Source organism: Nipponia nippon, unplaced genomic scaffold (genome assembly GCF_047370975.1).
Source record: "Nipponia nippon isolate SJK-2023a ecotype South Korea unplaced genomic scaffold, ASM4737097v1 scaffold_1, whole genome shotgun sequence".
In the NCBI taxonomy this organism is placed as follows: Eukaryota; Metazoa; Chordata; class Aves; order Pelecaniformes; family Threskiornithidae; genus Nipponia; species Nipponia nippon.
This window is the reverse complement of record NW_028262290.1, coordinates 37,030,017-37,318,374: the sequence shown is the minus strand read 5'-3', so window position 1 is coordinate 37,318,374 and position 288,358 is coordinate 37,030,017. Positions and strand designations below refer to the sequence as shown.

General features: G+C 37.8%; 1 protein-coding gene and 1 long non-coding RNA gene across 5 annotated transcripts in view; both read left to right on the top strand.

Moving 5' to 3' along the window:
* CUNH8orf34 (chromosome unknown C8orf34 homolog) overlaps window positions 1-93,090 on the top strand; it is a 173,896-nt gene extending 80,806 nt beyond the window's left edge. The window contains exons 8-14 of one of the 3 annotated variants that reach the window (XM_087751811.1): window positions 30,452-30,587; window positions 51,521-51,606; window positions 56,734-56,807; window positions 67,616-67,736; window positions 72,439-72,941; window positions 79,650-79,743; window positions 92,091-93,090. In XM_087751811.1, coding sequence (XP_087607937.1) covers window positions 30,452-30,587; window positions 51,521-51,606; window positions 56,734-56,807; window positions 67,616-67,736; window positions 72,439-72,941; window positions 79,650-79,743; window positions 92,091-92,098 — 1,022 coding nt within the window. In that variant the 3' untranslated portion in view covers window positions 92,099-93,090. The other 2 variants (XM_087751803.1, XM_087751796.1) reach the window with 2 other exon arrangements.
* Window positions 93,091-105,084: 11,994 nt separating this feature from the next.
* LOC148057297 (uncharacterized) lies at window positions 105,085-264,373 on the top strand. 2 transcript variants are annotated; one of them, XR_015703466.1, is made up of 4 exons: window positions 105,085-105,205; window positions 196,210-196,298; window positions 197,439-197,505; window positions 264,307-264,373. It is a non-coding gene; the product is annotated as an uncharacterized LOC148057297 (long non-coding RNA). The 2 variants fall into 2 exon arrangements; XR_015703469.1 differs by lacking the exon at window positions 197,439-197,505.
* The last annotated feature ends 23,985 nt before the right edge of the window (window positions 264,374-288,358 follow it).

Below are 288,358 nucleotides of genomic sequence, written 5' to 3'. Positions count from 1 at the left end.
CTCATGTGGAGCACTATGGCTCTTTCAGCAGGGTTTTGGGAGAAACTAATAACTCTTCAGTATTAGACTGAGTGCTGAAGCTACTCCTTCCTCTGCCGTTAAAGAAAAGTAAAAATAGGGAGGAGAAAGTATGTAAATGTTATATGTTAATGTAGGTAAATATCACTTACATGAGAACTTCACTTAAGTTACCACATGTGAATAGCTTCTGGAAGGGAACAAAGGGTATTTTGATAAATCACATCCTCAAGTTGTCACAGAACTCGAGAATCACAGAACTGTGACCTAGTCTCAAAGACAGAGTCAGCTTTTAGGCAACGAGCAATGAAAAGGTTCAATCTGCTTGAATCTCTTACTTAAAAAGTCTTGTGAAAGCTAAATGTGTGTGGTTGAAATACATAGCTGTACTCAAAATAGTGTAAGGCACAAGCAGGTCAGAGACTCAGTGGCAGCAGAAATAGTCACTTTTTCATGCTTTGCTTTAACTGTTTTCTGCATCTTTCTCTCTGTGTGTTTCAGTAGATCAATTCCATTTGTTTCTGTTTCAGGTGGAATATTTAATGGAGTTGATCCCAAGTCTGATAGTGCTAGAATGGAGCCATGGGCTAGGATTTTATGCATGCCATCACAGTCGTGAGAAACCAGGGATCTAATACATTGCTGTCCTCTCACTCTCCTTCACACAACCAACAGTCTTTTGATATGGAATGTAGCATTTGATCACTGAGTACTAGGTACAACTTGGAGGACTTCATGTGGAGTAGTCACATGTAGTTTACCTTGAAATGATAAGCATTTATCTTATTGCTTGAAGTTAGGTAATCTTTTCTATATTTACTGTTTAGGTTCTACTCTTACAGTATCTCTTTGCCCCTAAATCACTCATGAGTTCATTCTTGCGTTAATTATTCCTGCTCTGCCAATAGGATGGGAAAATGACACAGAGTTAAATTAAAATTTATTCCCTGAGGGCTGACTCCCTGTCTCTCTTCCTTAAGAAAATGGACCGAGTATTTTTGACTTTTCTCTGGGCAGGAAAGGGATTGCTTCTTGCTCATTCCGGCAGTCTGTGCATTTTGATTCCAGCATTTCCCACCTCATCTACCCCAACTGCTTTTAGTTAAAGGTAAGGTGATCTAAAAGTTGTGTGGATACTACTCCATTATCCTCTTGGTGGGATTTTCTATTGTTAAAAGGCAATGCTTTGTGTCATTCAAATTAACTTGGCCTCTGTTTGCAGGGTAGCTGTTTGTCATGTGGCATGCTAGCACAGCACCTGATGTTACGTTTTCCAAGATTTATAGGCATCAACTACTATCGAAACCAGTACCAAGAATCAGTGCACAATAAATATTAGTGGATTACTAGGGAAAAAAAACCAAACCCAAAGAGTATCTATACAACAAATTACTAAAAGCCAACTCTTAATTTTGGCTTGTAAGGTTGCATGTGCTAAGACTTGTCACCCAGTTTAGCAATTGGTATAATTTAATTCACAATTGTCACTACAGTTTATTAATGCGGAAATGATAGAAGGAACATTCAAAACATAGAGATAAACTCTGACAAGTTTCTGAAAGGCAGAAGATGAGTAGGGAATGCTGAATGTCAGTTCATTACTTTGGAAGTCAGGTTGTAATCTATATGTCACACTGGACACTACCAATGTTACTAACTCCAGGAGACTGATAACTTCATTGTTAATATGTAATTAATTATTTGGGTTTTAATTCACAGATTTTCAATATGGGTTTGTAAGTATGAGAAAGAGACTGAGAATTATGTGGGTAATTTTATTGAGGGGAAGTAACTGGATCGTAAGGTCTTTGCTCAGACTGTAAAACTGCCATTTTTTAGTATGAGTCCTAGCACAATGAAAGTTGAGTTGACAAGTACTGTAACAGCACAAGGGAATAATATTAGAGCTTTAGTAACACATTTTTCTGCAGAAGCTTGGATATTTCAGAATAACTAGTATTCCCAGTGGAAACTACAATGAACTAGTACTTAAAACATTTGATATCTCATGTAAGCATAATATTGTCTGAGGCTAAAATAATGAAATTAGAGAAAGTATCCATGATTTAGAGAAGAAATGATAATATAGTTAGGAGAATGAACAGAAAAACAGAGCCTACCTTTCTTTTTCCTCTAGGCTATGAAAAAAAACACCCAAACATGGCAAAACCTCATGAACAGAAATGTGGGTCAAATGGGAAGTTCAGCTTTCCTGAAGCTCCACTTGCTGCAGCAGATTTATCTACTTTGATGTGATGGGATATAGCAGTTTTGAGACAAGATGATAGTAAAGAAGCAGAGATGTTGCCTTTTTCATGGGAAGGTTCACCCTGTTCGTATAGCTTGTGTTTTCTTGTAGCCCTTCTGAAAAAAAAAAATAGCTGAATGCACGGAGTACTGTACGGGATATAAGTTGTGGTAGTAAAGAGATTGCAGAAGTTATGCTGCAGGAAGTCTAGCAGCTAAGAGCAGATGACATCCCTTTTAAGACTGTCCAGCATTCATAACGTAGGGGTGCTACCTATGGGGTGAAGCTGAGGGAACTCAGTTTGTTTGGCCTGGAAAAGAGAAGGCCTTAGGGGGACCTAAGAGCAGCCTCCCAGTGCCTAAGTGGAGGCTCCTGACAAGGAGCCACACTCTTTACTGAGGTGCACAGCAGCATGCTGAGAGACACTGGGCATAAATTGAAACAGACAAGGTTCTGATTAGATATAAAGGGGAAAAAAATCAGTATGTAGATATTTAACTGCTGGAACAGCTTTCCCAGGGAGGTTGTAGAGTCACTGACCTTGGACATTTTCAAGACTCAATTGGATAAAACCCTAAGCAGCTTCGCTGACCCTACTTTGAGCAGGAAAGTGAGCCAGAGACCTCCTGAGGTCCCTCTGAGCCTGAACGATTCTATGAATTGCTAGCATAGGGAAGGCCACGGACCCCTGAAATGTAATTTTGTTGTGCTCATAAAATACCGAAAATGAAACCATTAGAAAGTAAATGTTGGTCTATATCTGAGTAAACACTGTACAAATAAATGTTTTACCAAACAGAATATACAGACTGAGACAAAGAGATTAGATCTGGCCTTCAGAAGGAAAGTGAAATAGGTAATGAAATAGGATACTTCTGTGTGATTAGAAGTCATGCAGGGGTTTAAAATATTAGATAGTTTGGATAACCTGCATAAGAAGTATGTCTGTCATGCCACCATGCACAAATGATTGCTCTATTCCCTTATTCCTCTCATAACATATCTATATTACTTAACAGAAAAAGCCAGTTTCAAATCTGGTAACACACCTCACAGGTGCAAGCTGAGTTTTTAACTAACCAGTAGCTGACTACAAGTTCAGTCATCCAGAAAGGAGATTTGTTTACTAATGAGAATTGTATTAGCTCTTTAGTAGTGCCAAAATGCTGTCAAACCTCAGGGTTATCTCCAGAATGTGGGGAAAAAAAAGAAGCTGCAAGCTGATTCAAAACCAAAATATTGATTTGTTCTTAGAAAGAAAAACAGATGAAAGAAAGAGAGGAGAAAAATGTTGAGGGTCATGTCAAGATAAACACTCAGAAGAAAATATATTTTTATCACACATTTTAGAAGTTGGTACGCTGAAGTGATTAATATTAAAACTATACAGATAGAAAGTCAATATAAAACTACCTAGACAAGTAATTACGGCCCATTACAGTTGTCGCCCTCTTCTGAGCCTTTAAATGTGGACTGAAATGGTGAAATTATCTAAATAAGTGGTAGTGAATGGCTTCCAGTTTTTCCTTTCTCTTCAGAGCAAGTGACTTTAAAAAAAAATGATAGCAGGTTTTAAAGGTTAATAAGTAGCTTAGTAGCGGTGAGGGCAATAACAGGAAGTTAAAATGAGGAGGTGAAGTGCTGTGAGTAAATATTAGTAGAACTAGTAAGTTTGACCCATTTAGCTCTGAAGACACATCTAACTGACAGTTTTGGGGGCAATAGGAGAATGACAAGATAGATGGAAAAGTCAGTTTCTGTGTGAAAGAAACATGTATTTAGCGAGAAGAATCAAACACTTCTTACAGGTTAGGTGAAAGTGTAGTATAAACACCTGGGATCTAGATAGAACAATGCTAATGAAGAATTAAAAAAAAATCAGTGCGTAGCCAATAGACAGCATATGGATTTATTTACGCACGGCTGGAAACTATGTCTGGTAGAATATGAGGTGATAAAATATGTGTGTATTTGGTGCAAAGAAGCATCACAAAATTACACACGCAGGCAGATAGAATCTCTGCAGACTATCATCAACAACCTCATGTCTCCAAAATCCCTGAAGTAGACTATGGATAGTGCACTTAACCATGATACAGGTGACAAAGCAATGTTATTTAAAATGCAATGAATATAATAATTTTAAAAAGAGATGTTGTCATGACCCGTACAAACCAGTCCTGGTTATTGAACAAGTGAGAGATGATGTCTTACAGTAGTATCTTACAGACAGATAGGTGTCTTACAGAAAGATGCAGAGTCACACTGCTCACCGCTGCAGTCTGCAGAGTAAATACAGCATTGACATCTCGGGAGGTGAGGAGAGGAAGATATAGATCTAGAAGAGACTAGTGCTAGGAAAGGCGTGTGGGAGCCTGAGAGCCAGAAACACCGTGTCCCTTTTGACTGCTGCACAGCCTAGTCAGGATACTTTGGAGCCTCTACCTCAATTTAAGTTTTCTGCTTCATATTCTTCAAAATTCATCAACATTGTTGTAATATTGCTGGGGCTTATAATTATTTATTTCGATTAAAAAGAAATGGAAACAGCATGTTTGGATCAGGGTTTTGCAAACATGTAAATTTTTGTTCAAATTTGGTGAGATTAATATTGTTTAAGAAAAGAAAGAATCCAAAGGCAAAAGCAACTTCTGATGGATAATTAATGTTTTCCTTTAAATCAATGATGAACAAGCTACATGAACAGGGGACAATAATGAAATGTTATATTTTTTTATTGACCAAACCTAAAGATTTTTGCTTGTTTTGTACTGATCTCTTACAAAAACAGGTTCCCATTAATTTTATACAGTACAATGAATTCCGTGGAAGCTTATTTAAAGGTTTTCATTGGATGCAAAGTTGTCTCATAACTTGAGTATCACCATAGCACAAGTATTTGGACATACAGAAAATTAATTGCTCAGAAAGTCATGATTTTCTCTTAAAATGATTGGTATAGGCTTAATCTTCTGCGGTGCTCTCCAGTACTGTCTCAGGCTAATGGCGCTGCCTCCTGTGACACCCTTGAGTAGTTTATTTCCAGTTCCAGAAGGGAGTTTCCTGTAATACACTGGAAATAATAGGTAGAATGACTCAGCTTATGCATCACTGAGAGCCCTGGGATGTGACCTCAGATACTTTCTGCGCACAGAGATGAACACAATTCCAGAGTGGACTGATAGGTTCCTGAGTTAGGGGTAACTGCTTTTGTCGTTCTGGTTCCAGGTGCTGCTGTACATTTGCAACTCACTATCATCTCATTGGTGCTGCAATGATATCTTTATCCTGCACCAAACATTATATACTCTGAAGACATTATAATTGGGATACTGTGATTGCTATTTATGCTGTAATTCAAATTATATCAGTGTAAATCATGTTCAGGTGAGACTTCTGTCTGATAACCTTACATTTTATATGAAACTGCATGTTAAAAGCCATGCAAAACTATTTACTGTGAATAGCACTGTGAACAAGCTTAGGCTTTGACCCTGCAAACAGCCTTACGAAAACAAAGAGACTGTTTCTTAGTGCATTGATGCACCTACATTGTATGGACTATTATGTCCATTTGCAATAGGATTGGACTTTACAGGTTCAGCCTGTCATTCTTGTGTTCTCTGTTTCATTTTGAGTTTGCAACAGTTTTCAGCTTATTTTAGAATAACCAGCCAACATAATAAATGTGAATTGCTAGTTCTAATTAATTTACCAAGATATTGTCTTTTAAATATGCAGCTAAAATAACGAGTTAAGTTAGTTACAGATTATTTTTCATAAACTTCTTATGTATTTTATAGTAAAAATGGACACAAATGGGAATGTTTGGGGTAAAGAAGAAAATGCTTCTCCAGTTTACAGCTCTAGTTCCACAGACTATTGGATGACTGGAAAATACGAATGTCTAGTAAGGGAGTTAGATGTAGTGATTGATGATTATGGCTACGACGAAATAACCCCTGGGTAGTGAAGCCTGTGTTGTCAAAGGGAAGCTGCGCCCACCAGGGGGCGCTGGCGTTTTTCTGTATGGGTTGATTAATCTAAATGTAGATGAGCTTTAATCTGTTTAAAAGGTGAACAAAGTGCTTAACGTTGCAGGGAAAAAATACCATGTTTACAAGAAAACGGGAAAAATCGGCATACTGTAAACCTGTGATATTTTTCTTTTCAAAGGCTATATAAAAATAGAAATAAAATATATAAAATAGGTGCTTTGTTCCAGTAAGAGATGTATGTAAATTCACACTGAAGACTGCATGTGACTGCAAGAACTGCCAAGCGATTTTTAACTAATGTTCTGTAGCTCACTGTTGTAAGCTCTGACAAAGTCTTTTTTGTTACTTTTTTGCAATGAACATGGATTTTAAACCTGTGATTGTAGATGCATGTACATCATTTAAAAGAAACATGCAGAAGAAATAGAAACAGATTTATTTTTTCCTCTTTGAAATTAAAAAGTCACATTTTCATATGAGCAAGCAAGCATCTGATTCTTCTGTACAATCAAGAAATGCTGTAATGTGCAACAAAAAATTACACTTTACAAACCTCCATTATAGCCTGTGTTATAGTGGCTATCTATCTTTGAAACTGCCCAGATTTGTCCATTTTAAGAAAATGTGTTTCTTTTTGCCAGATTTTCCAAGTCTAGATCAGTGATCCTGTAAGCCTGTCGCGTGACTCAGCTAATCGTACAAACTGTGAATATCTGGCTTATGTCATCTTGATTAATGTAGAAGCAAGTGAACTCAGAGAGCAACACTTGTCAAAATGTGGCAGAATCATATCAACAATTGTTGCTTCTAAAGACTGCTGCTGCTCACTTATATTCGTAAGTTACCCCAAATTTTGTAAACCTGCTGGCAAAGCAGTTATTTAAGCATAGGAAAGGGAGTAAATACGTAGGGAAGAGAAGAAGTGCTGATATTCAGCTAAGGATGATGCGGATAAATTTTTGCGTGAATGAACTTTGTTGTTGTTGTGATGCTTTTGAACTTAATTTAATTTTATAGCATTTGTAATTAACTTAGCACATAGTTAATGATAGACTTACCGATTGTGACATTTAGATAGTGCTGGAAAATGATTTACAGACCAAAATCCCGACATCGTATATAACGTAACATGTCCTTAATCGAACATATATTAATATGTAGTACAAAACTACACTTATTTGTATCAGAATAAATAAACTAATTTGGGTGGAACAAAGGAGATGTGAAACACAAAATAGTCATCTTTGATTCATTCTTCTATGGTAAAATTTATTGAATTCATCCCTGTTTAGGTACAGTGGTTATGGTGTCCTTCTCCTGGGTATGAAATTGATATTATTTCTCTAAAATGTTTACCACAAAATAAGGTTTAAAAATAGTTTCTGTGTAGAGACCAGCAAAATAAACTCTTTGAAAGAAACTGTAAATGTATAGAAATTTAAAAATTGGTTCAGTATCTCCAACTTCAGCTGTTTAGAATTTTAACCAATTTGATACTCTCTCATGAAAATAAAATGGTTTTTGTTGGTAACAGAAATTCTGCTCAGTTGGTGTGTTCAAAAGACATATTGCATTGGACTAATGGGGCAGTTAGATTTATTTTTTTTTACTTTTGATTAAAAGTAGTGATGTACGTGCAGTTTTTGCAATTAACTTATGAAGTGTATGTTGATCACTGTAAAAACTAAGAAGTTAGTGATGCAGCTGCTGTCAAACCTCTCCTACTAAACTGATTATGTAATTTGTTTTCTTCTAAGATGTTGTAGGTCACATGAGTTTAAAGGGCTTCCTTCTCTTTGGCAAAGCAAATTTTTCATTGTATATGTATTGCTTCCTCTTTTCGGACTGTACTTCATATTTTTAGTTTATAGCACACCTGGTCCTTTGTTAAAATCATGTGGAAAAATTGAGTTTTAAATGGTTCTAATCCTGCCACTGGTGAGTTGTTTAAGGTGTGACTATTTTAGCTATTTTGTCTATACAAAAGCCTATCTTAAATAATTGGCTGAGTTAGTTAAGTCTATTGAAAGAAGGTGGTGTTCTGAGAACCTATGATATAAATGAAAAAGAATCTAATGCTTCCCTTTATTTTATACAGGAAAAAATAGGTTTTTTCGCAAATTATTTTGTAAAAGGAAATGTAGCATTGAGATATAATCACCTATTTTTAATTTTCTGCAAAATATTAATAGAAACTCTTGACCTGTGAATACGAAAGGCTCAACAGTCTGTAATGTAAAAGCCACTGCTGACAGATCTTTTTTGTGTGAGTGATCACTTCCTCATAGAAGATTAGAGGAAAGAACAAGCTAATACTATTCAAAAGATGCTTTTAAATAATATCTGTTTCTAGAGCACAGGCATCGCCCATCTTCCCTTCAGTGAGATCATATGTAATAAGCTAAGGTGTTCATTATAAACAGGTGCAAGCTTGCATAGAAGATGCTACTGAAAACCATCAGTAGCTCGACTTAAACTTTGCTATAGGGAATAAAGTATTTACCTGAATCCGTGATGCAATTCGACTGTAATTCCTCAGAGAGGAGAGTGCAGAATGGAGAATCATGTGAATTACTTTGTCAGGGCATGCCATATATTAACTGAAGTGAATTGGAATGAGCAAGAAAAGAATGCAAGTGAAACGGAAGGCATAATTATAGCTTAAAACAGGCAAAAAGTAAAGTGCATTTATAGGGAATTTCACTTGTGACAAAACTGCACCTGCAGGAGTACTTCAAGGAATGGTAACTTTGTGAGCTCTACCATTAGTAAGTGGGTTATCAAACGTATAACCCAAAATTTCAAAAAAAGTATGTATATATGTAAAACGACAGGACATTTAATCAGAAATTCAGAAACACTAGACTTAGGGTTCTTTGGCATATGTCATTTGAACTCCTTGTGCGTATCTGTTACAAGATAATTTCTTGATGTATGATTACATTTTTTCTTGTTTCTGTGCCTGTTTCCAGCCAAGCCCATCCTTCACTTTTCTCTCCATTTGTGTTACATTCCATCTTTCTCTGCTGACTGGTAGGCACAGTGTAAGTTCTGGTGCTTGGTAGAACAACGCTGGCAAGCATCCAGCAGAAAAAAAAAAAAAGGTTAATTGTCCAATACTGGAGCCTTTGAGAAGAATGTGTTATGTAGAGATGGAATATTCACCACACAGGATACACCTGTCCCTATTCCCATATTGTAGACAGAATAAGCTGCTAACCTCAAGAGCTTTTACTAACTGTGGATGAATTTAAAGTTTTGAGACACTTATAAGGAGACTACATTGGCTGGGTTTTCCATAGAAGTGTCGATAAGATGTCTGATAGCAATGAAGTTCTCATGACTTGTCATAAAATTTTGGATTCCTGCTTCAGTGTCTAAAGTCAAAGAACTCTTTAGTGAAATAGATACTTAATTTTCTTAACATGGGCAAACATACTTTTACGTTCCTAACCTTTAGAAAAATGGATGAAACAATTTAACTCAACAAATTTAAAAAAAAAAAATCGTTTTGAAAGGTATAAGAAGTAAGGAAAAAATAAGCTGAAATTGCAAATATTTATTAATATTATAAGAAACTGAAAAATAGTCGTACTGTAGAAGTTGTTCAACAGTTGACGCTGTACTTGTCACAAATGTCTCTATCTTAAATAACTTTTTCAGGGAGATGACTGAAGTATATCTGCAGAATCTGCAGAATCAAATTAAGTAATCTGCAGAATAATGGTCTCTGTTGTTGAGAAAATATACATCACTTTTTCCACTTGAAGTTCAGTATATTTATATGAATGATGTCATGTCCTCTCCAGCAGAATAGTTTGTAATGCACATGTATATATGTATGTATATGTATAATATATATATGTGCATATATCATTTTTTCTGTGACTACAGGATTTTGCTGGTTTTTTTTACTGACAATAGGGTATTATTCCTGAGACATTGTCGTGAAGGGGAGGATTCCTGTAAGATTATAAATTTGAAGTCAGGAATTACAGATTAAGAATGAATGCTGTAGAATTCTAGTAGTTTGTTGTTAATAGAAGGATAGGCCATTTCCTGTGACAAGTAGTTACATCTTTCTTCTGTGTTTCCCAATACCCTGGGGATCACTGAAAGTGGCAGATTATTTTTTCAATGCAATTTAGTTTTGAAAGTGTAACATTTATAATTCATATGGCTATTTAGACATGCCTCAAAGGAAAAATGTGAATATTGAAGTGGACTGAATAGCAGACATCTTTATTATTTTCTTTAAATGTTTTGTTCCAAATAAGATTGAAACAGGAATTTTTAAATTTGCTCTTTGTCTGAGAATGCCCGATTCCCCTGCTGCAGGCTGGTGAAATTGACGCTCTTGTCAGTTTCCCTGCTAATAGCAGCTGTGAAATTGACAAGAATCTTGATTTCACGGAGAAGCCATCTGGGACTGGCAAGATCTGTGGCTCAGGGGCACCCCCTGTGTGGGTTGTGCAACTACAGACCTGAGCCACCTATCTCAGAACTGAGAAGCATGGTGCACGTCCAGACTCTGCAGTGAGGAGACAGGCTTATAATGGCATTTTGACTGAAGTGTGCAGCATGTAAACCTCATCTTTGGTTAGAGCTAGAGCTCCTTTAAACTGCAGGCTTCCAGCTCCTTGGAAACTCCAAGGCCCTGTGCTCCGAGAGGCAGATGCTGACTGGTGCCAGGTAGGCTTTCTCAGGCTTGTGTGATAGCAAGAAGCAGGTTCCGACATCACTGTCTCTGAGACAGACCTACCAAAATTATTGCTGCTGGGTAGGAAAGCTAGAGTAAATCTGTACTGGATTCGGTAGAAGTATAGGAAACCTGGTATTTTTGGAATGAAAGATGTTTAAACTTAATCATACAATACTTTTGAATATAGTTGAAAGGATTAACGTGGACATCTGAACATCAGTCATGCACTGTTAGTGTGAAGACATTTATCACTGAAATACTTTTGGTGATGTTCAACTAGAAAAGATACTAGCATGAAACATGTGAAATACAGCACAGGTAACACCAAAGGAATCTTTTCATTATCAGCTCAGAATTGCTTTTCCTAAAAGAAGGGATGAGAATCTGGAATATTGTTGGTGATCATCAAACTACATTTCAATGGTCCAGAACAGTTGCTCAATTCTGAAAAGCTTGTGCTTTTTTCACCTCTAGAGAGGCATTCCTTAACTAACAGCATAGCAAATATTTCTGTCTATCGTTTTACATATTTTAACAGGATGGGCTCTCAGCTATTGTCCCTTTCCATGTTCAGTTGACAAAATGAGCTGAAATTTAGATAGAGAAGAAATAGTGCATGTACCCCCTGGGCATTGCATTGTTCCTTAAAGGCAGCCTGCCCAATACAAAAGAAATGGATCTTGGCTGTGAAATAGATGTTTTCTTGGTGTAATCAGGCTGCATCAAAGAGGAAGCTGCCAGGATTTACAAAACTATTTAATACAAAGAAGGGTCCTGCTGACAGAATTGTGAATGCAAGGCAAAACCACATTTATTTACTTGTATCTTTGCCACAGAATTAAATTTCAGAAAGTTTGTAAGTTAGACTTTGAGTCTTAGTGGTGTAACACCACATTTATGCAGTATTTAAGTCACATGTATGTGAAGATTAGTTATGACCGTGATATAGCAGTATTCAGGAGCTTATAAGCATGTTCAATGTCTCATTGGGAATAAACAGTCAGTTAAGTTCTGGTCTTTGCTTGTTAACATCCCCTGGTCCACACATTTTATCAGCATACATCAGAACACTTCTATTGTACCCTGCCATTCCAAGAATTGTCAAGAATTATAAATGCATAATTATTTTCCTGCATGTTGCTAGCATCAGTTTTGCAACATGGGAAATTACAGGCTTGTTTGTCAGCTGGTAGGTAATGTCCCAGTGTCATTAACTCCCACTGAGTATCTTTCTACAAATATCTTTACTTGAAATGTTACAGAGCCCAGCACTTATTTATTAACCAACATCTTGTGTAATAAAAATAGAAAACATGCTTTTTTATAGTAAACGCTTATTTTAAATTAAAACTAAAAAAAATTTGAATTGATTAGAAAATTTGTTTCAAGTGGTATGGCTCACTTTAAAAATTGGTATTTAAATTTTCCTATGAGTTTACTTATGCAGTTTGATTAATTTTTAGTTAGCTAGTTATTAGGCCCAGTTTTGAGAAAGAAGACATCAGAGGGGTTTCTGTATAAATATATCACAGCTTCTGGTAAGAAATGGGAGGGTTAGGATGTGAGCTATAACATTGCTTCTGAGGTTAATATTGGGCTCAAACACTAAATACTTCATCATTGCTTTCTCTTTTCTCTCAATATTTAGCAAACCGACCATTTTAGCGGGGGGGAGGGGATTTTTATCCCTTTTTTAAACGTGGATGTGAACAGTGATGTCAAGTTTATTTTTCTCCCTAGAAAGCTATAAAAAGGGGACTGTTCTAGTGAACAGGCTTGAGTGCAGCTCTTTTCCTTTTTTTATGTGTATAATTACGATTCTATGAAGGTGTTGGCAAAATATTGGCTAAGGAGTGCCAGTAGGTATGACTTACTTGGACTTTCATAAAAAACCTTTATCAAAGCCTCTCACAAAAGGATACTAAGGAAATAAAATAGTCACAAGATGAGAAATAAAGTGCTGTCATGGATTAGAAGCTGCCCATGTGGCAAAATAATAATAATAATGAATAAATACATGATGCTTTTTCATATTTATTATTTTAGCAATCCAGTGGCAGTGGACTACCTCTATTAGACTGTTGTAGTTTAATATATTATTAGTCTTTACTGGGAGGTAGGTGATAAGTGAAATGATATTTACAACATTACACAAAAATATCCAGGTTGGTCAAGACCAAAAACAAGTGACGAATTTTCTAAAAATTAACATGACAGTAGATGAATTTTGTGGTTGAGAAATGTCTGGGAACATATGAGAAAGAATGATTTGAACTACTGCTACGATTGTCAGACTACTAAATTAATGTGAACGGTTGTGATGAGGTGTTTGTAGGCCCATAACAGCTGTGGACATAAAAGGAGCCAGGTAACTTTGACCCATGCTATTAGGTCAAAATGTAACATTGTCTGCACCGCATATCTGTTTTACTTCTTTCAAGTCTCTTTTAGTTGTCCCTGTGTGTATCCAGTGAGCTATCCCAGTTTGGTTATAAAGGCTTTCCGTTCTACTCACCCTCATCTCAGAGTGGATACAGCAGAAGGGAAGGAGATTGGAAAATGTGAGAGGGAAATGATTGGAGACAGAGGAAAGTAGAAGAGTTTTATGCATACCAGTTTAGAGAAGGAATGAAAAAGGGCATGCAAAATCATCAGTGAGTATAAATTGGTTCTTGTTTGGGTTCTGACAGACTTGCAGCAGGAGATTGTTGGGTGAAGTTATTGTCACCCTCAGCCATCTGCTTTGCCCTGCACCTTTAATAGATATGGAAGCCCTTAGGGCAGAGACATCTGATCTGCTTGTAAATCAGATTGTGAATCACTGTTGTTTTCAGCCCACTGCATTAAGGAAGCCTGTTTCTGCCTAGGAGAGCAGCAATGTCTGTCAGAGGAGGGGAAGATGGTTTTGGCTGGTAGCAACATCAGGCAGGGTGAGTCTGCCAGAGACCTCATACGTTTGATATTTCAAGGACAAAAGCTTATAAAACTGCAACTACTGAAATCTGATAAAAAGGGAAATGCTTGTTTTATCCAGTGTGTATTTAAGTGGTGGAAATGTTCACAGTCACATAGCTGCAAAGCCATGAGCTTAGTGTGATGGAAACCAGTAGTGATATCCTCTGCATACCATTTTTCTTCCTGTAAGTTTTCAGCCTCTGATTTCCTGTGAGGTTGGTTTTCTGTGCACTTATATGATTTTGTAAGGTGTGCCCATCTGCCTTTGAGTTCTAGTCCTAGTAACTTTTAAATTTACTGACAAATTTCAGTGGAATTTGGCAGGTCTCTAATATATGAAATTTCTTCCAATTTCCTGAAAATTGGTGTCTGGATAGAAGACAATCTCATTAGTACCACCCTGAAGCTTCAGTACAAACTAAAGAAGTACTGTTGCAGATTGATCAGCATTATGGCTCTGAATCAAACAAAGCATCTGCTGACTTGCTCAAGCAATTTGGGACAAGCTGTTTGAGTTAATGAAGGAGAGGAAAAGAAGGAAGATGGGCAGAATTACTAGGGCGACGATACAATAAGAAATATGGAGGGGAAACAGCTGAAATTAACATGATGGAATTATTGGGATGTAACACAAATCCATAAGAATTCAAGACTCATTAGGTTTGCTGCTTATAGAATACCTACCTCTACTTTTTTTTTTTGTTTGTTTGTGTTTCTTTCACTGACCAGGCAGAATTTTAATTTTATTGTTTGTTGCAAGGTGTGTGCTCTTACCATTGAACACAGTATCAAGTGCAACACTGAATTTAAAAATCATAAGATAAGTGTAATTTTAAATGCTTCAATCAGTAAATAATATGACAAACAGTAAATAACATGACAAAATCCAAACTTTGTTACCTGTTCTTACTTGAAAAGAGTTGATTCAGCATATATTAAATGGCTGTTGCTTGGCCAGCCATTCTTTCTAATAGTGTTTCGCATGTGAAGAGATTCTGAGACTGTTCTGTTTTGTAAAATTAAATTGAAGTGCAATGATTTTTTTCTAATGGTTGTAATTGCTGAAAGCAAAACAGAGGATGGAGGAAGAATAAACACGGAGAAGAAAGAACAGAGGGAAGTAAAAGATCATTTATAGCAAAGTAGAAAGGGAACATATGGTTTTTCAGAAAGGTAACTCTTCTGATACTTGCAGTACTCAAAATCAGATTTGGAAAGCCTTGATAAAAGTGAGAGGAGAAAGAGACTGAAAACAAAAAATAAATAAAAGCACCTCTAAACAGCTGTTCAGCCCACCTACAATTTCAAGTATCCCATTTGTCTGCTTTGATTGCTGTCTTAGCAAATTACACGGCAGAACTTTCATCAGGTAAAATTACGAATACTGCAGTAAATGCTGTGACTGCCTTGCAAACAAAGGATAGCTTCAAGCTAGATAGTCCAAGTCAGATACCGCTAGCAATGCCAGCTTTTGTAACCTGTATGTAGCAATCCTGAGCAGGCCAAGAAGCTCATTAGCCATTGCTGTGACTCACAGGGTTACTGTGGCACACAATACCTTGAGTTTGCAAGGTCAGTGCTAGCTTAGACACATCGCTGTAGTAACTGCAGTGCACCTGCTGACATCAAAAGTGGTGCTACCAGCTTCTTTTCTTGTATTTTCTTTAATGACCCAGCATTCATGAAGGCATAGTACTTTGTATGTGACTATACTGCCAGTAAGTATTATTATATGTATGTAGGACATTTTGACTGTTAATGTAGCAAAGATGAGAAAAAGGTAAAATGTAGCAAAGGCTATGCTGCAAGAGAAGTGGTGGAGTGGGAGTCTATGGAGACTGAAAAGAATTCAGGATATGAGAAATTCAAAACCAGAAAAATTAATAAGAAGAGAAATCAGGGATAATCATCAGTTTATAACATCACATGATAAGAAAGCTGGAAAATAAATAAAAAAGAACCTAAAGGAGCATTTCAGCTGAAGGATATCTGTCTGTTGTCATAAATAGCTACTAGATCCTTTGCATAATTAGTGAGGAGTAGGAGGGTGAGGGAGAGGCAAGTATAGTAAGAATACATCCATATACCAAATCTAAAAAAAAAAGTATGCCCATGGACAAAGATGAGGCAAGAAAGAGGAAGTGTGCTAGATTTAAATATAAGGATCTGAGTTATCTTTGGTATTAAATGATTTCAAGTCTATGGAGTTATAGTAAGTATGAGTTGACACTGGAGGCTGTTGTATGTAATTCCTTATTACACTTATTGTTTCTTTGCTGTAGTCAGAAGGAGTGTTGGTTTAAGCTTAATATCTATTTTTGGAGCAAATTTATCTTCTAACCATTTGCTTTGTAGCTATGAAAGTTTTGGCAATTTCTGTATGTTTTTTCTGTACCTACTACTGCAGTGATCCCAAGATAATACATACAATATTTTTTGCATAAACTAAGTCCAAAACAAGAGGTGTTAAAATAACTCCTAAAACTAATTTCTAATATCAACTGAATATATTCCGAGACTGTACCCCACAGGATTTCAGCTTCACAGTCTAAGGAAAATAAAAGTGATATTTCATGGTTACGAAGGTATATTGTTATTTTCTATGAAGCTCCTTCCTGGTGGTATCCTCATTTTTAACTTCAACAACCAGCCATGAACCTGGTTTAATTTAACTGGTTTTATATCACCAGACATTGAATTGAAAAAATGCTAAGCTGTATTTTAAAATCAGCTCTTCCAATTGCCTGCTGAAAACCGTCTGTGTCTGAACAAGAAACCTCAAAGAAGATACTGAAGAGTGAGTCTGAGCTGGGCCAAAGATCAACCCAGCAAGAAAGAGATAACCTTCAGACAGGTGAGCTCCCTGGCGCAGCTCATTGTGGGCCACACAAGCACTGCTGCTAGCATAAGGATGGGAAGTGTTAGCTGAAGTGCGAGACAGGCAGGTCTGGCTCTTTCAGTGGCAGCGCAGACTTAGTTTAGCTTAAACTGATTGTGAAACTGCTCCTTAAATCATCGCTGTCTTGGAACAATAAGCTGCACAGGAAGCACACTTAAAAGAGTTAAATCCTGGCTTCACTGCAATGAAATGAGTTTGGCCACGGATGCATATAAAGCCAAGGTTTTGCTGAGAGGGAGAATGGTCATGGGAAGAGAGGTGGTGAGTCACCTTTGGAAGAAAATACAAAAATGAGGATGGAAATAGTTAGCAAAATATTGAGATATTGAGCAGCTGAAAAAGAAATGAAAATTTAATAGGATATGTATGTATGTATGTGATGTTAAATGCATAAAGTTTATACATTCTTGGACTGAGCAGTTGAGGTTACAATGTGCCTTTGTGACAGAAAGAGGAGTTTTGAACACAAAAAGGTTACATTTATTGGCTTACTGTTTTCTGGGTAACATTGATGTAGCCCAAGTTTCTTCTCTGTAAAGAAATGGTGTATCTTTGAAGTATCCAATAATGAAGGAATAAAATAGAAATGAAAAGAACTATAGTCATCCCATTGTTTTTAATTCTCTTCACAGAAAGTTTACAGTCCTGGGAGTAATTAAATATAAATAAATATGCAAATAATAGGATTTTTCAGTTTTGATTTTTAACCAGATGCAAAGAGACAAATCCAATTGTAGCTTCAAAAAGGTTTCTCCCCTTATTTTATTAAAACCAGAAGTTATAAAGCGATTGTTTTCTTTTCAATATGATGAGAATAAAAACTTGAAAAGATGTTGTAAATGAAACAATAAGAATACAAAATTGTTCTTAAAGGCATAGTTCATAATAAAAAAGTGATAGTCACATATTTGTCCTTTCCAACAAAGGTAAAGAACATACTTTCTTTTTGTCTCCACAACATTCCTACATTATTGCAGAATTTTTAAATGTTATTGACTTTTAAATTTTCCTATTTTTGAAACTATAAATGCTGATATTGAAGTACCAAAGTAATGTTGCGTATAATCTTTTCTTAGTCTTCCTTCAAGTCTCTGCTGATGTGAAATTTCAGCTTCAGGATTGTTCAGAGAATTAAAGTATTGTGCAGTAGGCTGGAGAAAGTAACATTTGTATTATACACAATTGGCATTTATTGTTATTGTTCATAAATCATTATTATAAATCATTATTTATAGTTTATGTGAAATGCAAATGACGGATAACTAATTTTGTTCTAATACATAATCTTTTGTGTAACTAAACGTAAAGCTTTGAGATTGAGAAGATAAGCCATACTTGCCATGTGCATGTTTTACAGTTTTTATGTAGAAACATTCTTGTTGCTTGTAGATTTCTGAACACCTGAAGCCAAATCAGCTGGTTTCATCTGCAAAACACTATAGAGATGGGTGCATGTCCTGCATATGCCTTACAGAGAAGTTAACCATTCACCGTGGTAGTTCCCTGTTACAGTATAAAAAAGTAACTGTAACTGAACATGTATTTCCCTCTTCAGACATTGAACTGTGGACCAGAGTCCTCATTTCTCTCCTACACATAGAGAATACAGTCATTCCTAATTAGTGCTTACTTGTGGAATTGTTTCCTCTTGCTCACCTGCCACATCTCTAAAAGATTACTCCTGCTCAGCAAAGTCAAATGCTTTTTCTTGATATATGGATTACTCTATATTTTATTTAGGATACTCAGAAGCTGACTGAATGGTTGTCATTTTTACATATACAAAGGAACTTCATATTTCATTTCATTTCTATTTCTGACTCTCAGTTAGTTAGTGTATATGTGACCACAGGCAAATGCGAATTAATGACCGTGGAGAGACAATTCCTCAGAATGTCAGAGATTTAATTATTCAATCACTATCACCTAACTGCAGAAGTACTCTAAGTAATGTTTAGGATAGAGGAGACTTGGCAAGGTGTCTGACAATAGTTTGCAGACCTATTTCTCCATTTGGCTGTATGGGGAAATGTATCTTTGTGGGGGATTTTATCAAATGTTTTTTGTGCTTACTTGGATGTCCTTAGAGGAAGAGAAAAATCTTTTGACATATACAAGTATTTCTGAGAGGAACTCATTTTCCTGATGTTTTTCAGGAAATGGATAGCAACTGGGTTATGTCAATCACAAACAATTAGGCTGACTTTATCACTGCATTTTTTTTATGAATACTCACATAATGATCTGATAAAAATAATACTTACTTTGTGAAATTTGCTCTAGATGTGTGTCTAGTTACCAGAGACAAAATATTGTTAAGGTCTAGCTGCTGAGCAGTAGTTATTTTTTCATCTTGGAATATTGATTGTCTATTGATGTGTTCAAAAGCATTGGTGAAAAGGCTAGAATAATGTATTTGCTTAAGGAATCAAAACTCTTCTGTGAAAGCTTTCAAATTCTATAAACATCATAATTATAGCACCAGTGCCTTGGGAATTCTGTTTCTCATAACCTGTTCTTTAGAATTTGTTTGGATTATATTGGTTTGGTTTGTTTATATTGGACATAATTTCTAACTTGTAGATGGGCAATAATTTGACAATATTTCACATTATATTGAATCTTCACATAGATAAATGTTTCATAAGTAGGTGATGCTTGAACAGAATATTAAACAGGTGGGAGACTTTCACTGGTGTGATGGGAAAGTTATGTTAGCTGCTATGGATGTTTACTCAGGATGCTTATTGAAAGGGTTATGAGAAGGTCTGCAAACTAAGCTGCTTAGGTGAGAGGGAGTAGTAAGAGTTTTTGACAGCTGGGAGAGCTTCTTCCTCAGGACTGTTTTGGGGTGCTCATCTGAAAGGGAATTTTGAGTGTACATAGAGAGCTGAAAATGTCATTTGGGAGCTGAAAAAAGTATTTCTGTTGATCTGCTGAAGTATTATCAGGTGTTACAAACTGTTTCTTGTATTTTGGGAAACTGAAGGGGTGCTGCATTTGGATGAATGCAGTTGAATTGATATGACGTCATTTTATGGATGAGCAAATGTATCTGTACATTAGTTTCAGAATGACATTTGTATCCATGATAATGAAACTGATAAATTACTAAGTTTTGAAAATTTCTTTGAGCACATCAGTGACCGCTCTGTGATAACTTTCAAAGTAGCTGCAACTTCAGTTTTTCTTTCAACTATTGGTAGAGCAAGACTCATCCATTAAACCTGCATTCACTTTAAAAAATCTTTGTACAGTCATATCATAATATCAGAATTCATAATTCATTTAATTCATGTACATTGCCATATTTCAGGAACTCTAAAACAGATGAGGAAAAGGTGATGAGAAGGTAAGACACTGTGTTGATAGCAAGAAAGCTTGAACATGAGAAGCAGGTTAAGATCATTTACAAGTTCAGTCAGATTATATCAGCTTGGCATTACTCAGTTAAATGAGAAAAAACAGAAAGGCAGTGATTACTTGGCAAATGTAATACATTTTTTAAAAAAATCCGAAGTAATATCTTTAATGTGGTAACACATACTATTAAGAATCATGTTTTGATAATATATTAGGAATGCTTTTCTGAATACATACTTGAATATTCTGATATAATACCAATTTTCAAAAACTTTTATTCTTGTGTCTTGAGAGAAGCAAAATTACATTAAGTTTTAAGGTCCTTAAAAGCAGCAGTGGTGAGTTGCAGATGGGGTATCCTTCCATCAATGTAAGAATGATGTCTTGCTTACTTTTATTTCTGATACTTTGGTAAACATCTGGGGTTTTTTTCTTCTGGTGCTTTAGTCCTGTAGCAGCAAGTTCATATTCTGAATTGTTAGTGTTGCTTAAATACCTAATACTTTTCCCCCTTGGGGTACAATTCTGGAAGATGGGCTGGGCCTAACTGAATATGATAGATTTCTTTCATTAAAGAAGGTGGTCCTACTTGCTCCTCTGTTCCTCCACGCAGGGCTGTACGCTCCTGTTGTTTTGTTTAAACTGATTTTAATGCTTCTGTGAGCCCTCGGTGTGCCAATGGAGCTCACTAAGCCAGATGCAAAAGATTTCATCAATAACATAATATTTTTCTGGTGAATGAGCTCACGCCAGGGTCAGATAAGAATCAAGCACCAATATCACTGGGAACGGTAGAAAGGGGAAAGAGCAAGGAATTAAGTGGGACTTTCTCTATTATTGGGAACAAGCTACTGGATTACAGAACTGCACCCTTAGGGACTGCTGGTTAGCACCTTGGAGTCTGACCTCATTCATCCACCACCTGAGCTAATAGTATTTCAGAGCCAGTGAGTTTTGCTAGTGCGCCTGAAGACTAAAAACCATGAATCACTTGGCCTTTTTCTGTTGACCTAACTTTCCTCTTACTGCAATGCTACCTGTTGTCTTTTTGCTTGAAATAGATCTCCTCTGCTGTATATTGTTGAAGATGCTTTCAGTTTAGACTTCTTAATTTTTTTTTATTGTCTCTCTTCTTCCTGTTGATATGGTTTGTACTGCAAGCTTGACCTCATTTCGTTTTTAGGTTATCTATCAGTCAAACTGCCTGCACTCTAGTAATTTAGTACAGATAGTTCTTTTTGAGAAGGAAAATATACTGAATTAGTAACTTATCTTCTGTGATACAATGTACCCTTTTCTGCTGCCTCCTTCCAGCCTATGACTATTGTGCTTCCTAAGGTTTTGTATTTCCTTCATCCTTGTTTTTTTACAACTCTTTGAGGAACATTTGCTATCTGATGTAGAATTGGCTTTCCATTCTAGGATCTCTGCCTCCCTTTCAATTGATAGAATTGCTTTGAATGGTTAGCCTGCAGTTTTCATGCTCCACAGAGGATCGCATACGGTGGCCACCAGGGGATGTGGTTCACATTCTGTTCCACTGCTGTGAACTCCAAAGTTAAACACGTCTCAAGATCTACGGGAGCTTCACAGCTCTCATGTTAAGGAGTGAAAACCCAAAAGAGAGAAACTTGCAATATTTTAGATAAATTTTCAGTCTGTGGAGTCAGTGGCAAATTCCACTTGAGCTCAATGGAGTCATGATTAACCTTAGTATGTCTTGAGAATCAGAATTGTCAGGTAACAGTCTCTGATTTGTTTACAAGATGGTTTTATAGTTCTGAAATGAGATCTTCTCGAGAAATGTGTGGTTCTAATTCATATCCAGAAGATAAAGTAGTGCTGAGTAAAGGCAAATGTATCTCTGTGATGTATAAGATAGCAGGCGTGTGCTAACATATGAACTAACAAGCTGCAATACCTGATTTATTATTTAGGCAATAATCTTGTCCTGCAATATTCAGTAAAAATGTACCAACCACATGTATTATATGTACCACTAGCTTGTTTTCCATTTCAGCCAGCTCTCCATCTTGTATTGCAGTATGCTCGTGCAAGCATTGTGGCAAAACCGAAAACCTTCTAATTTTCTCTTATCCAAATGAAAAACATGAGCAAATGTAACCTGATAGTGCACTGAACTGGTAGGTTACACAAAACAATTTAACAGAATAAGCAGCACCTATACAACACCCCCAACTATGCAGGTTTTTCAGTAACCAAAAGTTTCTTTAAAAAGCTTTTACTTCTCTTCAGTAAAAAAAAATATTGGAAAACTGTGTGGTTTATTTTGAACTTTATTACCTGGCTAATCTATGTGTGGGATGGGTTTGACATACTTGTTAGTTTATCTGCTTGACCCAGCTGGAGAGATAGAATTGTATTTAAAAATTTTGTTCTACCCTCTCTCAAAAGACGTCAGTGGTATGAATTTAATCAATGAGTGGGGAAGAGCATGTACTGTCAGCTGTGATGCTGTTGGTATGCTGATGGTATCCAGCTCAGTGTCTGCTTCTCTGAGTGTAGACAGTGCAGTCTTCCAGATGTCCCAGTGTCTGGCCAAAATAGGGATAGTGATACAAAACAGATGGTCTTGTCTCAGGACAAGGCAGAGTTGATGCAAGTTGATAGAAGGATGGAACTAGAAGAAATCGCAGAGCTTCAGTTGTTGGATGCCATCTTATTCTTATCTTTGATTCACAGTTAGCAAAGGTAACAAGGAGGGTAGTTGTCCCTTTGGAGCTAGGCAGAAGTTGGAAGAGCACTAACAAAGATCCACAGCTTGTTTCTTCTACCTTATTATTGAAGAGTTTTGGCAATTATCATACAATTACTGATATGTTACTGTCTCAGTCAGGGCTTTAATGCACGTAGAGCTTACTGTGAGCTTTCACATACAACGTACTAAGTATTCTTTGCTAAATGTGCCTGTGCACACAGAGAGTTTAGAGATTTCTTTGCTTTCTCGCTGCCTGCCCAAACTGTACAATCTGAGATCACTCATATACGAGTCCCTAAATTAACTGTAACTTTGCTAACACAACAGCCTGGTCTGCAGCCAGGTGCATTTGGGTATAGTGCTTGACTGAAAAGCATTTTTTTTTTAAATGGGAGATGCGCTAGTTTCTCATAGAAAATTTAAGCTGGAGGAGCATCTTGCTTCTTGCTTAGTGCATTTCTCTCTCGTGAAGCAGATTCTCTGAAGAACAAGTAAGGTGTTTGACTACATTTGGAATCTGATCTTTTTAATTTAAAAACGAAAAAAAAAAAAAATAAGTTGGGGAAAGAGAGATATTTCCACTGTAGGAATCCTTGATCAAGATAGATTTATGGAAGAGAGCATACAGATGCTTTAGTAACTGGCACTCCAGAAATGCTTGTACTAATAATTTTTTGAAAGAAAGCTGTTGGAAGGTTCAGTGTTACTGGAAATGTTTGGCATAAGATTATTTGTAATTTTTATGCTTTGCCTTAACTTTTATTTCAATAAAAGATGTATGAATTTCCCCTGGCCTCTTGACCAGCCAGCTAAGCTTAATCCTGCCAAGGGGCTGGTAGAGTAAATTAGGTGGTTGCAAAGAAATACGAATGTGGCCCTCAGTGCAAAAATTGATTCATACAAAGCTAAACAGTTTAATATCATCTCTGACTGGCTGAAAATTCGCTGTAGTTGCTTTATGTTTAGTGAGGTGTACTGCTGAATTAATGAATTATTATTCTTCTTAGCTCATTTTTGTAAAATTGTCATATAAACAGCTTGCAAATTATCAGTTTAATTCAAAATAGATTTAATAAAGAAAAACGTAAGTGACAATGTAATGTGAAATTCAGTATTTTGGATATAAATTGTAAGGAACATCTGTACTACATTAACCAAATACACTTGAAAAATATTATGGCTGGCTCCTCTTTGTTAGAAAATAAAAAAACAAACTGAAATTAAAACCAAAATGAAACCTTTTAAATATACATTCCTTTCTAATGCTTTGATATTTTTGATTTGATTGAAAAAAAAACCTACTGATTTAAACATGGTTTATTCTATTATTATGACAAAGCTTTTTTTGGTGGTTTTCTTTAAGAATGCAGAGTTGGACTGAGGTCTGAATTGCATATTCAAATAAATGTAGTGGTTGCATAAATAAATGACATCAGAATTGGAGCTGATTAGAAATATTGATCAAAATTTGCTTTTAATTTTAAAAGTTGTTTTACTTAAAGCTAAAGTGCAAAAAAGAAAAAGTTTGCCAAGGAAAAACATTAAAAAGCATTCCTTTAGATGCCTTCTGAAGTCCAGAATTTCTGGTTGCTTTGTGGGGTTTCTCATTATTACCTTTTTGCAGTTCTATGTTATTATTATAGTGCAAGTACTTTTGTACAATTATGGCAGTTGCAGTAATGCATTATAGAATGTGATGTAACGAGTGAAATATTCTAAATTTTACTTTATTGGAAATGTAGAAGTAATTAATTTGCTCCAATAAATAGTAGATTCCTGTTATTGTAAAAATAAAGTGTTTGAAATAATTCTTTAGCACTGAATGAAACTACCTAGTTGATAGTTTAGACCAATGTGTTTGAAATCACTATTGGTGTGGAGCACAGTGGTTGTATAGTCAGTTATTGTTGCTGAACTAGTGGGTGAGCGGTGGTTATTTAGTGATATTGGATCATTTGTCCTAGGATTACCAGCAGGGAATGATAAGAGGGCATGACGCCAGTTCTTTTCAACTGTGGTTATGGACTTTCTTGTTTAAATAAAATGAGACTATAATGTTGCATTCAGTCAGTGGTTTGGGCAGTTGGGATATCCAAGACTTGTTTTATGACCTTGATCTGCCTGATTTGGAGCAAGGGTCTGAAGCCCAGACACTGCATCTTAGAGACACTCTCATCCCCTAAGTCAGTGCTCCATCAATCTTTCCTGCAAGTAATTTGTTTTCTCTAGTAAACAAATACCCCACCTAGTGGAAAAAGGGAGAATAAGCAGCAGCCCTGCAGGCCAGTGCTTAGTGTAGTTGTCTAAGATAATGAAGTGTGCTCTAATGAAACTAGAAAATCTTCATCAGAAAAGGCTACCTCCCATGTTACTTCCAGTCCCAGCTTAAAGTAGGAAGATGGAGAAACTGAAGACAGATTCCTCTCACTTTTGCTGATTGAAAGTGAGAACACTAATCAATGATTCATTGTATGTTTCAGTACCTGCAAACAATGCTGCTTTCTGTAGTCCCATGTTGGTTTTGTGGTTTTGACTGTGGGGTGGGATTCTGCTAGATTGGCTCTAACAAATGACACAGGTAGAGGTGGACATGCAAACTCAAGGACTTAAAAGCATCATGTTTCAATTGGTTTTTCATGTCCATCAGTGGAGGCACAAACATTTAGGGAATTTATTGTCAACTTGAGGTGCTTATAAGTAAGATGTCTTCAGAACATTGGGTTCAGGAATCTAAAATGGCTCTAAAGAGTGAAAGTCTCTCGATGGATTTACTTAGGATGGTATTGGCATCAACAGTCTATGGCATGGGTCTGAATTGGGCCAGCTTCCGATATTTGAAGATGTTAATAGGAAGACATATTACAACGTATGTACCAGACTAACAGCATTGTCTATTCCATGACATCGAAGTCATAGATGAATAAGAGGAAACAAAGTGAGATGTCCTGTTAGCAGAAGATAACTCTAGTTTTACTTCTGTTTGAGTAAATGATTAAACATCATTTTCAGGAGTGGAGCATCAGGTATTCTAGATTAATGATTCTTCTTTGTCTGGAGGCTTAATTCCTGCTTGTCCCAACAGTTCTTTTGGAATTAAGGTGGGATTTTTATTGGGCTCTCTTGATATTGGTAAGAAAATTTATCTAAAATAGAGAGGATTGCTAACATAATAAGAAACACACAAGTATGACATATAAAGCAGCATAAATTCCTGGAATGCAAGCAGAACTGCTATCAGCAGTAGGGTTTTGTTGGTTTGGATTTTTGGGTTGATTTTTTTTCCATTTGTTTTTTTGGGGGGTTGTTTGTTTTTTTTTAATGAGAGTAGCAGAGCATATTAAGAGACTGTGCTTCAGTCAACAATCCTTGACAAATCAGTACCATGTACATGGAATACATCAATGTCTATCATGATGTAAGAACACTGCCTTGAGAAATTCATTGCTTCAAAGAAAGACGCATTATTTTACTGGTGCATCAGAATTGACTGCTGGCCTGCAACAACATAAATCAGAATTCATTATCTGAATTTTTTACTCTCACATGAAAACATTTAGTGCTTTTCTTAGCATTAGACTGAACAGACGAACTCTGAGCTGTCATAACCTCTCTAAAGATGAACCAGGACTTTTTCCAGCCTTGCGCCTTATACTTCTTGAATTACTCCTGGAAAATTACTACATGTTTTATAATGGAGGAAGGAGACAAAAGTGACTGGATCATATCAAACAATGCAGCACATAACCTGATTACGTGAGCCTTCTGTGCAACTGAACTTTCACTGCATTTAATAGGAGTTTTGCATAAGAAGAGCTCTGTCCTTGAAGCGAATGGTGTGCGAGTCTTGTAGGAGATGTTCGTAAGATGATTCCACACCCTCTCATCCCAAGACATCTTGCGCAGTTTCTAGAATGCTTGGCTTTAGTGCCCCTTTCCCTCTCCCCAGCCCTCCCTCCCCAAAAAGCAAGGAAGTAAATAATTAAAAACAACATACCATTTGAAAACAATTCCTTGTTACTGGGCTATGTTCTTGTTTAGCTGAAATAGATACCCTTTTTCCCCTTTCCTTTTTGGTGAAATTTGTCTATAAAAAAATCACAAAGAATTCAGCTTAGTGCAGCATTATTATTAATATAGAAAACATCTGGTTCTGTGCTATGCTATATTACACTTGTGATCTTTATCTCACTTTTAAGTATTTTTGTGTATTGTTGTTATGGCAATGCATGAAGATTGCAGCTGTGTGAATTTATTTTGGTGAATTGCTGATTTGAGATAAATGTAAGTGGTTTTTGTTTGTTTTGTAGGTAGGTTTTTTTACTACACACAACATACTTAGTGGAAATTGCTGTAGGACAAGGTAGGGTCTTCACGTACCCTATTCACATGGAGAATAGCAGAAAATGAACATTAAATCAAAGAAATACAGTGCACAGTCGTGCATTAAAATAACAAACTTTTATTACCACAAGTGAGATTGTTTCATTTACCTGAACTTCCAGCCTATCCCTGTACAAAGATAGGTAACAATTTTCTAAGGGTTTGAGAAGTTTCACAGTATTCTTGTCTTCCATCACATAAGCAGTCATCAACTTGCCTTCTCTTTTTCTTTTCTCAGTGAATTACCTCACTGCTGCTCAATAAAATCACTGAACCACTCAGCTGTATCATCACTAGTTGGTCTAGCAAAGAATACAAAGAAAGATAAAAGATTCAGTGTTCCAGACCCTGTAACTGAATTGACTTCTCAATGAAATCCTTTTTTGCTAAGACTGATTCTTTCCAATCTTACATAGAAACATCTGAACCTTTGGAAACCTTTTTTTTTTTTATTCTTAAAATGCATTATTGCACTCATTGTTTGTATTTATTTTAATAACATCCTTATTTATGAACAAATATTCTTCTGCAAAACACACATCAATTGTTGAACAAACTATACACGTGCGCGCGCACACACACAGTTCAGTACTAAAATTGCTGTATGATTTATTGTTTTTTTTTTTTAATTAAGGGCCTTCAATAATGAATGTAGTCAATCAGGAAGATTGCCAGGTGGCATGTAAACTTGCTTACAACTCAGAAATTCCCATCCAAAGTTACGGCTATTGGGAACCAGGCACCTTCTCAACGCTCAGTTGCTTTAGTGAGAAGAAAGTGCAATATCTGCACTGTAAGTTTGAGGCATCTGGAAGAAACTGAAATCATTCAATACTGAGGCAGAAGTGCAGTAATCAAAGTTAAATCAAATGCTGCAGTTATTGTTCAGATTTGGTAGATGGGGTTATACTTCTCTGTCTAGTTGGAATATTAACAGCTTTTTGTAGCTTGCCATGGACAAATTCCATCCAGTGCTGAATTAGATCAATGAAAAATCCTTGAGAAAAATTAACAATTGCATATGATGTAGGGTTTTTCTTTTAAAAATCTACATTTTAGCATGCACATTACTGGTATTGGTCTAAAATACTCTGCCTATTTTCTGTTAGCTACTACTATAGGCACCTCTGAAATCCACGTTTCTTGCACAAAGTTTCACTTAATTTTCTCTTGAGAGAAAGATGTTGGTAGTTGACTAAAAATGAAAAAAGGCATGCTTTGATATACAGATTCAAATATAAAAGGTATGACACGGGGCAGCTTATGTCATCGCTCTATTGAAACAGTCTTAATCGTCAGAGAGCCAAAAGTTAATCAAGCAGAGAACAGTTGAAAACCTCATTTAAAGAAATCACATCTGTTTAGGGGGGAAAAAAACCTGAGGCATATGCTTCAGTTTCATTTAAACTGTAATCCATCCAGTGGTTTACATCTGTTAAGAAATATGGAACTTTTCACACCTCTTTAAAGCACAATTAAACTGTATTTATTTTAATACATAATGTATTCTGAATATGTAATACCTTTTCTGAAATGACTCATGGATGATTGATTTCATGATTCTTTATCATATAGCCTTCCAGGTCCTTTGAATTACTTAGTATAATAACCATAGATGAAATTTAAATAAAAAGGTGTGGAAATGGTGTAAATCGATGCCGGAAACTTCAGTGGAACTGTCAATTTATACCACCAAGCCAACGAATTATGGGAGGGAAGAGAGTTTTCTTAAGCAGTAAAATAAAACATTACAGATAAGAAAATCTAATTCAAGGACTTTAGTCACAAAAATTTCATTTAAGTTTAGCCTTGGTGTTCTTGGATGTTGGTTATTAAAATGGGTGTCTCATGGGTGTCTCCCAAAAAGAATGTAGTTAACATGGCATAATCCTGACAGTCTGACCGTACTGCCCAGAATTCAAAGCACAGTGGTAAGGGTAGCGTCTATGAACTATAGAGGACAACCAGAAATATTTCAGGTAATGATTCGGGGGGGCTGTATCTCACTCTTTTGTGTATGAAGAGGAGCCTGGTACTCCACTGTGTATCTATAATGACTACTTGTGTATTTTAAATTGTAATTGAACATTGCCTCTTCTGATTTTAAAGTTCTCTGTGACTTGTCCTCATGTGATGTCAGGATTTAAAGTCTGCCTTTATGCACTTTTGCTCCACTCAGATTCTTTAACATCAGGTTTCTTTTGTAAACATAACTATAGGAAAAAACATGTATACATTACCTGAAAGACATTTTAATTAGATTATCACATACCGTATACCATAAGCCACATGCATCAGTCAGTACATGGAATGGTTGGTGCTCATTTAATAGCAGCCAATCAGTGTTTTCCTTGTTTACCTTTCAGCTAGAACCTAACCAAATTATAAACAACTGAAAGTTGGTCTTTATGGATACATTAGGTATACAGAAGTTGCCTATTTTATGTTAGCAAAAAATATACAAATTATCCCTAAAGAATGTCCTGACTGTAAACCAAGAGAATTGATTTACAGTCTAACTGAGCTACACTATTCCAGTGTGATCTTGGGCAAAAAATACTCTGAGCGCCTCAACTGTCTTCCTGCAAAATGGGAATGGTTTTACAGTAGTGGAAAATCCAGTTATTATTATGAGTTGTCCAAATATTACAGCAATATGGTGGGTATAAGTATGCACATTATGGTCTCTTTCAATGGGATATGTGTATCCATTTCACATTTTCTGGGTTTAGCAGAACACTTTTATTTTAGCAATATTTTTTCATTGCTAAGTGAGTAGACAATGAAAAAAATTAGAGGAGGAGCATACAGTCAAAAAAATGAATTTTCTCTTCAGTGTGCCCTATGTCAAATGGAGCTATTGGACAGCATCTCTTGATGACAAGTTTTTTATAAATGCATTGGAGAAATAAAGATTGAAAAAATATGCAGCACTGTTTGAAGTGGAAATGATACTGAATATTTTTTCAAGGAACGCTTTGTGACAAGATGATAGTATATATAAATAAAAATCCCCTGAAATGTCTTTTCCTATTATTATACAAGTAACCATGTGTCTTTTCTTCCTGATTTTTGAGTTGTTCCATCCTTTAGTGATTTTACAAGTGAAGCACCTTTATTGCTACAAAATTTAATCGTGTGTTCATCCAGTCATTCTCTCTTGTTGCAGAGGATCTTGACGATCTAAGAATGGAAGGAGTAACAAGTGTGATGTCTTCTGGGAGCAAATTCAATCAAACTCGAAGTGCTCATACGGCTGAGCCTCAAGCAAAGGTCACGTTGAATATCTGTGCAAGATGTGCCAGGTAAAAAGCAAAACAAAACCAGATCATGCTAACCAGTACATTCTTTTCCCCAGGTTTTCAGCTATGTATTGTGCTTATGGGCCAGGTGATGACCTCTCCTGTGCTAAAGAAAAAATAATTACTTAGCTACTGGCTACCCTATGACCTCTGGCATTTGTGTTGTGCAACTTCTGTTTATGCTTGATGTGTCGCATCAACAATGAATCAAAGAACGTAGTTAGTCTTAGGCCTTACTTCACAGCTTGAAACTATTTTAAGCCTTTCTGTCTCTGAGTTTCATTAGTTATTTGAGCTTCTGTGGTTTTCCAGGGGATGAATCAGGGAATTTAAAGGTTCAAATCCAATTTGAAAAACACCTGTATAAATGGAGATTTAGTTGCACAGGTGCAGTTCAGGATTTCAAATAGTTGCTTCTTAGCACTTTATAATCTCATCCTGTTTCACCTCTGAGAAATAATTTAATCATGCTGAACCCCTTTCAGTTTTGACAGCTGGAAATAATTCTTGCATTTACAGTATGAGGGCCAAATAAACAGGTTGGTATTCCTGTATCCAAGTCAACTTGAGAATGCAACACTAACAGAAACCCCTTAAATTTCCTAGATGCATTCTTCTATGGAGACAAAAGCTCATTTGGAGAAAGGATTTAAGCCTGTTTAAATGACAAAACTAGCCTTCTCACCCTTCTGTTAATGGTTCAGATTAGCAAGAACAATACAGAGCCATGCCAATTTTATCTGCCTGCCTTTGCCAATGGCTGCTCTATTGTGTAGTTTGAGAGGGGATTAGCCGCTTGTAAATAAAAAGCAACCTGTGGTGAAATTAAGTCAAAAGTTTGGCCATATGCCACCCTACGTTTCTACTTTTTTTCCCATTTTGCTTGTAAATTACTACTTTTAAAAGGCACTTGTGTAGGAAGAGGGGCTTCACAACATTTTCTGATGCTCTGGGAGCATAACTACAGGCATACTGAATAACCCATGCAACAGCATCTCTTTAGCAGGGTTGTGGAGCCTTGGGGAACTTCAGCTCACAGTGCTGTCAGAGCAGCAGTGACTGGATGGCCTTGTAATTCTAGAGAGTTTTGCTGTCAGCAGTGTGGCCGTATGCTTTAAGAAAAGAGCAAACATGCTAGTCATGGGATTCTTCCCAAATCACTAGAAACAAATTGCTTATGTTGTAAAATATTTCCAAACAGCTAGCTACATGAAAGTGTGGCACCTTTTTTCAACTGGCATCAGTTGTCCATGGATTAACAAATAGAAAGGTAAAGAAAATAGAAATGTTAAGTTTTCCACATGGACTTTTTGAATTTACATAAAATCTTGTATGGCTTACTATGAAGGTTAATTAAATTTTAAATTCCCTAGAGTAGCTGCTAACAGCAGGTGCCAAGATACTATATATTCTCTCAGTCCTGCACACCAGGGAACAAACGGCTCAGATCTTGAGCCAAACCTAGAAACCTTGGCTATTGCTATTGTCCTTTAACTGACTGTGCTATATAACTCTGCACTCTAAAATATGAGTTGTGAGAAAAAGACCTCATAAAATCCCCTTTTGTCACTTCACTTATCGGAGAATGCAAAGCAGTGCTTTATTTTGCCTATACACCTTCATTTCATTCCCTACCCTGTTTAATGAAGTTGGTAAGGAACTGGATGATACCTACTTGACTGTGGTTCTTTTCACTCTTGTAGCAGTTTCTTTAAACTTTGGAGGAATTAAAAAAATATACCATCTCATCAGTAGCAAGGGGAGTCAAAACAGAGAAATGTGTATTGCTGTTGTATTCAGTAGCAGGGAGACTAGCATTTATTCTTCAAGGTGATGAAGTCTATCTGTTCTTTTGGAGTGTTCCTTTCTTCTCTTACTTCAAGGCAGAGTTATTAGTCCAGTTAGCTCTCTCTTTCGATACCTCCACAGCGGATTTGTCCAGTGCCTTCTTGCAGCAGCTGAAGTAGTGAGTTGCATGAAAAAAGTGGCTTCAAGGACACAAAGATAGGGTTTTTTTCCTGTTTGGTTCCAAGAGCAATTCAATTTTCTGTTACTCAGTGATATAGCCATTGAAAATACCATGCTATAAAATCACAGCCTGAGTATTTGGGTCATCTCTATGAAAGTTTCTCAGTGATGGCATTTATCTCCATTGTTATGACAAAGCCTGGTATTTATTGTAAGGTCATAATACAGAACCTATTAGTATATTTATTTGTTTTAGAAATGACATTTTTATTTTTTTATATTCTCTAAGTAGTCTTGTGTGCTGTACAGTTTATATAAATACTGTAGGATTTCATTGTAGGCACATTTGAATACAATTGAAAAAGCAGTCAGTATAAGTTGTTATGCATACTTTTGGTTACAATTAAACAGGTGTCTTTCCTCTTAATTTTACCCATTTTTTGGTTGTATAAAGTGATTTGAAATGAATGGAGCTATTAATGGCAGTGGGTGTTCTGTAGATAATAGGGCTTGTCAAATCAGATTACCAGATCAGGTTTGCTGAAGGTATTTTGGCTGTCTGTAGGAGGAATATGACTTTTTACTTGAAATTTGATTGGCGGAGTTCCAAATGTTAGGAAACGTGCTTCTTGGCTCAGACAAGAAGTTTAATTTTACTCTTGCATTTGCATAATCTGGTTCTTTCACCTTGCTGTATGTTTTAAAAACTGCTCTGCTCTGATTACTCTCCAGTCAATTTACCTTCTGTGATACCTCCTCCAGAAAGTTCCTCACTTCCTTGGACATGTTGGGGCTCTTCTGAGAGGGATTTATTTAAACAACTGAAGGAGTTCCTCAATACTAGCTTTAACTTAATTTGGCTTAATTTTTTGGGTCTCACTTGGAAAAGACAAATAGTCGTACTGAAGTTCCACCCTACTTCTTCATTAAAATCATGTGTAAGTTTTAGACCCTCCTGCTACTAGGATTACCTTTTCTTGCCGTAGATCATTAGAGCTTCCTCATTATTTGAGAATTAGAGAGAACAGGTCTATGGCTATGTGTAGGTTACTTTAGCTTGAGACGAGTGCTGGTTTAATTCTGTACGCCCACTGAGAGCACCTGTAGTAGGGTACAGTGCAGCAATATGTCTTATCTCTTCTGTGGTTTCTATAGCTTCCTACAAATGGGCTAAACATGGGAGTACAGTGACCTGTGAGAAGAATGGACTGGACTGAACCAACTGTTTCTACCATGCTGAGATATTTGTCATCGACTTCATTTAGCTCCAATTAAGGTCCTTCCCTTTGTACTGCTCAAATATATGAGAAAATCAGGACCCAAATTCTGGAATGTAATAATAGGAGGACAATACTAACAACTTCTGGTTCCCTCTTTCTCTGTCAGTACAGTCTTATTCCTTTGCTAGTAACTGGCATTTAGTTCAAACTATTTGGCAAAACATTCTCCCTTGCCTTAAGTCTCTTAGACAAAAGTAAGCGCTTTTTCATGAATCATAAGAAATGAGACTGAGAATGGACATAATTTGAACTAGAATAAAACCCCCAAACTTCTAAGTTTTTTTTTTAGAAACTGGTATCTAACCTTCAGTGCTGATAATTTCACCAGTCATCTTCAAGTGATAGATAGATAGAGTTATCACAGCCCAGGTCAGTAATTTTAATAAAAGCTAAAGTTCTCCACCCAGACATCTAGGATGTAAAGATGGGGGATTCTTTCAAGCTATCACACCAAGTTGGTTTTTACAACTTATGATCAAAAAACCAAAAAATCCCCCCCAAACCAACCAAACAAGAAAATACCAACCTCCCAAAAAAGCAGAGAGAGAAAGGGAAATAAAAAGGAGGCGTTAATCGTCTTGGAGTATAAATTGGTTTGTAGACTGGAATATAGCTGTAAGAAACAGAGAGCTTACTGTTTTCTGTATAGATGTTTCACACACGATGAGCGAAATGCAGATGGATAACAGCTTTAAGAGGTTTTTCAAATGGGAAAGTAGCTACAGAACAATGTTATTCCCATAGCTGCTCTTGGACTACAGTGCAAGTTAAGCAGCATATTAAGTCATCTAAATAAAGGGGTGACATCATTCACAAGGTGGAACAAAACAAGGTTTATAGATACAGAAAAAAGGCTACAAACCCCCCCTGTATTTGGAAGGTTTGCGTTTTGCTATTTAGTCTGGAAAATTAGCAAAGACACTTTTGGTACAACTGATCTGGATTTAGATCATTTGAGCAAAATTATTATAATAATAATTCCTTCTCCATCTAAGGGCACAATTAGTCTGACTTGGAGAACAGACTGACTCATTCAATAACAAGATTTTGTGAGTCCTTTCTCACATATAGGCAAAACAAATGAATTTCAGGTTTGGCCAATGAATCATAAGACATCCTCACACATAGGCAAAACTCATATGGGTTAAATAAAGATCTAAATGACAATTTGTAAAAGCCAAACACCACTTCCATATTTTCTCAGGTATTGTGCCTTGCACATTGAGCATTTTGCAAGAATGTAATCAGGCATAAGGTGTAAGATAATATTAATGTACTATTGAATGAATTTTAGGGGGTTTTCTTTTTTCTTTTTTTTTTTTTTTTTTTTTTTTTTTTTTTGTAAGGACCACCCATTAGCCTTGTATGCCCACTGCCATGCTCAAAAGTTAAATCTTGTTCTTGTGGAGTCTTGCCAATGCATTCCTGGAAGTAAGAAGCTTTTTGTTTTTAATAGCGCAAGGGCTGCATTCATTCTTCTTAACATCAATAGAATACAAAAAAGGGGTTGCATGTGATTAAAAAAGAAATGGGATTATAGAAAACATACTGTGCCACAAGCTTGAAGGCTTCTGAACAAGAATGTTGGGAAGGAGCACTAGTCGCATACAAATGTAGGTCTGAGATGCGATATTTTACTTAATATTTTAAGATTGGCTAGAGAAAAAGCATGATGTCCTAATGCCTTTTAACATATTAGAGGAATCAAATATATAGGTATAAATAAACAAAGTACATCTGTACATTAAAAAAATAAATATGGCTTTTCTAACTGTCACCATCGGGACATGGAGTACAGTTCAAGTGTAGTAACTTGTGTGCTTGAGCTGCTAATGTAGAATAAATGAGATGCTCTGTGCATGCTACAATTTATAGATGCTCTCTGAAAACTTAGTTTGGAAAAAATACACAAAAATTCTTATGTCGGTTTGCCTTGCCTGTGAAATCTTCATTGTTGCCCTACTTATCATCTCTATCCCTGACTCCTTTAAGATGTCTTGTCCTCCAAATAATCTTCAAGTTAACTTGCTTATTTACCAAGGCCAGCTAACTTTTCTTTAGCCATCTAGATTTTTGCAATATTTTAGTAAGTTTGGTTTTCTACAGTGTGGTCTCCACCACTTCCATGTGTACTTGGGCCATAGTCATATAAACTACACAGTACTATGTGAAATTTAAGAATCACATGTAGATTCCCTGAAATACACCACTGGACTTTAAGCAGATCTTCATGACATGGAGCCATGAGGACCATGAACGTGTGGGGCAGGAGACAAGAGAATTGAAGGAACCAGCTATAATTTGTCATAAATTGAAGAATAATGGTGGAAAGACTAGGAACAGTTGTCTGAATTGGCCATGATACATCTCTCTAGAAAAGAACAGGAGTTAATTGTTTGGTCAGGGAATTCTCTGGTGTTAATCTAGCTTTGACCATTTCAGATTCTTACAGAATAAGAGTTTGTGTGGAGATGCTTTATCTGAGTATCACAAAGCTATAACAATACTAATGAGATGAGGTCATTAAGAAGCATTTGGTGGAAAATTTGATAATAAGCTGTACAGAAAATAGTGTCTGAAGCTTGACAAGTAGATCTTATTTAACTATCAAAAGCAGAAAAACTGATGACTGTAAACAGAGAAAAAACTGCTGTTAAAGAAGCCGTGTTACTGTATGTACTGTCCACAGACAACACTACTGAAACTTCAGACAACAAAGAGAAAAATTAGTGACATTAATTACCCCTGTGAGGAAGATCATAAATACCAACAAAAGACTACATTTAAAAAGCAGTTAAAGATGGTGGGCTCCTGGAACGTTTCCTCAAGTGAAGGAAGGAAGCCTACTGAGCTTCCTCAACTTCAGCTGTGCACTAGATCCCTTCCTTACTGTTTATGACTAGTCTGCTCTCATCATCCTTGTGTTCCCTGCACAGAAACCACTGGGATGCCTGACTTGTCTTTTGAAATGAGATGGGTTCTTCTATCTTGTCCAGGCATGTAATCCCAGACTAACGCCACAGCTGAGGACAGGAAGGAGTCAGGGAATGGGTGCTGCACCATGCAATATTGTGATAGAGTCTGATCGGGTAGTGTGAAGAAGAGGGGCACCCTCTGACATCCCATACAGATGCCATAGATCCTGGAAGAAGGGAGGATGCAGAGTTTGCTGCTGGTGTGGTTTTTAACAGGTGGTCTAGGTTTATGTTCTGCCAAATTAGACCAAGCCATCACTGTAGATGCTTCTGGTCTGTTTTCAGCGGACTACTATTCAAGTCTGAGTGTGAAATCTTCTTTCCCAGGCTGAGCTGTTTTGGTGTGAGTCACTCTAAAGGGAGTAGTACCTTGAAAATACATGCACGACTAAAAGACATTAAAACTCCATGAACTGTTTTCCCCTTACCCTGAGCAAATGTAACAGTATGTGGTGTCTGAGTGAGATGATAAAAGGCTATGCCTACATTGAAATCTGGCAGAGAGATTTCTGCTTGTGCAAAAATTCCTTAGCTGCTACATAAATTGTCAAGACTATTCAGTGATAGCATCTGCAGATCCTAATTTAAAGGTGGTTGAGGTATTTATAGGTGGTCCAGGTATGTTTACATGAACTATAATCATCCCTTTAACTGCAGTGTTAATATAAACCAAGAAGTGATGCAACTAGATAGAAGAGAATTTCATCACTGGGAATATAAAATTATATGTTCCTAACAGAGTTAGGAGTAGAGCACTGTGTATGTGACATCAAAGCATGTCTTTAAATCCCTGGTTTTCTTTATAGACTTTAACTTCCTTCCTAATTTAATGTTTTGTGGGGATTAACATACAAATGGTAGATCCTGGAATGCATATGACTAGAAATTGGGATATGAGGAGAATAAATTGTAATTTCTGATATCAAAATCATGGCATAACATGATATATCTATTTGGAAAACCTAGCGTTATGTTTCCTCATAGACCTGACCCATAGTTTTGATTCCTCTTTTTCCTAGCTTTCTTTGCTACTTCCTGAAGGTCTGTGTAAATAAATGCATAGTAAGTATTCTGTCAGAGTGGAAGGTCATCCAGATGACTTGCATCTGAATCTTTTGTTATGTTCCCCACTAAGTTCCAGTTTTTCTGGCTTTTATTGGCTGCTTGATTTTGAATCATTATGACCCCTTTTTCCCTGCTAGCTTTATTCTCCATGCTGAATTTTAAGTAAATTTTTCCTTTTGTACATTTAAATGGATTTTGATCTGTCTAGAGTGCAACCTTTTACACAGAAATGTAAAAAAGAACCCCCTAGGATTTGGACTTTGCTTATTTGTGGGCTTTATAAAAGTTTTTAGTCTTTTTCCATGTGCAAATACCTTTGAAACATGTAATCTTTTAAAGGAAAGAGCTAATTTCTATCTAATCATGCAGCAGAAAGGTAGGAAACAGGATGATATTGTGGAATAAAATTTATATTTCTAATTAATCAATAATATACAGATGTGTCAGAAAGAATAATCTCTCAAATCCTCCATATAATCCCTGGTTTGGCTCTGTACACTGTGATGTAATACTTGGGAATGGATACAGGTATACGTATGGTTTGGTACATGTATTTGCGTAAAGAATAGTTTTTGTGTGTCTGCCCAGTAGTGGTAAAGCCAGCTTAGTGACTCAGTTTCTGGCAGAAACTTCTGGTTTGTTAATATTTCTGAAATTTGGGAACAAATGACTTCAAAGTACCAAGGGAAAAAATGTTTCCAAACTAAAGCGGTTGGTACAGAAATAATTTGGGGGGAAAAATTCTCTGATTGGAGTTCGTGCACAAAATGTTAGGAAGTTTATGTCTTCAAATGTTACCAAACCTTTTGATTATATATACGTATTTTTTTCTTTCCTGTCTTGCATTTCGTATTAGCTTTCTGTCTGTGTACTATTTCTAAGTGGCTATTCTTACAGAGGAGAAAGTACTAAACATTCCAGATGACTCGTGTCACTATTTTTCATTCTTTTTTTCCTTTATTTTCTTTTTTGTAACTTTAGTTTTATTGGACGTCTTGTTTCAAAGAGCTTGAATTTTCCTCATGTTTGTGCTAGCTTCACAGATTTTGTCCTAAACAAACTGTTTTATTTGCATCTTTTTCCTTTGAAGAGTGGCAAACAAGCAAATGAAACTCTGTATAGTAGTGCTTTATAACTTTTATAAATCTGCTTTCACTTTGGAAAATTGTGGAGAAGACCCATATTTTTCATTTTGCTACTTAGAACTTCTTATGAGGTAGAAAAATGAAAAGAGTTACAAGAAAAGAAAGAGTTTGGGCAAAAAAAAATTAATCAAAACATTTTAATTTAGCTTTTTGGCCGAGTTGAAACTGGACAGCGATTAATTTGCCCAGCTTTGATGTGTAAATAACCACAATAGCATCTTCATTGTCTTCTCTTAATTTTTTAAGTGCTAAACACAGCTAAAATAAACCACTTTATCTTTCCTTTCCTGGAGTGTTGTACAAGTTTGGTATCTTACTTGTTCTTTCAAAAAAATAGGAAAACACCAAAGAAAAAATAATTCAGAAATTTTTTTTACTGGTCCTAGTGGTTATCAGAGACAGTGAACATCATAAATTCATTTTTAAAAACTAGTAGGTTGATTTGCTAAGTTGTCGGAGTAACACACTGACTTGCCTTATCTTTCACTGACTCATGTTTCTTTTGAACATCTTACTATAGGCAAAATAAAGAATATCTGTGTGATTTCAAATGATTTTTTTAAATCATGGATCTAAGTTTGACCTCTAAAATGCACAAGAGGTGCATTATCATTTTTAATCCCAAACCTTAATTAGTTTTATGGCAAGCTCCCAATGAATGTGTGTTTTAAAATGATGGCCAAGGTCTCTCTATTTTCAAAATAACTGTGTCTTGGGAAGGGAACAATATAAGACAGGAGATTTATATCAAGTGCTCAGACAGAAATCCCAGGAGGATCAGGCTTCTTTCCTCCCTCTTTTTTTACCACAATTTCCCACTGGATAAATCCACCAAGCAATAATTTCAGACCTATCAGAAGTTCCACAAAATACTGTTATAATAAAAACATCGTCTGTTATCAAAAATTATGTAAACTGTGAAGAAACCAGTATTTTCAGATTAAGCATATATGTCTTTAAAAGGAACAGTGTGTGTCTGTGTCCTTGCATTACGCAGTATTTTCAGAGACGAAGCATTTCCCTCTGAGTTTGATTTAACAGCTATTTTATTTCCTTAAAGCCTGCATGTGTGGGGTAGACTTGTTTTTGGCATAAAACTGTTAATCAGCATAAGAGAAATGGAAGAACTCTGTTTGAAGAAAGATAAGTGTTTGCATGTTAGTGAAAATAGACTTCTACTTGAAACGTGTACACTAGGTACATAAAATTTGCATGTGAATTGCATCTCATACATACATACTAAGATATTGTTCTAATGATAGGACTGGTTTTGGAAATGTGCCACTTAGTGAGCCAAGTTCATCTGGAGATAGCCCTACTGTAACTTTACTGACAGGGAATTAGGATCTGGTTTTGGTTATGAAGGAAGTATAAGTTGCTGTATAAGATGCTGTGAATTAATGATGTGTCACTAGAACATCTTTTCTAAGAACTATTGTTCAGTGGTAGCTATATTTTTTTTTATCTCAGGCTGGTTGTAAAAAGATAGAACTGGTATTAGGAGGTTGGTACACGTGTAAACGTTTAAAAATGCTGTTGCGAAATTCTAAGAAGAGTAGACTTAAAGGGTTTTTTAGTTCTTTTAAATGTACCAGCCTTGATTTGTAATAATGAAAGCAGTAGGAGCATATTTGAAAATGAAATTAATATTACTTTGTCCAGACCTGAAAATTGTTGTAGTCTTTCAATTTCATAGAGGGTAGCATCCTTTTCATCCTGTCCTTCATTTGTAGATCTTGTCAAGACATCTCTTTCTCTTTTGCCCTACAAAACACGTTCAACCCCCTCAATAATTTAAAAAGACAAGTGCTTTCTCAAGCCTTTCCCCCTTCTTTTCCCTTGCTCTCTTTGATGTGTGCTTTGCAAGCTAATTCTTTATTGCAGTGTTTATAGATTCTTTCTGTTTGGTGCTACACTGTGATGTATATCAGCAATAGCAGTTGCTTCTGGATGCAAACGATATAGGGAGGAAGCCAGGAGATCATGAGCTTGGGGAAGCTTGTTGGTCATAATTTGAGGCTCTGGATACCAGTTTAATATAGCTCTTAAAGACACACATGCACACACACACACATAACCCTTTCACAAGTCCTAGAAAAAATGGTTCACAGGGGAAGAAAGAGTGTTAAGTCTGAAAAGGCTGACAAAGACTGTAATTTTTCTCCTGTGAGATAATGGTTTGAAGCCAGCAGCAGATAAAAGATTGCCATAATAATGGCTTAATTCCCCATCTTGTAAAAGGATTAGATAATTCAGTCTCTTTATGGATTCCTTACTCTGGGAAATATATTTCCACTTTTGGTTCTCCTCAGAAATAGCTGCAGAGTGTACTTATTTAAATGCACAAAGACCTGCATTCAGACATTTTGAAAAGGCAAGCAGCACACAGAAAAGATTATTTTGCAGGCTGTGTCAATGTGTAAGTTTTACTCAGCAAGTGGATATTCTAGTTTTACCAGCTGAAAACATTATGGCTGTGAATTACGTATTGGTGACATGGAAAGTTTCCACAAAAATCTTCAAGAGTGGCTGGGAAATAATGCTTTTAATTTGCAGAAAGAGAATGGACTTCAACCAAAATCCATTTTTAACTACGGTTTTTATGAATTTTCAGATAATTTCCTGTGTTGCAGTGTACAAGCACCGAGAAATAGTGTCCTTAAGACAGTGAGTGCAAAAGTAAGAAACAGACTGTGATCCGAATAGTATCAGTGAAAATGAGAGTTTTTTAGAATAACTGTACCTTAGATCAGGGTGAAACTCAAAGAATACGAATGCTGTATATCTCACATAAATAGAATTGATGGTAGTTACAACCTACTCCAGCCGGAGAGCTTTGTGCCACTTCTTTACAATGGATTTAAAGGAATTATAAATGTCTGTTGAGGAGCATGCTGAATATGTCACTAAATTTATATCCCTACATGTTATTCATAAATTTTGTTAAATATCTGTATTTATTCATGTAGTCTTATAGTTTAATTTTGGAAACATCTACCTTCCTGAATAATGTTCTGCAAGATAATCCAATAGTCCTCATACTTTATTTCCCTTCAATGCAGATGCCTCCTGTATTTTAGTCTACGGTGAAAACAGAAGCTATGACACTGATTTTTTAATGTAACAAGGTGACATGCTGCAGAGCTTTCCCATTATTACTTCAGACTTGAGAGGTGCCAGCCACCCTCATTGCCCACTGAATTCACAATCATCTGTTGTTTGCCCCCATAGATCTAAGACATTTTTCTTCTATAGTTTATTGATCTGAAATTTGTATAAACTTCTTTTAAAATCTAATCTTCATTAGGAAGCTAGGGTATATAGCTAAAGCAGATGGAGAGTTTTACCAGCAAAAAGAGTACTTTTGCCTGCATATTGTTTAATAATAATTATTATTTAATATAATTTTACCATTATATTAACTGGTGTAGTCTATACCAGAAAAATGACATCTTTTTCTCTCTGTACCTGTGAATACACTAAGAATTTTGCTGGCATAGTTTTAACATTTTCATTTTTGTAAAAGACATTAGTAGAACAAACGGAATAGGTCAGAAATTCCTGGCTTTATATTTAGATGCTGGAGAAGCTTTGGATTTTACACCAGTATAAAGGAGTGCAGAACTTGTGGAGACAGTAAGTCAAGGTCCATGAGATCAGAATTTGGATCAGTATGTTTGAGAACAAAGAATGAAATAAACTCACCATATTATAGGCAAGTCAGGGCAAATGATTATAAAGCTTGGAGTACTGTTACTGGTATGGTGTTGAGGTTGCTAGGGAAAGGTGCAAGAAAACATTCAATATAACCTAAAAGCATGTGGGGGCTTTCAGGACTTTTGTTGTCTGATCTCTGTTGCTATAACTTCCTGGGAGTTATGTATTTGTTCTAGGGAAATTATAATTCAATATTACAGTGATATCAGAGAGAGATGTTAGATGTAGATGTAATGTTTTACATTACATAAAGGAAGCAGATGATTTGAAAGAAAAAAAAAAAAATGGAAGTCCAGTAAGTCCAATTTATCCTTTTCCTCATCTCTGACTGAAATTCCCTTTGGTTGCCAAAGAAACATGTTATATTTTTAATAAGTTTTTTTTTTAATAAGTTCACGTTATTCATTAGTCTTACAAAATGTATATTATAGTTTTTGATCCAAATTAATAACCACTTCATAAAGAAACTAACTGTAAATCGCTGAAGCATTTGTTAGGATTTTTTCAAGAGCATAGTTAACCTACTTTGAAATAATTTAAGCAAAATCAGTGATTCAACAAGCCAAAATCTCCTTAATTAAGATTCTAATACAAGCATGACACTACCTCTGTTTTTCAGAGTTGAGAACCTTTCATTGTGGTTGTAGCCTTAAAAATGTACACTGATCTTCGGTGAACATGAAAACAGCTTTACTGCTCTTTTTGCTGAAAGATTTAAGGATTCTTTGCTGAACTTTCCCCTACTTCTCACCACGTTTATCTCAAAGAAGTCAGCTGAGTCTTCAGCAAAGCAGATCAGGAATTTTCCAATGAAATGTGTGTTCTTTAGGAAATAATGATTCACAGAAACCAAAATGTTTTACAGAAATTATCCAGATTCAGCAAAATTTAGCTGACACAGGGCAAAGCAGAAAGAATGGCTGGAGCTGCAATTCTCAGACATGTAATTTCCCACTTCCTCCTCGGGGAGTGCCCTTTACTGTCTTGGAGCCCCTGGAGGAATTTTTCTTTATTACTAAAAAGCCAGCAGAAGTATTTGTATTGTCTTGAAATAACAGGTTTTCAGGATTTCTTCTCAAGTAGAATTTCGAAGTTTCTGTTGTCGTTCACCTCTGGGGAACATCAGAATTTGAGCAAATTTATCCAGCTCTAGTTTGCTATGTTTAAAAAGAAAAAGTCCCATAGTCGTGTACCAGAATTTGAAGGCCAGTCACGTACACGGTAGTTATGTAACTCTTGCCTGTAGTTGTTTATTTGGGGATTAAAGGAGAGTTTGTCCAAAAAATGATAACATTCTTCTGTTTGGGTTTTTTTGGTTCCTATTTGAGAGGAATAGAATGGGAATTTGGTTATTTGAGTTAAGTGACGTATTTCTGGAAGACTATGTCAGAATAGTATTAATCTAAATATAATCCCAATTACTCTGTCTGTAAGTGAACAGTCACCCTCCTCTGAGGGTGAATCTCCTCTCCTGTTTAGTATCTGATTTGACACAAAAATTTCCTACAGCACAACCTCTACTATACACTAGCACAAGGCAATTTATAATGCACGTGCTTTGAATTAGTAGTCTACACAAAGAACAAATACTAAAAAGCATGTATCTCAATATTAGGTATCAGAAATATTTGCATTTCTCTGTTTTCAGGATACTTTATTCCTTCTCATTAGGCCCTGATGTTAGAAGGTACCTATGCTTGTGGTTAAGTGTTTTTAATTATATTTATGAATCTGAGGTAGTCCTTGGAAGTAATTTTTTTTCTTCTAATCCATTAATATTGCGAGAATGATGTTCACCAGTGAACTTTTTTTTTTTATTGTAGTATTCTGCTATAAGATGGAGTTTACTTTAATTTAATTTACTACTAATTTTAAGAATATCATAGGGTAACAGTGTTGACATAGAGGACAATCATAGTGTATGTCTACATTTAGTGCACTGTAGGAGTTCTAAGGTAGGAATTTGTCCTGCATCTGTACTTGCAGTCATGTACACATTCAAGTATAGACATGCCTATAGTTGCCCTCAAAGCAGAACTTTGTTTTACCTCTTAAAAATCCATTTTGCTCAAGTGTAAATGTTTCCACAATTTTCAAATCTGAAAATGCATGCCAACATTAAATTGTGGAGCAAAAAACCAATTTTAATTCAGCTTCCTCAACTGTTCCCTGCTGTTTTTTCCCCAAGACATAGTTTAATTCCAGTGTCCTGTTGTCTAGAAACTTTGCAGTTTTATGAGGGCTACTGCATTATTTTAGGGGTGGTACAAGGGGAGAAATTACAGCTCTTCTAGCATTACTCTCTCCTTCCATCCCCGCTATACCCACGCTTTATTAGGTACCCATGATAATTAGTCATTTTAGGATGCTGTTAGATGGATTTTGGATTCATTTAGGGAATTGTTTTGTAGGATCATTTTGTCTCTTTCTTTTTGGCTTCTAAGTGAGGCCATCAATCTAACATCTTTCTAAAGCAGCAATTACCATAACGTCAAGAAGCTGTCCTCTTAATAGCTCATGTAAATTGGATATTGATAGGTATCAGAGAGATTTGAAAACAAGACCGCTAGTTCTGTCACACAAAAAGAATAGGGAAGTGTAATGACATGCCATGTAGCTGATTACAATAAAGAAGAGCAATAAACTCAACTGGCCTTTAGATACTGTAACATTTATTTCCTCGTCAAATATGTTAAGTTTTGGGAAGGACTAACTTTCAGATAGTAGTGATGAGTTTCACCACACAGTCTGCTTAAGTAATATCAGTTTGATTAGGCAAAAAGATCACTAAGAGATATGTCCTAGTAAACTGTGTTAGAAAAAGTAGATGTCATTTCAAAGATTTGCGTATTGCAGAGAACAGACCTTCCTTATGTAAGGGTCCTTTCTTGTGTCTACCTCTATATAGCTGTAATTAGATAAAATTATGTAGATAGCTCCAACTGTAATATTGTTGGCATAATTAAGTAGCATGTGTTACAGTATCAAAAGGACTTACTGGTAAATTTCAGACACTAAAAGGGAAATGCTCTTAGTTTTTCAAAGTCATCTAATGGGGAATATGTTGCTGCTATGAAAACCTCATTGTTGACTTTAAAATGCCTTACAGCATGTATTCGTTCATACTACTTATTCATTCCTTCTTTAGTACTAACAGAATACTCTTTGCTTTATGCAAATACATGGAAGAATCTGACTCTATAATGTGATTCAAACAGACAGTACAATCTAGAAACAAATGATATGCTGGATGACTGTTCAAGCTCAAAGCAAAGCTGATCTTGCAGAATGACTGCTCATACTGTGCCAGTTCATTTCCAGCTGCTACGTAATGCTAGAAGAAAGATCAAGATGCACTTAGTGTTTTCTCCTTATAGTAATGATTGTATTGCCACAGGGGTGTTATTGTGGCTTTGAAAACAGGGTGGGAGGATGAGGAGGTTGCTATGAAGGGAAATAAAGTTAGTTCGTGAGGCATTTCCTCATTAAGTTGTGCCATCAGAAAAGTTCAAGAGTCTTTCTTTGAGTGCTAGAATGGGTTCTTCTGAAAGGTCAGGCACAAGAGAAGCTTGGGACTTTGTAGCACTTGATCAGTCTCTTCCAGCTGGACTCCACCAAACAGCCACTCAACAGAGCTCATCTACCAGGCAGAAAATGCAGGGCTGCGCTGAATCCTTAGCCCATCGCCTTGGTGTACAATGTCCCTGTCACTAAAGTCATGTTGCAGATACTTACATGCTGCATATTTAATCCCTGTAAAATTCCCCTGGAACAGTCTGTCATCTTGAAAATGGAAATAAGTTGAAACATTTATGGCCATTAGTCTGCTTTATTTCACTTTTTTTTTGCAACAAATGGAACTAGAGTAGGCACTAGTATCTGATACTTCTCTAGGGTATTGCTTCTTGTGCTGCCCGCAGGATGAAATCAATGAGTCAGTGAGTTGTCTTCCACCTCTGTAATCATAGGGATTTACAAGTGTTTCATTAAGGCTGTTGGTAATTGTGATACCACAGAACAATGTGTTCTGAGGTGTTGTTGAGCACTCAGACTTGCCAGGGAAATATTGAAGATGTTCAAAAAGAGGTTGTCGTATTAGTCAGAATGGGGTTTTATGTAGGTTATTTCACACAGCCTCATTGGTCAAAGGTTACGCAACGTAAATCACGGAGTTAACCTCATTTTCATTTCAGTTTAGCAGCTGGGATTCAAATAATAGTTTCATCTTAGTACTTTTTCATCTGGTGAAATAGGTGACTTCTATTGAAATATCAAAGTGTAATATCCTCATCTTGATGACATGCCCTGTTCTCCAACAATCTATGTTTTAAGAAAGAAAAACATCCTAAATGCTCAAGTTCAGCAATGCGCTTAACATGGGCATGATATTAAACCAAAGAGTAATCTATTTAGATAAATATGTTACTGAATCAAAACTGCAACATTTGTTTTGTATCACCTTTGTGCATGCTGAAGTAATTTTTCATTTTTCTAGTGAAAATTTAAGACGGCTGAATTTTTAGACAAAAAAAAAAAAAAAGTAGGTTTTTTTTTTTTAGGTAGGTTACTCCCACTTCCAAATACTGAACCATCACTAATAGAAAAATTAACACAGTAGATCAAGGTAACTTACATGGAAATAATATAAAATCTTTGATAAGGTGATAAATCTTAAACATTTGTAGAAAACATTGCTTTGTCAGATATCCTAATCTGAATATCTGTCAGATATTCCTAATCTGAATCCTAAAGGAATCAACATGTTTTCTTTTTACTGATTTTAGTCACTGCCATTTCTTATATAATACTGTGTGTGCTTATAGATAGTTCAGGTGTGTGAAAAGACCTTTTCAAAGTAGTGGATAAAAAAAAAAATCTATAATTTCCATCTTAACTCTGTTTTTCCTATTTACTGTTTCCTTCCTCTGATGAGTCAGTGTAGGATTTTATTATGCTGTGACTCATTCAAGGACTATAGATGAAATTGTTTTGTCCTCTTTTTGCATACTCTTGTTGTATCATATTTTCTAAATCATACTGGCAGTATGACTGTGTTTCACACACTCACAAGCTTGTTTGTAGTGACAGACCCAGTATAATGCTGCTGCACCCATCCTGTAGAACTTACTCAGAATTCCTTTGGTCCGGAAGTCCTTGGCAGTTTTCTTGGAACAAGTCCTACAGAATGCATTTTTGGGTCAGAGGAAATTGAAATATTTGCCTGGAGGTGGTTTGCCTTTGTAGCTCTTGAAGGTCCAATATGCAGCTGGTTGAATGTAACTGAAATGGCCTCTAAGAAAGAGATCACACTATAAACAGAATGTATATAGAAAAAAATGTTGGCTATCAGGTATGAAGTTTAGACTCCCATTACAATATTAATAGCTGAAATAATGTTTTGGTTAATAACTGTAATAGTCCATAAAGTACTAGTAAGATGGTAATTCTTAGGTATCTTGGTTTTTTGTCTTTTTTTTTTTTTTTTTTAAGAGTACATATTGAAAATAACAGCTCAGATTTTCCAAGGTAGCCACCAGTTTGGAAAAGCTCAACTTTTTTTAGGTTGCTTTGCAAACAAGGATGAGACTCTCATATACATTGCTCTTTTTATAGTCGCCTTATTACCTTTTTTTGCTAAAGGAATTTCTATCTGGTGTCTGGCAATAACGAATCAAGTCTACCTTGGAGTTTACACTTCTGCGTGCAACTAGTCTGCAAGAAAAAGAGTTGGAGATGAAATTGCTTTTGTAGTACCAGGGACCAGATAAGTGGATCTCATAACTTAGGCCTTCCAACATTAATGATGCTTGCAGCGTGGTGCAACACACTTTTCTTGGAAGACAGTCAGCAAGAATAAACCAGAGAAGAAAGTAGCATAAACAAGGACAGATTAGAAAATACATCTCTGTATAATGAGCTTCTGAAGCATTCAGAAGCTCTTCTAGATGTATGCTTCTTTCTAATCTATTGCTTAAGAATTTTTAAGTGTTTTCATTTTACTGTGGAAGTGTCTTATGAATAGTATTACTATTGAAGAAGAAATCAGAATAGTCCAAGTAACAGAATTCTTTTGGTGAGCAATAGTGTTTGTGACTTCTTTTGTTGCTTGAGTCACATGAGAATCTATTGCAATACGAATCCACATGTAAGAAATACATAAATAAGTTGAAAATCAGATGTGAAAATGAGGTCCAGATATGTCAAACATCTTATTCACCCATCCACCCATCCATCCACCCACTCAGTTCACCCAGCCGTTTCCTCCTACAAAGAGAAATCATATGAAATGGCTTTTCTGACATTGAAAAGATTTTTTTTTCATGTTTTTCATGAGGCAGTGGGCCACTTAAATATATATAATTTCTAGCATAAGATGAGAATAATTTCAGTTCTTCATGTGTGGTTTGGATTTATGAAAATATAACTGCAATATAAGCAGAGAAAGTTGGAGTAATTTTCCTTTTAATTAAGCACAAATGAACTATCAGCATGACCATAGAGAAGAGTACATCACTTCTCATTCCTGCGATTCCATGCATATCCTTATAAGCTTTAATACATGCTTGCAGTAAACATGCATATGTATGTAATGAAGGAGGACAGGTGATTTTAATGCAAAGGGCAATGATGCGATTTTTGAGACTTCCTTTTTCGCGTGGTTATTTCATTTGCAATTTGTTTTCTCCCTATTCAAATATATTTATGATAATGGTACAGAGTTATTTGCTTCTGTTTGACTGTCATCTTTAGAAGAGCCTGTTTGACAAGCCAGGCTTTTGAAGAATTGGTAACTAGAGCATTACAAACGAGGTATAGAGCTATAAAGGATTGATAGAAGTCATTTTCAAAATTAGGTTTACGGCTTCTAAGTTTTATGCTTTTGTTGCCTTGAGGAGTTTTGTGTTCTGTGGAACTGGATCCTCAGGTAAGAGTCATTATGAATTTACATTGAGCTTTCTGTCATAAATAAACCGTCTCAGGGGCAATAAAAGGAGATAATGGGGGGGGGGGGCGGAATGGTTAGAGAAGGTACAAACAAATAGATGACTTAATATGGAAATATATTAGATAACTGTGAGAGTCATAAAATGTGAAATTCCGATAGGGCAGATATGGGGGTTCTGCTTGGTTTCAAAGGTTGATTCAAAGTTTAGTGTAAAACAGCTGCAGAGAGTGAGAAAACAGAGTGAAAGGAACTTTTTTTAAGAGATAAGTTATTTCTTTCCCCAAGGTTTTACTTCAATGCATTTTTATGATTCCTGGGCTTTGCAAAATTGAATTGCATTTTTCTTATTCTTTTCATGTCTGAGTAAATTCAAGGTAAGATAACCTTTATGTAAATGGCAGTTATATTGTGTTAAGAGATACAAACCATTTCTTCAGAGCAGAATGTGTACTCAGGATTCATGAGAGCCTAAAGAAGGATGGTGGGACTCTTGGGATGCTCATTTAAAAGAACAGATACAAGGGCTATTTTTGTAAATCGCTGTCAAGGCATTGCAGTCAGCTGATGCAGGAGGAAAGCCTGAAGATGAAGCCTGCCATAATTACTGTACTTTTTCTTTCAAAAAGTAACAAAGGAGGAGGAAATATTCTTGTATGTATTTCCCTGTGGTGGGTTAAGCTTGGCTAAGGGCCAGCCCCCCACCCAGCCGCTCGCTCACGTACTGCCCTCAGCAGGATGACAGGAGAAAATAGGATGAAAAAGCTTGTGGGTCGAGATAAAGACAGGGAAATTGCTTACCAGTTACTATCGTGGGCAAAACAGACTTGGGGAAAATTAGTTTAGTTTATTGCCAATTAAAATAGGTGTAGGTAATGAGAAACAAAAAGACAAACATTAAAAGCACACCTTACCTCCCCCCTTTCCCAGGGCCAACTTCAGCCCTTCACTCCAGACTCGTCTCCCCACCCCCTGAGCAGTGCAAGGGGGATGGGTTGTGGTCAGTCCATAGCAGCTCCTCTCTGCCCCTCCTTCTCCCTCACACTTTTCACCTGCGTGGGCTCTCCCCAAGGCTGCAGTCCTTCAAAAAAATCTGCTCCATTGTGGGTTCTCCACAGGCCACAGTCCCTGCAGGACATATCCACCTGCTCTGGTGTGGGTCCTCCACAGGCTGCAGCAGGTATCAGCTCTGGTGTGCTCCTCACCATGGGCTACAGGGGAGTATCTGCTCTGGAGCATGGAGCATCTCCTCTTCTCACCTTGGTGTTCCCTCTGCTCTTTCCCACTCTTTCTGTTCCCTGCTCTTCTGCCTGTGTGGCATTGTTTGCTCTTCCTTAACTATGTTTTCTCCAAGGCGCCACCATTTTGGCTGAGGGGCTCAGCTGTGTCCTGCTGTGGGTCTTTTGGAGCCGGAGGGAACTGCCTGTGCCTGGCACAGGGCAGCCCCAGCCTCTCCTCACCAAGGCCACCCCTGCAGCCGTGCCACTGCCAACACCTTGACATGGACACCCAGTACAGTCCTGTTCAATTAAAATATTTTTGAATGTAGTGAAGGAAGCTTGCTTTCATAGGCACGTGATACCACCAAAACCCCACTGTTTTTAAAATAAGTCTTACAAAGTTACACAAGCTAGGATTCAGTTGACTGTTTTTTAGAGGCTAGTTTTGTTTACTAGATATTCTGGGATGATGTGATTGAACCATGGATGTTGGCTTTTCAGCAAAGCTACCCTTTAAATTAGGACAATGTTGTAAGTAGGGTATGTAGTCAGAGATAACACTTATGTGTCTTATCTATGGAATATGATTGCAAATGTTTTTGTTCCATTTTTCCACAATTCAGATTGCAAGGAGATAATTTGGCAGAAAGGCCAGAAGATGTCTCCATGGTATCTCAAACATCTGAGCCAGCAGTGTCAGAATCTGATGGTAAGTTATATAAAGATTTGCTGCTTATAAAAAAAAAACAAAACAAAAACAAACGCCAACATCTTGAATTTAAGAATAGAGGTTATGTCTGTAAAAGAAGATGGAACACTTCCAGAGTGTTCGTGGGCATTTGAACTCAATCATTTACACTTCAAATCTGTTAGAAGAGCCCCTAACGTGGTTTTTGTCATGGCCAATTAACACTCCAGAATAATTCCTAGGCATATTTTGGGAGTCGCCTTGGGCCAGGACTCATTCTTAGTAGACAGTTTGTATGTTAGCACACTATTTTGGATGTAAAATAGCTTAATAGCATAGACATGGGTTGTTCATTGCCAGTTGGCCTCTGTGCCAAAGAATGGTCTTTGAAATATTTAATTTAATACTACAAATGCATCCACAGGATTCAAATAATATACAGTAAAAATAAAAAGAGTTATAGAATTTCTCCCATTTTTAAACTAAGTACCAGAAATGCTTCTCTGATCTCTCCAAGCACCACTGACTAGAGTTAAAATACAATAAAAAGGAGTTTATACAATAGCTCTGAAGAACATTTTTTTCTCCTCACACAAACATAATCATACATTGTGCTAATCTGCAGTCAGGACACTTAGCCTTGTTTCAATTTCTGCTGAGGTTTTTGAACAGAATAACACCTGCAATCTAATGGAAAAGGCACTTCCTAAGGGATATCCTGCCAGAGAATGCCCTGCTTTCCTATGAAAGATGAAGTTGATGAAGGTTAACTTTATCTTAGCTGTCACTGGAGTGGAGCCAGAAAGGAACAGAGGTTTGGACAGAGAATCTGCAAAGAGAAATCTTTCAGTCCATTCCCTTACTGTTGGGCAGAACCAGCCGAGTCTATTAATTGGAGGATTTGATTTGCAGTTTAGTCTTCAGCAGCCACAAAGTTAGCTATGTTGATTAATTAATGCAAAACAAATCGGAACTGACTTTTGTTGTTTTTAATTATCCTACTAACTGTTTGCTATTTAGTGCTATTAGCTGTGCTATTAGGAATGACGGCACCCTGAGCTTTCCCTCATTTCTCTTGCCTTGTTTGTAAACCAGTGTATGTCAGCATTAGTAACTAGTATGTTTTTAAAGATAAAGTTTTTCAAGCTGGTTTTGTGAGAATGCATGGCTTCATGTAGTCATGCCATTTGTTTTTCCTTTCATCTAGCATTGATAACTTTATAAAAAAAATTAATAGGGGACTCAGAATCTCAAAATATGATGTTCTTACAAGCTTGGTGAAGATTGTCAGCAAGAGAGACCAAGACTGGTGACTGCACTCAAACCCTGTGAAAAGAAGGAGAAATTCTTCTGTAATAAGGGTAATCCCCAGGAAGGGAGGTGGTAGCGGCTTGTTTGGGATAGGTAAGGGCATATGCAAGCATGAGATTATTGCAGCAGAAACAAGTAGAGGGGTAAGATGTACATGTAGGAAAAAGTTCTTCAGTTCCTGAAACAATTTGTTTTGAACAGATCTCTGCCTTCCTTTTACCTTCCTGTGTACCCTGGTTCTTAGAGTGGAAATAGGCCCACTTTGCCATGCCATCTTCTGAAACTGTAGGCTTCAATAAAATAGTAAGCTGTTGCTAAGTGGCAGAGGCACCAGGATTAAAGAAAGTGGAACTGTCAGAAGGTGCTGGATGCTGTGTAATAATGAAGCTGGATCTTTCATGGTCCCAGAATATGGAGCACAAGAGTGCTATAGCCATTGTAACCTGGACCACTTTATATGCTTCTGGATACACTGTGGTCAAGATGGATATAGAGAAGATGGAGAACGCTTTCCGTAAAAAAACACCTCCAATAAAAATATAGGGAGTAAAAGTTAGATAGGTAGGTGGGGCAATGACATTCATGTTGTTATAAATACATCTATCTCATGTCTGTGAATACACATGAACCTGTTAGTCATATAGCTAGAAAATAGCAAAGCCCCTAGGGCAAAAGGACTGAGGTCAACAGTGAGGTACTGCCAAATTTCTGTCAAGAGGCACTCTCAGAAATGTTCAGTCTTTCAAAATATATATTTTTTCCTAACATGTTGGCTAGTAATACATTTTGATTTGAAAAAAAGCACAGCTGGATTTTACAAGTAGGCACAGACTAGAAACAGGCACAGACTCGGGCAACTGCCTATTCTATCAATCTTTCCTATAAATGCAGCACATTACTTGCTTTCTGTGCATCTGATATTTATTTCCAATAAATATTATGTATGAGAAGAAGATGACAAAACAGACTCCTAAAGATATTGTTAGAAAACCCTAAGTGACCAAGGCATCATGTTGCACTGAATTTTTAGTTATGTCCTGTTAAGAATGTATTATAACATGAAAAAGTGACTAACAGGCTTCACTTACCAGGTTTATTTGAATTTATTTTCTGCTTTTACTTATCAGTACCAATGACCTTACTGAGAGAAAAATATGCATTGGGAAGTGCTGATGTAAACCATTTGTTCAAGAATATGCAAGCAAGGTGCTGATGCAGAGCAAAGTTGAGTATAGCTTTGTTTAGATAATGATCCATTTCTGGGTTAGTGGGAAATTGTTAAGTTGTTAGATCTGGAGCATCTCTCTTGTGGATTTCAGATGAACTAGGTTCAGAAGTAATTGGCAGCACATCTGATCTAACAGCCCTTATAAACAGGCATTATTAAAGCAATTGCACCTAATAAAGTCAATGTAATAGCTTATGTAAAAAGATCATCTGCAGCATCAGGCACTATACTGACTCCACGGGCAATCTGGGTCTGGTTCTAATTAACCACTACACTGATTTCCCTCTAGTATAATCCTGCTGAACTGGACAGAGTTGTGTTTGATCTAAGTAGTAAAAAATGATGGGAATCAGATCTCAAGATCAGAGAACACAAGATGCTTTAATGCTGGTTTCTTTTTACTGTCCTAAAACTGTTTCTCTTTCCCATTGTACGACTTCACAGGAAAGAACTAAGGGAAGAATTTAATAGCTAGGTTCTTGATTTTGATTAGAAGCAGCAGCTTCGGTGACCACACAGCAAACTTCCCCTGTAGATGCCAAGCCTGTCAGGTTTGTCTCTTGGATCAGTCCTCCATTAAGCCTTGCTCTTGTTCTGTACAGATAGATGGGGAGAACAGCTGAGGCTTCAAAAGATAGGCGCTGCAACAGGACTGATCCAGTAAAAATCTGCATCTGTCAACCCCCAGTCTGTTTTTCAGGTCGGGGGATGGTAGAGGTCATCTGCTACTGTGTATTTTTTTTTTTTTAATTTGGATATTAAGAAATAGTATCACTAAAGGATAATTGTTCATTAAATCCCAGTTGCGTATAAGTACCATAGGACCTTGTTTCACTTGTTTCAGTCTCTTTTGCTGAAAAGTACCGTACCCTTTGAGTGAAAGCCACGATATAAGGCAGGAAAAGAAGACATTATTGCAAATACTATCTTTGCAGTCTGTGCATTCTTGTAGAAGGAAGCTTAAAATACTATAACTTATTAGGGAGTAAACTCTTAATATTGGATAAATGAAAAGCATAGCACTTCTAAACTTCTAAACCACTCCTCAATTTGTCTGAGAAAAGCTGTTTGTAAAATGAGTTACTTTGCAGTGAAGTATGCAACTCTACATATTTCTGGGGTGTGGGCAAAGACTTGTTTCTTTTGTGGTTCTACCTGGAATAATATAATTGGACTGAAAACGATAGATTATATGGTACTATGCCACAGTGTGTACATGTGGTATTTCCTATTCTATTGTGTTATTAGATCTACAGATTATGCTGTGATGCATAATAGTTAGTTTGGTAAATGAATTATACTAAGCAAATTTCACATAAGTAGTTCAGTCGCTATCAAACAGGAGTCACTGGTTTTTATTATTTGCAGTTAGCCAGCTCCTGTTTCTATCGGGTTGAAACTAGAAAGTCTACTTGAAGAAACTTGAAAAGACTAGAATGTGTGGCTTCTACATATTGTTTTTTCCTTTAAAGTGCCAGTATAGCAGAAAGTTCAAAACAGGCATTTGGATGTAGAGGAAAAGTTTAAAATTGGGGATATTCAATAGAAATAGGAATGTATGAAATACATATAGTGCTATTCCAGATGGAGCTGCATGACCAGGGTAAAAAATTAGTAAGGATGCAAATATGTGGGAATTAGGGTTGAGAACTAGATATGACAGTGGCAGAAATGTGGCATCATCTCCCAATTCCTGCACAGTTCTCTGACCACAACTTTGCATCATCATCACCTCTTCTTCCTGCACTTTGATTTATGTTTGCAATGAATGCGGTAACCATAGTTGCCATATTCAGTATAGTTCTGTCTTTTAGCAAATATAGTCTGAGTTGTTTAACAAATCAGGGCAGTCTGGAAACATAAGGACCTCCCTGCTAAATGTCCGAATAACAGCAGAACCTGGGGAAGGTCAGGGCATCTTGTTTTCTTAGGCTGGTTATGAACAGCAGCTAAGTGCGTAGCAGACTGTCAAGCAAAGAGTGAAACTGCAGAGCATGTTACTTGTAAATTGCTTTCTCTGACATAGGTACATAAATTCTGTTTTAAGTCATTACGTATGTTTCAAAGAGGCATTCTAGACTTCTCACCAAGTCATGTAGTTTTACAAAGGTGGCAGTATGGGCAAAAATTATAGCTTGCATGGCTTTTAAACGTTATCTAAAGTGACCAGAACTTCTTACTTCAAGGATTTTAACTATATTCTAATTAGTTTAACAGAATTAATTAAATTTAATTTTATTGATTTTCTTAAAGCTGAAGATCCACTGCTCACTTGTGTAAAGGACAAGCAGTATTTAGTTTTAATAATAAAAATAATAAATAACCTACAAGACACCTGGGCAGCTGGAGGAAGCTTGCTTATCACTCTAATCGTGTTAGAGACACTGTTCCACATTGTGTTAGGCTTATAAATTAAAATCACACATAAAATCAGACATAAATTAAAATCAGACATAAATTAAAATCCATTGAAGTGTAACTGAAAAGCAGTGCGTTTACAGTAGCCACATTTACCTTCCCATCAGTTAATTTTTAGGCATTTTATTTTCAAAGTGACTAATGCTTACTTAATTAGAGTGATTTACTTCTCTTCTACCTCTTTGGAACAGCTCAAGAACCCGGGGTTGAAACACTTACGGAAGATATTGATGAATTTCAGAGTGCCTCTCAAGTGGCAGGATCTGTAAGTATCTTCCCTTATGCATAATCCTGTATTTTTTTTAAATAGTTTAATAAAAATTATATTTTCCATAAAGATAAAAGTTGTGCTTGCCAGCACTGTCATCCTAGAGAGTTAAAAACTTAATTTACCTAACTCTTCTGAAATTTCAGTTCTCTGGCACTTTTATTTTTTTCATTCTAGGAAGGGTGATATTTTGAAATAAATTATTATAATCTCATACCAAACCATATGTTGTTGGACTTTACATGTATAGCTCCCACTGAAAGTGCAGTCATTTTATACTAGGTCTGTATGTTCTTAAATGTTAGTCAAATATCCATTTTACCAGATAATATTAAATTTTACAAAAATAAGAGAACAAAATAATTCAAACTCTAAATTTCATTATGAAATATGACATTATAATATCTCAACTATAATTTAGCTTTTTGGTAACATTTGCTTGGAAACTAATAAACAAGAGGTGTCTATTTAAAATGTATGGCTAATTTATATTTTTTTAAAGAATGCAATGTTATGCTTGGTAATATTTTCATCAGGTTTTTTATTTCAAAATTTAAGAAAATCTTTGCCAATTTGCAGTTTGCAGAAAATATAACCAGCAATAGAATAATTTTTGAAAAATTATATAATCAGAATTTTGGCGCTTGTTGCATGGCATCAGAAATTTGAATATCAGTTAAAGAAGGGATTGCTTTTTTCCTAAGGCAAATAACTTGACAATAGTTGTTTATTTTTGCAAAATTTTAGACAGCTATTAGAGGACACATTAATTCCTGTTCAACCATAGCAATACTGGTTTATAGCACACTTTAGTGTTGATAAAGTAAGTGAAAAGAAGGGCCCAGTATTTGTTAGCTAAGGAAAAAAGGGCAGTATTAAAGAAAAAAGAAAAATGGCAATGCAGACTGATCCTTCAGTCTTTCAGGCAGCTGATTAAGTGCTACCAATAAAACTAAGTAATACTGAACATATACTATTTCTAACCAGAATTGTCAAAGCAGTTGGCAGATATGGAGTTCCAGATCGATTCCTAAAGCTCTTTGAGAACTCGGAGTGCAAGAACCTCACAGAGCATTTGCGGATATTGGGCAAAAGGAGTAAAGAGCAGAACTTTAGCTGCCACTGCTTTGAGCTTCTTTTTCAAGTCTCCTTTCTGCTTCACGCCAGTGAACAGAGAGGCATAATAAATTTTGCAGCAGTTTCTGAAACCATGTTTTTCTTATTGATTTGGACCCGCAGCTACCAGCTTTGATTTATCAGTTCTGCAGACATGTAGCATAGGGAAAGAACAACAAATAAATTGAATTACACAGAAAAATAAAGATACAAGGAAAACAAAAGATCATTATGTTTATTAGCAAAATCTTACTAGAGAAACGTACAGCCTTCAACTGAGTATTTTTAGATACGTGCTCTGTGTGCGTATGCTTACGAACGGACAATGTGTACATGTATCATTTAATGCTCTGCTAGTTCTAGGCATAGGTAAGGTTGCCTGGAGCAGTAGACTGCCAGAGGCAGCAAAGTTGCCTGGGCTGAATCTCTGAAAGCCACACTGGCTGTTGTTATGGCCAGTGCTGCAAAGAGAAGGCAAGCAGAGCAGTTGCAGCTATTGCTCTGCCCCCCCAAGCTCTCCCTAGGGCAAAGGCAGCTAGCTCCACTTTCCTGAGCTCTTGGAAAATTCCTTTGCCTAAGTTACTAAGGATCCATAAACAGTAACTGTTAGTTCATCTGCTTTTGAAGGGTTTCGTGTTTTGTGTCTTAAAGCTCTTGCTTAAATAGTGTGTAGCTAGCTGATTGTGTACTTTTCTCTCTTGTATTTTTGGTTGTTATTTTTGGTTGTTATTCAGAATAAGACTCAGCTATCCAACACTGTATGTCTGTCTGCAACTGTATCTCCTCAAAAAGAAAAAAATGATCCAACTGTTCTTGTTGCCTTTTAGGGCTCTGAAGGAATAGAGATCTGTTCCATGGTCCCCTAATAACTTCCAGTGAAACTTATTCTTTGACAATCTTGACATATAAAATACAGAGGTAAAACTGAGGTTCCTCATAGGAAGGCTGTGAAGATAAATGCATTCTTGCAATGGATTCCCACAAATCCTTCAAAACAGTAAGAAATACGCCTGTAAAATTACTTCAGAATTGATACCGAAATACATTCTCGTGACTTGAAATGATTTTCAGATATTATATGAGATATGAGATACTAATGAGACACAAGATGAGGGAAAATAGAATAAATATGATGTTGATCAGACATTTCTCATAAATTGGACAAATTGGTTCATGGCATTCACTCAAATGTGCGTATTACATGTAAAAATTCCTGATCTGGTTCAAGGTGTGCCATGTTTAATACTGGTACTGCATTCCAATAGGGTAATTTGAGTCTGTTGTTAGTTAAGTGGATCATTATCATAAATATCTCTCTACTCATGTATATTTAACAAATTTTTTTTCAAAGTGCCTCGGCCTTCAGAGGAGAAGTGTTTTGAGAACAATTGTGGGATAAAACAGCAAGAATTATGCATAAGGATCTTTAGAAAATATCTGTGTTGTGTATAATTCCACATGTAAGATCTTTGATGTGGTGACTAAAGCAATCTCGATACCAGTACTTAGAAGAGATAGGCAACATCTATGTCTATAACATGGTTCATGTAATTTTTACTATGGTTACATTTTGATTTTCTTGTAACATTGTATATGTTTACTGTTCTATTTCTGAAGAATCTTGAAGTTTTTGTAATTAGACCTTTTTCCTTTAAACCTTTTTTAATAGAATTTTTTGCTATGCTTTATTTTTCACAGAGAGAGTTGATATTTGAAAAATCCATAACTTCTATTCTCAATGCTGCACAATCCCCAACAAGGTGTACTGAATGAATAGATGAGTAAAGCTAGCAAAAAGCAGTTTGAAGTATTTACAGGAATCAGCACTCTTCCCAAGTGTTTTGCAAGGATTCAAAGTGGAAGCAAGCATTCAAGATGTCCTTAGAGATCCTAGTTTACTGCAGGAATCATTTTCTGACAAATATTTAATGTAACAAAAAGTGCTAGGCAAAATATAAAGATTTTTCTTGAGATTTTTGCAGTGTGCTGAACTCAGTGTCGTATTTTACTTCATGTTTCTGCAAATGAGTTTTATAAATATTTGGCTAGCAAGCTTTAAGAAAACACTGAAGTGATGCTAGGAAAAAATTAGGTGGGCTGGAATTCTGACAGAAATGGAAAAGTAAGGTATCAGGGGAAGTTACTAAATTTACAGTGACTAACAGAGACAAAGAGGGCACATGCACTGGGCAATTCACACTGAGTAGCCTTTGCCTTTCCCTCTGAGTTGCTTTTTTTACCACCTGGATCTAACAGGACTCATGCTTATTGTTTTTTTTTTAATGTGAATCTTTGCATTCACTCATCTTGCCTTGCATGTGCACATAAAAAGGTATATTTTTCTTTGCAAATTATCCATGTAAGGCAAACCAATCCAAGTGTAACAGAAACTGTGGAAAAAAAAGTTGTCCAACTGCAAAAGGCATTTCTGCATGAATTTGCCTTGGGTTTTTACTCTTTATTACTGTGGGAAAAATACTCTAATGAATTGTTTTATAAAGGTGCTTTGTTTTAAATAAATTTTCCCCTGTTTTCCCTACTGCTTTGGAACTTTTCAGTTGTTTTCCTAGAAGGAATACACACATGGATTTTCTGTGATAAATACAGAAATTCCTTAATGGTAATTCAATTTGTGAAATGACTTGAGGCTTCATGAAAAAGGAAAAATTAAGCTTTTAATTCTTGCTATCTATATATGTTGAATACAGCTATATTCCAGTGATACATGATTTAAATTGTAATTGTTAGAGATTTTCTTACCTTTTCCCACTATTATCCCTGGGAACAATGCCAAGAAGTAACTTAATTACCTGTACAAGTTTGAGTATAATTGACAGTATAATCATGCAAACTTCAAGTGTTTAAATGAATCTATAAATTATTTTCTGGATTGGGGTCACTGTTTAGCTTTAGCATGTTAGTCATTAAAATAAGTTATAAAATAAGTATTTTAAGGCTCCACTGCCACATCAGGAACAAGAGCAGTGTGCCTGTGAGGTATGAATGAGGTAGTATGAATTATACAGGTCATATTTATATATTATACACACAAAATCAGTGTGTTCTGATACAAAACTTTTCAAATCCAAGTTGACTTTTGTAAGTATGTGGAAATTCAGGCACAAATTTTAACTTTAAATTTTAAATCTTCTGTAAAAATAATAACAAAGAATATTAGATAAGTGCAACTCTTCCACAGCTAGTCCAAAAAAACCTGCAAATGTGTAAGTTTAATTACTATTAGCTAAATTAACAATACAAGATAGTAGAAGAAGATAATATCAAGGTTCTTGGGAAAAAAGTGATATTTCCTGCAAGCAGTTAAGCAAGTAGTTTGAATTACATACCTTGAACCTCTTTGGTTGAGACATCCCCTATGTAAAACAAATTCCATAAAATAGACATAGCATTTCATACACACAGCTGCAAAATAATTATTTCTTCCTTTTAGAATTCTCTTCTATTTTGGAGAGCACCTGAAGTACTTAAAAATTTTTTTCACTTCTTTTTGCTGACATCATGTTGCACATTGCAAAACTTGAGCCCCCCTGGGTGCCTGCCTGACTTCTGTGATACGTGGCGGGGCTGCCCCATCTCCCTGCCCGAGCCCCCAGGTCCCCTGAAAGGCCCCTGCTCCTCACAAGCTCTGTTCATCAGACCCACTGGCAGGCACTGCATGCAGCATGTGGTTAGTGCTTCTAAGGAGACCTTTCATGGGGCAGACAGAAAGGCAGATGTCTTCTGGAGTGAAAATACTCTTATTTGAAAATATTTCATCCTCTAAAATGTAATTTTAAATTGAAAGAGTTTTCTGAACTTTAAAAAAATATATGTAAAAAAAAAAAAAAAAATCAATGAGTGCCTTGTTTTTACCTGTCTAAAAATTTTGATTTCTTAGGCATGACAAATTCAAAAATGTTAATCCAAATAACAGTAAATAAAAGAGGACTGAAGCTTAGAAAAGATTATTTTAGTTACATTTCAAAAACTGAAACAAATGTGATTCCCAGATGCCCACATATTTCCTCTTTCCTTCTTGCCTGTAAACAGAAAAACTATGTGTAAGTTAACTCAAACTACCACTTTTTTAGTGTAAGGTTTAGCATAAAATATGCTGGCTGACTGCCATGGGAAGCAAAGAGCTTGTAATTTCAATTGCATGACATTTCAAGTAGAACAGGCCCTAATGTGGAAGATGGGGATTAGACATGGCTGCCAATATTGCAACAGAGCTCTGAGAAGGTTTATTATTTTTACAGTACCAAAAAAACATGTTGACTAGCTCACCCTATGTCCTTGAATAGACTATGGAAGCTGAAAGATTAAACATTTGGTGAACTCTTACAGAAAATGCATGTTGTGTGAAGAATCTTCTAACAAAATATTGCACAAAAAGTTCCACTGCGTGAATAGCAACTGTCCTTGCCAGCCGCTTGGTCAGAATGGAAGGAACGCTTGCAAACAAATTGTTCAATAAAGGGGATTTTTTTTTTGTATTTATAGGGATCTCTGTCAAATGTGTCTATTTAAGATATTTAAGTTATTCAGCAAAGAAATGGTAGGTTGTACATAGAAAGCTAAGCATGGTTCTTTCTTACAGTACTGTGTCCTGAAGTTACCAATAAAATTTGCACTTGATTAGCAAAACTATGTGGAAGAAAAAGGTTCAGTCAAAATGCATTGCATATATTTAGAGCTTGCCAGGAACAAATTAATTGGGTTTCACCTCCTTTTCCTCCTTTCATTGTGATCATGAAATTCAGGTAGTCTTTAAAAATACAGAAGCGCTTTCTCTTGTGAGGTGAGGACTGTTTCCACACCTGAAAAGAGATTATGTGTGTGCATGGATGTGCATGTGAGTACCTGCGTGTTTTACTCTGAAGCAGGCCAAAATGGCATAGAAATATAATGCTGCATTGTTTATTAACATTTTTATGGTCATCAAGAAAGAGTAATTTATTTTCCAACAAGCACTTGATTTCCAGATGATGTAGGTAATTCAGAGGCCTTTCTCTTGGCCTTAGTTATTCTGAAATGTTGCACCTCTGTAGAACTCCCCAGGTGTCAGTGGGTATTACACAGCCCATGTCAAGTCAGCTCGATGGTGAGATCAAGACATTCACGTCTGCACTGTTTTTTTTTTTTAGGGATAAAACCTATACTGATGCATGCTGTCAGACTAACATTGTGCTGCAGATTGAAGCATGTATAGTGATCTTGAAAAGACTTTCTTATTCATGACCTCCTTAATTATATTTCTGTTCCGCTGTAGCATTCCCAGTAAGTTATGGCATTTTCCAGAAGTTCAGGGAACCAGTGATGAGAGAGATTACCTTTGGCTTTATTGTTTGTAATTTTTTATTCTAGCAGTAATTTGACTAAGTGATCTAGGTAAAAAAAGCATTAATGAATGTATTGTATGTGAAGAAATTATGATGATATGTAAAGAAAGCCACTTAAGAAATGGACATGTAATTTGCTTCAAAAGTTGACAAATGCATCTTGAGGGCTTTGTTTGAACATATTTCTGGTGCAAAGAGACATTGCCTCACCTTCAAAGTTTGAAGGTGATGAACAGGGCCCAGAGCTGTCTCTACAAGTCAGAAAGACAAGGATGTCTTTCAGGAACACCTCATATTTAGATCTTGTTAATCCTGTTAATTTAAATAGGCCATTTATAAATTCTGTGCTAATATTTATAAAGCTTAATGAATGATCAAGGGCAATTGTAGTTTGGAAGATACTGAAGGAACTGGAAGGACTTCTATGCACATACTTGATACATATATGCTATATTTTTCAGCTACTTTCAGTCTACTGTCATTATCATTAAAGTCTAAGTTAACTGACATTAGTATTTTACCTCTACAATTCCTGGCCGATAGATAGAGGATAGGTTTTGGTGAGGTGGAATAAGAAGGTTTAAATAAATGGCCTGCAAGCCTGAATCTCTTTCGTAAGTGACGTATCTGAACTGTTGCCATTCATCCAGTGGAGAGAAGGGCCACCAGTGAATCCTGCTAGAGCTGTACAAATTCATTTATCCTTGCATTTGAACTGACATGTTTCCAAAGCCTCCTTGATAACATCCCCTATTTGCAGCTTGTGTGTATCTTTTAGGAATAAGGTTGTTGCATAAATTGTGTGCTGGAGACACTGCGGACCTCGGTCTGTGTTTATGCTTTATTCACTTAGATGAACTCATAGTCTCAAAATGTTAAAAAATATTTTTTTTATGTTCAGTATTATTTAGATGTATAGAAAAAAAACATTACCTGAGCCTGCCTCCAAAAATGTTGTTGGTTATAGCCCTGAGATATCTAGCTTCAGAGAAGGAACAACAAATGGTTACACCACATTTTTAATGTCTTGTACCTCTTTTTTTACCAAATCATTATTATTTTCTATCAAGTGAGTGTTTAATTGGAAGGCACCATTATAAGAACATAATTATCATGAAATTGACTTGCTAATATTAAATATCTCATCTTTCATAACTAGTATTGCAATACTGTTCTGGTCTTTTGTGAAGCTATTGCCTGACAAAATGCCATAAGCTTATGATATTACATGGAACAGAAAAATGCACAGGAAGAGTTACAAAATTTGGAGAAAAAATTTGTCCAATGTTACCTCATTAATTTCACGGGGTGTTGGAACTGTGTATCTCAAAGGGAGTTTGAACATATAACAATATGTAATGGTAGAGACTGAATATATATAAATGTATTTGTTTTAAATCATATACAAGATTAATATTTATTCTTAGAAAGAATCTATACATCTGTGCTACATCCAGAACCGAACACAAACTCTGTATGTCTTTGTAGCTGTGTGTTAACAGGATAAAGGCAGGCACAAATATTTATTAAATGCATGTGTATACCGGCCTTTGTGTGCCTGTATGTGCTTATACACGGGCAGATCTATGTGTCTTACACGAACTTATATAAGATTTTAAAACCTGTATTGAAACATACAAAGGTATTGCTGATGTTTGATGATCTTTGTGATCTGGAGTCTCCTAACTGCAAGTGATTTAATTTAAACATTACTCGTGTTTTTATAAACATCTAAAGCACTATCATGATGACTACCATTAAAGAATCATTTTTCTCCATTTATCTTAGATTCTACTGCAGGCAGTAGAGAGCTGTCTTTACTCAGACAGTCGCCTTCGTTGTATGTGTCTTACATGATTGCTGTGCATAAAGAAAAGAAGTACAGTAGAGGAAAAGGCAGAATATAAGAAGAAACAGTAGAAGTTTGTAGAAGGGAAATGTAACTCCATTTCCAGAAAATGGGACATGGAGAGTGAAACCCTCTCACCAGGCTAACATTTGGAAGTCTGTCTTTTTAGGAGGTTAGGGAGTTATTGAAAACCCGTAATAATTTGCTTATGATAAACTTGAATAGTCAGAGTTAAGAATATTAGAAGAGCAGTTTGGTCTTCAAGTATCACCATAGATCACTGACTAGTTTTTATTCCGTAGTTCATCAGAGCTGTATTTGTGCGTGAAATTGTATATTCAGAAAGGATTCATCCTTACAACCTTGGGGATTTTTTCCCCCATAGCCATTATTGAAGTCTTGATGGTTTCTCCCCCTTATGAAAATATACACTATAAAATGTGTATAAAAATGGCCTTTTTCTGCCATAGAAATCTGGGGACAAGATCATAGCTAAAAATAGATTGAAAATTAAAATATTAGAGTTCTGTTACAGGCTCTATTCCCCCTTCCCATCTCTTATTTAGTTTGGTTTATTTCAGAGGAATTGTTCACAGAATAAAATATTCTTCCATCTAGAGACAGATATTGGGTAACTAATATCTCTTAGAAATAAACATTTAGAGATGTGAGTAATTTAATACAAATTAATATTCTGTAGTGACCTCAACAAGTCATATAATGATTTGGATGGAGAATTCACAATGAGGACTGAAGTGACAAATGCTCAAAATTTCTTGGGGAACAGGTGAATCAGGTCTAGTGATATGTCTGAAATAAATGTGTTTGCAGGATCAGTTCCACTTCTGAGTAACTTACTGTTTTATTCATCTGTTCTTGTGTATTTACCTGGCATTAAATATGGGTAACTTTAACCAGAGCAGAACTAGTGTAAAAAACAATTGGCAAATAAAACAATGTCATCAGTGTTCTAAAGATGTTGTGAGTTAATAACAACAGAATTATCTGCAGCTTCGAACTATTTCGTATGCTGGTAAATACAACTAGGATTTTTATGTATGCACATGCAGCATTACAGTATAGCTGTGGCTTTATAAATATGAATCTGCATTATCATATTTTAAAGATACATGGTGCACAATGAGCGGTTGCATACAAGGCAGTGTTTATTTGGAACAGATTAAAAATGATGTAAAATATATTCCATATAACACTTCTGTAGAATTATGCCTACTTTTCTAAAAGGGAAGGCAGCTCCAGTGTTTTATGTAGTGTTTATGGTTAAATCAAATTTTTTGTGAATAGAGATGATATCAAACCTGGATTTTCACGTTCATCCTTTGAGCTGTGGTACACCTTTCCCTATGACGTGAGAGCCCAGCCAGAAAAGTACCATCACGTGCTGCAGCTATCTGCAGCAACCCACGTGTCTGCTAGGGATACCGCTCCAGACGGGCAGACTGCGTAGCAGCGGAGCCCTGTATGCCTTCCATCACCAGCATCACCAGTTTGGGTCTCCCTCCTCCGCTCAATCATTCTTCTCCCCGAGATTACATCAGCTTAATGTCTTTGAAACCGTGGCCCCTCTCTAAATTTGTTTGGCATTTACCGAAAGATTAAAAAATTAGTAAGAGGTGAATGACAACTTCCGAGACCATTGCATAGGCCTTGTTTCTTTAGGAAATCTGGGAAATCAATAAAACCCCCTAGACTATAGATGAAATGTTCTGGTGAGGTAATAATGTAAAATGTATTTCAGATAGGCTGTTAAGAATGCTTTAATTAATGTTTTTGTTAGTTGTTTTTATGACCAAGTCTTGCACACTCGGTCATATATTTTTTGTGTATTTCAAATAAGCATTAAAAAAACTTATCAAGTTTAACTCATAGTATATTTTAAGATCATTTCTTGAAACTGCATTGAGTGGGTTCCAGAAAATGCAGATAATTCTGAATACCACAGCCTTCAATAGTGAAGTGACTGGGGAGGTGGTCTGTTTGCTGGCATCCCTTTCAAACTGCTATGTTTCCCTGATGATTTAGTTTCTGTTCCTGAAAGGAATACTTCTTGCAGTGATAAAAGAGCACTGGCAATTTTGATTAGGAAATTCTGTGATATTCCCAGAAGTGCTGCTTTGCAGAGATACAGTGCCAAATGTTAGGTAATTTAAAGTAAGTGCAACCCCCGCTGAGTAACTGGAACTGCACAGAATGCAAATCATTGAAGAATTTGTCCTGTTATGATGTGTCAGCATGGAATAAGAGCTTGTGTGAAGGTATACATTTGAATTATTTAAGAACTGTTGATTTTAAGTAATGCCTACTATTTATGTTATTTAAGGTAAGACACAATACTTTGTTTTGCATAAAATGTTATATATTCTACATAAAAAGCACCAGAATCACTATTATAAATGAGGACACCACTTTTTTTATTGTTTCACCTGTAAATGTGAAACTAGATTAAAAGTATTCCCTTTTCTTTTTATCTGTGTAAGTCTCAGACAGTTTGGACCCTGGATGCCATGGGTGTCAGACCTGGAGGTTCCCCAAGGCAGAAACTCTTAAAGGACTCCTTAGCAGCAAAAGAACTTCAGACCATGGAAAAACACCTAGCTGGTATGTATGGTAGCAAGGGATCGTAAAACGCCTAGCAGCACTCACCCAGCTAGCTCAGCCAATATTTCAGACAAAGGAAAAAGTGATCTATCTCGCATGCTGATGAAACAGATAAAAACTTGATGAAACAGATAAAAACTTTAAACTTCCCTTTTTCTTCATTGAAGAGAAACAGCGCAATTATTGTTGTTTGTAGATGTAATGAACTTTGCCGTAATTACAGTAAATACAGTAATTAAAAAGTAATTAAACTGCATTAAATATACTGCAGTCTGACAGCTTAATAATGCACCTTTATTTTTGTTTTTGCATTTCACAAAGACTTATGCAATAAGGAGGTACTGGTGCTTCACGTACAGTTAAGTTGTCTTTTGATAAGGCTGCAGTTGACCTTTAGCTTGAGAACAGATTGCTTTGCAGGAAAAGCCCACCTTGTTCATGAGACTTCTGGCTAAGTGAAGTCTGTTAACTTGCATGTAGTGGACCATCTGCAACATCTTTGGGGTAAACATTTCTAAAAGGTCAAACAAAAAAACATTTTTGTCAGTGAAAATATGTTTCAGAGCTCTATAAAAATTAATGAGGGATATCCTAGAATACAGTTTGCAATTTGTTATTCTTTGTAATCAATGTTTTCTATCTTCAGCTTTAGTTATAAAGTATGACATAGACGTGTAGCATGGTAGTCCTATATTATGCATGCTGTTTGTTCTATGGTGAAAGCTGAGCTTCATGGGCCAACCCTATGAAAAGTAATGCAGAACTGGAACGTAAAGACTGTATTTGTAAGGTGGAGGGAGAAATTAAATTTATCTGACCCTTCTTTCAAGTGATTCAGAGTGAGACAGAGAACTTGCTACTTTCGGTGTGATTTTCTAAAAGGCTTTGGACATTTATCCTACCAATAATACTGGGTAGGCTTGGGAGCTGTATCCTCTTTAGAGAGAGGTACAGCTGTTGTATTTCTGTCTAGGGGCTGTTGCAGCTGAAGTCAAGGCAGAAGACAACGCTATGAGCACAATGAGGGAAGCTTTTTAGAAAAAGTTTTTGCTCATAATGGAGCAAGAACTAAAAATTATGATATCTACAAATGAAGGCATTTTAGACGTTTTTTGTTTCTGACAACAGAGATACTGTCATTCAATATTTTTTGACAGGTTCAAGGCACTGTAGATATTAGAGATGTAGCCACTGCCAAACTAGACTGAAAATCCATGAGCCCTCTCTCCAAGCTGAAACTGCCAGGAACATCTAGTGGGAACCAGGAGACCAGCAGGCCAAGCTGTGGTCGTCAGGTTTCTGTGGCATAGGAGGGACCTGAGTACTTCAGGGGCCTCTGCCACTGAGTAGCACTTGCCTTCCCTCGTGTTGCTGCAGCTGTCACTCAGGAGGGGCCTGGTGAAGATCTCCTGACTTTGATTCATGTCCTAACTGGTTGCACTTCCATGGTTGTACAAGCTGTTCTTTTATGCAGTATGCTCTGAAACATGCAGTTCCTTTAGCTCTCCCTTGACAAAGCTGACAGTAATAACTACCATATTCAAACGAATATGGAATTTTAAATACTTAATTGACTGTAAGCTAACTAGCTACATTCACTTAGTCTTTGAGATTCAGTCTGCTGTTGTGTGACCTACAAGATCTTCTCTCTCACATCAGTGCTGTTGTCATTTGGCTTTGGGCCCATTATTTCAGAAACGCTGTAACATGGGATTCACTCATTCTACCATTCAGTAATTTTTGTCTGCCTGAGAAGTTAACAAAAAAACAGCCCAATTATTAGACATTGGACTCTCATATTCCTAATAATTCATGTCCTATTATAACACCAGTGCTGTTTGAGACAATTATTCCCCTCACAGACAAGCGTAACATAATTTCCATGAAGAATCAGCTCAGAGGACCTCAGATAATAATGCTGTGTTTTTGCTTAGCCTTATTTGTCTCATACAGTTGCAAAAGTTCAAGTGTCTCCGATATCAGCAAGTCTCCTTGTTTCAGTTCTCTTACCAAGCACACCGGAACATACTAATTGTACCCAATACTAGGCAGTCATTTAGATGCCTGAATTATGACTGGGATTACCTGTGTAATGATGAAATGTGGTCCTCTGTCTCAAATACACCTTCGTAAGGAGCCTGGCTTTCTCTTATGGCCTATGTGCTGGACAAAACTCACTCCTAACTCAAGGCACAATTTGGTGCCTGTGCCTAAATTAGGGACTAGCAACAACTGCCAGCAACTGCCTCAGTACCTTGGTATTTGAAAGCAGCGTTGTTACAAAATCAGATATTGAAGCAATCAGTTTTCTCTTCCTTCTTTACATATGGCTCGTAATATTTTTGTCTAAGATCCAGTCTCTTATGTTACTGTGGCTGCTTTATATCACATGCAAGCAGAGAATATAATTTTTTTGGTAGTTAATTCCAGTATCTTGCCAATTTGGTTTGTTACACTGAGTCTGTGGTCATTGGACACTTCTGGAATATATTTAATCACAAAAAGGACTGTTAAATGCATAAACAGTTTGTAAGTGCATTACGAATCATATCCTTGTTCTGGTATTTCTGATATGAAAGTAAAATGCCTTTGTGTTGCTCTGTTGCCTGCATTTTATTTTCCTTTAAATGACATTGGCAAGGGATTTAAAAAATCCTTAGTCATAATTCAATTCTGGTATTTACTATGGCTCAGATAATACTGTAAAGCTGGAGATGTGTAATTTTTTTTTTCTTTTCTTTCTGGTTGAAAAGCTGATACTGAAGCAAAATCAAAAAGAAGATGTGTGCTAAATAAAACTGAATAATTACGCTATGAAACATGTTAATTATATGTGGAGAAATTATTAGAATAATAGGTTTATCTGCAGGCTCGGTAACTACATGGAATTAAGGAAACATGAGCCAGAATAAAATGTTTATTTAACTCTTCTAAAATCATTCAATATTCAGATAATTTCTTAGCATACTGGATCATCATGGGGAAGTTAGATGTCTGTAATTTTTCAAAGACATAGGCTATGCTGAATCCTTAAAAGAAGATATTCCTCATTTGGTTTAAATCAGGTAGCCCACATTGTCATTTATTGACCCCTGAATTTTTACCAGGCATCTTACTAGTTCCAAGGTGATGTGTATTGATTTTTTTAAAAGTATAATGGCAGAGTACTTCAAGACATAATTATTTCAAAATGGAAATAATTAATTTTAAGAGGTCAGCAAGGTAGCAATTAGAAATATTCTTAACTGTGTGCTAGAAACAATAACTATGTTTTGAACTTTGCTAACAGCAAAACATTTAACCTTTAAAGTGTTGAGAGGCACTTTTATCTGAGGCTTTCACAACTACTTCAGTTTTACCAGCTTTTCTAGTAATAGCATTTGAAATGTGTGGAATATCTTGTAGTAGACTAGTAACATTAAATTAACATAGGTTATTTTCCTGTTTTCAAGGTGTTATTATAAAATAAGTTAATGTTAAAGGCAGCACATCTTTAATTATTTTACATATAACATTCCTTTTATACCTACTGGTAAACATAAGTGAAAAAAAATCTGTTTTCCCAATATGCAGTTTAGAATCTGTTTCTTTTAGGACTTTTAGAACCTGAAATTATTGTTATCAAAATAAAAATGAAATGCTTATTTTGTATAAATTCACTTAATACGTGTTTAAGTCAGTAGAGCCTTGCTGATTTACAGCTTCTGGGACTGTGACTTGTACAGTTTAATGGGACATGGCGTTGCTTTTCTAAAGATAACCAACCATCCCTATCAAAGCCAAGTTACAGTAGAGTACATGCAAGTGAGAGTGAAAATTCATAACAATTGTGTGAGATAAAATAAACATGAGTAAACTGTTCCTTAAGCTTGACATTTTCATTTGTGAGGACTTTCAGTATGTTAGCAATGCTAACTTAAATTCTAGCTAGCCTCACCTAACTTTCTTGGATGTATTTGATTTAATTCATTAGAAGCATTAATATGATTTAAATGAATTCAGAAGACTCATTTCATCACTAGCCCTGATCTGTTCTGTTTTTAAATAGGATCTTATTCCTTATGGCTGCGTGAGGGGTAGGGACTGGACCACCAAATGGTGGCCACCTTTTCTCCTTGGATTCTAGATGTTGGTGACCCCGTCACCTGCTGTGGCACTGAGGGCAGGCCAGAGCACAAAATTCAGATTCAGACAGGATCACAGATCCAGATGGGCCAGAGTCCAAGGGTATTTCCCCCAGAGTTTTGGTTGGGCAATAGAAAGTGAGGTCAAAAGCAAAAGTCTCACCTTGAACCAGTTTTGGATTGCCCTTCACTGCGGGTGAGGGTGGCAAGTTTAGCTCACTGCTCTGTCTTGATTTGATACTAATGAGAAATTGTGCAAAAGCCTCAGAGAGATAACTTTGAAGAAATGGGAGGGATTTTTATAGGTTGTATTGATGTTCAATGAAGTGATAATATTTCATTTCTGTGGGGTAGTTGTGTTTGCAGTAAATCAAATGTAAATAATCTTTGAGGAAATGCTTGCCAAACATCTGAACTGTTAATTGTGATGCCTTATATTTTAAGGGTGAGTACTTTTTCTCTGCACAGCTTCGGGTTGTCACTTACATTGAAGCAAATCAATAAGAGTTTTAAACCAGAGAGAAACAGAAAGTGAGTTTCTTTCTTTCTTTTTTGGTTGTGTGTGTGTGTGTGCACAGATATTGAGAAGGACCTAGCACTATGGGAAGAAGCAAGGCTCTCAAGAAGCCCTAGTATCCAACATCATAATTTAGTTACATCTGACCATCAAGGCAATCTTCAAGCTACACAGGGCCAAAATCCAAGGCCTCAGGTGACAACTCAGATGGGGAAGAACATTCAGCTCCAAGGAAACAAATCACCACCTCTGCCCACTAACAGCAGAACACCGGTCTCCAGTGTTGCAAACAGTAGGCCTCCAACACCCGGTACACAAACCAACAGGCCACCAACTCCATCAACTCCAGGGAGCAGACCTGTGACCCCAAATAGCTTGCTGTCACGGCCTCTTACCCCTAGCAACCAAGGAAATAGGGAAGGCATCATTAGTATGCAAAGAAGCAGATCTTTGACATCTAAGAGCCAAATGGGGAGGACCCTCAGCGCTGCTTCAGGGCTTTCTGTGCAAATGAGTGGAGACATTGTTGGAACTGTCACTACTCAGAGAAGCAGTTTATCAGAAGTAAGATTTTCAATTTAATGTTTTTGCTATGTTTAAGAGCTGCTATAACGTGAAGACTAGATTGTGTTTTATGTTGAAGTAACATCAGTATACCTAATGTAACTTACTACTCTGAAAAGAACTTGAAATATAATGATGAGAAAATTAGCAAGGAAATACTGCTCAGCTTTGAGAGGTACTGATTAGACAATGTCAGGATTATTACAGAAATTACACTGAAACACTCGTGCCCCCCAAATTTTCCATGAGCTCTGTAGGGTTTTGCCTGCATGATGCATAGCAGTTTTATTAGCCTTACAGTTTCTATGAGGTGCGTACCTCTGGAATATTAACCACAACTTTATCTAATCTTTATGATTCCAGGGTATTTTTTTCCTGCCACACTGGCAATGCATAAGAGTTCCTTGGTCTGCTTTTTCTTTCATTTTTTGGACACATTGGCATGATTAGTTAGGCATCGCTTAATGGACAAATTTTTCAAAACACAGAACTGAGCTGCAACGAGAAAATGTGCAACATCATTGAATCACTGTTTAGTACTATGTGCATGTTAACTAGGCTGATTCAGAGCATAAAAACTTCCTGTCCCGTATTAATGGCTTTTACAGGATTAGTCTCTGTTGAAAACAAAACAAAAAGTTGAAGTACCTTGTAAATTTTGAGTGGGATTCTCCTCTGCTAACCTTAGCTGCCTTAAAGATAACTTTAGTGTGTAGGCAGTGGAAATTAAAACACCTGTGAAGGAGTAGCCCTGCCGTCTCTCTCAGATACATGCCTTACAAAGGTGAGTTTTTTCTCAGGAAATGCCAGTCCTTCTATACTGACTTGAGAAGGCCCTATATGTCTAGATTGCTAATGTTTTAATGGTGGAATAAGTCAGTTCCCACCATTTATTACCAATCTTTTTGTAATCCATTTGTCAAAGCCTGGAGAGCTTTTTTCCAAGACTGAAAAAAATATCATACCTTTAGATAATTGTTTCTGAGAAGTATCAGTTGTTTTAAAAATCTGTTGGGTATGACACTTGACACAATGTATTATCAGTCTAATGACTTCTTAAAAAAAATTGAAAATGTTGTTTATAATAATATTGCTTAGAGATGGTTGTAGGAAAATTAGAGATTTGATACCTAGTATAATCTTGCAATTAAGTATATGGCGTCCATTATTTATTATGAAAGAAAGGAAATGAGGCGCAGATAACTCTAAAACTAAAGAATTTGGGGAGGAAATCTTACTTAAATTTGGTGATGAAAAAAAATCCTCATTTTGGTCTTTGAATGGCAGTGCACTAATCCCATCACTCGACCTCCTTCTTCACCAAGAACTGGATATCCAACTTAGACATGAGGACTGAAGGTGACTACAGTTCTGTTGAAAGTATCTTCACTGACAGCTGATACATTTTCAAACCAGAAGTTTTCCATAGAAAAAAATATGTAATTGTAACAAATCTCTTTTTCGACAAAAAAACCCCTTTGTTTCCTGTTTTGAGGGGTGGGTGTGTTTGTGTGTTGGAATTTTCTCACATACCAGAAAATGAGAATTGAAATTTATTTTTAACTAAAAATGTTCAGAAGAAATTAAGGGTTTCATTGTTTCCCACTAAACACTTCACTCCTCTTTTTCTTTCTTTCTTTTTAAGCAGTCCTGTTCTTAACTGATACATAGTCATCTGATGCCAGCTAGAATTATTGTATAGACTCCTGAAAGTGTCATGTAATGAGCAATGCACCTCCACCAAGGGACATCCAGTCTGTCCATCACTTCTAATCTTTCCTGTAACGAGGCAGGCAATTAAAAATGCTTTCTTCCACAGCCTTTCTGTAGTTATAGTAATAATAACCGTGAGTCCCATTTCATTTGCTGTGACTTGTTACTTCTGTTTGCCGAATTCCAAGCTTTGCTGATAGCTCTTACCATAAGGGTCCTATTATACTTTTAATATATGTGTATATATATGTCTCAAGAACTTTAAGAAATGAGTGATATTATTACCATGTTTTACAGTTAGAATAGCATGTCCAGTTTCATCCAGCAAGCCCACTGTAAAGCTGGTATTAAATCTCAGCATTTCTATGCAGGATCTTATCCTCTGTTATAATCCCTTCTAGAAGTGACAAATTCTTTTCTTTCTCTTTGCTTGCTGGGTACAATAGTATGTTGGCTGCTAGTGACCCAGCTCAAACCCTATTTATCCTTTCCTGACATGCACAAGTGACCTTTGACTTAATGGAAACTCCTCTTGGGACTAGCTCTGCTTCCAAGGGGAAAAACTGCTAATATGATACGTTCATACTGAAGACCTTCCTCTGCCATGCTGTAAAGGCCCTCGAATGCCAGAAAGTAGCTGGTGGATGCCTGGCCAATCTGACGCTTCCAGCCCCTTCTTTGGAGTGTTATACTAGAAGCTTTGGGAGCTCTTTTAAACTATCTGTGCCCACCGAAGTTCCTGGTCACTTAGAGAAGTGGGTTTAGACAGAACATACCCAGGAAGTATCTCTGTTCAGTGACATTTTTTGTCACGTTAGAGGTGTCCCACTATTTATGACCATGTGATTTCTTTCTTTTGTGTCACAATTTCTCTCTAAACATGGAGACAAATTTTAAAAAGGCAAAGGTGGCCTGGGGTAGGAGAAGAACAACAAAGTTCTGTCTTTCTTTGTACTTTTACAAATCACAAACATATAAAACTTGAGGCTGATACTGTAAATTATTTTGCAACTTTCATTGTAGGTTTTGTATCTTCTTCCTGTATAAAAACAGTAAAATAAAAGAAGGGAAGTTGCCTTTATTCTTCTTAGCCTTACGGTGTGAACTGGGAATTTCTACCAGATGTGAATACACTGCGGTTGTATTGCCAATCCTATAGAAGATACTGTGATAAGATTTTGCAAATAATTCTGCTTCCTTACTCTTAGGTGATGTTAATGGAATTAACTAGTACAAAGTTGGTACATATCTGATGAGACTAAGTCAGTTGAAAAGAATGTGATTACTGGCTACCAGGAGCATGTTTTACCATAAGAAGCTTGAATTAAAGAATTCAGAATCTGCATGGGTTTACACTGTGTGCTGTCACTTGTTTATTTATCAGGAATTTTAACATATCTCTCAATGCCTTATATATGCTTCCTAGTTTCTAATGTGTTTCAGAGTAACATAAGTCTAAAATACAAAAATATTACTGATAAATACAATTCAGAGTTGTTCTTAAGCTTTAGTAAAATTCATGCTGTAGCTCAGGGTGGTTTAATCTTGTTATAGCACAAATGACACCCATCTACAAGAAGGGTTGGAAGGAGGATCCAGAGAACTACAGGCCTGTCAGCCTGACCTCAGTGCTGGGGAAGGTCACGGAGCAGATCATCTTGAGTGCCATCACACGGCATGTACGGGACAACCAGGGGATCAGGCCCAGCCAACATGGGTTTATGAAAGGGAGGTCCTGCTTCACTAACCTGGTCTCCTTCTATGACAAGGTGACCCGCTTAGTAGATGAGGGGAAGGCTGTGGATGTTGTCTACTTGGACTTTAGTAAGGCCTTTGACACTGTCTCCCTCAGCATTCTCCTGGAGAAGCTGGCTGCTCATGGCTTGGATAAGTGCACTTTGTGCTCGTTTAAAAACTGGCTGGATGGCCGAGCCCAGAGAGTGGTGGTGAATGGAGTCAAATCCAGTTGGTGGCTGGACACGAGTGGTGTTCCCCAGGGCTCAATGTTGGGGCCGCTCCTGTTCAACATCTTCATTGATGATCTGGATGAGGGGATGGAGTGCCCCCTCAGTAAGTTTGCAGAAGACACCAAGTTGGGTGGAAGTGTCGATCTGCTGGAGGGTAGGAAGGCCCTACAGAGGGACCCGGACAGGCTGGATACAGTGGGCCGGGGCCAACTGTATGAGATTCAACAAGGCTAAGTGCCGGGTCCCTGCACTTGGGTCACAACAACCCCATGCAACGCTACAGGCTTGGGGAGGAGTGGCTGGAGAGCTGCCTGGCAGAAAAGGACCTGGGGGTGTTGGTTGACAGCTGCCTGAACATGAGCCAGCAGTGTGCTCAGGTGGCCAAGAGGGCCAATGGCATCCTGGCTTGTATCAGGAATAGTGTGGCCAGCAGGACCAGGGGAGTGATCGTCCCCCTGCACTCGGCATTGGTGAGGCCTCACCTCGAGTACTATGTTCAGTTTTGGGCCCCTCACTACAAGAAGGACATTGAGGTGCTGGAGCATGTCCAAAGAAGGGCAATGAAGTTGGTGAAGGGTCTAGAGAACAAGTTTCACGAGGAGTGGCTGAGAGAACTGGGGTTGTTTAGTTTGGAGAAGAGGAGGCTGAGGGGAGACCTTCTTGCTCTCTACAACTACCTGAAAGGAGGTTGTAGCGAGGTGGGGGTCGGTCTCTTCTCCCAAGTAACAAGCGATAGGACGAGAGGAAACGGCCTCAAGCTGCACCAGGGGAAGTTTAGTTTGGATATTAGGAAAAACTTCTTCACGGAAAGGGTAGTCAGGCGTTGGAAAAGGCTGCCCAGGGAGGTGGTTGAGTCTCTATCCCTGGAGGTATTTAAAAGACGAGTAGACGTGGTGCTTGAGGACATGGTTTAGTGGTGGACTTGGCAGTGCTAGGTTAATGGCTGGACTTGGTAATCTTAAGGGTCTTTTCCAACCTTAATGATTCTATGATTCTATGAAATCTTAAATAATTTGGCAAGTACTTAACATATCAGCTGTTAAGAATGTTTTGGGTTTTTTTAATGCTCAAGACTTATAATGATCTGAGATTTTGTGGACAAGTTTCTGCCTCTTGGCACACATAATATTACAAAGTTCTAACAGGTGTGTTTTATTATCAGCTCTGTTCAAGGCTGAATGGAATTATAGCAAAGAAATGCTACCTAGAGAAATAGTTTTATTATCTCTATACAACTAATAAATCAAGGTCCCAAATCCTTTGGCAGAGATACTTTTATGCATTTACCTTATCCTTTGGTGTTTTGTATAAATTGACAAAGGAATGTTGAATCCTGCTTATCTCTTTAGGATGGATTCCATTAAAGTGACACAATTCTGTGATGGTTATCAATAGCTGTTGAGATGAAAATACTACTGACTCCCTTGTTTGCCATTTCATTTTCTGAATACTTGGAATTTTACAATCACTTTATTTATCCAGATAGTTTAAAGTGGTATTCAGTAATCCTTATTGGTCTGTCATTGTTAACAGTGGGAAATTTCAGCTTATTTGAATATAACATTGATTAACACAAGTTTTCCTCCTACTTACTGGAGTAGAAAGCATAACTTGATGTGATGAGGACTCTTATTTTTGGTCAGATACTTCCATTCTGTTCTGCTGCCTGGCTCAGTTCTTTGCTCTGTGTTTTTCGAAGATTAAAAAGTGTGCTGATCAGCGTGAGAGCCGCTCACCCCTACTGCAAGAATCCTGTTCTGTGAACCAAAATACTTAGCCCCATTCAGTGCTGTAGTCGGCAACCTTCTCGAATGCTGAGTGCATTTGAAATGGCAATACATGCATAAGGCCTGGAGCTCCTGCCTGAGCTTAGTGTTGGGCCATTACAGCAGTCTTTGGGGATTTTTTAACAGATTACTAACAGAATTAATAATTTACTCCCAGTGAGTTAGATCTTGATTGAACAGCCTTCGGTCTCCAAGAACCGCTTTAAACAAGCCCGTTTTCTGTTTTCAAACCAGATAGCCTAACAATAAAAATTGCTGTAGCACTGTGCAATACAATTTAACTTGGAATATGTAGATTCTGGTTTTCAGCTGGTGTAAAAGAAGACAGGGCTATTACCGCCCCCCCCCCCCTTTTTTTTTTTCAGGTACTTAGAAGAATCTGGCCAGTAATTTTATTATATCTGGCCAATGTCTAAATTCTCTTTTAGAGACTAGACTTGCATGTTTGAACTGCTTTTGAAAATAAAACTATGCATTCCAGTCTCATCTCTCATCCTGAATATTGCAAAGGAACCTGTCAAAGTATTTTATATGTCTCTGTGTGTACATGCTCACATACATATGTGTGTGTGTATGGAAAAATATTTTTATATACATACATATATACATAATATAAACAAGGAGGCAATTGTAAAACATTTTAAAAAGCATATATTCAGCTGTGTATGGATTTTTAACTGTGTAAAACATTTACATTTTCATGCTTAGAATTTTATAGTATCCTGGAGACAAAAGTTTCCATAGCATTTTTCCTTCCTAGGCTTTCTCCTTCTCCAGTAAAACCATAGGTTCTAAATCAAGTTTCAGGTCCTTATTTTTACTAGATTGGAGACAGTGAAAGTTATGACAAATCAAAACCTTACTTAAGCAAATTGTGCATGACATGTCTAGGCATAGTCCAAAAACTGCAGCGACAGATGCAGTTAATATCTGCATTAAGATTTTGTTGGGTGTCACTGCATTTCTAAGGTGAGTATGTATATAACTGTGGCTATAGCAGATAGATAGCTAAAGAGACCTTTTTTTGTTTTTCAGAATAGATAAATAAAAAAGAATTAAATAAAATTTCTAGGGAGCCTGCATGTCCTCAACATTTTGGTTTTATTTCACAGCAAGATTTTTTTTTTTTTATTAACAGCTTTCTCCTCTCTAGTTAATTGAGGCTAGAGTGTTTGCTACAGTCTGCATTTATACAGAACCATTCTCTGTCATTTTATCTAAAATAGATCTGTTTGTGGCAGGATGAATTCTTACAACAGCTTCAGCTTGCTCATCAACCCTGGATATTGCCGAGTGACACAGAAAGTGAAGGAGTGGAAGCTGACCAAGACAAATGTAAGTATATTTGTTAGGACCAGATAATATGTCAAAAACCCTCAAACTTTTAACTTCTTTTTTTCATATCTTCAAATCCTGTGAAGATGTCATGCCTGCTCACAGACACTTTTCTCAGAAGTACCAATTACTCATTTGTTTGAGGGCTGAACTTTATTTGATTGATTTACATAAGCATTCCTACAGTCACTGAACGATGGCAAAATGATCACAGACCACAGTTAGCTAACTGAAACAATTTGTCGTGATGTGTTAAAGTAGCTGTTCCAGAGAAGCAGCACGAAATTGAAATAGATACTCTGTTTAGTAAATCTGTATTGACCAGCAAAAAACACCACAAAAAACCACAGTAGTTCTGAAAGTAGAGCCTTCCTCCTCAGGCCTGTGACTCCATTATCTCTATGAAGGATTCTTAATCACACAAGTAATCCTTTAATATCCTACACTCTTTGAAGCAGTTGTCTAATAATGAAAGCAAAGGTCAGCAGGATCATAACCTAAATGACAGAACAAGTAACAACAAGTAACGTGCTATAAATTGCAATACATTCAAACTGTAGCAAGTTCTATCTGCCTACAAGGTACCTGTAAATGATCTTGCTGAATATTAAATGTTTTGCATTTTCTTTTTTAATTCACAGTAGTTTCGTGATCTGCAAGGGTGAATATGCAAACTATTTCCTAACATATTTTAGGTGATATACTTGAAAAGAACAGATGATTTAATCAGCATGTTTAGAAAACTTAATACATTCCACTAAAACGGCTTTAAACATGCAGAGTTAAAATAAGAAAAAGCCAGTTTCTTCACAGAATGGAACAGTTGTGTAAGGGATTAATGATTAATAATAGTCATGACAGATAAACAGAATAGATTTTTAAATTATGCTGCTTAAAAAAATTAAGAGCTTTCTATTCATATACCAGTTTCACAAATCCATACATAGCCTGGGGTTTGACTATGAAATTTCAGTTTGCATAGTGAGATACTGAAGAGCATGTGCCAGTTTTTTTAACACTAATACAGTGTTAAAATGAAGTTCTCTGTGTCCAGCTTATTTTAGTCCAAAACCAGTAGGTCCAGTTTGACTTGTACCTGAACCTTTAACTTATCTTTGGGCTGAAGCTCACCTTAGGTGGCCAAAGGAAGAGCCTGGTACCTGCCTTTTCCGTGCATGTGAATTTTCTTCTGTATTTTCTGTAATGAATTTACAATCCCACAAACATTGGTAGGACTCGCTGCACACACATAGACTGATGCTAATTATGTGATCGGGGAGACTGTTGCTTCAGGACACATCGGATGCACAGTGTGGTTCTTTTATAGCAGCTGTACCTGAATTGCATGGGTGTGGGAACTTCTGAACATCCAATATCCTGTGCTATAAGATTCTAAGAATCCTGGTAGGTCATTGTCACTAGCCAGTGTAACAAAGTAGTGAATTATAGAGAAAAGTTTTGGTCCTACCACCAGATCAGTAGAGATGATTGTTGCCTAACTAATAACAATTGTTTTTCCTGGATCTGATGGCACTGAGAATAGAGAAGGGAAAGAAGGTAGCTGTAAGTTATAGTTTCTGACCAAAAGTTAAAGCATGTTGTTAAGGGTATTGTCCAAATGCCTCTTAAACACTGACAGGTTTGGGGCATCGACCACCTCTCTAGGAAGCCCGTGCCAGTGTTTGACCACCCTCTTGTTAAAGAAATGCTTCCTAATGTCCACTCTAAACCTCCCCTGGCACAGCTTTGAACCGTGCCCATGAGTCCTATCACTGAATACCAGGGAGAAGAGATCTGCAACTCTGTCTCTGCTTACCCTCCTCAGGAAGCTGTAGAGAGCAATGAGGTCGTCCCAGCCTCCTTTTCTCCGAACTAGACAAGCCTGAAGTCCTTAGCCGCTCCTCACAGGACATGCCTTCCAGCCCTTTCACCAGCTTTGTTGCCCTCCTCTGGACGCATTCAAGGACCTTCACATCCTTCTTAAACTGTGGGGCCCAGAACTGCACACAGTAATTGAGGTGAGGCCGCACCAACGCTGAACACAGAGGGATAATCACCTCTTTTGTCTGGCTGGTTATGCTGTGTTTGATGCACCCCAGGATGCAGTTTGCCCTCGTGGCTGCCAGGGCGCCCTGTGGGCTCATATTGAGCTGCTGTCAACCAGCACTCCCAGATCCCCTTCTGCAGGGCTGCTCTCCAGCCGCTCCTCTCCCAAATTATACTTGTGCCTGGCATTACTGCATCCCAGGTGCAGAATCTGGCATTTCAACTTGTTAAATTTCATGCCATTAATGATTGCCCAATGCTCCAATCTATCTAGATCCCTCTGCAAGACCTCTTGTCCCTCAAGAGAGTCAACAGCACCTCCCTGTTGGGTATCATAATCAGCAAACTTTCTAGTGGTGCATTCAACTTTCACATCCAGGTCATTCATGAATATATGGAACAGAACTAGCCCTAGAACTGAATCCTGAGGAACATCGCTGGTGACTGGTTGCCAGCCAGATGTAGCCCCATTCACTACAAGCCTTTGAGCTCTGCCCTTCAGCCGGTTCTTCACCCAGCGCACCATGAACCCGTTCATCCCACAGTTGGACAACTTGTCCAGAAGGCTGCTGTGAGGGACAGTATCAAAAGTCTTACTAAAATGCAGAAAAACTACCTCCACCACCTTCCCTTCATCGACTAGGTGGGTGACCTTGTCATAGAAGGATATCAAATTAGTTAAACAGGACTTTCCCTTTGTGAACCCACGTTGACTCTGCAGTTAACTGCAGTGTAGTTAACTGCTGCACCATTTATAGTAGGTCAGTGTTTCTACTAATATAACTAAAGGACGAGAACAAAAATGTTCGATCAAAGCAATACTTTCTGTATCTGAAATATAAAAATAATGTTATTAGAAATAACAATAATAATGTTATCAAGCACAAATACAGGCTGGGAAGAGAATGGATTGAGAGCAGCTCTGAGGAGAAGGGCTTGAGGGTGTTGGTTGATGAGAAACAACATGACCCGGCAATGTGCACTTGCAGCCCAGAAAGCCAACTGTATCCTGGACTGCGTCAAAAGAAACATGACCAGTAGGTCAAGGGAGGTGATTCTCCCCCTCTACTCTGCTCTGGTGAGACCCCACCTGGAGTACTGCATTCAGCTCTGGGGCCCCCAACACAAGAAGGACATGGACCTGTTCGAGCGAGTCTAGAGGAGGGTCACGAAGATGATTAGTGGGCTGGAGCACCTCTCCGATGAGGACAGGCTGAGAGAGTTGGGGTTGTTCAGCCTGGAGAAGAGAAGGCTCTGGGGAGACCTTATAGCAGCCTTCCCGTACCTGAAGGGGGCCTACAGGAAAGCTGGAGATGGACTTTTTACAAGGGCACATAGTGATAGGACAAGGGGTAATGGGTATAAACTGAAAGAGGCTAGATTGAGATTAGATATAAGGAAGAAATTCTTTACTATGAGGGTAGTGAGGCACTGGAACAGGTTGCCCAGAGAACCTCCCCTGCCTGGAGTGTTCAAGGTGAGGTTGGATGGGGCTTTGACTAACCTGATCTAGTGGAAGGTGTCTCTGCCCATGGCAGGGGGGGTTAGAACCAGATGATCTTTAAGGTCCCTTCCAACCCAAACCATTCTATGGTTCTATGATCCCCATCTGAGGTTATGTGCTAGTGCCATTGGCAAGCAGAAAGTGCAGAACTGCCACTGCTGACAAAGAGAAGCTGCCAATTCCCAGCTGTAAAGTGGAGAGTCAGTGAGGGGCTTGGCATACTTGCTGATGCCAGTGCTTGTAGGCAGAGCAGCTGGCAAGATTGTACATCATTTTTCACTCTAAAGTTAATAAATCTGTGTGGATGTTGTGTGTGTGATTTAGCGTTGAGGGGGCCCAGTAGTTTGTAATTTATGAGTTTGAGCAGAAGAGCTGCAAAATTAATCTTCACAATAGCAACACCTGTTCTTTGACTCAGCTTTTAATAAATTGTATGTGGATAATATTTACCACATTCTTTGACTACTTTGAGATAATAGCAGCCAGGTGTAAAGCTAGTTTTTGGTAGTGGGAAAACTAACAATGCAAAAAGAGAATCTATGTGAGTCACCTTGAGTTCTTTTAAATTAATACCTTCTGGTTAGTGTTCTACAAGAAAAAGAATGAAAAAATTTGGGGGTAACAGTTTCAAGTGTAGTCAGATGTAAGAGTTTAAAGAAGCTATTTTCAAAGCCAATGATAGCTGAACAGAATTGGGTCACTTTGCCACCTCAACATCTCCCAACAAACATAATTTGCAAAACAGATACGACAGCACACATCTTGTCTTATGGAAATGAGATCTAGGTTCTCAGTTCTTGTAAATCAGACTTTACTTTCTAAATCCTTCAGGTTCTCTGACAGCATTTTAAAAATTTATCCTTATCAGCAAGATCCAAAGATAACTGGAAGTCAATAATTTTTAAAGCTTCATACCAATTATGACAAAATTCAAAATCAAATAGGTACTCATATAAAAGAGTATAAATTATTACAGCTTAAAAGATTTGTTATGTTAAAGAAGGAAAGAAAAGTATTTTTAAGAAGCATTGTTGATTGTTTTAGCATACCCTCTCCTTCTTCCTCCTTAGGTGCTTAATTAAGTTTGTGGCCATATGTCAGAGAGAGAGATAGGTGCATAATTATTTGCTCTTGTAATGTAAATTTTGTTATTAAAAAAATAGGAACCAACACATGCTTTTTTAACAACTACTATAATTTAGTACCTAAATCTCTTCCGCTTGCTAGATGTGTTCTCCTTTGATACTCTGTACACACTGAGCAAAGAGAAGTGAAAATGGCCAAGGCTATATGATCCAAAATCAAGAGTTTGTGGTTCTTTTTTGATTTTAATGTCACTAAAAAGCCTGTAGACATGGCCTCGTGTCTTCCTCCTCAGCTGTCATTCTGAAGACAGTTCCCCATTATTACCTGTAGTAGTTTGCTTGCGTGCTGATTCTCTGCAGTTTTCAGAGTTTCCTTCTTGGAAAGAGGAGAGATCTGGAGAAAATATTTACCACTTCCACAATACTTCAGTTTGGTGGGAGTTCTTTGAGCTGGCAAAAGTAGTTTTCTTCTTTATGGGGTACTGATGCAAGGAAACAGAAGACATGCATCTACAACCACCAGAGCATTTCTTAGCTAGCTTTTATGAGAAGAAATTCAGCCTTTCAGGGGACTGGCAGGAGTCAGCTTGAATTTTCCTTGAGAACAGCTTCTACAAAGACTGCTGGTTGGAAATTTGTAATGCATCACTAGCTTCCGAGAACCTTGAAAAGACAAAGACAATATTTTGGTGTAATTTGACCTACTATCTGTAGTCCTGGCCTGGATTTACTGCCCAAAAGCCTGAGTCTGCTTTCTTGGGTGCCTAACTCAAGAAGTAACCCACACAGCAGATTTCCTCAGGTCTCACAGCCCTGGACATAGAGGATCCCTACCTGCAGTCAGTTCACTTGGCAGATGTACATGATAGGTGAAAAACATAGACTCTTAGCGAACTTGCTACTCCGTTAATCCATATTAAATATCTATCTATGTGTACATACATTCCTTTGCCCTAATCCGCTTAAGGCATCTCAATTTCTGTAGTCAATGGAACGCTAAGTGGTGTGGCTACTATCACTTCACTCTAACTTCAACTTGCCAACAGGCATACTAGATGCTCATTTCTAGCTCGGCTGATCTGGGACAAGGCTTGAACTCTCACCTTCTGACCTATGGCAAGAAACTTAAATGTTTTGCGGCTATACATCTGCAAACTCTTTTATAAGGTTTGCAGTGGAAGGTCTACTGCTGATAAATCAAAGCTGATTGTTGGAAAAAATTGGGATTTCCACTCCATTCGTTCTTGCACTTGTCTTGAAACTGCAGTCAAAGACACTCCACTGATGACTTCAACAGGTATTGAAGAAAACCTTCATTTTCCCATTCTGCACAAATGTCCACCTAGGAAAAAGACCCAAAGAATGAAAGACAGTTTTTTGTAGAATCAAGAAATTCAGGCTGTGTTCCAGTAAAATTCCAAACCGTAGAATATTTGTCCATGGGTAAAGTTCCTTACACTGAGCAAATTCACATGGCAAAACAGTTAGTTTTTCTTAATTATGAGAATAAGTGTTCCTAAGATTTGGAAAATTGCTTGATCGGAGTTGGTAATAAGGAGGAGTTTACTGGGGGAATATGTTTTTGCTGTGAAAGTTTCCTTTTGCTAGAGTCAGGTACTACTCAGTATAAGTATGAATGACAGAATCAGGCTTAGAGCAGCAACTGTTGATTGCAACCTTTATGATATTAGCACAAACCCAAATAGTAAATTAACTGTAAATATGCGCTTTTTTGTTCCAAAAGGGAATCTGGGTTGAACTTCTGGAAGACTTTAATTCCAGATTCATGAATCTTCTGGAGAAACTTATTGACGTCTTTCTCTCATTTAATATTTTGAGAGTGATAATCTAAACTGGAGTAAAAAAGTCGTATATCCCCATCCCACATAACCTTTCTAAAGACTGTCATAAAGCTTTTGTCTGCTTGGGGTATGGGTCATTTTCCAAATTTCTGTAGTGTGCACTTAGATATGTTAAAGAAGATACATCATTGTCTCTCATTCTCCCTACCTGTGGCTACGCTATGTATTTAGCTTGAGGCAGTTTTATGTACACTTCAGAAATGGGATACCAGTAAGGACTGTGTTCCTGTAAACAAAATTTCTCCAGGCCTATTGGATGGTCTTGGCTGGATGTCTTGTAACACCCATAGCTGAAGCTGCACCATTTCATATGACTGCTTTTTGAGTCTGAAAATGAGAGAAAACAATTTTCTAACATGGAAACTTGCCCACTTGAATTTAATTATTTATACATAGTGAAACAAAAGTAGAGATTGACATTATTTCTATGAGAAGTTAGATGACTTAGATAGTAAGGGCAGAGTTCAAATACAGCTAGGGAAACATGGAACTTGACTCAAGATTCCTATTTTTTGAATGGATGTGCTCAAATCCAAAGCTGCCATTGTCTCCTTATACTATTAAGGCTTTAGCTCATGTCACTTTATTTCTACTGACTAATATTTGGTTTCATCTTGGAAAAGTTCACGTTGAACTAAATATTTGGGAGGAGGAGGAAATTTTCCGTTGCAGTGAGGGAAAAAATTCTCAAAATTTCTTTCAGTGCAGAAAGCTGTTTTCAGTACAGTTTCCAAACCTAAGGATAACTTCTTCTGCAGCTTGCATTATTATGGTAAACTTGGATTCCCAAAGACATTTAATGTAATAAAAAATGACACTGTAATTTAAAAAATGGCATAGGGAATTGTCAGGGCACACATTAGGTAAATTAAAAGCTGGCTCACTGAGGAATCAAAAACTAGAGTTTCTAATGGGAAGATGTAGATGAGTGGGGCTCATTAGGGTCTGATAGGTTTGGATAATTGGTGGGAAGGACAAGTTGAAGTTATTAAATGATATGAATCCCTTGGTATAATGGCCACATTCCAGTAAAATGCGCTTTATTATAACCAGATGAAATACATTTGAACCAAATGAAATATATCTGGCACCAGAGAAACATATCTGTCTCTGCTGCAGAATAATGAGGCTTTGTCCTGGAAAGCAGTGACCTAATGGATTTAGGATGATCATAGAAGCTCATCTCAGTGTGAGCTCTCAGCATAAGGCTGTCACAAAGAAGGGTAGACCATTCCTTGAATGCCTAAAAAGTTAAGTAGCAAAGTAATTATTCCACATCGTATCAGTAAAAAAACTGTGGTTTTGCTGTCTTACCATTAAGAAAGATTGGAATTACTTGAGAGATTTCAGAAGATGATTAAAAATGACTCAGGGTTTGGGAAACCCTGTTAGGAGTTCGCCTCACCTAAAGGCATTGAACTAGGAACCTTGGAGATGACTTGGTATCTGTAGGTAGACATTTAAATAAAAAAGATTCAACTCATCAGACTGTGATGAAGGAAATAAAATGCTATGTCCTAGCAACCAGGATCCTTAAGCATTGTAAGCAAAAGTTAAAGGAGGCAATGAACTTGGAGTTATAGGTCTTTCTAAAAGACAGATGATAGATAATCCAGTGGGAGATTCTGTGGGCTCTATACAGGTATACGTGGGCTTTATATGAGTATACAGGAGGTCAAACTAGATGATCACAGCAGGATTTTTTGTCTTGGTGTCTATGAATGTCTATGAATGTACTATGAATGTACAGCAGTCTGGATCTGCAATTTCAGTTGCTTTCCTGAAAACTATGTTAGGCATTGATAAAGATGCACATGGTATAAGGATCGTGATTCTACATTTATGCTTCCTGTTTTCTTACAAACCCTTGAAAATGTGCTTAACTGTATGTACATGTAAACACATTTTTGTGATTTTTATTCTGCGGTTTGTTCTAGTGATTTGAAACTGCAAAACTCCCCCCCCCCCCCAGTTGTTTTTATTATCATAATTTAGTCCTTGGAATATAAAAATCATTTACTTGAGAAGGCAGGGTGCAGTGCAGTGCCTCTAGATAAAGTAATGGCTGTCCTTAATGATCAAAAAATATACACCTGGGAAACGTAAGATATGACAGTTTGGATTAATATTGACCATAACAAGGATACTGATAAAATACTGTTAAACTTTACTGTGCTCTAGATAGTCATAGAAGTAGATAGCATAAGATATGTTCATGCTAATTTTATCTGTGTGAATGTCCGGTATTAAATGGCAGTGTATATAATAGCAAGGATATAAATATTTTGTTCTTTAAAGATTATATTTTTTTAAATTCAAAAAACATTTACAAGTGGAGTTCTAAGCTTTCAGGAAAAAAATATTTGCTGTCCTTCATTTTTGAATTCCACAGAGTTCTATGCCTTGTATAAACCATTCTGGATAGATATACAGGTAAGTTCAACAGATAATCATCCATGCGCATCACCAAAAAGCTCTACTAAGCTTTATTAGAATTTTGTTCCAAAATAAGAATATAAACACATATGATTTACATACGTCACAATAAAAATACTCCACTAGCTGTATATTAGCCATTATAGCAAAGAAATGTTACTTTTTAATGGGAATGCAGCCTAATTTGCTGCATGTCAATGAAGGAACTTTAATTAAATCACTTGATTTGGTTTTGATTATATCAGATTGAACCATCCCCTTTTAGACTTTGCTCTTCCAGAACACTTGTTGAGTAAAGGTAAATTAAATGTAGCTCTTTGTGAAGGCATGCAGTGAACTGAGAACTGATCTTGTTGGAAAATCTCTGAGTAAAAAGAATGGTTTTACTCAGATAATTCAGTCCTGTGTTGTTGTTCAGCCCGGTGGCTGCCCAGCCTTTGGGCTACTTGAATCAGGAGAAGCAATGGAGAATATCTAACAGTGGTGAGCTGAAACTGTTTCAGCTGGCCTTTCAACCAAAAAACACTCGTGAAGCAACACCCCTAGGGTTTTAGTAAAGACAAGTGACTGTAACGCTATGAAAATTGTGAGGTGCAAAGTCATCCTATAGAACTGTGTCTGGCCTTAGAGGGGCATATCGATGAGCTGTTTGACTGGGGGACTGCTGTCCAGACTTTCCAGTTGGAAGGAACTGGCCATTTCATGTGTCCTTCATAGTACAGAGCATTGGAAAGAGCTAGGGACCAAATTACGCTGATGAGCTCATTCTTTTATGCCTTTCTTGATTCCTTCATTTGCCATGCTGGCTCAGTGCTTTCACTACAAGCCAAGAAGATCTTGCTGCAAACCTATGTGTGCTTTTTATTCCATTTAATTGTCCCAACTTTTTTCAAGAGCTCTCAAACCCAGTCATCTTTCACCAGTGCCTTGCGTAGTCATTTAGAAATAGCACAAAGTAGCCCTGAAGTACTACCAAAGCACATTGGTCATGTCCTACACCTACTTTTCACTCAATTTGTTTGAATGCAAGTGACCCCATGACGTGCAAGACCCAGGGAGCGGCAAGCAGGGAGTACATCCTTTTGCATTAAATAAGGCCTTGAAAGGCTTTTGGCTCCACAACTGACTGATTGCTTCAGCAGAGGGGCCAGATTGCTGCAGAAACCAGAAAAAATGTAGAATGCTTGACTGTAATCCCAGGGTGCAAAAATGACCAGGAGGTGAAGGATCTATGAAAGAAATCTGTTTTCTTTCTTTGGCCCAGTATTCTCCAAGCTCTAAAAAAACCCTAAGACTCCTTATTATCCTATTGTTTTACAAGGCCAAGATTTATTCTAAGCCAAAACTGTAGAAATTCCTCTTTTATCATGAAGAGGAAGGATTTCAAATTCAAGTAGGAAAAGCTCAGTAATGGAAGAGGTTAAGATTTTGTGGTGACAGTTCTTGACCCTGTCAGGGAGAAAATCCATGAATATGGAGACTGGGGGAGAGGGAGAAGAGAGGAGGGCTGATCCTTGATATGTGACTTCTGTTCATTTTGGCTAAATCTTGTTTGGCAATGCATAGTGCCAGTGTGAGTGTTACAGCAGGATCTGGGCAACACTTATTTTCTCCATGTCTTATTTCCCAGATCTGCGAAGTGGGATGATAAAATGTGATAACTGAGAGCAAAGCTATGAGAAATCACCAGTTAATATTTCTAAAACGTGTCATGATTCTGGGCCCCAATTATAATGTCTATCTGTATTTCTTCCTGGTGTGATTTCACTAAATTTAAAATGGCTGTAGTTTTTCAGTTATTTTCCCCAAGTCAGTGGTGCTTCCTCCTTGTATTAACTACTTTTATTGTTATTCCCTTTTATATTGGAGAAATCAGCCAGTCAGGGTATGACCCGTCTCACCTACCTTCAGCTATATAAAAGTGATAGAGTCTAGTCCAAACTATTTGTTCTCTGAAGTAAGGAGAGAAAGAAAGGGACCTCAGAGGACAGCTAGAGATCTCGCTTACTGGGGTACTGAGACAGGTACACTGAATCCCATCAGCCTTTCAGGATGTCCATCATCTCTTGCATCTCCACCTTGACGCTTCTCTATCTCATATCAGCTGAAAGTTGATTTGATCTTGCTAATATCATTTCTCATCAGTCAAGAATTCCATAATGGATATGGGGTAGCACGGAACATATTTTCTGGCTGGCATCCCATTTCCTTCTACAGCTAAGAAGAGCACAGTCCCTGGAGTTTTCGTGGGTAACAGTCATGAGAAGAATCTGTAAACGAAACAGGCTTACATATATTTGCTTTTCTTTTTTCCCCCCTTAAGACAAATTTGTTACTTAAAGATCAAACTGTGACAGTCCTTGAATATCTGCTAAATGAAGTGCCTCCAAGGAAAACAGTTGTTAAACATTAGGTATAAATGACAAAAAAAATACATATAAGATTAATAAAGGATAAGAGCTGTTGCTAAGATTTCCTAGGCTTTATTTCTTTTTTTTTTGATGCAGAGTTTTTCATGGTATGTACTTGCTCTGTTGAATATCAGTACAGTATCGGATATAAAGTCCAGGCTTATCACCTGGCAAAGTGAAACTTAAAGATCTTGTTCCAATTGTACGTAGTTGATTAGCTGGAGATAATGGGAATAGTTTGTTCCTGCCAAGTTTTTTTAACCTCCCAAAAAGGGCTTGCATATTTATATGTTCAAAAGGAGTGAATAAATGTGAAGCTGCTGTGCCTGATTTCCTTCAGTGTTTAAAAATGGCAAGGTGAAGGCTTCTAAGGTAACATACAGACCTTTATTCATTCAGCTGTGTAATTAAATGTGGTTGTGGTGTTTATTTCCAGTTTATAACCCTGATATTCTAACTGCATCCATGTAATAGGTCCAGCATTACATCTTTTACAAATATTTGCGGGGGGGGCAGGTTGTGTTACAGTCAGCTACATTTGCAAAACAATCTATTTCAATATGTGTATGTAAATATGTGTAAAAGATGAATTTCCATTTTGCTTTGGGGAAGGTTTTCAACCTGAACACAATCAGAAATGAAAACATTTCTATCTCAGCTTATCTGATTCATCACAGTTGCCTATTATTTTTGATGATTTTTGCAACACTCATCATTTTTTGCAGTCTATTACTACTGTTGAACACCCCTCCAAAACACTGAATAATTGGAACAAATAATATAACTAAAGAAGCTGTGATTTGCTTCTGCATATTTTAGAAATAAAAACAAATCAGGATTCGTCAAATACTGATCAATGTTGCTTATTTAACCCTGAGTCCAGCATTATGGAAAACTTTTACAAAATGCAAACACAATGAAGGATTCATTTTCCCTTTTATCCTATTTTTGTGTACATTAAATTTTAGCCCTAATTTCTGTGTTTTTCTGTTTGATTTCACAGGTTTGTGAAATCAGTGGGATTGTTGAAGAACAATTTAATTAAAACAAAATTACGGTGATCAAAACTACACTTGAAAATTTGCTTTAGTTTATACATAATAATTTTAAATAAAGTTATTTTTCTAGTATCAGCAGTACGTAAGTGGAACCGCTCTGATATGTGGATGCTCTAATGCACTGAATCAGAGTATTTACTGTGGTACAGTGGCCTTAGGAAAGAAGGGTAACTGTCGCCTTTTAGTATAAAGTTACTATAATATTTTTGTTTAGTTTATACCCCTGTTATTTTGGATTGACATTTGATAAACTAAACTCTGCCTGACCAAAATAAACTTTACCTAGAGATTTTATGTATTTTAACTTGTCTAAGGTTTTCTACTCCTTATATTTTTGTAATCTTTACTCTTTTTTAGATTAATAAACATTAAAGTATCCGCCCACATCTGCCAACGTGTATGTCCCATTCAGGTCTCACAGAGAACTAGCTGTTCACTCATAGTCACCTGCAGAGAGGGGTCAGAAGGGGGAGTGAGTGAAAGAGTACGGGTGGGGGGTAGCAGAAACAGGTGTTGCCCCAGCCGCATAGCTTTGTATTGAGTTTATCTACTTGGATCTTTCCAACAAATAAAGACTCTGTTAAAAAGGGAACATGTCAATAAGGAATGGAGCATGCATGCAAAAATAAAGCACCTAAAGGAATTTCATATATATGATAAAGCATTAGTTACCCATACGGATTACTGAAACAAATCTGCTGTTTAAAATAAGCTAACTGGTGTGTGCTGTGTGCTTGGAACTTTAGAAGATGCTTTTGCAGAGACATCAAATGAAGGGATGTGGCAGTTGCATTTACTGATTTCATTTACCTGTTAATTCTGTCAAGTGTGTTCTCAATTTCCTTTGTCTTCAATTCTGTACGCTTGGTTCCTGTATCTTAGAATAATGATATAATGAAATTGCTTGCAACTATTAAAAAATACAGTATAACAACCATCTATTTGTTTAAGAAATAAAAATGAGTTGTCTGTCATGAATGTTTCATAGTGTGAACTTTTTTTGCTGTCTCACAAACATGCAGTGCTAAATACACAGAAAGTGTATGGTCTGTCTTAGTCATGAGCAAGTAAAATGGAAGGTAGCATTCTGATGAACAAGTACTTGCTATAAGGATCATCATAGCATAGACTTATATGTAAAATGTTTAGCATACTGGAAACCCATGAGGATAGTGCTTTGAAGTTCATTTCAGGAAGGGGCTTCATTAATTTGCCATCAATAAAGAAAATCTGTTACGCTGTGTGTATTTGCAATATGCTTGAAGACTCATTTCCGTATAGGAGAGTGTGTTATCACTGATACGCTATATTTAGTCAGTTGTGCTCAGTAAAGCATTCTTGTGAAACTAGTATCTCCTTTTCATGGGTTTTATTCTTCCTTAGTGGCCTGCATTTCATATTTTACCTTGACACTACTGAAAAATGTAAAGTAGGTTTGCCTTTTTTTCTTCTTCCAGTTGCTTCACTGAACATCTGTTAAGCTCCATTCTTTCTGCTTCATGTCATTCCTGGGTGAAATTATGACCATATTTAATCCCTGGGCAAAATCTCATTGACTTCAGTGGAACTCAGATTGCCCACAACAAGTTGAGAAAGAAATTAGAATTTGGCAGCATCTTAATTCTGGAAGTTCTTGCATGTCTAAGAACTCGAAGACAGTTTTGGCTGGGTAGTGCAGAGAAGTTTTTTCAGGGACAAGTCTGGTTTTATGTTTTAATTACATGTGAAGAAACACAAGACAAGCTTTATACAAGAAGGCAGAATATCAATCCTGCTTCTGGTCTTCAGAGGGCGAAAAACTTTTCAGTTACAGATATAGTGGGTGCCATCAATGCTCATTAGAATGATTAATAATTTAGCAAGTGTGAATTGTATGCAAGTGTCTGGAAGTGTGATAGGATGGCTAGACTCTTGAGTCGTCCTGGTTGTAAAAGCTGTGAAGTCTTGGGCTCCTGAGATCTGTCTGTTCTTGGGACTGGCCAGAACAACGGTATTTTTCTGGGACGCTTTCTAAGCTGAAGGTTAGAGGGTAAAACCATGGAAAATATTACTTTATTTTCACACTAAAACATACAGAAAATCCCGTGTCATTTTTTTGTTTTGGTTCTCATGATTTTGACATGATTTCATGAATTTTTAACACTGGTGATTGGCACTACTCCCTCTAAAGCGTATGGGAAGAAGTCTTGGCTGATACTAGCACTCAGCTCAGCAACCACTGCTGGTGTTGTAGAGGAGAAGCAGCCACCTAGTACCCTGACTGTGAACAAGCTGGCAGTGAAGCGTAACAAGTCAGGAGAGCTCCAAGGAGGAGCTGAGATGCGCTTAATAGGCAACAAGCAGCTTGGCTTAGAGGGCTGGGGAGTATAAACAGCAGCTGGGAAGGCCATGCAGAAGGCATGTGTGATAAACTTGTTTTCACCTTTGAGCTGCGGGAAGCCTTACTCATTTTCTGTTTGACCTTTTTGGCTTCAGCAAGCAGTTTCCATTTGTCAATTGCTTATGGAATAAACTCTGCCTCCATGGTGCCTAATTGAATTGAGAATCAGCTGTGGAAGTTCTTCTTGTTGATGCTGCTCTAGTTAGTTTGGCAAGAGTATCAAGGTGGGGTTTTTTGTTTTGTTTTTGACTCTGCACCAGGCACTTCAAAGCCATCACAAAAAGTTCAGTGTAAACTACCTAGAAATATGCTTCTCTCTAGTTGCAAAGAACGGAGTAGATTTAGTGCTTTTCAGAAAGATACTTTGTGGGTCATTGCTGATGCTATTCAATTACTGCTTTTGGGTGGAAAAAAGACCCATGATAAACAGATAAATTTTTCCTAGCCATATGTTTACATCTTAGTTTTTAAAAGCATTTACTAATGCAACAATGTAGGGATATAGTATTCTCAATAGTACTTGTTAATGAAAAAAATATAAACGTATCTCAGTATATAAAAATGTGTGTAGCTTGTCTAATAAGCAGCTGTCTTTCAAAGGACAATTTATGATAAAATGGGTTTTATTGCCATCTAAGTTTCTGCTGCTTCCTTTTAAGACCTTCACACCCCTGATACTTTATCTGGATAATCTTAAAAGCAACCTTAATCTATCTCTATTCATTTCAATAACACAATATTAATAGGTTCCCTTCTGTACTGCTCATACCAAGTAACTTCATCATTTGGCAGATTTGAAAGAGTGACTTCTTGCTACCCCAGTGTCTAGCTCTAGGATTTCTAGGTGTGACTGAGGGAGAAATGGGGAAGAAATTTTATTTGCAGAAGTTAAGAATGAAATGAAACAATTTCTTTTGAAAGATTACAATTTCTTTTGAAATATTATCCAGTGGAAGATTTCTCTGAGCAAATCCTTATCTTGAAAACTTAAGCAATAATTTAAAAACACATAACAACCAGCTGTACTGTGCAGGTATAATATTAAGAAAAGCTTCTGGCCCTGTGGGAATATGCTTCCTAAAAATACAGCTTTATTTGCAGTTTAAGTCTCCTTCTCCTGAGTCAGTAATTACAAAAGAGGGAGGAAAACTTGTTTCCTGCTTCCTGGAGTATTGCTTCAGGTATGTCTACATTTCACTTAGAGAGGTGACTAGCTAAGTGCAGGGGAAATTCTATATTGCAACAACTAATCTCATAGAGATATATGAACTAAATGAAAGCCAACTCACACGCGTGTATGTGACACTATTGTTTCATTGCTCTGGCTGTACGTGGACATGCTTTACGTTTAATCCAATGAACTATTAATGTAAAATACAGAAAAGCTCCCCTGGGATAGATTACAGCAACCTGGACTTCTCTGCAGCAAGTACACTAACTATGAAGTTATTATGCTTTTAGTAGCTTTATGTGACTGGTTCCAGGCAGCTTCCCAACAAAAAAGACATGCAAAAATCTGTGTTCAGAGGCAAATAGCTCTTCCTATGCGTATAGAAGTTTGATGCCCATTCATTCTTGGCTCTGTTTTCTACTTTGTTTGGATTAGGCAGCAGCTAGTTAGGCAATACAGGTACCTAGTTTTGTAGATATTTTTGCCCTTTACAGTTTTAACTGAAAGTGCAAAAGCTTGGGATTAATCCAGTAAAGCTTAAACAGACCACTGGTTTGGCAGCATTAGCCTACTTAACAGTATATTGCTGAAATATTAGTCAAATTAGTTTTAATTACTTTTAACTACCAAGTTGCTGGTTAGAAAAAGACACATCTTTAATCTTTGTTGGACAGAGCTCTGAGCAACCTGATCTAGTTGAGGATGTCCCTGCTTATTGCAGGGGGGTTGGACCAGATGACCTTTAAAGGTCCCTTCCGTCCCAAACGATTCTATGATTCTATGATTGTTTATAAAGTAGAATTCTGACACAACTGTTCCTTATGACTTTGGTTGCTGTTTTGTTTCCTGACATGTTATATAAAACTAAAGCATAGCCAAATAGAATCTAGTTTGAGGGCTTTTTTTTTTTTTTTTTTTTCCTTTGGATATTACAGTCAGATACTCTTTTCCGTGGCTTGTTTGCTTAAAAGAATATGCAGCAAATCTAATACGTACTGTCCATGAAAGTTTCCTCTATGACAGCTTTAAACCTATCAAGGTGCATCGTTAAGTGAAAACACTGTACTGGACCTTAAGTTCAGTTCAATCAGCAAAGAAGTCTAGTGGTGTTTTCACTTACACAAACGGTACAAATGTATAAATTTCACTTTATTGAGAACCAGAATTCAATCTACAAAACTCCATACTTATCTCTGTTGTTGGAAGGTGGCAGTGCTTTAGTGATTAATATTATGCCAGCTGCTATTCCAGAAGTTCTACTGTAGAATTTGACACACTCTCCAACTAGTGTATCTTTATTGTATGAATAGTATCTGTATTACATTTGAGCTTCACATTATTTTTCTTTAATTAATTATCAGCCAATCCTGAAGACTATTTCTGGTTCTGAAACAATTAAGTAGAATCACTGAACCAATGTTGTCTGTAGATTCATGGACCTTCTTTTGAGAGCTTAGTGATGGAATATTGTTCTGAACTGTGAGAGCGACAGAACGTTCTTTTTGCCCACCAAAACCAGCTGGAGCACAGCTCTAAAGAGACACCACAGGAGAGCAAACATAAATAGTTCCTCTTGCAACTTACTTGAATGCTGAGCTGCTGATTCTCACCAGGGACCTCTTCTCCCAGAAATGTACACATGTGTTTGCCTACAGAGGGAGTGTAATAGGAAATGGGGCTGGGAAGGGTCTCCAGATATCATTTAGTTGCTAACCCTGAGGCAGCATAACTGCAGTTAAACCATTCTTGACAGATGTTTGTCTAATCTGTTATGAGAATGTCTGGAGATGGAGAATCCCTCTCCTTATCTTTAGAAAATCATGTACCCAAGTGCTTGTACTTTTGCTTGGCAGTGGTTTCTCAGAACAACATCTTTTCCCCTTGAATACATTCTTCACATCTTAATTGTTTGCATCTTGTTTCAGCTCAGATAACAATGAATTCAGATGCCACCCAAAGCAATAGAATGAAATACTGGTCCTGTAAAACCTTTTGAATTTTTGCAATGATGTATATGTGGCCAGGATTTCACCCCAGAGTTACAGACAGTTACTGAAGAAGCATCGTTACAGTCCATGAGATGTGTCAGCCACTGACAGCAAGGACTTGTGCCCTACAGGGTGCACATGTTGCTGCTCTAAGAAACCCTGCTTTTGCACTGGAAATCACATGTGATGAAACAGCAAAGGGTCATTGGAGCCTCCATGCTTCAGTCATTGTAGCTGTCTCCAAAAAGCGCATGAGGAATTCATGAGTGCATTTCAAAAACTTGCCAAAATGCTCCCTGGGGCCTGATAAGTACCGTAATTCAAAATCTCTCCATAAGTGCCTCCAGAAATCATTCTCTTCCTATTGATGTGTGTAATCCAACACCTACACACTCACAACTCCAGGTTTAATAAAGTGTGGGGCCCTTTAGCTGAGATTCCAAAGCAACTTATACTTCCTATCCCCCCAGGTGATGCTACATTTCTGTGTCCAGAGCACATTATCAGTTATTGACTTTTCATCTGGACACAGATCTTACAGAATTTAAAATATTTCCCTATGAGGATGTGTTGAAAACATCTGATGGGCTTGCCTGGGGTACTGTGATGCATAAGTCTTCTGGGAGAGACTGTAGCATCAACCTCATCCATAATTCTGTGTCTGCTCGATGCAAAGGCAGTAAGCTATTCAAAAGACAGAGCTAAAGCTCTTCAGGTAAAAACATAGCCGAAACTCCAGATAGAGACATATGTTCACTATTTCCCTTTAAAAGCAATTAATTCACAGTATGACAAACTAAACGTTATCTTCTGTCACTTGTTCTGTACGCTAAATGTTTGTAGAGAATAATACCATGTTCAAATGCTGGAACGCTGATTTTTCAGCTTTCAGACACGTCAGAAAAAAGGTTAACTCATTTAAGAAAAGTAAATGTTGTACCCTGTAGATTTTAAAAATATAAGAGAATGAATTCAGGAATGTGGAAATTTTTATTCTTGTATCCAGATGAAGCATCTGTAGTCAGAATGCTTTATTTGAGGCATGATCTAACTCAATGTAAAAAATATACAGTATCTCCTCTGCTTCGTTCCACTGGAACCACATTCAAGTAGGTAGGATACACTTCAGCAACCCTTCATAATACTTTTAATATTAGTTTGTCTTCACTAGTGATTCAGAAATCTGAAAACCTGGAGAAGTGTCATGCAAAGTGGTCTTTATCTCTTCAGAGAGATGCAGTGAGACATTACCAATACTAAGCAATACAGAGAATGTGGGATATTGAGATGGATTTTTGCTTGACTTCAACCTCTGATGGTCATGTGGTGTCATTTTTTTGGCTAAACTGCTTTCCTGACCCATGATACTTTTCAGCTCTATGCTTAGTCTAGTTATAAAATGCTATACATTGGTCTATTATAACAGAGACACTGAGATAAAGTTTTATCCTGTACTTACTGATACAGAAGAAATATTACTGTTAACCTTTGTGTACATGCTATTCACCTCCATGACACAGTTTTTGCTACATCCATTAGAATGGTTTTCCATTATTTACGGCATTAATAAATTCTGTGTTCAAAAAGCCAACTCCTTTCTGAACTATGAAAAGCATTATATCCAAATTGCCTTGCTGTCTTTTTAACCTGGGGTATTCTCTTCTTTGGTGGGCAAAGTTGTCCTAGCAGAGAGCAGCCTCCGAGCAGCTGCATCCTCTTGGCACACTGAAGGATCACTCGCATCCTTGCTGCTGTTTCCAGCAGATTCTGCACTGGACATTGAAGTTCCAGGTCTTGGAGTCCTTATGTTTTTTGAGCCTGGAAGTCATCCAGTTTTATTATTGGACATCTATTAAATATCATCTGAAAGTTTTAATCATTCTTTCTAAACTATTTCTTTTGGGGATAGGAGAACTTTGACATAGATTAATTACAGGGCTACAATTTTTCCGTTAGGAATATTTGTTCTCCTCCTTCACACTGCCTCTGTATTAAATATTGTTTGAAGTACTTAATTGAGGTGCCTACTCAAATCCAAATATAGCATTTTTGAGTGTTTCTGGGAAGCAATGCTAGTTTTTCCTCCTGGTAATTGTAATTTACCACTACCATGGGATTTTGGGGAGAGTTAGATAGACTTGAAACTTAAGTTGGGTCAATTTACAAAAAGTGCTTGGGGGCAAGGGACATCTTTAGGTCATCCCTCTGCCTCCCCCCCCCCCCCCCCAACTCTTTTAATATATTACTTACTGAAGTGGAACACAGCTGTTTGTTTCTTTCAGCACAAGGAACAAGCCTGCATGGATTTATGTTTCATTGGTACCTTGGCAAGGGAAGAAATACTCCCCCTCCAGCCCCAGGGTATTTCTTTCCAAGAGGAAGCTGAGATCCTTCTTTCCAATTTTAGTTTTTTGGTCTGAATGCAGCTATGAATGCAGCAGACAGTTTATAGGAATGTTTAAGATATTTCATTTGGTTTAAGATTTGAACTACCATACCACTAATGCAGTGCAAATAAGAGTAATATGTTATTATTTTCCCTATTTGTTCATACTGAAGGATTTTTAGGAAAATGTGGATCAAACCCACCAGATGTCGAAATAATTATCTGCACCACACAGTAATAATATGGCACTGTGAGTTCAGGTTGTTGCTCAAGCTCGGTGGATTGCCACAGCTTTTACCCTTGAGAGCACCACAGGCAGGCGACTGATCTTGTCATAGGTCAGTGATTGCCTAAACAAAATTAACATAGTGGAGTCCTAATATTTCTCCTTCTGTACCTTTCCTGTCCTGGAGAGTCAGATTGCTGCTTTTAATACGTTAATTGCCAAAACATGGAGTCACTTCTCTTTTGAACAACAAGGGGATGCCAGGCAAGGCCACTATATAAATTCTGAAGTGTGGATACTGGAAAGGAGCCATGTGAATAATGTGTGTGTAATGGCATGGTCTGAATTGTTTTTATTTTTTAATAAATGTTGGTGAAGCAAAAGAGAGCTTTGCTTTTGTTTCAGAGAAAACTGATTTCCATGAAAATACTTGGGGATTTCAAGAATAAAATTGTGTGGGTTTTATGAACAAACTACTATTTAAATATAAATGACTTGACCTTTTCAGATTTCTTTTTTGACACAATATGATAAAGTCATGAATTTGTTGCATTTTATTGCTGGTGTTGTAGTTCTTCAATTTTATCAAAAGGTAAAAAAAGCATTTCAAGGAAATATGGGGATTTTTAGGAAAATTTTGCCTGCTTGGTAGGAATCACCTTATGCTTGTAACTGACATGTCTGTCTGTCTGTCTATCTATGCCATTATCTTAGGATTGAAGGAATGAGCCACATGAGAAACTTCATCTTTTAGCATGTTGGGCTCCATAGCGTCTTTGCATTTTAATATTTCGTTGACGTTGTATTGTTTGTAAAAGCTGAAATTTTCTATATGAAACACATTCATAAGATCTGCCAATAAAAAATCCCTCATTTCTCCATTTAGTGTGCCAACAACTGGCCTACATTTTAATTTCATACCCTATGATGTCATATGAATACTGTAGTGTTTTGTTTTATGGTCTTCGTGCTTTTTCACTATTGGAGAAGTTTGATCATAGTTCATTTAACTGTCAAATTTAGTTTTCTGTGGCGCAAACTAACATATAACACTCACAGGCTGATGTGAATGTTTACAGACCGTTCTTCTCCATTCTTCAATGAAAAATGAGTAGTCTTGGCTTATGTTTTAGGTTGTATTAGTTCATATTTCTCAGTAGCAAATCACATGCTACCAGATAAGAGGAATTTTCTGGGCTTTTCTTGTTTGTTTCATTTGTGTTTGGTTTTTTTAATTAGTTGGGTGAATGGCATGGCATTTAGCCACACAGAATATGTAGCTGAGTGTGAGCTAACCTTATGACAACCTGTAAGTGTTTAATAGTTTTTCACACATCCAGAGTGCCTTTAGGTAAAGGCAACTGTGGGCATTTGCCAAGTGTACAAGACTGAAGGGCAGTGAAATTTGTCCTCAGCTCCACAAGGTTGTGTGTTTTCCCACCTTCCAGTGCTCCAAGCTCTTCAAGTTCCAAGTTCTTCAAGTTCCTCTGCTTTAAAGCTCCTGTAATGGCACCTATGCTACACCTTTTTTGTCCTCTTCCTGGACTGTGTTCAGTATGCGGCTTGCCACATGGAGCTCTTCCTTTTGCCTGTAGGCTGGACTGCTCTATTGCTATTGTAGCTCTCCTTGGTGGAGTATGGGAACAGCCTCAGCTCTGTGTTCACAGGTAGAGAAAGGTTTGTGTGCATTGGGAAGTGACAGGAGTTTGTACACGGGTGTTTCTGTACTGCTATATGGGCTGTGTGTGTATATGGATATTTCTGTGCATCTCTCTATTGCTGTCTTTTTGAACAAGTGGAACTGGGTAGGCATCTCTGCGTACCCTGATGGGAGGAGTCTGTGATGCTCACAATGAACATCCAGACTTTCCAAATGCTTGGTCATGTGTTTCAGAAGGACCCATGCCACTACTGCTAGGCTACTTCATCACTGTGAACAGAAGCCCCTCGAGTAAGCAGATGCTAGATCAGTTTGGGAAACAAAGAGATCCTTGTTGACATCCTTTGCACCCCAAATCCTCTGTCTTCCCATAGTTCCCTTGCTCTGTTGACAGCTCTTTGGGTCTTCTATGGTCATCTGACACTGGTGTCCCAAGAGGGTGCCCTGCTACTGTCCCAAGATGAATGGTCCTGTCTCAGGTTTCAGAACAGACTTAAATCCACAAGTGAAGGGTGTTGTTTTTCTCCTTAAAATGATGCAATTTAGTGTTGCTTATGCTGCTGCCAAGCAACTTTCCAGCTCTGGACAGGACTGTGAGAGGTGATTTAAAAATGTTTTCTGAAAACCATCTATTTGATGCTGATGTGCTGAAACACCACAGAAAGTGCTTTCTGCAGTCCCACAACTTGACTTACAGACAATATTTACTGTAATCCAGTTTTGACCTGCAGAGCTTTCAAATCTTCCCCTTGCTTTGTGCATTCTGTACAAAGAGGTACCAATTTTCTCTTTCGTGAGGGAGGGAACAGTTATTCACATGGTGAGAGATCTGTAACTTTACAGAATGAGGAAATCATTTTATCAATGGCAGTGGAAAGGAATATTTATGTCACAGACAGGAGGAACACTCACCAATATATTATACAGGATTCTATTGCACACTTTCAATTTTTGCATTCTAAACCCTCCTTTTTTTACAAGATTTAAGGTTCCTATAGTGAAATATTTGGAAATTGAGACTTTTCTTATTGCTGTATTGCCTTGAAGTAGAAATTGTTCATTTGATAAAATATTCCCTTTCTTTACATGTCGTTATGAAGTTTTCTGCTCTGTAGAATAACTTTCGGTGACTGGCATACTGACATATTTCAGAGGAATGAGATTTAGTTAGAGCTAACATACAGGACTGTGGAAAAAGGTAGTATAAGTAGATAGATACAGTGTTTAATCTACCACTGTACAATTTAACATATTTTTTGTGTGAGGGTTGGGAAATTAGTCTTTGAGCTGTAGCCCAGTGCAAAACCAAAACAAGTAGCGGCCTTTGGCCCTTTTGGAAAGTGATTGTGTATTTCCAGTGATGACAGCCGGCACCATTCTTTGATTTATAGCAGCGCAACTTTCATTTAATATTGACCATATGGCAATTTCCACCACCTACATTGTTCAGGACCTATGTCAGTAGCACACAAAGCAGAGTACCTTATTCCTAGGCAATTTGACTAAAAGACAGAGGATGCTGCATTGTGGCATATTGATTGATAGCATAAAGCGGTGCTAATTAGATCTCTCTGAATCCTTTATAAGCAGGCTGTGGGCTTTTGAACCTTATTGCATTATTTTGACACTACTGAATTATCAAATGTGCCAGCTTGTTTTCAAACTGTGTGTTTGAAATAAATGATGACAAAAAGGTGTCATGGAACAAGTTTACATAACATAACCCACAGTCTTATTTGAATTTATATTAATAGATAGTTTTAATTTATGCAAGAAATGGGGAGGGCGGGGTGGCGGAATGTTATTATTAGGAATCCTTGATGCTATAGCTCACATCTTCACATGAGAACATCCCAGATCTTTTACAATGAAAATTTTCCGCCTAGCAGTTTCCCTTTATTTTTACAGTTCTAATTGCTGCACTGCATATTGGAACACAACTGAAGGTAGGAACACTTAACCTAGAATTTGGAGAGGAAACATTTTTTTTATTATTATTTGTGGAAATACTCATTATTGGAATTCCTTGAGGTCAGTGACTTTGCTAACATGCAGGACTGTAGGAGGGTGTTGTGGTACAAGTGAAGGGAGCTCAGTTTGGTACTCTCTGTACCCATGTTATTTATACACTGGCTTTGTGTGGCTAGTTAAAAAGGGAATTTCTTTGTTCCATCTAGTGATGGTGCCACCAGACGTGCCAGACACTTCTATGTAGGGGCATTGCTGCTCAACATATTTGTTCCCATTTGGCAACTGTTTTTGCCGAAGGTGTGTAGAGTGCTGCCTTTCAGTTGACTGACTCAGGATGATTTATTGAATACCTAAAGCTTTGTGAGCTAGACATGACAGTTTCACTGAGGCTGGATAGCATCTGGCTCTGCAGTTTGACTACCTAATGGCCAGTATGTGCATCCTCAGGTCATCAGGGCCTGTTCTGTTGATAACATGTCTACACCAGCTACTGCTGTGAAACTACCCCTTCCCTTGTGCCAGGGTTAATGTATTGCTGGCTGTGTGATGACCTGAAAATGAACCACTGGCTTTTGTCAACTGCCTTCAGCCAGATTGTTTCCTGGATCTACTGCTATTTGCATTTGAACTAGCTATAGGTTTCTGTAAACCACAGTCCCATCTTGGATCCAAGATACAGATTTCATGATTCCACCATAGGCATACGGAGGTGGGGTGGGAGGGTGGGGAGTGAGGGGTGGCAGGGAGAAATGCTGATCCAGTATAAAGAGACAGTGCATATGAATAAACAGTAAAACCACATGTGGCCAAAATGGTCAGTACACATTCTCTAAGATTGCAACACCTCATCTAGTCCCAGCTCCTTTTGCAATCAGTTATGAACTATTGACTTTACTAGGAGTTCTGTCAGGTGCTTTCTGATTCCACAATTGCTTCTATAATGGAAAATGGAATTAACTGATAAGAGAGAGCTCAAAACATTTACTCTATCTGTGGTGAGAATGAATTTCTGTGATATAGAGTTGGAGAAAAAATAAGTTCTAGGAAGGACAAGAGTGATAATTTTTGTAGTCAAGGAGAAGGAAAATAAACTAACCTGACTGAAGAAAATTATTATGTCCAACTCCTTCTGCCTCAAGAATGCTAATACAGATTGGCTGGACACCACTTAGGTCCTAATGAGACTTACTCTAGCCTTTTCAGACATTCAGTTGTTTGCAGGTCCTGTACAGCAAGCTACTACTAATGTATGCACAACGGACTGGCATTTGGGTTTGGGTAAGTATCCTTTATGATGGGTCTTATCAACACTTACTAAATGACCCTACAGGATGTCACAGAGGGAATACACTAGTGTACTTACTTGCTTAACAGTAAGTCATATGAGGAGCACCTCTGTGGACTTCTGCTCCTTATGTCTCCAGAAGAGTTATGTGTCTAACTTCCATGAATTAATCTGTTTGGTGGTGTTCCTTCTTCTTCTTCTTCTTCTTTTTTTTTTTTTTTTAACACAGTGAAGTACTTTCTTTAGACACACTCCATTGTTTGTCTATTCATTTCAGCCACATCAAATCACAATGATGTGCTATAATACAATCTGAAATTGTAAAAATTTAGTAAATTTATGAGGATGGAGCACTTTCATTGAAAGTACCTCAGTCCTGTCATGGACTTGTTAGTATCCTTAGACTCCTAAATGTATGCCTTGTAAATGTGTAGTTTTTAAAGTGTTACTCATGTTTTGTTTCATATTAATGTATGTGACACAGATTTTTAAGGAGTTCTGCCCACGTTTTGGGAGGTTGGATTTGAGGTGCATTTCTTGGGTCTTTACATAAAAAAAGAAGAGCCATATGTGGTAGAAGTCAGTATAGCTACAAGAGTTTTGTCACTGGCAAGCCATTAATTTGTATAGGTTTCCCAGTCTGGTTTGTCATGAAGGTAAAAAATGCTGCTGCTGTTGATAATGATGATAGTACTGAATGTAATGTTTCTTTAGCAGAATTCTGATGGGAATTCATTGTCCTTGCCTGACACGTACTTTTTCAGACAAGGAATAATTTATTTTTGGAAAAGAATCTTAAGTTCTACCAAGTATGCCAAATATGCCTATGTTAATGTAACATATACTAACTTCCTCTGTGTTGAACACCAGTGTTTACTGGCTGCAGAAACAGACAATACTGTGATGAAAATGAACAAACTTGGTTTTTATTTCTAGTTCTTTGCAATCATCTATCCTTTACAATCAGGTAGGGCCACTTTTTACTGCCTTTGATGAAAGCAGAGTAAAAAGAGAATTTGACTGATTAGAGAAATACCGTTCTTAGACTGAAGTGATAAGAAACTTCAAACTGTAGGCTGTAGACCAATGCCACTAAAACTTTAAGAGCTTTGATTTTGATTTTCCAGCAGTGGGATTTCACACCTTCTGCTTTCAGATTTCGTTAGTGGTCTGGGACTAATTAAAAAGGGAGAGGCTTCTCTTAGATGCCAAGAGAGTTGATCACAATACCACCTAACAGAAGGGAGAAGAAACTACTAACACCATTTTTGCCAATTCGTTTATTGCATATAATCCCTTAAATTTAATAATGGTGTTGTGGCAATTAAAATGATACCAACAACATGCTGGTGTCTCTTTTTAGCAGATTAAGAAGTCTGGATCATCTTTGCTTAAAAAAAGCTTTAAGTTGAACATCTGAAGTCAGATATAATGCATGTTTTACTGAATATTTATAGACTTCCCAAAATTGTTTGACTCTTTATGCAGAAAGGAAGACAGAAGTTACTTTACCTAGTTGCCAATTAGTTGAATAACTTAGCGGACTTAGCTGTAAAACCACTCAGTGCACTGAAAGATTAGCTAAAAGGGTCTCTGGAAAATCTCCAAGTCTTTTTTTTCTTAAACTAATGCCATCTATTTTTAATAAATTTTGGCATAGAACTATCTTCTTTACAATTAACAGGCAGGAAAAGCAGCTGTTTCTGTTTGTGCTTCCCTGATGTGATGGAGTCCCTGATCCCCTTCAGCCACCAGTTTGCTATTACCAGAGGAGGCTGTAAATAAGAACTTTTCCAAGCAACTTGATAGAGGGATGGCTTGTGTTAGATGAAATAGGCTTGTCTATACTTTATCAGTTGTGATGGTAGAATAGGAAATAACTGTTGCCAAAATTAATTCCTAATATACTGACTGTCTATGGTAGAAAGAATGCAAGAAATACACCATAAGGCAAAAAAAAGTCACTTGCTTGAGTAATTTCTTTTCTCTGTAAAGCATGCATTATGATTACATCCATTGCCATGCCTTTAGGTGTGGATCTTCTTCCATCCCTGCAGTCTGTAATTCTACATGCAAGCTTTTCATTTTTTTAATCTACTGTTCCTCAGTAGGTTGCCAAATGCCAATTAATGTTCCTGTCCAAGGAACTACTTTCCTTGCTCATGCCTATAGTCACACTGAAGTCAAAGAGAATTCAGAAGTTGATATGATAAACGGGCTCTGCCATACTGTCAACAGATACACTGAGAACACATTTTTCTCGTATGTAAAAGCACTAAAAGTGCACTGTGTCCCTTGTGGGTAATGTTTTGAAGTAGTCCTTCAGGAGTTGTAAACTCATTTCCCAGAATGGTTCTTAAAAATAGTCAGATACATTGCATGTCTAGGAGGTGTCTTGCTTCATGTAAAAATCCTCAGATTGACCCTTTTTCTCATTATCGACTTGTATTGACATTCCTGCCTTTCAAATGTGCTGCTTCGCCACTCTGCCAGAAGAATGTACTGAGTACTTCTGGTTTACAGGACTTCCACTGGTGCCCGTGGGAGCTCAGCCCAAGGTCCCAGGACCTTATGTCTGAGTGGCATTGTTGGCTGTGTGCTTGGGAAGAACAGACCTGGAAATTACGGAAAAGATTACAGTCTAGTTAATCTGTTCCTGGAACTGACTGAAGTTAGTGTAGCTTCCCTGCACATGGAGAAAGGACACCTGGCATATAAATAAAATGTGGGCTGGACACAGTTTCAGCCACAAGCTTTCTGTAGGATTCTCCTGCTATTATGAGAATCGATGGTGACTTTTCTTGACAGTCATTTTAGTTTGAGATTCAAAAGTTCTTACAGCAATACTGATTGAAGTATTGCTGCCCCTCGTCCCTTCATGATAGGTTTGTTATTGCTGATACGTGGTGCCCTCCCAATCTTGTTGGCAAATCAGTTTGTGGTGGTTGCAATGTGAGCTGGATTGGAACTGAAGGAAATTTTTTCCAAGATGGAGGAAAAAGCAGCAAACAAAAAAATGTTGTAATTTTTTCACACTGATCTGATTCATGGTGTAATTCCAGAAATATTCCTGCTAGTGCAGTATGGGTATTGAAGGGTACGTATCCAAGCCCCAGACCAGGCTGCTCAGATGCTGGGCTTAATAGTAATGTGTCTTCCACAGCAAAGGAGCAAACTGAAGGGATAACAAATTGTGATGTGATGAGAAGAATAATTACTCATCTTGGGAACCTCCCCAGACTGGTTTGACTTTGGTTACCAGCAGCACTTGTACATGAACATGCTGTTAAATAGGCACAACGTGATACTGTAATGAGTTATGTTGTGTAAAACTGGATATTAATCAAGAACATCTAGAGGAAATAAGTCATGATCTGATAAAATTACTTTTATCAGAGATCCGGTACTAACCTTATTTTCCCCTGATGGATGTGTTCTTTCATTTTCGTGTTTATATTCTGTTTGACTTAAAACATTAAATGACTAGATCTCAACACCAAATAAAGGTTATCTTAGATACACAATAGCAATAGTATTTTCTTGTCATAGACATGTTTGAAGAATGGCTCTTGATCAAATTTCACTTATGCTTTTTTTCAGTAATGGAGAATGTAGCTGCATTTAATGACACGGCCTTTTTGTTCCTCACGAGTACAGCAGCCAACTAATTGTCTGCTCTAATTTTAACTAGTGTACAACACTAGAAAGTCAGGTCTTGTTGAAATCTGTTTTTAGTAGATGTGATGATAGGTATCCTTCCTAGTATCTCCCATCTATTTATATTAGAAAATATTTGGCTTTGGATGGCTGATAATAAAAGCAGAGTCAAATGAAATAAGAAATGAGGTATAGCTTTAATAATAATTAAAGTTGAAGCCCAGCAATTCATAGTAGCCTTAGTCTCAGCCTCATCCATTGACACCTTTCTCTATCAACTGAAAAAATCTCTTTTGGCTTTGTGCATTGCTGAAAAACATATGAACGAATGTCTGAATGCAAAGTCTTAAAAACATTTAAATTTAAATTAACATTTAAAAACATTTCCATTCTAAGAATAATAATACTTCAAAAAGCTTTATCTTAGTATCTTACTCCAGTTAAATATGAATGTTAAAATGCTGAATTAAATTCCATTAGGGCTAATGATTAGATTTTAATCTTTTTTTGTATACATGTTGAAATTTTTGACAGGTCAAATCAGCTGATACCATATGTGCTGTTGGCTCAGCTGGTGCTATCTTACTCCAAGAGGATAACCACTAGATGAATGCCATGAGATTTAAAGAATGCAGAATAGTTCCTGGTTTTAGCCTGCCTCATTTTAAGGTCTCCATTCATTTGGTTACCAAGGTCCTCAGGGCATAAATCAGGATAACCCCAATCTAAATTAAACTAAACTGTGTTTTTGTAACCTAACCAATGGATAAGCCTTGCAATCAGTTTGCTGTATACTTCTGATTACATTAAATCAGCTTTGTAGTACTGACAAATCAGTCCATTCAAATGTCAAAATTTGAAAGTATTTGTGACCTAAATAAGATCTGTTTTCAAATGTACTTTCCTATTCACAGTCTAGACATAAAATATACTGACAGTGGCAACCAGCTTCAAAGCAAGGCATTTGTGCATTCTTGTTTGATTTTAAAGAAGAGACTATATAGACTATACTATGCTTCACAAGATTCATGCTAAACTATTTAGTAATTTAACCTTTTGTTAATTAACAACATCTGAATAGTGAATAATAGAGTAAATAAAAAGGTTATTCTTAAGCTGAGCCAACATAGTTGTTAGAGTTTGTGGCCTCTCTGTTATTGTTCACCTAGAAGCTATGGAAAATAGATCTATTATGAATCACTGTATGAAATATTTTTGAATACCATGTTATTGAATTCCCCATGTAACCTGGCTGGATTACAGCACTACTTCTTTTCCTACCCATTATCCATAAAATCCCACAGAGATCATGGTAGACTTTTAATGACCTTTGCTTATAAAAATGGCAAAACTATGTCTATCTTAACTTGACAGCTAATTAAAAAAGGTTTGTCTCAGGTCTGATGTAGACATTGGTTAAATAACCCCTTCAAGCACCTTCATTCATACTTATGCTGTATTATGAAATAACGTTTAATAGTTCAGACACTTTTTCTATACAGAACACAGGCATTTTATCAAAACTAGAACATTAGAAATACAAACCAGCACTGAAACTGCTATTTCTCAATTTTGACATGAATGCTAACATTTGCCGAGTGAAATTGTAGTCATCACAGCAAAATTATTGCCTGTAATGCAGCTATGCTAAAATCAAGTTTTGTCTTTTGTCTTTTAAATCTCTATGGTAAGTACTCCTTCTTCCACTGAGAGCAGTGAGAGACCTGGATATGGGATCAAAGCTTATGCAAGAAGATTTTTAATGTACTTTTTCCCACAGCCCCACAGTTTAGGGAAAACCACTCATTCCTATCATCTGGTTTGGGGTTTTTTTTCATTCCTGTCTTTTCAGGCAAAACAGAATAAAAACTGCTAGGTGAGTTTCTGACTACATGTGGACACTAAAGCAATGTAATGCACAGAATGCATGATTCCTTTAATGGAATATCAATAAATGCATATGTAGATTATCTCAGCACTAATAGAATCTCCTCTTCGTATCCAAAACATACAGTGTTAATCACAGGGACCCCACTTTATTGGGTCTGCACTAAATCTCAAATTTTAACATCTCTCAGTTAATAAGTAAATGTCCTGAATCTCTTCAGACAAAAAACCCAATGGGTAGATTTTAGCACAGATAGGTGCTAAATCCAGCAAGGTCCTTAGCAAGGCAACTATCCGGTCTTTGAAAGGCTGCAAATTCAGAAAATGTCCTAGTCCTCACTGAGCTCAAATCAAGGTCTTTCAAAAAGTGAGAGAAATGGTTACTTTCACTCCCTAGCACACTCTGGTGTTTAAGATACTTCCCACAGAAAGACAGCTGCATGGTTTTGCTCTTCTTGATTCAGAACAAGGTTTTGAATATGACTTTCCAACATCTTGAGTGCTTCAGGAAGCAGGACACAGAACCTTTTTTTTTTTAATTGGCTTTGCTCTAGGCTTGTGAATACTGAATTTTTATGAAATGTGGAACTGCCCTACCAGGCAAAAGAGCTATGTCAGAATAGTTAGTGCTCTAGTTGTAAGGACACACACTTGAATTGGTTCATGGCCACTCAGTTTTGCATCCGACCTTTTTGAAAAGGCTGTGCATGTTCCTACAGGAAGATTCTGCAATTAATATTTTCCAATTATGAAATATTTCACTGGAAGTTCTTGGCCCTTCTCTACTTCTGAGTGCCTCTGTGAAGGAGTTGATAAAGTCTCTAAAACTTGTTTTGAAGAGTTGAAAAATCAGTAACTAGCCCTGGTAAACAAAATCAATGCATGAATGGTTATCTTTCTCTTTTGTTCTGTACCACTGGCCTCCTGCCATGCATTTTCACTGAGCAAGAAAAACAGCTCTCATAATGCCAAGACAATGCAAACTTTAGAAATCATTAGTGTAGACATTTCTAAATGACGTTTCTAGTTCACACTGTTGTCCTGATCAACCGAGACTACTGACAGTCATTTGGTGACATATTCAACCATTTAGATTTCTAGATCTTACATTAATTCAGGGAAGTGTCACACCGACTCATTTAATCCACTGTAAAAATCAGTCACTATAATACAGATATGAATACTTGTGAGATGTTCTTCGGAAAGGCAATTTAGCTCTTCTAGTAAAGACTACAGCGCAATATTGCACATCCTGTGCCTTACATCACGTGGCATTGCTCTGTACCTGTGCATGTGCAATCTTACTTGGGAACAAATCCAATACTGATTTGAAGACAGTTAGATGCCACATGGTAAGATTCAGCATATCTAGAAAATTATGCAGAAAGCTACCAAAAGCAGTTAGACAGCCAGGAAGAATGCAATGCAGGGGTGGATTTTAAGCCTAGCTTTGCACTCACTGATTGGCATTGCAAGGAGCTGACTCCAACCATCAGGCTATTCAGCTTGAAAGTAGCTTCTGGAGGAACTCACTAATGCTCTCTGAACAGGTCTGTCTTTCTTCCTTCCCTTTCCTCCTTTTCGTTTCCCTTTTCCTTTCCCTCTTTCCCTTTCCCTCTTTCCCTTTCCCTCTTTTCCTTTTCCTTTTCCTTTTCCTTTTCCTTTTCCTTTTCCTTTTCCTTTTCCTTTTCCTTTTCCTTTTCCTTTTTCCTCCCATTTTGTGGTCCTGCTTGTATTTGCCCTGTATGATATAATCTGTATTATATACTCAGAAGTTACACAATTGTCTCTTAAGTCAGCCACAAAACCTATGGCAGAGCTTCAGACACAGCACAGGTTTAAAGTCTCTTTTCATATTAGAATTCAATCACAGGCTACTGGCCTTATAGAAACGCAGAGTTTTGTTCGGTGAGCAGGCTCACTAGTTGCCAGTTGTGCTGTGAAGGTTGAACCATACTGAAAACATCCTGGTTATCGCACATGGGTAGGGCAGAGGTCCGGTTACCTGGATGGAGCTTTGCCTGGGTTCAGTGCCTTCATCTCCCCATTACATCAGTTTTGGGGGAGGCCTTTATTTAGCTATAAAATGTGATTGCTTTCACAAAAGAAACAAAAAATATTGCATTGGATTGTTGAATAATGATCAGTTTCTCAATATAGCCAGGTCACCTATATGTAAACATACGGTTGCTGCAAGCCTGGTATTGTAGTCCCAACAGCTGCAGAAGAAATTTTCCTTCTTTCCACCCACTCCCTGACAAAGAAATACCAAAGAAACACCAAAGAAACATCCCACCATGTCTTCTGTTTAAAAGTCATTGCTAAGACTGGGTAGTCCAAAAAGGGGAAAGCAGTGGAGCTATTTTAATTTATCCTCCTATGTAAAAAATAGACAGTGCTTTCATAAACAGGAAGAAATAAGCATCATTAGGAAGCACATTTGGACTAAGTGCTTTTTCTGGAAATATTTATGCTCTGCTTCTTGGATTTGTGATAGTACCAATATTCAGCATACGTAGGTGGGAGGGAAGTGGGCTTGTGTCATTTGCTTCATTATGGGATGCAGGCTAGTCTGTTCCAAACACAAAAATATTTGTTCCTCAGAACTATTTTATGATTTCTGGGATAGAAGTAATCTCCATGTGTATTATGGTTGATTCCCTTTTTTGTTATGTACATCTAAGACATCTATTCAGTTTCAGGGAGGTTCCACACTATGCAACAATTTAAATGACTTTTATTAATTACTTATTGTATATAGCACTGTATGTATGGGAAGCCTATCACAAATCACATTAGTAAGAAAGGGCATGTTAATGGAGATAATTCCTTTGATGTAACTGTATTGCATATTGAGTATAACTGAGCTAATAAAATTACCCTTTTATGAAAATTAGACATCTCAAATCTCATTTGTGACTTTTAGAGCAATGTCCTTTGACTTAATAATGTGCTGGAAAGGGCTGTAGTCATTGTAGCTCTGAGAAAAAATTATATATACAGCTGGTAGTGACACTGAGTATAAACTTCTAAAAGATGTGTTTAATTTGATATGGAACATATATACATTTAAAAGCAGTTTTATTAGAAAAAAACAAACTGAGCTATGTTCAGGTAGAAATGGCATTCACTTGTATTTTACATTTCTTTCCACTTGACATCCTCAGAAACATGTGCCAATTATGATGGACTGCTGTATTAGTTGCAAGATCTAATGCGTGCTGGACACTGTGTTTTTCCTAAGTAATGCTGGAACTAGGCTCTTTTCTGCTTTGGTCTTAAACCTATATGCATCACAGTTCTATGAACCTCTTCAAACATCACATTTATGGCAATGACTTAGATGTATGTCTTTGTACACTGTTCTTTTTATATAGTTTTGTAAGCAGTGAGCAGTATACTTCTGCTTGGTTTATTCAGAACTTTGTTTTTCCCTCTCTATCCTATACCTGCCTTCTTTGCCATGCTTTCTAAATGTTTTCTTACAGTTTCTCTGTAGGGTCTTGAAAATCTCTCCTGACTTAGTCTGTGGTTAGCAACAGGAAGACTTTTGTGAGTGATAAAGGTTCACTCACAAAGAAACTAAACCAAAACAGGACCTGGGTTGAGCAAAATATCAGGGTCTTGCAAAATACCTGCCCAGGCCATCAAGGCAAACATCCTTTTGGCTGCAAAGCCCAAACCTCTGAAATTCCTTTTTTCCTCCTCATTTCCCTTCTTTTTCCACCTTCCTTCTCATTTCTTAGTACCTTTTATTATGGAAACAACCTCTCTTTTTCTAAAAAACTAAAGACTCCAAGTCTTGCTCTCCTTAGCCCTGTTGTTGCCTGTTACTCTGCAACGTGTCGTCTCGGGGAGCATCCCTCTTCTAGATTCAGGAGCTAGGACAGGGAGGAGACCAGAAAGCAGTTGTCAAGTTTGCTTGCGCCTCACAGTAATGCCTGAACTGGGAAGCATGCACTCAAAGGAGGAGAGTAAATAACAGTAAACCTGGTGCTCTGACAACGGTTATTTAGGATGCTGTTACTATGGAGTATTTGCAGCTACTAAATGGGACTTGGCCTTAATCTATCACTATATAAAACTGTCGTTAGTTACATTCACAAGTACTTAAACATCTCCAAACAAAATGAGTTAAACAACATCTCATCGCTTTTAATGGTTTCACAATTTTAGTTTTAAGAGGGTAGTAGTTATTGCATGCTTGTTGGAGTCTGCTAGTCATGATAATGTTGGTCTCAGAGCAATGTTTTCTTGGGCTGGTAGAAGCTTTTGGAGGTCTTTTTTTCTTTTTCCAAGTCCCTGTCCTTTGAACTGGTTAATGGAGACTAACACATGGGTAGGAGATATTGGTTAAACCTTTGTCAGCTCTTTCAGTTCCCACCTAATTTAGACTCTGAATGCTAGCCCCAACTCCATTAACACTGAAGTCATCAAAGGTGTGATATTTTGGACCACCTTAATTTACATTAGTTTTGTAATCTAGCCTTCATGATCTCCTTGAAGCACTTGACCGCTAAACTCAGACATGTAATGGTTAATGCAATAATGTTTACATAGTTCATGTCTTGTTAAAATTGATTGTGTATCTTGGACAATCACTACCGTACCACCAGTTCCAAGACAGCACTATAATTCAGCACTCCCTCTGAATGCCCTACGGGCAAAGACATGCCCACCTGCACACTGCATCTGTACACTGCCAACATGCCAGAGCTGAAGCAATAGGAATTTACTGCAGCTTCGCTGCAGTTTTGTAGGCTCTGCTTTTTTTGGACTCTGAGAGGCACAATCTGAAGACTGGATTTGTTTGGTATTTTCTGAGTTTTCTCAGAATATAATTTGAATCAATCACCTCTTTCTTTTTTTGCTATAATTTTATTCCAAACCCCTATTTTTCCATTATGTTACTGAGCTAGAGTTTCACTTTCACGAACTAGGATTGGAAAAACCTCTTATTGTCTCTCTGAACGTGACAGTTGACATCCTGAATTCATACATTTATATATTTTAAACCACAATTAAAATACACTATGTTGCATTTTAAAAGCTGATCTCATCATCTTCAGTTTAGCTCATTTTTCCGTCCCTTCACCCATGCCCCCATTCCAATGTTGTATTGAAACCAGGCTTTCTGGCTACAGCCTTTTGAGATCTGAATTTGATCAGTGATAGAGCACTGGAATGTTTGATTTGAAGCAGAAAAGATTTATTGCAATCAATGTTAGTGTATGTAAAGTCACGCCAACCTGTTTGCAAGTTACCTACTGCCTCTCTCTTCTCTCCAACAGCTTGACCCCACTTACACCTTACTGTAGCAGAGTCTACTTGCAATCCCATCTCAAACGAGGGTGTTTTTTTAACAATTCATTCAAATATGTAATAATCATGATCAAAGCATATTTCACAAATTAAAATTAATCATATTTTTGTGTTGGCCCATGAACAATAAACTTCTTGTAGGGAGCCCTATTAGAGATTAGTGAAAGTTCAGAACTCAATTTCTGTTCGGTGCATTTTTGGGGGGTAGTAAATGATTTCATACAGACTTTCTGGCTCTATGTGAGCTTTCCTTTTGGCACAAGTTTACTTAAAAATAAAAATGTAGAACAGACGGTAGCTGCATTTCATAAACCATTCTATTATTTCAAGTTGATTTTTAATACTATATCTAAACTGACAGAAAGAAAAAGCTTGGCAAGTGTGTTAGATAAATTTTCTGTGATGCTTTTAATTTATAAGGGAGATTGTGATTCGCTTTTAAGCACGAAATCATATTAGCAATTGTCAACTTAAAAACACATTTTCGTTCCTGTTCACTTTCCTATAACCTGTACATGGAGTAAATAAAAAGTGTACCTATCAGTCAGTAAGGCAGCCTGTGGGGCTTTTCTTTTTCTTTCTGTAACATTATATATGTACATATAAAATTTAGCCCAGTGGGAGCAGTTTGTTTATGACAGAAATCTGTTTCAAAGGGCTTTTAAACACAGAGTTTATCTCACATAGTGTGAGTCTATCTGGTTTTGCTGTCACAGAGATTCTTATGACACGCTCACAGCGTGAAGATGAAATGAAGCTCCTTTCCTGAAATATGGGAAAGATTCCACAAAATGTCTGTTCCTCAAAACTGATAGTGGAAGAAAATCAATTTACTGAGTAATAGATCACTTCAAAAAGTGCCAAAAAGCTGTGAATTATTTGAGGGATTTGACCCTGCTGTCCTCTTATTGTCCCAGAGGATGATGAAAGTAGATAGAGTTAATTTCACGTATGTCCCTCATGGTGATATTTATCATCAGCACTGATATAATATTAAATTTAAAAAAAACCCACTTACAGTACACCACATCCTCCAAGATAAGTTTCTAGTGTTGGCCAAACATTCCAGATTAGTTGCAAGAAAAGGGGAAAACTAAAAATTTTGAGAAAGAACAGACATTACAGCCTTGAGGGAACATGCTAGCTATTTCACAAGGTGAGCACAAAACACAACGGCACAAAATATAAGGCACGCTGAAGCACAAAGTAGAGCAAAATTTTTTAAAACCGTCTTTTGGATATCTCTTTAGAAATGGTCTTTGAGTAGGAAAATCACTGAGAAGGGTTCAGCATAGCTCTTGGTGTGGCTGGATTTACTGTTTAGCGAGGCTGTTGGTACAGTGAAGTACCAGAAATTCCAGATGTTTTCAGGATACACTCACAAGCCAACTAGAAATGTGGTTATAGGCCATGTGGGTAGCCCAGGATCCTCAGGGTTATTATTATTAAGCTTTGCAAAAACTTTTCAGAGTATCCAGAAAGCTAGATTAGACAAGAATCTGCATGCTGGTTTCTACCAGTGGTGTGGACCCACCTTTACAGGAACCTCTGCTATGAACAGGCCTTTGCCAATGAATTTTTCTGTCTAAACCCAAGAAAGATAAAATTTCCTGTATCTTAGTAGAAGTCCCATTTTCTGGAGGCGTCATGAGACTCTCTTTCCCTTTCCCTGTGCAGAGGTGGCAATCCTGTCACTTCATGTCCCAGAAACCCTATAAAATGAAAGGATGAAGCCTCAGGTTTGTACTGGGAGACTTTGGAAGTAGGGGAGCACATAGACTGATGTTTCTGTCCAGAACATTGAGCCATGAAGGTTATGAGCAGATTTTTTAAATGACAATTTAGTACTTTGAATACATGCAGAGCTGAAACCAAGCTAAGCTTGAGGGCTAAGAGTCTAATTGGCTGCTATCAGTTTGCAAATTGTACGTTTAATTTACATGTAATACAGTTTTCCCACTGCTGACACTGGAGGAAGTTTGCATGTGCTGACAGCCTTAAGCCATTGAGATTGTATTTGATTCTAGGATTTACAAGTGAACTTTCCAGACCCTTTTCTGAATGTTTTGCACTACAGGGTGTGTGTGGGACCTGCCATGGCAAGATCTACAGAATTAAAGGGGAGGACACTTTTGAGAGATTTTTAAATTGTATTCAGAAGTCAGGTGTTCATTAGAACATATTACTCCTGTGGAATAAAATTGTGTCCCTTTTGTGAAGACTCTACTGTAATGGTTTTGCTAATTTTGACTTAATGGTTGTAGTGAAATTCTCAAGGGTGGACTATCAGTTACTGAGCTTTAGTTATTTTACCTGAATATTAACTGTGTTTTAACAGAGCCAGGGTGCACTTGCCGTAAGGGCTAATGCCACTACTAGTTCACAAAATGAAGTTACTTCTGTTTATTTTCCTTTTAATTTATTTGAATGATGTAATCTGTGCTGTTGCCTCTTGGTCTGTGTTTACTAACCTCAGTGCAGTGCCTTCTGATGTTTTAATCACAGTGACTTTAGTAGTACATGCAATTAAAAAACATGTCTGGATGTATCTTAGTTGTTTTACCTGTTGTAGGTGTAAAATATACCTACTTAGGTCACAGAAGAAAGTCTGTTTGATCTCTTTCAGGTGATTAATCCCAAAACACTGCCTCTAGGATCCTCTTTCTAGTTTGTCAATCTCCTGTCCTTCCATTTTGTGTTGATAAATCTACTGACTCCTGTGGTGGACACAACTGCCTACCTGCACCACTTATCCTCTGCTGGGTTACCCATGTCTGACCTCTGTCTTTAAGCCAGCCTTAGTAGCCATCATCAGCTGTCTTTTACATGCATTTATGCATTCACAGGAAAACTCTGGTCAGGCATCCATCTATTCTGTTTAAATCCCTGCTGCTCTGCTGCAGTGCTCATTACTAAGTAAGACATCAGTCAAAAAATTGACTGTTCTTCTAAACTCATCAGCTAAACAGGCCTTCAAGTCATGTTTATTCTGGCTAAGGAGCTGCCTTACCTTATTTCACTAGCTGAAGTTGCCCATTGTGCCCCTAACTTTATTGATATTTATTTGGACAGCAGAAGGGAAGCTGACTGGGTGGTGCTTGCATAGCCTGAGTTACTGGAAGGTACTAGTGAGTGGCTGGGACACAAGGAAGGCCTAGAGGTCTCTCCAAGGGGAAAGTCTGGGACTATGTGCAGAGCTTACTACAATAAGGCTGTTTGAAAGTTGTACGTGCTTCTCTAATAGAGAAATAAATACAAATAATAACACCTTCATCTTAGCTCTCATACTCTCCTGAGCTTTGTGTTTGTAATATATTAGCATACGCAGGCTTTGGCAAGTACTATTTTCCTGTATTTTCCACAGTGAAAACTAATCTGCAAAGGTTAATAAATGGATATCACATATTTCTGAAGTACTATATAGTCAAGTAACAGAAATTCTTAATTATTTATGCAGGGACTAACTGGCAAAGTGAAGGCAAAGACTATGACTAAGGTCCTTGTGCATATCAGTCATGAAGTGTGCTTGGATCAATTCCACATAGACAAAGACATATGTACAGCTCAGCTCACCTACCTCTGACACACAAGCCCAGGTGAATTTATTCTCCCAGTATGTATGCCTCTTATTAATGCTATTAAAAATTATTGCTCCAAACAAGATGAAAATATGCCCTTAAACTAGCAGTTTAACATTTATTTTTAATCTTATTTTTGTTTTTTTGGAAACATAGAAGAGAAATATCCCTCGTTTCCCAGGTGGACTAAAGGGGAACAATACAAACTTTGTATTTTAGTGTTAAAAATATAAACACAGATGAAATGTACTTCAGAGCTCATTTTGCCAAAGCTTTTCTTGGATGATTTCCATCAATGTACTTATTGTAATTATTTTCCAAATGTTACCCATGTGATTCTCATTTGCTACATGTTTAATTCCCTACCTTAAAGTGGAACACTCAGGTATTACTAAAGATGGCAGACACCTACAGATTTGTAGGCTCAACCTGCATAATGGCCTCACAGTGGTCACATAGTGCTCATGTGCTCTTATATGAACTACAATAAGAACTGGTTGAAATTCTGTGTAGATTCAGTCTTATACCTTTTGAAGCTAAAAAGCAGATGTTATCCATGGCATGATACTTCACGTATAAAATCAGTATTTAAAACTTATTCTTTTCAATTTATTTCTTGTATTCCACATGCAAAAGCCTAAGGGTTCCCATCAAAAGTAGCTAAACCAAGTCATTAAAGATCAAAGCAATTGCAGTATAATTAGGGCTACCATTGAATTATGTTATCCTCATCATCTGCTTCTCTTATTCCTCCTGCCCTAGACACCAGCCACAAACATTGTCTCTCAAATACAGGTTAAAAGCCAAAACTTGTCAGCTTAGGCACTGGTTTATCAATCAGAAAGGTGTAGCTTATACCAACGATAATGTTCCTTTCACTTATCTTTGTTCTATGGCTAAATCACTTCACTGAATTTAATACCAACTGCCAGCAGTAAAATGCAGAGTCTGCTCACTAAAATGTCTTCATCCTACATGAACGTGGCCTTTATCCTACTTCTCTTTCACTTCCTCTCCTACTTTAGAAATATCTGGTTGGATCACAACCGTATTGACAGGTTATCCGGCAGTTGGGGGTGCTGTAATGCTGACACCAAGGTGACTTTCTTGCAATCCCAAAGGAACATTAAAAAAATCCTAGAAAAGGGCCAACCCCACCCAAAATATTAAAAGCAAATCAACTCTATCAGTTCTAGGCTAGATCTCAATACAGAGTATGATTTCCTCTTATGACATTCGAATGTCTTTGCATACCTGTGGAGATCTTGTAATTTCCTGAAAAATGATCTGCACAGCATTTTTTGTTTAATAAATCTTCAGTTTGTGTCAGAATATCTTTTTAATTTTATGTCATACAATATACTGCCCTATTTACTGAGGCAGGGTCTAGAAAACAGAAAAGCTGATGGATGACATCCATCAAAAAGTGGCTTTCCATCACTATTACCTACATCTCTTCCAGTGTAAGAGGCAGAGGGCAGCCTTGCGTTTCTTTATTTTCTGTCCTCCTTGGCTTTACTTTATGTTTTAATTCCAAATGTTATGAGACACAAGGTGGGTTATTCAAAACTATTTATTAGCTTGTTAAATTGAAATGTCTTTGCTCCTTGGCCAAGTTTTATAGGAACCCACAAAACATTGAAGTACCTCACAGACAGTGCCCCACCTTTGTAGATGACATCAGTGCGACAGGACGTGATTTTTCAATATATCTTTAAGCATATTTTTCTAACAAGTACACATTCTTACATGTATTTTCTTTCACTTAAATCAGCCAAGTTATATGCAGTCATGATTTATGTCTCCCAGAGGATCTTAAGAATTTAGAGTCTATAAGCCTGATCCTAAAGTCTTTACTCAAGCAAAATGCCTGAAATAAACCAGAGGATATATAAGGCTTCATATAACATCTGGCCATGAAGAAAAAACACCATTAACAAAAGCAATTACAGATATCAAAGCTGAACTTTGCCTTGTATCTAAAAGTGAAGGAATAATAATTAAAATACACTGTAATTTACTCCACACGTACAACTTTCACCAATTTCCTTCATGGACTCTGTCTTTCCAGAAAGGGTCATCTGCTCCATCACAGTGGGCATGTGTACACAAATATGGGCATATCTTTATGAGCGTTTTAGCTTGGACCAGGCAAGCACTCCTGAGGAGACTCATCCCTGCTCACCATCAGTCCGGCTCACAGAGCGCTCTCCCAGCACACAGACCAGCTGCCTTTTGGGCTAAGCCAAGCCAGAAAATGTGCTCCAGGAGCTGCACTAATGCACCCCCACCGCTCACTGGCATTTGTTCCACACGGCCAGAATACAGCTCATCTGAACCAGCCCCCTGCCCCCCTAAACGCAGATAGTTTGGAAGTCAGGTCCTTGGCACCCACCATTTCGCTCTCCAGATCTGCTCATGTTGGGCTGCATGACTTGCCAGGCTTGATACAGCCACATACCACGTTCTTCATGATCCCACTACAAGGCAGACTAACTGCAGCCTCAGCAACTAACCCACATGTCTGCTGCACATCTGTGCAGTGAAGAAGTCTGTGATATGGGGTTTTTTTGGTTGTTTTTTTATTTTTAATTTCTATCAGGGAATCATGAAGCTGGAGTTATGGTTTTCTGTTATCAAATGTAATTTCATTGAAAAGATCTGTTGCATCTATCTGCCCTGCTCAGTCAGTGTCTCAGGCTACCGTGATGCCAGTGTTTATAGACAAATCATATGTGAAAATCTCTTACCTGGAAAACTGCCCCATTCTTATGGTGGCAAGGTTCATTTCCCTAAAACCAACACAATTTAACCTTGTCAGCCCATAACTTTCAGTGACCTATGTCAAAGGTGCAGTCCCACAGTGGCTTGAGCTGATTGAAATTCAGGCTGCCCCTGCAAAGCTGGTATTCCCTCCACCTTAGGCCACACTGAGCTGCCCGAACGCCTGTGCAAAGGAGTAGTTCAGGCTCCCTGCCCCGTCAAAGGTTTGTGGTGAGGTTGTTTTCAGCAAGTCAGCTACCTGTGGCAGCTCACTCTGCCATTTCTCAGCCACAGTGCTATGGCAAGGATGATAGTGGGACAGGGACAGGAGTGGGGATGAAGCCTGGACCATGATAATTCAGACTTAAATAGTTTTATAGTGCAGTGGAACTGCAGGCTTGTGCAAATGGAGTGACAGCAATTTATAGCCATTGAGAACATGGCCTGTAAAATTTAAGTAAAAAGTTTTATCTGGTACCTATTTCAGAAAGAATTCACTCTGTATTCAGTGCGAACCACTACAGAATTGGAATTGTCCAAGTTAATGGAATGAATTGTGATACAGTTCCTAAAAAAAACCCAAACCCTTTTAATGGAATCTTTTCCCTGGTTCATCTCTCTGTTACCCCTTTTTCCTCTGAGTGGAAAGTTCACATCACACCATGACAAGAGAGCACTAGCAAAAGGGAAGAGACACCAGCAAAAGGGAAGAGAGACCCCACTTCATGTACTATTTTGGAAGTTCCCTAAAGTGAAAAACGATATTCTTGAGGATGAACATTCCACAATGCCTTAAGGTACAGTACATTCTCTAAAAATGATGCCTAAGCATCTTTTTTTTTTTTTTACTATCTATAATACTTTCAGCATACTGAGATTACAAACACACTAGTAAGGATTTGCTGCGAGCTATAACAGTCAAATCTTTCCATAAATTATCAGCACAAAAAAGCAGCCTTTTACTAGAAATTGATTTAACACTAACAAAATTGTGCTTATCTTAATGAGTTAATTTGGTGTTCAAGTGCAGATCTCATACATTTCCTTGGGGCTTTAAATAGAATCTAAAAATACATGTAATGGATATTTAAAGTGAATTGTCTCTCTCCCATAGCATGGAAACATTAGGTCTATGTCTGAATTAATGCAATGGATATTTAAACAGATGAAATGGAAATTTCAATGGAAATACAGAATGGACTTTTCAATATAAGAGTGTGTTCATTACATTCCAGAACTTGATTTATGGGTTCTTTTATTAATGTATTTCAAATAAAAGGCTATAAAATTGGAAGGTCGTGAAGAATTGCTGACATCACTTATTATGATTATTTGCTGTCTTGGACACTTTTAGTGATGCCTTAATGTTCAGTAGCTTTAAGCTACCTACCATGCTGAAAACAAGAAACAATTGCTCCAGTTATTTTCAATGGCTGTATATTCCATAACTGTAAAGTGGTGGTGCCATTTTTTTTTTTACAGCAGAAGTGGATCTTCCTTAAAGCTGTTCAGTATTTGTGATGACTTAAAATTTTAAAAGTAATTGAATACTTAATTAAGAATTAATCTAAAAGTCTTAAAATTAATTAAAAGTTCAAACAGATCTGTTTTTTAATTAGTAGTGACTTCTGGGTGTGAAGTCTGCTCAGGTGATGATGGCAATACCTGAGTAATCAAAGTCAGCCATAAACCAGCCCTTCAGCCATGAAGAAGGAAAAATCCATTTCTTGAACATGTAACATTTGGGTGAATACTAAAACCCTCAGCGTAAATCTGGTGCATGTTTAGCAATAATATTTTCCTCGCTATTCCAGACAAATTCTGTTTACAGATTGCATTTACAATCCCATTTACATTTACAGTCTGATGACAGATTACATTTAATTCTTATTCTTCTTCTCATCACAACTGTCCCCAGTTCCTCTAGAAAGGTTAACTTTGCTGTAATTGGATCTATCAACCAGAAATTATATTGTTGTGAGCAAATGCACACGGGTGTCAATAAAGTCTCAATATTGCAGAGAATTCACAAAAAAAATCGTAATACATTAAAGGAGCCCTAAAAATAGATGCTCTACAAGTGAACATCTGTAGCATACATAGGGAATGTACATGATAGCCACTGCTGAAGAACAGTGCTGGAGTCTCTTTAATCGACTGTTCTGGAGAAAAAGTAAAATCATCTGACTTCTCAACATTATAATCTGTCCTTAGCCAAATGTTATATTAAGCACGGCCAAATCTTGTTAATCCATATTACCTATATTTCTAGGAACACCCAAACTACCTTGTAGTTTGCACTGCTGTTTTATTCTGTAACATTGTATATCACGAATAAAAAACTGTAAAGCCAATTAAACAGAAACCTGCTCAAAGCAAAATAGAGCCAAACCCAAAATAACATTTGAATTGAAACACAGAGGAATATATACAAAAATTTTCACCCTATGCTGTCAAAATAAAAATGGAGTAGAAACCTCTAGTTCCTCCATATATAATGCTGTACCTACGTATTTCTATTCTCCCTTACAGTCATTTGAACAGTATGTTTTAGTATATTGCAAAACTGGTTAGACATTTACTTTAAAAATTAAGAAATGTTTAGGAAATGACACAGTTTAGCCAGTGGCAAATAAGTAAAATTAAAAGTTGGCCTTTTGCCACTGAAAACAGAGACATGCTCCTAATGTGTTGACTCCAAGCTCATAACATTTCTGGCAAATGAAGCATGAAACATATTGTCAGATACATAGAGACTGTTACATCCAGAAAACTACACTACAGGAATGCTAAGATTGCAAGTCAAGCACTCAGAAGTTAAAAATTGCTGGCGTTAAAGCTGCCTAAGTAATATTAATTCAACCTACTTGTACATGTTATGGTGTTCTTTAATTACATGATAATTGCAATACCTATTAAGTGCACAGAATGTAGTGTACTTATGAGGGCAAGATCCAACTGTTAGTCCAGCTCTGGCTGGACTATTTCCATCCAGTCAATTGCTGTTCTTCCATATGGCCAGATGCTTGGACCTTGCGGGGTCGCCTTGATGACATCCTTCTTAGAGGGTGAGGTGGGAGGCACACGTCTCTCTGCACAGCCAGGCTCAGAGCCAGAAGTCACGGTGCCAGCATAACCTGCAAAAAGAAATCCCAAGAGCAGGAGCTAGCCCTGCATCTATAGAGCTTTGGTCACCTGATTTATTGCATGAGTCTGCTTGTGGGAACACTTGATATATTTTTACAGAAGCTGAAAGGTGTCAGTGAATAAAACAGAGGCTTTTAGGAAGAGAAAGGATAATATTAGTACTACAAGAAGCTGAAAAACACTCTGATATTGAACTGGCTCTTATCTCTTTCTGCCACAGAGTTCTTCGTATGATGATGATCAAGTGCTTTTAATTAACTTTCTCACAGCTGCCTACTGCCAATCCCAGCACCAGCTGCAAGAAATGGAAAGAGAACGTCAGGAAAATTGTACTTATTTGTGAAACATTATGATAGTACTAACATTAGGACTGAACTCAAAGACCAGGAATCAATACCTATCCTGTATTTAATACATTGATCTGAGAAAAAGTACAGACGAGCCAGCCACGTAGCGGCCATCATCTGTTCCATAATGATGCGAAGGAGGCTGTAGAAGAAATGGGCAATAGTGTTATTAGAGACTGTCATAATGAACATATACAAAGAGCTGATTTGTAACAACCTTAATTCTGACATTTTTCACTTTTGGGAGGGGATTCTTTGTTTTTCTGGGTTCTATTTTGTATGTTTTTTTAACACAGCAAACTGAGGGAAGGAGCAGGGGAAGAAATGCCTGTCCACAGCTGCAGGGCCAACAAGAAGATTGGAAACTTCAGAACTCAGCAAAGATCTCAGCCATCCAAGCTGTCCATGGTTGCTGTGGTAGACTATTACCTAGCGTGCAGCCACACATTTTAGCAGTGGTTTTCACAGCAGTGGGTTTCATTGCACTGCAGAGAGACTCAGGACTGCTGCTTTTCTTCCCAAATTTCTGAAGGGAGCAATTTCACCACTGGCTATAGACATGTTCATTTCTCTTTCCCAGCCCTCTCCTGCTCCCTTCTGCTTTGGTCCAGACCGCCAGCTTCTGGTTCTGGCCTCTCTCAACACATGCCTTTTGGTTCCTCGTCTCTCTTTCCCTTTGGATCAGGTTGTTTCTTCCTTTACTGCCAGGACACCAACGTGAATGGCATACCCGCTGGATAGAAACTGGTTTTCTGTCTTCAGTTCTGGAGTAACCGCATGACAAGACTACCCCAACCCTTGCAGCATTTCTCCCAGGGAAGCACATGCATATTTCCAGTATTCTCAGCCACAAGCATTTAAAAAAATAAGGAGGCAGACCACAACAAATCATGAAACTGCCTTTAGAGTCATAAGACTGTGTTAAAAAAAAAAAGACTTCTGTTGTTTTTTTTATTAGACTTTTTGGTTGTTGAGGTTTTTTTCAAATCTTTTTTTGAGTCTTCAGCATGTACTCACACCATATTTCCAGGCTTTTCATTGTAATAGTGAGTGCTGGAAACCTTTAAAAAAATATTGGCAGCTGATTATCTTAAGCTCAGCAGGACTTCAGAGCTCGGCATTTTAAAAAAATATAATATGGTGCAAAAGATGGGCTAGAACGAGGAGCATTGTCAGCTCTGCCCCTTGGCCAGCACACAGGAGCTCTGTGGGGACAAGGCATGCTCAAGGCCCAGAGGATCCTTGGAGAATTTAGCTGCCAGGCTCCAGCTGACTGTGCTGAGCATGTAGCAATGTGCTTTCCACAGCTGCCTCCATCAACTTTTTCATTGCCACAGATTTTTGTAGGGAGAAACCTACTGAGCAGATTCATGCCCCTTCTCAAAGCAGCAAAGATGCTAGACTTCCTTCATGAGGCAGCTGGAAGTGTTTTTACATGAACAGCACCATTTTAATCTTATCACTATTCCTGGAAATGGGTGAACCATTTAAGATGACACTGTCTGGAAGAATTCAGCCTGAAGCAAGCAAACAGCAGGACATACTTCTCCTTGAACAACTGAAATATGGCAAAGTTCTAAGCAACTCAAAATAGAATCTTACAGGGGAAAAAATTTTTGACAATTAGGCATTGTTACCACTCCTGTTTAACTTGCAGTGAACTTGGAGATTCCAATGAATTTATTCCATATTTACTTTAATATTTGTTTCAACATTTGACTATTTATTGATACCATGTGACAATGTTTATCTACTACAGTTATATTACTGGATTTAAGTGTCTAATTTTAATTAAATCATGTATCTAAAAGGATCTGTTCTTTCATATCAATGGACAATTCCTTTATTTTAAAATCTGTCTTTAAATGTAATTTCAGCAGGAGGTTATCCTATTCTAAAATTCTGGATTATACAAAGATATGTTTCTGAATAAAGATACCATTCAAAATTTCATTTTACCATGTAACATTTAGAAATAAATAACTTTAGTATTAAGAATAGCACCTATTTTGTCTTTGTGGCAGTTTTGGGGTCAAATTCTGCCCTGCCACTTTGGAAACGCTGCTTTATTTAACATGAGTTGGAAGCTTCTAGAATGGACAAAAAGGGGCAAGATAGATTTGATAAGCTTCAAATCTACACTTCTTGACTGTTTTCTACTTATTTCTGTATAGATCTGAATTCAGTTGGTAAATAGATTTCTTCATAAATTACAGATATCACAGGTTCACTTACAACCCAATGTTTGAAAATGCTGGAATCTTTGAAACCGAGTATGATGGGCCAAACTCTACCCTATTACACTGGAGTAAATCCAAAATAATTCAGTGAAGAAAATGAACATTCAAAAATAAAGACCTGGAACTCAGACTTACCCCAATAAATTCATTCCAGATTCACATTAAAGAAAGGCTCAGTAGAGTATCTAGCTGTGAATGCAATTTAATGAATACAACCGTAACTCAGATTAGTCAGGAGGAGGACTTAACAGATGACTGTTGTGGTATTTGTGTCACACTTTTATTATATTCCAAAAATCACTTTCTTTTTTTGCTTCACCTTCAAATCTGCCACAGATATAGAATACTTAAACCTTTGTATCCTATAAACCTACAGTTAGAGCTCTCATAAACTGCAAAAAATTACATCAGTCTTCTACATACAACTCTTAAAGCTATTAAATGCCTACAGTATGCCGCACACAAGTGATAAAAGTATGTATGTGTGACACTATGTCTGCTTGGTAGTGGAAAAGGAGAGAGAGATGCTGAAATACCCAATTCTACTATTAAATAATGAGTTGCTTATGAGACTCACTGAGCTATTAAATACAAACATCTGGTTTAGCTGTTCAGAATCCAAATGAATTACCCACCAAAGACTAACCAGGCATATCAGACCTCAGTCCACTCCCAACAACCAAATCACTCAATATTTCACTTATGAAAAAAGTTAATGTTTTGTTAAAGGTGGGTCTAGTCACATAAAAGTTGATTTTTCCAGTACTGACAATAAGGCTTTATGATTTGTCTTACTGTATTCTTCAGCTGTGTTCCATTGCTATTCTACTAAACCTACCAAACAACTTCAGATTTCTCATGACAGTCATGAGATTTCTCAGTCATGCTGTGATCCCTTCCTATCTGATAATTTATGATAAGGTCTCATTGGAACTGGGAAAGAACGAACCTCAGAACTGTGGAGAAAGGTTTGTGTTATCGCTTGAATATAGGATACACTTTTGTGTGAGTCAGTATTAAACAAGAACTTGTGCATGGTGTTGAAGGAGCTTTCATAAGTGGTAGTGCCAAAGATTTAGTGATACTAATCTGGGACCTGATTACTTGTAATTATTCTACTTTTATGACACTAATGGGCATGGGTCAGGCTTGGTTCACCACTTATATGGCTTGTTGTGGCCATGCCACATAGGCTTCAGTGTTGTTCTGGGAGACAACTGCTCAAATCTCCATGCCAGCTGATGGCTGCAGGGGAAGAAGCATCAGTGTGCCTCCCTTTGCTCTTACCTTGTCTGATATCTATTCTCAACACATTGTTTTGTTGCTGTTCTGCGGATTAACTGAGAGACAATTAGCCTTGCCTCTGGAAAGGCAGAAATCAGACCATTGGCTTTGTATTGCAGAGAACAAACAAGGAAGTGTGCCACTGCTGGGTGTTTGACACTTCAGGAAATTATGTTTCCTCAGAAGTCTGCATTGAGCCTGCCTCCCTGGCAGGAGAAAAACTGCGTCTGTGTGCAAACCAGGTGGCTGCAATTCCTGTCTAGCCATGCTCAGGTCTCAATTATCCAGCAAGACATCTGCATCTCCTATGGTCCTGGGTCCTTTAACCCAGGGGGAGAGATTGGATTGTTCTAGTTAGAGTAAATGAGCTGGCTGCAGAAGTAGTCATAGCAAAGCTCCTGTCTCCAGCAGGTGAGCCGAATGGCTTTTTCTAACAGGAGCAGCCGTTGGACCCTGGCACTACCTGCAGAACAACATCTGCTAGGAGGCTGGCTGAGAGTGGTGGGAAGAGTTGGCTCTATGGGCTATAAACCTTGGATGCTTTCTTACCCAAATTTTGTCACATTCTCCAATTAATGAGCCAAGTGTTGCTGAAAGAGAAAGGAATATGTTGTCTCACAGAAAAATGAACACTGGAGGGAAATTCCCAACTCTGATGTTAACACAGCTAAGCTCTCCTTTGCCCTGGTGAAGGAATGCAGAGCTGTGTGTGAGGATGTGAGGATGGGGAATAGAGAACAGGTGGAAATATACTTTGGCAAATGCATGACATCTGCCTTACATATTCTCTAAGTGAGAGAGTCCTTGCTAATGGCTGTACATAATTTTCTTTCCTCTTTTTTTCCCCTCACTCATTTTTACTCCTTATTTTTCATCTGCTGGCAATGCTTTGTAAAGATGACCTACGCACCCACTACTCTATAGATGAGCTACTTGCAGAAAAGTGCATGGAAAAGAACTATGTGTAAAAAAGTCATTAATTGCTGATACTTAAATATTAACTAGTCTCATCTTCTGTTTACATGTTTTATCCAATAGATTTCTGATAGTTTAGATTGTTGGCATGCTGGAGCATGAACTGTGTTTTACGATAGCTTTTTAAAACTACATTAAATTTGCAAAGAAAACAGTTTACATGGAGCAGGAGCCACGAAAATAAATTATTTCACAGAGATCACACTGTACTTCTCTCAGGACCTTAAGTAACTTTTCTGGTACTAAACTAACCAAATCTAGGCTGTACTGCAAAATTTAGAGTAAACATATGATCACTTGTGTTAAGTGGAACCATAGTTACAAAAGCTTTAAACTCATCACAGTCAATCGTCATCAGTGGCAATGCAAAAATAATTGTATTTACAGACAGGAAAACTTCTCAGATAAACACATTAATACCTGTTTAAAATTGCTTGTTGTTGCTGTTCCTGTTTATTAGTCACTCTTCAAACAGGTTAATTTGAAAATGCTAATAGGTGGCTTAGCAGCCTGCCATCAAATGTTATACAGGTTCTCCAAATACAGACTTGTAAGACTAAGCTAGCTTAGTAAACTAATTTAATAACTTATATTTAAATATACTTCAGGACAATGCAATAAACCTAAACAATTCACATACTAGAGCTGTTTATCCTCCATGAATCTGTTTTCAATAGCTGACTGCTGTTTAACCAACATAAACAACTCTCTTATTAAATCATGTATAATTTTGGAACTTGGGTTAAAGCATTCCCACAATATTTGGTGCAGATGTTATAAAGTTGTAAAAATCTGCAAAATATCCTGTTTTAAAGCTGGGTATTTTAGGATTAGGAACAAGATGGTTAAACTGAATGAATGTCGAACACACTATAAACTGTGAAAACATTAGGGAACAGCTTTTTGCCTTGTTTGCCTTTGTGGTGAGAGTAACAAGTACTGGAACAACTGGGAGTCTGTTTGATCACAGAACCTGCTACAGAATTTTGAAATATTATGGATTAAGGTCCAACACTGAATTGGGTCTAACATACAAATTCGTTCTGCAAAATCCTTGTTCTACAAGTGCCATCATTTCTTAGGTGTCACCCTGGGAAGGCTGTTCATTACTGCACCAAAATCTTCAGAAGAAATTTCCTGTCCCTCACAAGTATGGTCAACCAGCCTTACACCAACAAGGGTGGAGAACTTCTCTTTCTTAATTTTGACGTGACTGATGCTTGTCCATTTGCTTACCTGAGATACCAGCTAGATGATCTAAACCTTTGGGTCATGTTCATACTCTGAGCAACCCTGAATAAGACAAGAAGAAGGGCCATGCTCCCAATCCCATGAAGTAAGGTTTGAGGATTGTGACATAATAATAAATTGAACAGAGCAGCCTCACATTTCATATCATGTTTCTGTAGCTGGGTACTCTGGAGGTGCCATGTCATTGATCACTGATGCAGCGGGACATCCCGGAACCGTAGGGTAGTTTCAATTATGTTTGGAATACGATTGCTCGTACAACTACCTTTGAAAATACTGACTGAGAGTGAAGAGTGAAATATTGTTTATGACCTGTGGGTGTCAGGGAGCACTAGCTCTGAGGGGCATGAAGCCTGATCACCTTGATGTCATGCCAGCATTGAAACCTGATGATTGCCTGTAAGATGCCATTTGGGGATACAAAAACATTTCAGTGCCCAACCCAAAACTTCCTTAGAAGCTGCCGAGGGATGTTACAGTCTCATTGTCTATGTACCGAAGGAGAAACTTACGAAACTCCAGTGGAAGTGGTGGCTTGCACAGGGGATTCAGTGTATGAAAAAAGATACGAGGTACTGCAATAGCATCTCAAAATAAGTGATTTTGGGTTTTAGTTTAAACACTTCACCATTTGCATAAATCATTAAGAAAAAACAAAACCTTAATCAGAATGTGTCTTTTTTTTCCCCCTGAGCGTGCATGCGTGTACCACATGTGAATTAAACTAAAAAGAAAAAACCCTGTGAGCCATGTGAGCCATTTGCTTTACAAATGCTGAGTTACAGAAAGGCAAAATTAGAGCATCCAATTCACCCTAATTTTGTCCTGCACGTGCCATACAGTAACAGTTGGATTATAATTATGGAATTTCAGTGTCTGTGGAACAGCCTGGCGTGTCTGAGTAAACTGCTGGTAAGGGCATGTCTGTGTGAGGGTGCCACCTCTGAGTTTGAGAGCTGGAGCATGAGTGCACACTCCTGCTACATGACCAGGGCTTGGATTTCTCTCTAATGACTGAAATGGCTGAAACTGCCACAATGTTTCAGTCACACACGAATTTTGCTAACTCTTGCCTTTGGCAGCCACCAGTTCTGCCTACGGGTTACACTACTATCTCCCAAAGGTACCCCAGATAAAATGAGTGGGAGTAGCTCACAGTTAAGCAACACCCATACTTCCTCCCCTTTGTGTCTGCCAGCCTTTGCCCCATCTCTCTCAACTCCCCATCCCCTGACACACGTTCCTAAATTTTTCCTTCTGTCACTCAGGCACACACTTAAAACAGGTTTCTTCCTCTTTCCTGCCTGCTCTATCAAGTGGATCTAGCATGCGTGAGGACTTCTGAGAAGCATTTTATATACATGGTCATATTTACTCCTGCTGGCTGTAACTGAAAGTTATGAAATAACACCACCACCGTTCCCTCAAATCTTGTGCTTCAGAGAAACTTGTTGAGAATTTCTTGAAGGGTGGCTATTTCCCATTGTGCTCCATGACAGTAAAGCCAAATGCCTCCAGGAAGGATGACCTCCTAACTGGTTAGGAGGTGGAGACAAGAGAATCGCATTAAGAGCAGCAGGTTAGAAATGCCATTTGCAAGATCACAGCCCATGGAGGTCAACTGGGAAAGAATAAGGGGAGATGGCAGCCATGCTGAAAGGGGACTTCACAAGGCTTTGTGAAATTTCTCTGCTAATGATTTTTGTTATGCAGCCTGTTTGGTGATGAAAACTAACACAAAAATGTCAGGAAATTACTAAATTTTCCTTTTTTCAAAAACTGACAATAATTCAAGTTTTTTTAGCACTTTTTAACAAACATGGTGGCTCTGATGAGTCCCTGCCTGTGAGTGAAATTATGCAGGGGTCTTCAAACTGCTTTGAGAGTATTCCCTGCAAATAGTATGCACTGTACATCTAAACCTAAAAAGCATGTTTGATTCCAAGTAATGCATCTGTCTCAAATAAAACAAAGCAAAACAAAAGACTGCATCCTGAGACCCTGAGAGACAGTGAATAAATTAATTTGGGGGGGGGGGGGGGGGAAGTTGCAAAGGCATGGATGTATGCTTTCATTTTTTATGTTATAACTTTAAAGAACTGATCAGAAAATAAAAAACAAAAATTGTATTTGTTGGGGGTTTTTTTGCTTTCATAGTGGAAATGATGCTTTATTTATAGGCCTGCCACTAACTGTTGCTAGAACCTAGTGTTCCTTCTCAAAATTAATACCTATAAATAACTGACATTGGAAAGAATAAAATCCAGACTCTTGCACACATACTGTATTTGTACATCTTCTTTATTTATTTATCTTTGTGTTTTGACCTATGTAATTTTTCTCTAGATGTCTAGACAAATTTAACTTTAGCAAATTAAAACTTCAAATGACATTTCTTTCTGTTAAACAAATATGTACCTTTGAGAACCTAACTAAATATGTTATGAATTATAACTGCAGTGCACTATGTCACATACTTGCTTGACAGAAATAAATGTTGGCTAGAATCAAACTATAGAACTCAAAGTGTACTGCTTTAAAAATAACTAATTAGAAACCTAGAATATTTCTTTGGGATGTACTAAACCAGGATAAAAGGAAGTACATTTTTGGTGTAATTGTATTAGCTTCCACATGCTCAATTACGATTTTCAGACAGCAGGGAAGAAATCAGGAATACTGTTAAAAAGCATCTGCTAAGCAGATACTTGTGAAAGACTATGAATCATTACTGTGTACAGTACATAGCTTTAAAGGAAGATTTTTGATGCATTAAATGTTGATCCGTGTAATCCTAGTTATCCTTCCTTGTCTCAGCTGTTTATTTCCAGTTGCAAGGTCATTCAGCTCTTTTCTGTATCTCACATTGAATTTTACATTAGAGCCCTGAAACATTCATTTCCTTTTATTTCAGCTGCACAGTTTAAAAAAAAAATCTCTAAAAACCATAGATGCAAAGTATTTTGAACCTTAAGAAAAATCTTAGCAATTTTGGAAAAAAATCTTTATAATTTTCCTGCCTGAGATCTTGCTTCCTATGATATGGATTATGATTTGGCTTTCAGGACAGTTCTCATTTAATCATGTTGTTTTAAGTCCAACATTAAGATAAATTTGGAGCTTTTCCCACTTACTTTACTGAGGCATAATCAGTTCCTTGTTGAAATAGTTTTTTGCCCTGAACATTCTAACTTTCTTATGTGATAATTGCAAAATAAATTCTTAATGTTAAGCTAGATGATCAAATTGATAAAGAACCTGTCGTCTTACCCAAGCAGGGAGCTAACACAGCACTCAATATTTTCATTTATTCCTGAAAACAAAAGTTATACCAATATTGAAGGAGGTATGTTTTTTTCCTATTACTTTTAGCTTCAGAAATTTAAACCGTAATCCTGAAAGCTGCATGCGTTCTACATCTGCATGATGCAATTACCTTCACTGGGACCACTCACTTCTTTATCCAAACAGCTCCCTAAGTGTGTTTGCATGATTGGAGTCTTAGAATATTTTGATTTTAAACAATATGATACCATCAGTACATAATGGTGACTTGGTGCTGTCATTCATTCAGAAAAATGGAATCTAAATTGCTTCAGCCAGGACTAATCTTTCTCTTCAATGAAAATCATGGGTTTGGCTTTTTGTTGTGCATCGTGTTTTAGAAGAGGGCTTGGTCACTTTTTGAGAAGGATTATATGTCATATTGCCTGTGATAGCAGTGGACTCAGTTTGATGTCTTTGGAGATCCCTTCCAGTCTTGTGTTTCTATATGAACCCAGTCAGTATTATTGTTGCTGTTTGGATGGGGATTTTTTTTGTTTTTATGTCTGAAATTTTAGTTGAAATATTGCCCTGCACAGCAGCACGTGTGTTGCACTTAAAATGCAGGCTGACAGGAATTTTACAAAAGTAACCCACTAAAAAACATATTCTGTGGTTACAAATTTACTGGTGTATTCCCGTAGTGGCAAATAGAGAACACGGCTGTATCCACTGCTTTTTTTTCCTTCTAGGTTATCCTCTTTTAAAAGTGTACCCTGTAGGTGTTCATGTTAGCTGGTATTTCCTTTCAGCGTCTCCAGTAAGTTATCCTTTCATTGTGGGTAAGTAAGAGTTTGCAAAACTTTGCACCCTTATTCTTAAATTAAATACTGACAAGGAATGGAAGTGTAAAGCATGCTAATAAGCAAGACCTCCCTGTGGGAACCTGTGATAGAAGACTGTTTCACATTGAGAGGCAGACAGCGCTGTTGACACAGGCTGTCAAAAAGGCTTCATGTCTTTGAAAGAAAATCTTAATCTTCTTTATTCATGTGTGAACAGGTCCAGGCCTTCATCCCGTAGCTCGTACGCATTGACTGTTTAAACTGTGGGTTGCTAGGCTTTGGGTAGGGTTTGTTTGCTTGTGTCTACATTGTACGAATGGATGAGGACTGAAAATTAAAATCTGTCTGACACAGAGCACTGCTTTTCTGTCTCTGTTTGAAGAGACATGGCAACCCAGGGTGAAATGAAAAGGAATTTTATTGAGCGCAAAAACTGCTCAGTGTTTAAATGTTGGACGCAGGAACTGAATGGTCAATTTGGGAGGCTTGTAGGTTGTTTATAGACATTGGGATGGCTGTCAATCACAGTACAATGGTGAAATTTGTGTCGGAAAAAAAGTGCTTTTTAGTGGCTGAACTCCTGTTTCCTGTTAAAATGCTCACATCAACAAACAAAAAGAGGTTTTGTCTGAAGTTTACAAGCAAGAAAATTTCAGAATAACAGAGATGCTGCTACTGTTGTGGCATCTTTTGATCATTGCGGCACTCACTGTTTAACATTTAACGCCAAATTTTACAGAGAAAGATCCTATTGCTCTGTGGATCTGATTCTGCTCTACTTCTGTGGCTTATAAATCAGGAATAGGTCAATTAAATGAATGGAATTGTGCTGCTGGAAAGCAGTATCACAGTGGACTCTGAGACTTTACTCTGCATATGTCTGTGCTATTAATACTTAGTTATGTTTTATGTTATTTATATGTTTATAAATAAAAGTAAGGAGAAGCAGAAGATAAATAGCACCTATAAAAAAGTAATTTCTTTCAGCACTTGTTAATAACAACTAGAGGAAAGGGGCTTATTTCAGAAGCAATATTCCCCTTTCCAGTTATTGTTAAAGCTAATTGGCAGCATTTTGCTACTTCATTTTACAGAAGTTTATATTATCTCAGCTATAAAATTTCATGTTGAAACTTAGCCAAACGTCAAACTTGCCACTATAGGCTTTAGAACAATTAAAAAAAAAAAAAAAAAGAGGGAACAGAGGGGAAAATAGAAATAAGCCTGTTTTAACAGAATAGAATTTAAAATGTTAAAGCTGTTGGCTTTTTCTGGTTTTATGACATGAAAAAGCATGTTTTACAGAACACTGACTGAGAACTCAGCCCTCAAAATCTGATATAAAATGTGGTGTCTGGGCCCCTGTGGGATTCGTAGGAGGAAAGAAAACGAAAACAGTTTCATCCATTGTTTTCCTTTCACCTCAGACCATTGCCGCCCCCCAGCCCTAGATCTTTCTGCTCCAATGGTGGGGGAAGCAGAGAGGTTCAAATGGAGCAAGGCATGGTAGACCTATCATCCAAGTAACAGGTCATATTAAGTTCTTCCCAATCTTATGAACATTCAGCCCTTATATTTTCCATAAGCACTGGGGTCTTACAGAGTGTGGTAGGAGATGTCGCGCAGTTTTCAGATTCTGAACAACAGGGCTCTTCCTTTGTGTTCACCTTCATATTTTCACTAGCTTCCTCAATGTACATATAAGTGTTTACACTACTTTTCATGTCTTTCTAAGCAGGTTTTTCATTGGCATGTGCAGTAATAAACTAATTGCTACTTATAAGTTTTGGAAAAATTGCTTAATTCCTTTAGCACCCTAAGTTATAGAGCTGATACAAAACACAGAGAGCTAGTCATATCACTGCTTTCCAAACTGGAGTTGTTCTTTTCGAGATCCATCTTTCCTTCTTTCAATTTAAATTTAGCATAGTAAACCAGGTACAGCCCTAAACAGTGATTTAGCAATTGTTTATTTACCGCAACACCCTCTCTTTTCAGGTTTTGTTGTATTTACAAGCCTGAGATAAACCAACAGGAGTAACTGAATAGCTAAAGAATACTTTAATTTACATTTGGAGGAAGAACGAATTTTTTTTAGTCCTTTTATATAGCACTCGACCTACTCAATGGAGGGAAGTAGAGGAAGGTCTCATCTAGAGCTTCATTTTCTCTCCTCATGCATCCCACATTGCTCGTTGCAAAAGAGTTTTCCCTCTGCATTCCCTTTAGCCATGGCTGCATTTGGCTTCACCGGGAATGCAGCTTCACAAGTGAAATGCTGTGGGGTTTTCCAAGCACTGTGCTTCTGTTCTTGCCCCTGTGCTGCCACCATCAGCAGCTTTGGGTGATTTATATCACTTAGCTATACAACATTTTTCCTTCCTCTGTAAAATGGGAGCAGTGCTAAGGGTTCTTCATAAAAGCAATGATGAATACTGATTTTATGAAGAGCATAGTTACTGTTGTTTATTACTACTCATAAGTCTCAGCTGAGTAGAGTCTTTCAATTTCTTTATAGTTCCCTTCACCAATATATCCACACAGCTTGTGTTGATTCCTCCCTGCTTGACTAAAAGATAAGTGTCTTCTCTTGCAGAAAACTAGAACACTTACATTTGTGCTTTCACTCATCATCTTCCATGTTAACTCTTGTAATGTCCTACTACTTATTATTCTTCTTGTTCTAATCTCTTTGAATTGTAGCAAGGTGGCAATATATGCTGTTCTTGCATGATCAATACATTGTTCTTGTTTATTACCAAGCCACTTCCCCTTAGTGTGTTTGACAGATATAGCTGCCCCTGGAGACATCTTCCTATAACCTCTCCCAGCTTTATCTTCTCCTGTCCAAGGCTTGCTCCCTTTGCTGTCAGTAATGCTAAATGCAGAGCTTTCTTAATATGCTTACCCTATTCCCATCCTATCGATTTCTTCTTCTCTGCCATGTGCTGCTTTTGAAGTCTTGATTTGCCAAGGTCTTCCCATCTTAAAATGTCTCCTAAAGACTGACTTACTCTATAAGTATTGTAAAAGGAAACAATTTAGCTTGCTCTTCTTTCCCTGTGTGCTTTAGTCTTTCCTCTGCAATGTAGAGTCCTTGGGGGCAGGGACTGGGTTGGATTTTCTGGATGTGGACAAGTGCTTTATTTTTTAAGAGATTATAGCTGGCATAGAGGGGCTGCTGCAAGCTCCGCAGATAGCTGGGAACTGTATGCTGCATAAGGTGAACAACAAACTACATCTTTCAGGCAGCAAGTGTTCCTCCCCCTCCCCCATTCCTCCAGGCTTTATTCTGGAGGTCTAAGTTTATAACAAAAGAAACAAAAAGGTTTTTATATAAATGGAAAAGCAAATGGAGCTCAGCTCATGTTACAACTCAGCCTTCTGACAGCCAGGAATGGAGATCTGCCCTACTTAGAGGCCTCTCTTTGCTCTGAACTGCAAGGGAGCTTTTAATATTCCCTCACTTGCTCTGAGTGCTCTCTGATTAGACCTTCAGCTCCAGCTCGGTATTAGCCTAAACTGTACATTTGGCAAAGGTTGCTGCAAAAGTTTTGTCTGTACAGTAACTGCAACAGTGGAGCCATTATCCACCGCCTCGGCGCTATCAGGGTATAAATAAGAAGTAGGGTATATATGCACGGTGTTGTGATTGCTCAGAAAGCTCCACTGTGTTGCAAATCCTTTAAAATAATACACCGAGAAAGTATTTTGACTTTCCATTAGTCATAAAAGCCAACATTTTTAATATGCATGATTAAATTTATTCAGGGAGATAAATGTGTGCTGTTTTTTCTTTTTCTTCAGAGATTGATGGAAACCGCCCAACACTTTTGGTGTTGGTGCTTAAATACGTTTAAATTTAAGAGGGTGCTTTAAGTTAACAAAGCAGGTGCCAGGAATGCCTTAGCTAGGCGAAGGCTAAATCCAAACTTCTTACTCAAATGCCTAATTTTAGGCAAGGCAGTATCTGTAGAATTAAATATCTTTTATTAGACTAACTATTTAAAAAAACAGACATGGGAACACAAATCATTCTCTTGTTATGCACTTAAAATTTTGGTGAAATCATTCACACTTTAAGGGATGTTTTGTGCTGAAAATAAACCACACTTTATACTTGATTTCTTGGTGTGCAGACTTTCTGCAAGCCACGTAACAAAGGTGGAATACAATTTTAAAGGGCAAATGCCTGGAGAAGCTGCAAAATGTAGTGAAGCCCGTATTGAAAGCCACAGATTGCTGCCAGGCTTTGAGGTTGAATCATTGTAGTTTCATGTTAAGCTGATTTGTAGGTGACAAAATATTTTCCTATTTTTTAATTCTTTTCTTCCTTTAAAATGAGAGCTTCCCCAAGTTTATAGTCTGTAAAATAACAAAGATTTTGGAGGGTGAGGGAAAAGAACAAGATTATGATATGGCCCTAAAACAAAATGGGAAGTGTGGTCACTGGCAGGAACAATTTGAATCGGATACATTTTATGGAATAAATCACTATCTGGCTTCCTGTAGGATTATCTCAGTACATAGAAATGTCTAAAGAGAATGAGAAACTTGGGCAGGACTATTCAAAGTAATGCAAACGTGGCATACAGAGCATCCCACAACTCCTTTCCGTACAAGGTTCATCCAATGTCATCATCTCTTTTCTTAACTTTCTTTGCCCTTTGTTACGCTTTCTGCCCTTGCAAGAGAGGGCAGCATGAGGAGATTTCAGGGATATTATTTTCTCTAGTTTTATAAAGGGACCAGATAACAAAACAGAAGCCAGATGACCTTCAGAGCTGTGGGTGACCCTGTTTGATGAATGCCGGGCACTCATATTGTGGTGTGTCCTTTCCACTTAGAGTCCATAAAATCTAAATTCTCATAGTGCGTAGCTGCAAACCTGTGCTGGTGAAGAAACAGATGGATGTAAATCATTGATATTTGGAGCCAACCATTTTCACGATGCCAGCTTTCATGCATTGTAAAAATGGCTAATTGCTTTTCTTTCCTAACTGCCTTTCACTCACTGAGATGCCATTAGCCTTTAGCTCTTTGTTTCTATATGCCCAGCTATTTTGTTAGTGCTCCACACTCTATACCGCTGCTTCTGATTCTCAGGATGTTAGACAGTGAATTATCTATTCACTTCAGACACATCCCTCCCAATTTCGAGAATGAATGCAAAAGGGAAGTTGGATAAGCACTTTGTTTCTCTTCTAATTTAGAATCTACTAAAAACAAATTATGTGTGGGTTGGGGGGTGTGTGTGTGTGGGAAGACCCTTCAGATTCTGCCAACAGTAGAAAGATTTATGGGGAGAAAGACTTCTTTAGATGACTCTTGCTGTCTCATGAGAAATACTATATGCGGATTTACAGATCTACCTAATTTTTATGCCTGTACACTCCTCCTTAAAAGGATTGCCAGCTTTGTCAAACAGTGAGGTTCGGGTACAGTTAGCTTTTCCTTCTCCTGGAAAGAATACATTGACTTTGACTGGTTTGCCCTTTGTCAGCCTGGTCTTTAGGACTCTGAATCTTATCCTAAAGCCCGCTCTGTAGACGGCAAAGTAGAAAATGAGTGTTCATTGCCTGAGCACTGCATTGCTTTAGCTAAAACTGAGAAGACTTCATTCTATATTGTAATAGGTCTGGCAAAAGGAAGGGAAGAGCCTCACAGGGGGCCAGAAGGTTTTTGGATCTCAGTCTGAGTTTGCTTCTGAGCTTTTTCTTAATATCACAATGGGCTCTTGCTGTGTACTTCTAAAGCCTCAGCAGTGAAGTCAGGGTATATTATGCCATCTGTCCAGGAGTCAACACTGCAGGTCAAGCTAATTTAAACTGGCACTTTTCATCTCCCTATGCCTGTATGCATTACATTTAATAGTTTAAGTGAGTGATTGTATCTCCTGACCCTGCAACAAAGGACAAAGCTCATGTTTGTATTTTTTCATTATCTTCAGTTGTCAGGGATAGGAACATTTGATCCTTTAATGCAAAATATAGTTAAATCAGTGACTGATACTCAACTTTTGTTTTAGGAATGGTTGGGTTTTTAAAAATTATTTTTCATCCCCCTTTCTATCGTTTTTTTTTTGAAAGATAAGTAAGAAGGCAAATTTATATATGGTGGAATTTTGTAAATTTAATCCCAGATTGAAAAGTTTAAATGTAAAAATCAAAACTCTTATTTCTTCTTCACATTGACAGTTAAAAATTTATGAGGGGAACTGTTTGCCCTGTGGCAAACAGAAGAGTTAAGTGATGATCCTGGAGCAAATTTAAGCTCATAAATACATTGGATGCTATGAAAAGAGCAACCTCTACATCATTATATCTCATTTGAGCTCTGCAACCAACTCTGAGGGGTTAAATGTATAGAGATGATAGGTGAATTATCAGAACGGAGGTTTGATAAATGAAAAATGTGCATAATAGTGTAATAGATGTTGTAAAATCCAGGGAAATTTGTCTGAAGTTTAGTACTCAGTTTGATTTGGCCGTGATGTTTTTCCTTCTTCTTTCTGCTATTTCTCTGACTTGCTATTTCTCCAGGCCACCATGTTTCCATCATTTTCCTTTTTCTGTCCTTTTTCTGTCCTTTTTCTGTCCTTTCCTGGACAAATAGAATTGTTGCTGAGGAGGGAAGGGGAAGAAAGACGACACACAAGTATTTATTTCTTAAACACATCTGAAGTTTGGAACAGGAATACTGTTCATATGATTAGGTTGTCAATAAGCTATTTTCCCTCATTTACAAAAATGTTATACAACTGCAATAACATAAATCTATCTCCTGCAGCCATACTAGCCCAGGGCACCAAAGTTATGGCTGTTGATCTGAAGTTAATTTCAGAACCAATTGAGGTATATCTATACAAATTAACTGTGTAGACAGATATATGGGTGGTTAGTTTTTGTTGCAGTGAAGAATCTTCTTCTTAGAGAAAACCTAATCCTATCTGATGGCCATGGCCATCTATTGATCTACTATCTTTCCGTGATGTAAACCTTTTGTCATTAATCAAAGCCGTAGCACCATTCAACACACACACATACAAAAGTCTAAATGTTAAGAAATGAGAATAAATACTTTGAGCCTCAAACACTACACTGGGGCAGAAAGAAGAGGCATATGGCCCTCCTTGTCATCCAAGAGACCCTGAAACTGAGAGAAACCAAAGGAGAAAATGTGACTGAGCCAAGAGCAAGCATGGAGACATAAAGGTACGGCCTGCCCAAGGTACAGCTTATAGCTGAAAATGTTTCAACTGCCAAAATTAATGTTTTTACAGAAAATTATTAATTTCACACCTACTCTCTATGCTAGTGATGTTAGACATAGTATGAGGAGCACAAACATATTGAATCACTCATTAACAAGGGTAGAAGTAACAGAAAACACAATAAGCAATAGGTATTTTTCATATAATACCAAATGTAATTTCGTATGCATGTCCTTATACAAGCAAATTTCTGTGCTACAAATAGGTACAAACAGGACAATTAACAAGATTTTTAATTAGGATTAAAAATTGGAAAGAACTATAGTTCTTTCAGAAACATTGGCAACATTTTCAATATTAACCTTTATATTTTAATACTGTTTCTCATATCTACTGCATCTGAAATATACTGAAATTTGGTAATACTGATTTATGGTTTATTAATCAAAATGTCACTGTAAAGTAATTCTTACCATTATTGTGAGTTAAATATTGTATTTTAGGTAAAGGTTACCTGTCCAGAAGCTAGATTCATAATTGAGAAGTAGGACTAATGGCATATTAGACCATTGGTTAAAGAGGAAAATTATGAGAAGCTATAATGGTGACTTCATTGGCTGTTATAAATCTGGCAGTGTAATGATGTCACATAGAGCTGTGTCTTTAAAAAGACATTAAATTAATCCAGTAAGGCAAGACAAAAGTGGCTTAGAATTACACGTTAATGTTAATCCAGAACACACTGTAATATAAACTCAAAATCAATTCCTAAAGAAGGACCCTGGCAAAGGTAATGAATAAGTACAGAAACTCCCATTATCAGTAATAAAACTATTTAAAAAATTGAAGAATGAACATTTATTAGTTTAAATGTGTTGTACTTACACAGCATGATAGAAAAGTGAGGTACTTATTCATGCTTGCAGTTCTAATGTATCTAAATCACAGGAAGGACCATTGCAAAAGAGCATTTAGAGAGAAGAGGGAAGGGACTGGTAGTCATTAGCAGCAAAATAAGTCAGAAGTTTTTGTGGGAGAGGGAGTGCTGGAAAGTGATTTGGCCTCTTTTGCTTCCAGCAGACTAGATGATGTTATTCTACATTATAAAAATGGACTTAATGACCAGGCATTTTCCTTTAATTCAGCTTAATTCCTGCCTGTTGTGTTCAGCCCTTGCTGCCATGGCAGCACATTTCCACCCACGAAGCACCAGAGTCATTGATAGCAAACACCATCGATGGTGCATATTGCAACTGTCCCCTTTGCTTTCTAGAATACTGTTCCCCACAGAAGACACATTCTGGATTTTGTCTTGATTGGCATGGCATGATGGGTCCTGCAAAGGAATCAGAAATTTCCTACACAACTTTCTGAGATCCTTTCTAGCTCTGTTTTTCTACGGCTAGGCTTTCTGTTTCATAGTCCCAGGTGAACTTTGGGGTGAGCTTGCTCTTTTGCATTTCCCAAGACAGGAAGTCTGTCGAGGGAGTTGCTGTCCAGGACCCAAAGGTTCGGGGAGCTCGGCCTCCAGAAGACCTTTTAGAGCACAAAACACCAGCCAAGCCCATGGATCTCACTCTGCTTGTCTTTGTGGTAGTTTACCTGCCTGTTTTGTCTCAGACGGTCTTGGATTTATGAAGTTTTACAATGCGCATGTATAACAACTATAGATTTTTGAGTGGGTGAAGGCAAAGCCGTTTATGTATCATTTACACTATTCATTTTCCTTCCTGAAATCCTCATTTGAAACATGGCAAACAACAGAATGGTACCTTACTGCATTGCACTCTGAAGAAGTTCTGTGAACTAACAGTTGCTAATATAGCCCTGCATTCATTTTTTCCAGCAGATAAAAATGCAGCAGAACAAAAATTCATGGGATGTGGAGCCCACAAATCCTTTTTGTTTGCATAAGCTTTTGGGAACAGAAGATTTTGTTTTCCCTGCACATCTGACTTTACATGAATTTTGCTTTTTAGGAAGAAAGGACATTCTGTGGTTTGGTCTGCAGATGGCTAAATGGATGATCGTCCCTGTGGGCTTTATAAACCAGGCTTTTGGCTTGGGTGGGAATACCTTCTTAGGAGATTGATGCCAGTTTTTTTTTCCCCTCTACTGTGCATGGTGCTCTGCTGATCTGTCTTTGGAACAAGTCACTGCCAGTTGCTTGAGAAAAGAGATCTATTGGTAACTGACATTACAAAGAGTCCACAGAAGATTAAAAGAATATTGTTCTTTCTTCTGCTCTTCTTTTATCTTCCTCTCTTCTCTCAGAGCTTTTGTAAGTTCATTTAGTAGGCAGAGATATAGTATGTAATAAATAAGGGTATTTTATAACAGCTTCTGGCAAAAAATATACTGGACTTACTGATACTTGATGAAATATGAAAGAAAGAAAGTGACAAATGTACAGTAATATTTGGCTAGGTATAGACATTGATAGACATTATTTGTTGAAATTACTTCTCAAGATCAGGAAACAATTGGAAATGATCAGAAATCATTAGGATTGATGCTGTTCCAATATTAATATATTTCCTATCTGTTAAAATTTTATTAAGCCTTTCTCCCTATTATGTAGAAACTACATAAATGTAAATCTTATTCACTGTGCATGACCAATAAACAAATTAGCCAAAGATAACCTTCAGTCTTATCCCTTTTCCCTGAAGAAATTTAAATTAATAGGCTGCTTTTAATATGATGTTAAAGGGAGAAAAAAAAAAGGAAAAAAAAAAATCCCTATTATATAGCTTCGGGACAGGATAGCTTGAGAATTTTTTTCCAGTAGTGACATACTGCCATGTAGTGGTACCTTATCTCAATAATTACTTCTTATTTTGTTTAACAAACGTGATTTTTTTTCCTTCAGTCAATCATGACTGGTAAGCAGATGTTGCTTTAAATAGTACAACCAAAAATGAATTGGGTGCTAGAGGCTCGGAAGGCTGTTCTGCTTTCAGAAACTGGAAAGCCCATTTCTGATTTGGGAGCATGCACAGTCAGTATGAGGTCAGAGTTGGAGACAAGTTGTGTTCTGCAGCGTTATTGTCTTCCTGACATGTCCTGCTTCATGCTGGTGTTGCAGGGCCTCTCTCTGTTGCAGTACAAGTGGTCAGGATGATGAGTCGGAGTTGTGGTTTACTGCAAGAGGGTTATAGGGATGTCAAAGCCCACTGCTGTCTTTGAGACATTCGTAAAGAGTCAGTTGCTGCTGTAGCATGTTAATACACAGCCATTTAACACAGGAACACCTTTTGAGAAGTTTTGCAGCTTTCCTTCCAAAAATGACTTTGCCTGCTTAGCTGGAAATTTTTTTATATGTGCAGTCACTTTGAATTTTTTCCCTATTTTATTTTCTTACAAAGGTACAGCTGACCTCACATATTTACAAGCAATAGGTAAAAATACTTGGATAATAATTAAGGACATAATTTATCTTCTATAAACTGGCTTTGTTTGATTTTAATAAGTGCTGAACTTGATCCATATGGAAGTGAGGACCTAGTTCCTTCTAACAGATAAACACACTAGAGACTTTGTGAAGCTAAGATGTCTGCAATTTTTTATTACCTAGCAGAAAGGCTGGGTTTTTTTAACATAGTTAACACTGAAAATATGATCTGATTCATTTGGTGCTCAGCTTAAAGGAGAAGTGCAAATTCTAAACTACAGTCTTTGTTAAGGCTTTCTAATTCCATTCCAAGTATTATGGAAGTCTGATGTTTGAATAAGGCCAAGTCATCTTTTAATTCCTAAACTGACTCCAATAAAAGGCTAGAAAGTCTTTGATCTATGTAAAAGAGAAGATCACCAGGGAGATGCCTCTGCTTCTGTTTGTCCAAATGTTGCAAGCAGAGTCTCTAGGCTATAGCTAGCAACTCAAATTATATTTGTTTGTGTCTTAGACAGACTTGTTGATTTGCATATAAAAGGGATTTCAACAGCAATATCAGCTCTTTCATGGGATTTGCAATGGAGGAAAAAGGCTAGTTATTTAATAGACTGGCCTGCAATGACGTCATGTAATTAGTGTCTAGTGGTGCAGATTTTGTGTGATGTCATATTTCTAAAGTTATCTGGTATGTACTTACCAAGGCCAATAAAGGCCATACAAAACTGGGGGACAGAAACTTTTCCAAAATGAGGCTAAAGGCATGGAAATAGGCCAGAAGAGAACAGAACAGAACAGAACAGAACAGAACAGAACAGAACAGAATAGAATAGAATAGAATAGAATAGAATAGAATAGAATAGAATAGAATAGAATAGAATAGAATAGAATAGAAGTTTTCCAGAAAGGAAGAAAATCTCTGGAAAGCTTATTCTAGGAGGAATAAGGGAAATTCAGCCTCAATAGATGTGTAAAGTTCGTAGAATATGGTTTCTAGCAAGGTCTCCTGAATTTTTTTCATTGGTCATTGTAGAGGTAAATGGAAAGTACAGAACTAGGCTGAAGAGCAGGTCTGATTATTTAATAGGGAACAATATAAAGGAAATATAAGACTTGCAAAGAAGGCTACATGAATCAGCTTATGTTGATGGCATCTAGTTTTATTTTGAGTGAGGTTGGAGGTACAGTGCCATGCAACAGCACTCTTGTCTGCCTTGTGACTGAAGTGGTTATAGTTCTCGTAAGCAGAAAGGTTATTTATAATCACTTGTAAAAATTGCCTACAAGTAATTTTTCTGCATAGCACAGTCCTGTAATGACCTTCTTTTTCCAAGGAAGGCCAAAGATAGGTTCATGAATAAACCTTCCCAGTTTTCTCCCTTCCATTAATAGCCTCAGTTGGGGGCTTGGGTAGGAAGGAAGAATTGTTCTTGCAACACAGACCTTGCTGTTCTCTTCTAGAGGGATGCACAGGCAATGAGTAGTTGTCACAACCAAGTGCACATGTGAGAGGTTGTCCTACAGAAGGGTGATCAGCAACCATGTGATCAGACTAGGCTGGTGCTTATCTCTTCATGTCACTAGAGTCCTTGACCACGTGTTAAGGATGATACTTGAATTCTCAACATTATTCCCATTTGACCATTATCTTATTTCCCTTTTAATGACAGGAAAAAAAATGATAATTAAGCTCACATGAATGAACTTTATCCCTTGAAGCCTTATGTCTTCCTTCTCAGTGTGAAATATAGCAACTGTGGAGGTAAATGTACATTTTTAACTGGAACAGTGAAGATGCTAACTAGATTAGAATTTGTTTCTGGTATTAAATACGATGCTTCAGCATGTTAACTTTTACTGTTTCCATAAGAATGATGTAACATCATGACCTTATAGTAAAAGCTAGTGCAAAGTACATCTGCTCTTCTCCAACTGGCAACTTAGTCCATTTAAACAACGGGAATGTGTTGTTTTCCTGTCTGCTATTCTCAGAAAGGCACATGTGCCTCAAATCTTTTTAGACTGATACAGATGGAAAAGGATGTCATCTCTTCCTGCAAACTTTGCCTTCATTATCTATATAATGAATAATTGTTAGAATAAAAGGTCTGGGTAATCTTAATGACATCTGAAGAGTTCAAAGGAAAGTCTATAAACTTTGTCGTCACTGCTTAAGTTGTCAAAGCACAGAAAATAGTCCTGGAAAAGACCTCAAGAGGTCATGAAGTCCCTAAACTAAGATCAGCTATATCTTTTTTCCTAGAAGATGTTTGTCTAACCTTTTCCAGTGATGGAAATTTCGTGACCTTCCCAGAAAATCTATTCCAAAGCTCTTTCTTAATGTTTAACCTTTGATGCTGTCACTACTTGTTCTTTCCACCATAAGCAAGTAGAACAGATGATTTTCTTCTTCTTGACAAAAGCCTTTCATGTAACTGAAGGATGCTATGATCTTTCCCCTCTTTGCCAGAAAACTATTTTTCTGTTTTTGTGTTTTCTAATCTCTAACCATTTTCTTTGCTCTTTTCTGGAGAGGTGATGAAGCAAAAAGATATGATATCCTTCTTCTAACCTTGTTACCCTCCTTTCAATCTTCCTGTTAGTCTAGCGAGGAAAATACAGATAAGACTCTTTGGATCATCGTGTTCTCTCCCAGGCTACCTGAGGGATTTTTTCCAGTGTTGTTGACTATTTTTACTTTAATTTAGTTAGGTCTATGCTTTCGTTGCTGTTTTTTAAATGTTTCTATGTTGAATATAAAATCATTGATGTGACTTCAAAAAAATTATTCTTCAAAAAAGTTTTGTCACTTCTTGTCTTGCAGAACACATTTCCATATGCCTGAGTAGGACAAGTTAGACCTGCCCCTTTGCATTGAAAGCTTTGGTTACCTTGGTTTCTATATGGTCTGCATCTGTAGTTAACTGTATTAGTTAACTTTGATTAAAATAGCATCACCAAGGCTCTGATTTAAACCATTACCATAAACAAAGCCATTATTTTTAGGGGATGTCATTAGGGACATCATATCCCTTTGGTTCCTGCAGTCAGTTTTTTTCTAAGACATTTTGCCTTGTTTAGAGCTCCAGAATCACCTTTGTATTGAAACTTTACAGTTACTTAGCAGCAAGGTTTTTGGTTCATTTTGTGTCTGCACTTTGTCTATTGACTGAACTCCACCCATTTCCACTATGATGTGCGGGTCACTGCTTTTGTCTTTTTCACTAAGCAGCTGTCCTTCTGGCAGTCCTTGTGGTGAACTTCTTCCAGGTTTGTTTCAGTCCTTGAACTCTACAGGACTGAGCCAAAAACTTTGTGTCATATAAGTCCCATTAATAATCATCTGTTTCTCAGCCTCATGGGATCAGTCTTCTGTTATGTGCTCTCACTGGAAACTCCCAAAGCCACACCTGATGGGTGATTTCCTTGTAACATCTGTTCTGGGACTGTGCTGGTAAGTCATTGTCAATTGACGTGTCATTGCCTTGCTAATGCAACCCTTAGACAAGAGATTAGCTGGAACTGGTAAATGTAAAACTGAAAGTTTAGTGTTTGGGCTTTGGAGACGTGTGGCACAGTATCAAAAGTATGTCTCAAAAATGGATGTCTAAATTAGACATTGAAATAAATTCTCCCCCCCTCCCTGCGGGTGCATTACTCACCCATGACACCCCCCAATAAAGTTAAGTAACACTTGCTACTTGCATGACTTTGTGACAGAGAGAAAAATTATTTCTTTTAAGCTTACTTTGTGGTCGTATTTATTCTGTGTGGTTCCAGCTGAAAACTGAGAGCATATCCAAGCTGTATTTACCTGGTCAGTCAGGCACCAGATTAACTGTGTGCCCATGGGCAGACTTGCTTACATTCAACAAACCAGTCGCTGCCTAGCTATATAGGCTTGCACTGAGCTCTGAATCAGTCCTCTGGAAAACCTTAAATCCAAGCACAGTGCTTCAGCATGAGCTGAGGATCATCTTCGAGCAGTCTGAATAAACTGGTTTTTGATAAGGACCAAGCCAGCTGCTGCCTAGTCTAGAGTGGCACTTCTTAAGCACAGCGTTCTTGTGACCTTGTTGCTAGCTGTGTGCATGGTGGCTGGGCCAGCATATAAATATATTTTACATATATATATATGTGCACATTTTTATATATATAAACTACCAACCATTTTTTGGACTTCTGAGTTAGGCAGAGCACTTTGGAGCATTTTGTTGCTCTGAATCCCTCACTTGTGGCACCTATTGGAACACACTAGTCCTGGGCAGGTGTGTTGGACTTCCTTCCATACATAAATGTGGCTATGTGACTCAAAATAGCTTTGTGCATAAAAGAGCATAAAAATAAAATTTTAAAGAACTTAAGTCAGATAACAGCCTGGGGATTTGAAATTGCTTTAGCCTGGAAAATCAGCTTCCGGTCTTGAAAAAACCTTTCATGTGGCTGTCAAAATTAGCTACCAGTCCTTAAGGATGTCTGTGTGACTCTTGTGAGGACCCTTTCTGATTTTTCATGAGCCTTGTCTGGAAGTAAAGGCAATAAGTGCTTTCTCCTCCCCCTTCCCAATGCCTTTGGAGATGCAAGTGTTCATGCATGCATCACCACAGTACTGAAGTCCAAGAAAGCAAAGCCTTGAGACCAGGGGCTTTGAGAAATGTCAGTAAAGCCATATATACATCGTGATTTTATATGTGGAAAAAAATAATGGTTTCCTCTCATATTTGAATTTGAGGGGGAAAGAGAATTTTCAAAGGCATGAAAGAGTTCAGTCTTCTGAGCATGAATATCTAAGCAAGATGTGATCCTAAAATGACAAGGAGTCAACATCTGGGTATGTTTTCCCACATTAGCAACTGCTGGCCTAAACTATGCTGTTCTATGTGATGTTAAACAGCTGCTCAGTTTCACCCCAGAGGTAAGAATATTCTATATCTCACTTACATTTTGTTTTTTTAGAACTTTTGAGATGAAAAGCTCTCAGAGAACATGTAAAGTAGTAGCACTGAAACTGCACTGTACTTGGTACCTAAAAATCATGTTTTAATTCAATAAAAAGCTGCTAATATATTATAATGCTTGTTCTTGGCACTACCGTATTATATTATCCAACCACCGTTTTTCATCATTATCTACATACCAAATTGTTCAGGTCAGTAATTTGAGTCTGTCCCTACCATATACTAGTGAAATACCATACAATTAGCTGCCACAAATATTAACAGCTGATTCCAAGGTGCTGTTGCCTTTGTCTACAATTTACAGTAAGAATGAAATGTATCCTACCAACAGCATCAACCCATCCCACATGCTGAAATGCCTGGTGGCTTTTCAAGCTGTATGTGCAAGTAGAGTTTCTTAGCAATCTGCTTTTTGGGGAAGAAAAAGGGTTGTATAGGGTCAGGGAGTTGGGAGTTGTTCATATTTGATAAAATTACACTCAGGAAGTTTAGAATGGATAAAAAAGGTGAAGGTTTTGTAAACTACGCAGGCGTTCTTCCTGTAGTGATTATACACAGGATACTGAAATGTAGCATGCCAGTGCCTGTGGTTTTTGTCTTCATTTCTGTGTCTTAAATGAGATGAATCATGCTACTATAAAGAAAAGGCATGACTGTAACACACCTGCACTGAGTGGGACTTTCACATCCGTAATTCCCCAAAACCTTCATGACTTTGTGTAAACATGTTTGTAACAAAGCAGAAATACAATTTTGTATGTACTTACATACAGAAATAAGATGCAATGGTGGTCTCTTACAGAAAAATTGCTAAAGTCAGAATTACGGGTGTTGCTTCTTTCAAAAGTTTCATAGTAAAAGTTTCTTTTGAAGGTGACCTTGTTTTCTGAGTCAAGCTGGAAACAGTTAATCACTTTCCTGATTTTAAGACCAAACTTAGCTCTAAGTGCACTTGCAAAATCAGTGGCTCTGCAGCTAACTTTCTGTTAACTAATGTAGTTCAAACCAATCCTTTGTGCAATTATGTAATTTTTTTCCTTCAAAATGAGCTCATAACTTTATTCTGTAAGAGGGTATTGTGAGATGCTGCTTTCCAGTTTGTCTGAACTGTATTACTGCGAAGGATCTGGCTTGCAGTGTGAGAATTGTGAAGAATACTCTAAATATTCTTTCAAGTATATATCTGTAGGTATTTCTCTCCTAAAATCTATGGAAGAACATGACTGAAAGTGGTATGGAGACATTTATGCTACTTATTAACTACGTTGTGTCTGAATCATTGCCATAAAAGAAAAATCAAAGGCTGGATTCAAAACGAGATTATTGTGGTAGCTGGAGGTATATTTTGAGCTGGTGGAACCCACTGAGTATACTAGGGCTGAAAAAGTGTCTTGTCCAGCCACTTTTGCCCTCTTTTTCCTCAGCCTTGTTCGAGCAAAAACATGTGAGTGCTCTCACAGTGAACCAGACAGGGCAAAGGTTCACTTATTTACTGCTTTAAAATAACAAAATAATCTGCAAAAAAGCATAATTTATCTGATATGCATATTAGTGAATTCTTCTCTACTGGGCTGTTTCAGTCATTGTAGACACTTTTGGAATTGCAGTTCAGTGCTGTAAGTCTTACTCCACAGTGAGCAGTACTTTTAGAGTCACAAGAAAGTCCTACAAAGTGTTCTCTCCCCCTTGAGGAATATTACTCTGTATTCACCTCACATAACACGGCCTCTTTACAGACTACAAACGTCATTCAAGTCAAACCAGTCTGGTAGTGAGTCTCCTCTAAATAAACTTTCTTTTATTCCCCTGGTCTTAAAGTCTGTTCACTGTCTATTTATTTTCTTTGCTCTTTTGTGTGCAGCTAAGATTTATAGGGACTGCTGTTACAAGTTATACGTTTTCTTACATCAGTCCTTTTGGTCTCAAGACTTTGGAACAGAGAATTTACAGTGGCCATAAAATGGACCCCCCAAAAATACAACCCACCTTTGCAAATGTTCTGAATTTGACATAGAAAAACTAATGGGATGAAAAGCTGTTCCCATTATTCTCCATGCAGAAAACCAGCTCCTGACTACCATTAAAATTAGTGAGGAGTTTACACCAACTCTCTTTTTAGAAGTTAGAGGAAATTCTCACCACTGTAAGAGTCTTCGTCTGTACCTTTGTAGAGAGCCAAGCTGGCTTGAGATCTGAGAAACTTTCATCTTCAGGAAAATTCAAGCACGGCTCCCAGACTTATGCTTAGGCCCATGTCTAAGGGAGCTGTGTTTCTTCATGGAACGTAATGGAATATTCTAAACAAAATATGAAAACCTGATATAAATAAACCTAATTAAGCATTTTCAGATGAATAAACAGTAGTTTTATAACCCTTGCTATGAAATCTCATAATCTTATAATGAAATCCATGTTTAATATAAAAATGGCAGTTTGATGGAGTTGCTTTGAGGATTAAATAGGGAAATGTACCACATGCAGTTTTCCTGCTCCGTGCGCTACAGATTTTACATGGGAATGACATCACACTAAATAAAAAGACTGGTCATCTATCACCTGGAGAACGTGTGCTAAATAATGACGAACGTGGTACCTTGCGTATAATTTTCTTTTTTCAGAACTGAGTTCCCAAAAGTTCTCTTTGTTCACATTTCCCAATTGGTCATCTCAGTCTGAAGCAGCATCTGTACAGTCTATGAAAGGTAAGAAAGTGAAAATCAGACTTTGGTTTGCTTAGGATGTATTCCAAGCTTATATGACTTGTGTGAGGTATGTTTCCCACTGTTACTAACAGGCTGGATGAGATCTTAATTGATCTCTTGTTCTTTCTTTTCTGGGCAGAATTAAGTCTTTGAAGATGAATACTGGCTCATAAACTAAATGCTTTCAGCTGTTGTTGCTGAACATAACAATTCCTAAGAAGATTTTTGTCAGTTGCTTAGAGATTTCTTTGTTTTTATGGACAAGAAAAGGTTGTCATTTAACCCTTCAACAACTCCTGGATAACATTACAAGTTAGACTATATGTCTACAGTAGAAATTTAACAGCTGGAGAAGGGAAGGATGCTTTAGTAAGGCAGAGCATTTAGAAATGTGAACACATAACTAGATGACAGATTTAGTATGGCCTGTTATACAGGAGGTCATATTCATTGATTAAATTGGTCTACTCTGTACTTAAAGACCACGAATGAATAAACTTAAATAGACTTAAATATTACCACTATGTGTATATGTAGTAGCTAGGTGAGAAAAGGTTGCAGGACAAGACCAACATACAGCATGCTGACACAACACAAAGTAGTATCCATCTTTCAGAGAAAGCCGTTTCAAGCCTTTTCTTTCCTTTCTTCCAGAAAGGAGTGACATGCTACATGGTGCAGCTGGCAGATTGGCTTGGCTTGATAATGCGTGATCAGAGCCTCATGAAACGGTTTAGTTGGAAACCCCCTGGTACATAAAATATGCTAAATCAGAAGCAGAAGCACAGTGGGGTGAGGAGTATGTTTGGGAGTCAGGCATGCCTGAGTTGAAATCCTCCCGTAGCAGAGCCTCACCTCTCTGCCTTTCTCTCACCACAGAGAAGCAGGGCATAATATTCTCTGTCTGCCTGCCTTGTTGGAGTAACTGATGACAATCAGTGCGTTACTTAGTATATCTACTGGCAAGTTGTAGTTATCGGTTAGTGTTTGTCTTTGTGTCGAAGTATGTTATTAACATGAAGGCATTTATTCATCTAAATAGGGGCAAGACTCCAAGTAAAGTTTACAGGTAACTTGCTGTACAACCAGTCCACTACTCTATCAATCATCATCTTTATGTCTTCCACCCTTCTGTCATGCATTTAGAACCACACACCCACCACCTACCTCTCCTGTTCTTCTACTGAAGCCCCAAACCCATTCTCTATGTAATTTCAGCTGCATACCCACCCTTTTTCATATTTTTTTTTTCTCACTTGCCATAGTTCACTCGTTTTATCCTCTTCACCAAGACAGCAGATCACTTCAGGTACCTTTCAGCCCTACACACATCATGTTAACCTTGCCTTTGGGCAGCAAGAGGCCGGGGAGCAGCTGATAGGGGATAACTGGAGTATGGGAGCCTTGTGACTGCTGTCTGGAGTTACTGCAGGGTCCACAACCAGGGGGAAGGGAAAGGTGAAACTGGGATCTCCAATATAACTGTGGTTGGACCCAAAACTCACTTTACTGTACAAACTGTTGTGGACAAAATAAGATCTGAAGCCTCCATTTTATTGTGTGTTTGCACCCTCTGGAAGTCTTCTCTGTTGGGAAACCACTTGAGCAGCCATTGAAAGTTTTGGATGAAGTGGGAGAATGAATATCTAGTTAGCTAAAGTAGGATAAAAGAGAAATCCATATGGAGAATGTGGAACAAGTAGTGAAAGCTGGGGCAGGTCTGGGAACAGCAGGAGAAAAAGGCCTGTCACATCTAGGGGGCTTGCCCAGGTGCTGAGAAGTACCTGAGGTTCCCCACTCTCACTGTTCCTCTTCTGACAGCAGACATCTCCGCCACTTCTTGACCAAACTTCAGGTTTTGTCCCCTCTGTCTGGTGTACATAACAACTGACAACCCATTACTGTTACCAGCTGTAGCTCAGACAGTTTGTGCTGTGGACTGAGGAATTCTTACCCTGATAAAACGCTTTTTAAGAATTCACAGGAAAGATTTTTTTTTTCTTATGTAGATTTAACAGCTCCCCTGTCTGCAGCAGGTAAATCACATACATGAGATTGCCTTTGGGTGCAAAATCATGCAGCTGTAAAACAGAAAATAGCAGAACTAAGGGTATTTGTTTGTTTGTTTGTTTTCCAAAATTAATTTAATCCTCCAGTGGTTTGCTTTTAGATTATCTGTAACTTCTGTGATCATGTACTTCTTTCCTGCAAGATCCCTGCCTCATTCAGTGCAGAGATTACTTACTTAATGAGAAACTACTTAATATTTTCTCCTCTTTATGTTTCTCCTAGCCTTGCTGTTTACTACCTTGCTATAAAAACCACACTAGTAATTTCATGGTGTGTTCTGTAAGACTCACCACTTAGGATTTTCTTTTTAAAGCACTTTAAAAATTCTATTTTTTTCCAATTCCTGTGAGATAGATTAATTTTATCAGGATTTGCTAGAAAGTATGAATCCAAACTTCAAAATACTAACGTATTTTTTTTGTAAAAGTAGCCCATTCATTTTGGATACCCGGTTCCAGGCTCATAACTTGAACACAAAGTGATAAGCAGCTTCCATCAAGTGAACAGTTAGGATGAACGTGAATAACACACCTTGCTGAGCAACACCTAGGACCTTCGGGACAGGTTGAATTGAAATGGCTAGGACATGCAGGGTTGAGATCAGGAAGGCCAAGGCACAGATGGAACAGAAATTGGCAAAGGATGTGATGATTAATAAGAAGGGGTTCTATAAGTACATGAGTCAGAAAAGAAAGGCCAAGGAGAGTGTCCCCCCTCTGATAGACATGAATGGTGAACTGGTAACAATAGATTTGGAGAAGGCTGAGGTGCTCATGAATTCCTCATCTCAGTCTTCACTGGCAGCCAGGCTCCCTGCACCTACCAGGTACTGGAACCTCTAGGAGAGGGCTGGGGGAGCAAAGGCCCTCTCACTGTAAGCAAATAGCAAGTTCAAGACCACCTGATAAAACTAAACAAACATAAGTCTATGGGACCTGATGACATACATCCCAGGGTCCTAAGGGAACTGGCTGATGTAGTTGCAAGACCACTCTCCATCATATTTGAAAAGTCGTGGCAGTCAGGTGAGGTCCCCAGTGACTGGAAAAAGGGTAACATCACCCCTATTTTTAAAAAGGGTAGGAAGGAGGACCCGGGGAATTACAGACCAGTGAGCCTCACCTCTGTGCCTGGGAAGATCACCTAATGGATCCTCATGGAAGCAATGTTAAGGCACATGCAAGACAAGGAGGTGATCTGAGTAAGCCAGCATGGATTCACCAGGGGCAAATCATGCCTGACCAATGTGGTAGCCTTCTATGATGGAGTTACTGCAACAGTCGACAAGGCAAGACCGATTGATGTCATCTACCTAGAATTCTGTAAAGCCTTTGACACAGTCCCACATGACATCTTTATTTCTAAATTAGAGAGATATGGATTTGAAGGGTGAACTATTCAATGGATAAGGAATTGGCTGGATGGACGCATCCAGAGAGTTGCGGTCAATGGCTCTATGTCCAGGTGGAGACTGGTGATAAGTGGTGTCCCTCAAGGCTCTGTCTTGGGATGGGTGCTTTTCAATATCTTTATGAATGACATGGACAGTGGGATAGAGTGCACCCTCAGCAAGTTTGCAGATGACACGAAGCTGACTGGTGCAGCTGACACACCTGAAGGATAGGATGCCATCCAGGGGGACCTGGATAAGCTGGAGAAGTGGGCCCATATGAACCGAATGAGGTTCAGCAAGTCCAAGCGTCAGGTTCTGCACCTGGGTTGAGGCAATCCCAGACATGAGTACAGGCTGAGAGAAGAACTCATTGAGAGCAGCCACGCAGAGAAGGACTTGGGGGTCCTGGTGGATGAAAAGCTGGACATGAGCCAGCAATGTGCACTCGCAGCCCAGAAGGCCAGCCATATCCTGGGCTGCATCAGAAGACACATGGCCAGCAGGTCGAGGGAGGTGGTTCTCCCCCTCCGCTCTGGCCTCCTGAGACCCCACCTAGAGTACTGCATCCACTCTGGAGCCCTCAACATAAGAAAGATGTGGACCTTTTAGAATGGGTCCAGAGGAGGGCCACTAAGATGATCAGAGGGCTGGAGCACCTCTGCTATGAAGACAGGCTGAGGGAATTGGGGTTGTTCAGCCTGGAGAAGAGAAGATTCCGGAGAGACCTTATAGTGGTCTTCCAATACTTAAAGGGGACTTATATAAAAGAAGGGGAGAGACTCTTTATAAGGGCAGATAGTGATAGGACAAGGAGAAATGGTTTCAAACTGAAAGAGGGGAAATTTAAATCAGATGTTAGGAAAAAATTCTTTACTCAGAGTGTGGTGAGGCACTGGAACAGGTTGCCCAGAGAGGCTGTGGATGCCTCGTCCCTGGCAGTGTTCAAGGCCAGGTTGGATGAGGCCCTGAGCAACCTGGTCTAGTGGGTGGCAACTGGAGTTAGATGATCTTTAAGGTTCCTTCCAGCCCAAGCCATTCTATGAGTTTATGAATCTACTTGTTCAGAGGGCACAAATGTAACTTACCATGAGCACAATATCTTTCACAACACTTTACTATACCATGCCTTGTGTTTCTTTCAATTTCTGCAGCAAGCAGAGGTCTTGCAAGAAATAGGTACCTATATTCAAATTAGTCCTGGGTGATGATCTGATGATCTGCTCTGCTCAGTCAATTGGACAGAAGCCCTCAAGAAAAAATAGTACATTACAGTCTTTAATTTCACAGTCCCTTGAATGTACTTGCAGAAGGATGCTAGCTTACAGCTATGTGGGCAGTCTTATCATTGACTTCTCTTAATTGTTGCAACCTTACATTTTTTTGTATTTTTTTTTTTATGAATTTCTCTTCTTTTCAAGATGTTTGCTAAATTAAGTATGACTTTGGAAGTCGAAGGAAATGTTCTGTTTTAATTCCCCTATGTTTTCTTATATGTTTGTAAATACTTTCTTGTACAACAATATGAAACAAACTCTTAGAACTTAGAATATCTCCACCGCCTCATAATTATGTTTAGTGCTTCAGTTCTCCTGCATAATGCTTTCATGAGAGTTGAGGCAGAAGTAGGAATGGAACATTTTTTAGTAACTATAACTGGAATAAAATAAGATCCTAGTGTGCTATGTTGACATTTTTCCTGCTACAATTAGCTTTAACACATGACACTACACTAAATTTGTGGAGTGTTTGACCAGTATGTACTGCTAATATATTGGAGAATATGCTGAAGATGTCAATTCTGTACTTATTTGCGAAACTTCTGGCAGTTCATAACCAGTGCTTTGCCTTAGATGTCACAAAATGAAATCCTTATTATATCCCATGAGTTCCATATTTGACTGGAATTCCAATGGAAATTCACGAGGGACTTTCTGTCTGCGGGGTTTTGTAATGTGGCTATGAATACCACCAAGAATGTTTTTCTTAAAAGCTGGATATCCACACATGCCCTATCGGTAAACCACTGGGTTGCTGAATTAAGATTTTTATTTACCACTGGAATAAATATACTACCCAGTATACACATAGTCAGGAACCACATATGGGAACCGTTCGTGGGCTATATCAACATCAGTTAAGTTGTTTGCTGCATTTAGTGCTGTACATTAGCATTGGGAAGTATGTATTTAAAATCATTAACTTTGCTAGTTAAGCTCTTCATTTCTTCCTTTGAGCATCTTGGTCCTTCTGAACTTGGAAGTATTTTGCTGTCCAGTCAATCATGCTTTGAACCTGTTTTTAAAGAAAATTCTACCATCTTACTTGGATGAGGTTTTTTGTTTGTTTGTTTGTTTTTGCTTAGTGTGATATTTGCGTCAATGTTCATGCTGTCAAAACAGATTTTGAAAACTTAAGATTTTCATAAAAGACAGACATACACAAGGCAGAGATGTGCTGTATTTTATTGAACTCTCTTATTTGACAAAAAGTAATTATACTGCTCTTAAGCGTTTTTTTTTTCCTCCCACAAGAATCTATTACCATGCACTATGTCTAACTTCTGGAAAAAGGAGTAAAATGCATTGGCCTCACTTAGCGTTTTACTTCTAATTTGTTACCTGATGATACGGGTAATGAGAAATGACCCTCTGAATAAAACATTTTTCCTGAATATTTTAATAAGCCATTTACAATTTTTCCAGCTTATTTATGGCCATAACCATTTGATACTATATATTTTTTAAAAAGTTGATTGTTGGCACTAGCTGATACACCTGTCATAATATCTATTTACAATATATACATCCTCTCTGCCAAGTTAGGTCATAGTTTACAATGTGGTTAGTACTGAATTCACAACATGGCACGGTTCTGTACAACAATCTGAACTTGTGAAACCAACTAAATGGTGGTAATCTTATAGGGAGTTTTATTAAGCTGCAGCTACACATGGGGATATTGGAAATATGTTGCCGAAGTGAAACTAAAATTTATATAATTAATCATTTTTAAAAGAATTTTCTTCTCTGTGTGTGTATTTTTGTTCAGGATAATTAGCTAACCACAGTTTGTTTATATAAGGTGTGTGTAATCTGTTTATAGAGCATGGCAGCTGACATAATGTAGCTCTTGGCGAGCTGCGACATTCCCTTCCCACAAGTAACATTTGAAATGATAAAACAACATTCAGATGAATAACTCCCCACCAGGTAAAAATCATTACAGCCCACATTCTCCAATAATATTTTCAATCCACCTTGTTAAACCTTTCCACAGGAGCAAACACAGGTACAACCCCATTTGCTGTAACTGTAGAGCAATTCTTTGGCCAGCCCGGGGCCCCACCAATGTGTCTGAAGTAAGTTTACTGTTACTGAGAAGTGTGTTTGTTGTAGACCAAAATGTTATTATATGATCCAGACAAACAGAATGAGATTTGATTAAGGGATTAGAAACATGAACACAAGTCTCATGTCATTCAGATGGAAATATGACGTATTAGGCCATGGGGAATTTGAGCCAAAGTACTTACCATCACTGAGACTCACATCATTGTGCCTGGGCTTTGCAAAGGCTCTCTCGAAGATCACCCCATGCTGCTCAGAGGAGAGCTTTCAGAAACCCCAAGATATCTAACTTCTCTTTCTGAAGGCCCCAAAAATATGCATATTTTTTGGATGAGGATCCATGTGAATGTCTTCTTTCTGGACTGGTGTATTTTTCCCTGCAGAATGGTAAAGCAGGGACCATATAAATATTATTGTGGGATCTGCTCTGCATGGAAGTGTCTGTGCGAAGATGGACCATGGACATACTGCCTGCAGCTTCTGGGAGGGAGGCCATGCCAACAGGAGTTAGAGCTGATGTGAACGGCTCTAGCTTTGATTTGCAGAACACTGATCTCTTTTGTAGGGATAGACTACACTTCAGCAGGCCCATATTTGATGGAGCCAAACCCCTGGGGGAAAGGTAAACTCGCAAAAGTGATGACTGTTGAGGATCAAATTCACTGGCCCCCAAACAGCATAAACACATGTAGTGGGAGAATCTGAACTAGAAGAAATTATCCAGTGAAACAGTCTGGCAAGGGTCCGAGTGCTGAGCTGTGAACACCTCCTTCCTTCAGTCTGCAGTGGTAAAGCCAAGGATGAAGAAGAAAGGACAAGCAACCATATTGACAAAAGAGTGCGGAGAAACATTGCCTTTTCTTGTGCAGTGTCTTTTCCCTCTAGATAAAGGTGCTTTCAGTTCTTCATACTTTCAGTCTGGCTCTCAGGACACAACAACAAAGCAAGGAGACAAAGAAATGTTGCTGGCTTTTGTTAGAGATTTCTGTCAATGAGATCCTCCTCCCACCCTGAAGGAAAGTCATTGCCGTATAGCATGTCCCAGTATTGAAGAGGCACTGGTGTATGTATGCAAACGCAGATGTTTGATCTGGAATCTGTACGCTCTCCAGCTTGTGGAGCCTCTCACAGTCACCCCATTGCACAGCCTGCAGGGTCTTTCTGACTTGGAAATTCAATTTGCAGTATCCACTAATGCTACTCCTACCCATCTGTGGATTTTTTTACATTATGGCTTGATCTTACAACTGCTGGTTACTGGTGACAGCACCTCTTTTATATTACTTTGGTAGCACAGCCCCCCCATTTTTCTACAAATGAACTAGGTGTTTGCCCCTTTGCCAGGTCTGAGCTGCAAATTCTGTCAGCATGCCCAAACTATCCATTTCTGCAGAACTGTGCCTCCAGTTGAAAAGCCAAAAGAGAGCGGAAAGGATCATGTTCTGCAAATGAGTGAGCTTAGTGCTGAATTCTATAATGGTAGTAAAAGTGGGTGAGTGACTGCAGTTAGCTTTCCCATTGCCATACTGCTGCAATTCAAGACCCAGCAGGCACAGGTGAAATGGGACAGTGACAGTTTTCTTTTGCCGGAAAGATAGGTCAGGAAAGATCCTTGGCTGGTACTGGGCGTACCTTGAAGTGAATTGAGACTTATGTGCAATTGAGGATCTACTCCAAGGAGAAAAGTTCCAGCTTTATTGAAGTAATTGGAAATTTTACTATTAAATTCAGTGAGACAGGCTGTCAGTCCCAATTCCTTGGGACATAGGAAGACTGTAACATGAGACTAGAAGGTGTGTATTTTTCTTACTGCAGGTATGGTTAGGATACATGTAGGAATGAGGTAGAAGGGCCAGGTGGAAGGAGAAGAGGTCATTCTTTCAATAGTTTGGACTGTGAGATGCTTACCAAGCACCTGATATACTGTACAGTATATATAGCTAGGTGCAAATGCTCTTCCTGCTGAAAACAAGCTGCTATGGTAATGATACAGGAGGTAGTGCATGTTGGTTTCTCTGTGAATAGGATGTCCTCATACTCCTCTTTAGTATAAACCTGTGACTATTCAGTCCTCTGACTACTAGGTGGACACTGAAGGCTTCCCCATGGCGTATTTCATGCAAGAGTGGCAGATATTTTCTTGCTAATACCTTCACTTTGTAGATATGTGTGCCTGAAATATTTCCTAGTTCCTTTAGCCTTTTGGGAGGTATTTGTTGTGCATGTACTCTGTCTTCCGGAAATGTCCAGTATTTGACCAGAATATTGAGAGAGGGAATAGGACATGACCCACAGATTTATTTCTGGGAACATTCCTGCACGATAGCCATGTTTACACCAAATGTGTATCCTCAAGACCACACTTAAAATGTAGATCAAACAATATTGCCAACATGTATTTTTCCTTATTGAGAGTTTCTCCAAATATGGAGTAATATTTGCTGTTCTGCCAGTATTCTTGCAGCAGTGTCTGTTTTATATTTATGTGCAATTCCTCTTGTTAAAGAAAGAAAGCAAAGCATAATGGCCAATGTCTGACTGAAAGGTGCAATGAGAGTACTGACTCTATCATTATTTGAGATGGGTAAATGATAAATAAATATGTAAGGAGCATGCAGTGATGAAGCCTTGGGTATAATGTTGCTATTCTACCATTTCTAATACGTTCAGGTGACACTAAGATAGTCAGGTAATGGCAGCAAATAGAAATGTGGCATTTAAGTATTCTGCTCTCAAGCTATTTAATATGCAATGTACTGCTCAGAATCCTGCTACGGCAGCGACGCAGATAAATAGCTAGGTCTTGCATGTTTCATTCATAGTTTGTTAATAATACGTGAGCAGTTAAACAGCACAGAATGAATACATAAAATTATTTAATTATTTAGAAATCACAAAATCTGCTAAATGATAGGGTAAGGAAAATTGAATTTGTTCAGCTCTTTGTCATCACAGAACACTCCAAGCTAGCCTTTCATTTTCATTGTTGGGTCAAGTTACAATGTCAAGTCTACTTCATGGGCATTTATGAAAGGCATATTTAACAATCTTCATTAGGAAAAATGCTCTGATTTTTCCTGAAGGCTCATAAGAAATTGCACAAAGAATGAAATAATCTTAGGCCACTGATCTGGAAAGCACTTTCTTTTTTGGCATTCTTTATACCATAAAAGGGCAAAAGCCCATATCTGTGATGTGACTCAGTTCAGTATATTTCATCCTCTTCAAAAGACTTCATCTCTCTGGACAACCAAAACCATTAATCTAGGGAAAAAGAGTCAGCACTTAATAATAGAATGTAACTTTATTGAGCACTTACACTGTGGCCAGGAAAAGCAAATACACTCTGAATCCACTCAGTGCAGTGAAGTGGAATATAAATGTTGCAGAGCTTATCTATGGAAGCATGTTGTCATTTTTCGAGGTTTCTATCAAACTTTTAATCAAAACCATAGCTGAAATTGGCCCACATTACTGTGATCATTTTTGAATGTTCTGTTCTGTAAAGTCTAGCACACAGATTTATAACGTTTGAACACTAGTACTGTTGCCAAAAGTCACAAGAAAGTTGCAGGCTTCAGGCACACATCATCAGTACATGTTATATATCTACTTCAGAAGCAAAGGGAAGTCCATTGGAGATGGCCACAAATGCACTCCAGTGGCTAGAACCAACGATGCTGATAAAGTTGCAAGATGATCTGGGAAATGTATTACTTTAACGAATAAGGAGGAATGTATTCATAAAGACCAGCTGCAGACTAGGTAGGCTAAAGGCCTGTATTAGCTCCTGTAAAAGTCAGTTTGGAATACCTATAGTTAGAGTTCAGCTCTGAATTGCCCTACAGAATGGCAGCACTGATTTAATATATTGCTTAGTAACATGTGGTTTTTCTATTCATCTACTTTTCTTAGCACAGCTGGTCATTGTGCCTCTTACCTTTCCTACATACGGCAGTAATATGAGAATCATACCAATATATATGAACATAATCTCCATATATGGTCCATAATGCCCATTGCACATACCTGAAGTTCACGTTTAAAACTTGTTCAGGTAGAAGGATCATAGTACTGCCATGAGCTTTATTTTAGGTTTGCTCCTTGTTTTGTTGTCTTCAGAGCATAAAAACAAGCACTTGCTTATGTGTTCTGATAGACCATGGAGGCAGACTTGCCTGTTAGCAATAGGCAAGTTTCTTTTACCTGATAATGCATCTACTAGAATAGCTATTAATCTTGTGATTTCATATAGCACTTGATTTTATATACAGATGTCAAAAAACACATATCTCATATTTCAGCTATCTTTGGTTTATATTAGAAACACAGAAATGAACACAAGAGCCTAAACGAAAACCAGAAGAGAGGTTTACCTAATGCCACAGCTGATACTTTTGTGCAGATCTTAATACCATAAAAATGTTGTAAGAAGTATCAAAAGAAAGAATAAATACATGTAGATAACTATATAATGTTAATGAAGTGCTTATTTGGTAAATTATAATAGTTAACCATTCCCTTGTTAAAAAGTTTTGAGAAATATAGGTTGATCAGAAAATAAAAAACATTATAGAGTATAAATTAAGGAAAGGAGATACTATGATTATCATGTATTGATACTTATTTTTTCAAACAGAACATTGTATGTTGTGTTTTGATAATGGAGTAGGTGTGAAGAACTAACTTCACGATTAGAAGTAATGAATGTAAAATATTGGGTTTTTTTACTAGTGGGTTGACAAGTTAGTTGTTTGCTTTTAATTAACAAAAGTTAGAAAATATAAAGAATATGTATATGATGATAAGATGAAATATTGAATTAATTTTGGAAGGCATACCAAATTTGGAAAAATGTAATTCAATTGGTTCTCTTTTTCCTGAACTGCTATCTCATTGGGCAGTGGCTTTGGAGTAACTCCATCCTGTACTCAGTTTTCAAAGAATTTCCATCTGGTTTCATGATATTGGCCCAGTGTTTGAAAGGTAAATAGGCATTCAAGCACGCAAGATACTTTGCAGAGTAAACCGACCACGATCAGGGCTTTTTGAGACAGTCACATAGTCAATTGGGGGAAAAACTGACTCATTTATATGAAGCATCCAGCTTCATTTTCCTTCATGTAGCCAAGACCCCAAATTACCCTGATGTGCTTGGCTGATTATGTGATGAATAGGTTGGCTAGAGGAAGGAACTGGTACTGTCTATATTTTCCATGTACCTCTGGGAGGTCTATGTGAGGAAATCTCAAATAATAATTTGAAGACTCTTCACATGAAATAGTTTGGGATTATTATTTTTCTATTTTTTGAAAAAAATTGCATAAAGTGCTTTGGACAGTAGGACTAGAAAATGATGAAAATCGCTTCAAAACAGTACACTGTTTCCTGCCTAACACATACTTCTTCTCTTTTAATCCTTACCAGGCTCCTCTCCCTGTAGCATCTGAACAACTTAAGTCTGTCGTGCCTCTGTTTGACAGCAGCCCTGTAAGTTAAGGGAATAGTGGTGTTTACATCTAAATGGCTGGATGAAGGGGCCCTTGCAGGCTCCTGAGTCCTTGGTGAGACCCTACTGTGCACCAGGGTTTCTGGAGAAAGAAAACCCAGAGGCTCTGGCTAGAAGGACTCTGCAATGACCACCACCCTTGTCCAAGCCAAGCTGTGGTACATGCCATGACCCTGTCAGTCTAGATGCTGCCACAATTGCCAACTGCAGTTACTCCTTATAAAACTTCCTGGAGGGATAAAGGGAAATAAAACAAGTTAGTGAGTAGGGTAACCTTTAGAAAACCCGTTAGTAGTAAAACTATTTACATATTCAAAATAGCAAAGGACACACTGTTTACAAATAATATATGTTTTGTGTTTACAGCATCCATTGAAAATCATTAGGTAGCAGGGATCACAAAACTGCTTCCAGCTAAGCCAGAAATACAAGAGTCAGCTGTTACTAATAGACTCTCATTTCAATTGATTGAATAATTATTTTATTCAGCCAGTTTTCTTTTGAAAATGGTTACATCAAATAGTTTGGAAACTGTTCCAGATGTCAGTTGTTCTTTTACATTGGGAATGCATGAGCAAATGGAAGATAGGTCATTTGATCAATAAAAATAACATACATAAGTATGACCCTGTATTCTATCTTAATATATCTGATGAGCAATTTCACTCCTAACAAAACTAAACCTGAGAGTTCTTTTCCTAATTTAGACAAGAATTCAACTGTGATTCTGTCTGTAATCAAAGAATACACTCCTATGTCCCTTCCAGCAATGAGTACCTCTGGATGTTTGACAGTGAAAGCTTTAATGTTGATACAGGTTCATCCTTCCTGATACCATTTATGTTACTGTTAGGGTTTACTGAAAGTCTTCAGTCAAAACTATTACGAACACATTGGGTTTTGATTGAATTACTCTTTTGTGAATCACACTGTTTCCTGTAGAAAATGTTGACTCTTGGTTGAAATTGCCGGAAAACCAAAAGTGCTACCTTGGAAGTACTTTCTCCATTCTTCCTATCCCCACTTGCTTCTGTGTCCAGCCTCCTAGGTCAGATTACATCGCCTGTAAAGCATTTAAATGCCTCTTAGAGCAGTGAGATACAATGCACTGTGGGGGCAGAGAGGACAAAATGTCAGAGCAAAAAATTTACAAACAATTGTCTTTCTTCCCTCTTCTCCTGGCTCTGAGATCTGTTACTTTGAAATACTGATTTACAGCAAGATCATGTTACTTGTTAACATATTAGTCATACTTTTGACAGCTTAATAAGATTCAATAGCACATTTTAAAAAGCTGACAAACATTTCAAAATATGATTCCTGACATGTCATTAAAAATAATTGTATTCTAAGGTACAGCACTTCCTTTAAAAAAAACAAAACCAAAACAAAACTTAAAACCAAACAACAACAATTCATCATGCTATTTTAGGGCTTAAAATAGTGAATTTTTTTCACCAAGGTTTCAGGAGTTCTGAGACAGTAAATAAAGCAGCGATTTATAATGTCTTTCTGTGGCTTGTAAGGAAGTAGATACAATGAATACTGTAGTTTACGCAGACCAGCCACACAGAAGTGTTAATTTATGAAGACTAATGAGCTCTATCACGTAGATTTGCTCCTTAGAAACAAAAAGTTCTGGATAAAATCCTGGGTACCCTGAACTTAGTGGGACTTTAATCACTGACTTCAATAGCTTTGGCTATACCAGTAAATAAAAAATGCTTGGGACTCTTCTCTGCACAGCTGCATTCAAGTTGCCTACTGGGACTAGCTCCATGCCGCCTCCAGAGCCCTGCACAGGGGTCGTGTGGGAGAGGACTAATTGGCCCAGTCCAAAGTCACGCCAAGGACTCTTCTGGTGATGAGCAATACAAACTAACATAGCCATGGCCAGCAAGGCTAGAATTTCACCTTCTCCATCTAGTGTCTTTTAACTAAAGTATATTTGTCCCTTGTTTCTCTGTTCCTCCCATAATTTCAATAGCTGGAAGATCAGTTCATAAATATAAGCATCGCCTGATTTTTTTTCCGGTACAGTTCAAAGAGACCAAGAGGCTTTCTAGCAAAGTAGCTACCCCCCGTCTCAAGAAAAAAAAATATCTGTGGAGTAATAAAATTTTAAGTGTCCTTAAAACTGTAAATGTTAAGCAACTATTTTATTTAATTGCATACCATATGCCACATTTGGCACACATGAAAATCTGCAGGTTTTTTATGTGTTTCTTACTGCTCAGTAACTAGTGCTTAGTTAAATATTTAATCTAAAACTTCTTAAATACAGAAGTAGCCTACATGAGTTTATAGTGTCCTGTCATGCAAGAAAGGAAAAGTTAAAAATCTGTAACTCTTTAAAGCTTTAGAGAGTCAAAAAACATATATAATCAATAGACATCACCTCCCTGCTGGATCACTGAAACTTAGCTCATATGCTCCATCTAACATTACATAATTTTTACAAATTAAATCGTCCTACAGTGCAAGCTTAATGTATCCCCCTATCTACCATGTCTCTGCTTGAAAACAAACATTTAATTTGCGTGTGTAAATACATGCTCTTTCAGGCAGGGAAGCCTAAAAATGTTTCCCCTAAATCTGTAATTAAGCATTTAAATGAATTTTCTGTTTTTCAAAAGTCTTTAATGTGAATTATCTCCTATTGACATCTGTTGTGTATCTTCTTCCCTCAAATATGACTCCAAAGAGTTGAAAATAAGGCTTTGTCCTGTATTTTAGAGTACTGATGTTTTTTCACAGTAAGAAATCATATAAGATCCTGAAGGCAGAAAGGGCTCTACCACATGCTAAATCACATTAAAATTTATTACAATTAATTTTTGTAGCTTTTTTTAAAAGAAAATTGTTGCCAGAAGGAAGAATTTTAGACCACATAGAGGAAGAATTGCTTGCTTTTTATTCCCTCTCTGAGGTTGCAATGCCATAAATAAATATTTTGGGGGTGGAATGAGAGTAGAAATATTCACCTAATGACACCAGTTTAAAAACAACAAAAAACAAAAATACAGCCACAGTTTGCTGGAAGCTAAAGGACTAAAAACTCAGAACCTCTTCTACTCTATCTTTCCTCCATAATGACAGGAGATTTTCATAGGTGAGATGCAAAACTATGGCAAATTTTTCACTTATATTTTGCCTCAACCACTTGCATTTTTTTTCTTGAAAGTGACTCCACTGGAAGTATGGAAGCACATGGAAATAAAAGTGAGATTTTTGCTGGAAAATTAATAAACCACAAAGCAAATGTTAGTTCTTGGGTGTCTTCCCAAGGTACAATGGAAAAGGTGTCTTTCTCCAGAGTTTCTTTTTTTTTTATTTTTTAGGATGGATTGAAATTACAAAGCTTTTATTTTGTTAACAGCAGTCCCTCCCAAAGTCTTCCTCAACTCTGATTACATATGGCGTGCTTTAACTTTTAGTCTCTCTGATCACCAGAAGCATTAAATCAAACCATGATCTAGAGTCATTAAAGGCATAATGTACCATGAAAAGATGAAGTTAATTCAATTTCAATAACTTTATTGGCACTATATGGTGCCCAGGTACAGTAGAAGTTAATCAAGACAATGAATATCAGACATCTGTTCACTGAAAATAATTTAGTATTAATTTAGTGTGGATTTTACACACAGAGAGCTAACTTCTGCGCTAAAACATCAGCTGTTTTTAATGCTGCTTAATATGCAAAATCAGCACATTAGTTTGGCACAGATTTCTAATGGAACAGTCCTGACCTTGTATCAGATACTAAAACTGTGATTATGCACAGAAGATAATTATCTTCAGAAAGTTTGACATTCTCTGACGATAACTTTTAAAACTGTGGTGAGTTTATCACTGGGAAAAGGGTCACTTGAAACTCAGAATTTGTTCCCTTCCTGTTCACATTTTATTCTTGAACAGAACAAAGTATTCTTGATTTTTTATTTGTGGTTCCAAATTGTTGCAAACAGATACTCATCTGCTGTATAGTTTACTTATCAAGAAACTCAGCTGAAAGCTGAAGCTTCAGGTGATTGTACTGACCTTGCAGCATAGAATATTTCCTTCTCATTGAAAAGAGTAAAGACTAAATGCTTTTAATTGAGACTGTAATGAAACAGATAGTGTTTCCCATTTCAGTTGGTTCGTTCTATAATTTTTAAAACTTTCTTGAAAGCCATCTTAATGAAGCATTCCTCCCAGTGAACTGGTTTGTTAAAATATTTGTGCAAACCAAACATCTGAAGAGGCATGTTGCAAACATGAGTCAAATGGAAACTGAGGTTTTAAAGTGTGTTTGAAAAAAGTATTATTTGGAAGTTATATTCCATTTTTTGTTCAGGATGTTCCATCAACATCAGAATTTCTGGAAGGATAATATCCAGGAAGAATTCAAAGCCAGTTGTTTCACATAAACTATCTTCTGTTAGCTAATGGCAGACTCTTTTCACTAGCTTCTAGTAGCGCATTAATTAATGTTTAGGAAACAGAGTGAAAGAACTCAGATAGTCAGCATCATGTAAATCCAATATGTACTGGAGTTTTAGCAAAATAAAGTATTTGTCAAAAAGGTAGCAATGAGAGAGAATCTGCAGATATGTCTAAAACTGCTTCTGTAAGGCTTTGAGAAAATTTATGTTAACAAGTCCTTTCCTTTCTATAATGGCAAAGGCATGAAAGACAGTGCATCAATATTTTGTCAATGGTAGATGGGCTGCTTTATTATTAATTAAGTGTTAGTGCTGCAATTATTTACATTTAGTGGTAGCCTTAGGAAAGACACAGTTTACTTTTTTCTTTCAGCTCTACTGCAATTGCTTTCTTACCCATTAATTCCTGAAGAGTCATGAGCACTGCAGCTCTTATAACTGACTGGGGTAACAGGCTCAGGAGCCAGGCAGGTGTAAATCCCATTTCTTAGATGTCTTCTGCGGTGCTGACAAACCTGCTGTCAGGAACACTACAGTAGTATAACTGTGGATGAGCTTCAGCCTTTCTACTTAATGACACGTATTGCTTGTATGCAAATATGCAATGGAAACCGAGCCATGTGTGTGATTTTGTGTGTTTTAGTTTTTAATGCAGTTGATAAATACCAGATTAATTTCTCTGTACAAACCTATTCAGTTAGCCAGATCTGTAAATAATACATTAAATCTTATTCTGAATTTCCTAATAAAGCACGTTGAACCTTTCCTTTTAATATTGCTATTATGACTTAATATAAGAAACAAGTATTACTTTTCTCCCAAAGGGGAAGTCAAAGATTAACACAGCCTCAAGTGGAATCTTTGTGGTAAGAAGGAGGAGTAGAAGTCTGAAGGGTGACCTTAAATTACCCCAGCAGCAATTAGGTTTCAGAAGTTCAGATTCACCAGTCCACTGTCAAAAGACTAAGTCTACTCAAAGAGCAGGCAGTGTCATGTCTGTAAATAGCATAAAATGCAATGGATTGGTCAGTTAGAAAGAAATTGCTGATTTGCTAGCAGAATTAAAGAATGTCCTTTGCAAAAAAAGATATTGTTCTTGGATTAAAGTTAAAGACTTGGATTTTAACGTGGGATCAGAAAAAGGAAATCAGACTCTAATTCCTGATACATGGTTCTTCCAGTCTATTTCCAGAAGATTTTTGTAGCTAGGAGTGATAGGCAGCTGAGGAATGATTTTCTAATTATTATTTGTCTTAGCAGACCTACAAACTGAGCTTTGACCTGAAGACTGAGATTCCAAAGACCCATTCTTCTTGGAACCATGAAGCTAAAGAAACACAGACAAAGTCATGAACAAGTGCAACTTTTTTTAGCTGTTATGAGGAGAATAAATCTTTTATCATCGTTAATAATAAATGACTACAACAGTTATTGCTTTCAGTGTAAGAAGCTGCAAGATCAAGGTAATAGACCTTTCTGGAAAGGCATACAATTGGGAGTAAAAGCACTATTATAGCACAGTGAAACAGAAATTCTTACCAAAATGGTGGTCATCCATTTTAAACTGAATGATACTCAAGGAAAGAAAAAGACCATAGTTGGGCTTTTTTGAGGCATTATAATCACAGTCAGCTGAAAGCTCTGAGTAATGAACCAGATGATACTGTGTGAGTTTGTCCGTCTAAGCTTCCCAGCAGTTAGGAATTTACTATAACAATTTATGGACTTTGGTTCCCATGGAAGGAAATATGCATATGCCTTTCCTGATGCAACTGAAAGTAAAAGCTGAAAGATAAAGTAATTGTTCCCAGGGCTTTTCACATTAGACTTGATTTCTGCATTAATCATCTCTATCACAAACAGTCCTTGGCTGTAGTCCACGAAGACAAGGGAATGATTTCACAAAGCAAAGGGAAACATTTTTCATTTACTTGTGGATGTCCTCACTCTGAAAGGTAATCTTTCAATAACAGAGAAGTTTAACGTGAAAGCAATGCTATTGACAAGTAAGGTTAAATGTACTGAAGGAATGTCAAGTTTCACTTCAGATCCTAAGTAAAGGCACTTGTCTTTGTGCCCAATATGTTTGCAGCTTTGAATCCTAGAAATGTTAAGGCTAATCTTAACTTCCTTTTCTTTCCCTTGCCCTTCCTGAAAATTGCCGAACTGTGTAAACCAATCATGATGCTTATTGTGTCACTTAAATGGTTTCCCACAAAACTTAAAAGGTTTTCTACAAAAAAAAGAGACGATTTCACAAGTAAAAGGTCTGAGAAGTACCAGTCTGTATTAATGTGCAATGTAATTCACAGTCTTCTCATCCACAGCTGGCTGCTGATATGCTCAAAGCCTGGAACTACACACACACTAAAGCCATGTAAACTCATGCCTGAAGTCAAAGACAGCTGATACAAAGTCAGAATTTCTTTCAATAAAGAATTCTGTAGGAATGACTGTTTAGGCAGAACGCATAGGGATTTTTTTTCCTGTTTCCAGTGGGAACATTTTGCTCTGTGAAGCTGAAACAATTCTGAGTTTGGGCCATTGCCTTAGCCCTGTTTCCCACAGCATTCTTGGGTGCAAGGTGGCCTAGCAGGACATTCAGCAATGGTCAGCTGCAGGGCTTGGAGCAGGCTTCCCAGATCTGCCCATCCACTGGGACATCTGTGGCATAAGGAGTGCTCCTGTTGCAGACAGGGAAATACTGGGAGCCCAGGAGGTGAGCTGGCAAGAATTTAGACAAAATGTCTAATAGAACTCATTTTTCACCCAAAGTTTACCTGACTGGCCTAATATCACAAATTATTTTGATGATTATGTTTTTCAGAATAAACCCCTTTCATTGTAAGTTTCCAATCAACTTCAGTAAGTGGCAGTGTTGCCATGTCACGTAGCTTCTCTTTTATCTTTTCTTTTGTGCCATGGAAACCTTAGCATTTCTGTACTTCATGGAAGGGTTGTGATCAAGAACGCTTTTCAAGTGCTATATAATGTACCTGAATTGACATATTTTCCTCTGCAAGATGAGGGTATAGAGCTGATGAACTAAAGTTCTTGGTTGGTTTCTTTTTTGGTGGAGAGGGCTGAAAGCAGAATAATTTTGGGACCTCTGGACATCATAACTTCACAGTTAGACAAGGTTGCTCAGGGCTTATTCAGCGAAGTTTTGAAAATCTCCAAGGATGGAGATTTGACAGCCTTTCTTAGGCAACCTGCTGTTTTTCCCTTGCTGCAGCTTGTGTCTGTTGCCTCTTGTAATATCACTGTGTGTCTCTGGCTCCATGTTCTCTCTAACAACTTGGCAGGTAGTTGAAGGCTACAATACTCCTACCTCTAACCTTCTCCTCTTCAGATTGAACAACCCCTGTTCTGTCAGTTCTTTTTCATACACCGTATGCTCCAGCCCCCTCATCATCTTCGTGGCCCTCCACTGGACTTGCTCCAGTTTGTCAATAGTACTAGGGAGCCCAAAGCTGGAGGCATTACTCCAAATGTGGTCTCACTAGTGCTGAATATAGGAGAACAAACAGTCCTCTTGACCTGCTAGCAAGAGTATGCTCTAGCTAATGCAGCCCAGTAAGTGAGGGTCCTTCATCCCTGCAGAGGTATACTGCTGGGTCTCACTCATCAAGACCCCTAGCTCCTTATCTTCAAAGCTTTCTCTCCCATCAATGCCAAGTCTTTACTGTTGCATGCTGTTCTTCCATCCCAGATACAGGACTTTGCATGTGTCCTTGACTTGGGAAATACTGGATCTGTAAGTGCATTCTTCTCCAACATGCTTTAAAACCCAGTTTGCAGTGATTGACATATTACTTGAGTAATACAATCCAAATACTGTTGTAGTCTCTAAGTACTTATAGCTGTTACTGGTTTCAGCCACAATGTATGGTAGGGAAAAACAACAAAAAACAGGCTCTAGAGATAATAATTTAGCTTTCTGATGTGAATGTTGTGTGTGTAGGTTGAAAAATGTATCCCTTAGGATAATGTTTTTTCAGTGGGGGTTTCATTTTAGCACCCAAAAGCTATAAATACTAAATACACATCCATGTTTATTGCAAATGTTACTGTGCATGTATTTGGACAGCTATATACTTAGCTATGCTTGAATGAGATACAAAATCATTATTTGCCTAAGTAAGCACCACTAAAATTCCTGCCACATATTCAGGCGCTGGATCTTAGTGAAGGCTTCCAAGACATGGTCAGCAGCTTCTGGGCTTAGATCCCTTTGCGGACTCAGCATTCAAAGAAACAGGATGAAGAAAGAGTCTTTGCCAGATAAGAGAAGGGAAAGTATTTTGTTATTAGGATGCACAGATGGGCAATTTTGCAACTGCATTTGTATAAAACCACAATCTGAGTAAGCCTGGGTAAGGGTTGGCAGGTGTATCCAACAAACCAGCCTTTGAAAATGTGTCCCTATAAACCCGACTGATGACTTGCAGCAAACTGAAGGAAAAAAAAAAAAAGGTTGTGATGGCTTTCCTGCCACCTCTCCAGTGCACCATAAGGGAGGGGCCAAAAGGCTGCAGCACATAAATCCTATTACAAATCATTTGCTCTTCTTATTCTTGCTTAGCTTCTACCTTTTCTTGCATTTAAGACAGTAGTTGGGATGAAATCTTAGGAGAATTGAAATCAGTAGGCATTTTCAGTGTGGATTTTCACTCCAAGGATGGAATCAACACTTCGACTCTAACTTATGCAGTTTAAAACTGACTTGTCTTTTCCAAGATAGGCATCTGGACTCTTCTGTTCCCAGTGGTGAGAATAGAAGTAGCTAATGCGCAGGTTATTCCAGCTGGTTAGATACCTACCTTGGGGACCTACCCTGCTTGTTTCAGTTTTCCATTTTGGAGACAAATTCTACAGCTACATATAGACTTCTAAAAGTGCTTGATTAACACTTAATATAATTTTGTGGACTTTAAGCTTAAAATATGCATGCAGGAGCTAGGTACTACAGATACGGAATGTGATTTTTTGCTCTACAATGAAATCATAATGGTTTAATAGGGAGGCAAGTTAAGGTCTGCATCTACTCTGTTTCACTGCTTAATCTCATCGCTCAGTTTCGGTTTATCACAAAGTTCAGGAAAAGAGCTATTAGAATAGGGGATGTGTGTGTGTGTGTTAGAATTTTCCTTGGATCTGATGTTATTTTGAATCTGATGAGGTTGCTTTACTGCCTAGTGGAAAGGATTAATATTGGGCACTCAAAACTGTTAACAACGGCAAAAAATTTGACTGTAAAAAGTTTTGCATGCACAAATTGAACTGGTAAAAAGCCAAATATTTTCTGAACTCTTTCTGTATTTGAAATAGTTCACACAGTTGTTTTATTATACAAAATGCTTTGCTGTGGAGTTGGAAATTCCTTGTGCTGCTCCTTTTTTCTTGTGTAAGTCTGTAGTAATTCTTTTGATAGTGGAGATCCAAGGCAAGTACAACCAGGAATCAGGCCCAGAACTTTTTCACTAGAATCATCAGAGCTTTTAAAAATTAGTTTTGCTAGGAATTCTTAACAATAATAATAATAGTAATTTAGTTAATTTTTTTTTCTATTATTTTTAAAGTGAGCTCAGAAACACAGGCTGCAGAACTCCAGTACCAGCCCTACCTCTTGGTCATCAGCTGAAAATGAACTTTATAAAGAACCAAAAACCTAAAAATCCTGGGAACTTGGCAGGTCATAGGTTTGCACTTTGTTTCAATGGCTACTTTTGATCTCATAGTGCAACTGTGGTGAGTGTTAGTAGATCAGAAAGAGAGAAGTTAAAAATAATAAGCAGGGTGCTTTATTCTGCACAATAAAAGCAAATTTCTTTAGGCACTGGAGAACTCCAGCTGACTTACTGTAGCTGGAAGTCTCTAGAAAGCTTTAAAATGGCTATGCAATAGCCATGGTGATCTGTGTAAGGCAGAACAAAATACGTGACCATTTATCACATACATACCCTGCTAGCCACGAAACTTTTGCAGGACTGGGTGTACGAAACAACTAGTGAGCAAAGCAGTCAAGTAAACCTGGATGTTTCACTCTGGGGATAAAAGGCAGTGCTTTCAAGCCATTGTCTTTTATATTTTATGTTTCCAGAGCCAAAAACTCATGAGAGAACTAAACTGTGGGAAACCAAAAGCAGATAATATGTTTGCATATTTCAAACACCTTCCCCCTGTCCTTCCCAATGACCGTCTTGGCTTCCTCAGCACTGAGCCATCCCACTGCTGTTCAAGCACCAGTACATCATATCTCTGGCCTGGCTGACAGGGTATGATGTTGTTGGATAACAATGCAAAGTGCCTGAGTGATTAGGGGTTGGCCCAGTGCCGAGGGCAGACCCGTGATGTATGCACTGATTCCAGGCTCAGGATTCCCAGATGGGAGCGCAGCGGTGAAGCGGTGCTCCACGGATGGGATAAGTGCCCTCATTATTCACACTCTGGACAGCATAAGTGCCTCCATTATTCACATGTGGGTCCATTGTATATTGAGGAAAATATGTATCTTCATTGTTTACTCAGTCACAGTGCAGCACTTTATCAAGTTTAATGTCGCTGAATTAAGTATGCAAGCACATGACCTTTTTAACCTTTTTTAAAGCTGCTCCTATCATGCTGGTAGGTGATTGAAGAACTAAAAATAGAATGACATCTTATATCACCAAGGCAAATGCTGTGCCAGTGCAGGATTTACGTCCTTTAGTGGGGGACGAATCAGATATAATCAGATGGAATTACACTTGATCATAACAAAATGAAACTACTACCCCGTACATTTGATTCTTTTCTAATGGTGTTCCTAATCTGAAGGCCAAAATTGAAGAAATACAAATGAAAGTAACACCGTTTGAATATAAGATAGAGTACAAAAGCAATATATAAATATTTTGAAAGGTTGTAAGAGATGAAGGGCGTTTATTTTCTTAAATAATACTGTGTCACAAATGGTATACAGCCACCTATTTTACTGTTATAGAGTACTGATGAAAGTTTTTATAACAGCCCAAGTATATCACTTTTACTTGATATTTGTCAAAAGAAAATAGTCTGTATTCAGACCCCAAAATACATCACTGAAGCTGTTTAAATCATTTTTTGTATATAACACAAATTTTGAAAGCTTTCTGAGAGAAGGCAGAGGGTAAGTGAAAAGTCCCTTTGCAGCTGTTCACATCACATGTCATGCCAATGGGGACACTGAGGACTGAGCGGCACTCACAAGCATTGCTTGGTTAGAAATGGTGCTCAAAAAGTTACAAATTAACATTCACTAGACCAGAAAGAAGTAAGATGAAGAAGGGCAGGACATCAGCAAAACAACTGAGGGACTGATCTTCTGCAGAATAGTACCACAAATCAAAAAGCCGTTCACAGACAACTTACCCAATGGGCAATAAGGAGATGTTAATTTGAGTGCGAGAGCTGGCACCTTTAAAAAATTACTACCAAATTGTTGGGGGAAGAGAGATGTGTCTTCCTTTCATTAAATTTAACCCAAAATTTCTAGAAGCCATTTCAATAGCACTTAAAAGTTAATTCAAGTTAAAAAGCCCCTTGAGGAATTACTTCATGACGTAACTCTATCCATTTTGGCATGGCCAAATCCTGTTCAGTGCTGTTACCCTGATCATGGGCAAAACCTGTGGAAATGACTGGCTGTGTTTTCTGCTTTTACTTTGAAAATGGAGCAGGAAATCTACCTGAAATGACTGATGTATCTGCTAGAATGATAGAGTGGTAGCAGCTTAAACAGCCTCTCTTCTGCTACCAACAACTTCATTCAGACTGGTCATGTGCAGAGATATATGTAATTTTTTTTCCATTTCTAGCTTCAGTCAGTGGAAAGATTTGCAGCCAGGTGGGATGTGGAACACCTCCAAATTTAGTGCAGGCAGTTTACACTGACTGAATATGCAGACAGTCTGGGGGGAAGTGAGGATGCTTAAAGTCGAGAGGATTTATTTTGCAGCAAACAAACAACTATTTAGATGAGTTCGCTTAAGAGGTAAAGCACAAAAGTGGATATTTGAGCCTCTGGTGTTCTGTATAGCCTGTGTCCCCATCTTGCTGTGTGGCTTGCCTTGAGCTATTTAGACCTTGCCTCAGTACCCTGCCTGCACAATGGAGAAATACTCACTATCCTTCTCTGAAGCCCTGTTAAACACTCTGATACCTTTAGATGGAAAAGAGGCTATGTGAGAACACTTTCTTATGATATGAATGCCAATTTCTTGCTAACTTAGTATTTGTCTCAGATGCCCCTGGATTTTTAAGCCTGTCAAAGTCCCCTGGACCAGGCACAGATTTATTGGAAAGTCTAACAGACCACATGAGAATATTCTCATTGCTGAATTTCTGTTTAATAACTCAACTTTTCTTTTTATTTATGCACAATATCAGGTACAATGCACAAATCAGAACTTAATATCACTGTGTTAGGTGCAATTCTTAACACAGAGGCAGTGGCATTACCCATAGACCCAAAAAATAGCCTTTCCTGCCCTCCCCCCTTCAGTCTGTATCAGGGTTGCATCCGACTCTGTTCCTGCCAACAAACAAGGCTGGGTAATCTCGGTGCTCGTCTTTCTGCTGATTGGTATTGATTACTCCTCTCACCTGAACATGAAAAGAAGTCTGCATTTCCTTATTGAGCTCACAAGGCCAGATGCTGAGAATACAAACATCCTCTGCTACCCCTGAAGTAGTAATAAACATTCAAAATAAGATAAGCTAAAGCACAGACCTGTTTCAACCCATTTAGAGAGATGACTAGATAACTGCCCACAACACATTTAAAGCAGTGTTCAAACTGGTGACAAATGGAGAATTACTGTCTGCAGAGCGCAGGCAGTGCCGGGGCTCATATGGAGAAGTACTGCAGCTCCACTCAGGAATATAAAGCAGAAGCACTCAAAGGCAGCTTGACTGTCTCTAGCAATCTGTCATGCAGTTTGTCCCAATTTACTAATGTAAATTAGTAGCTGACCTGACCAAAATGTATCCTTTCATGATATTCTAGGTCACTTAGTTTACAGGCAGAATTTTTCTTTCTACCCATCCTCAACTGTGTCCTGTATAGACAGGTGCAAAATAAGGAATCCTATCACCAGCATAAAAGAGAGTATATATTTTCCTCAGTGTTTCATTCTCTGGGAGGAAAGGAAACTAAGAATTAAGTGATGAGTGAACTGCCAGCTAACTGAAAATGCTGGTTATATTTCAACAATAAAACAATTATACAGAAAGCTATAAAATTTAGGTATTGAATTCACCCTATACTTTTACAGTTGGAGGCTTATAAATTTCTTCTACTGGGAAATATTAATCATGGCTGATCTTCCTCAGCAAAGCTGACAGAGGGTAATAAATGCAAGGGAAGAGAAACATGAAGCCTAAAACTTGAGCTGGCTCAAGTCGCTTGTTTTATATTGCTTTTAAACAGCCAAGTTACCTTCATTTACAATCTTGTACCTTGCATCTTAATTTCTCCTTAAGAACAGCCAAGGCTGATGTCTCTGTTGATGCTGTAGGTATTGGCAATTTTTCTATCTTGGTTTGTCACTCTGAGGAGTTAATTGGAGCCATCTCTTCTTCATGCACATTTCTAAGCAGAATCCCACAGTGCTCCAAAGTCGACCTTCCTTGTGTTGTCTGCATTGTTAACTGTCCTGGACGGGACCTTACTGGTTCTTTTCACAATTATAGCAGCTCCCTCTTCTTTCATCTGCACACATATAAGTTGTTTTCGTTTTATACAATTTCCCTAGCAATTTCAGTTTCCTCAAATCCTTGTCTTCAGTTGTCCCCACATACAGACAGCTAGTTTGAAAATTGTAACTGTCTTGTTTTCACAACTTTTCCCTTCGTAATTACCTGAATGAATCAATTAGCTGAATGAATCACATCCTTCATTTTTAATGCAGCCTTGAATCTTTATTTTCTTTATTTTCCCTTGGTTTTTTTTTTTTTTTTGCACAAGCCTCGCTGTGTCTTTGCCAATTTTCTTTCTCTGTATAGTGCACTCCTCTAACTTGTGATCTGATACCTTTGATACCTTCCAGAAAGAAAGCAAGTGTTTGTGGCTAGGCAACATGGCATTTGGGCAATGCTGACTTCATTTTCAGGTGCTTTGGAACGACGATGTCTGGCAGATTGAATTGTGTGTTAACATGGTTTTGTTACCATTACTCTTCTGTATCCTCCCCACTTTCCCTATTTTCATTACATTTATTTGTCACATCTTCATTGAAATAATGTTGTATGGTATCCATAGCAGGGAGTATCTCTGCTGCAGCAATAGTAACAGCAGGTAGCAAAATTATGCTTGATCCTGACTGGGACCTGTGGTTGCAGTGCAATAGAAGTAAAGGTTTTAACTAATTTTCAGTGTTTGAATGCTGAGAAAGCTTGGGTTCAGCTCATTAGGGGTGGCTAGCTTCCCCAGTTACAGGTTGACATGTTCTCTTCCAATTCCAGGCACAGTATTTTCTCCCCTCCTCCTTTTCAGCAGAACATTTCTACCTCTACACTTACACATATGCATCATTTGTGGTGCAGTACTGAGGCTAACTTGGCACATAGAGAGGCAAATGGATAGAGGCAGGGGAGAGAGAGTTTCATCATAAGTACCACAATTTATAGTTTGTAGTTTCATTTAAATAGAAGAGCACTTGCTTATATGATATCATCCCTTTGAAGGGATAGCTAGTATCATAGGCACAGACATCTCTGAGCTGTTTTGATATGGATGTAAAATTTTGATATGGATGTAAAATTTGTCCCTCGATTCTAGCTTAGCAAAATTCTTGAGTTTCAAGTAGTTTTAGATCTTGTTACACACTTATTACATTTTACACACATCTGCTCTGTGGACTTGGAATTTTATATGTTATTTTCCAGAAAAGTAGAAAATTTTAATCCAGGCTGATATTTATGTTTTGACTGATATATGATCATTGCAGCAAGCAGCGCAACTAAAATTCAAATATCCTAAAATTCAAGGAAGTTGCCTTGCAATGCTGCTGTCTCGTAAACAGCATGTCAGTACCGTCAGGTATATCTAATGTATCTATGACCAATGGTTCCATCAAAGGGGCCTGATTTTGGCTCATAATATGAATTTTCCAGTTTTAAGTTTGGGTGAAATTCTGACTCTTCTTGCCAGAAGCATAGATTTGAACACCTTTACTTATTGTTAAATGCCCATAGGGAGATCTGTCAAAATAAAGTAGTCAGAATGGTATGTTAGTTGGCTTGTGCCAGCCTCACTTTCCAGCAATCTGTTTTTCCTCTAACAAAGATCAAAATTGCACCCATTGGATTAATGCATATGTGCTTGTAAAATTTGTTTTTAACACCAGGACAATGAAATTGGAGGTGAGCCCATTAATAATTGCTATATAATAAGTTTGCACCAGCTGGTCTGAGCAGAAATCAGGCTTTTCATGGAATTAGTGATGATGCACAGTAACTAGATATGCTTGGAAGGAAGCAGGATTTGGAGCGTGAGCAGAGAGGTGTCTGGAAAGTGCTTCATCAGAATGGGACTAGAAATGGATATGGGATAAGGAAGTTAGGGGGATACCCCACTTGCATGGTTTCCCAGATTATGAAAGGATTCAGCATGAATTGGCTTTGGTCCACTGTTCTCAAGGGCATATCAACGGATGTTGATGATGGCTCCAGAAATGGTGGAGATCCTCTCACACAGTGTAGGCCAGGATGTGCATCTCACCACTCTCTGCTTAGTAGGGTCCCATTGTCATCTTATCCCTCAACAAAGGGAGGCTGGCTGTAAGGGAGACCCTGATGGAAACCTTTGCAAAGGTTTCAATCAGGGAAACAGAAAAAAAGGAAAGAACAGGGATCTGTAATAACAACTTGTGAGAATAAAAGTGAATGATGCAGTACCCTGAAGAAAGCATACAGTCAATTGGATAGTAATCCTTTTGGACCAGGGACCCTAAGGAAAAGGCAAAGAGAAGAAAGTCTAATGTAAATTGTAACAATGATTTAATAACCCTTCTCCTGGACATATCTGGTTAGGCTTTTGATTTTTTTCTTCCTGTTGTCCAGGTCAAGTCGTTGGAATACTTCATTTACATGCATGGTTCAGATGGACAGAGGGTGTCTGGTTTCCATTTTCTGAAATTAGAGTTCCTCAGGGGCACTTTAAATCAAGCTGAAAAGCTGAACCACTCCATATCACTGATCACTTTGCAAAACAAAGGCTTCAGTGTTTCAACAAGGACAAATGCAGAGCCCTGCACCTCACTAACCCCTGCATCAGGCTGGGTCTGGGTACTGACTGGGTAGCAGCTATGCTGAAAAGGACCTGGGATCCTGGTGGACAAGGACGAGTAGGTTAAGAATGAGCCAGGACTGTGTTCCTGCAAGTGGTTAAGGCATACTGGGCTATATTCACCAGGAGTGTAGTCTGAAGGGAAGTGATTATTCTGCTTTATCCACCACTTGCGAGACTACATCTTGCATACTGGGTCCAGTTTTGGGTTCCCTAGTTACAGGAGAGATACCAAAAAACTACAGCAGGTTCAGCAAAGGGCTCCCAGGAGCCTGGATCGTGGGAGAGCCTGCCCTGTGATGAGAGGCTGAGGGACCTGGGCTTGTTCAGCCTAGAGAATAGACAGTTTTGGGACCTACAAGGATGTAATCAAAAAGATAAATCCAGGCCCTTCACGGTGATACAAGGTGGGAAAATGAGAGGCAATAACTATAAATTGAAATGGGGGAGATCCCAGCTGAATATACGGAAATAATTTTTCACTATGAGGATGAAGACCCATTGAAACATGCTGGCTGGGGAGGCCATGGCATTTCTGTCCATGGAGGTTTTCTAGTCCCAGCTAGAGCAACCTGGTCTGAATTCAGTGTTGACCCTGCTTTGAGTAGAAGGTTAAACTGAAGACCTCTTGAGGTCCCTTCCAGCCTGATTGTTCCTATGTTCCTATTGTATGATAAGGAATTCTGAACTTTAACCTCTTCTTTTTGTCTTTTCTCCTGGAGGCCTTTCATTGTAATCCAGAGCTTTGTCCTAAGCTATTTCATCCAAAGTCATATCAGAACATTTTGGGATAACACTGATTTATTGCAGGACTACTATGAGAGAAGCATGCATTTTCACATGTGTCTGCAGCTTCCCAGTGTGTAGATGAGTTTGAGAAAAATTGTGTGGAAAATGCATAACAGAGACCACAGCTTGCCTGTTTTTCTTCCTGGTGACAAGGACCAGATTTTTTTATTAGGAAATTAGTACAGAAGTATTATACATTTGCCCCACATGTTCAATTTTTATTGTGAAATTTTTAAATGAGATGTTTTGGGGCAGGGGTGTACACTGGTTCATTCTTGAGAAACTGTTGCGCTTGGTTGCTTTGACCTGGAATACTCTGTTTTGGTCCAGCTTCCTCTTATTTTCTTACCGTAGCTTTTTGTTTCATTAGAAGTTGTACTTCAAATACCTTTTCTCTCTTACAGTCCGGACTCCTTGGAATACTATGTCCCCTTCCTAGCCCAAGCACAAGAAGCACTTCTGCAGTTACATGGCTGGGGCTTCAACAGTAATTCACTTTTCCAGAAACTCTCTTCTTAGAATAGAGTTCATGTTAACAAGCAGTGATTCTAGGACAGAGGCAATGCTTTGATGAGTGCAAATGGAAACTATTGCTGCACTGAAGAGGTGTTTTCTTCTTTAAAATGTAGGGATTATTGTGCCATATCATATACCATGTTGTAACTTTCTTAAGCTAATGATGATTTTCAAAGATCTGAATTATAAGCCTCATTTAAAAAAGGAAACAAAGAAGAAAGGAAAGGGATAATGAATGCAGAAAAAATGTCTGATCTCTTATATTTAAAGCCACATGCTTATTGCAAGACTCCAAGGCTTCCCACTGACTCTAGCACTTAATGTCAAGTAACACACCACCTCTTCTGTCATCTGAACTGCAACACTTACCTAAATTAAGAGGAAGTTTGTGAAAATGATGGATATTGTCTCCTCTCTAATGTTACCCATGAACCTCTAAGGAATTGCAGTAATCCAGTCTGAGAAGAGCATTGGAATCCAATGCAAGTTGATTTAATGAAAATGTTAAATCTGATCTAGTAAAAATATTAAATCCTGGAAATATTTTTTTAATTAGGATTGTGAAAAAATTATTTATTGATCATCTTTGAGATCATAATTCATTAAACTGTTGGAAAAATTGCTCCAGGATTCTAATTTTTAGGAGTGGAGGTACAAGTTTGCATTGGCAGGTAGTTGGGAGGAGAAGTTGGCATCATTTGATGTTTTCCCTCTCATAACTAGTAAACGCAAACTGTATCACTTTGCATTTCTCTTCTCCAACTCAGCTTATGGCTATATTCATCCTTTTGTTATTTCTTATCTAAGAAATAATGTCTCGACTGTAAAACAGCATACTTCAGAGTGGAAAACTACCGTTAGAAAGAACTGGTTTTCTACTGAATGTGTATATTGTGCCACTGTTCTACTAAATAAAGAAGAGACACTACTTAAGTATAAAAGTCAGAAGGAGATTTTTCTGGTTTCTGTATCTTCCAAAGAAAACTAAGGCATCAGTCATTTTCCCGTTTTACTTGCTAGCAGTATGTATGGGGCAGTATGTATGCAGTAAGCAGCATTCTTATTCACTTCACAGATTGTCAGTCAGAAGAATTCCACTGTGTATTAAAAACGTGAATGTGAATATACAGGATTGTGCAACTATAAATTGAAGTGATTTGATGTGTCAATAAAATAATAATGGCAAGCACTAAAATCCTTTGGCTGTGAGTCAAGTGTGATGTAAGAGTTTCAAAGAATGACATGGTCCATTTTTCTTGCCTGTTTATTGCATTAACCCCTGAGGCTGCAGTTACCAGATGTTACTGATGTCTGAGGTACTCAGACACTAATAGATAGATGTAAAAATCTCAATATTTCTGCCTTTCACTTGTGAACTTTCTATTCAGGAGTTAGTGCTGCATTAAAAAATGTACATGTTTATGAGGACTATTAGTGCCACTAAAAGTAAATAAAACAATCACTATCCCTAAGTTTTGCTGTTTTGCATAATCCAAACAGACACTTTAAGTAAAATATGTGTAAAAAAGCCCTGTAGTTAAAGCAATTCTTTCCTCGTATAATTTGTTTTTTTAATACAGTAATTCCCTAAAGGCCCTCAAACAGCCTTACTCTGTCCTAGGGCATCCTTTGTGAAATGATCTGAATTGAGGCACTAAACTTTCAATGTGACCTTTCTACATCTAGTTCCTGAATCTCTCCATCTTCATCTAATTCCTACAGACTAAGAAGGTTTAATTCTTCTCAACTGCACATGTATTCTCCGTTTTTCAAAGATGCAAAGCTTCCCATTAGAGTACTGTCTAACTGACAAGTTCTCCCAGTGTAGATCTGCTTGAAGAGGGTGAGAGGTTAAGCACCAAGTTAATGTGATGACATGCAAGCAACAAACAACTGGAGTAAGTGTAGGTTGTTAAAAGTCTGTTGACCCGCAAGGTGTTTTCAGAGTTGCACTTCTTCTTGATGACAGGTAGCAATGGTTCCAATGAGCTGGAGGCTGGCATGCTCTTAATTTAATAGCTCATACCAATTAGATTATTTCTGTAGACCACATTGGCAATAAGAGGTTATTAAAGATAAGTGTGGCTGACAAACAAATCTGCACCAGAAATTGTTTACGTGAGTGGTCAGGTCATCTTGTCAGATGCGCTTACCAGCACCTTTCTTCTGTCAACAGTGTTACCAGTTGCTGTGGCATTGGTTCGCTCTTTTATTCTACATGACACCCTGCTCAGAGACTATAACAATTAAATTGTTATGCCCATCTGAGAAATATTTTAAATTAAATGGATCTTAAGACTTAGGGCATTTAATTTGGTATTATTCATAGGTTCTACATGACCTTAATGAAGCTTTAAGGGAATGAACAACCTGACTTCAGACACCTGAATGAAGTGTTTTAGTGCCAGTTCACTTATCGGGGCTTGTTCAACAGTCAAATGTCTTACCCTAGAATTATTTTAGAAAGTGTTTAATTAGGAGTTCCTAATGGTATGTGAATCGGTGTCCTAAGTTTTCTCAATTCATTTTGCGATATCTATCAAAAATGTAGCTGGAATGCTGCATACGTCTCTCCCTCAGACAAGGCTTGGTAGAAACACTGAAGAGGTGCTATCAGATGTTATTGCATGTACTGATCACTCCTCCACTGCTTTATTCAGCCTTGGAGTCCCTTGTCTTGTTGCTGTTGGTTGAGTCTTGCTTTTGCTGTCACTAAGCCAGATAAATCCCACTTTTTGAATTCCAAAATAAAACTTTCATTTGCAGTTTATTTTTCAAGGACATAAGAATGGCTGCATACAGATGTGTGAGTATCATGAGTAATACAGCCCCTACAGTTTTCCTCCCTTTACTGTCCACTGATATGATTTACTGCTTTCTCTAGGGAGAGACCCTGCTTTTCTCACTGTCTAGGATTTGCTTGGGATGAATTTTCATGTGTTGCCTATTCACAAAAAGGCAAATGAATGTGCCATATCTTTTTGATGGTCCTGTGTAAACATGAGAGTACACAGCTAAGTAACAGTATTTTACCAAGTCATTGTGAAATATTTGGGTAACCAGGTAGCCTTCTTCAACTCTTATCTTTTCCTTCCACCCCAGTTCCTTCAAACTGCCTCTGCTGCCATCTCCTGCTCAGAGCATGTCCAGGGACAAGGAGTTCATGTTGCCAGGTGGCAACAGGAACAGCCTCCATCCATCCGAAAGGCTGGGTGTACTATGGCTTTGGCTCTTAATTGTGCTAAGACCCTCCTGAAGAGTGCACTTGCCTCCTACCTGGAACAGGGAGAGGTAGCCTCTCTAAGTGCATCATCATCTTAGAAAGGCCACTCAAGTGGAGGAGCTAAAGAAAAAGTGGAGATACAGAGACACAAAAACACTGGCTGTAACTGCTCCCCTGTCAAATCGTGTTCTGACTTTCATGAGCCAGAAAACCAGCATGTTTGGCCAAAAATCCCAGATGCAAAGAACAAGCAATAAAGATACATACTCTCTTGTTGCAAGAAATCATGAGTTATTTAAGATGGAGATCCTTCTCCAATACTGGGCATTTGTCCACTGCAAAATCTCCCATCTTTCTGTATCACTTGTGCTATGAAACCAGGCTTATAATTTTTGTGTGTGTTTAGAGATCAAGTTGAGGTGAAAGGAAATAAATGAAAATTGGCTTTATATAGCTAAAAGCAGATAAAGCTTTAAGCTGGTTTTTTTGGGTGTAAGACATCTATTATGGGTGTGGAAAGAAAATACAGTACAGTTAGTTCAAAGATAAACTGTGTTGTACTAATGAAAAAAGTTTGTTTAAGAGAATTTAGTTCTTGGGGACTTGAGGATCCAGTAGGCTATTAAACTAACCAACCTACCTTCCTTCTTTCCTTCCTTCCTTCCTTCCTTCCTTCCTTCCTTCCTTCCTTCCTTCCTTCCTTCCTTCCTTCCTTCCTCTTTCTTTCTTTCTTTCTTTCTTTCTTTCTTTCTTTCTTTCTTTCTTTCTTTTTTTCTTTCTTTCTTTCTTTCTTTCTTTCTTTCTCTTTCTTTCTCTTTCTTTCTTTCTTTCTTTCTTTCTTTCTTTCTTTCTTTCTTTCTTTCTTTCTTTCTTTCTTTCTTTCTTTCTTTCTTTCTTTCTTTCTTTCTTTCTCTTTCTTTCTTTCTTTCTTTCTTTCTTTCTTTCTTTCTTTCTTTCTTTCTTTCTTTCTTTCTTTCTTTCTTTCTTTCTTTCTTTCTTTCTTTCTTTCTTTCTTTCTTTCTTTCTTTCTTTCTTTCTTTCTTTCTTTCTTTCTTTCTTTCTTCTTTTCACTCTCTGTCTTTCTCTCTTTATCTCTTTTGAAAAAGACAGCTGCAGATTGAAAAATTCCTGGCTTGAAAAATGCTAATGAAAAATTGACCATTTATCAAATCTGGAAAATGTTTGCTTTTGTAGAAAATATTTTTAAAATAGAATTTAAATTTTTTTGGCAGTTCACTTTTAAAATGGGCTATTTATTCTATAATTGTGCAGCACACAGTTTATTGCAGTTTATATGGTTATACTGAAATTACATGAACTGGGGCACCTAAGGGAATGTTTATATTTCAGGAAAAAAAATTGGGCTGGATTGAAATTCAGCATGAATCATAAGAGAAGTTTAGAAGCACATGAAGATGAATGTGTCCCTAGTGACTCAGCAGAGAACATCTGGTAGGTGAGATGCTGTATAAATAAATACCTGAAAGGACCTTGGATTTAACAAATATCAGTAAAGCATGAAAATGTACTCTAAAAAACTGAAAAATGTATATTATTTTATTAATTTAGGAAGGATAAAATATATTGTGTATTTGTCTGATCATGCTGGGAGATTCATGGAGCTGACAGAACAGCTAGCTGGGATGAAGTCACTCCAGAAACTCAAGGTCAGCTCTGTAGAGGAATACTGGTGCAGTGCAGCTGTATGGCACACATCTAAAGTTTGGGCACATGGCAGCCACACTGACAACTGGAATCCTTCTCTGGGAATCTCCTCTCAGGGGATGGTTTTAGGGTGGGCATACAAGTAGTTGAAGCCAAAGAGCTGTCCTGAAAGTGTGGTGGGACCTTCCCTTCTCACCTGGCTCCACCTCGTTTCTGGCCTCCACTCTTTGGTCCTGCCAAGTCTAGTTTCCAGCTAGGAGGTGGAAGCACTCAGGGGCATGCTGAAGGAGGGCACTTGCTCAACTCCCAAGATCCTTTCCAAGACTGTCTATTTGAAGAAAGGTCGATTATTGAACCAGCAGATTTTAACCTGATTACAGTTTGCAAGACTGTTCACTGGAAGCCAGTTACAGACAGATAACTCAAATTCAAACCCAGATTTCCCTATAAAATATTTTATCTCCTTAGTTGGGAGTTATTTTCTATACCTATCACTACACAGAAAGAAACATAAGATTCACAGGGCCTGGAAAGAGAGAAAATTTGGATTTTTGATCTGGCACTTGACTGATAGCAAGAAGATTTTAGTTCTGATCCCCACTTCAGGGATTTCTTAATGTTTATTTTGCAATAAACAACCATTGAATAAAATGCACAAACATTTCATGGAACAGAAATAAGAGCTACAGGCAGTGTCTATTCTAGGAAATTAGATGTGCCTGGAACTGTTCGCTGGCACAGAGGCCAAATGGCACAAGAATGGCCCATATTCATACTACTAAATACTCTTACCCTCAAAACAGGGTAGCCACATCCAAACTGCCTTGTGGGAATTGTTTCTGGCACACATTAACTCCCAAACCATGTCCAGGATCTGTTTGGAGGAGAGCAAATTGGCTGGTGCCAAAACCATCCCAGAGCATGCTCTGACAGTGCAATAGTGTGGACACTCCAGCACCAGTGCCCGGGAATGCTGCCTGGTATGGGTTAGCTTACTGGCATATGCAGAACTAAAACCTTCTTCCTCACAGGTGGGTTTCTCTGGGACAAGAACGCTATGGTCTTTTTTTTCCTTTTTTTAAAACACACAAAGATAAAATGGCTCACCACCACCACCACACACACACACGCACCGTGGCAGTCTCCATCCAAAAGTGCTCTCTTGAATGAGATCTGTAGATCTGAACCCTTCTGAGCTGATGAAGCCTCTTTCACTGGAGCCACTGTCTCCTCTTCTGACTGGTTTTACTTTTATAGTTTGTTTTTTTTTTTATACACATCAATCTTGTCTTGATAATCATACAATGAAAACCCAGCTCTCTGTTCTTACCTGCACTTCCTTTTAGCACAAACTCGTTTAATCTTGTGGTGCTGTGCTCTTGCCCTCTTCTGCATCCCACTCTGAGTCCCACTGGGAGACGCCTGCTGACCCTTCTTTCATGCCTGACCTTGTCCTCATGTGAGTGACTATGTGGGTTCGTTCTGGGAATTGATCCAGCCAAAACTTGAAGTCTCTAAGTTTTCAGCCAGATCATTTCCCAGAAGTGGCTTGCTGCTAGTGTTCATGTGAAAGAAGAGGTAGGAATAAACGCTTGTAGGCAGCTCTTAATTATACAGACATAAGCTCAAATGGAACTTTTGCAGTAGGTAGGCAAGAAGAACGACACCAAATCAGGATTTCATGGGAGAAAGAAACTCAGCTGCTCTGCCCTCCAGGGTGAAAATTGCTGAAGCATGCACCGAACCAAAAGCTGAGGCACTTAAAAATCTTTGTATCAAAACCTCTCCTGCCTGCAACCTTTAAACACACCAGAGGTTACTGATGGATTTCAGTACGATACTTTAGGAAACAGGCATATAACTGTTACCTATCACCAACTTCAGGTGTCTATCTTTTCTGAATGTAGGCCTAAATTCTTCATAAGGAAACCCACTTCCCAAGCATTCTGAACCCCATAATTTTTCTGAAGGTCTCTTCGAGAAAGTGAGGTCTTCCCAGACAAGCTATTGCAAATTATGTAGTGTGTTTTATAGTAAGTTATTTAAGCAGTGCTTTTCAATATAAACAAAACATTCAATATTTTAGTTGATGTGAGGTCTTAATTTCTTTTTCTTTTTTTGTAAAAGTGCCTGATATTGCGCAATTGATCTTAAGCTGTGTGTTCCATCACCAGGAAACAGAGAAAAAGACATGATCTATTGTGTGATTTACTTAGCTGGGTACGTAAGCAGCAGGTTTTTTATGTGTGAAGCTAAAAGAGAAATGAAGCATATAATATTTGCATATTTAAGGAATTGAAGACTATATTTGGGGTGTCTTATGTTCATCAGCCACCTAGTTTATTTGTATAGCATGTTCAGGTCTAGTAACCTGAAGAGATACACTAAATCCTTTTACCTACAGAGTCTGAAAGACTTCTGTTTATTGACCAAAATGAAAGGAAAAATCCTCCAATTTTTTTGATCCTTATCAAAATAAGCTCTATCCATGTTAATTCACAACGTTAGTCCATAAACATTTTATTAAGCTGTAAGGGAGGGAACACACACACACACAAGTATTCAGCACAAAAATACTGTGGGTACACTTTTCTGTAAACATTAATCCCTTAATCACATGAAACTCCTTCATGCAAATCCAAAAGAACTGTCTGGGCAGATACTACCATTTTCTTTTCCATAAATAATTGAGGTTTTTTTTTTTTTAACAAATTCATTCTGGCTCTATTAATGGCTGTTCTATATTTTCTTTGTGTCAAAATTCAGACAAATGCTCTTATTGTCCAGCAAGTTGGCAGAAACACTGAATATTGAAGAAAAATGCCATGTGACCTATAATTCCAATCAAAACGAATACTACCACTCAAACAGGGCCAATCCAAAGCCTATTTTAAGTCAGTGGGAGATTTTCCATCAACTTCAATAGGCTTTGGACGAAGTCCATGCTGCATACTGGCAACAAACAGCTCATTCACAAACTACAGACCACTGCTTGTTTGCTGAAATTTTGGAATGAATAATTTTGAATAATAAAGAAAAAATCCTCAAAATTGTAAGCAGCTCATGGGCAACTTATGCTCATGAAGGTGAGGGGAATTCTCTGAAAACAGTTGCTGTACATTAGTAGGCTTACTTTGATACAACAAAAGTGCAGCAGTGAACTACTTGATGGCTGATATCTAAACTCAGTGAGCATCTGTCAGGTGATATGAAACATTGGGGTTTAGGTTTTGATTCACTTATTTTCCATGCTACCTTACATATGTTTCACACAGAGCTTTAGAACAAGCTTGTGAAATAGTTGGTGGCTCCTGCAGCTGGCAACTATTTAGTGGTAGTACTTCCTACCACCAGCATCACTACTGCAGCTCACTAAACCACTTCTGGTCTTTTGCAGCTTCCTTCTGTTCCTGTTTGATTAAACTATTCCCACCCATCAATCTTATAAGCTTATAGTTTAGTCATTACATAATTATAGCAGGCAGACTGAAGCCAGTAGAGTGTCATAGAGTCCTAGCATGTATAAGGCTAGAAGACACCTCTTAGGTATTCTGACCAAACCCTCAGCTCAAAACAGGGCCAGTTTATTCCAGTTTGCTGACAGTCATGTCTGGTTCAGTCTTGAATATCTCCAAGGCTGGAGATTCCACAATCTCTCTGGGCATCTTGGGAACCCTGTTCTAATCAAGGGGTACTCTCATGGTTTAAATTTTCTTTCCCTGGTACCGAATCAGGATTTTCGTTGCTGCATCTTGTGCCTGTGGCCTTTTGTCCGGTCACCGTGTAACTACAAGGGCAGCCTGCCTCTGTTTTTTTTCTACAACTTCCCATTAGGTCACTGAAGACCTTCAAGACCTCAGCCTTCTCTTTTTAAGACTGTCCCTATATGCTGTATTCTGCAGGTGCCTAACTACCTGTTGGCCTTCCACTGGACTCGCTCCAGTCTTGTATCAGGGGCTCAGAACTGGACACAATACTCCAAATGCAATGTCTCAAGTGCTGAACAGAGGGGAAAAATCATCTGCTGGCAATGTTTATACTGTTCTTGAACCTCATGAGGTTCCTGTCAGGCTGTCAAGGTCCTTCATATCTCTCCACCTAAAATAAGGCATCAAAATGCAGCCAAGTAAAGCAAATGGCATATTTTCTGCTGATGAAGACCATATGGGATCCATTTATTGCTGGTTACATGGTTAAGAGTCTGCCAGAAAATGATACCTGCTTTCTGTCTAGCTTTTTGCTGTTGATTGCCAGGTCACCAGGACTTCACCAGTAAAAATATGGCAATAATATGGCAATGAAGTCCTATAATGTCTAAAGCAGCTTAGCAGATCCTGTTGTGTCTACTGATACAATGTGCCAAGAGTAATTACATCTCTGAATAACTTGCTTGTTACCTGTAAGACTAGCTCAGAAATCTTTGACTGATTCTGGCCAGTCTGGTATTTTTTGTGCATTTCACATTTAAAGATTATCAAGCTTGGTTTGCCAAACCCCAGTCATTATAACAAGTAAAACTTGTCAACTCCATCCATATATGCATGCAAGAAATACTGTAGTTTCAGCTTGGTTATGAGTAGGTACTGCAATATCCCTGAAAAGACTTAGAACTCTGTACTGCCTTGCCTCCTTAATACTCTTTCCTGGGCTGATCTCTTTTCAGGATAGAGAGGAATGTATATATTGCATAAAACAATAAATTCAAAATGTTTCCTTAAACAAGGGGGGGGGGGGCGGGAAATCCATTAAGGATCTTGCAATTCATCTTTTTTAAGAGTTAATTAGATTCTCAGATGTGATGACCACACCTTCATTTCAGGATGATTTAGGAAGCTGACTGAACTGTGTGTGATTACTTTTGCTGTCATCTAATTTGGAGAAAACTTGTGAAATTCTTTAAAATGCCTAGACATTCTGTGAACTGCTTATAATGCAAAGCTTTGTCAGTCAAAGCTGAAAGTACAATTGGTTGATAACAAAGCCAAAAGGTGACATTTTCTTCTGAGCTGACTATTTCTCCACAAGACCCAAAGTGCTGTGATATGAAAGGTTTCAGCCTGCCATAAGTCTAGACTTTTCCCTAAAGCGTATATTATAGAGCAAGTAAAAAGATGGAGGTTCTCCTGTGCAGAAAAGTGTAATTTGGGGTACTCTTGAGGTGGAAAATCTGGGTCCACACTTCTATCAACATTGTTTACTTCAGAGCTGTTGAAAAATAATTATTTTGCTTACTTTAGGTAGACACAACTGTTACCTAGTGATGACTCTAGTTAATTTTGCTCACACTCATGAAAACCATAAAGAAAGCAGGGGCTATGATTCACAGAGACAATGAAACTTTGTATTTTGTCTAAACAGCTGTATTAACTTACTTGCTTTCTACCTAAACTATTTTTTGGACAACTGGCTTTCTTAAAAATTTAGTGCCTCTTCTCTTCATTCAAAACCAGAGAAGATTAAACAATGTCGTTTTGGGAGACAGATTTCTTTCTTCCTTCCTTTGTTTTGATAGTAATATTTGACTTCTAAAGACATACGTTGGCTGGTAATTTCACTTTCTGTTCTGTGGAATGCCACTGTCACAATTTATGAGGTTTCAGCTTTATTTCAGTGCTTCCTCACTGTCCTGACTATTAAGTCCCATTTGTTTGGGTTTCTTACTGGTTTTCTTAAAGCTCTTCACTTGTGTCAATATCTTATTTAACCAGGCTCTGAAAACACCTTTGCATATAAATATCACTGTTATTTTCAGCTGGAGCTGTGTTATGAATTTTTATGAGATGTCCATATATATTTTGGTCAATTGCATGCATCTGATCAGAAACTTAGTAGATTGACTGTCTATGCTTTAAGTGTTTTAGAGAGAAACATTGTTCTATCTTTAGGCATGTGCATACTATAATTAGTATTTCTGCCTATGCAGACATATTTGTCCAAAAGTTGGTTGAGTATCCCATAATTCTACTGATTTCCCATAATCTCTTCTGTACCACAGTCAACTAAATAGTGCACAAGAATTGTTATTGTGGACAGTTATATTGCTTGATTTCATAATAGACCTCAAACATATATTTCATACTTTCCTTGGGATGGGCTAGGGAATCATGACTAAACAGAGGTGAGCACACTTAAGCCTGTCAGTGAAGGATGTCTCATTTGCTGGTTCATTTGTGTACTGTTCATTGCCCTCTGCTGGATGTGGCTTGGCATTTATTTGGGCAAGATCTGAACAAATTGTGCTGGTGTCTCAAACATAAGAATAACAACACCAAAAGAAGTGCAACAGGTCCCAGTGACGTGGTTCAGAGAGTTTGTGTTATGTGCCTAGGCAGCATGCATCTTCTCGAGGCAAAATGAGTTACCTTCAAAGAACAATTCACAACACTGGAGAGGATTTGATTGCTCATTGTGGAGCTACTTAGAGCTATCTTGCATGAAGTGCCTCTATGAACATAATAACATGTTTAAATTTCTCTGTCATTAAATCTTGCACATCATATGATTCCATCCAGTCACTGTCTAGGACAGGGCCCCACTGTTGGTAGGATGGCATCTAGTGAAGTCTTCAAAACACAGTTGGGAGAGGAGGAGAAAAGACCAATCTTCCATACATAGTTTGTCTAATAAGCCCAGTGGTGAGAATATTCAAAAGGGAAACCTGAAAGTGACACTTGGCTGAATACCTGGAAATTGGGGAATGTGGATTAGACTGCACCAGGAACTGCCTCTTTGGACGACAGGGGTACTCAACTGGGAAAGAGGCACATTCTTGTTCATCATGGGAAAAAAAACCAAACCCAACAAACCCCACACTGCTTTTGTGGGAGCCTGAATTCAAAGACTTAAACCAGGAGAACTTTAAGGACAAAAGCAAAGTGTTTACTGACTTTTTTTTCTTGTTGGGGTTACTTTTTCCAGATATTTTTTGTGAAACTGGAGCCTACATCCTACCTAAGTGACCACCTAACTTCTGAGGCTAGCACTTCAGCCTTGCATGCATCTGGAAGGTATGACTTATATAATGGAAAGATAACTGATTTTCTTTTCTGTTTTGTATATTTTTTTATATCTTCAAGTGTTAAGAACATGATTCTAACTTCTCCACTGAATGATACTTGCGGTTTAGCTCTCCATCTTGGTGTCTGTCATCATATAATTGGGGATTATGTGGCAATAAAATGGCATTTGATCTTAGATCTTCAAAATAGAAGATCTTCATGCCAAATCTCTTCTCAGTCCTTACCCCATCATTCAAAGAGCTTTGCTGCTTCATTGCCAACTTGTCTTTCAACATAATGAGATGTGATTGAAGTGAGTTATAATTCCCTTCCTCTTCTTTTCTACCACACTGTCAAATACTACCAATGAAGGAGTGAATGTCATGAGATGCTGACTACCTAAGTTAAATTCAGACCTTTTAGCAATAATAAGGCTATTACATGAAATATTAGATCACTTCCTGTTACACTAGGCAGCAGCCTTTTCCAGAAAAGAAAACATTTATATTTCCAGCATAAAGAAGTGCTCACAACATTTTCATTTAGTCTCACGGTATTGCAAATACAGCACTAGACTGACAGATGAGCCTACGAAATAGCACCTGGCCACCTACCTTAACTCATAAACCAGCAAACTGCAAGCATTAAAAATGCCATCGCCTTGCTCTCCTGGCTTGAGCTGTGAAAATTGTAATTATGTGGGAGCCAGACCAGTCAGGTTGGATGATGTCATTTTGTAGAAAAGGAGACTGTAGTAGGATAGTTCTGCCAGTTCTCTTTACAGCCATTCTAGTGCATGATTTGCATGTAAAATGAGTGCTTCATAATTAATAGAGTAGTATAGGTTGGGATATCTGGGACCATAAGGGAAAGTGGTGCATTAGGCATGTAGACATGCCAAAGCTGTGTTTCAATGTGCTTAAAGAAGAAACAACAAAAATCTTACAACATATGAGGCCAGCTGAATAGGGGATTGCAGTCATTTGTTTATGTTACAGTTATGTCTCTTCTAGAATAAAGGTCTGCTTTCACCGAGGCACAGGAGTTGCTTCAGTGAAAGCACCAAGAATGAATGTGCTTTGTTCAGTATAGCCATGTTGCTGTTTTATCTCGTTTGCGCTTTTCCATATTGTGACATCTGCCTTTTAGATATCATCTCCTCCATGGTACATACTGCAGCCTCCTACAGCAATGCCTTCTGAGAGATTCTGCTGAGGTAATTCTGAGGTAATTTAGGCATGTTTTGGAGAGTTATGGGAAATTCTGAGATAAAGTAGTATCCATAGTTTTTGGAAAACTTGTTAATTTCCTCAAGAGCTTGTACAATTTTCCTTCCTGGAAAAAAATTCCTATTCTTTTTTCCAAAGTGAATTCCAGGTTGGAGACATGACTCTCAGTTCTTCCACTGCTACATGGGCTTTGCTAGAACTATTGAAAAGCATTGTTGAATATTTGGGGAGATATACAGTAAGAAAAATCACTGGCAAAATTCATCATGACCATCTTCTCTCTTGTGCAGATAGGATCTGTGTAAAGGTAGTGTTAACTGAAATAACTTTTGTTTTGTTGGACCACTAATGTCTTTCATTTTGCCTGAGACAAGGGAACCATAGAGTGGGAAGACCTGTGATATGCTTTTTTTTAAATTATGTGTACATGCAGAACCCTGGTAGGTTGCATCATTCTCTCATTCTTGTTCCCAGGTATGTCCTCTTAATACAGAAGGACTTCACATCTCATGTAGCTATAAACAGCTTTTTAACTCAGAGCTCATGGCAGTACATGAAATGAGTAAGATCTGTCCATGGTCCTCACAGTTAGCTCTTTCCAAGGATGGTTTAACTTGTAAAACAACCAACATGCTCCTGCAAAGCAGTCTCTGGTTTTAGCTTTGAAATCAAATGTTCTCCATCAGATGATAAGAGGTAATACTGTCACTTACATTTCAGTGAGATGTACAAGGAGAATTCCTGCAATGCTTGCATGTCAATGAAGAGAAGAACGTAATACAGTACAACATCCACTGGAAACGAGTGCAGTAGTTATGAGATGGTGTACGTATGACTTTCATCAGGGTAGTCCTACTAGCATGGCTAAGCCCATGAAAGGTCATTGAAAAGCTTCCATCCTCACCACAGCTCTACGGTTGACTAAGAACTGTTACTGAAGGAAAGAAAAGTATTCTTATTCTTAGGATGGATGTCAGAATGTAAAAGACATCAATACACAAAACATAGCTACTGTGTGGTTAAAGGAACAGAAATCCTGGTTCAGACATAATTCTAAGTGAAAATATGTGAATTGGATAATGCCTACTGCTAATACTACCATGAAAAACGCGTTTGCTTTGAAGTTATAAATGCAATTAAGTTTTGATTGCATCGCATGGTCTGTGGTGGCTGTTAGAGACTGACCAATTTTCCACAGACATGATTTTTATTAATTTACTTGGAGCTAGAAAGGAATAGATAGCTAGACAAAAAGGGTAAAGTTACTCACTATGTACTGCTGGAAGACATACCAGGCTTACTACAGAATACAGAATAAAGACCCAGAAACACGAGTTGACCTGAATATGTTGGAGCTCCTCTACATCATGAAGTATTCCAAATGTTTTTGCAATTGCTTACTTTGATAAGCTTGTTGGCAATACCTAGTTGATTAAAATCCAGTGACAGTTTGCTTATGGTGACTCCCAAAATAAACCCAAACTCAACTATGGTGTAATTTACATGCGACTATCAATCAAAATTTTTTGCTTTCTTTATATGAAATTAATTCATATTTCATTGTTCTACTGCCTGTGAGTGAAAAAGAAAGGTGATTTCACTTAGTGTGAATTAATTAGTTCAGGAAAAATGCAGGGAGAATACAGGCTCTCTCTATAAAATTATTCAGACTGTACTGACTTCAAGAAGCTAATACAATACAATACAATACAATACAATACAATAAATCAAACCTATACTTTCTATTTCCTTTACAGAAACATCTCTATAGAGAAACTAGGTTTCTTTCTCCCATAAGAGCTTCCCCTTTAAGGTTCTTCTTGTTTTCTGAGAGTTTCCAGTTGCCTGAGTTAGTTATAGCATACTCACTGTGAATATGAATTCTTCATGTTGCAGTTAAAGTTACTTTTCTCAGTTTCATTCATGAGACACAACAGAAAGCCAATGATGACTCCAGCCATTTAGTTTGTTTTTCTTTGGAGTGAGTTCGTGTTATTTTACATTGGAGAATAAGAAAAGAAAATTACGTTTGTTTCATTGACAATCAAAACCAAAGACATTGAAAAAGAGCATATCTGAATGACAAGATACTAAATACATGGAAAATGTCTTCTAATCAGTTATAAATTATGTATCCATTCAAACTCAACTCATTTTACTCTTCCCTCTACAAGAGGTGAATGACACAGCAGTGGTAGATCAGTGTAGGTGCTGAGTAGAAGTTTTTGACAGTGATATTCCACTCTCCAGATTTTTGGTTTAGTGTTAAATGAGAGCATCCTTAAAGGTGGGGTTTTAATGCTCATTATTCATTATAATGAAAAGCAGTATGTTTAACATTTAACTCAGTTGATGTCATGAATCTTCTTTTGTTTTGTTTCATTTTAAAAATAAGAAAGATTTTTATATTCTAAGACAATGTTTTTACACTATTAAATGAGTATCCTAGCTTTCGACTCTGACTGTGGCTATTTAACTGAAAAATAAAGAGACTCAATAAAGTCACATAGAATAATTCATGGTAAAAGAAGCTTCTGTGTCCATTCTGAAAACAAAAAAGACCATCAATTTAGCAGGATTAGAGAAATATAGAGAACGGCTGTTTATATAGCTAAACATATTACCCATAGTTGCGACACGAGATTTTTTTAATGCTAAGGTTTTTGAAAGGGATATGAAACCTTATGTGTCAGGGTATAACTCAGCCTCTAGTTAGCAGCATTTAGAAAAAAAATCTTACTGGCAAGTTACTTCATAACTGTCACAGAAATTAAGTAGACATGCATATACACCTACACTAATCTCCTCAGGCCTGTTCATGCAATCTCACCACCATCAGTGGTAAGTTCTTTCCTCAATTTTTCTTCAGGAAATTCTCATATTAGAAGGGCTATGATCATAATATAGTTCTTATGTATTTGAATATGGATATTTAAAATTCTTCCTGCTAGTGGAAAGATACATCAGGTTTGGGCTTTTTCTGAAATAACTGCATATGTCTTTATTTGGTTTTATCTTCAATGACATCAATAAATCTATTGTGCACTTCTATTTTGTACTTAGGATGTATGAAGAATATATAGGAAATATAAGTACATACAGGACATACAAGGATGTGTACTGTAGAACAGTCCAGTGATGCCATAATTATTTCCCCTATCTAATCCCTTGTTGTTCTCTGTCCCTGTTTCTGACCTATCTTTCTAAAGTTGAGGTGAATTTCCTGTGTACCACTGTCAATAACCTGAATTGTTCTGTTCCTTGGACTCCTGTCTGTGCTTCTCCACAAAGTTATGAGGTGTCATAACTTTCTTTATAATTTATTGGTTTGCATTCAATGGTCCTCTGGAAAATTTTCTCATGTAAGTACCACTTTGAACTGCCTTATATTTTGACTGGGCATGCTTGGATGATGACTGGCTTAACTAAACAAAACCAAATTAACTAGATATTCTTTCAGACTCCCAAAGAGATAGGTAAGAAAAGAATCAGAGACAAGAAACTATGAAGAAGGGAAGAGGCAAACCCTACTTATAAGCATCATTCTTTTTAGGTGTTTGGTGCCACTCCACCCAAGCTACCAGTTCTAGTGCTGACAATCCATCTCATGACTGTTTGTGTTCCTCTCAAGCGTTTTTGTAAAACTGCCTCTGAAGTGTGTCATTCACTAACTCTACTAATTTGCCTTTTATGGTACAGCTGCTTGCTGAGTTTACTCCTGCACCAGTAAGCGAAAACAATGCTGCAGTTTGATTCATTCTGTGCAAAAAGGAAGAAATTATATTGAGAATCTTGTTGAACTGAATTTGAACAAAAAACTATTTATTGACATTCCTAAGTGATCTGAAGGATTAATTAGTGGGAAAATGGTGCATACAAATTATAAATAAGAGAAAGGCTTCATTTCAGCTTATAGGCTATAATACTTTTATTTCCACTTCTAAAAGAAGCTTCTGTAAGGAATTAACCTTTGTATTGACATTTTTCAGTCCACAAATAGGTTTTAGGTTACACTTAAATGAGGCTTGCATTGCTGACTCTGGAAGTTAACTAGTGAATGAGCAATTCAGCAGAAATTCATAAACATGAATGTTACAAGTTCCAGGTATCATATTTTTGTTAGAAAAACCTCAGTACTTACAATTTCTCCAGAACATTTTTTCCATAATTGACCTTTAAAATCATGACAGGGGAACAAAGCATTGGCTGACATTTAAGGTGAAATAGGAGGATTTCCTCATATTTTATTACTACATTTGTTTTTCTTTTATTGCAGACTATGGGAGGAATAATTTGTGTCTGTTTTTAATCAACCAGTATCAGCATGGAAAATTACTAAGGGTGTCACTTCACTGGAAGTGGAAACTGTTTGTTTCCTTTTGAAAAAAGCCATAATATTTTATAATTTTCAGACAGGCACTCAGAGAATGATATGATAGCAGTGATCTACTCTTTTTTCATAACCTCAGAATTGCTCCATCCATGTGTGTGCCTATTTGAGGATGAAAGGAGAACTTGTGGCTCAGTTTTGTGCCTTCCAGTTGTATTTGCTCATTTTCTTTTGGGAAATGGTCTGTTCTAGAGTTATGTAAGGATTCCCAGATTTGGCACTCTTGTCCAAAGACGGTGTAAGAAAAAGCTGGAAGTAAAAATTGTGACAAGTTAGGCAGACAGTATGAACATTTAGTCCTGGCTCTCAGGTCACAGGTAAAACTAGTCCTTTGGGTAGCAGCATTACTTATATGTGCTATCGAAATCTCATTTATGGGACTCTCAGTCGTAAGACCGACTCATGAGTTATTTCCTACTAATCCAGTTCTCAGTGTCTGGGCTGCTGGTGCACATAGGCAGGAAACAAATCACCTAAACAGTCCATGTGGAATGAATTGAAGAATAAAAGCATGTAACAATAAACATGGTAGTCTAAACATCTCAGCAAAAGAGTAAGATTTAAGAGTACAGTTAGCTGATGGTTGCTTAGACAAAAAGCAGTAAATTAGAGACTGTAAATAACAGAACAGTTACAGGCTTTATAATAACGTGCTGTAACACAATTTCGGAGGCAGTGGTTTACTGTTATTACCTCTAATGACCAGACTCTCTATAAAGAGGAAAAACTGAAAAGCACACTATACCTATAAATTTAATGAAGAACATTTAGTCTACAAACACACACACACACATATGTAAATGGCCATTTTATGTATATTAAAACAAGGAAAACAGAGAAGTCCCAAGACTGAAGAATGAATCCAAAGCTGAAGTCTGACATACTTGAGTTTATTACAACTCCCCTTTGTGCTTGTCTCACTGATAACACGTGCTGCCACCTGAACCTGGAGATAACTAATTCACTCACAGAAGCTCATCTCTTTCTTTCTGGAGTTTACCAGTTAGATTTCATTCCTGAAGTTGGGCCTGTATGTGTGCATACGTGTGTGTGTGGTAAGGTTTCCTCTTTTCCTGGTCCTCAGAGGATTTTAAGTATTGCAGATCCTAGTTGCAGATTCTTCACCCTTTATCTCAAGTTGTACCGGCTAATATTCTTCTCTCCAGAGTTTTCTGCTTTGTGGTGCCCAGAAATGACTACAGTTTTGACAGCAGGTTTGACACCACTGCCCAAGTTAAGATTTTCTCTTCCCAAAGAATTTAGTATCTCCATGGATCTGTGGCCAGGAAAATGGTTCATATTACACCTTCAGTTGCTTTCCAGTTCAGAGGCTCACCTGGCAGCTTATAAGACATCTCAATTTCTTTTTTTACTGAATATATGAGGCTCCTTGCACTGTTTTATGTGATGAAGTGATAACGTCTACTGGTGGCTCCATGACTGAAATGCTCCTGTGTGTCAGCTGAGAAGGCTCACGGCATGGAGCCACGTGCTAGGGAGCAGCCAGGGCATGAAGGCTGGTGGGAAATGTACGCTGTCCCGTGGATGCTGAGCAGTGCCGTAGTCCCACTTCTGCTCTGGGACCTGACCAAGTCAGGTGTGTAGAGTCGGTGGGTCTGTGCCTGGGAGATGGAAAGAGGCTGCAACATATTCCAGGGAACAACCAGGTATTGTTCGCAGCTGAGAGAGGTCTGAAAGGGCTGTGTAAAGTGATGGGGGAAAAAAAGCTGCTCCCAGGGAGACAAATGTGGTCTCCAAGAAAAGCTTACAAGAAGTTACAACTCAGAGCAAACATGGGGCAGTTTCCCCAGAGAAGCTACAGATCCAGCAAGGAAGGACTGATTTTCTGGGCAACACTTCTCCCTTAGTATGTTTTAGTCAGTGTTTTGAAACACAGCTACTATCCTTTAGGTACAATTGGTCATGATGATGTCTTGCATTGCCAGTGTCTTGCTGAAATGAGCTGATGATCTCACTCAGTGACCATAGCTAATACAGCAGGACAACTGCCCATGTTGGGCTTCTTTAGCTTTAAAATGGAATCCTATGAAACATGGAAAGAGTTGATGTAAAATATAGCTTTGTGCCTTGCCTTCTGTATTTAAGACACAGTATAAACAGATGGTTTAAATATGGATAATGCAGTAATTCTGGGTATATTTATCAGTGTGCTTTATTGAGGGAGTGCATTTTTATATTGTTTGCATGTGATCCTCAGAATGGCAAAGTTGTCTTCTCTTTATACAAATCATGGGATCTCTGACAACTTGTCAGAGACATCCGCTTCTTTAAAACCTCTGCTTTCTCTGTGCACATGAGTTCCAAGATGTGGTGCAATTCAATGGTATAAACACTTTTGTTTATTTTATAGAGCCAGTGACATCACAGGATCTGAATTGTTTTCCTTTTGAAATGAAAAATTCCCAACTTTCTTTCAGCTCTGTTACAGTAAATTGTTCCTTAAGTGCCAAGGTTACAATAGATGCCTGAACATTTATGGGAAGATGCTGTGTTCTAAGTACGTACATTCCTGAGTGGGAGGAGATTAACATAAACACCAGCAGCTTATCACTGCATTATTCTATTGTAGAATAATTTTTTTTTTTTTTATACTGACAAATATTATAGGGAGAATGAAAGCCAGATGGCAACATTTCAATTTAGTCAAGAGAAGATTTCCCATAACCATTTATTTAAATATTTTGTTTGATGCAAGGAAATTATTAATTGTTCCCTAAGTAATGAGCTTCAACATTAATTGCTTTGTAAAATCTGTCTTTGATTTTCCAAGAAATTATGTTAACATAAAACAATATATTTTATTTTATTTTCCATTATACAAAATCATGATTTAAGCATTACTGGTTTCTTTATTTTTAACTTGATTTTAAAACTTCCAGATTATAAAACTTGTACAAAGAAATTACTGACTTTACAGAAAGGTAACTTAGTTGGTTACAATTTAATTGGTTCAATGAGACAATTTTTCCATTAACTTTGAAGGCAGCTTGAAATGGTGCCTGCATAGTACCTGCTCCGGAATGACAGGAACTCAGCACGTGAAGTGCTCCAGGACCAGAACATCTCTTCTGTTTCTTTACCAGGCTGAAGGTAGTTTTTCTGCTTCCCTACCTTCAGCAACCTCCACCATTCTCTGAGAAGGGGCTGTGTAAAGCGGGAGCAGAGAGGAAAGAGGGAGGAGAAGGGAAGGTTTTGCCTGCTCTCACACCTTCCCTTCTGCCCTGACTGTATGACACCTTGGCAAATGTAGCAGCCCTTTCCCAGACTATGGCTCAAATATATTTTCATTTTAAAATACAGATAGTTGGGAAATTGCATCATAGAGCCCAGGGGGCAACCTCAGGTTCTTGGGAGCAGCAAGAATTTGTATCTTGGAGCATGACTAGCTAGTTTTCTAAGCGCGTCTCTGCTTTCCTGGAGACCTAGGTCTTGACAAGAGCAAATCTATAAACATTTTAAGCAACAGAGAGAAATCTGTAGATTTAGATGTGTGTGTAACTTCATCACAAGTTGTCACCAGTGTTTAAGTGAGGATGGGGAGCTCTGAGAGGTCAGTTTGCAAAAAGACCATGAGAAGCCACCTTGCTAGCTTAACACCCTCCCCCCGCCGAGTAAATTCTTGCAGACTGAGAGATCCTAACTATATATTCTTATCCCTGCTGGAGAGCACATTCAGAAGCTGAGTGGAAAGTACTAGTTATTGGTTATTTGTTTTGGAAGTGTTTGTCCTATACAGGACCAAAAAAACCCAATCTGCTGTTATTTTATTGCTTTTTTTTTGGTGGGGTATGTGTCTGTGTATGAAGTACTCCTTGTGCATTTCCACTTAAGCGCAGTGCTTCAAAAGCATTCTCCACCTTAAAATTCACCCTTTGAATTGTTTGTGTTTTTTTAAAAACGAAACCACTCTGTGACAATGTGGGTGGCTGGCTATGTCATAATCCTGTCATGCACTTGGGTGCTCAGACTGCAAAGAATCTCTTAATTTTCAAGCAGGCAGGAGAATTTCTTTACCTGAATGGAAAGCAGGCTGCCTCCTTGGCTCTGGAAGATGCCACCCAAGTAGGCTGAGAGGAACAGGCCAGTAAGCCTCTCCTTTTAAATCAAAATTGCCTCTTGACGAACCATTTGATTTTGACTTGTATCGTATTGTTGTGGTATTTCTGTTCCAGAATATGGAATACTGTGCTGTTATTAAAAACATGTTAGCAGAACCCAGCAGTTGATGGTACAGGGGAAACAGTAAGCAGAGCAGGCTATCAAAGAACACTCTGAAAGTCAAAATGTGCTATGGAAAATAGGCGTGTTTGAGTATGTGATCCTAGGGAGTCTGCTGGGCTGCTAGACAGTTTGGGGAGCAAGAAATGATGGGTAAGCTGATGGGAGGCAGACTTTGACTGCTACTAAGTGAGTTGATCCAGATGAGTGAAAATCCATTTGGCTGATAAGATTTAACATGTGTGACAACAGTATGGCAAACTTGCTGGAAAAAAGCCTGCAAGGATGTCTTATAGTATCAGCCTACAAACTCTTTTTTGTTCAAAGCCAAGAAAAATTTGCCTGTATATTCCAGCAGGACTGTATCTTGTCTGGGGCTTGACTGTGAGAAATCTAAGCTATTGAAGTTGAAAAAGTATTTTTTAGTATTTCTCTTTCAATAGTAAAGGAAGGCTAAAAGCTGTGTGATGGCTGTGTAGGTGGATAAATCTTTGTCAGGTGGATAAGGTGGCTGGTAGTTCTCTATGTTTTGAAGAAAGCATTGTTAAGTGTCAGTAATTGTTTAGATATTCTTTTTTTGACTCCATTAGTTCTGAGGAGCAGAAGTAGCTCTCAGAGCAATAGGCCAGGTAGTTTTTATAGGTTCTGGTCTTCTCTTTTGGTGGTCAGCTCAAGTTCCTCTAAGTTAGATAAAGTGAGTGGCTTTCCTAGTTTTCTGGCTGATAATGGTCTCAGAGATTTACTGTTTGTATTTTATTTACAAAGAAAGATGAGAGCCATTTGAACTGACTGGTACTTCAGTGAGAAATGGATCCAATGAATTAACTGACATGGTTACACAGATTTATCCAAATTGAAGGAGTTTTAACAATATACTTGAATTCTGTAGCGTGACAGTGAGTTATGCATTCATTGTATCTGAGCAGTTTCTTGCCTCTTCGGCACTGTGCTTCTTTGTGTCCATTTTGCATTGCTATTTTTCTTGACTGAAGACAGACAGACCTTGCAATAAAATATCTGTCATGGCTGATTCTTTTCAATCCTTTGCTTCATTATGCCCCCCATTATAAAGACTGGTGCTGATTTGACAGAGCTGTGACTTTACTACAAGTGGGGAGCTGTCGGACAGCTATAGTTTGTCTGTGTCTACAAAATAGGATCATGTCACTTAAGTTTACCAGTTCTATGGTAGATATTCCCCATTAACAAACTATTATTTCTCTGAACTTCTAAACAACAGTCAGATAACCTTTCTTGTATTTTGCTGTTTGTTTGCAGCTGAAATGTTATCCCATGTGTCATTTTAACATGCATCTGGAAGTCTCAAATATTTTCAAAGAAAGCCAAGTTGGAGCATGATGGAATGTCATTAAAAAGTGAGTTTTCATTCCACTGCTGAGACAAACCTATTCACTTCTGAATACTCCTCGTAGACATGGAGCAGCACGGAATGAGACAGGCAAACCTGAAGCAACAGCAAAACACAACCTTTATGATAAATGTAGAATTGAAACCCACTGGAATACAGTGCCAAATTGTGGTTTATGTTGCATTGTGACAGAACACTATGAAGCAGGGTAATATTGCCAAGCATTAGCAACAGTCAATTCCTATGTGAGGAATTAAAAGTTACGTTGAGAAATTGTTCACATCTGTTCAACATTCTGTATATTAATACAGCATTTTGTCTTTCAGATATAGTATGGCAGTATTTTCACTTAAAAATTCAGCTAATTTTTCAACATATGAATTGTGTGTGTTGTCATCGGTGTTATTAGACATGGACAGATAAAAACAAATTTAAAAATGGTCATTCATTTTGACCAATATTACAGCCTTTTTTTGACTGCTAACGACATAATTTAACTGCCAAGAAATTAGTGGATACTAGATATTTTTTAAGCAGCGGGCACAAGTATTAGAACTAGAGATGATTCTTCACTTTCATGATCATGAAACACAGAAGCAATAGCTTTACAATTTTTATAGTCAATCACAACTTGGACACTCAATTTGAAATGAAGATTTCTGTAATCAGTTCAGAAAATAAAGTATTAGAATATACTAACTGAATAACTGAAATAGATAGAGTTAAGGTAATTGTAAGGTGGGAAGAAAAATTACTGAGAAAAGTAGCTTTGGGGAAAGCTAGGTACTACCGTGAGATCAGCGAGTTATACAGCACAGTGGAAAAGGAAATTTGAGTGGACTCTGGAAGATAACGTTTGTAAAGATCCCTTCCCATTTAGGAATGCCTAATGAGTAAAGGGGAAGGGGAAGAAGACAGACAAGGAGACATGCCTCAAAAGCTGCAAAGGATCAAGGGAGATAGGGAGAAGAAGGAAAGCAGATAAATAATCTTTGACAGCCATTTAAAAAAATGCATTAGGGGATAGATGAGTGGGGCATGGCGGTAAGCATTTTGGCACAATGCTGCATTGGAAGTCCTGGAAACTGTTGAGAGTGTGAGGGAGAAAAGTAAGAAAGCATTAAACTGATAATGAGGGAGTGAGTTTTGAAAACAAGATGGATAACAACATCGGTATTTGGCGCAGAAATGGGAAGTGGTAGACAGAAAACAGGAGCAAAACAAGCAGCTTTGTAAGGTGACAGTGGTACGTTTGTAAGACAACTGAAAACATGGGATTAAACATAGTGCACAAAGTGACTCATAAAGTAGCAGCAAATGTGGTAGCTGAAACTCCGATAAATTAACAAGATGGTATTGATGAAGAGCTGACAAGAGAAGAGGGGATAATCTATGATTCTCATCTTGAAGGATTCTATTGCAGTAAGGCAAATAAAGAGTCTTGAGGGTCATGAAAGGGGACAGGCTAAAAATCAGCCTTAAGCACCCATAGAGAGTAAGAGATAAAACCAAGTAAATAATAGGAGACCATTTGTGACATTTACTTTGCTTGTAAAATCAGTAATTTTTTTAAGGTAGTGAATGTGTTGCCTACAGTAAGCAGTAATATTAGTCTCCTGAGTCTTGTGGCTATTTTGACGAGCTAAAATGTTTATTTTAAAATTACTATTATTTACTTTAAACGGCAGTGTATTCTGTCTTTCTCTTTAGATGACTTGAACATTTTCAGTCTGAGGTAAGTACAATCTGTATCATAACATTTATTTTTTACATGAATCCTTTTTGCGTTGTTTCATGACATTTCGGGGGATCAGGCTCAGCCAGCATGGGTTTATGAAAGGGAGATCCTGTCTCACTAACATAGTCTCCTTCTATGACAAGGTGACCCGCTTAGTGGATGAGGGGAAGGCTGTGGATGTTGTCTACTTGGACTTTAGTAAGGCCTTTGACACACCATTCTCCTGGAGAAGCTGGCTGCTCATGGCTTAGATAAATGCACTCTGTGCTGGGTTAAAAACTGGCTGGATGGCCAAGCCCAGAGAGTGGTGGTGAATGGAGTCAAATCCAGTTGGCGGCCAGTCACAAGTGGTGTTCCCCAGGGCTCAGTGTTGGGGCCGGTCCTGTTCAACATCTTTATCGATGATCTGGATGAGGGGATTGAGTGCACCCTCAGTAAGTTTGCAGAAGACACCAAGTTGGGTGGAAGTGTCGATCTGCTGGAGGATAGGAAGGCCCTGCAGAGGGACCCGGACAGGCTGGATACAGTGGGCCGGGGCCAACTGTATGAGATTCAACAAGGCTAATTGCTGGGTCCTGCACTTGGGTCACAACAACCCCATGCAACGCTACAGGCTTGGGGAGGAGTGGCTGGAGAGCTGCCTGGCAGAAAAGGACCTGGGGGTGTTGGCTGACAGCTGCCTGAACATGGGCCAGCAGTGTGCTCAGGTGGCCAAGAGGGCCAATAGCATCCTGGCTTGTATCAGGAATAGTGTGGCCAGCAGGACCAGGGAGGTGATAGTGCCCCTGTACTCGGCATCGGTGAGGCTGCACCTCGAGTACTGTGTTCAGTTTTGGGCCCCTCACTACAAGAAGGACATTGAGGTGCTGGAGCATGTCCAAAGAAGGGCAATGAAGTTGGTGAAGGGTCTAGAGCACAAGTCTTGTGAGGAGCAGCTGAGGGAACTGGGGTTGTTTAGTCTGGAGAAGGGGAGGCTGAGGGGAGACCTTCTTGCTCTCTACAACTACCTGAAAGGAGGTTGTAGCGAGGTGGGGGTCTGTCTCTTCTCCCAAGTAACAAGCGATAGGACGAGAGGAAACGGCCTCAAGCTGCACCAGGGGAAGTTTAGGTTGGATATTGGGAAAAACTTCTTCACGGAAAGGGTAGTCAGGCATTGGAAGAGGCTGCCCAGGGAAGTGGTTGAGTCTCCATCCCTGGAGGTGTTTAAAAGAAGGGTAGACGTGGTGCTTGAGGACATGGTTTAGTGGTGGACTTGGCAGTGCTAGGTTAACAGTTGGACTTGGTGATCTTAAGGGTCTTTTCCAACCTTAACGATTCTATGATTCTATGAATCCCTGCAGTAATGATCGCAATGAAGATCATATTTCTACTACAATGACCTCTATTACAGAAAAAACAAAGTTTAACATTTAAAATTCTCCATTCCAAAAAACATTACGTGGTTGAATGTATGTCTAAGTGGTGAAATACTATTTTCAGTTGCAGATTATATATCCCAAATTACATTAACTTAATTTTTAATTCTTGTAACTAATGCTACTAAAGCAGTCTAAAAGACAAAGATTGTGGTACTCCTCGTTAGTATCATTAATATTGCTTTCGCTGTAGAATAAAGACATTAGAAAAAATTAAGCCTTGGTGAAAACAGGTCCTATTCCACTGTTCTGTTGATCCTAAAATGACTTTAGGTTCGCTTAGACCAAAGCTTAATTTGATCTATTGATATAAATGTTTTTATGGAGTGAAACGCACAGGAACCGGAAAAACTAAGCATGGATGCCAAAAGTATGGCAACCTTCACTGGGTGCATTGGTATCCAGAATGATATCATGGTAGTGAGTACATAAGAAACACCTAGTTAACTGATATAAACTAACTAACACTGCATGAGACTAGCATATTATATAGTGTGAAGCCAATGGAATGATGTAATAAAGGATCAAGTTTAGATAAAAATATTGACTTGACTGTGGAGATATTTGCAACATTACCAAACTCAAATGCTCAGAATGACTGTTTTGAATTTGACTTGATCATGATATGTTTTTTAAGAAATGCACACTGTATTTCTAAAAATATTTTTATTTTTAAGGCTGGGGTTTTTTTCTGAGTTTTTGTGTTTAGTAAGAACAGGCCACATTTGGAAGTTTTTCTGTGCAATCATTACAGACTTAAAATGTCATTAAAAAAAGGACAAGATTCTTCTAGAACCCCAAGACTCTCAGAGCAAGGACTTCAGGTAAACAGTGAAATGTTATGAAACTTGCCATAAAATCTTGAAAGCTTGCAGAACCACTTGTGAGAGACATTGTTTTTCATATATGCATTCAACATTTAAAAGTATGATAATACCAACTTCAAGGCTGGTAGTACAAGCCCTGCAAGCAGGGACATGTTGTATCAAAAAATCTAATAACCTCTGAATACAGTTGAGGGTAAAATTAGGCAATGGAAGTCAGTGGAATCTTGTTCATGCTTTGTGGCTTGATTGGACAGTCAAGGCAATATGTAATATGATATATTGTTATGCCTGGGATTATCTCTATTTTACTGTCTGTTCAAATTAAACCTCTGCAACTTCACTTTTTTATGTCACTTGTTCTAGTCAAGCCCAAACAGAAGAGACTTAATCTAATTGACACATATACTAAAAGCACATACTGAAAGAAAAAATAGACAGTCAGCATTAATATTACTGATTTACAAACTCTTGTGCTCTGTCCCATACTAGATCCCATGGAAATCTCTGTAAAGGACTCTGGGTAAAGAAATATTTAGAAAACACATTACAGAAGTTGCCAAGAGGGTGGGATGTACCCAACATTTAATTGTCATTTTCAGTAAATTTCCATTTTATCGTAGTGCCCACAATTCTACCAGGGCTCTGAGTGTAATGTAACCACAAGGAAATCCACAGAGACATGCAGTGAGGTTTTGGGGTTTTTTTTTGTGTTGAACTTTTTTGTTACGTGAATATTTGAAAAGCACATTGAATTCATTATACGCTTTAGTAAACAAATTTCAGTCCAAGAAGGAAAACTTCAAAATACCTGGCCATTTTATTGTTAAACAACATAACCTGCAGGAAGTAGAGGGGGTTGGAAAAGAGCTTTTGACAATGGAGCAGAACAAGGAAAACCCAAGAATATTGCATGCTTTTACCACCAGGGCTAGCCACAAGATACTAAAGGATCAGTGAGTGCACATTTGACCACCTCTCACCTAGGCAGGGAGTTACTGCCAGGCAGAATCTACCTCATCCAGCTAAAAGCCATAGAAATGCAGACTTGCACAATTTCTCTAGGATTCCTTCACTCTAAAGTGTTGAGATTGCTAGTACTGAATCACAGGCTGTTACCACTGCGAGGAAGAGGATAATTTAATTGGCAATACAGTTATAAGTCCTGTGAGTTGGCTTCTAGAGAGATGAAGGATAAAGGGATAATGAATCTAGTACAGTTTTATATTATTCACATGTAAATAAGGGAAAAAAGATGGAGTTCATTCAGGCATGGTTTATTAGGGGGAACACAAGGACAACTGTTCATTCCTCTCTCTTCTCTAGAGGACAAATGCCATAAAGAGAGGATCCCTGAAGGAACACTTCTGGAGGGTATGTGGCTTTATTCAGTGAGGAAAGACGCTAGTCGCAGAAACTGTGATCAAGAGAAAGGACTCTGAGGTAGCAACATTTTAATATTATGCCAGTGATTTTAATCAAAGAAGTCTCTAGTGCAGGCCATTTGCTTCAGGAGTCCGAAAGTTCAGTCCTGTAACAGCTTAATAGACAGATAACAACTTCAGAAAATGCCTTTTATTTCTTTCTCTGTTCTTGGTGGTCTTGAGGGTAGAAGCACACTGACTTTTGATGCCTCCAATGCTGCTGTAACTGTTTAATGGCAAAATAACACGCTTTACTTTCCATGATAGCCAGTGCAGCTCACAAGAGTACATTTGTGCTTAGAAGTCCCTGCCAGCTAGGGAATGTGGCTCACATTGGTAAGAATGATGATAGTCAAAGTAAAAAACTGAATACAACCTGGATTTGGATTTTTAATGTATTTTTTAATGAAAAGAAAGAATTCTTTCTGCTTCATCATCTGCATAGTCAAAATCTGGGATTTATTAAGCCATTATCTATGAACTGGGGTTTTTTTGTTCAACATTTTTTCCCTACTATTTCCATTACTCTTCAGAATAAAAGGCATCCTAAGGTTGTTCAAAATTGAGAAATTATGGAGTAAGGAGATTAATATTTAGCATGCGGGTGGAAGCAACTAATATAGTGCTTCTTAATTGCATGTATATTTATAAAAAACAACAAAAGTACTCTGAATGAACTACAAAAACATTCCCTTGGCCTGTTTATTAAAGATAAAGTTCTGTGTTTAAGAACCACACATTAAGAGCCAGACATTGGGTTTTATTTCTGCAAGAGCTGGTCCAGTTATTTCTGATTAGTTGCTGAGACATAGAAACTATCAGATATATTTATCCAACATTGCTTGGCTGACTCTCAAGGAGAGAATCAAGAAAGGAAATGGAGAACACCAGTGATAAACTATTCCCAGGAACATTGTGAAGCTGGCAAACTCTCAAAATCACGTTTTACTGAGATTCAGATGAACTGCATGTTATGTACAATCTTTGGAAAATGAGCTAGATTAATGCATTCTGTGCTGTTGTCCCTGAGTTTAAGATGAAACGTGTACTGAATCTGCCATGCTTTCTGTCGTTTTATTTGCTGGTAAGCAGGCATAGCGTAAGATGGCTCCAAACAAATTTGTGAAATTAAAAGCCATACTTCTTCTGGATGTATGAAGAACACACTGAATCACCTGAGCGTGCTTGGCTTATTGAAAAAGGCTGGCTCGATATCTACTTGCATAATTCTGATTTTTCTATTTATTGATAACTTACCTTGTAGTATTAACATAAGAGATAACATCATTTTTATTGCTAGTATATATGTAAATTTTCTTTCAAGAATGTCTTACTAAAGTTGTTTTAGTAAATTGCTTGTAGCTAAGTATTCAAAAAATCTGCCTTTCTCCATATACCCAAATGCTAGTCACCTGTTTCAGATAAATTACTTCTTCACCTTGCCTCCACAGAAATGTTCTGATGGTATGCTTAATTCATATTTTGCTACCAGATGCCCACTAAGTGGGTAGAAATGTGACACTAGGGAGAAATTCCTGTTGCACTTATTGCACAACAGATAATATAGTTTCAACTAGAACTATGACTAGTGACAACAGAATGGCATCTACAGAAAAAATATTAGGAAAAATTGTCATTAAGTAGAAAAGCATCTATTTTATCTACTTCATAGCAAAATTATTTTAATCACTAATAAAATCTGTAACATAATCTCTAACATAGTCAGTGATATGAAAGAGATATAAAACAAAGCGCAGCTCCACCACTGTCAAAATCTCAAGTAAAAGGGAGAATCATGAAGTTTAAGACTAGCTTCATCCAAATGCTATGTGCTATTTACAATATCAGACCCACTTAAAAGAGCTGGCAGATTATATGTTGCAATTAATTTTCAATTAACTTTAGTTAATATATAAATGAGCTGCTTGGTTGTTACAGCAAGTTATTTATGCAAGCTAAAATTATAAAACAGAAAAGCCAGAATTTGCCATGAACTAGTAAGTAAAATTTTCTATGCTGTTATTCAGCAAAGAGAAGGCTTTAAGTAAAACACTTTATTAAGACAGGCACATTTCATTGCTGAGCTGTCAGTATGGAAATTATTATGTTTGACAAAATAATCACCCTCACTGGTTTTTCTTTTCTACAAATTTCTTACTGCTCTTGAGAGGTACCCAGAAGCAAAAGCAGTGGCATTTCAACAGATCATTACTGTAACACTATGCTGTTTAAGAGGTTACAGGTATGTGCATATTGTGGATGGGAGAACAACTATAGAATAGATGAGCATGATATAAACAGACAGATAGAAAGCAGAGATATCTTTGGCAAAATGCAGCTCATGACATAAGGAAAGCCCAGAAGACTGGTCACTCATAAGGGAGATACAGTGCATTCAGTTTTGTGAGATTCCTGTTGATTTCATTGTTCTTTGTGTAAAAAAAAGCAATACTGCAAATAATATCTGTGCAAACTATTGAATTTTGGAGTGGATTAGAATCATAAAAAAAAATAAAATGCTTCTTTTTTGATGTGTGGAAAAGGAATTTCTATGTTTTTCTATGGTGGGATCCTCATGAAGAATCAAAAAAGTCTGCACATATCTGGCTTTGGGTTTTGCCAACACACACTGTGTCTCCAACCCCTTCCTAAACCTATCAGCAGCTTAAATGCATATCTTGCACCCAAGCCCTCTGAAGTCAAACTATGTCTCTGTTTCCATCTGGGATTTCACCAGGAAGTGCTTCAAGTACCAAGCTGTAGGCTGATACTATGAGATTTGCAGACCTGAGAAATTCAGATAAGCCCATACAAGCTTTGAACCTCTAAACCTTTTGAAGTTTGCCTGTCACGAAGTGTAACTCCACTGATGTCTGCAGACAACACTGAAACATGAATGGAAACAGATCTCTATTTTGAAAAGCTCCTGTGGGTGGCTTAAGGACAAACGAATAAATACAACTATATATGGAAATATAAAGTCTTTCAGAGAAGCACTCTATCTCTTTGCACCCTTGAATATTTCCCTGCATCCATGATGACAACAAAAGCTCATAAAATGACTTGATTTCCTGCTCACCCCTGCATTTTCATTGCGGTTGATCTAATGCAGTGATGTGTTCTTTAAACAACCATTTCTCTATTTACACAGTCAAGCTGTTGTTACCATTTTCCCATTAAGCTCATCAAGGGTGTATATTTGAGGGAAAATCCAGCAGTATCCAGAAGCTGCTGCAGTAGAAGGAAGAGTGAATAAATGAAAGGCATTGGGAGGGACTATGTGTAGAGCAGAGCATGCACTCAGCCCATGAGCCAATGCCAATTTTTCTAAAGTCTGTCAGCTCTGACTGTTATGCATAAAGGCATAGAGTATCATGAGACCTGCTGTCCAGAGTTAGACTAGCACCCTGTTTTTAACTATGACAAATAGCAGATAATTTGGGAAAGTATACAAGGATCGGGAAAGTTTAGAGTGATATTTCCTCTTGCAAACCTTCCCAGATTCTAATAGTCTTTGAAAAAGTATTTGCTAAACTAAATGTTGCATGGACATTACATAGACATGTTTAAAGCTCCTATAGATATCTTCACAAATCGTGGGTTCAAAAGCCTATTTCTAGGACACAAAATCATATGGCAATTAATTCTGCAAAGTCTGAAATTGTCTGCAATTATACATCATCTACAACTATATATTTTCTGGGGAAAAGAAGTGGTTAACCTTTTTTTTTATAAGCTTTTTGTTTAAAAGTTTTATTTGCTGCCTTTTGTGTTATGAGAAACACTGAGCAATCATTATCTGTCTTCTCCATGAATGTCACCATTTTACTGACTCAAGACTGAAGAAAAAGTTTCAGGTAGACCTAAATAGCAACCTTCCAATACCTAAGAGGAGGTCATCAAGAAGACAGAGCCAGGCTCTTCACAATGGGAGGTCAAGAGATGATGGACATATGTTGAAACAAGAAATTGTCATATGTGTTATAAGGAAAAGCTTTTATACCATGAGGACAGTGAAGCAGTGTAAGAGGCTGCTCAGAGAGGCTGTGCAGTTTCCATCTTTGGAGATTTTTCAAGATCCAACTGGATAAACCTCAGAGGTCACCCTATTTGAATACGTGGTTGGATTAGAGACCTCCTGAGGTCTCTTCCTAACTGAATTTTCCTATGATCCTGTATGATACTCTCTGCTAGTTTTCTCTTTTCCAGACAGAAAAGTCCTTCCTCCTACAGAAAACATTGGCTACCTTTGATCATTTTTGTTGCACTTCTACATTTTACTGTGTCCTTCTTGATACAGGGCAACCAGAACTGCACACTCTTTTCAGGAGACTGTGTGCTGAAGATTAATGAAATGCACAGAGACGTTTACTGTCTATGTTCCTTAGTCCTTCAGTAGTATTTTTGTCCTAATCTGTTTGCTTTTTTGACTGGACCTCACTATGGAGTTGGTATTTTCAGAGGATTATATACAATAATCCAATAGCTGTGGGTAGATGAAGACCTGTCAAATGGTCACAGCAAATTTAGAACCCATCATTCTGTAGATACGATTAAATCTGGTTTTGCTCGTGTGTATTTCTTTGCATGTATTGACCCTGGTTTTTGTCTGTAGTTCAATGTCTGATATTGTTAACTCCTCTTGCAGTATTTTCAGTCAAGATAGTTTTGAACTAATCTGAATTTTTTTGTATCATATGAAAGTTTCACTACAGAGTGAACAACAATGCAAATTACATATTTGTTTTATATTATGTTTTTGTCTGTTTTCAAGGCACCTTAAAATCTATTAGAAAATGAAAACTCACCAGCTAGCATGTAGAATGAAGATATGAAGTTTTATCACTAGCGTCCATGCTTTTCTTCTTTTAAATACGTTGTTCATTGTTATGGTTTTAGACCTAACTTGCAAGAGCTAAGGCTAATTTCTTTTTATTCTAGTTGGATGTGGCTTCTATTTCTGTGGGATGACTGTTCTATTAGCCTCCTTTACTCTGACATTTAACTTTGATGTTGTTATATTCCTCCTTTCAAGGTTATTTGGCTTGATCGAATGTTTATTTAAAACCTCTGTTGTCATATGTATCCATATCTTCTGGCTATTCCTAATAAATTTCCATTAATAAAGTTTCTAGTGTAGTTTAATAACTACATATTAGACCAAGTCACATATATCTCAGGATGATCTCAAGAATTGCTTCTCCTTTTGAGTATTCTCTAATTTGTTGTTCATAGAGGAAATAATTTATGGCATCTAAAACCACAGCTTTTGTGTGAGGTTTTCATGACATCTACTTAACCCACCCAACAGACTGAATTCTTCCTTCAGCTTTCACAGTCTCTCCACTGCTGTGGCTGTGTGGCTAGTTGTATGTACTTATTATGGAACCTGTGATGGGTTGTGAAGGGAAGGGTTGCAAGATTCAAGCTACTGGGGAAAACTGGCTGCTTTTCTAAAGGAAGATTTGACCATGTCAGGAGTGCTTGCATCATTTTGATCCCTCAGTGGTTCCTGATGGTCTATTAATGTGGCATTTCTTCATTAAAGGCTTATGTTTAAGACTGGTAATGTAATACAGCAAACAATCTGTAAACACTTTATTTCTGCATTATCATTGTTTTAATAAGCACGGGGTTGACATTTGGGTTTGTTTTTTTTCCTGACTGAAGCTCTGAAACCGTTCAGCTGTTTTCAGAGCCCAGAATGTTGACACCAGAATGTAAGCCCCAAAGCTAGAAGGCTTCAAGAGAAAAACACTAATCAGTAGGGAAAGGGAAAATTACTTCTTAAGTTTCATTTACATAAATTACAGCTTTGTTCAGAAAAGCTTTTTCCAGTGTTTTCAGTTATGTTTTTTTGGAATGTGTTTGTATTCTGGCTGTGGAAACACAGAGTCATTACTGCGTATGCAGGTACAGATGTTCATGGAAAGGGAAAAAAGTTGCAAGAGAGAGGTCCTCAGGCGCTTGTGCATTCATAGCACTAAAATGTAAAAAGTAACTACCACATTGTTCTGGACTGTAAAAACTATCCAGATGAGAAGATGAAAAGAATGACCATAGCCAGATGGAGCTGAATGTCTTTCATTCCAAACCACAAGAAAAAAAAATATCCACCTACCAAGGAAAGTTCCTTCAAGCTGAGGCCTTGAATGAGTCTTGCAAAATGATGTGAATTTTGTTAGATCAGAGCCTGTAAAGCCATGCAGTGCTGCAATAGCCTGCATCTATGGACTAGGCATCACATATTAAATAGCTTTTATGAATAATCTTTCCAGTCATTTTTATGGAGACCTTACTGAAAAAGAGTAACCCAATAAGAGACGAGTGAAAGGGGAAGGTCATCTGGTTCCTATTAGTGACTGAGGCTACCTTTGCACTGAACTCTGAAGGACTTAAGGCAAGAAAAGAAACTCAGGACTTTCAGATTCTGGTACACTATTACCAAAACCCAAGGAGAGAAGTCAATGAAACTTGCACTTAGAATCAGGCCTGTCCAACAGTTGGCTGCACCGAACGCTAAGTCAGTACATGAGAGGCATTTTCATTCTGCTTGGAGAGAGTTAATGGTCATTGTTGCCTGTGTGGCAAAAGGGACTTTGCCTAAGAGTTATTTTTATTCCAATATTTGGCCCTGGGCTGGGATGGAAGTGATTTAGGGTACTGACTGAATGGGTTAGAGAGGGAAGAATACCATTGTAGATGGCAGTGGAGGAAAAATAAGAGGGAAGTAAGCAAGTAATAGAAAATGGAAAAAATAATTTATATTTAAAGAACAGAAAACATGAAAAGATTCCTGTGCTAGGAATGAATAAGATGTAATTTTTCTGAAAGGGAGAAGGCACTTGTCAGACACCTGCATGTGGTTAGCTGATCCTGAAAGAGAAACCTGTCTGTTTCCTATACCGTCAGCTACCTTTTCAAAATAAACTTATCGTTAATAACAGTTCGAAAGGCAGAGATGGAAGGTTATCATGAGACAACTATTGCACATCTGGTAACCATAGGTCATGAGGGAACATCAGTCAGCCAAGTGTGCTGGCACTGATGCTATAAAGACTGTCAGCAGTACAGCAGCATTTACGTCCACGTTCTTTTGCTAGGGTCAATCTTCCCCACACCGTACACTTCTGAACTATTCACTTAATGCCTGTGTTGTGTACAGACATGTGTGTGTCAGCAATCTAAAATAGGTTTAGCATTTGTTCTAATTATTGCAAACCATCCTGGATGCTTGCTATTGATGTATTTTATTTCATTTGGATATTGTGTACAACTGAACTGCCAGTTCAGGCATTTTAGTTATGTTTTTTTGGTGTTTTGTTTTTTTTTTTTCAGTTTTGTCTTTTTGATTTCTCTAGAAACATAATCATAACAGGATACATTTTATTGCTGTTTTCATTTTCATGTCTTTTCCTTCTCCAAATTTATGAGGCTGCACAGGTGATTCTGTGGGCCTGTCAATTACCCTGTCAATGTAAACATTTTGATTAAGACTACTCTATTTTAACCAAGTCTGTCTATCTGACACTTCTGTCTTTGGTGGTCTTTTGGGAAGTCAAGCAATTGATCCAGTTCCTACACTAAACATCTGAGCCCAGATCTCACTTTGAAGTCAATGGCATGATGCCCATTGTTTGGTGGGAACAGACTCAAGCAAGCTTACTTTATGCAGAACACAGACAATTTAATATTTTTAGTTTTGCAGTGGCAGATGTCTTGGTTGTTAACATTCCCATGTTCTTCATACCAGATAATGTTCCAATTACAGGACAGTTAAAAAGTATCCGAGTGAATTTCAGTAATGTTGCACTATGGAGGACAGTGGGGTAGACGGCTAATTTGTCAGCTGTGATATATTCAGCAGTTTATAATAGGTCTGCTTGCAGACACTTGAACTTATACGCACAGTAAACATCAGGCTGGATTTAATGTAGGATGTAGGTCTGGCACAAAGAAGAGGAATCCAGCGTGCTAGAAGTGTATAATGTAGCTGTCTAAGGCTACCCATATTTGTCTTGGGCCTTGCCCTTTTGTGTGTCTCTACACTGTAAAGAAGTACTTGTAGGCACTTAATATCTGCTGCTGAATCCTTGTCCTATTTAGTATTAGTAAGTATTTATAATCGCTTTCCAAAAGGATCAAGCTCTGCTAAAAGATATCTGGAATATCTTTTTCTTTTTGTCACATAAAATTCTAACCTGGCTCTAACTTGGTGTACACGGTTCTCTCCACAAAGTGTGAGACCCGGGCTGTCCCCCAGGTAAGTCCCTTCACCAACAGCAGTGGCTGCTGATGCTGGGCACCCAGTCCTGCTCCCTGTCACCCCCTCTCTCTGATGCTGGGCACCCAGTCCTGCTCACTGTCACCCTCTCTCTCTAGCATGATGAATGCAGAACTGATGCCTGCACAATGGCTTATCTTCAAAGTGGGGACATCTCCCCTCCCACAGCACCCTGATGCACTGTTTATAGCCTGACTATTTATAGCCTTGTGGTTAAAGAGTTTCCTGGGAGATGTGGGTTTTCTTGCCTGCATGACAGGAGGATATTGCACTTCAGTTTCCTAATTGCCACTTTTCTATTGCGTAAAAAAAGGCAGGGGGAGAAGAAATCCCCATGGACTTTTTCTGAAAGGCAGGCACAACTAAAGAGGTCCTGAGAGTGCCTCCTGAACAGCTTTCAAGTGACCGTGGCAGAGGTGCTGGGGAGAACACACTCTGGCCATTGAGCCCTTTTAGGATTCCATAGTGGTGTCTGTCGCTCTGAGCTTCTCAGGTACTTTAAGGTCACAGTGTGGTGTTCATGAAGTTAAGGTAGATGAGGCAGCACTTGATTAAATAGTTTCAAGATGCAGTTTTGACTCTTGGTACTCAATTCCTGGTATTTCAGATGCTTGTGATTTTTTTTGCATCTAGCTCCCAGTACTAGTTGCCACCTGAAGCAGGGAACATTTGAAAGGGAAATGGATGTATTTTAATACCTGGAGGTGAGTAGGTCAGTCTTGTGATGAAACAGAGACTCTTTCAGATGTCTCACCTCCTTTGCATTTTGCTTGTGTACTCCTGAGATTCTATTAGCATGACTCTTCCCAAAAGGTTTAGCAATGCTAAGAGGGAAAGCTTTTGGGCCTCTTGCTGACGTGATGTTGCAATAAACCATTTTCTTCCCTCCTGGTGACCAGTGCGCAATGTCAGGTCGAGGAGCCTGATAGAGATGAACAGCTTTACATTCCACAAACTTTTGCTGAAGCTGGGAACTGCTGGTCTAGAGCTTTGTTCATTATCTAATTTGAGGAACTGCAAACAGGCAAACTTCACACAGACATAGCCTTTCCATTCCTCTCTTGTAATATGGGATTTCCTCTATTGTGCCTTCAAGCTCTATGTCCTGTATAAAAAGCACACAGGAGATAATTTTTTCCATATTTTTCTTGTTTGGCTCCTATTTGTTCTTCCCAGGCTGCAGCTCTGAGAACATAAGCATTCACAGTGCCACAGCAAAAGAGAGGGAGAGAAGGCTTCAGCATTCCTTTTTTAATATTTAAAATCTAGTATTCCTATGCATCCACCTCACATGTTTTACCCCATCAGTATATTCCCGTTCAACTATGCTAGGAGGCATAAAAAAAGGCTTCTGTAATCAGTAAAACTTTCCATAGACCTTTCAGGCCTCCTATAACTTCAGTGAACAGTTTCTTACTAGTGATTCACTGTTATTCTTGGTTTTTAACTCTCCTTTGATATAAACACTTTTCTGAGGGACAGAAAGTCCCAAGTATATTCTTTCTTTGAGATGTTGCATTGAAGTAGGACCTCAGTGGTTCTTTTGCTCTTCTGGTATCAGGATTTTTGGTTCAAGAGAGAAGTACATGTCATGGTCCGTGGCATTTTAATGCTTATTATCATTTCTTGTTTCCTTAAGAAGCTAAGATAATTCAGTGTATTAAATAAACTGGGACTGGGTGGAGTAAGTAGGAACATCTGCATGTCTTATGTTATGACTCCCCTAGCAGTCATCTATAGTGCTGTATAGTTCCAGAAAGTCTCTCAAGCATATAGATGGTGGCGTTCCAACAAGCTGGAACTGCTGGCTACAGCTGATGTTTCAGCAAGTCATTTTATCTGCAGCTGCCTTCATCTGTTGCTGGCTTTAGGGAAGAATATCAAGTGTCCTTAGATTTTGTATGCTGAAGGAGGGACAGAATCCCAAATGATAAAAAACTAAAGCCAAAAAAAAAAAGAAGAAAAATACAGAAAGCAAAAAAGAAAAGAGGACGAATACGAAGAGAAGACTGAGACTGTGCAGATGCAAGGAAGTTTTAGAAGAGGTTATGTCAGTGATGTCTTTTAAGTACATGGTAGGATTCATTGCATGGAATTGGATTTACATTAGCAGGATGATCTCCTTGAATTCAGTCACTATGATACAATCCAGTATTGTTAAGGATGGACTTAAATGATTATGCAATCCCAGTAAATATTCCTAATACTTACAGATAAATCCATAGTGATATTGTCAATGAACAAAACACAAATAAGTATTTAAAGCAAAAGTGTGCTGTCACCTTTCCTCAGAACTATGAACATTTATTGTAATAGTCAAGTTAAACTCGATTTCTTTTTTGTGTGTGCAATTTCACTTTATGTGCTATGAAAATACCTTACCTCACAAGACGAAATAGCTCACAAGTTCCGGCAGCCACAATAGCAGCTGTCAATTTGCTCGGTTTATGGTTATTTTGTCAGTAGACATATCTGATCAGATAAGAAGTCTCTAACTGCACAATCCTATTTTATTTGTAAAACTGAACACAATAATAAAAGATGTTAGAGAGAGGGTTTTCAAGTTAAATTGTACATCAGTATCATTTAGCCACCATTTCCACTACTGCAGTTCTCACCGTACTCCTTTTGCCACCCTGGCTCAGTCCAGTGAATGATATTACCCCTACCCATTGTCCCTCTGCTGCTTTATTCTCTCAGATCCACCTTAAGTGAATAATATCAAGTTCTGAATTGAGCATTTTAAAAACATTATTGATAATTCATAAATGAAGACTGAATTAGTTGGTTTTAAATGAAGACCTTTGGGGTTTCATCAAGAAACAAAAATACACGGCTTTAATTAATTTGTGGGACAAGGTGATGTGTATATTCCATTGCATCTTCACTTGCAATGAGCTTTATTTCTCTATTCAGAATTTTGAGCATAGAGGAAAGAAAAGAGAGAACATTCTGTGTTTCTACTTATTGTCAGGTTAACAAGCAGCTGTGAAGCTGCATGGGCCATTCAAGAGAAATGCCTTTTACTCAGAAATGTTGAATGCTGATAAGGATCAGAAATTCTGCTAAGAAAAAAGAATCCCTACAGCAACAAGCCCTAAAGCCAGACTTGAGACTTAAAAAGAGATTTAGATTTAGAAACTGATATAATTGTGTGTGTTGGGGATGGTCATGAGGTAAATCTTTCTCTTTTTCCCCGTTCCCAGTAATATCCCTAACCATATTAATTCCAGTGGACTGAAATTTCTCCTCTCTGTTAAAAGCACTGCCACAATTAGAAATCATGCTGTATTAGTAAAGTCACTACAGCTATGGAGATCTGAGGAAATAAGCCTGCTTCATCCACTCTTTTAGTTGTGACACAAGATTTTGTAAGAAGGAATATTGCATGTTAGAGCAGTTGAAATTAAAAAAAAAAAAAAAAGAGAAAAAAAAGGTATTCTCACTCCACATAAATTTTGCTTCATAATTAAACACATTTTCTGCAAGTGGATTTTTCTTGCTAGAGAGAGTAAGAGTTGATAACTTGCTAGAGAAAAAAGAATTTATAATGACCAAGATTCACTCAAGGTGTTGGTGTTATTGCTTATGATAAATATGTCTGCATTTGGAACATGAATTTGTAGTTCATACTTCATAAGGGAAAAGCACTAACTTATGCATAGCACAGAGCTTCTCTCCTGGTTTGTCCCTGATGTGTTGGGGTTTGGCACCCATGTTTCTTTTTGGTTTTAACTGCATTACAGTGCATATCTGGACATTAGCTTCAGAAGCTGTTTCTTACTTTCTGCTTATGTTACTGTCCAGCAAAGCTGATTTGGGAATAAGATGCTTGATTCGTTCTAAAAATCTGAACCCAAGCAGAATGCAATAGTCACAGCCTTCCTGCTAAACTCAGAAGATCACTTCATCTCAAAGGGTGACAGCTGTATCCATTAACTTTATGAAAGGTTTCCTAGAGACAACATGAAGCTACAACATAAGTCATGCATTTGCTCTGTAATGCTCTGGTTCAAAGTGCAAACAAATAGTTTGGGGTGTGGTATTCTTGCTGTTCATAGCAACCTTTTTAATCACTACCTCTTGTTTTGGACTAGGCAAGGTGCCTGAAAAGGCTCAGTTATTGGTCTTTTTCATTTCACAGTTAATTTCACACTGATATCATCCCATAGCCACAAAGTGCTATTCTGACAGCTGGGTAGAGCTGGAGCACAGTGGCAGTCCAGCCAGACTTTAGAGACGGGAAATTCCCAGCAAGCTTGTTAAGCTAAATCTGCTCCATGAACTTGCCTACACCACCTCCAAAACTTTTCAGGTCCAAGAGAGCACACATCACTTTCCCAAAATTAAGCGCTTAGTTCCTAGTGGTAATTGAAAAAGATCTTGTACCATCATTTTGATATGAATGGATTTTATTCTTAGCCAGACTAACTCCAACCCTTAAGCACGTTCAGTTTTCAATACCTCCATGACACTCTCTTCCTTAGGAAGCAGTGCTCTGCTCAGTATTATCTCCCTCTCTTTCACCCAGTTCTCCTCTATGGCATGAGTTCTATCTGACAACAGTGAGGAAAAGCTGGAGAAACTACTACATGGAGTACTATTTTAAGCATGTAATATTGAATCAGGGAGAGCACGGAAAAATGCTATCCTCTTCCTCAAACAACAAAGACTACAGTGGTGGGCTCATATTTGTTGCACATGATGCTTCAGCCTGGGGAATCCATGTACACACAGCTTTTGAACCGCAGTTGAAACTAAGGCATCTTTAACGACTACTATAGTGGCTGCTGAGCTTTCTTCCCCAACTCCTTGTGTTACAACAACAGGTGAAGAATGCGCTCCATGTCTGTATATTTATCACTAAGAGGTACTAGTAGATATGTGTACAGTGGGCCCATGTCAAACAGAGTGTACCTCAAGAAACTCATTTTTCTGTAAGTTGTCTTCAGGAGGGTAGGGTTTGTCCCAATTACATTCTTCTCATTGGGAAAGTAAAGAAATTTAAAAACATATTGACCAAGTTAGTCACACACATAAAAGGACTTTGGAGTCAGAAAGAAGAAGAAAGGCACTTATAAATCACAGGGGCTCTATCAACTTCACAGCAAAACAAAACTGGAGAAAAAGCCAAAATGAGAGAGGCTCCATGTTGTGGAGAAATTGAGCCCAGGAAAAGGACACTGGGAGGATCCTAACCCATGTATTGCTCAAAAGTGGTCAGGAGAGGATGATCAGGTAAGGATACAAGTGTTTCTTGTTTTGCTCTTATTCTGCTTGAAGAATATTCTACTGGTTTGAAGAAAATTCTGCTGGTTTATAGTACTTGAAAGTGTACAAAATCTCTATCTGTACACCTTGACTACATGCCTCTTGAAAAATGAATTTTAAATTAAAGCACCAACAAGATAGGAGCTATGAAAAGGATAAGCTTAAACTGGTGGACAGCTTCAACACAGAATTCTAGTATGAAAATCTTCCCTCCAAAAAATCCATGTCCAGAAGCAGTGTCAGGATTATCAGAAAAAAAGTGCAATAATCCAGTTTGTGATATTAAAGAAAAAGAGCCTATTGAATGACTAGCCAAATGATCTTAACTAATTTGTGCTACACAAGAATCACAACGATTTTGTAGATTTTGTTGTTTAGTTATGTGCATGGTGGCTGATTTTTACTCTCCTGTGAAAATTCTTAAATGCATAGAGAGGTGGACTTCCAGAAAGATTCATATGAAATAAGACAAAGTTTGAAGTGTCATAGGATAAAAGGAATTATTTTACTGTTCTTTATTTTATTTTGATTTCTATTACTTTCCCCTTGCCCTTCTCCCTCATTGACAAGCTTTTAATCACTGAATTAATCTTCCTTAGCTATTTGCCTGAGAAACTTTCCAGTAGATGACGTCCTGCAAGATTTGGAAAAAACTCTGAAGGTCCCTGAACTACTTTTAGTTCCATTCTAGTTATTTTTGCTCATATGCATCTTTCTTTGTGTGGTTCTCACTTAGCATTGTAACTGTTCCAAGCCAGTTAAACAAAGCAAAGCTCCATTTAGCACATACACAATGAAGGCACATTTGTATCCTTTCAGTTTTTTCCAGAAAGTTGATGCCACTTGATGGTGGTTGAGTATAATAATATCTGTCTCTGGGTGGATTTAACATCAAAATATATAAAGTAGTGTGAACATCTGATTAACATATGGAAATATTTTTTAAATAAGGCTTTCTTTTCAAGCGCTGAAAGTTTGACAGTCTTTTATACTGTTTTATGATGCTGCGGTAGCAATTCCATGGTTATAGCTATAATCCGCTTTCACATTTGATTTTGAAAACCCCAACCCTTCTGTATCTCAGTTTTGAGAAACAAAAGTATTGAGTATGACGTTTTTCATGTGTGGTCTTCAACAAGAGACAGAATGTACTTATGGTAAATAATCAAATGAGATACAGAAGAACGTGAAAGTTTGCATAACCAACCATTTTTGCTTTTGAAAAAGCTTCCAAACCTACCATAATGAACACAGACCACTGTATATATATGTATAGAACACTGGATCATACAGCAAGGTAGTATGGCACTATAAAGAAAAATACGGGAAAGGGTCATGCTCTAATATAAACAGTGAAATTTTATGATTATACTTACCAAAACCTTAACACAGAATGTCAAGAAAATCCAGCTTTAGTTTTTAGAACTTTTAATAAAAACACTCTTGTTTTCAGCCAGGCATTGTTGCTTCAAGTGAGCAGAATGGGTTGTAAAACTTTGTTTGCTTTCCCTCAGCTGAGTTCAAAGCTGAGGCAGGACTAAACTATATTAGGCTATTCTCCTTGAGATGGTCAATTTGATCTGAACTTGGATGGATCTGAAATATTTTCAGCAGCTCACTCACTGAATTGCGATGTCTAGTTGCAAAACTGAATAGATAGAAAAAATGCATTAAAGATATGACAGAAAAAAGCATGAAAAGGAATCAAGTATAGAAAGAAAAACTGCCATACAATAAAATACTGTATAGGAAGGAATTGAAATATGTGTCTAGCAAGTCCTCTTTTGTGAAAGCTAGATATCCTGTTTCTTATATGGCTGTTAAGTAACCCTTCCTTTTTCCTGGGTTTCTTTTCCACAGCAGAAGTTCTGGAACCAGAAGTCAGCTACCAATTAAGTGCAGTAATAACAGTATTTCTTTTATCAGCTGCCTAGCTGGAATTGAGAAAGTCATACAAATTCACGAAGTTTACATACTGCTTACTGTCTGGAACACCTCTGGCACTGGCTCTGTAGCAATCTTGTCTGTGAAGGAGGAGCTCGAGTGTCTCCTGTGTGCAGTCAGTGGTGCATTTATCTGTTGTGTGAACAAACCCTGACACTTTGTGCCTGACCTCTTTCCTGTAAGCTGCAGGAGTGTTGTAACTGCCCTTGAGAATATGCATGCCCAGAGGTCAATGTTGATGTCATCACCCGCTAGGACATCTGAGATTTCTCTGAAATGTCAGTTTGTGAAACTAGGTCTCAGACCCAAGAAAATCTTCCTTAGTCCACTATTCCATTGGACATAACACCAGAAAAAAAAAGTATGTTGTCTTTTTATCTTATTGTTAAGAGGAATGTTAAGAATGTGCTCTTCTTTCATCTACACTACAAATCATTCTTTCTCCCAGTGCCATATACACTGTTAAGAAACTTTTGAGCAAATTTTGTACTGCATTTGTGGTAAAAAATAACTGAGGATGAATGGTATTAAGGACTGTGCTTTCAGCTTTTTGAAGACTACTTGAAAAGAAAGCCCTTTCAGATGACTTGAAAAATATTTTTAGTAGTATTCCATCAATATTTAAGAAGTGTCCTAAATAAATATATTAAATTGTAATTTGCAAAATGGAAGAGTACATGAGGCAGTCCCACAGGCCATGAGGACATCTCCCTCATTCCAGACAGACAGCCCATGAATATAGTTTACACAAGCCTATGCTAAGTGCCTCTAATAAGCTACAGCTTCTGGTGGGGCCTGGAAATTCCAGAGAGACAATATCAAATAAATGAGCCATAATGATGTTCATGGAATGTTTGCTTCACACACAGCTGCTGGGTCCACATGCATGCACAGAAATTCATGTTTTTTTCAAAAAAGTCACAGAAAAAGATTATACATCTCTTGCACCCTGTACAAAAATAAACAAACTCAGAACTCCAGTGCAGTCATCCTATTTGAAATGGGCTGGATAACACAACTTCTGAAACCCGCAACACAGCTCTCAAGGTGTTCCCATCTTTCCAAGTGCATGTGGGCCCTGCATTTGGGTGGTTTGTGGCAAATTTGTTTTTCCTATGGTCTCTTTATAAGAGCTGTTGTGGTTCAACCCGTCAGGCAGCTAAACAGCACACAGCCGTTTGCTCGCTCCCCCCCTCCCCAGTGGGATGGGGGAGAGAACTGGAAAAAAAGAAAAAACAAAACCCATGGGTTCAGATAAAGACAGTAAGACAGTTTAATAGGACAGAAAAGGAAGGAAAATAATAATAATAATAATAATAATAATAATAATAATAATAATAATAATAATAATAATAATAATGATAAAGGAATATACAAAATAAGTGATGCACAATGGAGTTGCTCACCACCTGCTCACCGATGCCCAGCCAGTTCCTAAGCAGTGGTTCCCCCCCACCCAACTCCCCCCAGTTTATATACTGAGCATGACGTCATACAGTATGGAATAGCCCTTTGGCCAGTTTGGGTCAATTGACCTGGCTGTGTCCCCTCCCAGCTTCTTGAGGGTAGGGTATGAGAAGCTGAAAAGTCCTTGACTAGTGTAAGCACCACTTAGCTAAGTAGCTTACTACTTACTAAAACATCAGTGTGTTATCAACATTATTCTCATGCTAAATCCAAAACACAGCACTATACCAACTACCGGAAGAAAAAAAATTAACTCTATCCCAGCCAAAACCAGGACAGAGCAAATGAGAACAAACAGCTGAGATTACTTCAAATTGAGATTTTTTTAATTTTTTTTTTTTGTGAAGACTGAGTTACAGAGCCCTGAGTGCATGCCATCTAGGACTGTTACAGGGAGGAAATATGTCCAGAGGGTTCTGAATCAAAAACACAGGGATTCACACTACAGCAGTGAACGTTTTAAATAAGCATTTTGGGTTAGTCACCTACCACACCACAAAAACCTTCCATTTGAGATAATATAAAAAACAGAAGAAAAAGCAACAAGGAAAGCATGTTAATGGAGACACAGGCTGAAATAAATGTTTTTTGTTATTACAGGACTGGAGGTAGATTTGGGTAACAGCTTCCTGTCTGACAGCTTGTGCTGTCAGCTAGCGATCTTATTAGAGTATAATAGAGGAGTAGGTATACTGTGGTTGAGTGTCATGCCAAAATACCTATGAAGACATAGGGTCAGGTTGTTAATTGGAATGGAGCATAACTCACCAAGATTAAAAACACTGCAGTAGTAAATGAAATATTCTGATGAAAACAGACATTCTATGCTTCAAATCTCTCAGGTAAAGTGAAATGTGCATTTGTAGAACAAAATATACTGTGGTGTTTACACACAATAACTCTAGCACCAAAGCTATAATCATTTCATAACAACTCTATAAGTACTGGTCCTGGTAATTAACGTCTATTTTCTTGTTTTTATTTTCTTTTTTTTCTATTTTTGTAAAAAAGGATTAAGCTGTTAAATATCAGGGATGGCTCTACAAGACTTTTTAAACATTAAGGGGTATTTAGCAATTAGACTCCCTCTGTACACAATGATATCCTGCTTATTTTAGAGATCTTTCTTAGGATGGAATGAATTGCCCTCTGGAAGTACCTACATCTCTTCAGATTGACTGAGGGGCCCAGATTACTTTTTAGGACTATACAAATAAATTTTAGAGAGCTAAAATGCACTTCATTCTGGATGAATCAATACTTGTTCTGTTCCAAGCCAACAGATGTAATCTCCAAGTCTATATTGAACTCCACGGAGGTGGAACACATGGCAGACTACCTCCATTTGGGATATTGTTGTGAGTCGAATTGCATATTGGGTTTTTTTTTAGTAAGACTTAAACAAATCTGTTCTAACTTTTCTCCTTTTCCCTATATTGTCTGTTACCGAACTGTTGTAGCAATAGGTAAGATTTTCCAGCGTGTGTTTTACAGTCCAGCAAGTATGGGGAGGGGCAGCACCAGACTCTTTTGCTCATGGTTGCCAGCACAAGGTAACTGCTCTTTTAGATTATGTATGAAAGGATAAAAGATGAAATTATGTTCCTTCCTCCTGTCAGCAAACAGCCGAAGTATTAGAAGTTATAAGGACTCATTTATGTTACAGTAGGTGGTCAATGAACTGTTTCCGTACTATATGACTACACTAAATGGGGTAATCTCTACAACAGCAGTTTTCCATATCTTTGTGATACTTTCAGGATGGTTGGTGAAAGATTCATGCGGCACAAAAACTAAGCATGGGCCTAATTTCTGCTTCAGAAAAGAACCAAAACTTAACCATGCTGTTTGAAAATTATTAGGAAGACAACATTCTTAAAACTGGATTTGGAAGGGCTGGTTTGTCTATTTGTTTATCGTGGAAACTATATTAACCTAACAGGTCACAGAATCATAGAATCATAGAATCATACAATAACTTGGGTTGGAAAGGACCTTTAAAGGTCATCTAGTCCAACCCTCCTGCAATGAGCAGGGACATCTTCAACTAGATCAGGTTGCTCAGAGGCCCGTTCAATGTGACCTTGAACGTTTCCAGGGATGGGGCATCTACCACCTCTCTGGGCAACCAGTTCCAGTGTTTCACCATCCTCATTGTAAAAAATTTCTTCCTTATATCTGGTCTAAATCTATCCTCTTTTAGTTTAAAACCATTGCCCCTTTAACCATGATATAAACTCTACATTTTCAAAGAGATGAAAAAACTTTTCCCTGGTAAACCTGTCCCATCATCCTTATTGTCTCTTCTGCTTTGTCTTGCTTCTTCTGGAATGGCCAACTGCAGCTGGTAGCACTATGTTGGTTAGCTAGCTTCCTTCCTTGCAATTGTTCTTTTTATGCCATCATACTTCCTGCCTCATTGCCTCTTATAAAATGACCAAAATATCCCCACATTATTGACCCTTGCAGGTGGATTTCAGGGATTTTTCTCCATATGTTGTTCTGCCTTTGCTCTAGCCCAGAACTGTTGTGTCACCTCTTCTCCAATGTTGCCTACCTCTCTTTTACCTCTCAAAGACTAGAATGGCCTTTTTTTCTGGTGTTCTGCCACTTGTTTGAAGAATCCCATGCATTGTGTAGCAAAACCCCAAAATATTTCATAGTGGCTGTGTTTCACTCTCTCTCTCAAACAGTCACCAATGGGTTAAATACCAAAAGGAACCAGGTAGGGTTTCACACAGCCTGTGAGTAAGTGATAAGAAAGGCATGTCGTGGCTACATAGAGCCATAAATACTCTGAGGTGTGCTGCAAAATGCTGGAAACCTTCCTTCTATTTGGCAAGCAGAACTTCCATTCAATTGTGTTCCTACACAAAGCATTGAGAAATAGCTAAGATGAGGAATGTTTTCAACATTGGTTGTAACTTGTTTTGCTTAAACTTATTCATATTTAAACTATCACCTAAGATTTGCACATATATTAATGTGTAGTCCACTCATTGGTTTATGCATGCAAGCTTCTCCAGAGAATGTCTCAAATTCACACGAATTTTTCATTGATGTTGTATTTGCATTTAGGTGAAAACTATGTAAAATCACATATTGCCAGACAATTTCCTTTTAACTAAAGAAGAGTCTTATTTAGTCCTCTATAGAGATTAATGTACAATTGGTGAATTAATTTCTGATGCTCGTGTTCGTGAGAGTAGGATGGAAAAAACTACAAAGCAATACGAGGACATCCTATTTGTGGTTCCCAGAATCAAATCTCAGCATTCTTTCAGTAGCACCCAAATCTACTGATAGATATCAGTACCCACTGTATAAATGCAGAAGAAAAAAAAATTAACATCAACAAAAAAATAATTTCGGAAGTGTGTGTGTGTGTATGTATATATAATTATGTGCGTACATACACATGCACGTGCGTATACATATACGTATATAAACATGTACATACATATACGCACAGACACACACACACACATAGTCCTGTAGCAAATTTATTAATATAAAAGTTGAACAAATACTAGTTATCATAGAATGTTATTCACAGTGATGTTGTTCTATCATGATCTTATTCATAAGTTCTCAGTCAGTTTTTCAAGAATACATCTAAGAAAAATGCATAACCCTCTGTGAAGTCCATAGATAACATTATTACAGCAACCAGAAAAATTAATTTGATTTTCAAGCTTAAGTGTAGATATTAAAGCTAAAATCAAATTACACAATAAAACTTCTGACATTTATTAATTAATTTGATTTTTAAAAGCTACTAATTAAGAGAAAAAATGCCATGTTCTTTATCAAAAGGAATACAATTTAAAAACTTTTGCCTTTTGTAAGTTTTGTAATGTTCTCAAAGAAATTTGCTCAAAAAATAGGGATCTAATCAGTTCAAGGGTTCTAGAGTAATTTGAAATATCATTAGAATACCATTGAAACATTTTTTTAATATGCAGTCCTTTAACACACAGAAAAGGAAAACCAAAATCAACATATTAAACTATTAAACTCAGAGATGTTACTTGAATAAGCAATACACCTTACATCCTTGCTTGCTTTTTCACACACTTAAAAATTGATAATTATTTACCTTAATTTTGCCATGAAGCTGCATGAGACTTTTTTAAGCAAAAGCTTCAATAAATGAAAATTTTAGTTATTGGTATGTATCAAGAAACTAACATGCATTTACTGTCAAGGATAATTAGAATTTTAAAAAAATTCCAGAGCAAATTGTCTGCATTGCAAAACTATTGTACTACAAAATCAACTGTATATCAAATATTTTGTGTCTTTGTAGCAAGCTAAAACTAACTACTTGATTTAAACTAAACAGGTAATTTCTAGGAAGACTTTTATGATTAATGGAAGAATCATCAATCATCCAGAACTCCAGTTGTTCCACTTACTAGAATCGAAAGAAACCATTAACACTGACATTTGTCTTTTCATGCTGGAAGCCCGTGCTGAATATAACTTCAACAGCTCTGCAGGCAGTTTCTGGACAGTCTCATTTGTTATGGAATTATCATCTGTTGTGCCTGTTTATTTTGGGGGTGCAACAGTTAATTAATTCACAGGAGAAAAACTTTTTAGAATTATTTCAATATCATTCTGCTCAATTATGTACTCTTGAGTGAACTGAAGAGCTTACATTTCTGACAAAAAAAAGCATTAGCTTGGACACTGAGGAACTTAGGTCACACTCTGGAATCTCAGGGTCCTGAAGACATGCTTTTATTCACTATCATTACTGTTACAGGTACCTGCATAGTATAACATTCCTTATACTTGAAAATAAGTTTTCTTCCCTCAAAAATATTTTTCTTCTGATAACGTATGTAAGTCTTCTGTCTCCAGGAATGAGTAATAATATTGGACATGACCAGACAGAAAAGCGTCAAGTTGAGAATATGCAAGCACGCTTCTTACATTCAGCAATTTATGGTCTTAAGTTTGAAGTCTTAGAGGCCTGATGAGAGCAACCCAGTAACCAAATTTGTCAAGTCATCTCCAACTCCTCCAATGATGCTGCATCCTGATTAAAACTTTAACAGAGAGACGTTCAGCACTCATTGAGAAGTCTGTTAATAGCAGGACTAGGTCTGTACAGATTTGGATGAAAAAAGGGGCTTTCACCGGACAGCTTAAGAAGCACTATTGAGAAACTGAATTGGAGATAGGTGGAGTGCACTACATTTGATCAACAAACAGCTTTGATTTCTTAGTGTGATTTTCTAGGGCTGTGAATACTAGGAAAGCTAATCTCCAAGACTTTGCTCATTTCTAAAACCCAACATTTCAGGGTAGAGTTATCTCATCTGGATCTAACTGCACTACCACAGGAATTGGGAAATGTGATGCAGGGACGTTTAAACTGGTTGCTCAGAAGCCAAGTTTCCAGACCGAGCAGCTAAACTAAATTAAGTTTTTCTTTAGCGTGGCTGGGAGACCAACTGAGAAGTGAAGCTGATCAGTGGGTCACACAAAAACTCACCACTTATTATCTGCTCTCAGTTTGCTGCGCTGTCTTACTGCACAAACATGCTAGGTAATCAGAAAGATGATAGAAAATGGTGAATCAGCGATGGCTGTTCCCCTTGACAGGTAGATTGGACCTAATTAGTCACAAGAGAAAGAATGATCATAGCTTGAAAGAGTGTCCATTGAAAGATCTGTGACTCTTCTGTACCTGGGCACTAAAAACGGTTATGATTCTAAAATCATTTCCCCCCAAATTTCTAAAGATTCATGTCAAAAGTGTCCCCTATGAAGCATATCTCATGGCATCAAAGGCCTAGACAGGAATTCAGGTTATTCCTAGAGACAAAATTCTGGCCTCATAGGCAACAAAGAAGAGTCCGCTTAGACAGAGTGCTAGCTTCAGGAGTAGAGGCAATTTAAATAGAGAGTCTCAAAGCCTAAGACAAGGGACCAGAAACAATTTGTACAAAGCCTAGAGTCTGAAACAGTTTGGATGCTTTCCAGACCTGCCTGGCATGGAAGCATGAAGCATTCATTCAGTTATTTATTCAAGTGCAGGAAACTAAGGAGACTGTCAAATCTGTAACATTCTCATGGTCATATCCATATTCCCAGTGCTAGGCCTGTATGCAGTATTTTGTAGCCATCAGTCAGACAGTCTTTGAATGTATGGGAAAGATTAGCAGGCTCACAGGATATGGCCTTGGTCATTTAGATCAAACAGAGCTCAGTTTTGCAGGGTTCTATTTATACCTCCAAAGGTTCATCTACCAAATAATCCTCTTTTCTCTACTCAACATTTATTTGACATTATAGTAGAAAAGTCATTGTGGACTAAAATAGCAACAATATCCTAAAATCATTTGCCCATTCAGCACATTCAGGTTCAATGCAAACAGAATTGACTCCCAGCTGTCCTAATGCTTGATTGGGATCAACACTTGCATAAAGAACATATAGGTGAAAGTAACTTCGGGGTGATTCAGGTAATGTTGGTAGAAAGAATAAAGTATTTACAAAGCTGCCCTCTGTGGCACCATCTGCCTGTAAGAGCACATCCTCCTTAGAAAGATCCATTTGGATACTATGCTTCTTGAATGTTTAAATTGCCACAGCTGCCAATAGTGTTGCTTTCCACACACTGTGTGTAAGAATCCCTTTCCTCTAGACTCAGCCTTAGACTTGCTGACCAACCATCATCCCAGGATGAAATTGTAGTAATTATCTCTTCTTAGATATGAAATCTCTAAAAATACCCCAGCCAAACATTCCTTCTCAGACTCCATGGTTGGTGAAAAGCACCATGGTCAAGTTGCTTTCTAACGTTATCAGTGTTTCCATGAAAAAAATACAGCTGAAGTCCCACTTCTTAGGTAAAGGAAATGAACATTTTATAAGCAAGTGCTTAATTGTGTATTTCAAACCACAATTATAAAGTGACCTGTACCAAGGAGCAGAACTGATCCCTCCGAGTTATAATCTTTGAATGTATTTGTGTGTCTATAAATAAATAAGTATAAATTAAAAAAAAAAATAAATTAATTATATGTTTTTCAGTTCAAGGAAAAAATACAATAGCCAGAGGTACTATAACTGTAGTTTTCAAATCATGTTTGAACAGATCACTTCTACCAGTCTGGATTACTTCAGGCTTACAATACAAAGCTAGATACTTTCAGTTCTGCACTAGCAAGGCATCTGATCATAGCTGATTTGCAACAGTCAAAAGGGGTGCTGAAATTCTCAACTGCTTCAAAATCTACTTTTCCTCGCCTCTTATTTATTAAATGTTAATAATGTAATTTTTGAGAAATTTCTGAGTTCATTGTGCATCAAAATAAACATAGCTGTTTGGTTTTCATGTTTTTCTTCCATGCATTCTGAAATGCCCAATTCATGTTTTTAAAATCATAATTCCTATCTGTTGATTGTGAATGATTTAGCACCATAATGAAATAATTATAAAGGGCTCCGTAAGGACCACATATGGGAATTTACAGCAAAAGGCATAATATGGAATTCATAATAGCATATAAAAATACATATATTAGATCAAATAGACTCTTTTCCATGAAGCTTTTACTCTACCACTTACAGTGAATAGATAATATTGAAACGCTCATTCAATTCTTGACCCCTGAGCATCAGAAAGAATATTCTAAGCAGAAGATAAAGGCATTGCACGTTCCCACAACACAGCAGTATGAAATCATTCTTCATAAATGTGCAATGATCACCAAACATAGGAATGCACTAGAATAAGGGTCTATTTGTATTAATATCTGTTGTGCGTTTTTTATACAATGGCTTCTGCTTCAATTTCAGCAAAGGAAGATTACATGTAGTGTTATCTTGTTGCTGCATCCACTCCAGCAGTGATGCAGTCTATGTGCCTTATTGTCCTCTACTTCCAGTGGCTTAAAAGCAGCATAACTGTGTTGCTTGTTTTCATTACACTAGATTTATCCAACATCTCAAAAAAGTGGAATATTTTCTTAAGTCTTTCTTTCTTTTTTTCTCACCAGTTTCCGTTATTCATGCCGTTGAAATTCTGGAGAGAAGCGATGGGCATCTATGTTGCAGTTTTGACAACACTATGGTTGTGTGGTTGGAATAATTTTCATGACTGAAAGGGAGTATTTTCTGCTTTGGAATACTGCAAAATAATCTGCATGTAAGATGTGATAACCCTAGTGCTCATAAACACAGACTCCCAAAGGCAAATTTGAGATGAAACAGATCATACTATCTAGGTTGGAGAAGCCATGCCATAATTTCTAGTTACACAGTCAGCATACTCAGTGCAATTTCCAGGAACAGCAATATTCATTAAAAACATTCTTTAATTGTGAGGTGGTGACTGACACATGTAATTTTTCTAGGATGGTTTAGTATTAAGGATCTTAAGCTAGGGCTTAAAATGCCTTCATGCAATTCTTTGTCCTGCCATTGACTTTCAGTGCAATCTTGGGTGGGTGACTGAACCTGCATCTGTAATTACCTGCTGGTTTCCCAGTGGAGTATGCTGAGGCCCTGCTGGAACATGCTACAGCTCCTGTCTCTGCCAACTCTCTGACTCCTTCTCATCCCAAGGCATGGGAGGATGTGCACACTGGTATTCCTCAATGTAAAGTTGGGATAAAGCTGGAGCACACCTCAGACTGGATTGCTCAGAAACACCCCCAAATTCTTACATACTTCCCTGGCTATAGCCTGGGAGTATTATTACGTGTCACAGTCCAGCAACAGCATGTGATAGCACTCATGCTAACTCCCAAATGCTAGCACTTAGCCCAGGCTTCTATGCTTTTTCTCTGTACCCTTAATGAGGCTGAATGGAGGGTTTCATTCTGCTGCTTCTGCTGGCCAAGATACAGTATTCGAACCTAGGAGCTCTAGTAAATTTGCACAGTAATGGGGTGTTTTCTTCTGCTTGAATTGCTTGAAAAGTCAAGAGAATGATTGATTCCCCATTTCTCACTTCCTCCTGTTTTTTAGCAAAGGTACGCCTCTATATTCAGCTTGCTACCACTTACCAATCTTCTGTCTAATTCCAAACTTGCTTTCCAAATCTGCAACAAGGCAGAGATCCTGAGGAAATAATATTCTTTTGCAGCACAGCTCTGAGGTAGTCATAGCAGAACTGCATACTGCTCACTGAATAAAGTAGCGGTGTGTGAAACTAAATACAAAAAACGTACATGATTATATAGGTAGTACCTATACTATAAGATGAGCCTAATTAAGGATGCAGGGGATACTAATTCTGGTATTTCTTAACTCTAAGTGCTTAGTTTTGCCATTCAGCAGTGTTTTTGCTGAAACTGCTGTTTCTTTGTATTGTGGCAGCAACCTGAGTTGTCAGGAATTGCATTTACTATGCCTTATACAAGCCTAAACATAGACTAAGGGGGCCAGAGCCCCAGAGGGCTGACAATCAACATACCTAAGGAGAAACAACAGACTAAGATAACATTCATATTAAGACCATTATAAAATAAGAAGGGAGAAGTACATCATATTAGTTGTCAAAAGAGTTTGTAGGACTCGTGGTAGTAGTAAACATTAAAGATAGATTTAATATTGGGAGTTCATCCTACTCAGAAGATGTGGCATGGATCAAAGGGCAAACACTGAAGAGATCTTTTATCTGGTAAGTAGTGAAAGCTAGATCATAAGCAGAGAAGAATTGAAAATAAAGAGTTAAAATTACAAATAAAAAAAAAAGTAGCCATGGCAGAGCTAAATTATGCATTAAAGGAGAAGATGAATGGTTTGTTATTGACATATTACAGCATGAGACCTCCAGGGTCACCTGAGCAGTCATGTCTCATGCCTACCATATAATGCAGGGAAAATAGTTATAAATAAGTCTAGATGATGTGTACTTGGATTAAATTTTCTTTTGTTCCCTCCTTTCCCTGTTTCATAACCTGATTTCTCTGTGTGCTATGTGTATTTAGTGCTGCCAACAATTAAATAAACAGTTCCTAACATAGCAACGGTAGTTTCAGCCCATAATTACTACCACAGTAATGAAACTGGTAGTGCTCTGGAGGTGACTGAGATGCTGCTGACTATTTCTGATGTTCTGAGACCTCTTTTGAAATTTTGTGTAATCAGAGGTTGAGGAATATGGAGCTAAGCTAAATAAGCCACGCACCTCCTGCCCTCTTTTCAAAAATTCTTCTGAGAATTAATTTGCTTGGGTGCAGATGATCAGAATTAGTCTTCTATCTTGTATAGTAGCTTTATACTACTATATAAGCAGCTATACTACACTACTATATAATCAGCTATACTATACTACTATATAGCAGCTATACTACTGCTTTACCCATTAACCCTGCTATGCATATGCATCAATGAATAGCTGTCAATATGACATTAATGTTACCAGGAATATATCTTCTACTGAATCCTGGATTACACTTGTTGCACCGGAAAGGCGGCTCATGTTTCTGTAATGAAGTAGCATGTTTAGGTTTTTTTTTTTTCCCTCTCTGGATGCTGTCCACCGGTAGATTTCTAGCAGCCATTCCTTGTTCTTAGTCCTGGTGACAAGGCTCTGCAGGGTTTCTGTAAATCTAAGAAAGAATGTGTAGTGGCTGGGTGAAGGTAAAGGTCGCATCCTTTCTCACATTGGTCTTATGCTGTGCCATGTATAGCTTTTCTGCAAAGCACATAGTAAACTAAATATAAATTGAAAGAAGCTTGTGCAATTGATGCTTCTCATGGTATTGCACTTATAAAAACATGTCACTATATTGAAGAAACTTGTAAGCAAGGCAACAGATGAGAACATGGTAACCAAGCTGTACTGTAAAAATCAAGACACTGAAGCACAATGTTGGAAAGAATAAAATGACATTGTCCCTTGTGATTTTCTACTACCCAAATACAAGGACTTATGTGGAGTGGGGGAGGGGGCGCAAGTGGACATGCATGGTCCTGCCAAAGTGGGGCTAGAAAAGGAGCAAATGGCAAACCATTGTGGACAGTTCTAGTCATTCTTCTCCATCAAAATAGAAGCAAGAAAGATGCAGTTTTAAAACTCTTTAAAGCATGCCCTGGAGGAGATTGCAGAGTCTTGTTAGCCAGCCTCAGAGACTACTGGAAAAGCATATCTGCTACTGAGGATTCTTACTGTCAAGCATAACCTTAAGAATGTGTTTTTCTTTTACGATGTTATTCTAGTATCCATTTACAGTTTCAATAAATGTATCAGTTTACCTTTAAATCTTTACATAACTTATGTATCTGACATGCTAGACATCCCACTCACTTGGGCATGGAGGATCCATGATTCAAGGATGGACAAGCCAAACTATAGTCCACCACTGAGCTGTGAGTTCCTAAGAATTCCTTGGTCAACCCATCACTGAACAGCAAAGAGTTACTCAGAGGATTGTGAACAGATGATTCTTTCAGCATTAACCTGAGTCTTTTTTTCCAAGAAACAAAGTAAGAGGAGATAACCAAGGACTTTGGGGTCTCCATGACCCCCTTTCTGAGACTCCTGTATGCGTGATCCTGGTTTTTACACTACTCTGTTAAATCTTCAAGTACATTCAGTGTTTCTCTAGGATCTCCAGATCTTTTTAACTCCAGCCTCTTCTGAAAAATCCACCTCTTTCCATAATACCTTCTGTCCTTTGTCATTAAAATATGATACATGTCATTCTTTAGTCTTGTTTGTTTAAGTCCAGTCTCAACTGGAGTATAAAGGTTTTTTATTACCTATCAGTACATCACTTTTATGTATTCACAAATCTTTTGGATATTTTTGATTGAAACAGGTTTGTGGAGATATAAACTTCCTTAACTGCCTGCATCCTTAAAAGTAGCCTTTAATTTTGAATTAATATTTTAAAGGTATGGAATTTGTGCCATGGCAGTCCAGTCATTTTACTTTCATTGTTATCCACTTGTTGAGGTGGGTATGCTGATAAGGATGTACTTTGTTGTTTTTTTTTTTCTTTGCTGTTTTACAAGCACCAGTAATTCACTACTCTTGATAAATATCAAGTGATTTTTTTTTAGCATTCATCACTACAAGTCTGAAAACACAATATCCTAGATGATGAAAGACAGAAAAAATATTACAGAGAAGCAGCATTCACTGTGCTTCTGATTGTAAATATGTCTGAAGTTCTTTTAAATAAGGAAACATATTTACAGCAACATATTACTAGTCTCTGTCTCTCTAGACAGAATACTGCTTTGTGAATGGTACATTACTTTTGTTGCTGAGTTTTAAGTTCATTACTCTGGTAACAAGTAACATTATTCTGAATAAAGCTCCTCTCTCAGATTTTAAAGTCTTTAAACACAGGAATGTCTTTGTAGAAAAAAAAAACAAAAACAAAAACCTAGGTTTTGTATAAACTGTCAGTGAAATCATGTCAACCTTTTGTATGTTACACAAGTGTATATTAACCAAGATATTCTCTATTATTACAGATTTGTTTTTGCGAATTCAAGTGATACTACTTAAAGATTGGAAGGGTTAATACTTATACCCTATCCCTCTGGAGCCACTTCATTAGAATGAGCCAGATGAAGCATAAAGCACATTCTTCAATTCAACAGCTAATCTATATTAGGAAATTAAGTGCTGCCAGGGTCCTTTTTCTCAGCCTGGGCCACTGGCATATTCTGGTTATGATCATAGTGCATAGTAATACTCTGGTACCTGAAGGAGTGGACAGTTGCCAGGTGACAATAGGACTGGGCTTATTCCCAAACTCTACTTGGGAAATATTTGGGTTGGTAAAAGCTGATCCAAGGAAAAACAATATCAGTGACTGTGCTACAAATTTAGTCATTTAGACCAGCAGCACTCTGACACTGTTTAATTTTCAAATTTAGATATAGTCAACATGGCTGAAGTTTACGGATACATTGGAACCAACAGCATAAACTCAAGGCAATTCAGCAGGGCTGGGATGATAATTCCTAAGAGTGGATCAATCTCTACCACAAAGTTTGTATGCTGACATTTGCTTGTTAGAATACCTAGCAAGGTTTGGTTCAAACCTGATTAAACCAATAGGGAGTTTTTGTACTGACTTCATCTGTATCTGACAAAAGTAGACCCTCAGAGTTTAAGTACGTTACTCTTATTCTGTGACATGTCAATCCTCCATTGTCCTCAAGGACACCCCTGGTCATGTTTAGGGCACTCTGTTTATTCAGTAGGAGCCCTTTCATTCTCCCTGTGGAATCATACCGCTCTCCTTGGAGCTTCTCTTTACATCTCTCATTCATGTGCCTTTCATCTGTACACATGCCTCATCACATGAAGTTTTCAAAATCACAACTGGTTTTTCCTTCCTTTTTGCACTGGTTAAATGGTTCACCTACAGCCATTTCAGACTTTTCCTATAATACTATCATCCAAAGAACAGCAGAAAACCAGAAGGTGGTACTGGAATGAAAGACAACTCCAGCCCCAGAAGTTGTTGTGTGATGTAGTTCAGCTTTACTCTGGCAGGCAGGGAGGCCCAGAAGAGTGGTTTAATGGAATGAAATGAGGCTGAGGACCTAAAGGCACCACTGTATAAGATCTGGAGATTTCATTTCGGGCTAGTGCTAGTCTGGTCATGTGGACTGAGTGGCCATTTGTGGCAGGAGCAAATTAAATGTACTTCTAGTCTTCCAGCTTAGTTTCATCCAAAGGAATTCAATTTGTGCACTCTAAGATGACTCAGCGATGTTAAGTGGGGACAATTGGGACATCAATTTCAAAGTGCACTCTGGTTCAAACTAAAATGCACCCATAACTTCATTATCTGGGTCAGGATAAGGTCTGAAGATATCAGAAGAAATTTTATATGAATGTTTGGCAAATATTGTCAAGAGATGAATGTAGACAACACTAAAAACAACCAAAAAGTTGCAATATTTGCCTGAATGGCACAAGTGAACAACTACTCCTGCATTGAAACACCATTACAAAGTAGAAGATAGGACACTGAAATCAAAACAGTGAGAAAGGAAGAATCTAGAAAAAAACCAAAACATTAGATATTAATTAGAAAAAAGCAAAACATTAGAGAAGGTGAAGACCAGGAGCTGACTCTTAAAAGCAGACATCTAGTCTATGTTAAATTATGGTTCTAAAACATAGAGTTTCAAGCAATTTTTTATAAAGAAACTGTTTCTTAGGGGAGTTGAATTTAGATTTGTACTTTACTGTCTTAGTATATATATAGCACAGCAGATTATAAATAGCACACATATAAAACAAAAATAAAGAGTCATTAGCATCTGTGTCTTTCTTGATCCACTTAATTAGGAAACATCTGTGGTGTCGTCAGTGTTCTTTTCCATAATTGCTTAATATAGGACAGGATGATATGAAGCCAAAATATGTCTCTGAGAGATTTAGCTCACCAATTTATCATGCGTGCGTTTTAAATGTTTTTAAAAGGTGCATTTTCATCATAGAAAGAAATCATACATTATAGAAAGCCACCAACTGCTTTTAGCTTCAAAAAGCAGACTTTTTTCTTGATCAGTGGAGGTTTTTTAAAATATTTTTAACAGAAATAAAGTTAAGGGATGGCTTACAAAGGAATGGTTTACATAGACAAAATTGGGAATTTATTAAAATTAATAAGAGTGGAATTTCTTTCTTAGGAAGGTTTTGTACCTAGGTGTTGTAACATATGAAATTTTTAAATCACCTAAATTGGCAAAGGCCTATGAGGTATTAAAGTACAAGAATGTCGATTAGGAAAGTTCAAAATTAAATCTGAATTTCATGATTTTTTTTATGTTGAAGGACAAACAGTATAATTTTTTAAATATCCCTTTCTACCATGTATTTGTTATAGTTAGTAAAAGAAAAGAAAATCTATGTAGTGCTACTTAATAATGTCTAGTGGCAGAAAAAATTAAAATGTAGTGCATTTTTCTCCCACTTATAAAAAAGCAAAAGAGAATAAAAGCAAACTGAAGGGAAAGCTTGTTTATGAAGACAGAAATGTAGGGAATGAATTTATCTGTGAGTGTCCATGGTTGGCTGAAAAAAGACTGTATGAGAAATAAATCTTTTAAAAGAATAGTTTTATTTCTTCCCTAACAACAATTGCTGTATGACATCCCAGGCAAAAGCTGTTCCTTCATTTGCACTTTTATGTCCTTTAAAAACCTTTACAGAAATTAACTATGCACCTGTGACCTCAGATCCCTGTAAAGCACGGCAGGTCAACTTTATGACTTAACAATCTGTTAGTATTTGAATTAATAATTCTGGTAGCCAGATAATTTCTTTGGTTTTGTGCTTGTTCTCAGTAGACAAAATATGTAGGTTAAGGGAGAGTGCTAACCTTTTAGAAGGGAGGGACTGTGAGAATGAGCTTTTATTGCTCTTATCTTCCTCTTGTTTTCTTATGGGCTGGTCTCAAATATTACTTCCCATCCTTATTTCTTGATCTGTGGGCAAAATAATAATGAAAAAAAAAAATGGAGCGTTGTTTGACCTCTCATTTTTCTGTATTCACACAATTCTGTCACTGGACCATTGAAAAGCCACTAGAAAAGGGTAGGATAGTGGTGACAGGGGGAGAAAGAGGAGGCAGTGGGAAGAGTGGAATCAGGGAAGAGAGGTAAGGAGTCAGTCAACAGAGCCTGTTAATTTTGAGATAGCTGTCTGACTGCTTTTGTTTTGGGAGTATAGACTTTCTCACTGTTAAGTGACCAAATTATTTTTCTTTTTGTCCACCTTGGGCTGTGGAATGATGAGGGCCCCCAGAAGAGTAAATTAGAATTTGATGGCTGTGGTAACAGAGAGGCTGAAAAGTCAACGAGGTTGTTAAAATAAGCCTTTCCTCCCATGCACTGCCATATATGCCGGCACCAAGTGTTCCTGACAGGAGTGAGAAAAAAAGTGAGATAAAATTCCAATTAGATCAGCTTAATTCAGTGGTGAAGGTGATGTTCTAAACACCAAGAAAAAGGAGTGAGAGCAAATACCAAAGCTGCTGTAAGACAAACTCCTAGTATAATATATGGATAATGATGTTAAAAAAATCTTGTGTTTTTTTACTTTCCTCCTAGTTCACAAGGAGTAATTTTTCTGACATGTTTTCCATTCACAGTCCCCTCAGATTTTAACAATGTATTCAGCTTGTGTCAGAATTAATTCTAGGAGAGTGATGGCTTCTGGTACATACAATCAAATGTCACTACAGGACCAGTAAAATGTTGTGAAGGTATCTAATATAGAGTCAGAGAGGTATGGAAAATTTTATGTGTAAATAACAAAAAAAAATCATTGAATATTTAAATTAAAATTGTCTTAAATCATCCCTCAATTACGAGGTGTGTCAACCTAAAAAAACAGAGGGTGACAAAGTTGACCATATGAAATATCACAAACGTTATTGGACAGATTGTTTAGCAGTACCTTAGAGCTAGCTTTCCTCTGGCTATGCCCAGTTTACATTCTTAAGAACTAAAAGGGACATGAATAGTTGTCCAATGCAGGTTTTATTCTGTCTCTGCAGAAGACAACACCTGTCCCATAGTCAGGGTCCTAAATCTTTTCACAGACTAAGGGCTTATCTGAGGTAAATTTGGACAATGTAAATATTTTGTGATGGTATTCTGCTGGTAGAAAGGTCCATTAGAATGTAATAAGGACAGTTTTCAGGCTTCTTGTAATTAGGCCTGAGTCTTCAGCACATAAATAAAGAAAAAACAAGACAGGAATGCACGGGTTTTGTTGTACATTGTGGCTAGGACAGAGATTTAAAAAGTCTCCTAAAAAGAAAAGGAAAGATAATTTCTCTCTATTGAATATGTATACTGTTATTATTTATATTTTTTATCAATCCAAGGCTTCATAGTTTTTCTTGGTCTGCAGCAGGAACTGAGAAGATGCTATTCTCTTGCTTTATAAGGGAGAGAGAACAAATGGAGGAAGCAGCGGTTAATGACCTTCTTTTATAGAATCAGAAATTTGTCATACTCCAGGCATGTTGCATGGGGCAAGATCATTCCTTAATAATATCAAAAATCTCCTGGAGTTCAGTGGCACAACAAAACTACATTCTTTCCCACTGCAGAGTCCTTTGACCTTGTCAATGGGTTTGTTTTCTCCTACTGTTTCCCCATGGTATATTACAGCTTTGGATTTTTTTTCTCTTCTATACTATAAGTCTTAAGTTATCAGATACTGGGAAGCAGTATTTGGCACAGATATCCTACAAACTTTTCTGGATTAGGCCTTTGCTTGTGATTATAAGATTCTGGACTTGATGATCCCAGTGGGCCAAGTGTGGGTCACTAGCTGTGTTTCTAAAAGCTTTTGATCAATTTTCAATAAGAATGGTGATACTGAAGATGGAACAGAGGCACAATAGCTGTGGAAATGTGGAAAAGGAAATTACAACAGCTGAAGTGGAAACCAAAAGTCAAACAACTTAATGTACTCAAGTTGGGGGAACCAGATAATCTCCTTGCAATACTGCATGAAGGTTGCAAATCCAGCAGCAGAACTTTTTAATCCATCTGTTAAATCAGGGAAAGTATAATTGGAATACAGTCAACACAGGATATACATTTACAAAACAGAAAATAAAGAATGGTCTACATAGCTACATCATATGTTAGTTATGCACAAGGCTTCAGAACACTTCAGGAATGATTAAAAATGTAGAGGTAAATGAAAACAGAATGCAGCATGGATTTACGCATCTTGCATTTTACCAAAACAATAAAATGTCTTTTTTACATGACTGATTTTCTAAGACAAGGAGATCAAAATTCTAATTTCTTAGAACTCCAGTAAAGAATTTTATGTGACTTCATGTAAAGAATATAATTAGTTAAGATAGAGACAATTAAATTAATTTAAAATTTGTCAGACTTTACTGACACTCTTTACTGAAAATGTCTTTATTCAAAAATTCATTGAGTGGTTCCACTAGTGATTTTGACACAAGAAGCAGGAGTATGCAATGATATTTACTAACAAAGTTAGAAAAAGTTGTTAATACAGAGAAGGACAGGAATATCTTATGAAGGACTGAATAATCCTGAGTACACAAAAATGCCTATGTAATGAATGTAATAGTACAATAGTGGAAAATTGAGCATTGGTGAACTAAGAGGAATTTCCGCTATAAGATGAACTGACTGAAACAAATGAGAAGATGAGTAATCTTGGAGAACTAGTTGATCATAAGATGAAAATGTGCCTGTATCATGAAGTATCACGAAGCTAGGAACTTTAAAAAAACAGCTGTTAGGTGGTATCTTGTGAAATATTTCCAGTAGATCTGACATAGTAATGCCATTATCAGAGAGTTTTTCTAGTAAGGGGAATTTCAGAAGAGCCTCCCAGTCTGGCATAGCTGTGCACTATTCTGCTTATATATCTTTAGATTAATTCAAGCTGGAATAGGAGCAGAGGAAAGCTACAAGCAGACCAAAGTACTGAAGAGTCAATCATGTAAGAGAAGGCAAAAAAGCTTGGCTTTTTTTTAGTGCAGGGAAATGACTGATGAGAAAGCATATGTTTCTCTATCAATAAAGAGAGAAGAGCTATGTAAACTGAAGGATGCAGCTGGTATCCAAACACTTGGTTGTAAAATGGCTAGTATTCATGTAAGATGGAAGGTTCTTAATCATCAGAAGATTTCTAGCTCAGTCTTCTTATATTATTAATGGGTGTTAAAAACACCTCTGTGGTTTCAAGATGGAACTTGATAAATGTATTAAGGAGAACAATGTGTGATTATGCATGTGTTATGTCTGTTTGTACTGCCTGGATAATAGAATCTGCTATTCACCTATCAGTCCTGTATTTCCTCAAAAACTGGCTGAATCATAAGCCCTTTATCTTAACAAAAAAATGTAATGACTTTTACTTTTCTTTTTGCTTTCCAGATCTATTTTATTCTCAGACATGTCTTCCAAAGTTTGAGGGCTACAATCCCACTTTATTTTCTGATAAAATTATAATTTCTCAAATAATAACAGTACTCCAGCAACAGGGTCTAAGAATTAGAAATCTGGCTTATCGTAACACCCCAACACTCGGCCAGTTCCACATAGTCAGAAGAGCCACGAGGCTTCAGTCAGGCAGTTCTCCCCTGAGACCTTCTGATGACAAGGAAAAGACAACTAACAGCGAGCTCTTTATGCCTCCCCACAAATCCCTGATGTGCACACATTTTGAACACTTGTGTGCCATCCTGTTTGCCCCTCCCCCATGTCAAGAAGGATAATGTAGCAACAAGTAAATGTGTGGGGAAGGAAGCTCAGGGATTCAGAAAGGCATCCATCCATGCAAGGTGAAATGAATTAGGATAAAACTCTTCAGCCTGGCAAGAGATGACTAAGGAAGGAAGGATATCATAGATATGTATGAAATATAGGGAAGGTGAGTATGGATCAATTGCTTACTGCTTCTTCCAGTAAAAAGAAAAGAAAGAGGATGTTAAATGAAGCTAGAACATGACAGTTTCTACTCAGAAATGAGGGAGGCTGGTTTACCAGTAGCATGCAGTCAAGCTGCATAACTCTGCCTCAGGATGCTTCCAGGCCTGGCTCAGAAAATTTCTGAGCTGTCTGCTGCTGGAGATGAGCCGAGTATCCTGGAGAAGCATCATTAAAGCTTGACCTGATCTTACACTTTTCCAGTCTTCGCTACTGCCAGCATCAGCTGGGTGAGGTGGAGTTTTGTTTTAACCTGATACTTCTCTCTTTTTATATTAATGCTGGTAGAAGCTGGAAAGGGTAGTTCAGCTTTGGAGCTTGCAGAGGAAACCTCTTGTCTGATCCATAGCAAGTTTGTGTACAGATGTGACCATAGGTGTTCCGCAAGCTACGCATCAAGAAAAACAAGGATTATTTCCTTTCTGACTGCCCCAGAGGCAGCCAGCTGAAGATGCCTGAAGATGCAGAACAAACCCAACAACATAGTTTCTTTTCAAAATCCTTTTGATAAATTCAGAAAGTGGTCTAGAGAATATTGCAGGACATTTCAACAGCGTCTGGAGCAATGACCAACTAAGGTTTCTTCCTATCTCCAATATGCTGCCATTCTTTGTAAAAATGGCATCCTTTACAAATGTGCTCACTGACGTACTGTCTCAGCTGCTTCCTTCCCTGGCAGAATCAGTTCTAATTCTTGCATTTCCTGCCCCTCAAGCCCCACAAAACCAAGTTAGGAGGGAGCTGCACTGCAGCTAATTGGAAGGAAATGAAGGAGATTTAATTCATCCTCCTATTTCATTGCAAATACAATTGTTCCAGTCAGCTTCTCACACGCAATGCTGGTGAATATGTGTGACAGAGCAGGTTGAGCCTTTAGCTGGTGATTATTCACAAGAAACAGAAGACTTGGCTTGCGTTTCAGAGGGCAGGCTCTGCTTCCAGGGCTTTGTAAGAAGAGAAAAAAAAATGAACTGTTTACTTGCAAGCTGAACATACTTTATGTGGAAATTATGGGGAGATAATCAGTGTGAAATCCCATGCCATGGTTTTCAGAATAAAACCACCATTTAAATTAATTAAGAGAAAGCTGACTGTATCTTTGCCTTATCCTCTTTAACAACACCATTTTTACTGTTTTCTCAATATTTTTAAGCTATAGGATTTATGATGCACTCAGTTTTTTGGGGTTTTTTTTTTAGGCATTACATGAGTAGGAAGAGTTTTGATCTTTATCTCTTTTTTCTTTTCATCTTCTCTGTATATCAAGCAATATAAAATGGTGACTCAGTGGAAAGGTGTTTCTTTATGACATGTCTTCCCATAGGTCCAATAAATGCAGTTTCAACAGTATTTGGCAGTTTTGACTTTGAAGATGTCCATTATCTCCAAGCAGTGGAGACAGGACACATTGTTAAGTGCCTCTGAGAAATTTCAAAAGAAGATGCAAGCTTTACATCCTTATTTTAGCGTTCAAATACCAGACACAGATTGCCATCCATTTACTTAAAGCCATAGCTAGCAATTTATGCAGAAAGGTTCCCCTTTTTTTGTCAGTTGCCAAGACATACACCTGTTAGTTTGCTTGATCCTTGGAGTACAGAAGTTGATTTCCCATGGATGTTTAAGAAATTATCAACTTGAAGACCAAAACTAATCAGGCAACTCTTTTGGTTCCAGTGCACCAAGCCTTCATGGCTATGTGTTACACAACTGTTTTTAACTGGGATATTTATCCAGCATAGAAATTGGGAGCTACTGTAAAACTCTTCTATCAATAGCAATGTTTGAAATATGTGCCTTGGCCTCCTGCTGTTCAAGCATTGCAAATTGTCAAATTATATGTGACAGACTGATCGTGATTTGTCTTTTTCATGACGGGGAAAAGTGTTTTTCCGCACCCTGGGGAAAAAAAAGCATTCAGCTACATTGAGAGATTGTTTTAATCCCATTTAGCTGCTATTTTGCAAAATGTTAGTTTGTTTTAACAGGCAGCTATAAATTTCTCCCAAGATAGTATTCTATAATTGATGTATGTCTTTTCCATATTAATAGTGTTGTATAAATTTTATAAAAATTCTGTGATTGCAGAGTCTACCTGGTGACTTGTATTAATGAATGTTTTTTATCTGCTAAGCTGCAGGAAAATTAAAATATATTTTATGGTTATTGCCTGTGCTGGCACACTACAAAGAGAAAGCCATTCAGTGAGAGCTACACAATACCTCACTTCACCTATGAAGGAATGGCTATGGCTGTCCGTGGTGGAAAATACTTGTGGTGTGAATGGTGGATGAAGTATGGCAGTGCATTCCAGTGTGAATGTATTGAACACTGAGGATAACTGTGCTGGAGGCATATTTGGGTACCGCAGTTGCATATATTGCAGCATAGGCATTGCTTCTTAGGCATGATTATTCATCACATAATGACTGTGTTATAGCTGTTAGAAAATATTCTCCTCTTTTCATCACAGTGTAGGATAGACAACATCTGTTAAAAAGATCCTAAAATAGAGCTGGTGCAAGATGTAAAGAGCTTCTAGAAAAAGAAAGCAGGAACAAAGAAACTGCATGCACAATTTTTCAAACAAATACAAGGATCACCATTTTCTGTACTGGTTAGCTAGTGGAACCAATAGCTAGTGGTCCAATAAAAAAAATAGCCAGCTCAAAACCTCATTACCCACTGTTACTGGCATGTAGCACAAAAAGTAATAAGTAGGATGGAACGATATTAAAAATAGGCCCTTCAAATTTTTGTTAGAAAAATCCTGTTCTGGATCACATTTTTAAATAACTCATTGAATTAGCTAAGCATACTATTTGCTGACATCTTAATTAGATAATTATATCTTAATTATTCATTGTTCATAATCCACAGCTGCCTGTAGCTGAAACTCAGCAATTGTGGCTAATTGCATATTCTGTAGTGAAACTTGAGTGACAGTCAACAGCACTCTGCTTCAAATTGACCAGCGTAAGAGTAATTTGCAACATGACTAATATCTAATATTCCTGGTTCTAAAAATTCTTCAACATGCTTGCCATTTCTGAGAACATTGGGATGGACTTCTTAGATCTGTTTGACAGGTAGCCTTTCATTTAAATTCATCTATAACTTTTTCTATATCTATACAAATGGATGTACTTATATATGAGAAATAATGCAAAAAAAAAGGAAAAAATGAGAATCAAAATCTCATGGAAATTTCAGAACAGTATTAGTAATACTGAAAACATGCTGTTTAGTGTGAAACTGATGTAGTTTAGACTGACATATTTGTCAATAATATCGCTCTTTTTACACCCCCTTAATGAGTATTTATAATGATCATACTATAAATATAGTATACTTTGATGAGCATACATAATATTTTGAGAATTCAAATCTAGTATTGGCTCTACTTAGCTTGCTCTAGGCATAGCTGTTTATATTCTTTATCTGGTCATTTGTAAGCTACTTTCATCATTTTTCCTTGTCGTTGGCTTTTTTGAAACTATTATTATGTCACCAAGCTTCCTTTTACAATTTTGGGAGTCTAAAATCTGACATTTGACCTACCTCCCTATGCCATCATCCTTGACATTCTAGTTATTGCACTGTAGCATGCAGTGTGCCTAGCCCCTCTTCACCAGGGCCAAACATACCGTCACTTAGGTTTGTGTAACTGAAAAAGGAACACCTGAGAGTCATTCTCAAACTACCATGCAGTACTACACCCATACAACTTATAAACCTTGCTGTCATTTTCTAGCCTTGCTATTTGGTCTATCAGTTGGAGAGGGGATTTGATGAGACAATGGAGCGACAGTTGTAGGAAACCCAACCAGCCCACTGGGAAAGCACTCCGAGATGCTGATGCATTTCTGACACCTGCATCCGCTAGTCATCAGCGCTTCACTTGACTGGGCTCAGCCTGACCACACATAACCAGAAGTCAGTGCAGCTTTTGGCTGCTGTCATGTGAAGCACCGCTTGTTAAGCTCTTATCAAAGCACAGTGTTGAAAAAATAACAGAACTTTTGCTAGAGACATAGCATGTTCTACAAGGAAAATTCATTTGACCAAGTCTAAAGGGAAAGTGATTTTAAATTATAATGCATATGACCTTTTAATAGTTTTGGTACAACAGCAGTTACAAATGATCTATTGTGTAAAAGTAACTAACTGCACTTATCCATATCCTCTTACCAGTGCTTTTTTTTCTTGTCAAGAGTGCAAAATGCAGCTCTGATCAGATGGTTCAGGTCCTCACCTGCTGTGCAAGACTTCTCAGGTGGAGACTGAGCTTTACATGAACCAGGCTGTTCTCTTTTGGAAAAAATCCTAGCTACCTGTTTGGGATTATTTTAAGTGTCCATCAGGCCCACAGATTGCAACTATGGCCCAGAGTGTAGTTTGATTTAGAGAAAGAGTAATCCCAAAAGCCTGTAAATTTATAAACTTATTTCATGTAAACTCTCCGATGTGAGAACTTCTCAGGTGATAGGGAAAAAAGCCTCCTTCAAATGGAAAAAGCTGTTTGTTCTTTTTCAGGGCAGGTGGTAGGGGATGCTCTTGAGGAGATAAAAATGGCTTTTATTTCCTTTCCCTATGCAGAAGATCAAAAGAAAAGTAGGCAACTGCCAGACTTAATGAGCCATGTTGAAGGGCTGCATCCTGACGGAATTAATGCATCATTTATAAAGTACTTCGTAGGAAAATGATTTAGCGAATCACATATCACTTTGATGTCTTGTAACACTCCTGCTTATTAATATTTATGCAAAGAATTTAGCAGTTACAAATGACAAAATCATGGATGCCAATGGCTGGAAGAACGTGTTGTGGGATCACTGGTGTGGAATGGTTACAAACAGAAAAGTTGGGAAGAATCAGTACACACTGCAGGTTTTGGGACCTGAGTACAAGTCCTTGACTTGGACCCAAATAAATGTCACTTAGTGTGGAGGAGAGACGGAGATGTCAAGGTCCCTGGTAGGCTGTACACTGCTTTTGAATGACGTTGCTCTGCTCATTCCAGCTGGGGCTAAAGGGCTCTGAGAAGAGACCTATCAAGCCTGCTCTTGCCAGAAGCACAGGGCCCTGCAACACAGATCTGCCATAGAAGGAAACAAAGAACTCAATGACATCTTCCCACTAGATCTCTGTAAAGGGGAATGAGTACTCCCAAATCACCTGTGCAGATGTAGCTACATAGGTCCTGTTTTCAAAGACAATGATGTTGTCTTCAGTTCCTGCTTCTTGGGCCTCCTACTACATTGCAGGAAGATGGAAAATGGCTGAAACAGGATGTAGGATGAGGGAATAAACACAGAGCTACACCACTTCCTTTCTTGTAATGGTCGGAGGAGCCTGATGTGCTGATGGTAGGTATTTTCTCAGCAAAGAGAGAGAATACCTCTTTCTCTCAGTAAAAAAGAAAGCGTGATAGCCTACCACCTTCTTTCAGTAGGGATGTTGATCTTCTGTAAGTGTTCCGAGTTGCTTAGTCTCATATGCCAATGCAGGTGGGCTTTTTCTAGTGCAAGGTCTGTAGGGTACTAAACCGAGCATTAGTTTTCAATCTTTTACTTGAGACACGGGACTCCGGGGCGCTCAGACCTGGGCCTCAGGTTTCTCAGGTCTTGCAGTGGCTCAGACATTTTCCTCTGATTTCCATCCAACTCTAGGAACTCTGGCCTCTGGCTTAACATCTTTAAGCACAATTTGGCAAGCAAGCAATGACTATAATCTTAGCCAAATAATTTCTTAACTATAGTCACTTTGCTCTTAAAAAGGCACAAATGAGTCAGAGGGCTCTGAAAAAACATATAAGTCCTGAGGCAGAGCCTTGCTTGACCTATTCTCCATCTTTCCATGACTAACATTTCAGGCTGGACAAAGTTCGTCTTCCTTTGTCTCCCCTGGCAAATTCTTATTAAACAATGGCATCTTAAAGTAGCACCTTCTAAACATGGTCTCACTTCTCTTCTTTCCATATATCCAGACTGAGGACCTGTAGGTATACAAGCTGTACTGTTTAGTTCAGCAATTAAATGCAAATGGTTGATTCCCAGTCCATCTGTACAGCTTTGTCATTCATTGTAGCTCTAAAGCATTCTTCCTGGGCAGAAAAGCTGTCTGAAGTATTTCACAGCACCCTGCTTTGTCTTCAAATGGACAGCAGTCCAGCACATAACAGAAAGAAGTAAAGTTCCTACTTGGAGCCAGAAATATCCTAGCCTATCATGGAAGAAATCAGGCACTGGTTTGTGTCTGCATTCACAGGGCATCCCTGACATTTGTTCTTGAACCCATAACTCTTCACCAAGGTACTCGGTTTTGTGTAAAATTTAGCTAGAACTAAACGTACTGACAATCCTGGTGTGACAAGTTCCCAAACTCAGTTTTGGTAGCACTGCATCGCTTCATTGCATCAGCAATAGCTTAAGAGGGACTCTTCTCTCATTGTTTTTGTACTTTGCCTGAGGATAGAAAAGTATTACCTTTCTCCTCCTCCCTCAGTGAATACGGGGATTTATGTCTTCCTTGGAAGCACCTAGTTGCTGTTGGAGACAGCTTAATAAACATTTTTTTCATTTCCTGTGGTCTGCACTACATTCCCTAGGAAAAAGGGGAAAGAAAGCTCTCATACAAAAAACTCTAGGTTGTTCAGTACAAAAACACAGGGAGATGATTCTTTTGACCCCCTCTGGCAGCCTGCTCTCTACTGATTCTGCCATTTTCTATACTTCTGAAAAACTTGTTCTTTCAACAAGTTAAAATCTCACTTGGTTTGCCTGCATGCTTTAACGGAAAGACAAATATGCCTTCCCTTTTTCCTTAGTATGTAGCATGAAAATAGACAAGATCATTGGGATTTATATGGATAAATGTGGCTGGCTTCTAGTATTGGACTGTAAAATGCAATTTGGGATCACTAAGAACAAATATATATTTTATAAATCTGATTAAGTACTTATTTTTGAAGGTCAAACATAGGAAGTGATTATTAAAACCATTTTTTACGTTTTTTTTTCTTACAGCATTTGCCATTTCAGAGGGAGCAGTTACTGTGCAGATATAAATTTGTCTTGTCATGAAATTACATTACAGGAACAGGAAAATACTAAGATCTAAAAACTCTATGATTTGATAAATTTTCTTTTAAAATACTTCCATAGATTCTGAATAACTAAGAGTATCTGCACAGAATCCTACTGATTTGGGGTATAATATTAGACTTCCACAAGTAAACCCAGTCCAGGGAGAAAGTGTTTAACTTAAGCATATTTTTATTCTGTTTGGTATAACTAGAATTTCTGATGAGCTTATTTGCTTTTGCACATGCTTTTAGTGGCTTACATGGGACCTGAATTTCATGTAAAGCACAGAGGGGAAGAACAAAGCTCTGAAATACCCCAGCATGCAACCAAAATGTGCATCTAGCAATGTAGGAAATGCTGTGAATTTCTGACCTAGGGACCAAAATCAGTCCAGAGCTAAGGAACAATGGGAAAGCTCCTCCAGCCATTGTTTACTGTTACATGGGATACTGCCTGGAAACTCTTTTCTCTGACTATTTTCTAATTCGGAATTCAGTTCAGAAGCGATCAGTGCAGAGGCATCAGCAGAGGTAAATAATGCTGAATGAGTGAAGCACTACTTGGTAGGCCTTTATTATTTCCACGCAGAGCCTCTGGATAACCCAGACGGTACAAAATTAATGTATTTCAGTATTCTTGACAAAAGGAAACACGGCATGCATTGCCATTACCCAAGTCATATTACAGATATTTTAGAGATACATTAGACACAACATCCTCTACAGAGATTAATGATGAAATGTATAAAGGGCTCTTTTCCTCAGTGCACATGAATATGACTGGGATGCATGAATTAGGTCTGCTGTTTGGATCTCAGTATCCCAGCTAAAGATTTTTTTTTTCAGGGAGTATAACAAGAATACTGATCTACTGATTCAGTGAGCTATAGCTATTACTGAAGAGCACAGAGACTGCTTTGACAGGTATAGCTGCAAATCTGTGATCAATAATGGAAGATGTCTCTCAATTTATGACAATTTCTTTTATTTCCCTGATACTCATCTTAGGGAAATCACATTCAACTCTATTTTGGCAGATGGCAGGGCAGAAAAAGTATTTCTAGTGTGCATAATTGATTGAGGAGTACCATTATTTAATGGGTTTTAGAGAAAAATAACTGTATCTATTTAGATGCGGGCTTTTTTATAACCTAATTTCAGCAAAATTGGAATGAACATAGTTTATTCAGAATGTCTTCGTCATGTAATATTTCCCAGAAGAATCAGTAAAGAAATAAATGTGTCTTACAATGTAATACAAAAGTTTAACCTACTGTGATATGACGAAGTGGATAAGGATTTTGAGAACTTAATTTCAAGCACTGGTTGTTTAACAGAGTTATTAAAACCTCTTCACACTTCAGTAAACTTTACACATTGTGGCTTTCATTCATTTCCTCCTTGACAGGTCAAATGGGAATATGTAATGCAGCTATTGGATATTTACCTTTTACTCTTTTTATTTTTCCTTTAAACAAAACAAGTATTATTGGTTTTTATTAAGACTTATAAATGAAAAAAAATCTGATAGTACAATTCAGGCAGCACAGGAGTATGACACGTATCTCTGAGTTCATTTGGATGTAAAGTACTTAAAACTGACAACTATTTAAAAGTCATATTTCCAGACCACAGTCATTTAATCATTACATCCAGTGTGTTACCTCTAAGTAGCACAATTGTTTTTCATTCACATAAGTGCATCATGGCATTACATTTCTCAAAACTAAATCATTCTTTTACTAAAATTGTTCTGGCTGAAAAACAAAGCTTTGGTAAGGAATCTCTAAATAGTACATAGGTTCACTCTTGAAAAAAGGGGTAAATAAAAAAGTACGTATCTGAGAAGAATATAACTTTTGCATGCTGCATGAAACTAAATTATGTTTTTCCATTTCCTTATAATTGTATATTTATATTGTTTTCTGAGCGGAGTGGTATTTTTCATAAAAAAATGTACTGATCATTTTTAGAGAGCTTGTTTCATTTTACTGAATAATAGTAGTAATTACGAATCTACTTAGTAAATAATGCATGTAATTGAATTCGATGCTGGGGTGTTTAGAAGAGCTTATGAAGGTAACAAATATTTCTGTGGGAAACACAGGATGTGAAATCTAGCTTGTTTAGGTTTCACCTAGCAGAGAATGGGACACATCTCTTTTGCTGTCCCCTTTGCTGAGAGGTATGTGGAACAGACACGATCATATAAAGATGTACTCATTCGTGAGAAATGAGAAATTGAATCTTACACCTTTTCTCCAGCTCCTGCTTCTCACATACTCTCCTGTACTGGTCACCAGCAAGAAGAAGCTGTTGTTTTGTAAGAAGTTAATGGAAGACATCCAAAGTGAGAATCCTAGAAGATTATCTTCACAAATTTATTTTGGATGTTAACATTATTTTGTTAAGGGCAAAATGGAGATTTTCCAATATTTATTTAGGTTGTTTTATTTAATTAACCAAGCACATTACCGTGTTACCTGACACCAAGAAATGGAGCTATTACTGTGGCAAATTGTTTTCCAGAATGGAGTAAATAGTGTGGACCAGGCATCACATCTGGGGCCAAATTCAGAGACAGTGTCAGCTGGTGTAAACCACATTTTGTTAAATTCACCTACGGTGTCTTATATTGATGAAATCTCAACCCCAAAAAGAAAGATTAAGAACACATGAGGAAACATAAATTAAAGGGTGTGGGTCTCATCCTCACTTACTCTTAAAGTGATTTACTTTTTAAATCACTCTGGCAAGAGAAAGAGGCCTGAAGGCATGTGGAAGAACCCCTCACAATTTTCCCTTATACAGTGCGCTTTCTCAGTCAGGGCAGAACTGAAAGAGTCAGCATCAGACTGACACGCAACATGTGGCATAGCAGCAGATAACGGCTGCATTAGTATGTGGCCAGACTGTCTTTTGCTTGTAAAGGACCCATGAGGAACAGGCATGAAGCCAAGCAACTCTGAGGATGTCACAGCTTTTACTAGGGGCAGCATAGCCCCACAAGATCTACCGCTAATTCTAACTATGTCAGTGCTAAACAGATATAATTTTGTGCTTACTAACAAAAGAGGAGCTCTCTTACACAGAGCAACAGCATTTCCAATGGACATATTGTTCTAGTTGGAACTAGCAATACAGGATGTCTTTTGGTAGGCTACTAAAGAGGATCCTCAGGAATTTTTTGCTCATGAGGGTTCCAAAATCACAGATTATTTGATTTTAAGTGAAAGAGCAGAAAATAAAGAACAAAATTAATTCTTACTCTGGACTGAAATTTTCCTCAGAGTATTTTTTGCAGTTTGGGAGCTGGTCCTGACTATTTCAAACTTCTTGACCACTTTAAACGTAAATATTTGTGAACCTACATTGTGTTTTGTCATTCTAGATATCGCACTAATTGTAATTAAGGTGCAGCATAAATCATGGACGAAGTCAACAAAAGCTACTGATTTATCCTAGAAATGACAAATTTCAAAGGCTAATGAAAATTCCATGTTACTAGTGGGCACATTATTCAGGCTGAGAAAAGCAACATATGCAAAATCTATACTGCTGATGTTTTTTAAGTGGTCGTATTTTATCCCAAGTTGCAGAAATATTTTACACATTTGAGCCTGAGGTGCAATAATAACTTTAGACCTAAGAAGCATGAACACAGTCATGACAAAGACAGTCCTATTAGACGTATGTTGCAATCCTAAAGGAACAGTGTCTTCTACCCATCTCTCCCTTAGCTCCACTTTTATTCACTATCAAATTTGTACACAGATATTTCCTGCACAAGCTGGTGAGCACAGTGTTTATGTTAAGTAAATGTCTGTGCAGCTCATAGACCACTGGTGATGTAAAAGGGTTTTCTTAGATTATGTTGCTGTAGCGTCTTTTAGGATTACAGTAGCACTAACCGAGGTAGCTGTGTCCCGGCTCTGTTCGGGCAGTTGTGTACACAGATTCCAGCCAGACAAACACTATTCTCCAAGTATTGTGTTCGATAAAAAATGACTTCATTAACTTTATCTCATCAAGTTCTACACAACCCAGTTTTGAGTGTAGTTTATTTTGGAAGACTTGTTTTATAATATCAGAGACAACTATCAGCTAATTTTACCAAGCTTTAACTCTTACATTTTCTCTCACTAGGCCAAGAAGAATAGTTTTACACAGTGTCATTTGAATACTCTAATTCAAATAAATCTAAAATACTGCAGTATTTTACTTACACAGAAATCCATAATCATTTTGGAAAGCTAAAATGAAGAATCACATGTTTCAGTTCCTAGAAATGAACTATTAAAGGCATGTACTATAGATAAATGGTACATATGTCATAGTATAACAGTAATTATATTTCTAACGAGCCAATATATTGGCTTCTTCCTTGTCATGAAATTCCAACTGCAATGAAGGCTTTAGCTTCACTTCCTAGCCTCTAGCTTCTCCAAGCAATTGAGTGTGAAGTCTTCTTCACACTGTTCAAATGCAGATCAGGTAACTTAGCTTCATTGATGCTCTATGGCAAGAGGGAACATCACTGCTGATGTTCTTTTGTCACCACTGTGACCTGGTGCAATCTCTAAACCAAAATTAATTTACTTCTTTGCAGCTGAAGAGTTTTCTTTCATTTTGTTTAGATGAATCTATTAATTTTTCTTCCAGACTTTTATGTCATAAGTGTATTGACAATCTGTCAATCCTTATGAAAGGTATGAAACACAGGACAGCTTTACTTTCTTTTTCCTAAAATAGCAAACTTTCTAGATGGCAATTCTGCCCATACCATAGCAACATTTTTTGTCCAAGTGTCTAAGCAGAGATAGTCACAGGGATTTTTTTTTTCCATTTTGCCTACATTAGAATGAATCCTAACACTTGGGAAATTATAATGCTACCAAAAAGAACCTCAAAGGGGAACACCATGCTTTTTCGAGGGCCATTTTTCTTGGTGTAGTACATCTCCTGATGATGTGAAAAGTATACCCTGCCATTCCCATTGAGAACATACTCCTAGCAAAAGATGATTAAGAAAAGCAAACTCTTTCTTTCAAAAATATCAGTCTTTTATAACTACATCAAAAGCTGAAAGACTTCCAAAAACTGGGAAGAAAACCCCAATGTTTTCTTAAAGCTGAAGTATTACCAATTCTTCTTGATAACTCAGATCTTCAGAAAAAAAAGTTCAGGGAACTTCAACAAATAGCAACTTTCTGAAACTTCAGCAAGTCTCAGGTCTCTTAGTTTCCTCCACTTTGCTGAGTATTGGGATATTTGAATCATTTACCTTCTTTAACTGAATTATTTTGCGCACTGCAATCCAGATTTTGCAGTATCAACAGCTCATCATGAAACAGAGCCAGTGCAGCACCAGGAAATAGCTAAAGCAAGAGAAGAAACAGATTTGTTTCATTTTACACACATATTCCTCAGAAATCAGTGATGAGGGTAAAGAAAATCCAGAAAACTTATAAAGCTTTACTAAAAAATGTTTGGATAAAATGCATTTCATATTTGTGAAGTTTTCCACAGACTGTTGAAAGCTCAGTAGTAACTGTTGCCAAAACCTTAATTTCAGTCAGTTTTACCGTATTTGACTTATTCCTAAAAGTATTTTGCAAAGAACAAATTTAGAAGATAGTCAACAGTCTGACTGTGAAAGTAGCAGGAAATATTAACAGAGTAGCATCTTTTAACAGTGCTATGTGAGATGGTGTTTCCTTCTTTTTAGAAATAAAATTAATATCCCTGTTTAAACTTATTAATAATGAATACAGGGAGCATGTGTATTTATTGTTTACAAGTCTATAAGAGCAAATAATTTTGCATGCAAAATGCCTTCTACCAGGCTTACAGGAACAAAATACAAGCCAGACATTCTTCACATTGCAAAGGATCTCACCATTTCATAACTCTATTCAATCATACACTCTTGTAGGGGCATATGGGTAAAAGAGGATTTGTCCATTTGATAGCTCCCAAGGATAAAAAGATAACATATGTAACTTATATGTGAAACTCTTTTTAGCTTCCAGTGCTGAGGATTGTAACACTTAGAATTTCTAATTGCTTAATCTGCAAAAAAAAAGTGATTTTACAGATTTGGAATGATCAGACCTTACTTTTCTGTTTGGAAAATCCAAAATGCACAATTTTCCCACAGGTCAAGGACCCTTCTCACAGTTGTGGAATGGAAATGTCATCTTTGCATGATTTCCTGGAATTTGTTTATTTTATGTGTGTATATCATAGATGTAGTACATGTCCCTTTTCTGTCCCTCAACCTTCCCTAGAACACCACATGGCTACCACTAAATTAAAAGAAGCTTTCTTCAGTTTAAGGTGAAGTAAAACTGGAGAGACATGTGCTCTGGAGTAATAAGGAAAACATGGAGATCGAAAAGTATTTAACATTACTTACTGCCATGTTTGCAAATGTCAAAGACCACTTGCAGATGGAGGTTTTTTCTGTGTTTAAAGACTTTATTGTTCACAAGAAAGACATGAAATATTTCCATGAAGATGTCAAGACACAGCAGCATGGTCATTAATACCAGTGTGCAGAATGGGAAGGAAAAAAGGCAGAGTCAGGAATGTGTGTAATGCCACAGAGCAAACATGACCTGGAGCGCAGAGCACTCCTGTCCAACAGCAACAGGGACTACTGCAGAAACTGGGCACATGAGTTAACTCCTTTTCTGCCACCTTGGTCTCTTTTTTTTTAAGCACCTTTTACCTCTCCCCAGCTGGAAGAAACCAGAGTGTCAACGGTGAACAGACTGAGATATCACAACTGTAGGGAAAGAAATGCCAAATTGCTGGCCTGCTAGCCAGCAAGGTGAAGGTACACAGGCTCCCACATCTTTTATAGAACTCTCCTAAATACTAAAGATTTTAAAGAAACAGAGAGATTTATCAACACTTTCTTACATGGTATCAAAGCACGAAAGGCAGGCGCAGTCAAGTAGCATCTAGTTTTCACTTCCAAACATTGGGAACATTTCAGATATGTGATCTCCGGGGAAGCTGTGCAGTCCAAGAACCAGCTCCAAAACATCTTCGAGGTGTTCTGGCCCAGCTGACAGCTTCTGTATGGGAAAGAGAAGTTCATAAAAACAAGACAAGTCTTTAGACTAAATAACAGCAGCTACTTCATCCAAGAGAACTGTTCGATGGATACACTAAAATACAGAGGAGCATTAGCCAAAGACTAACAATCTGGTGGTTATATCAAAAAGGACAAGAAGGGGTGTGTGAGCAGGTTTTATTCACATCGTGCTGTTTTTTGCCTTCTCTTAAAGACCAGAAAACGGTGAGACATGATCATTTCAAGCTCTAATGCAACAACTCTGTTTTTAAGGCATTGGCAATCAGCTGCATTGGTGTCTAGTAGCTTTTATTATCAGACAGGTATTTCTTGTCTAGACCTTTGTATGTGGGTTACACTTGTGCTTTCATTAGCATGGTTTCTCAGTGCCTGTCAGTAATACTCCAGGAGACAAGTGGCATCTGCCACGTGGTTTTTTTTCTTCTTATCATTTTCCCAAAGCAGAAATTGTTCATGAAGTAAAATTGTTTTTTCTGGTAGATTTTACTTCATCATATGTACATGCTGCAATGTGCTTGTGTTAAATAGAGCAAGGTCAAAGAAATGATGGCTCCTAGTTCCTGTGGGAGTTCATTTTACTGTCTGGCACCAGACCTGAAAATCTCTGTCTCCTGCAAAGACTCTTACCCTTGGGGTAAAAAGTTGTATTACAGTTGAGGGTCTGCCAGCAGCTTAAATGGTAACATACCTGTTTAGTAAGACCCAACAATTTTTAATTTACTCGTTTAATACATTCTTGTTCTTCAATTAATGATCAACCATTTCTTTCTCTTTTTTTTAAACAGAAGAGATTCTATGAGGATTTTCTCCTTTTGATCAAAGCATCTGAATGACTGGATACACAGTGGTGTGGTGAGATTTTATAACTGTTCAGGGCTCTCTTGCAGAGCTACTGGTCTGCCAGCTCACAGTACTTTTTTGTTGTTTTACAACTTGACATTCATTTTAGTTTCTTCTCCACTCTTTTCCAGAAGAAAAATATACCTCCTATACTGAAAAGGCTGAAAGGACTAAGGAAGGAAAGTTTCAAGGTTCTAAGAAGAGAAAGCTGAACACAGGATGAAAAGGATAACTGAGTAAATACATATTGGTCCTGCTTTTTGCACCTCTCTTTATCCTGAGCATTATCTTCTACTGGTTTACTTATGGTTCTATGGGAATAAAGTAGAAGATTCACTTTCAGCATGAAGTATTCACTGCAATCAGTAAAGATGGATATCACATGCTATTAAGACAATTGTATAGTTATGTTGAAGAATTAATGAATCGCAAAATTCAGAGTGAAATAACAGAGCAGGTATTGTTACTGGATCCAAAGTATTACAACTGTGTAGAAATATTGGGATAGAAAGACACTAGAGTTACCTTTCAGCTAATAAAAGCTGAGCAATTTCCTAACAAAAAAGGAAAGAAAAAGTGTTAATGAGAAAATGTAAGTTAATCTAAGAGAGTTGCAGTTCACAGCAAAGTAGCAGAATATAAGCAGGCAGTGCATATCTAATTCTCTCCTCGTTGTTCTAAGTTTACCAAAAATAAAATTCCAGCCCCCTGAATGTAGGCAGCACACTGGGATAGGGAGTATTTATCTAAATGAAGACATGCTCCTGTATCCTGTATCACCTCTGCTTCTTTCCTTACTTCTTGTCTTGCAATCAGGTTGAGTAAGAAGGCTAAACACTGTGCTGCCTTCAGTGCAAGACCTGTTAGAAAGAGCCTCCACAGTCAAAACACAGGTGGATCACATCTAATACACTATACACATACCCCTCACTCTGTATATGAAAAACAAGGCAGAAGTGTCAGATTTGGCATGAGCAGAGAGCACTGTGAGACTGTGTGACATACCTTATTATACACATCATACAGAATCACTCCAGCATTGTAGCAGGTGTCTAATCAAAACTGTGAATCACCTAGATCCACTCTAGAAGTTTTTGCTTCTATACTGAAGAAAGGAATTACGCATTTCTCTTTTTATACATCTTTGAAAATATAATTTTAAACAGTGAAACAGAAATATATCACAGCCACATATAAAATTGTTTTTAAAGTCTTCTTTTCTTTCAAATATTTCAGTGATTTATGGATTTACGCTAATCACACCCAGTTTAGACTTTGGAATATATAATTTTGGATAAATACCAACATTTTACTACCACTGTCTGTTAACAGTTTTGACACAGGTCATTTTAATGTAAGATCTAGGGAAAATGAAGCAACAAAGACTTCATTTTTCTAGGACTTTAGACTAGAGACATGTTATTCATACATGCATATATGAAACAGTAGTTCTAGTATCGCTATAGTTGAAATCAGACCAAGATCAGACAGCTACCCTCATTTCAGTTCTATGTAAAAAGTGATACTCCTGTCAAAATCTCAAGCCGTGTTACAGCCAAGAAATACAGGCATATTCTGAGTCTGCTCAGAAGGGAAAAGTAGTTGGGCAGAGACGTTTTCTGGCTGATGTGCTAGATAGGTAAGAGAAGAGGAAGGCAAGAATAAGAGACATGAAAGAAACAAGGCCAAAAAAAAAAAAAATCCCCAAACCAAGGTAGGTGTTTTTACATTGTGTTTTGAGAGATGCCCAGATAGTGACCATGGGAACATGGCTCCAGGTATTGCTTCGGTAGCAAAATGAGACACCATTTCTTAAGCATAGTTAGTGGTTCAGTATACTGTTGACATGCTATTAGCTCAGCATTAGGCAATTTGGATGCTTTCAGGCACACCTGCATACTCTATCTGTAGGCTGCTTGCAAGCATTTCTGCAATCATTATACCCGCTGCCTAGGTGTTGTTTGTGTAGACTGGAGGCAAGCAGAGCTGGAAATATGCCATGCTTCTGGCTTCATGAAGACTCCTCTTTAAAACTGGTATTGACAAAGCCAAAGACTCTGGTAACATGATCCTGAAAAAAACCCTTCAAACTCCCCTAGAGAAAGTATTTGTGTTGTGTGCTGATTGCCAGAGATTTGGTTTAAATGATAAGGGATTTTTAAAAGTAAAAATAGATGGACAAAATAACCTGAAACGAAAGAAAATTCTCTTTTAAAACAAGTTAGTCTGAGGCCAGGGGAAAAAAAAAGATGTGTAAATACCAGTAAGAGTGGCAGATATCTTGACATACAATAAACACTTCTTCCTGTCATCTCTCAAGAGCAATGAGCAGTAATAATGTTTAACTGTCATAAATAAATGCTATACCTGTCTTAAAATATTCATATTGTGTAAATAGTTCCACAGTTTTACAAGAAAAGAGAGCTACATCCTCAGCAGACCTATGCAGCTTTAGAGCCACACAGGGTTGTACAACCAGGCACACAAGACATATCTTTCTCCAGCTCTGCTCCTGCTTGTGGGTTAGTAGAAGACAAAGGGATAGCACTTTCTGTCTTGTGATTTTAAGGCATGTAATTAACCTGCTTCTATTTACTGGATACACAAGTGCTCCTGTGAGAGTGAACTGTGCTCCTTTGAGGAGTGTAACAAATAAACAAAATGGACTGGCTGTTTAATCAAGTAATTGCCCTAACGATGCCCTCCTAGGCACAAACATTGGTGGGTTTGAGAGAGAGCTTGAATGTTGTTGACTTTTGGTCGTGTTACAAAGGCCATTTATTTACTCAGATTTCTTCTCAGAGAAGAGCTGAATGGGCAGAGTTATTTCCTCTGATCATGGAGGAGAGTTTTTGACATTCTGGATAATTTGATTATATTTTACTATTCTGTAGCTTTTCTTTTCTTAGTTTACTTATAAAAATAGTATCTTTTAAGATATATTCCAACTCACTAATCAAATAAAAAAATTTTAAGAAATGTGTACATTTTTTCTAGGTCTAAATATTTAGTCTATAAGCAAAATTCCAAAGAAAAATTAAGCATTAATCCGATGATTAATTAGCTTAATTTCAGATCAGTATGGTGTATGGCTGGCCATATTTACAGGGAATTCATTGAGCCAACATAAACCCATGGCCAATTGTGTTCAAAAGGAGAACTAGAATACTCCCAGGAGAAAAAAAAAAAAGATTACTTGCTAAAAAACCCCACATTTAATCAGAAAATTATTATCATACTATCTTAAATAAAAGAACTTTCTTTCCAAGTTTTAGTCATCCTTGACAATTTTTTTAACACCTATAATCATAAAGTAAGCAGTCCTCAGCAATTATCCATCTATAACACTGCCCTAGCAGAAATGTAAACCCAGAGAAATTAATACTTCACAGCAGCAGAAAAAACACTACACTCCTATATCGCCCTTCCTTCAAGTATGCTTTGGCCTGTGCAGGTCTGAAGATTGAAACTGGGTTTTCTATGGCGTAAAACTAGAAACTAGCAGGCAGGTTTATAAAAGACTGATCGACATGGCTAATGAGCGAAGAGACAGCTGAACAAGAGAGCCACCAAACTTTGCCGCCACAGAAGCTGCTGTTCTGTGTACTGCTCACTACCTGTGTCCTGCAATAGGTTGCTGTTGCAGTGTCTACATCTGGAAGAAAGGAGGTACAACATCCCATTCCGCAAAGCTTATTAAACCCCTTGCGCTGCTAATATCTTTCTAGTACACCTTTGACTGCACTTGCTTTCTGTAGCTACAATAAATGACTCATAATCATCTAGTAATTAATGTTCATACACACTGATCCTTCTCCAGCTCATGAAAAAAAAGTACTCCTTTTTATAAGGGCAATGAGATGAACAGCAGTGTTATCCCCGAAGATACTTCTCCTCAGACAATCATTGTCAATTTGTCATTTTCCTCTTATTTGGCTGGAGTATGTCATGTCTATTCTTCCTCTATCACCCTTTAAAGCATCTGATAGTGGAACTGTTCACATGCTTAAAGTGGGCAACTGCTGAATATCTGGGGGAAGTGGGCTTTATATATCAGTAAGACCTGGACCGACAGCACTACCAGCTCTTTGTCACATTTTAATCATTTAATTTCTAAGTACTGGAATGCAGTACAAATGTGTTACCCTGTCATCAGTCTTACTCCATTAGGACTGGGTCCATGTTCACTTTTAATCAGTGTTATACAATGTGTAGCTGATTGTCTCTCGTCTAACAGGCTATTCCGAATGATTTAGGGCTGTGTGATAAATCTGCCTTCCTGGTAAATGGCTTAGCTAATAGTTCATCCAACCAGCAGAACACAGATGCAGCTAGCAGGGCAGAGCCAGGAAAATGCGGTGTTTTTTTCTTTTTTATAATGTGGCAATTTATTAATGATTACTGATCACATTCAGGACTTACATAACTCACCATGGAATTCTGAAGTATTATTCACAAGTGCATATGAAAAGGGATATAAATATATATTGTCCTTAAATCCAGACTGGGCATAACTCACAATAGAGTGTCCCAAAACTTGATCTCATCAACATTTTTGTCAGATAATGTGATACAAATAAAACAATGCAAACCAGCTGCTTGTCATTGTTTGCAGACAGTTTAAAACAAATAAAAAAAATTGAATGAAAATTTCCTGTAGCTTTTGTAAGTGGAGATTTTTCCTGTGCATACTCACACAGAGTAGCAGTCTTTATTAGAGGGTCTGTCATTGGTGTAAGGATTGAAGTTATGATCGCTTCTGCTTATCCTTGATGGCTGTCCAGTAGGGAATAAGTAGGGAATTTGAACTGCACATTTGCTAAAAGTTTATGGATGAAGTCCAGCGGCTCTGGACTCTGACATTCCCTCTTTTACTAAAACAAGTTGTAAGGGCCAAGGTTATGCATAAGCTGTTAATGAGGTCATATAATAGTTGCTCTGTTACTCTCAGATGTTACAGGAACCACAGTTCATGCTGTCGCTTTTGTAATGCATTTTGTGATAGTTTAACGGTGAAGGCACTATGTCTGACCAAATTTCATGCAGGCATGGGAGAGTTATAAAAAACCATAAACATTATTTGTAGCAGAAAAGGCAGTACACTGCCCTTTGTATATAGTATCTGTTCCTTTTTTCAAGGAGACCTCATGTCTATATGATATATATTTCATCATCCCTGTTTTTCTAAATTTGTTTATATTTATCTTTATTTTAGTACTTGCTGATTGTTCTATTCTAGCAGCAAGTTTTAAATGAAAATATTGAATCTAAATATCTTGTGAAACTGTTCACATGAGATGACACCTATGTTTGTATTGCTTGGGGAGGTGCTGAAAAAGTGGATGATTATTGTTGCTTATCATGGGCTCCACTCCAGAGGACTAGAGGAGGTAAAAGGATTTATTTTATTTTATTTTTTCCAGAGGGGAGATTGCTAACCACTTCAACAAACCTACTGCCTTGTTCAACAACCTGGCACAAGCTTCAAAGGACTATTCCAGCTGCATCTGATCGATCCTTACCATGAAGAGTAGACAGCTGAAATAGACTTTTTGGGATTATGGGTGTCTGTCTTCTTGCATTCCTACTGGACTACACAAACTGCCCTTCACACTGGCTGATTTTCAAGCATGGAGAGAGAAGGTGTGCATTACTCGATGGGTGAAATGCATTTTATTGGACCTAAGTGATTTTGTTATATAAGCAGAACAAAAAGATCTAGCAAAGAAAATAAGCAAATACCATATTTTCTTAAATTATCTTGACATGAGAATTTAGTGTATTCAAGAGAAGCTTTGTTTACTTCCTTTTACAACCACATTCCTTTGAAGTCAGCAAAACTAAAGGTATTTGATTTGTGTCCAGTATTCCCAGGATAATATGCCCAGTTGCAGCAATCTTTTTAAAAAATTTCTTTTAAGACACACTAATGAGTCACATTCATTGCTCTCATTTATGTGTTGTGATGACATTTCAGAAGTCACATTGTACAGAGTTACATACTTAGGCTCATGACTATGCAGAGGCAGCGTAAATTGGCACCACCATTATGTCTGCCAGGAAAAAGCATGTTTGCATAGCATATATAAATTTATTTACAGTTAACAAAGCAATATAATGAGGGGTGTCCATCCGGTTGGGTAAGATACTCAAAAAATGCCTTTACATAATAAAAAGGAAACTGTATCAGGCAGAAGTTCATTTGCATAGGAGGCAGGATTAAGAAACACATTATTGTCTCAATTAAATCCATTTGCAGGACTGAAGACTTAGGATGTCCTGAAGGCAAACGCAGAAATTCAACCTAATTCTGACAGCTTCCAGGGGCAACACTGAAGCCAGATAAGGGAGAAGGATGTCTGAGGGTGTTGGGATATTTCAGACACAAGTCTTCTCAACTGTCTTTAGTTCAATAAATGCTCAGTTCCCTATGTTTCCCACGTCACCAACCTCTGCTCACAATATTCTTGGTTTTCCCATACAGGCCCATATCTACTGCCTTCAGTGTACTCTTGTCTACCCTGTGAAGATGTCCACTGAGTCTACCATGATGTATTAGACCCATATTTTTGTGTCTCCTAAGATTAGTTTAATTATGTTGGCAGCATTATGAATGGTACAATGTCAAAATGTGGGGTTTTTTCATTGATTTCAATTACTTCAGACTCCTGGTTTAAAGAACTATGAGAAGACATATGGGGATTTAATTTGCAATAAAGAGCATAGAGAAAAGAAGGCGAGCACTAGACAAGACTAAGACTTTCTTAGCACTATTTATTACTAGATTTGAGGGTTCAACCTAAACCTAGCTTAAGGAAAAGGGAGTTAATATATTAAGTTCACTGGCTTAGGATCAGACTCTAAAAACATAATCTTCTTATTTTTCAGTCTACTAGCCTATCGAATTGAAACAGTTCAAAAAACAAATCAGCAGTGAGTGTAAATGCAGCATTGCTTCAGAGACATGTGAAACTAAAAAAGTCTGAACTTTTTGTGTTAGCAGAAGTTTCAGGTTTACCTTTATAGCATTGCCAACATCCTTAAATGTTGCGATTTATGATATGACAAAGTGTTATGTGGGTCCAATAACATTTGAGGTGCCACCGATATCAGTAAAAGATCTAACACATTCTCTGTGTTAGCTTATTGCCATTTAAAACTACTGTAGACTACTTACAACAAAATCTGAAACTACTATTACTGTACTAGTACTATACTATTTACTGTAGAAGGGGAGATAATTTAACTACAATTAATTCACTACATCTAAGTTTACTTCATGACAACAAAACTCTACTACTAAAGATAGCACTAAAAATTTCCTTTTCATCAAGTTCCCAAACAAATGTGATTTATCCAATGGTCATGTTGCTGATGCACTAATTTGTCTCAGATGTTTTCTCTGACTCTGGGGTAAGAACCAATTTCCAGAGGGTGTCCTACGTTCTTCAAGAAAACAGCCTGGACAATCAAGTTGTGTCTTAAGAGCTGCGAGACTGGCTTTGATATATTGTTGGTGTGAGGAAATCCCAGTGTTTATGGTCCAATACCGAGAATCAGAAGTTTCTGAATCACTGAGTTACGGCTGCTCACATCAGAGTCACTGACAGTTAAAGGAAGTAATTACATCTAGCTTAACTGGAAAAGATGATCATTCTTGTTTTGATGTTACTAGTTTTGGTTGTTGTTGTGTAGTTGCTATTTATATCATGTAATTTTTGTGTTTCCATTCTGGTTAAGCATTGCTTCTCCCTGATGAAACAGGAATGTTTTGTTTCTGAGTCAAGTATTGAAATTAAAAATTAAAACTGAAGGAAAGTTCTAAAAGAAAATGAATTTATACTTGAAAAACTGAAAAAGTAATTTAAGAAATACCAACAGAAACCAATGAGATCAGACTCAGCAATTAAATTGATATTCCTTCACTGCAGAAAATCCAATATACCGGGACAATTTCATAAAACATTTCAAGTTGAGCTAATTCTTGTTTCTTGAAAATAATATAATAACAAAAGAATTCTGGCATAAATTTTGGTCCAGTTCTACCAGAAATCTTCTTCTGAATCAGCACAAATTAAGTCCTCAAGACCAGAAACTCATTATCCCAAATGATCACACTTTAAGGGAAAAAGTTATTCTTTGCAAGTGGGTCCTAGATAACTTAAACTTACAAAAAGACACTCCAGTTGTGCCTATTCATAAGCTGAAAGACAATATGGATCAGCTGATGTGAGGTTTTTTTACTCTATTTTACTTAATAGTAGAAGGTAAACAGGTCTCAGAAAGGAACATCACAGCTTGGTGTAAGATGCTGGAGCGCAATTTCTGATAATAAGAAACATAAATCAAGGGGGACTGAATCCAAGGAGGCACCGACATTGTGAAGCTTCTTCATAACTGCAAATAAGTATCCTCGCCAAAGGACTGGGTGTATAGTCCTTTGCCGAACTCCTGAAATGTTTTAGTGGTTTTTAGGGCAAATATGTTTAAAAGAGAGACGCTCAGTTCTAAAAGCACATGGAAACAGTCTGCATTAACGACCTTTGGGTCAGATTTAAAGCACATTGATGAAGCCACATGTGGAGTCTTGTACTGTACTGTCCCCATTCCTTGGATAATGTAAAATTTCAGTTTCTAAGCCTCTTAATTTGGCACTTTTCATGAGATGTATATTGACTTTAAAAAGAAAAAAGTAAGAGTAATAGAAACTTTTAGGCAATAAAAATAATTGCCATTCAAGCAAGAATTTGAGAGTCAGTTATTCCTTGAAAACACGTCCCTGCCCATTTAACTTTTGGCTTTAAACCATGTAGGTACTTTGCAAATGGTTACAGTTTTTATACACTGGGGCAGTTTCAAATGAGCCTATTTCCTCTGTTAAAACTAATGAAAAATATCTTGGCACAAAAATAAAAGTTGTTGACACAGAAAAAAAATGTGAGTAGTTATTTGCAGTAATGAGCAATTTCTTCTATGTAAAAGGCTTAAGCTGCAGTTGTAATCATTTTCTATGTTTTACTCTCCAATAGAGCCATTTATAATGGGGATGTTTCAGACATTCAGTACAGATTGTATTACTATGTTCACCAGTTACTCTGGAGAAGTGAGCTCTTTGCGTCTTCTCCAAAGTCATCCATCGCTAACCTTAAACACTTAAATATTTCCTAGAGAGCTTAGCATTGTATCAGTTCTAATGCCCCCCTTAAAAAGACAGGAACATTTAAGATGTGATAAGCATAGGAGAAGTACAGGAAGCATGATTGATCTGAGATTTCCAGATGCTACTAGATTATAAACGACAAACAGCACAATTTGGAGAAAACCACAGATAGATTGTCTTTAACTGTCCCTTCTTTGTTGAAATCCATGGCTTTCCTTCCTCCTGGTAGTTGTCTTTTAGCAGTGTGCTTGACAATTATTATCTAAATTAAGTTATTTATTTGAGAAATGGCATTTTCTATGCATTTACAAAGCAGCTGTTAAACATTATTTTAATTCCTTGTATTACTTTCACAATCCAACTTAAGTATGACTGATACTACCACAGCACATTGTAATCAAGTAGTCATTTTTATCATCCTGAAGTTATGTAGTGATACAAGCTAAAAACTCCATAAAACTCATTTCTACTTGCATTCTTGTAGTGTCGAATTCTAACACCCTCCAATCTGCCAAGGAAGCACTCATCTGCAGCCTAAAACTGGCATTCCCAGTTTGTTTTTTGGGTTTGGTTTTTTTTTTTTTTTATTTAGTTGTATTTTGGTTAGCTAATGATATCTGGTTCTTCTTCAACCTTCATGTCTTCCAGAAAACTTGGAGATAACAGCTATAATTCCTAAAAGGATAAATGAGTCCTAGTAGTCTCTTAGTATTTTATATCTTGAAAAGCGGAGAAGTGAATCTGGTGTTACAACACTGCAGAACTCCACCGTGAGGTGTCAGACACCTAAATCCAATAAGCTATATAGTTCTGTTGCTAACAGGATTTTTCTCCTTTCTGCTTCTCCAAGTCTTCTCCAAAACATATTGTGTATGTTGTCCAAAATGACACTTGGATTCCAGTCCTTTAAATTCCAAGAATCCTATCTTAAATTATTTGGTTTTTTTCTAGATACTTGGCCATTTCCACATTTTTCAATGTAGATACAAAGATAATTGAGGACACTGTCCTGCTAGATGACAGTCACTTTCATGAACATAAAATTGGTATTTAAAAAGACTGGGTGATTTTTATGACTAACTTTTACTGGATACATTTTAGAAGTTTCTTTGGAGAGATGGGTCTTGATAAATGCTACTTTCTTGTGTGCTTTTCTTTGTGTTGTTTTATTTTTTTATTGCTTTAGAACACTTCAAAAACTTTTGTGTTTTAACCTTGGATACATACCTCCAGATAATGTTTAAAATTTTCCTTTTCTTCCCAATCATAACTAATCGCTGAAGCCAGCAAAAAAAAAGGAAATGGTAATTCATTTCTGTATAAACAGTAGATATGCTAATTAACATCTCCCCCTGAGGGAAAGAAGTGTTTTCACAACCATCCAAACATCGTTCTGTGGTCAGCTCACAATTCCAGAGTTCAGTAGATCCAGCTTTCATGGGATAATGCAGAGGTAGTTCAGAAAAGCTTAAACTGTGCTTTTGAAAATCCTATACTATTTATATTTTGCTGGTTATGTATGGTTACTACCACATAGCATGAACTGAAAAAGGAATAAAACTCTATGAGAATCACTTATTCTCTGAATGGTAAATTGTTGAACTTTCTGTACTTTTTATAAGTCAAAAAGTCTTTCTCTTGCAGAGAGAGGGTGGATTGCTCATCTACTTTTATTGCTGTCTTACTGATATCAGACAGAATGGAGTCATACAAAGTGATGTTATGCAGTGAGAGACAAGGATTTATTAAGCAACTATGTATGAGAAACAGGAAATGCTATAGCTTCATAAATATCTAAGTTTTTGTTCCCTGACTGGAACACTTTCTGAACCTCGATTTCTTTGGTTCTACCCACTGTTGCATCTAGTGATCAGCTGAAAGAAACCTTGATAAATATTACTGCAAAACACTATTATCTCAATATTTTCCATTCTATTTGAAAATATTTTTTCATCTTTTTCATCTAACTTTACAAAAAGTTTCCTAAGGTTCAGACACTAATTTTCAGATTATAAACATAACTCTTAGTACTTGTGAAGCTAAACAGAGGTCATTATTGTACAATTAGTCATAGAGACAAATAATAAATAAGAATTCAAAGTCTGCATTTCATTTGAAGTTGTGAGCAGTTTCTTATGGGTAATTTTTTGGGGTAATTTTATTTATCTGTGATTAGCTTGTGCTTGTGTGACTCTCTGCAGTTCACAGAGTTGTACACACACACAAAACTTCCCATACATAGTAGGGACCTGCTCCTCTTTTTTACCTCCCTCCATCGGTATTTTCTCACCTGAAGAAGAAAGCTTAGAAATAGCACTTTCTTTTCATCCTGGTGGTTTGTAGATATCCCAAGATAGTTTTAACATCTTCTTTGGACTTCACCAAAAAACAATAGCTAAAAGCATCCCCATCCCCCCAACTTGTTAGTGAGACATTTAATTTGTTTTATTTGGCAACCAGTTGACATTCTGTGCTTGCACGAAAAGTTGCTCGTTGCAGTTGAGTGGGTGAGCGAGTAAAAGAGCAGGAAACTTTTTTTTTTAAATATGGGATGAAATACAGATCAAACAACGTTTAGTACAATATTAATCCTTTAGACTGAGGCATGCCAGAAATGGTTCTTTTGAGCTGTGGTTAGGAAGGAGCAGGAATCCAGAAGCAGCCAGCTAGGAGCAAAGAAGTTACCTGTGAGCAATAGAAAGACTGTAAAAAAGACAGGCACATTTAAAAGCAGACTTATTGGGATGAAATAACAGCTGGCCAAAACAGCCATCAGGAAAACTGTTCCCATATCACATAACTGTCCATCCCTTTCCCAGCACAGGGCAAAGATGGGATAACTAGTTTCCAGAAAAAAAAAAAAAAAAAATTAAAAGTCTTTTCTGAATTACAAAACCTAATTCATCTTCCTGGGAGGTGCAACACAAGGAAGGTTATGCAGTGGTCAATTGAGCAAGACCCTTGTTTCTAACTGTAGCTAACATCAAATGCTGTCTGTAACAAAGGACCTTGTGGTAGATAGCTACCAAGTAACATAGCTTTAGGAAATGTTTCTTCCTGTAGACATTAGGCTAAAGTTTAGTGTCTGTTTTCAAGCAGAAGTTTTATTTTCTAGTGGGTAGGCTTGTTTTTTCCCAGTCTTTTGCGTTTAAGTCAGGAAGTCTTTCATCCATACTTCTCTTTTGAATTCTCTCAAGTTTTTTACCTTAATAGCACCTTGTAGTGACAAGCTCTAGTGGTTGACAATTTGACTTGTAGAAATGTAATTGTTTTTACTGGTTTTTAGTTTTCTTTTATTTACTTTCAAAGGATGCCCTCTTCTTCCATGGAAATGGGAACTCTCTTGGCTCTATCTGCCTCCATTTAGCCATTCATTATTTTCAGTCTCTCCAACTGAGCCTATCCTATTTCTCTCCTTTCTAAAGAAGTCCCAGGCTGTTTCAATCACTCTTCATATGCAAGTGTTTCTGCACCTCTGACGTCTCTTATCAGGCACTTCTATCAATAGAAAATTAGGAAATTGGAAATTTAAACTAGGACTAAATTTTGTGCCTGGGTTCTTGCTTGTAAAATGAGGCAAAAAGAATCCCAACTTGCTCTAATATTTACTTACAAATCTGTGTGCAGATGTTGTTTGCTTACACTTTTGTTTCCTATTTTGCGTTCTTTCTTCTGTATCCAACAGCCTCTGCTGTCTCCGTTCCCATGCACAGTCCACCTTTGAGCAGAAGCTACCAGGATAAAACTAATGTCAATGGATGAATTTTCTCTTCCTTTTTCTATTTCATAACTGCCATAGCATCATCAGTGTTTGACAGGTGACATCGGTGTTTTGCTGCTTTCCACCCCGAAGATTACCTGGGAGGTCTGTACAGTCATTGCTACTTCTTCTCTCCTACCCCTACCAGCTCTGTGCTCAGCAAGGGATGTAGTCAGTAGATAACTGCTGGAGCATGGTATTTCCAAATGGGAGGTGTAGGGGCTGCTATCCCAGTGAGGCTTCCGTATTCTATCCTATTTCAGTTTCCTTTCACCCTGTTATTGGTGTTAGTGTTGCTCATGAACAGATTAAAAGAAATGCTATTATGATCAGGCTTTAATATGTCATTGCTTATTTTATCAAGATCATAGAAGATCAACAGAAGAAATTCAGTCACAGAAGTTAGACATAGAATCACAGAATCACAGAATGTCCTGAGTTGGAAGGGACCCACAAGGATCATCGAGTCCAGCTCCTGTCCCTGCATAGGACAACCCCAAAATTCACACCATATATCTGAGGGCGTTGTCCAAAAGTTTCTTAAATGTTGTCAGGCTTGGTGCCATGACTACCTCCCGGGGGAGCTTGTTCCAGTGCTCCACCACCCTCTTGGTGAAAAACCTTTTCCTAATGTCCAACCTAAGCCTCCCCTGGCATATCTTCCTGTCGTTTCCTCGGGTCCTATCATTTGTCATCAGGGAGAAGAGATCAGCGCCTGCCCCTCCTCCTTCCCTTGTGAGGAAGCTATAGACTGCAATGAGGTCTCCCCTCAGTCTCCTCTTCTCTAGGCTGAACAGACCAAGTGACTTCAGCCGCTCCTCGTACGGCTTCCCCTCTAAACCATTCACCATCTTCGTGGCTCAGTAATAATCTCAGTACAGAATACAAAATGGAAGTCCTAAGTAACAGGAGAGTTTACAAGACAAAATGGAGGTTAAAATTTAATTCAGATATAATCCACACTGCTGCAATAAGCAATGTACTGCCTCGGTTTCTTGAGGACTGACTCTAAGCTTTTCTAAAATACTAAGCAGATTTTCCTTTGACCTGGTGCCTCATGGATCCAGTCAGCAATGCTAAATGAATGCCACCCAAAAAATCTCAGCACAGCAAGTTTATAAGAAGTACAGTGCTAGCAATTTTCTTCAACAGGAGTGACAGGGACAGCATTCTTGCAGCAAAGAAGAGGTGGACATGTTTCACGGCATAGCCAAGATTTTATTTTTTCCCTAATGTCTGCCAAATCATTCAAAACAAAAGGAGGCAGCTGGCAGGACTTCAAAAGGAATTTTGTGGATGAAGTAACTCAAGCTGCACGACTTCACCTGGCTAAGTTCTTAGAGACCAACAAAGATAAAACATATAGCTTTTGGGTCAGCCAGAAACCGCTTTGGAAAACTAGAAATGGAAAGTTGCCTGGTCATTGTAATGTAACAAGGTATTCAAAGATGATAAAACAGTATATTGTCCTTTAATTTTGGATGTGCATTTCTTTCTTTAAGAGATATATCAAAATTGTGCTTTAGATATGAGAAGAAATATCTTAGGACAAAGCAAAAGAATACATATTCTGCATGGAGTAAGGGCTTGTTATTAATTTCTTGTGCCTTTTATTCAGCCTGCAGTTACTCTTAAGTATTGAAACTGCTAGCTTAAAAAAGCAAGTATCTACATAATCAAGAGCAGAACTGGCCAGTTTCTTTTTCTCAATGCAAAATTTTGACATTTGATTGTAGTCTAAGTTGAACCAAAAAGGCATCTCTGATTGTTTTGAGGCAAAACTTAGGTAGTCACTAATGGACTAAATATGCTCCCAGGGAGGTGTGATGGTAAAATACCAATTGGATCTGGTGGCATTTAACCATATTCTATAGCCACAGAAAAACCATTAAGACTAAAAAAAATAAAAATCAGTGAACTCTAAATGCTTAAGGCAATTTGTCAACATGGCCTGTTGTTTGTAGCAGTGTCTCAGGATAAGTAGGAATTCAGAGGAAGGACAGTATTCCAGCTTCAGCAATGTCATAGGATAGGGCATGGAACAGTTATTGGCAGAAGGAACAGGTTCGGATGCCAGAGAGCAGAAATTCTCTGGCCCTCATAAGGGCCACATCAAGCAGACTGCTAAAATCAAGGAGAAACTTACATTTGATTGACAGGTAGAGAGAACTAATAGAAGAAATCAAAGGAAAATATTTTGGAGCAGCAAGCAACAGGCAACTGATAGTTACTGTTACCTTCTGGCTGTCTTGAAATAGCTGAAGGAAAGCTCCAAGGCCAGAGAAGTTACAGTAGCAATGTACAGATGCCTATACATGCACACATACATAACGCAAGCATACACACACACATGTGCACAGACATTGCTTTTTTTCCTTATTGTCATGTGTGGTCATTTTGATAATGTTGCAGGTCTAATAATGAAAAGCCTCCTGTTACAAAGTCTGGAAACTTGACCATCTGTAGTTGATTTCTACTAGATGATATTTCTGTGGAAGCATGACAGGGTGAAGCTATAAAATCAGTTAATCTTATTTATAAATTCTGCTGTGCCATATCTGTAATGTGCAAAATCGACCCAGAAGAGCATTACAATGGAGTAACAGATCATTTTCCCATCATAAATTAGGGCAAACTCACCCAGCACCAAACATATTTCAGACTTTGTTTCATTCCTACAAAGAATTTTGTCCTTCATTATCTTAAAGCTACATACCCTAAGCCCACTTGGAAAAAACAGATTCAGTATTTCCACCAGCCTTTTTCCCTGTCAAATACTCCATAATTACTGCTAAAAATTAGAAATAACTAAAACACTTTTTAATCCCCTGAACCCATTTTATGGCAGGTAGGTAGAGAAAGCAAGCTGAAGAGCGGCCTCTCGACTAACAGGCTGGGGAGGCTTTCACATATTTCCCATGTTTCTTAGGAATGGAATAAGCAGGGATTGTAAAATGCTGTCTTAAACTTGTGTCCATACACAGTCTTAAACTTGTGTCCATATGCAGCGTGCTCTGTCATATTCAGCAGATTGCCCACAGCATTAAGTAAATTCTTTAGATTTAGTAATAAATAGTTATGGTTTTGACTAGTTCCTCTGAAAAAAAAAAAAAAAAAAAGGCATGGTGAAAAATAACCGAGCAGTGCTTTTTATTTGATAACCTTGCTTATAGGCTCTTTTAGCACCACATAAATCCAGCAATTGCATAGGATTACTTGGCAGCATGAGTGTGAGAAGATGGCCAGGCTGGCACTGAAAAATAAAGTATTAAGAAAGGCTTTATAAGATCTATGGAAGGAAAGGCTGCCACTGGGAGCGAACTCTACATGTCCTTCGACTAGTAGGAGAGGACAAAATGTGTCAAGATATTTCGCATCTTTCCCACCAGTCTTGGAAGCGGACTGGCGGGTCTGTTTCATTCAGTCATTCCTCAGCTCTTCCTTGTGCCCAGCCCTACAGTCTCCAATGACATAATTGAAATCCAAGAAGAGTCAACTGCCAGGGACATTGACTTGGGGGTATTTTACACTCCCTTAAATAGAGATTGAGTGCATGGACTCAGAGTGAAATGAAAATGGAAAACTCTAGCTCTTAACATTTTTTTCAAGCACGTTTTTTCCATGGTTAGGAGAAGCAAGAGGATTTTAAAAGCAACGTGGCCTTCTGCCAACACCAGAGATGTGTTTCAGAGTCACGGGATGACCTGGTATGATACTGGGAAGTATTTGGTGAAGCTCACAGGACCGTACTACAGCAGGTGCTGTGGTTGGGAGGCAGGCATGACAGACAAGAAGCTTTGCACATGTAAGCCAAATCGGAATTGGAGATTTACTGTTATTCATCAGCAGCCTGTCAATGTTAAGGTGGAAAAAAAAAGTCATACGAGCTATTTTCACCCAACAGTGTGGGATGTCCTCTGGAGTGTTTTTGGAACAAGTCAAAATTCATACAAAACTGTCACAATTATCTGATAAACTTCTAGCCAAAAACTTCCACATAAAAAATTAAAGATGAAAGCATATACATGTTCAGAAGGGAAGACATTCACAGACCAAAGGCAGATGCTTTGCACACATGGATGATACTTTATTATGCTTTAATCAGCATTATCTTATGTTTATTAGAAAAATCGTGTAAATGTGTCTGAAAGGCTTTCAAAAGATGTTTGTCCATTAACTTTAGAATGTGAGGAAGGTTTAGAACTATTTTGGTGAAGCAGAAAAGATTAGGAACTCTAAGGGTGGCTTGGATCCTTTCAAATGCGTGCCTTTTTATGCATGTTGAACTTTTTACAAAGCATTGCTGTGATCTCACTTTCACAATGGGGATGACGGTTCATGCTGGATATATTCTAAACATCTCTAGCCTTTTTCTGTATGTTCTCCAAAAAATTAAGGGGTCTACTGAAGTACAGCAGCATTAGAATGATGTAGGGTAAAAATCAAGCTCCTAGACGTGTAAGAGTGACACTGGTAGTCAAGGCAATGTCATGCATAAATATTGTGCTAATGACTAAGTGTGAGTTGTACACGTGAATAAGTGCTCTTCAGAAAGGTTTAGCTTACTGAGAGACAATGATCCCTCCAAAGTCCTATAAGTCAGGAAATAGTTGTAGCTCAGCTTCCCTCCCAAGGTATCATCAGAGGAAAACGATGTCTGTGGGAGCTGAGGACAGAGAATATTTCTTTGTTTTACAGACAGTGTTTGCTGAAGTGTATTTGTCCCCAGTATGGTGAAGTTTTTCTGTCTTATTTTTTCACAGCATTATTTTGTTTTGCTGTTATAAAAGTCCAACCTTCATGAAAAAGATATTGCTCAGTACTTATAGCAACAACTCTACCAATAAGCCTGATACAGGCAAAAGTTTTCAGTGAGAGAGTGACTATTTTAACTTTGATCTCCACTGGACGCTCTGAAAACAAACTCCTCAGGTTTCAAATTTACTGGCAGTCTGGCACATCACTGCCATAAACACTAGGACAAAGAGAAATGTTTTTTTATATGTCTGCATATAGAAGGATATTAATTATAAATAATGAGTTGAGACTGCCTGCAGAGCAGCTGTGGTTCTTTTAATGAATATTGTCTTCCAATGGCTGAAATAAAATGTCAAGACTGGTGGAGATTTGCAATTGGAAAAGCTATATAAGCTATTTATAAAAGCAAATCAACTGTAAAAACGTATTTGCTAAATGTTTCTGGCTTCTATAATGCAGCTGTACACTGAATTTCTTAGGAAAACATCTATCCTTATCACTGGTATAACCTCCCAGAAGTCATGTATGTGCAGTTTACTTGGTGAAGATTAGAGTTCTCTCTTCTGAAGCTGAAGAATGTCTTTGTATTTTCTATAAAGCTAAACCCAACAATATCAACCACGCTGATGTTTTTGAAGAGATGCATTAGGGGGTGGTACGCCTTGTACTTTACCAAAGGTTTTTCCCAAAGGTGATATGAAGGTGATCAGGACAAAACAACTTGATAAAATAAACCTGGTTTAATCATTCAAAATTTTGCTTAGACTAAACAAACTCATCTGAAATTATGTATTTTTAGGCAAGCTATCATGTTTCTGCAAGTTTTCAGCAAGATCCACCATGATGCCTTAGAAATAAAAGAGCAAACAATATTACAGTGCGACTGTCCAATTCTGCAGGTGTGCAGGTGGTGGGCAGGACACGGATGGGGAGCGCCTCTTTGAGCAGGGCAGAAGCCAGGGGGGAGCACAGCCCTGTGAAGCCTTTGCATAGCCTGCCAGAGATGCCCAGAGCCCTCCCCAGCCTGGCTTTGCTGCTTTGGGAGCAGCATCTCCCTGCTTTGCGTTTCCCCATCAGGCCCGGCCACCCGTTGCACCTGCCTCCCTGCTCACCTCGCCTCCGCGCTGGGAGATGCGAAGTTTGCCCACTTGGAGCTTCGTGGTTGAGGCTGCACCTCTGCTCCGCTGCCGCCGCTGGCCCCACCGCCATCGTCCCCCGCTGCCCGCTGCCCTCCCCGGCCCCGCTCCCGCCTCCCTGCCCCACACGCCCGCCACGGGGTGAGTCCACCTGCTCCTTCCTCAGTGTCCCCTGCGGTTTTGGAGAAAGCCTGCGAGACGCATCTCTCTGCCACGGAAGCAGCAGCAGCAGCGGTCCCTCTTGGGATGTCGTGTGTTTTCTGAACCGAACTGGGCCTCTTCCAGCATGCAGTTGTTACGTGTTTCTTAAGGAATTTCCCAGGCAAAACACACAAACAAAAAAAAAAAGCAATGATGTTAGCTTGTCATTATTAATTGCCCAACCAAAAATGAGCTTAAAATAACACATTATGGGGACAAGAAAGGGGATGGGGAAGAGAGGGAACACTGAGGGAATTTTAAAGAATCGGAGAAATTCATCTTCATTGAGGAGGAAATTAAATGTTTCTGCTTTTTTTTTTTTTTGTTGGTTTGTTTATTTGTTCTTTTCTCAATTAAGTCACCAACAGCTATTTTATGAAGTTAGCCACAGCTCAACACTCTGTTGGAAAATATTTTTGTTTCGGAGCAGATAAAACATTAGGAGTGCAGTAAACATTTTAAACTCAGAACTGCAACAGATACAGTAAATCACATGTTGTTTGCGTGTCGGAGCAGGAATCCCTGGAGCTGCACTCCCCACAACAAGTTCACCTTGGGACAGTTCCCCAGAGCACCTTCAGCTTTTGCAAGGAGCCTTCTATGGTTCCTTGTATTTTCCCTCTGACACGTAGCTTGCAGGACTGGCTGGTAGGTAAAGCTGGCCAGATTTTAGGCACCTGACTTGTGCCAAAAGCAGAAGGTGAGTGAAAGTGAGGTGCCTGGGTTCCTTGATGGTCCATGGAAACAACAGGCAAATTCAAGTGTGACTTTCCCCCCAGATCTAGTTCTGGATGTGGCTCACTCTCTGATGGTTATAGAAGGGACCTGCGCCCTAATGCGGGCACTGGAGTTCGATGTGTCACTCAGGTGACACGTACCCCAGCTTTTGCGACTCAGCGTCCTTGTGTTCTGCGGACAGTGGTTATTGCTGGAGTACCTCCTGGTCTGACAGCTGTCAGCCAGAGAACACCAGTCAGCCAGAGAACTATAGCTGTCTCATTTCTAGATGGTAAATAGAATTAAAAGAAGTTGAAAACTCCCATTCCTGTCTGTTTATGTTATTTTTTTTGTTACTTCTCAGCTGAGTTCATAAACTCAGTTACCGTAGCTATTACAGAAATATTAGCTGGTTACTGGTGGGATGGGAGGTGGCCCACAGTCTGTATGGGAGGGATGTGGTCTCCTTTAAGATGTGGTTCACAAAATGGAAAAGTTTGTGTAAAGGGAGTTGTCCCTGTTCTGCTCTTTCTTGAACAGGTGCCCACATTACAAACACCACCACAATTGGCAGTATTAGCAGAGAGGTTAATAAATTGGCTGATCCCAGCTATTCTTTCCAAATATCCTTGTATTCTGAAATGTAACAGTTCTGCTCGGTGAGAATAGCTCAGTAAGATGGAGGCCTGCCGGCACTGTCAGCTCTTCTGTGTGTGAAGGAGTTTTAATATTTGCTTCATTTTCCGTATTAGAAGCTTTTATGTAGGTTAAAAGATTTCTTCTTTCTTAAGCTCTTTTCACATCTTTTTGCATGTTGGTTCATAATAATTATGACATAGAGGGGCATCTCATCACTGAGGCTTAAATGACCTTTCCAAGTTTGCCCATAAACTAAGATTGTGTCACACCATGGGGACAAGGGGAAGAGGGAACAGTTCTGTGACAAAGCCAATTTAACAGAGCCATATCTGTGTAAAGCAGAGACTGGCAAGAGTAAGCGCCTCAGAGTCTAAGCTTGTTAATTAATTAAGTTATTAGCAAAGTTTTTAGAGTAAGCTGTACACTTAGGAAATGAAATGACTATAAAAGAATAGCAGGAAAGTGATCTTGTTTCTTTCCACAATTCAAAGAAATTACAGGCTCTTTTCACTGATGTTCACACACAATGAAACTGGAAGTTTCATCCCAGTTTGCTCTCAGTGTGGAAAGCATTAATTCTAACCTGGAACTGCTGTCTTTGTTAATTAGAACATAATATTTGTACAGTTTGTTTTGAAGTTACCTACTGTTTAAATCCATATAAACATACTGGTTTAAGAGTGCTACTCAGTAGACCCCTGAGTGGTTTACAGAGTGGAAAAAAAGTTTTGTCTTACTTTTCTGGATATCTGATCGCAAATATGATAGTATTTTCTGTTCATTCTGAGTGCATCCACTGCTAGTAGAACACCTTTATACATGTTAATAGCTAGTGTTAATGCCATATGTATGTAAGGTAGCATTGCTTTTCTTGCTCACTTGCCAGACAGGCATGTCAGAACTGTGAAGGCCATTTATCTTCACGTTTTCCTTACCCTGACTAAATTCTGCTCCACTTGTTCTAATTCCACACCTGTTGGTACACACGTTGCTGAGACACATGGGATTCAGTGGTCCTTTGGGGTTGATGATGTCCCCCTTTATATTTTTTTCAACAAATGCAGCTAGTGGTGTCACACAGATGATGCTGCAGCTAGAAAGAGATAAGCACGGAGGATGGAAAAGCTGCTGGCTCAAAAACACTGGTATGATATTATCTAAAGAGAAATGAACTGCCAGTTCTAGCTCCCATTGTAGGTATCAGCTTTCCTGCTCTTAAGGTGGTGTCCAGATTCATGGTGGACTTTCAGATTCAGTAATAAAATTAACAATGATAGACGCCCCTCTTGTTCTCCTAAAGGCCAGGCACCACTGCCATTTGCTAGACAGAGATGTATTTCTCTTGAGGTTGAATTATTGCAACTCATTCTGTCACAGTTATGGAAGGCAGAGCCAAAGTAATTAATTATGGAAGAGAGAGTTAATACAAATGAGCTTAGGGTGAACACTCCCATGTCAATACTTTGAAGGTTTTCCTTTCTGTTGCTTCCTTAAGCAATACTTCTATTGCCTACATTGCATGGGAAATATCTCACTGGCTTTATTGAATTTTAGTTTGCACTTTTTAAGACAGTTCATATAAAGTAGGTATTCACTCATATAAAAAAAAAACCCAAACAACACTTTTAAGACTATTTCATCTTTGATCTTAGTATAGAGCACAACATATACATTTCATAAATGTTGCAAAGTGTACATGATATTACAGCTCTGTGGTAAATGGAGACAGGATATTAGACATAAACACAGAGGTCACACAGCACCGGAAAGAGCTGCCAGACATGGCTCTAGCCAGAGGAAGGAACCAGCTGATGCTGGAAACAACTGCTGAAATCAGTATCTGTCTGTATACATGTTAGGCATGAGCAGCATTCAGAGTCATGTGAAAGCAGGTGATGTGATATTTTGGAGAAAAAGGCATCAAGGACAAATTAAAGACACTTCAGAGAATTTATTAAAACATTTTTTTCTTTTTTTATAAAAAGATTTGTCAGTTAAACTTGGATCACAATAAATCCAAAAATATCTTTGACGGAGCCAGAAGAGATTGGATGAGCTGTACTTCCAAAATACAGATCTGGAGGCTAGTAGATGCCAAGCAGGAAAACAAGAAACATAAAATTATATGACTGCAGCAAAGGTGCCAACACACCTAGGGAGGTCATAATTTAGCTGTCTGGTTTCCAAGAATACACATTTGAGTAGCACATGGTTTCTTGTTTCAAGACAGGCATCAAAGTAGCAGTTCTGATATATTAGCAGACATGCAGACTGAGGACGTCAATAAATGCAGCAGTCTTTCATGAGATGCATTTCTCAAATGTGACACGTTGATTAATATGCTAATTAAAAGTGAATGTACGGAGCAACAGTGATCGCGGTCTTGTCTACCCCACAGCTCCACCATCACTATAGCTGGCAGAGCACCCTGCAGTACATACTGTTCAAACTGACAGAAGGAGTTTTTCTGGCATAGTTACACCACCTCCCTAAGTGATGTAAGTTGAGCCAATATAAGCTCTCCCCTTCTGGCAAAGCTGTGTCCACACCAGGAGTTCTGCAAACATAGCAATATCTGCTGGGGACGTGAATTTTTCACACCGGGAACTGACATAGCTATGTTGGCAAAACATTATAATTTAGAACAGGCCTAGAAAAAAATGCATGTATCACCCCATCTTCAGCCATTTGTAAAGCATTAAAGAGTCCTAAATCCTTAACTTTCTGATAATGGTTATACTTTGCAGACAGAAATTCTAATTTCAGTGAGAGGGCTAGTGTGCTACTTTGGTTAAAAAACGCACCGCTTCCTAATTCTTAGTGATTTCTATTGCTAAGGTGTCTAGTGTCTTTCCTAGTAAATACAGTTTAGCTGCTCTACAGAAACATAACACTTTAAGTGATTGCGTGTCTCTTCTGTTGGGCTGGAATCCGGTCTTTCCATCCTCAGTCAGGGTAGGCTGGAAGGGTACCGTGTACAACCATGGTTCCTGGCACCACACAACCTAACTGTGCGCGAGTCCTCCTTTTTGGAGTTACCGTCAGCACCTATAGTGAACCAAAAATGGCATATTTTTCAAAAGAAAGTATTTTTACTTCAAGTAATCTTATCAAAGTAAGGGAAGAAGCAGATCATTTTTGCAACACAACCGTGGCTATGTTTGTACAAAGCTCGGGTAGGCCTGATTTAATTGGGCACCTACAGTCTGGAAAAAAGTTCAGCCTGTCTCCTTGCAGTCTGTAGGTTTATCTTATCACCGGTCGATCCCAGTTTCCACAGAACACCAGGAGCAGGGAGGCAAATGTGAGTATTTGCATTCGCATTTCCCTGTCTGCTGCAGCAAAGGTTACCACCAACTTGCTGGAGGTTACCCTCTCTGCCATCAGCTAGATGAGACGTGGCTGGGAGGGTTGCCTAGCCCTTGTCAGCCAGAAAGAGATGGGGAAATGATAATTCACTCTTTGAACAGGCTTTAACTAAGCTGGCTCATTTTAAGCAGCAGTTCTAGCAATAGCTCAGCCAGAAAATCAGGAGTGGGAGGGTGTGCATAACCTCTAGGAAGAGGGTGGTGACAAGTAGCTGGCTGAGGGCTGCATATGGAAATCACTTCTAGTGGTACAGCAGC